Below are 281,424 nucleotides of genomic sequence, written 5' to 3' on the forward strand. Positions count from 1 at the left end.
GGGCAGGAGAAGAGGCAGGGGCAGAGGCAGGGGCAGGAGAAGGGGCAGGAGAAGAGGCAGGGGCAGGAGAAGAGGCAGGGGCAGGGGCAGAGGCAGGGTCGGGAGCCCCGCGGCCGCTCGCGGGCAGGCAGGAGAGGCGGCGGGGCGGGCTGAGCAGCGCCGGGCGCGGTGGCGCGCGCCTGTAGTCCCAGCTGCCGGGAGGCTGAGCCCGCCGGATCGCTTGAGCCCAGGAGTTCTGGGCTGCAGTGGCTGTGCCGAGCGGGCGTCCGCGCTAAGGCCGGCATCAATATGGTGAGCCCCGGGGAGCCGGGCCGCACCAGGTTGACTAAGGAGGGGTGAACCGGCCCAGGTCGGAGACGGAGCAGGTCAAAGCTCCCGTGCCGGTCAGTAGCGGGATCGCGCCTGTGAATAGCCCCTGCAGCGTAGCCTGGGCAACACAGAGAGACGCGGGCTCCTTTTGCCCACACCCGCGCGCGCCCCTTTTGCCCGCCGCGCGCCCCCGACCCCTTCGCCTCACGCACCCCCGCTACCGCACACGCACCGCCCCGACACCGCCCTCCGCACCCGCACCCCTTCACCCCCCCACCCCCGACACCCCCCGCATCGCACACGCACCGCCCGGACCCGCCGCCCCGCACCCCCGCCCCACGCACCCCCGCCCGCTACCGCCTCCTGCCGGACGCGCCCCGCACCGCCCCTGCCGGACGCGCCCCGCACCGCCCCCTGCCGGACGCGCCCCGCACCGCCCCCTGCCGGACGCGCCCCGCACCGCCCCCTGCTGGCGGCGCACGCGGCCTGTGCGCAGGCGCGGGGCGCAGAGCGCCCGGGCGGCGGAGGCGGCGGCGCCATGAAGTCCCGCTTCAGCACCGTCGACATCCGCGCGGTGCTCGCCGAGCTCCGGCAGAGGTACCGGGTACCGCTTCCCCCGCCCGGGCTGCCCGTTGCGGCGGGGCCCGCTCCCCGCGCTGCGGCCCTGAGCAGCGGGGCCCGGCCCGGCCCGGCCCGGCCCGGCCGGTAGCGCCTCTCTGCCCTCCGCGGGGCCCGAGCCGGCGGTTTCTGGCCCGGCTGCCCCCACCGGGGGGCCGGGGCTGTGTGGGGCGGCCCTGCCCCCGCCGGCAGCCCGGCTGCTTAGGGCGCTGAGCTGCCAGGGCCCCGCGCACGTCCCCGGGGCCCTGCCCCTTCCCGGGGCCCTGCCCCAGCCCCGTCTGCCCTGCCCCTCTGCTGTCCTGGACGGGACATCGTCCCGTGTGTCTGCGCTGCCCGGCCCGGCCCCGGATCACCGGGGCCTCTCTCCCCCCTCTCCCAGCCTCGGGGAAGGCCTGGTGCACTTGGCCGCCCCCTCGTTGTGCTGCTCCTGCTCCCCGCCCTCTCCCCAGGGAGCAGCTGAGCGCCCTCCTGCCTGCGGGGCTCCTGTCACACTCTCCCGCCCAGCTGGGAAGCCCTGATGCTCCTCACATCCGTGCCCCGTCGACTTCTCCTACCCTTTTGGGTATCCAGTCTGCCCATTTAGCCCCAGGCTGAGCCAAACGCTGCCAGGACCGACCTCCCCCCAGGCCGTTTCTGTGCCTGCCCTGGCACAGGGCTCCCCGAGGGACAGAGAAGGTGGCTCGGAGGAGCAAAGTGCCCCAGTAAATTTCATGTCCTTGCTAAAGGAGGAGCACTTGCAGGAGCCAGCAGCCTGGCCTCCATCCCCTGCTGTCTGGGGAGTCTGCACTGGCCGTCCTTCCTCCAACTTGTTTAGCTTGTAGGTTTTAATATCAATTTCTCCATCTTCTGGTTCTTCAGCTTCCAGCTCATTCCATTAATCTTTGCTGCCTTTTCACTTCCTGCTTGGTAATTTATCGTAACTTGCACTTCTGTGTGTTTTGATTAAGGCTGGGCTTTTTTTTTTTTTTTTTTCAGCCACCTGTGTGGTTTGTGTGTCACATTCTCCAAAGTGTGTATTTTCTTTTTGGCAGCTTGTTGGGAATGAGAGTGAACAATGTTTACGACGTGGATAACAAGACGTATCTCATCCGCCTCCAAAAGTAAGAACTTCTTTACATTTCTTTCTGCTGTTACTGTGCATGTGAGAACTGGTTTGTCTTGTACGTATGTAATTTCTGTTGATAGGTGTTTGGCTTTTCTGGCTAGTTTTTGGTGAAATTCTTTGGTAAGACACCAGGAAGTTAGCATATGGAGTGTGAAAATACACAAAAAGCCAAAGGTGTTGGTGTGAAAGCACACAGCTGTTTGTGGGGCAGGGAGAGGGGAGTTGGAGGAGTGAAGAGCAGCGTTTAATAAGTGATACTGGTGCCCAGGCCAAATGAGAGGTAGGGCTCATGTCCTGTCCCTGATCTGTCACCCCAGGGGTGTCTGGTGTGGACCCTTCCCCATCCACTCACCTCCAACTTGTGCTGGAGCACTTCTTGACTCGGTTCCTTGCCAGGCGATTCTCTGTAAATACAAAAAGTGGGTGTCCTTTCACTGCCAGCTGGTCTGCTGCTGGGCCGTGGTTGCTTTGCTCTTGATTCCAGTGCAAACTAGTGAGTGCTGAGGGGGGTGGCTGCTCCTGTGCCAAGTGTCTTTGTTGTGTCAACAGACCAGACTGCAAGGCCACGCTGCTGCTCGAGTCCGGCATCCGCATCCACACCACCGAGTTCGAGTGGCCCAAAAACATGATGCCATCAAGCTTTGCAATGAAGGTAAACCCCCCTATGGTTTCATTTTAATAACAGGGCAACATTCATGTTCTTCCCTTGGAGGCAGAAGGAGATAGTGGAAGGATTTGGGACAGGAGAAACTAGTGGAAGGATTTGGGACAGGAGAAACTAGTGGAAGGATTTGGGACAGGAGAAACTAGTGGAAGGATTTGGGACAGGAGAAACTAGTGGAAGGATTTGGGACAGGAGAAACTAGTGGAAGGATTTGGGACAGGAGAAACTAGTGGAAGGATTTGGGACAGGAGAAACTAGTGGAAGGATTTGGGACAGGAGAAACTAGTGGAAGGATTTGGGACAGGAGAAACTAGTGGAAGGATTTGGGACAGGAGAAACTAGTGGAAGGATTTTCCTGGTGGATGCTGATCAAGCAGGTGACTGAAGATGAGGGAGGTACACATATTGGACCTAGGCTCACGTTGTTAATGTTCATTGCCCAAAATAATGAAAATTTAACTTGATGATGATGACTAATACGGATCTGCTGAACATTTTCTGGGCCACCCTGACTTTCTGGAATTTTACTCCAGCAACTGTCATTCCAGTTGGATTGTCTGAATTTTTAGGCCCTGGATGCAGCACCCTATGATAATAGAGTTCTGCTGTTCAGTCTGCTGGACTTGGAGGGTTCAGATCTTGCTGTTGGGCTCTGTTCCTGCAGGTAGATCTGCAGGGGGGTCTGCTTAGCCCACCACCTCTGGATGTGGCTTCACTGAAATGGCTCAGCAAAGATTCTTCAGGAAGGCATTCCATGTCAGACACAGTTCTCTTTGTAAAATAAACCCTTTGAATTTTAACTAGCTGCTTGCTTGTTGAGCCAAACAAAAATCAGTTTTTAATGGCAAGAATGGCTTGATATTAAGAATTTGAAACAGTTTGTAGTACCTATAAATATCAAGGTATTATTTTGCTAAGAGCAGTCTTGTCCATGTACCAGTACAGGTTAGGGGGTGACCTGCTGGAAAGCAGCTCTGGGGAAAAAGACCTGGGAGTCCTGGTGGACAACAGGCTGAGCATGAGCCAGCCATGTGCCCTCACAGCCAAGAGGCCAGTGCCATCCTGGGGGCATCAAGAGTGAGGCCAGCAGGTCAGGGAGGTTCTCCTGCCCCTCTACTCTGCCCTGGGGAGGCCTCACCTGGAGCCCTGTCTGCAGTTCTGGGCTCCCCAGTTCAGGAAGGACAAGGAGCTACTGGAGAGTCCAGCACAGGGCACTGAGATGAGGAAGGGGCTGGAGCATCTGCCTGTGAGGAAAGGCTGGGAGAGCTGGGGCTGCTCAGCTGGAGAAAAGGAGGCTGAGGGGGGATCTGATCAGTGCTGATCAGTATCTGCAGGGGGTGTCAGGAGGATGGAGCCAGACTCTGCTCAGGGGTGTCCAGTGACAGGACACGGGACAATGGGCACAAATTGGAGCACAGGAGGTTTAACCTGAATGTGAGAAAATCCTTCTATGACTCTGAGGGTGACAGAGCCCTGGGACAGGCTGCCCAGGGAGGCTGTGGAGTCTCCATCCCTGGAGACATTCCAAACTCACTGCTCTAGGGGATCCTGCTCTAGCAGGGGGGTTGGACTGGGTGATCTCCAGAGGTCCCTTCCAACCCTCACCATTCTGTGATTCTGTTTCCCCGGACAGCATTTTTACCCTTACAGTGTTCATAGTAAGTAAGAAGGGGTCAGTGCCAGGGGCAGGACTTACAGCTAAGGATGTGTTTCAGTATCAGGTGTCAGCAGCAGATCTGTTGGCATCACCTCCCAGATGTTTTCTCCATTCCTCACAGTGCCGTAAGCACCTGAAGACCCGCAGGCTGGTCAGTGTGACCCAGCTGGGGATAGACAGGATCGTGGACTTCCAGTTCGGGAGCGACGAAGCTGCTTATCACCTGGTCATCGAGCTGTACGACAGGGTGAGGGCGCAGCTCCGGGGGTGTGTCCTGCGGGCAGCAGGTGAGCGTGGCCTCTGGTGCTGGAGCCCGTGGTGTTCTGCAGGGGAACATCGTGCTGACGGACCACGAGTACATCATCCTGAACATCCTGAGGTTCCGCACGGATGGAGCGGACGATGTCCGGTTTGCGGTTCGGGAGCGGTACCCGGTCGACAGTGCCAAAGCACCTGCACCCCTGCCCACCTTGGAAAGGTAGTTGCTTATAGGTGGTGGGTTGGAATCGTAGAGTCATTGAATGGTCAGGGTTGGAGGGGACCTCTGGAGATCAGAGTCCAACCCCCCTGCTGCAGCAGGAACACCCAGGGCAGGTCACACAGAAACGTGTCCAGATGGGTCTGGAAAGTCTCCAGAGAAGGAGACTCCAGAACCTCTCTGGGCAGCCTGTCCCAGGGCTCTGTCACCCTCACAGGAAAGAAGTTCTTCCTTGTGTTGAGGTGGAATTTCCTGTGCTCAAGTTTGCATCTATTGCCCCTCCTCATGTCACTGGGCATGACTAAAAAGAGACTGACCCCTCCTTCTTGACACCCACCCTTCAGATATTTATAGACATTCATAAGTTCCCCCCTCAGTCTTCTCCTCTCCAGACTGAACAGCCCCAGGTCTCTCAACCTTTCCTCATCAGGCAGGTGTTCCAGTCCCTTCATCATCCTCGTAGCTTTCATTGGACTCTAGTTCTGTCCCTGTCCCTCTTGAACTGGGGAGCCCAGACCTGGACACAATACTCCAGTTGGGGTCTTACTAAGGACAGAGCAGAGGGGGAGGAGAACCTCGACCTGCTGGCTTGTTTGACTTCCCTCAAATAAGCCCAAATTGCTTGGAGCTGTGAAAGGCACCTTTGGGCAGTCTGTTCACTAAGTACAGGACATTGGGCACTTCTGTTTTTTAAAGCTGAAAATGTTTGGTAGCTTCTAACCAATGCAGTGTAGTCTTAAACCCCATTGCTCTTTGGAACTCTTTATCTCTTACAGGTTAACTGAAATGATAGCAAATGCACCCAAAGGGGAACAACTGAAGAGGGCTCTTAACCCACATCTTCGTAAGTAATTCTGTTCCATTAGGAAGTGAAATGAGGCCAGCACATTTTGTGGAGATGGTGCTGAAGTTCTGAACTTCACATTCATTGTCAAGACTTGATACAGATGATTTTTTTTTTTTTTTTTTTAACAGCTTATGGAGCCACTCTCATTGAGCATTGCCTTATAGAAGCTGGATTTTCTGGTTATGTCAAAGTAGATCAGCAGATGGAAAGTAAAGGTATGTAGGGGTTGATATTTTAAAAGCTGTTCTGCACATACAGGAATTTCCATGTAGTATTTTTTTTTCCAAGGAGAAGACTAATCTTTAAACCTGTAGTTGTCACCGTATAGTTACATGTTTTAATGTTTTTAGGTTGGGGACCAACATTGTTCCCATTAAAACTCTTGATTTGTGCATATATTGGCAATAAACCATCACACTCCTCCTACAGTCTGGGTGGTTTTATAAGGAGATGCCACCTTACATCTCTGGTGAGCTTTGGATGTGCAAAGGGATACACAAAGGGTTGTTGTACGAGGGTCCTGTAGAGAAGGGTTAGCATCAGAGTTTTCCTTTATCTGTAGCAAACACAGTGGGGATTTGGTAAAGCAACAGCTTCACATATAGGAAATCATGGATCTGGGTAGTAAAGTCAGAAAAGATTTTTCTGTAGTCTTATTTTTTCTGTGTGCTTTCTATTTGACATAAATCAATAGGATTTTTTACTTCCTACTGCATTAATGGTGCTGCAATATATCAACTTTGTAACAAACAAATAACTTCCCATAGCTACTGTTTTTTCCTCTGCCTCTGCAGTTTTAGGTTTATAGATTTCTAGCATTTGTGTGGTCTTGTTTTTTTCCTGAAACTTGAATCACTCTGTCTTAGAAGTACCTATATAGATTTTTTTCATTAAAAATTCCCCAAATGTAAAATGTGTACTAAGGCTCCTGTTTAAAATGAGCAGTGATTGCTGTAATGAAGCACCAGGGTTAAGGATATCTGTGATTTTATTTTTGAGGCATGTTAGAATCCTCTTTAACATGATTAGCTTGGACAGGTTATGTCAGGCTCTTAAGTGGAAGAGCAGTTGTCTGGGCCTGTTGCTGATTTGCTGTTGTGCTGTGTTGATGTAAAAATATCCTTCTTTTAAAATGTTCTTCTTCCCCCTCTCTCTTTAGAAAATGTTGAAAAAGTGCTTATGGCTTTAGAGAAAGCAGAAGAATATATGACATTAACTGATAACTTCAGTGGAAAGGTGGGTCTCAGCTGGGTTAGGTGGGAACTGCAGAACTAAACTGGGATTGTCCAGCACCTGCTTTTTCCTGCTGTTTACAGCTACAGTTTTTATTCTGTCAACTTGGGCTGCAGGTGGTGATGGGGAATAAAAATTGCTTCCTTGCACTGGATGTGCTGCAGTTAAATAATGTACAAGCAGATAATTTAGGTCCTGTGGGAACTGCACTTGTGCTTGAATAGCAGGTGGTGGTTTGTGTGCTAAGCTGGGGGATAGTCCTGAGGTTGCCAAGAGAAGTTCACCTTTTTAATCTGGTTGGAGTCAAGACAAGGAAGTGGTCAGGGTTTTACTCAGTCTCATTGCTTCTTCCACAAGGTCTCCCTGCTAGAATGAATTCTTTTCTCAAGCTGATCAGTTGGTTAGCACCCAGAGATAAGTGCAGTCCTTTTCAAAGCCAAATGCTGATGACATTGATGTTCTTTTAGGGTTATATTATCCAGAAAAGGGAGAAGAAGCCAAGTCTGGAACCAGATAAACCAGCAGAAGATATCTACACGTAAGTATTTGAAGTATTTCTTTCTTTTGCTACTAGTCTGCTTAACATGAATTAGTTGTCAGGTGATAATATCAAATGTGTATTTTACAGATATGAGGAATTTCATCCTTTCTTGTTTTCTCAACATTCAGAATGTCCGTACTTGGAATTTGACTCATTCAATAAGGTACAGTGCTTTTGCTGATACTGTACTTGAGTGCTGTAATTGACTGATGCTAAAAAGAGGAATTAAAATACAGTGCAGAGGGTGTTAATGAGAACATAGACCTCAGAAGAGGTGGTTAATTTGATGGATAGATGTTCTGTGCAGAAATGTTTTGTGGAGTCTCCTTCACTGGAGACATTCCAAACCTGCCTGGACACGTTCCTGTGTGATGTGCTCTGGGTGATCCTGCTCTGGCAGGGGGGTTGGACTAGATGATCTTTCCAGGTCCCTTCCAACCCCTAAGATTCTGTGATTCTGTGAAAAGGCCAAATAAAACAAGGCCTTCAGGCTGCTGCTGAGCGGTGTTGTCTGTATCAGCTCAGATCCTGTAGCTGGAATAGGGGATGTGGCACTGGAGGAGGTGAGTCCTGAACCCTCAGGGCAGGTGGCTGTTATCAGTCCTGCTCAGACATTTTGTTAGTGGAGAGCTCAGAGGCTGGGTTATCAAACAGTTGTCACGGTCATCACATCTGTACTTCCCCAGTCACTCCTTCAAAACCTTCAAACACTGGATTTAGTATTTCCTTGAGTGTTGTCCTTCCTGGTCCTTGATTCATTAACCTCTGGAATCATTAACTGTGTTGTGGCTGACCTTGATCTCCAGAGTTCCCATTCCACTTTCCTTTCCTGCTTCTTGGCTGGATTTCTGTCAGCTCCTTCACAGCACTGAGGATCTAAGCAGCCTAAAACCTTCCTCTCCTCTTGTTCTAAACATAGTGTCTGGCAACTGGAACATCCCCCCAGGAGCAGTTCTTAGGCATACTTTCTAGGCTTTTTGTGCTTTTGGGTTTGTTTTGTTCTGTTTTGTTCTGTTGTTGTTTTTTTTTAACAGACCTATGGAAGCAGCAGGAATTCAGGGGAGATAGGCCTACAATTGCAGTTATTAAACCTGAAGAGCACATTGTGTCAAACAGTAGCTTCCTTAGCAAAAGTGTGGCCCATAGTTTGTCCAATTAGTTACTTGTGCAAAGCCCCTGGTTTGCAGTGAGACATGTCCTGGGGTGTCTTGCTGAACTTGTTTCATGCAAAAGTAAAATGGAGGAGGTGACTGCACCCTGTTTTAGCACCTGTCTCCTAGTGCTTTGCAGCCACCTCTCTTGAGCAGAGCCTCTGCCTGCTTGTTGCTGGTACAGGTTAATTCCTCGTGGAGATCCTCTCAACTGGTTTTCTCTTGCAGGCAGCAGACGAGTTCTACTCCAAGCTGGAGGGGCAGAAGATTGATCTGAAAGCATTGCAGCAGGTAGGCAAGAGTGGGGCAGCAGAAGTGGCTCCCTGAGCTTCCAGTGCTTTGGTTCTTCTGCCTTGGTCTGAGGGAGGTGGCATTCCATATTTTTCCTATGGAAGTGCTGAGTCAGTGGGGGTCAAGGAGTAGGTTTCAAGAGGTATAATGTAGCAGTTGGTTCTGCTGGGAATACAAGCAATAGCATTGCAACAATACCATGGAGACTGCATCTCTTCCTCTGCTGTATTTTCTGTGCTGGATGCTGTGCTGAATGCCTTGCAGTGATGAGGTGATAAGATGCTGTTTGTGTTTACATTATTTTTCCATTTTTCTTACTTTTGAAAGGAAAAACAAGCCTTGAAGAAACTTGAAAATGTCCGTCGGGATCACGAGCACAGACTAGAAGCTCTTCAGCAAGCTCAGGTGAGACTTGAGGTTGATGTATTTTAACTAAGAAGGTAGATGATGTTTCTTGAAGAGTTCTACCTGCTGGTCTGCATTGCTCAGGTCAGGGTTAGACCCCAAAGTGAAGCCTTGGCAGTGATGCTGGATGGTTGGACTTGATGATCTTGGAGGTCTTGTCCAGCCTTAGTGGTTCTCTGACTCTATGATCCAGTGAGCACCCTGCAGCCCCTCAGGGAGCCCAGGCCTGCCCTCTGGGGCTCTGCTCCCTTACAAGTGCTTTCTGCCTCTCTTGCCAAAACTGGCTTGTGCTGCTCCACTTGCAGGAGCCGAGTTGGCCATAGTCCTGTGTCAATCTTGGATTTCATCTCAACATTAATTGCTGCTTTTATTTTTTTTCCAAACTGTTGCTGAGAGTGTGTTTGGCTTCAGTGGGTATCAACTTTTTTTCTTTTCCCTTAAGGAAGCTGATAAGATAAAAGGAGAACTTATAGAAATGAACCTGGAGGTCGTTGACCGAGCCATCCAGGTGGTCCGTAGTGCCTTGGCCAACCAGATAGACTGGACAGAGATTGGAGCAATTGTCAAGGAAGCTCAAGCCCAGGGAGACCCTGTTGCAAGTGCAATCAAAGAGTTAAAGCTTCAGACCAACCATATCACAATGCTGCTGAGGTAAGTACAGATCACCCAGGTGCAGGTAGGACTGGCTGTGTGAGCTGCCCAGGAGACATTTTAGCTTGTGCTTTGGTGTTTAAAATGTTTGATTCTTCTTACAGCAGCATGAGGACAACATAGTGCTGGGAGCACAGAGAGATACCTTCTTTTTTGCTTTCAAAAATAATAGTAATTTGATTAATAGCTTTTGTTTTAGCATTTTTAGAGTCTTATCTGACAATATTCTGAACCATTGGAAGGTGTCCTAAGGCAGGCTAGGTCCAAAGCCCCAGCCTGTCAGCCAGCAGTTAACTCCTTCAGATTTACTCTTTCTTGGTCTAAAATTCACATAGGATCCCTCCCCTTTTGGTGCTGCTGAGGCAGCCCAGTGAAACCAGAACCAGGCTGGTTCAGGATTGTAGCTGCTGAGCTGCAAGTTCTGGTGCTGGTTCTTGTGGAAGTCCTGATGGAGAGCTGGCAGTGTGGCTGCATTTGGAGTGTCTTCAAACTGACCCTGGGTTGGAATGCTAGAGGTAAAAATGTGAGAATTACTTTCTTATAGCTAGAACTTTTGGCATGAAAGCTGGGATGTGGCAAAGTCAGCTTAGGAATTTTTGGTTACCTCACATCCAGAAATGTTAGTGTATGGAATCAGCTGGTTTTCAGGAGCAGGCTTTGTGTTGGTACCTGTGATCAGTCTCCATTCTCTGTCTGTTCTGGCAGTGAGTAGTGCTGATCACTCTGCTGATCAGACTGCTCAGTCCATCCACCAAGTGTCAGATGGTGTGTCCTGAGCACAGAGGGCTTTGGAGAGACATTTCCTTTTGTGAGGGATGTTGTTTTGTGCTGCTGCACCACCGTTAGCTGCACAGACTGTGTGGCACACAGCTGCTCAAGCAGGATTTCGTGTCCTGGTGAGAAGCAAATACAAACCCAGCTGGTATGTGCTCAGCATCCCTCCTTGGAAACTGTGGAGCAGGTAGTTTTGCTGTTTTACAGCAGCACATTGGTGTCCTGTCCAGTGAGTCAGCACGAGGGTGCAGCTGTTCACTCTCCATGCACAGAATGCTTTGTCTTCCCTGGGGAATGTAGATCTTCAGAACTACTCCTCATTTTAAGTCTAGACTTCTCTCTAGGCTGGTAGCATGGATGCATATCTTTTGATAGAAGAAACTGCCTTGGGAAATGTCACTTCCTTGGATTGGAAAAGAGGGGCACTTTATCTTCTGCTTTTGATTTCTTTTTTGATTTCTTTTTTCCCCCCAACTTCAGTTCTGGACTCCAAGACATAAATGGTCTTTAAGCCTGGGCCCTTCCTGTGGCTGCACAGTGAAGTGGTTTAAGGGTTCCTTAGGCCAGTGCCAGTCTTCATGAATGAATAGAAGTAAGAGTACATTGAGGGTTAAAAAATAACCAGTTCTCTTAGTTAGTTCTGTGATATAATTTGTTTTTAGGAACCCATATGTGTTATCTGAAGAGGAGGAGGATGAGGAGGATGGTTTAGAGAAAGAAGAAATGGAAGAACCAAAGGGAAAGAAGAAGAAGAATAAAAACAAGGAGTTGAAGAAACCTCAGAAAAACAAACCATCACTAGTTGATGTTGATCTCAGTTTGTCTGCATATGCCAATGCCAAAAAGTAAGGTTTACACTAAGTATGTGCTTTGGCAGTAAAGTTTATGTGCTTGTGCTGGCAGTGGTTGTTGAGAACATCACAGGAAGGGGTTTGTGTACATCTGCTTAAAAATACAAGTTAGAAATGAAAATTGTTAGCTTGCCCTGAGCTCTAGGACATGCATTTTCTTGGTCCAAACCCAAGAAATCCCACTGTTGCCCAGCAGCTGCTCTCTGGCTGCCACCTCAGTTTAATTTTGAGTAGAATTCTGCACAGTGACACGTGGAACAGCATTAACCCAGACATGGTGCTCGCTCGCTCTGAGGGGGGAGCAACCTTCATCTGGCTTCTCTTCCTGGGGAGGACTGAGCTGGAGAGCTGGGCTAAACAAAACTAATCTCAAAACTGGATGCTGATGGCAAATGTAGGGCTAAGATATATATGTGCATTATAAAGATGAGTGAATCTGCTGGGATTTCAGTTAAAACCCAACTCCTGTTTCACAGGTACTACGACCACAAGAGACACGCGGCCAGGAAAACTCAGAAGACAGTAGAAGCTGCAGAGAAGGTGATTTTTCATTTGTTTTGAGATGATACAATAGCAAAGTCCCCTGTCACTGATCAGTGCACAATCCTAACGTGGTCTAGGTAACCCTAATGAGACAAAAGGCAAAAGCAACCAGGGCTGGTTCATTCTTGAGCTTTAAAACTGACCCAACAGAGGGTTGCAGATCCCTCCTGTATCATCTGGTTTCCACCAGCAGCGTGTGAACATCTAAGACAGGTGCTTGGTGGAGATGTTGGCAGACCAGTACATATGAGGGCAGGAGTGGAAAATTCAAAGAAACCCTTGTGATCCGAGAGCTGATAAACTTCACAGGGGGGCAGCTCTCCAGGGCAGAGCTGGGTGAAGATTTTAGGGCCTGTCTGGCATGTGCACGAGGGCAGCACGGGGGGAGCACATGGCACCTGTGCTCCCCAGGACTGCAGAGATGTTTCCTTCCCAACTCTCCTACTGTTCAGTTTCCAGCTTGGCGACTGCTGTGCTGGCAGATTATCATCATGGTTTCTGTCTGAACAGGCATTTAAATCTGCTGAGAAGAAGACGAAGCAGACCCTGAGGGAAGTTCAGACAGTCACCACCATTCAGAAGGCCAGAAAGGTCTATTGGCAAGTACAGTTTTGTTGTCATTATCTCGTGTACTGTGCATGTGCCCAGTTTTAGATCCACTGTGTCAGGCTGACTTCTCCCTGGCTAGAACTGCAGCTAATTGTGATTTCTAAGCACTACACTTTGTATTGAGTCTTCTTACAATTGCTCCTTGAAGGTGCTGGCCTGATCCTGTTGGTGCTGTTGCCTGGGAGAGTTCCTTGGGCTTGTAGAGTTTTGCTTTTAACACAGCAAGGAACAGGGGATCAGTGAAAACAGAGGAACTTCACTGTTCCTTTCTGGCAGCTCTGTGAAATAGTAACAGATGATAAAAAAACAGGCAGTAACAAAAAACGAAAACCAACCCCCCAGAGCTTTTTATAGTCTAATAATTTAGTTATTAAAAGCAAAGGGCATAAGGATGGACATGAAACTATTTGCAGTGTCTTTTGTAAGGAGTACATGCTAAGGTGGGTATCCTTAGAGTTTGGTCTAAAAAAACCACCTTTGTGACATTCTGTTAGTTCTAGGTCTTTTTCACTCAATGGGTTGATGTCATTTGGCAGGTTTGAGAAGTTCCTGTGGTTCATTAGCTCTGAGAATTACCTTGTTATTGCTGGAAGAGACCAGCAGCAGAACGAGCTGATCGTGAAGCGGTACCTGAGGCCAGGTGAGGGTCTGCTTGGGAGGAACTGCTCCAGTTTCTCTTCTGGGCCAGTTCTGTAAATGTGAAAGAATGACATGGGAGGGCTGGTCTGGTTTGTTCTTAAGTTGGATCTTAGGTAAAAGGGGACTGTAAAAGGGAAAGGGATGGTGGGTACCAGAGACTCTGTGTGTGATGGCCATGGAGTGGGGGGGGATCTCCTGTGGGAGATGAGACCCTCCAGCACTGTGGAATCAGAGAGGTAGGACAGACCCCTCAGGAGTGGAGGAGCTCATTCTCCCTGGAGTAGCTGGGGTGGACTAAAAGGCTCCTGTGTCATCTTCCCACCCTGCTCCTCACAGCCCCAACAGCAGTTTCCAGCTAATGTTGAAACCTTCACCTTAGCTTGAGTGGTCAGTGTTGTTCCCACGTGTGGGACTGACCAGAGTCACTTTTTTTCCAGGGGACATATATGTGCATGCTGATCTCCATGGGGCCACGAGCTGTGTGATCAAGAACCCATCAGGTACCTTGTGTGGGGCTGGTGCAGGGGCTTGCTAGAGCCTGGGGGCACCACGAGCTGATCGCTGCAGGTCTGAGCCCAGCCTGGCCAGCTGCCCTCCCCCTTGCAGGGGTACCCAGCTCCAGCAGACGTTTCCCATAGGATGTGAAGGGCATCAGTCCTTCCCAGATCAGATTGTGACTGACTGCTGCAGCTTCCCAGCCATGGCAGGCTGCCTGCAAGGGCTCAGTTCAGCCCCTGGTGGGAAGGAGCTGTGGAGATGTGCTCACAGAGACAAGTGTTGGTCACTGCCAGAGGGTGGTGCAAGTGCCTGCTGCAGGGACTGGGGTCCTGCCCGGGCTTTGGCTGGTGGCACAAGCAGTTTGGGTGCTGATCTCAGCAGAGAAGTGTTAACACGGTGGGATGGATCTCCTGGGAGACCAGCTGTGCACACCCTGCCTGTGCCCTGCTCCTGGGAGGTGGTGGAAGTCGTGAGGAGCAGTTCCTGCTCCCTGGAGGAGCTGAGCAGAGGAAGGAGCAGCAGCACAGCTGGTGTCAGCCTCAGCTGGGAGCTGTGAAGAGTAGCTGCTGCCTCTGCTTCTGCTCTGTCCTGGCTGCCTCCAAGCTTAGCCAGGCCATGTTGTCTCTGCCTAGGGCCCCTGGAAAGCCTACAGACTGGATGAGGGCATGTGTGGAAGTTGGAGAATTTAACCTGTTGTGCATGGATCAGGTTGCCTGACGTGTTGGGTGTTGATTCCTAGGTGAGCCGATCCCTCCCCGGACCCTGACAGAGGCAGGCACCATGGCCCTGTGTTACAGTGCTGCCTGGGATGCACGTGTGGTCACCAGTGCTTGGTGGGTCTCCCACAACCAGGTGAGGACACTCGTGCAGACAGGACATCTGTGTGACTGCAGGCAGTGTGTCTGTGTGTGGGGATGATGCATGTGGGTCAGACTCTTGTCTGATCCCCTCCTTCTGGGTTCTCCCTGGCTCTGCTGCACTGAGGGGCTGGGCTGGGGGAGTAACCCTGGTATGACATGCAGGTGACAGAGGGTGCTGCTGCCTTGGCTTCTTGTTAGCAGATGGGAAGGGCTTGTACTGAGAAGGAATTCTGGGCTTCCAGCTTGTGTATTAACTGCAGTCTTGCTGAGACTGTTAACTGAGTTCCAGTTAACTCAAGTGTAAGAGTGGGGAGATCACACTAGGCTGGAGGTCACAGTGCCTTCTGTGCTCTTAGTTCTTGAATAACCCAGTTACTGACCCAGGGCTTCTGGAAGCAGCTTGTGATGGAATTGAAACACCTCGTGGGAAGGAATCCCACAAAGGATAGGAAGACCCCTGGGAAATGGAGTCCTGCAAACTGTTCCCTGGAGTTAAAAATGCAGCTGGCTTGAACCTTGCTTTTTTATTCATGCTGTTGCACAGTGCTGGTTTGCTATGACAGGTACTCTTTACAGCATGTCATGATTTTGCTTTTAGGTTTCAAAAACTGCACCCACAGGAGAATACCTCACTACTGGAAGCTTCATGATCCGAGGTGAGACACCAGGGCACAGTGTGAACTTGGCTTCAGGCGTTTTGTCTGGAGAAGCTGTGCTGTCCTGCAGCAGCAGCCACTGGAGCTGCCCCCCTCACTGGGCAGATCCTCACAGATCCTGCTCTGGCCGTGAAACTGTCCTCAGAGGCTTAGGCTGAACATCAGGCAGCTGCAGCAGCATTTCCAGCTGAGGCCCTGGGCAGAGGATCATTAATTAAGCTGCTTTGGTGTTTTCTCGTGTTTCATTGCCATCCAAGTGATAGCACAACCCCCAGTGTGATCTTTTGGTAGCCTAGAGCCCTTAATCAAAATGAATTTTGAAAATCCATGGTGTAACAGCAGCTGTACCTCCTCATCACAACCTGCCTTTGTTTTTCAGGGAAGAAGAATTTTCTTCCACCTTCGTATCTGATGATGGGTTTTAGCTTCTTGTTTAAGGTACTGCTTTCTCCATGCAGCTCCTGCTGGCTTCTGTAATTTGCTTTGAGCTGTGGGAGGCTTATTTTCTGATTTTTTGCTGATCAGTGTATTCCCAATTGCTTCTTTTCCCACTGGGACAAATCCCATAAAGGGCTACTTGCTGAAAATGACTCTGCTTTCATTTCCATTTCCCTCAGCTTGCTCTGCCTTCATTTAAATCAAGCAGGCATTCTGAACATTGCTGCCTCTGCCAGGCAGAGCCTGCTGGTTGTGCAGCTCTGTGTCTCCTCACTGCTTTCTGCCTTGTCAGACTTGGGTTTAAATGTGCTGGTTTAGGGGTTTTTTTGCCTTTTGAATGGCAGAAAGTGGTCAAAGGGAGAGGATAAAGTGTTCAAAGGGAAAGAATGAAGCTGAGTCGGGTGTTCTCTGCAGGGGTAGGGAACATTGCTGGTGTTGGCCTGACATTTCATCCCCTCTGTTGTTAGGTGGATGAGAGCTGTGTCTGGAGACACCGGGAGGAAAGGAAGATCAAAGCACAGGATGAGGATCTGGAGACAGTTTCCAGCAGTGCTGGGGAGCTGGTGTCTGAGGAAGTGGAGCTCTTAGGTACTGTGGGTGTGTCTGGGGTGCTGTGTGTGCCCTGCTGGTGGATGGGGCTGCTGGGGCTTTGGCAGTTGGTTCCTGCCCTGCCTGGGTTGGTTTGGGTTCCTGACCTGAGCTGTTTTCCTCCTCACCTGTGTCCCCCAGAAGGAGGAGAGAGCAGCAGTGAAGAGGAAGAAGCAGAGTGTCAGGAAGCACCGGGGGATGTGGAAGCCGTGTCTGAGAGCAATCGTGAGGAGGGTGTTGCTGACCTTGAGCAGGGCAGAGGAGACACACCTCCTGTACCAGAGGGTGACTCCCAAGAGGAGGATGGGGAATCTGAAGATGAAGTGGAACACACGGAGGCGAAGAATGAGGTGAAGGAGGAAGAGGTGAATTACCCAGATACGACAATTGACCTGTCACATCTTCAGTCTCAAAGGTGAGTGAAGAAGCAGCTGCTCTTACCAGCAGTGTAGGCACTTCTGAAGTCTCCATGTGGTTAAAATGCTGCTGAGACAAGGCCCGTGAGGAGCTGCCATCACTTCTTCCCATGCTCAGCTCTGCAGGCTGCCAGAGTGCGGGGCAGTGAGCCTGTGCCTGGGAATGCTGCCCCACTCCCTGCCAGTCCCTGACACTTCCCTGCACGGCTCTTCCTTCTGGGCTCTTTGCTTTGGACTCCCCTCCTGAAGCACACCCACATGTGCACTCAGCTGCCCCTTCCCTGCTTGAGGGTGTCTCCTACTGCTTGGTCACTGTTCTTCCCAGTTTTGGCCTGAACACCCTTGACTCCCACACACTGACTCTGCTCCTCAGGAGATGTTTGCCCCCAGTTTCTTTTCAGAGCTGTTCAGACCTGAGAAACTGAGTCGTGAGTTGTTTCTTCTCTGCCAAGCTGGGGCTGAGTTACTGCTCTGCATGTGGCTGTGAGATGAGCTATCTCCCTGTTGTCCCTGGAAATGGGACTGCTTAGGGATTGTGAGGAGATGGGATCGAGTGGGTGGAAGGCGACAGCTCTGCAGGGAATACCAGAGCTGAGCAGGACTGTGTGCAGGGGAAGCTGATCTCCAGGGCTTCCCTCAGCAGGTACTGCACCCAGGCTGCCTCTGTTGCTTGTCTGTGTGTGTGTGCATGAGACAAACTGGCAGGGATCTGAAGACTTGTTTTGTAAACTCAGCCTGGTATTGCTGCCCTTTTCCATTCCCCAGAGCTGGGACTTTCAAGAACCAGAAAGGTGGAAGTGATGCAGCCAAGCTGGCCAGGGGGGATGTGGCTGTGGTTGAGCTGCTCTTCATCCACTGATGAGCTCCATTTTGGTCTCCCCACAGAGCCCTGCAGAAAATTGTCCCCAAAGAGGAAGAACCCAACCTGGTAAGGTCCCAGCTCAGATGTTTGGCAAAGAGCAGTGGGAGCTGCTGCTGGACATGGTCTGCTCTAACTGTCTTTCACTTCTTAGAGTGACAGCAAGTCCCAAGGGCGACGGCACCTGTCTGCCAAGGAGAGGAGGTGAGAGCCATTCTGTGTTGGCAGAGGTGAATCCCTCCTTCCCACTCCCTCTGCAGGACCTGGGCACAGGGCATGTCTTTCCCCTCCCAGTCAGGGCTGGTCTGTGCCCATTGTCCATCCTGCATTTCCAGTGTGGGTTCTGCCTGTGGGATGGTGGCTGCTCCTGTCCTTTGGGAGTGCAGGTTGTGAAGAAACTGAGTCTGGTGTACTCATGGGCCCAAGAAGGTTTCACCCAGGAGGGGCTGTTTCCCTCAGGTTCCCCTGGAGCCCTGTGGCAGGGAAGCAGGGTGGTAAAGGTGGCAGGAGAGCAGCAACCTTTCTTTGTCACAAGAAGAGTGATTGTTTTCCTTAGAGAAATGAAGAAAAAGAAGCAGCAAAACGACTCTGAGAACTTGGAGCCTCCTGAAGAGAAGCAGAAAGAGACAGAGACACAGCCCCCCCCTGCTCCCAACAGCAATAAGGGTGTCCCAGCCCCTCAGCCCATCAAGCGGGGGCAGAAGGTGAGTGCAGGGACCAGGGTGACCCCTGGGTCGAGCAGTTCTGTGTGAAATGGGGACAGAAAAAAACAGGTTTCTCTCAGGTGTCCATGGCTGCCTAATAGTTTTGGAGTCTTGGTGGTGCTGGGATGATGATGCTGGGCTGTTAGCCCCATCACTGAAACCACAGGCTCTTGGTTACTGGTGAACTGCTCTGAAAGGGGTTCAGGAGACCTGGAAGGAAAGTTCATGTGGGATCAGCTTCTAGGTGTTGGTCTGTGGATGCAAAACTCCTTGTTTTTAGAGCCATTTGGTGTGTTTTGTTCTGCAGAGCAAGATGAAGAAGATGAAGGAGAAGTACAAGGACCAGGACGAGGAGGACCGGGAGCTCATCATGAAGCTGCTGGGGGTGAGAGAGGGGGGGCTCTTCCTCCCCCGGGGGTGCAGCCACATGAGGCCCTGGCTCTGACCCACCTCTGTGTGTAATCACAGTCTGCAGGGTCAAACAAGGAGGAGAAAGGGAAGAAAGGGAAGAAGGGGAAGACAAAAGAAGAGCAAGCCAAGAAGCAGCAGCAGAAACTCAAGGCCATGCGTCGTGGTGCTAGAGGGGACAAGGAGACCCTCCCAGCAGGAATCCTGCTGCACGAGGCACAGGACCCAGCCCTGGAGGAGCAGCAGGATGAGAAGGTGAGCAGCACCCTCTCCCTCACCTCTCCTGTCCACACATCTGTCCATGGCTCTCCTGCCAGTGTTGCTCTCTTCTGCCAGGGAGGCTGAGCAGCTCTTGCTGGTGTTGGGGCCCTGTGGAGAATGCTGTGCCTAATGTCATGACTCTGGGAGTCCCCTGGTTTGAAAACAAGCAGGAAAAGCCCCCTCAGCAACCTGTGCACACTGTGCCCAGCTCAGCCAGCTAAGGCCCTGGAGGAGCAGGGGCCTGGCCAGGCTGCTGAGGACCCAGCCAAGTCTGTGCCTCCCACTGGGTGCAGCTGAAACGCAGCTGAGCTGCTGCTGCCCCTCAGTGTCCCTGGGTCACAGCCCATCTCTCTCGTCCCAAGTGGGAGTTTTGAAAGAAATACTCCTCTCCTCACCCACGTAAACTTTGCTTTAAAGTAAGCCCTTTTTGCAGTGAGGATGGGGCTTTCTGTGTGCTGCTGAGAAAATAATGCATTTTCTCATGGGGCTGGGGGAGAAAAAAGCAATTGTGTGCTCACTGCAGCTCTGATGTCTCCTTTGTTCGTGTGTGCAGGAGGAGCAGGACCAGGATCAGCCAGGAGCTGAGGTGAGAGCTACTTGTTGAAGTTCCACCAAGTGCTAAGGAGAAGGGTTTATTCCTGCTGGAAGCTGTGAGGCCTGTGATGCCCTGCTGCAGCACACAGCAGCCTGGGAGCAGGACCAGAGGAAGAGCATTCTGCCCTCCCTGGAAGTGTCCAAGGGCAGGTTGGATGGGGCTTGGAGCAACCTGGGCTGGTGGGAGGTGTCCCTGCCCATGCAGGGGGCTGGAACTAGATGGTCTTTAAGTTCCTCCCCAACCAGTCTGGGATTCTGTGATTTCCATTGGCCCATGTGTGAGTCCTCCAGGACACAGCTCTGCTGTTCAGTCTCCTCTTTGCCTGAGACTGCTTAAACCCAGCTGTGTTTCTATAAAAAAACATCACCTCTTTTTCCTTCCTCCCTTGTTTATCCCATCCATCCCCTAGGGAAGTGGGCCTGGCTACCGGGAGGTTTGTCCCTTGCCTTTGTCTCCAGAGGTATTTGCAGCCCCAGCAGCAGTGGCTCTGGGCCAGAGGGTGGCACAGTGCAGAGCAGAGCGAGTCGTTCTCTCATTTACAACTTTATTTACATATACATTTGCTTCAAAGTCTTCTGTAATGACAGGCTGTGGGTGTTGCCCAGGGCTGGAAAGCAGCAGATTTCTTTAAATTCTTTAATGAAGGAGGATAATGTTGTTGGAGGGAGCAGTTTGTGGTGACTCTGGGAAGTTGTCACCACATTTAGGGATCCCGTTTGGGCCATTTAAAACTCAATCCATCCTGGTTTGAACAGTGTGATTTTTGATAATGAAAGATGGTCAATAATGAATTGTGGGTTGGTAATTTAATGTCAAAGAAGTGAGTGACAAAGGGAGGTTTAGTCCATTTTGGTAACCCCAGCAGGAGCTCTGACACGCTGCTGGTGGGATTGTGCTGGGAGGGGGGCCCTGGCCGTGGGGGTGGGCAGAGGGTGGTGGGTTTCACAGCAAACCCCTCTGCCCCTCAGGAGGGTGAGGCTCTGCTGGACTCCCTGACAGGCCAGCCACACCCTGAGGACATCCTGCTCTTCGCTGTCCCCATCTGTGCTCCCTACACAGCCATGACCAACTACAAGTAAGTTTCAGCCTCTTCTGGGGGGGAGGGATAGGGGGACAGCCTGTGTGCTACTCACAGAAACCTCTTCTGTTGGAAGGTATAAAGTCAAGCTCACTCCAGGCACCCAAAAGAAGGGAAAAGGTACAGTAGCTGAGCCCTTGAACCCTCCTCAGTGCTCTGCCCTTTGGAGCCAAGCAGGTTTTCACACCCTGCTGCAACGTGCCCTGTGTTTTCACAGCTGCCAAGATTGCCCTGCATAACTTCATGCAATCCAAAGAAGCCAGTGCAAGAGAGAAGGACCTGTTCCGCAGCGTGAAGGTGAGCAGGGTGTCTGCAGGGTTCCTCTGGTCCACTAGTGACATCTGGGGGGGAAACAACTTCCAAGTGTGCTGTGTGTTTTAGCAGGGTGGGGGTTGGGCAGTGCTGCCAGGGCTGGAAAGAATCATTAGGAACTGGGCCCCACCAGTAGGACTGGGTGTTGGGTTTCTGTGTTGTGTTGCTCCTGATCTGTCATCATGTATCTGACAAAAGCATCACCTTCCTAAGTCCTCTAGTTTTGGGAGGGGAAATGCTCACTCCCTCTGGCCACGTGTGGAAGGGGCAGGTGGTTTTGCTGGGTGTTCAGCTGGGCTGGGCTTGGCAGCAGGGTCCTGCTGTGCAGGGGCTTTCCTTCCCCTCTCCCCAGGAGGCTGTTACCACGGATGCAGTTTCCTCCTGCTCTCCTCCCATTCCCTCTATTTCCTTCTCCAGTGGGGCCATCAGCTGCAGCACTGGGGTGCCTGCCCCAGGACTGGGGTGCCTCCTGGCCCTGCTCCTCTCCCACGGCTCCTCCTGCTCTGCCTCAGGACTTCCAGTCCTCAGGTGTTTGTTTCTCATTCCACCTCTGATCCCCAGGCTGCTGTGACAGCTGCTTCTGATGGGTCACTGATCAGAAACACTGCAGGGCAGCAGACTTCATGGGGACTTTCTGTGGGGATCTGCTAGAAAAACACAATTAATTGTTAATGACCTTGAGGCAAACAAGTAGCACCCAGGGAACTGCTAGCCCAGCCAGCCCATCCCGTGTGGAAGCAGCACAGAAAACCCGATAAGTCTTTCATGAATAAAAGAAGGTGCCAGAGCAGAATCCTGGCATCAGTGTCTTTTCTTCGGGGAGAGAAGTGGCAGGAAGAGGCACATCAGCCCCTGCCAGCACTCAGAGGGATGAGGAAGATGTTTGTAAATGCTTTCCTGCCATGTTCAATTTCTCATTTTTAATGTTTTGTAGGATACAGACTTGTCAAGAAATATTCCTGGTAAAGTAAAAGTGTCTGCACCTCATCTCCTGAACAGGAAAAAGAAGTGATGCTGTGGGTGGGTTTCCTGCTGCTGCCCAGCCAGAACCCTGCAGCTGGGACAGACAGATGGACCCACCAGGACTGGATTTAGCTTCTGTGGTAGCTGAGAAGACAAGGACCAGTTCCCGCATGGTGGTTTAGATGGACTTGATGTAAAGAGTATAAAATCCTGTAAGTAAATTGCTGGTTGTTGGTCAGGGCTCTTGGTTCTCACTCTCATGCTTCCTGTGCTGGCTCTGAGCAAAGCTGTTCCTCAATCCCTGCAGCAGCAGTGAGGATTGGCTTCCCAGGGCTCCTGCCTCCCTCGGGAGGGGAGGGGAGTTGCTGATAGAATTCTGGGAGTTTCAGTGCAAAATGCTTCACAGGGGACAAGGCAGGATTTTGTTTTTCCCAAAAGCTGCCCCTGGCTGCCAAGAGGTGGAAGGTGCAGGCCCAGCTGCCCAGGGCTGCAGAATTCCTGCCCCGTGGGGGTGAGGAGCAGGCAGGGAAGAGCTGGAGCTCCAGGATCAGGGCCAGCCCCGAGTGAGGTGTGGAACCCCAGCTGGGCTGTGACTGCACCATCCCCAGCACCTCCTAAAGCTGAAGCTTACACAGGAATCCGGCGCAGGAATTACCATCAGGAATTCTTTTGTTCTAGAAGTCAAAGTTTTTTAATTTTTCATTTATTATTTTTTTGGAGGACAGTTTAAAACACAATTTCAGCCCCTCCACAGCAGCACAGCCTGTCCCTGATGTCCCCTGCTGGGGCTGCTGAGCTGTCCCACAGCCACTCTGGGTGCACCCAGCAGGATGAAGCCCTCCAGGCTGCTCCAGCACTGGGGAGCTCCCCAGGTCATGGACACAGCAGGTCGTGGACACCACTTCCATCCATGCTTCTCAGGGCAGAATATCTGCTCCCTGAGGTTCACAACTGAATTTCCACAACATAGAGAGTTCAAAAAAAAAAACAAAACCAAACCAAACTACAAACAAGCAGAGAGTAGTGGGGCTGTAACAGCTGAAGGTTTACGACAATCAACTCTGACAAGGTACAATTTCCTATTCCCATTGCTCTGACCTGAAGCATTTGTGGTAAAATGTTAAGCAGTTTCCTAAGGCTGGGGCCCAGGCCAGGACTGCTCAATGTCACAGCCTGTGTCAGGCTGGACTAAACCATCCTTCCTCTTCCATCATGGTGGGGTGCCTGGGTGTTTCCTGCATGACCAGGATCCTCTTAGTGCAACCATCAACCCAGGAACAAAACACCATGCCCACCAGAGCATGTCCTGAGGAGCCAGGTCTACGTGGGTTTTTTAATACCTAACAAGTACTTCCACACCCTCACAGCCCTGTTCCAGCTTGGGGCTGGTCCTCACACATCCTTCAAGGGGGCAAACCCAGCACTAGTTCTAGCTCAAGCACAGGCTATGTCTCCACTTGCATTAAATACATTTATTGCCAACATCTTTACACAAAAATAGGTTCTCTCTAGGCCATTCACATGCAACTCAAAGGCCAGAAGCAGCTACCTACAACAAAACAACCTGTACAAGGTCAACATTTGCCACACGCAGCAGGATTGTTCCACCCTGGCCCTGCTGCTCCAGGGCTCAGGAGCCCGAGGTGTTGTTGCTGCCAAACCGCTGGTTGACGCTGTGCAGCAAGTGCTTGGGGAGGCAGTTCCAGGAACTGGCCAGCATCTCCTTGAAGCAGATGACTGCTTCCAGGCACAGCCTGGAGGAGAGGGAAACGGGGCCAGGGTTAGCGTGGCTGGGACACGGGCTGCAGGGCCAGCTTGTTATTTGTGGCTGTTGAGTGAGGGCTTGTTCTCATTGGTGCCAAGTCACAGAATCATGGGATGGTTTGGACTGGAAAGGACCCAATCCCCTGCATGGGCAGGGACACCTCCCAGCAGCCCAGGCTGCTCCAAGCCCCATCCAACCTGCCCTTCAACACTGCCAGGGATGGGGCAGCCACAGCTTCCCTGGGCAACCTGGGCCAGGGTCTCACCATCCTCACAGCAAAGAATTTCCTCCTCAGATCTCATCTCAGTCTCCCCTCTTCCAGCTTGAAACCCTTTCCCCTCATCCCATCCCTCCCTGCCCTTGTCCCAAGTCCCTCCCCAGCTTTCCTGCAGCCCCTTCAGGCACTGGAAGGTGCTCTAAGGTCTCCCTGGAGCCTTCTCTTCTCCAGGCTGAACACCCCAACTCTCCCAGCCTGTCCCCGGAGCAGAGCTGCTCCAGCCCTCAAATGTGTGCTCTGAAAGGAACCTTGCTCTCTCCTCTTGCAGAGGCTGCTGTTCCTTTCCTGTTCTTTAAGGGAAGAAATGTTTTCAAGTATTTTAGGAACATAAGAACCAGGCCCACTGGTAACCCTGCACTCCTTGTCTTTGGTGCAGCCACGACAGTTTCATGTTGAAGTCTCACTTCCTTACCTGACAAGAGATCTTGGTTGTAGGGAAAACACAAGTATTTCGTTGCTGTGAGCCTGGGGTGGGGAGAGAGAGAAGCAGTTTGGTTCCATGGAAGTCACAGCACTGCAGCAGGACCAAACCCCTAAGGGCTCACACGGACCCTGGGCAGGGAAGCAAACAGCCCAGCTCTGGGCTGGAGAGGTCAAAGGTGGGGAGCAGGATGGACCTCATGTCAACCACACAGGCAGCAGACAAGGTGAACACAGAACTGCTCTGCAAACATTCTGGGCACTCGGGGGACTACAGCTGAATGCTGACCTCAGGAGGTCAGGCTGCCACTATGAGCATTTCACACTCCCCGAGAGAGAAGAGACAGGAGGGGAGAGCTCAAAGCAAACTTACAGCTTTGGAGTGGGCAAGCAAGTTGTTGGCACAGCCCCCAAAGATGATCACCTCTCCCTCCTCGCTTGCACAAGCCGTGTGCCACAGCCTGGAAACAGAAATCAGTGCTGCATTAAACCAGAAAGGCACCATTGCCCAACCCTGCACGGGTGGGGTTTGGATGCAGGGTTAACACAATGGCCCTCCCTCAGGACTCAGACTGATTGAGAAGGAGCTGCTGCTCAGAGAAGGGAAGCTGGGCAGTGAGCTCTGGGCTGGGGAGGTGTCCTGGTCAGGGCTGCAGGGCTCAGGCATGTGCTGGCAAGCACAGGCATGCCTGACCCCCCAGGGCTGTCATGGCTCCATGAGCTGCCTCCACAAACTCCAATTCCCCCTGGTGTCCAGGGAGCAAAGAGGCAGTTGCACTTGGTGTTGCTCTCTCAGGGCCTGGGGAAACAACTCACCTCCCAGTGTGTTCAGCAACAACACAGCTCTGCCCTGCTGCTGCAGAGAGGAAGCAGTGGGTGGGGAGCAGCAGCTCAGCCTTGTCACGGCCCCAGGAAAACAGTCCTCCCAGCAGCAGGGCCAAAGGGGCAGGCCAGGAAGCATTGCTGCTTGAACCCACCAACCTGGCACCACAACACTTCCCCAAACAAGATGGATCCAGTCACTGACATGACAAGAGTGTTTTCAATGCCACACGTGTGCATCACGTCGTTTTGATGCTTTTAAATTGCAGGGCATCATCTCTAATTTGTTCAGCAGGAAGACAAAAATCCCCTGGGTGTGCTCAGCACCAGCCAGGATGGTCAGGCAGTGACACCTGCCTGTGTCCAATGTGCTGGCAGAGCTGGAACAGGCAGGTCCCAGGGAGCTGCTGTGCTGCCCTCACAGCTCAGACACCTCTGCAGCCCTCAGATCAGCCCCTACATCCCCCTTTCCTGCTGCTCCACAAACACGGAGCTCCACACCACCTCCAGCACCAGCCCCACAGTGCTGTTGTGCCTCCTGTATTTTGCATGTACATTCAATAAACCAACAGTTCTGGGGTGGAAGCCAGCAGGTGAATTATACTGTTAAGAGACATGAGTGCTGTGAAGAGAAACACGTGTCCTCTCTCTCACAGCCAAGATGAAAAGCTTCCTCACTCTTTTAATAAGTTTCCAGAGAGGTGTGGACCTTACCTTGGTTTTTCAGAATAGTTGTGCTCAAACTGTATCCACTCGTTCTTGCTGATACAATAAATCCAAGCGTCACCTGAAAACAAGCAAAACCCCAAATGCAACCAGTTCTGTTGGTTCTTTCATGATTGCTGCTCTAAGAGCCTGGTTTATTCTTAAATAAATCGAGCCTTTTAGGAAAAAACTATGAAACTTTGGGCTGTTTGAAAAGGGGTGTTTAATAATGGTTTATAGGAGTGAAGTCAGAAGGGAAAAAAGATAGAGAATGCAAAGTTCTCACTAACTGCAGTTTGCATTAGATATATTTTTAGAGCAGACTAATTTCTACAGATAATAGTGTCTCAATGCACTCAGTGACTCCTACTTCATGGAATTAATTTAGCTGCTGACCATAAGGAGATGGATTATAAGTGCACAGAAGGAATTTAGAAAGAATTCCGGGTGACGAGGCAATAATTCAAGCTTCTGTGCACAACTCTTAACACACGAAGACAACCCAAATTCCTTTTGGAATGACTTACTTAATGGCTGCTTGTCAGTGGTGAATCCTCCAAAGAGAAAGAGGTGGTCTGAGGAAATGGGTGTTAGGGAATGCCAGGATCTGCCGACAGGGCAAACGCCTTGTGTGATTCTGCATGTCAGGAAAAACACCAAGAATTAGACACGCACTACAACAAACCATTGCTGCTCTTTTCTGCTCTGATTATTGCTCAGGTATTTGAAGGATGCAGCTTCACACTGGGCAGAGCTCATGACCCAACAGCAGGTTTTATTTCCTTAGACACAGAATTTTACTTGTATCCATACTTAAAAAATCCTGACAGGAACAGCGGGAGGACCTTTGGGAGGATCAGTTCTACCTGACTCTACTTGCTGGGGTTTACCAAGTTTCAGCAGGTGAGAGGCAGGGGAATAAGATGGCATTTTTGTGTTGCTGTACGAATAAAAGAACCCCTGTTTTGGTACCTACATTTCATTCCACTCCCATGTATCCAAATTCAGGTAGTAAAGGTCATTCATCCTGGACTCCTGCAACAAAGTAGATCATGGTTCATGGAATTATGGAATTGTCAGAGTTGGAAGAGGCCTCCAGAGATCATCCAGTCCAACCCCCCTGCTAAAGCAGGATCCCTTGGAGCACATTCCACAGGGCTGCATCCAGGTGGGTCTGGAATGTCTCCAGAGAAGGGGACTCCACACCCTCCCTGGGCAGCCTGTCCCAGGGCTCTGTCACCCTCACACTAAAGAAGTTTCTCCTCATATTTCAGTGGCACTTCCCATGTTCCAGCCTGTGCCCATTGCCCCTTGTCCTGTCACTGGGAACTACTGAGCAGGGTCTGGCTCCATCCTCCCTGCACCCACCCTGAGACACTTCCAGGCATTGATAAGGTCTCTCCTCAGCCTTCTCTTCTCCAGGCTGAACAGTCCCAGCTCTCTCGGTTTTTCCTCATCAGGGAGATGCTCCAACCCCCAGTCATCTTTGTCACCCTCCTCTGGACTCTCTCCAGCAGTTCCCTGACTCTCTTGAACTGGGGAGCCCAGAACTGGACCCAGTTCTCCAGATGTGGCCTCACCAGGGCAGAGCAGAGGGAGAGAACAACCTCCCTTGACCTACTGGCCACACTCTTCCTTATGCACCCCAGGATTCCATTGGCCCTCTTGGCCACAAGGGCACATGGCTGGCTCATGGATCATTTCCTATCTACCAAGACTCCCAGATCCCTTTCCTCAGAACTGCTCTCCAGCAGGTCCACCCCTGACCTATCCTGGAGACTCTGCTGTGGTTTCAGTGCCACATGTCCCAGTGGGCAGGGGCTTACTCTGTATCTGCCTCCGAAGACGTAGCCCCTGTTCCCCACGGTGGCGCAGGCATGAGCCGCTCGTGGCGACGGAGTTTTACCCTGGGAAAATAAAATGTCCAGTGAGGAGCTGAGTTCATCCCACGTGTTAACAAGAGACATCCCATCCCAGCAGGGACCTGCAGGAGACGAAGGGAAGAGCAGCTGGGCTGAAGGTGCCTGTCCCACACAAAGCAGCAGGTGACAGGGGCTGGGCTCCTCTCCTGCCTCCCAGAGCTCACCTGCTCAGGGTCTCACCCTTCCACAAATCAGGCACTCAAGGAGATGAAAGGCTCAACTAAAGTCAGGTTTTAAGGCCAACAGGGCTCAGAGAGTGAAAACACATCCAGGAAGTCATTCTGTGTGCACAAACTTGCTTTTTTTTGATGGCTGGAAGATCAGAGAACTCATTGAAACTAACTCATTGAATTGTTTCCCCACCACCACCAAGTGTAAAGATACCAATTTTGCTTTTCGATGGGGGTTCAGTCACAGAAGATCTCAGGCTGTCAATGAGACAATGAAATAATACATCCTCATTAAACACTATTTCCCTTGAGTTACTGCTGAGATCTGTATGCAGCAGGACACAGCAATTCTTTGCTCATCTGAATCAGGAGTGAGACATCCCAGATTTCATTTCCTCCAATTCTGTGTCACTGTCACTCCCTTTGCCTGTTCCTGACACTTCAGACGGTGTCTATTCCCAATTACAGTGTTTGGTTTTGTTCTGACCACAATTCACCACCCAAGTGGAGGCACCAAACCCTCACGTGACAGGGGGGATGACAGGAAACCACACATTCCATTTTCCTGAGCTCCCTGTGAGCATGATGCCACTGAAGCATGAAAGGAAGCAAGTCCAGAAGAAAAAAATATTAAGAGAAAAAAACAGATCAAAATAAAAGGCATGTATCCCATTTTTTGAGAGGGAGAGAGGGTCTAGGTAAATGAATGGCTTAGATTCAGTTTCAGGGGCCTCAAGAACACCACTGAACTGGTAATTTTTATTCTGAGGAGATGTTCTGAGGCTTGTTCTACCAAAGGTGTTTCAAACCCCTCTCTTAAGAGTCCTTCCCCTACAAGCACGTTGTAGGTCAGACAGCAAACACAAGCTGATGGCACCTGGAGCTGAACAGTCCCACTTTGCTGGCAAGAGAGCAAGGCACAGGGAAGTAAGAGCTGGCTCAGGAAGCTGGAGAAGGGAAGGGGAGCCCTGGTCACACAGTCCTAAGCTTTTGCTCCTGGCCAAGTTCCCTCCCCTGGTTGGGGAGGCAGGAGGGAAGACAGAAGAGGAGAACCCAGCAGAGCTGCAGAGCTCCAGCCACCACAGCCAGAGTGAGGGGCCTGCCAGGCATCCCATGGGGAAACCAGCTCAGCAGACACCACTGGGACACCACCAGCTCTGCACAGCCTGCAAGTGCAGCCCCAGTTCCAGGGCCCTGTCAGGCACCTCTCACCCCCTGCAAGCTAGCACCAAGCTTTCCAGGGAGCTTTTCCATCTTTTCTAACTCCTGGCATGTAGGCACTGGTTTAGATCCTGAAGAAAGCAGGATCACAGAGCACCTGACAACCAAACACTTGGTAGTTCCTGACTGGTGACTGGCTGCAGGGTGGAGCAGAAAGGTATTCTGGGTGAATTTCCATGCTTTTTGCTTTCAAACCATTAACCACATCTTCTAAAACAAGGCCAGGGAGATACAGCCTAGAGACAGGACCCCTTAGGAGATACAGCAGGTTAAGAAAATGCCACACTGCAAGGTAACCAAGCACACAGGCTGGCACTTGGGACACCTGTGGCCCAAAATCACTGCTGTGGGGACAGGCCACCACCAACCCCTGTGGCCACACAGGTCATTTCAGCAGCACCCTCTTCTAACAGGGCACAAATCACAGCAGGAAGCCCAGGTCTAGCAGAGTCATGCTCATTTCCACAGGATGCTCCAGGAAATATGGCACATGTTTCTTAAGAGCTGCAGCTTGACATAACTGATATGAGAGCAATAATTACCGTAGTTATAGGCTGGCTCCAAGTAAAAGTTTCAGTGTCCAGAACATGCACGTGGTCATTCCACCCTCTAGGAAGACCTGAATTCTTCAGAAATATTAAATAAGCAACAGCTGTTAATAAGCACAAATTAAATATTAAAGTTGAAATAGAAATTACTTTCAGGTTTGCTTACCCAAAAAGAGGTCTCATCAAATTCAAAAGTCCCCCGTTGTTTCCCTTCAGGAAAATACCCATAGCCTCCAAAAAATATCAACCTGAAACAAAACATGCACCAAGATCTGTCAGAAATGCTACCACGTCTCTTGCTGCAACTTAACAGTTCTGTACAGGCTGTGCTCAAACAGAGGACAGAAAATCCAGGGAAGCTCTTTTGGCTTCACTACCTCCAGTATTGCCTACAATGCCAGTTTGCCAGGTGTGGGGCCTCATTTCTTGCCTAATCAAATCCAGCACCCACACTAAATCCCTCTGCAGCTGCTTCCCAGGCCTCGGGCTTCCAAGCTTTGCTCCCATTTCCAAACTGAGAAGCTACCAGGTCTGCTGCCTGGTCACTGGACTTCAGCCTTGGCTACTGGGGCTCTCACACAGCAGCTACAGGGGTTTATTCCCACACCTTCCCACCTGCACCCTTTCCAAGCCCCTCTGCCCACTTTCCCTCAGCCCAAAATGTTCAGACACTCCTGGAAGAAGGGAAGGGAAAGCATCACAACTTGGGCACAGTCACTGGGGAGATGTGTGCTAGGCAGGAGGAGACCATGCAGATCCTCTAGCAGTGAAGCTGCCTGGGAAGTTTTTAGGGTTTTTTTGGGGGTGAGACATTTTTCTTTGCACTTATGCATTTTGTTTCAAAGCCTGAAGAACAGCTGCTCTGAGCAGTCACTCCTCTGTTCTTTTTTTTAACCTTTAAGTTATACATTTGGGCTTTAGCACTACTAGAAACGAATGGTGTGGTTTTATCAAAGGTCTAATTAAGTGATGAAGTAACAGAAAACAATAGACACCACCTAACTCAACACCCACAGCTCCACTCCTGCACAGATTTATATCTGAACTGATCACATCAAGTACTGTAGCAATTAGCTTTCTCTCCACATCAAGAAACTGAATGCCATCACCTCAGGTAATTTTCTCTCCTTCATGAGTCTCTGCAGCAAATCACAGAATCACAGAATGGTCAGGGTTGGGAGGGACCTCTGAAGATCATCGAGTCCAACCCCCCTGCCAGAGCAGGATCACCACAGAATCTAGGGCAGGTCACTCAGAAACACATCCAGACAGGTCTTGAAAGTCTCCAGGGAAGGAGACTCCACAACAACCAGTGAGCTTTCTCTCCAGCAATGGACAAAGCAGCACAGGTACCTGCAGTGTTACGCACCAAAACCACCAGATGTGGCTCCAACAGGAGCTCCAACCCTGGCTGCCTCTGCCTCAGCAGACCCAGAGACCACCCAGCCAAGAGCAGAGGTGCTCAGAGGCAGATGATGTCTGTGCTGTCCTGGTAAGGTTTTGTAGGTGATGTGACTGTTCTACCCTGATGTGACAAGACAGTAAGAACATGTAACCCTTGCCAGTTGTGCCCAAGGAAGGCCCTTGACTGTTACCACAGATTGACCCCAGACGTCCTTAGCCCCTGGCATCACGTTGCCCAACAGCACTGCCCACACCAGGAGCCTGTGGAGAGAGTCCTGCTCTGTGGGGATCACCCATTCCAGCTTCTCCTGCAAGGGGACAATTCTGGCCATGTGAGCTGTCGCCTGCACCAGAGCATTTTGGAGTCCTGTCCTCTGTAAGCCAGGAACCCCGTAAGAAACCAGCCCTGGGTAGATGCCCTAAGAAGAGAGCCAAAAATCCCTGCCCTTCCCTGAGACAATTCAATCCCACCCACAACCTCCTGAGCAGCTGGGACACAGCCAGCTTGTGGGAGCAGGAGACACCTTCCTACAACAGGGGCTTTCCTTGGCCTATCCTCCAGTGCCAGGAGGCTGGACTGATCCCATCACACAGCTCCCTGCTTAGGGACTAGCACTGCACTGGTGGGGGAGGAGGGTGCAAGGCAACAGCAATGTTTCGCATGTCAGCTCATCTGGCTTCAACACCTTCTCCTTGTCTTCCCCATCTTTTCCACGGTTTGCAATGGCAAAAAGCCTTCTGGCATCTCTGGGACACTATCCCAGCACATGAAATGAGAGAACATCAGAAGCAGATCATCTAACAGATTCCTGTTTTGTGCAACCAGCACAACACACAGCAAAGCAAGCACGTGCATCACTGAAAACACCACATGCAATTTTAATATTCAAACAGCTTCTGCTCTTCAGCTGTCAGAGAAACACAAGCTGTCCCACAAGACGTGACCAAAGGACTGTGTTTGGGAAACCCTAGAACAGGCTTCTGAGAAGAATCATTCATAGAATCACAGAACAGAGTCATAGAATCTACAGAAGGAAAAGACCTTTCAGATCACCAAGTCCAACCATCAACCCAGCCCTGCCAAGGCCACCACTGCCCCATGTCCCTCAGCACCACATCTACAGGGCTTGGAAACCCCTCCAGGGATGGGGACTCCAGCCCTGCCCTGGGCAGCCTGGGCCAGGGCCTGACAACCCTTGGGGGAAGAAATTGTTCCCAGGATCCAATCTAAACTTTCCCTGGCACAACTTAAGGCTGTTTCCTCTCATCCTGTTGCTTGATCCTTGTGAGAAGAGACCAGCACTTGCCCTTCTTACAACCTCCTCTCAGGCAGTTGCAGAGCCATCAGGTCTCCCCTCAGCCTCCTTTTCTCCAGACTAAACAGCTCCATCTCCCTCAGCTGCTCCTCTTAAGACTTATCCTCCCTTCTCCAGCTCTGCTGCCCTTCCGTGTACCCACTCCAGCCCCCCTGTGTCCTTCTCACACTGTGGCACCCACACCTGGACACAGTACTCAGGGGGTGGCCTCACCAGTGCCGAGCACAGGGGGACAATCACCTCTCTAGACCTGCTGGCCACACTATTCCTGATGCAAGAGGAATGACACTGCTCAAGTAACCATGATGCAAAGACTTCAAAGATGGAGAACATCCCATGGCAGACCTGCCCCTGAGGAGCCCACACCTTGGACTGTGACTCACAGAGACTTTGGTCCTCACATACACCCAGACTGGCAGGGACTTTTTGGGCTTTTCAACATGAAAAGGACAGAGCAGTTGGAGGCTGGCTGGGGCAGCAATCCAGCCTCTCCCTGAAGCACACAAGTGCTGCAGGCAAGAAATCCTTCTGCGCTCTTGTTCAAACAAAGACACAAAAGTGACACAACTTAAGAGTGATTAAAAAGCAAACACACACACACAGACAGGCTGTGCTGACTGTTGCTGGAGCCTTACTTGTTTTTGTACACCCAAACACCAAGCTTGTCCTTCGACGAAGGGGGCACCCCCTGACACTCTACTCTGACCCACTGCAGCACTTTGTCCGTGGATCTGGAATTTAACATGTAGAACTGTAGAAAATAAAAAGTGGGGTTTTTAGCCACACAGTTGGCTTAAAGCTGAAGTCTGATTAAAATATTCATTTTTAATTCACATATCTTAGTATACACACACTTTAAAAGCTCTTTTCCTAGCTGCACGGAGCACTGGCAAAGTTTGGAACAAAATACAGATCTAAAGATCCTTATCTTTTGCAGACTCAAACTCCAAACACATTTTACCAAAGTAACAGGACTATGGATATTGGGATGCTCCATCCAACAGCAGGAATGGGATAAAGGAAGGTGCCTACAGAGTAGTTAACTGTTTTACCATAAAGGCTAAGAAAAAATAAAGTGGTTTTTATGGTATCACCCCTTCTCGGTGTGTTAACATCATCTTACATGAAAAGAATTAGCTGATACACATCTACAAACTAACTGAAATGTAAGAATACCAGAGCAGGAAGGAAGGAAGTCACACTTTATAAATGCAGCTTGTTTCAGACTGACTGCAAACACTGCATTAAGCTACTTTCACTTTATACTGAAGAGGGAAATAAAGCCCCCCTGTTTAATTTAAACCACACTTCCAGAACACCAGAAAATACAATCAGAGACTTCAGAGAAGAGTAACATTTCCAACAGCTACAGAACAGTTACAAATCACCTCCTGCTATTACTTCAGAACCCAGGAAATCCCCATCTTTCAAAAGGAGCAATGGCAATACAGCTTCTGGGGTGAATTGCTCAAGAACAACTGCAGCCAAAATAAATAGTAGGTCACAGTGTTTCTTCAGTGCTGTCAAGCTACCAGAGTGCAATCACCATGTGGAATGATGCAGAGCTGAGATCTGTTATCCAAACATACCCAAACATGTTATCTGACCTGTTGCAGAAATTAATCCACTGAACAGGTAGGAGTCAGGCGGCTGATCACCTGCCTGCATTAAAGATCCCAGCAGTAAGCTCTGTGTTTTGTTAGTCAAAACCTCTCAGGCCAGCACAAAAAGAATGTGGCTTCAACTAGTCACATCTGGGGAAGCTGCTGACAGGATGAGGGAGCTGGTTATCTGCTTCCAGGAGCTAGAGATACAGTCAGGAAATGAAAATATTCTGCTGCAGAAGCCATGTAGGACACAGTGACTGGATCCACGATCAGCACCCCTTGTTATTTAAGCTCTGAAACAAGATCCAACCTGTCCAGTCATTCAGAAAAAAATGTTTCTGTGATTTAAGCTTACACCTTTCTTGCTTTGGATGGACTTAATTAACTGAAAAGGCCACCTCTACTTTATAAAAAAATGGGAGTAGAAGCTGAGGAGGAGAAAACTATTTGTGAGAAGGGGTTTGCCTTGAAGTTACTAACCTTGTTGGTGTTGCCACGTGCATGGTGTCCTCCAAAGAGGTACACCACTCTGTCTACACACACAGCACAGCTCCCAGACATGGAAGGTGGAACATCTCCCTCTGTTTTACTCTTCTTCCTAGAAGCACAGTTTAAAACATAATATCTGATAAAAATGAACAATAATGATTTGATCTGGAGAGGTATTTTATAACACTACCAGTATGTTTTTAATTGTGACAGGTCACCTGTGGACCTTTGAGTTCTGAGTTCTTCACATCCTTTGCAGGTTTAGCAATTTACAACACTAATCTGGCATGACAGATGGGGTGGGGAATGGGCAATTTAATTAATACATGTTTTGTGGGGGAGGAATCCTGTTGGCCCAGTTCAGGAGTTTGGTATGCCCTTCACCTTCAAAATCCCAGAAAGATCCTCAGGCAAAGAGGATGCACCTCTCCTAAACTGAAGGCTTCTATTTTGCTGCTGGATTCTTAATGTTTGTAAACATTATAACCACAAAAGTGAACTTCCAGCCTGGGTCCAAGGCTCTACCTGAAGGGATTTGCAGCACAATGCCCTGGCTAGCTACAGAACTGGAGCACTGAATTCCCTTCTCTTGCATGCAGGTTACACCCAACTTCCAGGATGCCAGTGATCCAGGATGACATACTAGTTTCTTTGGCTGCATCATTTAAAAATGAGTTCTTAAAATGACAAATAAAAAAACTCAACATGGGTTCCCTCACCAATATATCCTTGTAATCAAAAGTGGTACAAATACAATTTTCAGGTCCTATATCCTATACCAGGCATCCCAAAACACTTCACACTGTTGATCACATACTCCTGTCCATGCTGCCTTTCCAAGATGCCCTTCCTACTTCAACCAGTGAAAATGTATTTGGTGCTTCCACAGAAAAAAAACCCCAACATTTTGGAAATATTTTACATGCTTATAAAACAGCTTGATAGGTGGGAACAAAACAGATCTCTCTGTTCACAGCACCTCAGCATGTTTTCTGTAACACTTTAAGAATTTATCTTTCCCCCAAAAAAACAGTAATAATTAAGTTAACTATTTACTGTACCATCTTCCAGTTTCCATGTTGTAGATCCATATTTCATCTCTAGGCAGATAGAAGTCATAAAATCCCCTAACTTGTGCATTCTGCAAAACAGGTCAGAAAAGCAACATCAGAAGGATGCTCAACATACTGAATTGCAGACTCCTGGCAATGTCTACAGCCCCTCCAAGACCTGATCTCTGCCCAGAAAGCAGCAGGAGCAGTGCCTGCTACACTCCTGTGCCCCTCACCTGCACAGCAGCCCTAGGAGAGCAGGTATCAGCCTATTTCAGCTTCTGCTGGGGACCAGACAACCTCTCACCAAAGCCAGACACAGGGTGAATGCAAGCTAAACCTCCTTTCCATAGCCCAGGCAGGATATTTAGAGTGCATAAATGAGCCAAAATTTCCTTTTTAGTTCCTCCACCCCTTGCGTGACACCACCAGAACAATACACTAAAGCTCTGTCTCGAGCTGCTGAATTATTTACTGAGTTCATTGACAGGTCATCTCCATTCCTGTGCAACCCATGAAGTGACACAGGTCTGCCTGCAGGACACACACACACTCCAGTGAGATAAACAACCAGGTATACAACAGATAGTTGTGTTGATAATGCTGTAAATAGAAGCACTATTTTGCACAATGGGCATTTCAAATCAGAGTATTTCCTTCTCTTCTAGCTGATACATGAGCTGACAAAGGGAAACACCACCCACAAAAAGCTGTCTGCCATTAGACACTCAAGATTGGTTTCAGCATTTCAAATCATAGAATCACTTAAGCTGGAGAAGACCCTCAGGATCATTGAGTCCAACCAATAAACCCTACTCTCCCAAGTCCAGCACTGAGCCATGTCCCCAAGCGCCACATCCAGAGGACTTTTAACATCCAGGGATGGGGACTCAACCACCTCCCTGGGCAGCCTGTTCCAGTGTCTGACAACCCTTTTGGTGAAAAAGTTCTTCCCAATGTCTCGTCTAAACCTCCCCTGGTGCAGCTTGAGGCCATTTTCCTCTTGTTCTATCACCAGTTACTTGTGAGAAGAGACCAGCACCTGCCTCTGTACAACCCCCTCTCAGGTAGTTGCAGAGGGTGATGAGGTCTCCCCTCATCATAGTTCCATATCCTACTCTATGAACCAGAGCTTTTCTGTTCTGGGGGAGGGATAATTTTACAGAGTCGCTCCCAAACGGATGGGATGTAACGACCAGCACCAAGGGTGGCAAAAATGCTGGCTCACCCAGGGGAGCAGCTTACCTTGTAGCCTCCCCAGACATACATGCAGCGCCCATCAGTGACCGCCACGTGCCCGCTGCGCTCGGCAGGGCTGTCGTTCTCCAGCTGCTCAAAGTTGTCCTCAGCTGGAGCTGGAAGCTCCTCATCTGCCTGCAGGTCTTCGTTGTCATCAGCCATATCCACACAGCGCTACGTGCACGGGGTGACACAGGGGATGGAGCTTTGGAAACCATCAGAGGGGGAATAAAGAGAAACCCCACAATGTTGTTTCTTTCACAACCATGTTTCAGTGGGAGAAGTTATCCCGTCATGCCAGTTTCAGACAGGGGTTCCTTAGTTGGGTGTAATTTCTAATGGTTTCAGTTGCTAGTCTGAGCCAAGGGCAGGTTGGATGGGGCTTGGAGCAAGCTGGCCTAGTGGGAGGCATCCCTGTCCATGTCCCTTCCAACCCAAACCATTCTATAAGGCCTCTATCCATTTTTTAAAAACACACTTGTCTATAAATACATTAATTGGTGACCAAAAAAACAACCCACGGTGGGATAAATTTGAAAGCTTTGCCTACAAGATGGTTTCCACAAAAATGAAAACTCCTGCAGCTTTTCAGGCAAAGTCCCTTTGTGCTGCCTAAGCCAGGTCTCCTCTCCCAACACCTTCCCATAGCTGTTAAATGCAGGACATGTCGCCTATGTTAAAAAAAAAACAAAACACCACAAAAAAAAAAAGCCCTCTGCTCCAAATCGTGCTAACAGGCAGAAGGCCAAAGCCCAGAGTATCCTGGAAAGGAAACAGCTACAAGCAGCCAGCCTACAGCTCCGGAACACTCTGCAGCTTCAGGGCAAGAGCAGCATCCATGCCAGGGCTTTGTTAGGCAAGGAGCCCCAGGGCCACGCTGGGGTCACCAGGAATTCAAAGCCCCAGCTGTGGGAAGAGTGAGGCCAGGAGGAACTCAGCCCTGCCAGCTCACCTGGGACGCTCCCTGCATGATCCTCCTAAGGGAGCAGGGGGGACCCCTTAAAAGCCAAATTCTCCTTCCACTTACAACCTGCTCCCAAGCCCCCTTCCGCATTTAGTTTTCCTACCGCCACCAGCTGAAACTGCTACCAAACCAGGATTTTCAGACACAGACCAAGGAAGCCGGGCGGTCTGAGCAATGGTTTGGTGCAAGCAGGCAGCGGGAGAAGCGGGAAGGACCTTCGTGAGACTGTCAAACCCACAGAACCCCCCCCACCTCCCCCGGTCCTGGCAGGTTTTCCTTTCACTGGGACCACTCCAGCGATGCAGACGCTACATTGCCCTCGGTAGTTTATTGCCGAGCTTTAGTTACGGTTGAAGTTAAAAGCCTTACCCACACCTCAATGAGATCTGCCTGCTGCAAGCTAATCAGACTTCTAGTGATCTCACCCCAGTAATCAGGGCTTTTTTTTTAATGTGTTTTTTTTTTTTCTTAGCAACCGCAGACACTGGGCAATCCCTGTCCCTCTCTAGCAGCTGCTCAGCCTTCACGCTTCTCACAAGCCACCGCAACTCCCAACCCCCCCTCCCCCCCGGCTCTACCCATCCCTCACGACCCCCGGGCTTGTCCAGACCCGGTGTCCTCCCCACAACATCCCCACCTGCCGGGACAGCCCCCCAGGCTCCCCCGCCGAGCAGCAGCCGCCCCGCGCCCCGCCAGGCGCCATCGCGGCGCTCCCGGGCCCGCTAACGGCCCCGCGCCCCTTCCCGCCCCGCTGCCCCCCGTCCCCGCAGCGCGCACCCCCCGCCCTTCCGGCCCCCTCCGCCCGCACACCCCCGCCGAGCCGCCTCCCCTCCCCGGGGCCCTACCGCGGCGGGCCGGGGGGGGCTGCGGGGCTGGGCGCTGCGGGGCTGGGCGCTGCGGGCCGGGGGTTGCGGGCAGGGGGTCGCGGCCGCCGCCTCCTCCCTCCCTCCCTCACCTCAGCGGGCAGCGCAACAACAGCCCCGCCCCTTCCGGCAGCGCCGCGCAGGCGCGGGGCGGCCCCGGGAGCGCTGCCCGCGGGGAACCCCCCTGGGAGCCCCCCTGGGAACCCGCGCTCCCCGCAGCCCCAGGCTCGTCCCGTGGCCAGGCTTGGGGGGGGGAACGTGGCACCTGCACCCGGCTGGAGATGGGAGTAGTTTGTCCAGAAAAAACCACGTGAAACCGAGCGGCGACAACTTGCGAGTGAGTTGTAAAAGGCTTTCGTGGGAGCTGGTCTGTAGCTCTAGGGAAGGAGCAGAAGGGTCCTTGAAGAAGCAAGAAGCCGTTCCGCTGAGCCTAGGGGTGCCTGCTGGAACCAGCTCTGCTGCAGAGGTAGATAAACGGGAGAAGAGGCAGAACTCGGCCAGAGCTTCCTCTGAGGAAGACTCAAACGACCCCCAAGCGACCCTGCTGGCCCTAACCCCCATGCGATAATGGGCGGGCACCTGCGTCAATGATCTCTCGCTAAACTAATGAATATGTAAGCTGTTTCTTAGAAATCCTACACATAATTAGGTATCTCTCTCTCTCTCACCCCTGAGGCGTGCACAGTTTTGCAGGAGCCATCCCCCGGTGCGTCTGAATAAAGATACTGACTGAACAGCACTTGGACCCTTGGGTGAACTGTGCTTCAAGTTAAAGGCACCGAATTGGGACTAAACGCTTGTGAGGAGCACACACAAATATTGCAGCTCTGCTGCAACACCCTCACAAAACCTCCCTCTGTGATACAGAGCTCTGCTCCGTGAAATGCTCCTTCCTTTCCCCTGGTCAGTTTTACATCATAAAAATGTCAAAAACTAGTCAAAATTGGTCTGAACTCTAGAAAATTTTAATGACTGTGCTCCTGTTAACTAAATACCTGAAACAGAAAAATAGCGAGTACGACATATGCTCTTTTTTAAACAATAAATAAGCTTTTTTTTTTTAAACCAGAATTAAATATAAACTTTACACATCCAAAATACCATATACAACCTATTTCAAAAAGGACTCGATTACAGAAACATAGTAAAACTGTAGTAGGAGCTGCATGGAAGCCTTCCTATACAAAGGGTTGCAGCTTTCTGTTCAAGTTCCACGTTTCACTTACTGATTTTCCTACTTTGAGTGATTTTCCTACTTGGAGTGATTTTCCTACTTGGAGTAAGAGGCCTGGCTCCACTGTTTAACTGGATGGTCAGACAACATATTCTGCTGGAATCAAAGCATCGGGTTTGGTGGTGTTAGCAAATTAATTACCTTTTCCAAGACAAGTGTGAACCTTCCCAAGACACTGTGTTGAAACTAAACTTGCGTTGAACTAATTTTCTCTTCTCAGAAAGGCTGGTGTGATAAGGCTGTAGTAAGATTTTAAACTTAACCAACTGAAAACATTTTGTGTCATCCATCACCTTCAAAAAGAACAAGTCTGTCGCACCAAGACCACAACAGCAGAAACCAACAATATATATAAAGGAAGTGTTACCAGTTGTCTATAATGCAGAAAACAAAAAGAGACTTCCATAAAGAGGATTGCTTTGTTCTCAAAACTTCACTTAGGAACTCAGATTAACATTCAGTTGTTCTGTAGCATTAGTAAAGTTCACTAACGAAAAACTTCCGCTGCGCGTCGTAAATAAACCGTGTTCAGTGTGGCCCCTGCTCAGGTGGTGTTCAGCTGGTACTGCCTTTCTGTCTCAGCTTTCCTCTCCTGCCGGTGGTTCACTGCAGCCCAGAAGGTTATTTTTTTCAGCACCTGCTGCAGAAGCTTGGATGGCAAACATGGGATTTGATTCTTTAGGAGAGCTGCATTTTTACCGATGCAGTCGAGAGACAACCTGGAGAGAAAAAAATAAAAAGAGAAAGATTTAAGTAAATGGTCTATAACCTACAGACCTGTGTGTAAAAACACAGTCCCACGTTAATTTACACCAGGTTCTTTGTGCCAAGAACCTCAACTCACCTGAGGAGCGAGTAAGGTTGAGTTTGGAATATCAACAAATCACTGCAGTGACCCTGAGCAGCAGAAGAATAGAACTGTTAAAATGACAAACAGCTCAGCTCAGAAATACTGCTGTTTTCTTGATTAAATTAACATTTATTAACATATGCATAATTTTAAACTGGCAATACTTGTGTAATTACTTATGAAGAATGTGACTAACAAATTCCTTTTTATGAGCCTAACAAGTAAAAACCTTTCCCAGATTCTTTCCAAGCACACCCAAGGTCACATCCCGTAACAAAATGTTATGAATGAACCCAATAATATCAGCAATTGTATAATTTTATATAAATTTAAATTATTATCGTGCTAAGAATTGATTATTCAGTTTACTGACTGTGTCCATGAAATGCAAGTCATCTTTGCTTCCACCAAACACCATCACTTCTCCTTCTTTCCCAAGGCAGGCTGTATGCCACCATCTAGGAATAAAATCACAAATGGAGTTAGTGACAGAGTCAGAACAAGCAGTCTGTGTTACCAGAAAACAAATCTAAATGTTGCTAAAGGTTTCAGAGAAGCAGTCAGTTTTACTTGCATACTAATCTCTTCACTCACATAGACCCTCCTCCATTCTCCATAGTCAAGTTTCTTTTCAAATGGCTCACTATAAGGATGCAAGTTACTTTTGACTTGGCTCTTTATTTGCACAGAGTCTGCTGGGACTTTAGTATCTCTGAGCTTCCTGGGTTTTTCTCAAATATTACTGAGAAATGGGTCAATTGATTCTTAATGTCCATGGGCAGGAGAGGCAGCCAGGCATGCACAGAGCACGGTAATGTCACCCTTGCTCCTTAGGAAACCAAGACAAAGACATTGCTCTGAAAGTATTCAGAGGTAAAAAGTAATACCTTTAAAATATATCGTTTATTTCTTTAAAAGTGTAAAAGGAGAGAGCAATGTGACTATCCATCTCATGAGAATCTTGTGGAATGTTTACAGGCCATACAGACCAATAGGGTTTTGTCATTATTTGACTGTTCTGTACTCTCATCGTCTGTACTTTGTTTTATTAATCACTACTTCCAACAAAATAGTACAGTGGAAAATTTTTAGAGAACAAAACAACTATACAAAACAAGCTTTTGTCAAGAACAGCTTTTACTTTTCCTTCTTAAATTTTCCACTGTTTCTTTAATTCGTAACTACAAGTCTAATGGCTGTAAAACTGTGGGGTTGGCAGTACTGTAATTCCTGAGCACTAGGATGAGAGCTTCAGGACACAAGTTAGCCTGTTTCAGTTTTATCTTCCCCCAAAGGTTCCTGGAGATCATTCTCTGTGTGTCAATTACATCACACCCACAAGCACTTTGTGTGTTGTGCACGTAAGAGCACATGGCAATAAAAAAGCCCAACCCCAAGCAGAACAAAACCTGACTTGTAAAATCTTGCTTTAACAAAGATTCTGCTACTTCAGCAGCTACACCGTGTGGGATTTCCATTTCATTACCAGCAGATCAACATCTGTAATTCTTCTGTGGGTGTATTGCCACTGAAGTACCACAAGATGATGGTCACCACACAGCTCTGGCCCTTTCAGTCTACTTCACCAAAACAATACACACCACTGGAACTTTCATGCAGAGTAAACGCTCTCACTTTCTTACTCCATTCACATCAGTAATTATCCACCGTTCTCCTCAGGCTGAACTGTATCCCACCTGTTCTCCTCCTCATACCTGGAGATAGATCTGTCTCTGCCTTATCTGCATAAATTCTGGCCTGGACTTCATCACCGAAGAACACTGGGAAGCCTTTCCTGCCTTCACCTTGGTGACATCCTAGCTTGCAACCCGAGGCCTTTTTTTCTACAGACTGACAGAGTTTATGTCCTCACAGCTGCTCTAACTTATCACCTAAATATTCTAATAAGGCACATTATTTACATGATAAAGAGGCTGACTTGATGTAACCTTTTTATACAGCTTTTCTAACTAGAATAACAGTTACATGGTAATGGAAACACTGGGAATCTAGTAGTTAAACATACAATTTGTTCTCTATTTTAACCTGCCATGCAACACATTAGCTGAAGTACAATTGATGGACAGAACAAGTATTTTTTACCAATATAGTGTCACAGATCTGTTGACTAAAAGAAATCTTTTAGAAGTTACTAAAAATCAAGGTTGAAGGAAATTATTCTTTATAGAATTTAAGGAGGGAATCAATTTTGCAGAAGCATCATGAAAATACACTAATGCATGTGTGATATACTGTGTATTATACAATAATATAAATATATAAAAGTACACATGATCCTGTGTAAGAACAGGGATACAATTATGGTACAATTAAGTACTTCACATGCAAGCTAATTCACTATATAGGCAGGCTTTCAACATGGCTCCTTTTATCCATGTTTCCAGGACTTCCCAAAAAAGGTTGTGGAAGGATTTTTTTTTTTTTAATTTAAAATTTTTTAAGTGGTTGAGGTCATTTACTTCAGTGAAGAATTAGGTCACTGAAAGGCACCTATCCTCAGCCTACAAACTGCACATCAAGATCTTCAGATGGTGGAGAACTACAGGCCATGCCTGGCCTTGGGGGAGCTCTGACTCTTGTCAGCATGAGACCCAACAGCTCTGTTCTCCCAGCAGGGTCTGTGCAGCAGAGTCCCCAGCACTTTTAGCAGCATCAGCCTCAGGAACCCTCTTTGCCACTCCTGCTGTAGCAGGAGGGTGGCTTGTTCAACAGCCTCTCTGACAGCACAGCCAAGTGTCAGTGCCATAGGATGAGATCTGCCCTTGAACTGCCTGGAAGCCCCTTGGGGCTCAGGAGTCCCAGGTTCCCAACATCCACCACTGTTATTCCAGCTTAACTGCAGAGGGAAGGCTGGGCTGCTGCTCCCTGGGCTGCTGCCTGCAGAAAGAGCACGTGCTTGTTCCCTCCTCATCCTTTTTCATGATGCAGCAGTGAAAATAATCAGAGAGGGTGAGGCAGGCCCTTTCAGCAGTTCACTTTCATGACACCATCCATGTAAAGAACTGAACACAAAGAGAGATGTGACCCTTGAATGCTAACAATGTGCTTTGTTGTTTAAGGCAGTTGTCAGTCCCTTCCTGTAACAGTTTGCTGATCATAAAAAGACAAAATACTCTATGAAGCTAGGGGCTAATGTATTTGGGCTTGAAAGAGTTTGAAATGTAAGCAAGCAGCCAACTTGGTCTAACAGGGCCGTTATATTTAAAAGACACCCTAGAATAGGATAAAACAGGAAGAAAATTAATTGAGGTAAAGAGATTTCAGTAACAGAAAACAGAACACAAGGCAGTAACACAATGAATGCAAATGCCAGACCATTCCTGTAAGCTATGCTAACAGAATGACATAAGACTGTTCTGACAGAACCTGGGTGAATGTATACAATTAATCCCATGAAAAACTGAATATTTACTAAGTACAGCAAATCAGTTTCACAGTATTTATGTTATAAATAGAGAGAATGTTTCAAACACTGTCTTAGCAAAAAAGTCTGTGCCCTGATCCAGCACAAACACCTGTTTTCAGTGGCAGATTCTGAATAACCTCCAGGTGCAGGACATGAAACTTCCTTTCTGTAGTCAGAAAGAATCAATGTTTTTCTGTAGTCTTAAATTAGGAAAGGAAGGGGAATAAAGTCTGGAAGAGAGAGTACTGCTACCAGGAGGAACGACACACACCACACATTCTAGAGCTAGGACATTTTTGGCTGGCAATGAAGCCCTTAAAATAACAAAACTGCACAGACACTTACTGGGCTGTTTAGTAATAAATTCAGTTTTTCAAGACTAATCACAATTAGCTGCTTCTGCTCAGGGAAGAATAAACAACCAAGCAAACCAAGGTATTTCTTAACACTTTTGCATCCTGAAAGGTGCATCAACGTTTTCATGGTTGTCTCTCCCATGTTTCTAATAATCAGCTTTTGTTATTCTCACAGGTTATCCATTTCTCAAAAGTTAAGTGATAGGCAATTCCTTATATCAAAATAAGTTGGCTATAGAACACTAGGTTAGTTGGACACCCAGATCCTTCATCACAAAAATAGTCTTTTAAGGCAAGTAAGCATCAACTATCACAAATACAGAAAGTAATAATGCTGCATCAGGTGTGAAGAACCCAAGTTAGTAAAGTAAACTATTCAATCATACTGCATTCATTTTTTACAATATTCTTATAAAGTAGCTTAAAAAAAATACTGTTCAATAATTTAAAATTACTTCATTTTTAAAAATGCCTACATTTCAGCAAGCATTATCTATTTTTGTATACCTAGGCCTACTCTTAGGCAAATGGGTAAGTTGTTTCCATCCATTTGTTGTAGTGCTGTGAATCCAGCCATCACCTACAAATAAGAACATACATTAGTACTTGTTATTGGGACAAAATGTTACCATTTTTATATATTTAGACTAAAATGCTGTGTTCTAAGAGGACATCCTATTAAGATCATATCATCACTACATTAACTTGCACCTTTTCTGGTTTTTGCTAATTTAACTTAACCATTCATTGATAGAAAGCTTAACTGTATAGAAATCTGCAATGAAAATACTCTTTTCTTTTAGAGGAAACAGGTCAATATCCCTCTGAAAATCACCCCCTCCCACTGGGACATATCTGTGACAATTAAAGCCGTTTTCACCAATTTCAATTATTTTTTTCCATGAAAAGAAGTTGCCTTTTCTAGAAAAGGAACTCTGTATAAGACCATACTACTTCCTAATTAACATTTTGTAGCTGTAAGTTGTTATTCATCCAAACTATATTATGTTGACATTATTATTTGGACCTTCTTCCTGCAGCTAAGAAATCAGAAGTCATTCCTTGTTAGTATCAAAGTGTGTAAGACTCCTGCCTTTATTGTTCTAGATGCCAGTTTGATGAAAGACTTATTACTTTATCTTCTCACTATACTACACAATGTTTCTATAAAAATAGCAAAATAGCTAAGGAAATAGTCGAGCATCACGAAGATCCTGTAACATGATTTGGGTCTAAGTAGTTTGAGAAAGACAACAAATGTGCAGACTATAAGAGGTTAGTACTGAAGTGTACAGCAGACATATAATATTTAAATTACTTACTTAAAGGACCATTATCAGAGCTTAGTCCACCAAAAAGAAAAAGTCTGTCATCTCCTATTGGAGTCAATGTGTGCCAGGATCGATCTTTTGGTTTCTCTCCACTGATGTTAATTCTTGGTATAAAAAAAACCAAAAACAAATGTAAAGGAATGCTGAAAATTAACCTGCCAGAAAAATTAGTCAGTTCAGTTCGTCCTAGAAGCAGCTTGCCTCTTTTCCCAGTGAAAAGGCTGCACTTATGCAATCTCAATTCACTTTGGAGAAGAGCAGAGTTCAAATCTAAACCAAGTAATTTCTTGTAGCTGCTGTTCCTGAACCATCAGTTGTGTAAATACCAAATGTAAGGACAAGAACATTGTTTGTTTTCTTAAGATCAGTAAAGCCACTCCTAGAGGTACAACTGAAGGCACTTAGGACAGCAAAGAAAGGACTATATATTCAAATAAACTGTACAGTACACAGAAGTAAACAGACAGTTATTTGAGATAAAATGTAATGAATCCTGAGGTTACAGACTCTCCACTCCTAGGAAAATTATCCTGAGTGATACAAGGATTGTGGCTTTACCTTTTATCCAAAAGCTACTACCTCTTCAACCACTATGGGTTTTAAGGCAAAGCTGGGTCACCCAAACTTTGAAAATTTAGTAAAAAGTGGGATTCCCAACTACAAAGCAGATGTAGGTTTTCTGCTCTAAAAATGTGGTCAGATACGAGTTCTTCCAGATTTATCTATGGATTTCATTTTAGCTGCACAGTTAGGTATGCTTGAGGTGAGAATCTGAACAGGAAAGAACCTGAAGGTAAGGGTTACCTACAGTGGGTGGCCTGAATTCACATCATCTTGGGTTAGGTACTTGGGTGCACAGCATTCCCAGAAGAAGCCAGCAGAGGAGTAAGGACCTCCAGAGGGCATCAGCCCACCTAGCTCCTTGGTACCAAGCAAAGAGGCAACTTCTGTTGTACAGTAGCTAAAGTTAGACACAAAGACTCTAGGCTGCCACATACTCAGGATGTCCTCATTTTGGAAAAATGATAGACAAAGCAGGTGCAAACATCTGTAAGCTCTCTTGTGGGGTCAGAATCTTAACTGGAGATTGCCCAGAGTAGGTAAGAAAGGCATGTTCAACCCAGGTAAACCACCTCTCAAAGAATCACTACCCAATTTTCCCCTCCCCTTTGCTCAAGTGAAATGTGTGCAACATAGACACGTGTGCTCCATGTACAATCAGAATAGTGCAGACAGACATCTAGATTTCCTTTATCATCAATAAGGAGAAACAGCTCCTTGCAAAGCACAACTCGTGACTGATTTGCCTCGTGCCCAGGAAGTGCCTGTTTCTCTTCACTGAGCACAGAGGAAGCCTGAGTGAAGGTGAAGCCTGACTGAAGGGTGAGCAACAGGGCACCTGCAGTTGTCAGAGGAACTTCACTCCTGGTGACTGCTGAGCAGTGCTCCATCTGGAAGCAGAGACTGACAAATCATGGCTAATTAAATACTGACTGCAAAACTGTCCTACTAAATTTGGCACTGAAGTTGAAGCCAAGGCACAATGTTTGCATGCCTGCTCCGCACAACTCTTGGACAAGATGCTTCTAAAACTGGCAAAAGAGGCAGCTGTGCTGAGATGCAACAGGCTTTGGTGTTTAGAAAAATACATACCAGGTACTGAGGGGTGATAAGGCATCAGTCTCTTATCCTACTGATACAAAAAACTAATCACAGGAACAGAAATAACATAATATTGAACATTTTGAGTAACAGGCCAGTGGAGCTCAAGGAAGGCAAACTAACTTCTGGGTAGTGGCAACTCAAATGAAAACTGCAATCTCATGCTGGAAGATATTCCTGGATTAGAAGGTTAGTATTATGCAGTTCCTTAAGAAACCTGCACAGAGTTGAATCAAAAAGAAATGGACAGGACCAGTTAGTGAAAATCCCATGTCCTGTTTATCTCCTCTGCCTTAGTTTACAATGTTTGTGTGTGGAATCGTGGGACTTTTGGGACCAAGTTCTTTATACCAGAAATGATCTCTACAAATGCCCAATTTCTATTACAGCCACTGCTGTTGATTTTATGAAGTGTGTGGCCAGAAATCATTTTCCAAACAATTTGTGCAAAGGCAAACTGTAAACAAGAGTAAAAATGTAAATACTAACTTGATACTGTCCTGAAAGATACACTGATTTTCTCTCCTTTTGTAATTAGGAGATGGAATCACACTATGAACACTTTACCTCAGGTGCCACCACAGCAGCAGACACCCTGCAAGACAGTTTTTTCCTAGTCTCTCAAATCTCTTTTTTAAACATCTCGTAAATCTCTTTTTTTAACATCTCTTTTTACAGTCTCTCAAAGACTCTTTGCAGAGGTGCTACAGAATGGCTGGACAGTAGGCTCCTAAACTGGCAATGATCAGACTTTATATTCAATCACAGTAAAGTCTTTTCAACTATTCTTGGATCACAACATAGAGATAATTAAGTATTGGAACAATCTTCAGTTTTTAGGAACAGCTGCATCAGTGTTACCATCCTTAGCCTAAAGATGTGTATGTGTATTTGTAAAATCAGCCTGTTCAGATCAAGAACAAAAAAACACTTTTTAAAAACGTCAGCATTAGCTTTCAAATGTCAAACAAAAGGGAACCCTGGCTGATGAGGACAGACAGAACTTTGACTCTGAAATCCCTCCTTCAGGGCCTGAAATCCCTCCCACTGACTGGGCACTCAACTGTTGACATTTCCTTTTTTAAGGCAATAAAAAGCAAACCAAAGAGCAGCTGCTCATGCATCACCAACAAAAGCAAGCAGCTAAAGCAATAGCCTGAATAAAGCACCCACTCAGTGGTAAAGTTCACAGTCTAAGAGGGACAATGTTATAATTTAGGCAGAACATTGCTAATTTTAAAACAGCTCCCAAAGAAAAGGGGAGATCTGATTAGCTAATCATAGATGCTAATTAAAGACACCCTGAAAGAGAAGTTTTTTTGAAAGGACACTGTGGGACTTTTCTTTGCCCTGCTGCCACCAGCAGCAAGAAGGAATGGATGGAGGATTGTGTCTGCCCCTGGCTTTGCCCTCAGCTCAGAGGAACACACTTGGTGCAGGGTTGGATCTGCAGCCAGGGGTGATTAAAAATGCACATCAGAGGTGCAGGAAGCATGTGAAGCCCTGGGGCAGAATCAGTACTGACACACACACTCAGGAAAGGTGGATTTCATGGTCTTTTATGAAATTACTCTTAGGTTAGTGGTTATCACCCACCAGTTACTGGTTATCTCCTGGTTTCTCTGTCAGCTAACACCACATCCACTGATTCTACACACACAGCAGGCAGTGTCATACATGCTATATGCAAACAAATCTTAGGAGACACACTAATACCTGATTTAGCTTAACATTGAAACATTTATGTCATGCTTTGACTTGATTTTTTAAAAAAATGGTTAAGATACTTATCTTTGGGGGGAAGATCTTTCCCCAGTTTGTACCCAAATGAGCCAAACATAGACAGTAAAACCAGTATTCAAAAAGACATCAAAACTAAAATCCCATATGGATAAATGTATCCATCTTGAAAATGAGGGTGTTAAATCACTGCACACTGTGCTTAAAATAGCATCATCAAGGCTTTGGTACAGAACTGAAAAAGCTTAGTAACCACCATCAAATTAAATTAAATTGAAACCACAACATAACAGCTGTTAAGATCATCCCCAAACTCCCATTCTTCTCTTGGAAAAGCTACAAAACTAGCACTGGAACTATTTAACAATATGTTTCAATCTGCTACATTCAACTTTATGTGTTATAAACTTACCTCCCAGACCAAGTCCAAGTGTCTAAATCCAGGCAGTGCAAATCATTCATTCTAGTTTGCTAAAACAAATAAGTAAAATCCCAGTTGGGTTACATTCAGCAAACAAGGAGCAAAGCATTTCAGTCAGGCCTTTGCAGGACAGAATATTCCAAGTAACAATATTTTGCAGAAAACTGTACCCATGGGCCTTAAGATAACTTTGTATTATGTGGCAGATGAAAAGCATTTCTTCTCATAAAACCCACGGAACTCTTAGGAAACTGTCAGGAAGATTTCCAGTAATGCAATGGCAGTTTGGGAGCAATTTTAGCCTTTAAGAGTAGTTTAATGGTGTGATATTCAGTTCCTGCAAATGTGTTCATTGAACTTGTGGTAGGCAGCTGCAGAAGGTCTAATACTCTACATATAGTTTCCTCCCATTTTTATTTTGCATTCTGATCAGAACTACACATCCTGCTGCCTCCTCAGTTAGTCCTGGAGATCTCCTAGCAGGTACTGCACTCAGTACATGACACCTCACAAGGAGTTCATCACATCTGTGGTCTTCTCCTTTCACAAAGTTACTGCTGGCAACAACAAGGCTTTGCAACCCTTTAGCATTTGCCATAAAAATAATATGTCTCAACAAGAACAAAGAGAAATCAATACTCTTGCATATCTGCCTGTGTTTTGAGGTGAAGAAAGTAACTGCCTTAGAAATATAAAGGGGTGGGGAGAAAGTAAGAACCCCTTTGCTTTAGGTTGTAGCCATGTTTTCCACAGCTTGCAGTGCACTTGAGGGGTATTTCTGATTCCCCTAAGTGCTACAAAACAGCATCTGAGAAGTAGGGAAATACATCTTGCCTTACCTTACAATTCCTTTTCTCCTAGGGCAGTCCATAGATCTATTAGAATAAGCCTTTCTCCAGCTTGCAGATCCTCTGAGGCAGAAACTAGACTTGTCATTTAAGTCAGAATGGGAGTAGTTTTACCCCTGAGAACTCAGCCAGTTAGTGAGCTTGAGAGACTTCCAAAGCTGTCCACCAGAGCCTCTCAGGGTATTCCAGGAAACAGCAAGTTTTTCAGGATAGCTACAGGCCTCCTCTGACCAAGTACATGCTAGAGCCCTTTCTGTCCTAGGGGAGAGAATGTTAACTGGCATTTTGGAATGCCTGCAGAGATGCCAACAGAGTAAAGAAAAGCAGGATGTGAGGATTTTTGTGCACTGTCTGAGAAATTTGATCCCTCCAAGAGGGTGACTGTAAAACAATAAAGTGTGGTCCAGCTGGGACCCAATGGAACATATCTGTCTTCCACGACAAGTCTACTCAGTTTCCTGTTCCTTCAGGTGGCTTTGAAGGAGACAAGGAACAACTTCCACAAGCAAAAAGCAGTTAGTATCTTCTGCTGTAGTTGTACACAGCTAGACACTTGGGGGTGGGGAAAAGGCTGCATCCTGGCCTCTAGAACTGAAGAGATTTAATCATCTTGGAATAACACAGTTTGATATGGAGGACATCTAGCAAAGAAAGGGAAGAAAGCTGCTGTTATGTTGGAAACAGAGGTTTCAAGAAGATCCTGTTCAAGACCTCCTCGCTGACTTTGCTTTCCTAGGAATTAGGCAGAAGATGGAGTAGTTTTCAGTTTCTTGGTCCCTGGGAAATCAATGTGTTATAACCTTTACATTCTCATGATTCAGTAGATTGACAAAGGCATAATTACATCAACCTCCTTTTGAATTCAAAACACGGCATCAGTTAGGCATTTATGACCAAGATTCAGCCCTTTCACACAGCTTTAACAAATGAAAATGCCTTTCTACCCAACCCGTTTGGGAAACTGCAAAGCACACAGTCAGGTTCCACTACTGTCACTTGCTATGTGCAAAGTTTTCTTGTAGCTTCTCATGCATTTCTACATGCTGCCTACTATATTTAAGCATTTATCTGACAACCCTAAGATGATTCTTAATTGGCTTAAAAGCATCAAGCCTCCTAAGAGGGTTTGCATTTCCCTTCAACTCCTTAGACATTCTACTTATCTGTGGCATGTTCATTCATTTGCAGCCCAGTAAACATTAACCAGGCTCTGCTTTGTCACAGGATTAGCCTTCTAGCATGATGAGAGGCATTAAGGGTGACTTGTTTACAGCTCACTGCTGTTACACTAAACTCTGCATTCTGAGATTTACACTCAAACAGCTACTACAGCTCAAACCCTTGTAAGAGAAGGAATGCAGCTCAATGTATCTTCTGATCTTCAGTGACAGAAAGGATAACAGGAAATATAAACATGCATACATTAAGGCATCAGATGTCTGAAGAGCTGCTGGGAAGACTCTATTATTTCATCATTCTCTACATAAAAACTTCCCATTTAAACCAAACATGAGACTTGCATCAACTTCTGGACAATCTCTCCTTCCTTCCCACTTTATCCCATTTCTGTTTTTTCAGAGGCTTACCTGGAGGAACAGAGTCCACATAACACTTCTGAGCCTGTTTTCATATGATTCCTGGTACAATTGACTTTGATCATCATCATCACCATCATCATCTTCTTTTACCAGTTCTAGCTCCAAGTTTGGAAAAAGATGCCCTTTCCTCCCAGAAAGATGAATAGGAGAAGCCTCATGACACTTCCTGGCCCTTTCTGGTTCCTTGCAGAGCCTTTTCCCTGGGAAGATTTGTATTATGGTGAACTAGGAGAAGGAGGAGCAGAGCAACCCCGTATTTGCTCCTTAATTTATGGAGAAGAGCAGGACTTCATCCTTTGGGGAGGAGTTACTCCTGTTGTCAGGAAATGTAGTGTTTTTCTGGTATCTTTAGCCTTTCTTTCCTGTTTCCTGACTTATATTAATTCCTCAAGCCTCACTGAATGTTCCCTAACTTCTCTAAGATTCTTTCCATTTATTTCTAGGACAGAAAGTGAATCAATAATAACCACTAAGGTGAAAATTACACTTGCTGCTCTCCTACAAAATGAAATAGTTTTCCAAAATTCTACTCTTCTGACATTGCTCCCAAGGGGTTTCACTGAAATTCAGCTAATGGTTATTAAGGAAGCTGATGCTACCTGAGGAAGAAAAAAACCTTTTCAGATCAGAGCCTTCTTTTATTTCTGAATCCTGTAGTCAAACAGAAGTCAGAGGGCATGTCCTCTTAGGGCATATCTAATCATGCAACAGAGCAATGGAGAAATGACAAGTGAGCTTTAATTTACTAGTAATTCCACTTGCAGAGGCTGCAGGAGAACCCTGGCTTGAGTGAGTTCAGGTGCAAAAGGCACAGTGCAGCAACCCTAACTAGCATGGACACAACACTCAGTGCTGTTCTGTTTCTGGGGTGAAGACCTCCACACCCTGCAGAGATAGCCCTTGCTGACAAGCCAGAATGAGCAAGGCTTTGAAGGCTGAGGAAGTGTTCAGAAATAAATGGCAGGCCAGAAGGTTCTGAGCTGCACGTTTACTTTTTTGCATCTGGGTTTCTTTCCTGGCTAAATGAGGAGCAGGATTCAGTTCAGCTGTGGTTAGCAGGAGTTCATTTATACAGCAGACATGACAGCAAGTCCATAGCAGCAGCACAGGGCTCACTTGGCATGGCTAACCCTCACACACAGGATTCAAGTAAGACTAGAGAGTTTTTCAGTCTCTTCTAAATATCCTTTTATTTCCTTAGCTGTTTGCAAATCAAGTTTGTTTAAACCTCCAGCTCTGGAAGCTACAGTGTGCAGGTCTCTCTCAGGCTGAGGTGGGGCTTTAGGAACAACTCCAGAGATCTGAGCCTGTATGAAAGGCCAGATAACACACAATGCAGAATGGTAAGAATGAACAGGATCAATCGTGATTATTCTATTTTCTGATTGCTCTGCAAAGGTTCTTGGGTAAAGAACTTTTCCTGCAGCTGTGGGAGGCAATTCAAACTGGAAAACTGGCTGGCCATTCTGAACCTGCCCTGAGCTGTGTGTCTGGTTTCTGTCTGAGCAAGCAGGAGTAAGTCATTTTGTAACAGAACTGCAGACTTTCCCTGAGAAGAACACTGAGGACAGCTTTTACAGCATGGAAAGCAGGGGACAGGGGACAAAAGGGCCATTTGATACTGTTTTATTTGCAAGTACTTGAGAAGAGAGGGTTTAGGTTATGGCAGCTTTCCAGGATGAAGTTGGCATATGTGCCTTGTAGGGCATTTCCAACCAACAGTTAATTCCTTCTCTTTGATATAACAAAGCTATAGAAACATAGCATTGAGGGCTTTCAAAAGCATCTTCACTGTTACTTTTCATAGTAGTAGAGAGAGAAATCATCAAGTCTCATCCTTTAGCTGAATATAATTAAAGGCTCTAAAGTAGCTGTGGCAAAGAGAGCTAAAAACTTTAGGAAAAAAATAGGGAAGAGTACACAGTAACTTAAATAGGGTTATTTTTCACTTGAATTACAGAAGCTGTTTCTTACATTCCTGATAAACTCCAGCTCACACAGAGACCTTTAAAAATACTATCTTCCCTGTGCTTTGCAGCAGTTCTGAAGAGGTGCCACATTTTCCAGCCCATAAAGAGACTGTCCTTGCAAAAAACTCACAAACTGTAGGGGAGCCCACATTAGCAAAGACTACCTTGTACCATCCTGATCTTCAAGCATAGGACAGGAATGTGTATTTGATTGCTGCCTCAGGCTTAAATTCTTACACTGATGCTTCAGCAGAGATGAACTGAAGAGAAAAATCTCCTCTGACTAGAAAAATTAAGTATGTTGCTGAGAGGCTTCAGTACCTCCTTGCTTACCAGTGGTGGTTTCAATTTAGGTGCAGATAACCTGGGGGATGATGCCTATGACTTTTTTTCTTTTTTAAGTTAAAAAGAGCCAGGAAGAGTTAAGATTTAAATCTGTACTGCTTGCATCCTATACAGACAGCTCTTATGCTGCCTTTGACTCTCACCTAAGGGACAACAGATTCAAGATCCTCCCACAGTGTATTAAATAATGGAAGAGTCTTGGATCAACGATCAGGAAAGCAAATACCAGCCTTGCTCTTGTGGTACAGAGCTTATGTGGGAGCCACAGGATAAAGCTGTGAACAGCAATCTCTGCTGTGCTGCACACATCCTGAATCAAGGGCAGGGGCATGCTCAAGGTACAGCCTGAAGCTGCAAAACTGCCTTCCAGAGAGCAGAGGCTATGACAGGACCGGAGTGACCTGAGCCTGCAGTGGGCTGTGTTACCAGGTAATGTGCTGCAGACACAGAGACAAACTCGTATCCAGGCATTATGACATGCTGCTCTCCCAGACACCTGTGTTCCAGTCACTTATGTGCAAGGAAGGACACAAGTTTAAATTATAAAGCCAACTGAATTCTCTTATTCCCTACCTTTCAGAACCATGTTACAACTGTAAACGTAAAATCCTGTAGCCCAACAGCTATTCTGAACACCACCTTCCCAGAAAGCAGAGTATGAGAGATGTTTATGTGAATAATTGACTGTTCTCACACTTTTCCTCTTTCTTCAGCAGGGTGGGGGGAGCACAAGCTAAAATCCCAGTTGTATTTACTCCCTGCTAGCCTTTCATGAAGTGAAAGGGGGAGAAAAAGCCAGCAGGCTTGATGCATACATCTGCTAAGCTGTAGCAAGCACAGCATGCCTGCACCTCAGCATTTGTTTAAGCCTGCTCCCTCAGCAGGTTTTGCTTCTGCTTCACTCTCAAAGAACTCTCTCCCACAGAGGTTATTCACATCAGCCTTTTTGTTGATTTATAAACATTTGCATTTACCTGAGAGTTATGTTTTTTTCCTCTTTTTGGGACACAACTTCATGCTTCGTCATGAATACTACAGACAGAAAGACAGACTTTTCTTTTTGTGAGGTAGAGGGAGATGAAAAGAAGCATCCTGGATTCAGAACCCCTAACATACAGGTTAGGCTAAAGACATTTTGGATATTATTTTTCTGCTAAAAATAATTTGCTATAACAAAATCAAATTGCCAAGAAAAGAATATTACTGCCAAGAAAAAGGTTTAAGTAAATACTAACCAGCACTCGTCCTCCAAAGACATAACCTTTATTTCCCAGCACAGCACATGTATGAGCTGCTCGAGGCTGAGGTGGATCTCCGCCCTAAAAGAACCAAAACAAGAACCTTCAGAACATCATCAAGGTGCCAGCCTCGGATGAACATGCTGAGAGAATGGCAGCTTTAACAGGAAGCCATTTGTAGTCACATTCAAGACTCCACAGCCATTAGAAGACAAAGGTATTTGCCAAGGGCAACTTTAATTGAGTTCCCTCAGATGCTAATGTTTAATATGTTCCCTGTTGGTCTGATTATCAAAACTCAATGAACTTCTCTTTCATTCCCTAGCATAAAATTACAGTAATATCAGTTACTGTTGAGACCTCCTGTGGAGCTTTACTGTTCCAAAGTGTGAACCATCAGGAACTGGTACTAAAATCTCTGGGCATCAGCTCATACAAACTGGTATTACAACCAAGAACCACATGCCAAAAAGTCTTCCCTGGGTAAATCAGAAATAAAGGTAGCAACGCTGGCTTCACCTTTCACTGGTAATTTCATTTTTTGCTTTTAGTTTTATAGGAATTTTAGAATATCCTATAAGGACCGTACAATACTGTCAGACACTCTTAATATACTTCTTGTGAGGTTTTACAAAAACTCACCAGGATTTGAGGAACCTTTCAGCATACTGCCATATTAGTATCAATAAATAGAAATGCCTGCATTTCTGTTTTACTGGGAAAGGAAATACACATGCTCCTTTGGAAGAGTATCAAAATGTGTTTGCGGAAGAATATCTGATCTGTTTACTGTAACAATACAGCACAACTGGGAGTTATTTTTTCAAAAGACTGTAGCTTTTGAAATGAATACAGCAACTCCATATATACAATGCACAAAATACTGACTGTAGAACCCCTGCATATACCACATGTCTCTTCACAAAGAAGAACTGAGGGCCTAAACTAGCAATGCAGTGAATTCACTCCCTCTCCTTTTGCCTTCTTTAAGCCTGTGAAAGCTGAGTGGTGAATCACAGGAGACCAGATTTTGCTGTGAGGGTGGTGAGACCCTGGCCCAGGTTGCCCAGGGAAGCTGTGGCTGCCCCATCCCTGGCAGTGTTGAAGGGCAGGTTGGATGGGGCTTGGAGCAACCTGGGCTGGTGGGAGGTGTCCCTGCCCATGCAGGGGATTGGGACTAGATGATCTTTAAGGTCCCTCCCAACCTAAACCAGTCTGCGATTCTGTGATTCTTTCAGCCCAGTATATGATCCTTCACACTGAGGCAGGGAAAAAGAAAAAAAAAACAAAAAACAAACCCAGGCAGACCTTAATCCCTCAGGGAGTTAACTCTCAGAGATCTGGTTTTGGTTACCCCTGTTGCAGGTGCATTACATGCAGATACAATCAGCCAAAACTCAGCTCAGATAAATGGAGTTTGTTTGTTAACCTCAATTTGCACCATTAAAACCTCTCACTACCCTGTGCTCTCCAAAGACCTTCACTTCATTCCAGAAGGCCTTAGCTATGTGTGAGACAGGGTAAGACAGAGTTGGCCTGGTTAATGGCTGTGATGTAGCCATGGAACCCTTCCCTATCCAAAGCCCTGGTGGGGCCTACAAGGAGGCCTGAAGTCAGTCCATCTCTGAAGGACACAAGCTTGTTTTTTGAGGAGCCTCCACAACACCTCCACACCCCATTCCTCAGCCCCACTCTGGTATTCCTACTGAAGAGTTTTCTGGAGTGTTCCAGTGCTTTGTCTTTCCCACCATGGAGCACTGACAGTAATTTTATATTCCCAACAGTTGTTTAAAGCTTGAATACAAAGCTTTATCTTTAAACTACCCCCTAGATACAGAATAATGTACCATCCAATATATCCAGGTTTTTAATACCTCTCTGAAGCTGATGATTTTTTTTGCATGAGAGCCACATTATAGAAAAAACACATCTAGTAAAATCCTGTGGGAAAAAAAATTCACATCAGTTCTGAACTTTTTTCATATTTCAGAGGCACCAAGTGTTCTGTTTAATGCTAAAAGCCTGAGCAGTACTAAGCATATTCAAATTGCTTTCTGCAACATCAATTTCTAGAGCACAATAACCATTCAAAATGCAGTAAAATCACAATTGTGTCAAAAGACAAGACTAAAAACCACTCACTCTAATTGCTGGTTGAGACCAAGTTTGTGTGGTTGTATCAAAAACATGAACATCATTATGCCATCCCCAGAATATCTGTCCTTCCTAAAAAAGAAGTTAAAAAGTTAAGAGTGTGTTATTTTAAAATCTTTGTGCCTATTAAAGGATACAAACCCAGAACTGATCTACCAAAACAGAAAATAAACACAGAATTTTATTAAAAGAAACATATATTAATACTTTTAATACTGATGCAGCAGCTCAGGTCTTGTTAAAGACCAACAGCTTTCAGGAATGTTAGGGCTGATGACACTTTTGAAAATGGGCTTTGGGCTCCAACATCACTGCAGTAGACAAATTCTACTTTCTAATTTGTAGTGCAACATACTAAGAAATGAATAGACTATACCAAGTAATACATTTCTGTAAGTCAATATTTAACATTTGATGTAAGGATCTATACCCCCTTGAATGCACATCTATTATTACCTCCTGTCACTAAATATTCTAATCAGTCTCTTTTCTCTTAACTTTAATAAATCCATACAGGAAACTAGCTAATCCAGACATCTTACAGTAATGGCATTTACCCTGGACAACAAATTAAAGAAATGAGCTGAAAGTATCTGCCACTTAGACATGTGAAGCTTTAAATTCCCTATAGTTACTTCAGGAAAATATATTCTTAAATCTTGTAGGAGTTTCCTATTTAAAATGTGCCTTCAGATTGAAAATCCTGCCTTAGTTCCTCCTGCTTTGGCAGCATTTTGTTTCAAAGCCCAGCATGGGGCACTTGGGATACCCTGAACACCCACAGCTCCCAACAGGAAGGAGCTGAAATTTCTCATCTAAGTAGAAGATTCTAGTTTGCATTCCTGCTGATGCTGCAAATAAAAGCAAAATCAAAACAGACTTTCATACTTACTGGGTAGAGTATAAAAGATCACATTTTGACAATCAGAAAGGACAAATCACTCTGAATTGTAAAAAAAAAATCTCTTACCCAAAATGCATCGTGGACATCAAAACAATCACTCAGCTCATTGTGCTTCCTACAGCCATAGCCACCAAAATATATGAGCCTAAAAGAATAACAGCAAAAAATAAGCTCTTTTAAAAGTAACATTCAAAGTTGTAATAATTGCTTTCAAATGTTGGTTCATCTACTGCACTATTAATAATACAAACACCTTAAATATTTCATATTACACCCAAACACACAGGAAATGTTCCTGAGAGGAAGACAATAGTTACACAAGCCTGGCAGAAATCCAGAGACAAGGAAGGAGGCCCAAGGTACCTCCAAGTCCCTATTCCCTGTTCCTCCATCTATCACAGTCACATTTTCAGACACAAGGTTGAAAACAACACGTTTCACACCAGGCAGGCAGGGCCTAAGCTTCTGCTAGACTCCCTGCCCTTTTCTGCTGAAATCCCTCTGCTCCTGTTCTGTTGGCCTTCCATGTACATCTTTTCCCAACAAATGCTCCCAAGGTTCAGCCCACAGCCTTCCTGAGGCCCACAAAGTCTGTCTCTGGCTTATTAAGAGATTTTTTCAGCTAAGCACCACAGAACACAGGGCACTGCAAGTGTTGTTACAAACCTCCCACTTCAATATTCCACCCATGAAATGGCCATCCAAAAGCAATAGTTCAAGTTTTGTTTAACTTCAACATTTGAGGATATTTGGTATAGGTATTAGTGATGGTGGGAGAAGGCAATTTAGGGAATGATGGGATGGTGAAGGTTCATTCCAGACTGACATTCCTAGGGAAACTGAGTTACTGGAAGCTTGTACAATACACCAGGACATTCTGATCTGATCATTTGTAGAATTTTAAAGTGCACTTCTCAAAAGGTGCATAACTTGAACCCAAGTTATTTTGTTAAATTAAAAACTTACACTCTGCCACCTGAAATAGCTAATTTTCTTAGCATGCTGCTTATATATACTCTGAATAGATTAATTTAGTTTTGAATAATTCTGGTGAAAGCTAAGTTGTCCAAATATATTTACCTTCATATATCTTGCAGTCAAATTACAACTACAAAGCTGTACTGAGAGGCATTACACAGATTATGCAAAACCTCTGATGTGGAGCTTAGAAACAGATCAATAATTTAGATTTTATAGTGTTCACTGTGTATAATTTTCTTGTTTACAAAAACTTTTATAACAAACCCCTGGCATGTGACTTTCTTGGGAAAAGACATGCCACAATATCCAGACACGTCCCACAATAAACACAAAATCAGAAGTGATATATTAATTTTTAGCTTAGTAATTTTCTAAATACACTCAGTAACTTTTACATCCCAAACATCTGGGCTGACTTGGTTCTTTTAAAGATAGTGATACATCTGCTATTTTCAGTGTTTGTATGCTACTGAAATCCTTGGAAATACACTACATATATTTTATTGCAGGCAATAATCTATGCTTATACAAAAAAATCCAAGTAATTTTATACTGATTTTTAAGGTAGTAAAATTAGAGCCATACGTAACAGATGCATCACTATTTTTTTCTGAAGTCTCAAAGCATTCCAGAAACAACTTCTAAATTTCCCAACCCTCTCCTACAGGGGCTTTATACTGACCATTAATTCAGCTCACATGTGACAAAACTCTGGTAGAAAGTTGTCAGGACAGCTACACAAAACCCCATAGCAAGTCAAGCTAAGAATTAGTTTCATGAATCCCAGACCTGTGCTCTCTTGACTTTATAGCATTTCCTCTCTGCAATTAACACGTAATTAATATTCTCAAGATGTTACCTGTCCTTATACACCCAGCAGGAAAGCTTGTCACGTGGTGTAGGAGGTTGACCTTTAAAGTTTGTGATTTTTTTCCACCTGTAGGTTCCATTTTTTGTTCGCAAATTAACGTAATACAGCTTAAAAGGAAAAAAAAAAACCACAACAGTATTTTCAGTATAAATGATGTTGAAGAATCCAGCACAAATCACCAACAGAAAGAACAACCCACCACCCCCAGAATGCAACCCTTTCTTTGAAAAAAACCAAAAAAACCCCAACCCAAACCCATGACATTGACAGAACGTAGCAACACACAGGAAGAGCCCAACACACCCCAGGTCAGTTACAGGGTGAGAATGAGCAGTTTTTTCGCCTCCGCTCAGCCAGACCAGAACAGTAAAATCCTGCTCCTTCCATTGCCACCTGAATCCTTGAAAAAAACCTTCTGCAAAACCAACAGCTCCCCAGTTCAATTCTACTGGCAGAACCAGCAGCATCTCTGCCCACCCCAACAAGGCTTGTCAACCGAGAAGTGAACTGAGATTTGCTGACGGGCTCCACTCCAGTTATTTTCTAGTCAGGGCTGAATTCTGACTCCATTTACACCAAGTCCTAAACCAGCTCATTTCCTCTGCTTTGCTACTCCAGTCTTTAGTTCTAAAGAAAACTGGCAGCTATATTTTAACTTCAATTATTGCCTGATTATATAAGAAAGGTAATCAAAGAGCAAAAATAAGAGATATTCTGATCAATTTCATTTATAGCTACCAATATTCTTTTTTTTTTAAATAAGCATTTAGGAAAGCACTGGCAGTTTTCAGACATAAGTACAGGAAGTTTCACACAGCAAGTCTTACTCTGAAACTGTGTGACTCAGTGAAAAATCCCAGGAAGATATAAAGAGTTGAACATTAAAACAAAAACTGAAGTTTTTTTGTCAGTTTAAAATAATACCTTTTCTACAAAGATAAAGCTTTTCCTTACACTTCACCTTACTCCAAATGCAAAGTACAGCAGACAAAACAGTGAGGTCAGCATTATTATTCACTCAAACACAATAGGTTATGAAAGAAAAGAGCACAATACCCGATTACTGTATCCTTTATCATCAAATCCACCAAAGATGTACAGCTTCCCATTCATGCTTGCTCCACAGCTTCCTGACATGGAGGTAGGCAACTCCCCTTCCATTAAGTGCATTGTCCTGCAATTTAGCACATACATTAAGATTTTCAAGGCTGCTTTCAAACCTCCTAAAATTAACAAACCCAAACCAGATGTATTAATAATTTTTATACTTAAACCTAAAAACACAGTTGAAATGTTTTGGCCATAACTGGCAGTAGAAGCTGTGATCGATACATGAAGTCAGGCTCTTGTGGTGTCAGAGTCCTTTCATGTGAATGTTGTGCACCTGTTTATGAAGCATCTCAATTTTTATGAAGGTAAAGCCCATATTCAGTAAGCATTAATAGAGCTGAAAGATGAATTATTCCAAACCTGGAAATACTATTAACTCCAAAACCTCCTGAAGTGAGAACATGGCATTGCTGTTTACTTAGAAAACTAAGGCAGAAGTAGAAATAAAGGTCAAAAGTATTCACTAGTTGTGGCACCCAATATCCTAATCCTAAAACTGCATTTAGCACAATGAGAAATCCTCAATAATGCCAATTTTAGCAATGAATTCTCTCTTCTTCAGCAGCAGTTCCCTTCCTTTTTCTTGCTAGTATCACTTACAAACCAGTAACATCCTGTGGTGCACATTTTAACATCCCACAATCACCTGACCAAACTCAGTTTCTGCCCAACTCTCCCAGGTGAGCAGAGAATCAGTCACAGGATGGTTTGGGTTGGAAGCCACCTAGAAGATCACCTAGTTCCAACCCCCCCTGCCATGGGCAGGGACACCTCCCACCAGACCAGGTTTCTCTAAGCCCCATCCAACCTGGCCTTGAACACCTCCAGAGAGGGGACATCCACAACCTCCCTGGGCAACCTGTTCCAGTGTCTCACCACTCTAACAATAAAGAATTTCTTCCTAACATCTAAGCTAAATCTACCCTCTTCCAGTTTAAAACCGTTAGTCCTTGACCTCTCACTACACACCCTGGTAAAACCAGAATCAGGCCCAGCCTGTGCTTAGAATTGTTTCCTCACATTTGAAAACAGCTCTCCTGGGATCTCAGATTTCTGCAGAAGACAGGTACAACTGTCTGTGCTGAAAACTGAATGAGATCAAGAACAGATGCAGGATAAAAATAAACAGATCCAAAAAAAGAGAAGTTCTGTTTAACCCAGATCACTCTCCTGATCTAATTCCCTGTGTGACCATAAAGAGCTGCACCAGTACAACTGACACAGGGACACAAGGGATGACAACCAAGAGAGAGCATGAGCCTCCTTTAGCCAAGTCTTTCAACAAAAGAAACAGATGGGGACCACAGTGAGGTGGGTGAGGGCACAATCATAAAAAATATCCTAAGAAAGAAAAGGAAAAAAGACTGGCTAGAACTTTCCAGCAAACCATGTGCAAGCTGGTGTTTTCCAAGTGACTTGACCACACGGATGTGGAACTATACACACACCTTCAGACACCTTCCTGATCTTGCCCTCCTCCCCCTTTCCTGCCAAACTGTGGGGCTCAATATGAGTGTGCAGTGAATCTCCTGAACAGGTGTATGCAAGAAGTGTATGAACAGGTGCTAGACAAGGCAGACAGCTGGCAGAAAACACATATAAGCCTGAACAGATACCACTTCAGCAGCCTGAATGGAATTACTGTAACAGAAATCACTGGAGAACTTTTAAAAGAGGCATTGTTATCTCTCCCCAAGTACGATATGTAAACACAGTGAATATAAAATGTAAAGATTCAATTGCTGGTGATGTGCAAGGTCTGGTTAGTTATGAGTTATTTATGCAAATACATTCAGAACACAAGTCATAACAAAAAAATATAATTGTAAACAGATCAAGGACCCAAATATCTAGTGTTTCAATACTCTTTTAAACATAAAAGTTAATATATGGAGAACTAAGCCAAAACAAATGCCTCAATAAAACACATCAGAGCTCACAACAGAGCCCTAAGCCAACCATTTCAAACACACTCCTGAAAAAAAAAAAACAACACAATTACACTTAAGGAATTAATGTGTTTCCTAGAGTTAATTTGCAAGTACTTATGTTTGTTCTTCAGTCTTTACATCAAATATCTGCTATTTCAACTCCAAGGAACATGACCAAGAATTCCCATAACTGAAGTCTTCTCACTGCAGCTAACTGTAATCTCTGCAAACATGAACCTTATACATTTAACTACATATAAATGATGCAACTTACCATAACCCACTGTCTATTTCATAGATCCAGAGCTCATCATTAGGCAGGTAAACTTCATTTTCTTCAATTGACTAAAAAAAAAAAAAAAATTGCAAATGTTAAATAAATTCTGTATTATACATCATACATTTGAAAATTAAACAATAAACACTGTGACTTAGCAACGTGGAATAATATTAAAAAGATAATCTACCAGAGAGTAAGTCATACCCCAGCACTATTGTTCTGGTCATTTAAATTTTAAACAGGTAGCTCAATAATGCTGGTATTTTACATTTTATACTAGAAGTTCAAAAGAAGATGCTTTTCATTTTTTGATGTTATTATTAATATTCTGCTGGATATTTCCTGATGTCATTGAGCTTTGTGGGTTGTTAATAGTATCTTTAATCACTCATTTTAAGGCGTGAAGATTATAAAAAGAACACGGTGTTTCAGAGGTAGGGAGAGAAGTGTTTCAATATTCAAAAAGTAATATTAGTGTCATACAATAGCCATTTTATAAAGATAAGAAAATAGCACAGGAGAATAATTCATTAGGAAATATATGCAGCTGCTATTAACAAGCAGCACAACAGCCCCACAACATAGAATCACAGAACAGTTCAGGTTGGAAGGGAGCTTAAAGCTCATCAGGTTCCAACCTCCCTGCCATGAGCAGGGACACCTCCCACCAGACCAGGCTGCACAAGCCTCATCCAACCTGCCTTTCAACACCTCCAGGGAGGGGGCATCAACAACCTCACTGGGCAACCTGTTCCAGTGCCTTCCTGTCCTCATGGTGAAGTATTTCTTCCTGATGTCTGAACTAAATCTCCCCTCTTTCAGTTCAAAACCATTCCCCTGTGTCCTATAACTGCCCTCTCTGGTGATAAGCCCCTCCCCAGCTTTCCCAAAGCCCTCCAGGTACTAGAAGGTGCCCCAACTCTCTCAGCCTGTCTTCACAGCAGAGCTGCTCCAGCCCTTTGATCATCTTCGTGGCCCTTCTCTGGACCCTCTCCAACAGCTCCATGTCTCCGGTGCTGAGAGCTCCAGCTCCAGACACAACATTCCAGCTGGGGTCCCACCAGAGCAGAGGGGCAGAATCCCCTCCCTGGCCCTGCGGGCCACACTTCTTTTGATGCAGCCCAGGACACAATTGCCCCTCTGGGCTCCAGCGCTCACTGGCAGCTCATGTCGAGCTTCTCATCTCCTCCACCCCCAAGTCCTTCTCAGGGCTGCTCTCCAGCCATTCTCCCCCCAGCCTGTATTTGTGCCTGGGGTTGTGCTAACCCAGGTGCAGGACCTTGCACTTGGCCTTTTTGCGACTTCATGAGGTTGGCACTAGCCCACCTCTCCAGCCTGTCAGGGTCCCTCTGGATGGTGTCCCTTCCCTCTAGAGCATCAACCACACCACACGGCTTGGTAACATCAGCAAACTTGCTGAGGAGACACTCAATCCCACTGTCCATGTCTCCAACAAAGATGTTAAACAGCACTGGTCCCAATACTGACCCCCGAGGAACACCACTGATCACTTGCCTCCACCTGGACACTGAACCATTGACCACAACTCTCTGGATGTGGCCATCCAACCAATTACCGATCCACCAAGTGGTCCATCTGTCAAATCCATGTCTTGTCAGTTTGGAGATCAGGATACTGTGTGGGACAGTGTCAAACCCCTTGCACAAATCCAGGTAGATGGCATCAGTTGCTCTGCCATTATCCACCATCCCTGTAGCCTTGTCATAAAAGGCCACCCAATTGGTCAGGCATGACTTGCCCTTAGTGAAGCCATGGTGGCTGTCACAAAACACCTTATTTTCCATGTGCCTTGGTAGATTTTCCTGGAGGATCTGTTCCATGATCTTGCTGGGTGCTAAGGTGACAGTGACTGGCCTGTAGTTTCCTGCGTCTTCCTTTTTCCCCTTTATAAAAACAGGGGCTATGTTCTCTTTTTTCCAGTCAGCACAAAACTCCCCAGACTGCCATGACCTCTTAAATGTCATAGAGAGGCTCAGCAACTGCATCTACCAGTTCCCTCAGGACCTGTGTATGGATACCACTTGTGCACCTTCAGGTTTAGATGGTCACAAACCTGTTCTTCTCATACAGCAGGGGGTGCTTTGTTCTCCCAGTCCCTGCTTTCCCCTTGTGGCCTTTGTAATGAGGCTGGAGCACTTGCCAGAGAAGACTGATGCAAGAAGTCCTTGAGAACCTCAGCCTTCTCAATATCCTGCGTAGCTAGGTCTCCCATTTCCTTCAAGAGAGCGCCTATATTTTCCTTGGCTGTCCTTTTATCCCCAACATACCTATAGAAGCTTTTCTTAGTGCTGCTTACAACCCTGGCAAGATTTAACTCCATCTGGGATTTGGCTCTCCTGACCTGATCCCCACCTGCTTGGACAACCTCCCTATAATCCTCCCAGGGTACCTGCCCTAGCTTCCACCCTCTGTAGGCTTCCTTCTTAAGTTTGAGCTTTTCTAGGAGCTGCTTGCTCAACCACATCAGTCATAAAGGAGAAAATTAATTCCTCTGTGTAAAACAGACCTATGAAGACTCCCGGAGTCCATGTAAGAAAGAAAAATAGTTTGGGAAATAATTATGAGGAAGAACAACAAGCAGGAGATGGAAGCTCAAAAGAATGTAATTGCAGCACTCAGGCTGGGTAACAATTACACCATTAATGATTGTCTTAGCATTAGAAAGAAATGCAAGACTGTGAGGGAATAAACAGCCAGAATCAACAATAAAAAAAACCAAACACAAACTTAAAAAGTAGCTCAAAATTAAATGCATGTGAGGAACAGACATTAAATACAAAACCAAAATTTAATTCTTAAAAATTTACTTACTGATATTGATTACCTGACTTCAAATTACACTTTATGATTACCTTCTCAATTTGAAAGCTGCCAACCAGACATTACCCACTACGTTTGGTACAGTTTATCCTGCCAGGCTCCTTTTCTAAGGTAGGCTCTGCTGTTACACACACCTTGCACCTTTCATAAAGTGGAGAAGTCTACCTCATTTCATCTAGATATGTCAGTGGTCAGAGGCATTTGCTGCAGAACCAGCTCTGAGCAAACACTGATGCCAAGTTTAGCTGGGCAGCAGTCCAGCAACATGAAAAATGCTGCTTAAAGAGTAACAATTATTTTCACAATACCCGCCATGAATAAATATGAAAAACTACTTTAAAAGTTTGCAAGGTTTATCTGCTAAACTTAACATGTATGGTCTGTTCTGACTGCCAGGAACCCAGGATCCTTTATCAGAAAAGCTTTGAAAATACTGTGCTAGCCAGTCCAAGCACAGTTTCTAAAGATCAAAGTACAGAGCATTTCCAGTGATGTAGGTGTTACACAGTTATACAGAGCATTGTGGCGTTTCAGACAAGGACACTACATCTTCCTACACATCACAGACAACTCACATTAGTTAAATATATGCTTATTCTAAAGGTGGCTTGGTGCTACAAGATCCTTATTCAAATCCTTCCACGACTTGCAGTCACAAGAAACACTACATACTAAGGACCTCCAGAGGGAAGAAGAGCAGTGAGAACAGTTTACAGGCTCCTGAGAGTTTCTCCACTTCATTACAGGTTGCTATGGGGCAAGCCTGGTCATGCCACGGGCTAGAGAAGGTGCCAGGGTAGCCCAGGGAGTGAAACCCTGCTGCCCTGCAGAGCTGAGGCGTTGTGTTTCAGTACGTTCTGTCTCTTTGTGTTTTCAGTATGTCAATAGTCACCAGCAGCAGCAATGAGCTGCTGGTGCAGCTCATTTTCAGAGCAAATGAATCAAGCTCAGGAGCTAAGCAACTCTTCAAAACCCACAGGCAGCCCAACCCCGTCTAATGTTTTTAGTTAAAAAACAGATCAATAACAAAAAAAAAAAGAATTCAAATTTCCAGAAACTAAACTATAACATGCTTCAGGAAGAGACAACTCGCCAGCACACCCAAGAGCCCTGGTAATGTCCCTTCCCTTCCTACTGCACACACTTATCATTTACAACTTCTTAAAATTTAAAAGTTGAGGAGCCCTCAACTGGAACTCTTCGTTTGAGTTCAGAAGGACAAGCTTTGCACAACTGAAAGCTTACCTTAGCCTGTGAAAAATATCAACAGAATAGTGAAAACGTTCACAGCAACCGGAATAATACCAAGCACAGGCTTTCACGTTCTAGGGCCAACACGCACAGACACCGACTGTTGTGTTTACTGTAGCATCATTCAGAGTCCTCTCTTGGAATGAAATAACCCAGAGCAGAGAGTCATAAAGATTGACTTATGCCAGAGCTACTGATCTTCCAGTAGAAAAAAAACCCAAACGGAGGAGGTTTTAGTCTGCCACCAGGTTATTTTTAAAGCGACGGAACTGCTTTCCGAGGGAGGAAAACACACTGCATGTGACACACAGCTACTAATGAATAAAAAACGCAGGGACTCAGGAACAAGAACGCGAATTACACACCGGAAAAAAAAACACCACCCAGCTACAAATTACAGCCGTCACCCCACAAGAGGACGGGAGGGCACGGAAGAACCACAGGCTCGCAGGGCAAACAAACCGGCTCCGCCAGCCCTTCCCCGGCACGGGGCCCGTGGTGGGGGCGGCTGAAAACGGAGCGGCGGGAGGACGGGCGGGCAGGGGCACCAGGGGCGGGCAGGGAAGGCGCCCGAGCGCTGCGGGGGGAGCCGCTGCCGGGGGAGCCGCCCCCCGGGCGCCCTTCCCCTCAGAGCCGCCGCCATTTCAAACGCCCGCCCCGCGGGCGCGCTGCCCCGGCAGCCAATCAGCGGCCGCGCTGAGGTAAACAGCGCCGGGCCCGGGCCCGCCGAGGGGGCGGCCGGGGGGGCCGGGAACCCGCTCCGCGCTCCCTCCCCTCCCGCCGCGGCTCCTCAGCCGGCCTTCCCCCCCCGCGCGGCTCCTCGTTTTCCACCCCCCGTCCCTTTCCCCCCGCCCGACCTCCCCCTGCTCGTCCTCGCCCCCAGCGCCCTCTCGCCGCCTCCTCCCGCCTTACCACGTATCCCCCCCACACGTAGAGAAAGTTCCCGTCCACCACGGCGCAGTGTCCGCTCCGCTCCTCGGCCACGCAGAACTGCTCCGCGGGGTCTGCCGCCATCTTAGGAGGAGGAGGAGGAGGAGGAGGAAGCAGCTGCCCTCGCTTCACCGCTCGCGTCCCGCCGCCGCCTCCTCCGAGAGAGAGAGACTGCGGCTCCGACGGTCGCTCCCCGCAGGCGGACGGGAAGCGAGGAGGGTCCAAAGTGTGGGGCGTCACCCTCCCCTCAGCGCAGGGCCCGCCGCGGGCTCTGCCGCCTCCGCTCTGTCCCGCCGCCGCGCCCTGCGGGGCACGCGTTCGCCCCGGAGCCGCCGGGCAGGGCTGAAGGGCGGCTGCGGTGCGGGGGTGCGGCCGGACCCCAGCCCCGCCGGGCAGGCCGGTGGCGGGAGGTGCGGGAGGGGCTCGGCTGCGGCCGTGCGGGGCTGCGGAGAGGGGCCCGCAGCCTGGGGACGGGCTGCTGCTGCTGCTGCTGCTGCTGCTGCTGCGGGTCGGAACGCGGCGTCACAGAGTCACAGAACCGTCGTGGCTGGAAAGGGATCCTAGGATCACCCAGTCCGACTGCCAGCACAATAAAAACCCCAGCACTGTAACATATCCTGAAGTACCACCTCCCTGGGCAGGCTGTGCCAGGACCTGACCACTCTTTCAATGAAGAAATTCTTCCTAATCTCTAGTCTCAACCTCCCCTGGTGCAACATCAGGCCATTTAATCTGTCCTGTTGTTACCCACTTGGGAGAAGAGGCCAACACCCACCACCCTACAACCTCCTTTCAGGCAGTTGTTTAGAGCAACAAGGTCTCCCCTCAGCCTCCTCTTCTCCAAACTAGACAACCCCACTTCCCTCAGCCTCTCCTCATAGCACTTGCTCTCCAGGCCTTTGACCAGCTTGGTTGCTCTTCTCTGGACACAGACCAACAACTCAGTGTCCTTGTTCTAGTGAGGGGCCCAGAACCGCACACTGTGCTCAAGGTGCAGCCTCCCCAGAGCACAGGGGCACAATCCCTGCCCTGCTCCCGCTGGCCACACTGTTCCTGAGGCAGCCCAGGATGCTGGTGGCCTTCTTGGCCACCCGTGCACCCTGCTGGCTCATGTTCATCTGGCCACTCTTCCCCCAGCCTGTAGCATTGCCTGGGGTTGTTGTGACCGAAATGCAGGACCCGGCACTTGGCCTTGTTGAACCTCATACAACTGGGCTCGGTCCATCGATCCAGCCTGTCCAGGTCCCTCTGCAGAGCCTTCCTGCCCTTGAGCAGAACAACACTTCCACCCAATGTGGTGCTGTCTGCAAACTGACTGAGAACACACTCAATCCCCTCATCTAGATCACTGATACTGAACACAACTGGCCCCAAAACTGAGCCCTGGGGGACACCACTGGTGACTGGCTGCTGAATGGATCCAGCCCAGTTCCCTACAACTCTCTGGGCTTGGCCATCCAGCCAGTTTTTTACCCAGCATCTGCCCAGTGAGGCATGCTGAACCTTACAGTGTGAGATTTAAGGCCTAATAAACCACACAGAAACCTGTGAATAAAGAGCACGAGAGGAGAAAAAGTGCACAGAGAATAGGATATCTAAACATGAATCCAGGGCAAGAATGGAAGGAAGAGTTGGGTCTCAACATGGGAAATGGTTGAAGACAACTGCAGCAGAACTCAGCCTCTCTGAAGGTGAGGCAAGTTATCCTCCTGCCAGAAAGAGCAGCAATTAAATAGCACCTGATATTAATTAAAACAGTTGTATAGGAGTTCAGACTGTTGACCCCAGAGAGAAATACCCAGTGAATGCTGCAGCCTAGAAGCAGATGAAGCAAGAAGCTACGTACCCTGGTGTGGTAGAGTACTTTGGAATACCAGAGCTGCTGTGCAGGACCTTTGTGCTGGGGCCAGGGCTGACCTGGAGGTATCTATCTAAAGTTGGGATCTCAGTGGGTCATCTCCCATCATCTCCCAAACTACACACTTTTCATTATCAGAAGGATTTCCCATCCCTGTTATACCCACCATTATATGGTCTTTCCTATATGTTGGCCTGGGAAAAGCACTAGTCTTCCAGCTCTTACACGGATCAACACGGTGAGTTCCAGCTGAACTGTGGATCCAGCTGGAATGAATGGCATTGAAAATAAAACAGGTACAGCTCTTCAGAAAGAGCAATAGAATAGAACTTGTGAAAAATGAGCACTTTAGCATCTTGTAAAAGGACACTGAGGAGTAATTGAAAATATTTTCATATTGAAAGTGGGACATAGACTTCCTCCCTCCCTAGGAGGGAACGTTAACTATTCATGTCAATAACTGCTAATATTAAACTGAAGAAATGTTATGATACATTGGGATGACGGTTAAAACACAGGAATAAGCATCTGGAAGAGCTAAGAAAAGCATGGGTAATAGACAAACTCTACCAATATAGTTCAGATGGATCTACAATGTCATGTCTCAGAAGTAAGCTTGGGATATGTGCAAAGTCAGCAGCCCATGGTTTTACCAGTGGAGCAGGGACAGACCTGAAAATGAGATATTTGTCATTCTCAGTGTAACAAGATAAATCCATCGATTCCCCTTTGGCATGAAGATGCATGAGGTGCTGTCTGACCAGAAACCACGAGGCTCTCAGCTTTCAAGCCATGTGTGCTGAGGCTGTAGAGCTGTGATGTCCAACCAAGCCATGGCAGGCAGTGGAGACAGAAAGCTGGGCATGGTTTCCAGAGCTGGGCATGGCTTCCACAGCTCAAGACAGATGGCTCACTGGAACAGAAGTCTACAGCTCATGCTGGAATACTTTTATATCTCTGGTGGGAGGCTCCAGGCAACCCAACAGAGCCCCAAATACAGCAGGATGCTGCAGGAATATGCTTGACGTTCTCAGTTGGTCATATCTTAAAATGAGTTTATTTTTACATGAGGGGTGTCTTCCTTCTCCAAGTGTACCTTCCTTCTTCAGGTGAGACGTGATCTGAATGTCAACATCAGATTTTCTTTAAAGGAAAACAAGCAGTAATCATAGCAAACAGAACTTACGTAAGGATTTGGTTCATCATGCTGCATGCCTGAGACCAAAAAATGGATCATATTTCCTGCCAAAATAGCTGAGCCCTGTCAGATGGTAGCTTTTTGTCTGAAGAGAGGAGATGCAGCTTCATCCTTGAGGAGCTTCACCCAGGTGAGGAGGGATGACTCTAAATTACGTGGTTGAGAATGGACTACAGAAAATAGGCTGAATTTTTTTTTTTTCTTATCCATGTTTATATCCCTGTGGTCTTTTGATGAAGGAATTTTCTTTTCAATGGCTCTGTGAGCCTCCTGTGGAATAACGCTGTAGTTTGAGAGAGAGAGCTCCGAGTGTCTGAGTGAAACAGTAATTATTTTTCATCTAGAGAGAAGGCAGCTGCCCCACAAGTGTATTTATATATCGTGCTCTCTATACCAGGACTAGCTATGTTCCAACAGACTTCAACTGCCCCGGGGCCAAAGGAAAAACCCTGTGCAACAGTGGCTCCCTGGTTACGTGTAGAAACAGCCACGGAGACCATTGTATGTATGCTTGTTGGCCAAGAGACTGACAGCAGCCATGAGCTGAGGAGCTGAGTGAGGGTTTGCCATGCACAGAACCCTCGGGTAACTAGGAAACTTGACACCCAGGTAGGACAGTTTCTGTCGGTCTGTAAGAGAACGGGCCCAGGTCCCAGTGCACCCTTCCAGCTAGGAAAGGGTCCTACAAAGCCATAATTAAAGGAAAAGCAGAGCTATGAAAGATATTCCACAACAAAGCAACGGAGTGCAGAGCTACAGCAGGCTGCCAACAGCCCCGATCCAGAGCTGCTGAGCCTGGGGAGACCTGGCCAACGAGGGGAAAGAAACGGAGGAGCATCCCAGGCCACCAAACACAGCGAAGGGTCAACGGGAGAAAACGAGGCTCGGTCCCAGGAGTGCTTCACATCTGGAGGAGGTTTCGTAACCGGTAAAACTGAAGCTGGAAAACCTCCAGACTGCTGGAGAGCCAGTGCAGCCTGTGCCAGGGCCCACGAGGAAGGGAGAAGGAAGGGGCAGAAGTGTTGCCTGTCAGCCAACACCTGCCTCCACGGCAATAAAATACTGCGGTGGGTAACTGTGTTGCAGCAGCTGCCTTCGGTGTCCTTGCTGTCGGTTCGCTGCGGTGAAGCGGCACGGAAGGCCCGGAGCGCTGCTGGGCAGCTCGGCACCACGAGGCGCTGCCACGAGCCCCGCGGGACCCCCGGGCTCCGCAGCTCCCGCCTCTGCCCTCCGCGCCGTCCCGGAGGGTCCGCCCGCCGCGGGGCGGGCCCGGGGGCGGTGCTGGGCGCTGGGCGCCAACCGCCCGCCATGGAGCCGGGGCGGCTGCGGCGCCGCCTGGGCTCCGCGTTCCGGCTGCGGGGGCTGCTGCTGCGGGCGTGAGTAGCGCGGGCAGGGCGGGCGGGCGGGCCTCGCGCGGGGCGGCTCGCGGGGACAGGCCGCCCGGGCCGCGTCCCCCCGGCTGGGCCCGGCAGCTGCTGCCCTGCCCTTCGGCTCCGGCCCTGCCCTTCGGCTCCGGCCCGTCTCCTGCCCTCGGGGCGCGCCCCAAGGCTCTCCCGCTGCGGGGTTTGGTCGGGGACGGGCCCGCGCTCCCCTTGTCTCCCTCAGAGCGGGTTGTCCGGCCTGCCCTGCTGCCTCGGGCCTCCTCCGGCCCTCACCCGTGGCCCGACCCGCCGCGGGCTTGGGGCTCTCCCCTGGGCACCTTCCCTGCTGGGGCTGCTTGCCTGGGTTTTTTTTTCCCTGCCCCTGACAGCTCTGGGATCCCTTCCCGAGTTGCAGCTGCCCGTTCTGGGTTCATCCCAGAGGGAGGAATGGTGTTTCCAGAGGTGTGTTGGTTGGAGATGCAGGGTCAGAGGAGTGTGGTTGCTCCTTGCAGGGGGAGGTGTCACGGCTGATAAGAGATGTTTCCTTTCAAGATTGTGCATTAGTATTAGTTCTGTTTTGTTTCTGGCGTGGATGGGGTGTGATTATTTTGGACAGTGTTCTGGCAGTTTCATTAGTGAGGAGTCCAAGCTCAGAGCTCCCAGCTCCCACAGTTAAAGACATCTTGAAGGTCAGGCTGTTAACCAAAATGCCAGTTTTCATTGTTGGACGGATGATGTTAATAAGAAAATGGTCATCTTTAACTGCGAGACTGTTGTTCAAGGAAGAGGGAAGAAATGTATTTCTAATTCTCATGTTATTTAGAATTAAAGTCATTCCAATCTCGGAGATACTGATAAGCTGGAGTGGGTCCTGCAGAGGGCTGTGAAGGTGGTTGTGGGCTGGAGCTTGTGGTGTCTGTGGGAAGCAGGAAGAGCTGGGTTTGCTCAGTCTGCAGAAGAGAGGGTGAGGGTGGTCCAGCTGCCCAACAGGGACTTGAGAGAATCATAGAATGGTTTGGGTTGGAAGGAGCCAGTGCACAGGGAAGGGCTGAGAAAACAAGCACAGATTGCAACAGAAGAAACCCTGCTTGTCCAGTTCTAGTCCTCTCTGTTCAAGAGAGACATTAAAAAAAAAGGAGAGGGTCTAGAAGAGGACCACCAAGATAATCCTCAGTACAGGAAAGATGTTGGAGTGGCTCCTGAGGAGGCCACGAAAACAATCCAAGGGCTGGAGCATCTCTCCTGTGAGGACAGGCTGAGAGGGTTGGGGTTGTTCAGCCTGGAGGAGGCTCCACAGAGACCTCATTGTGGCCTTCCAATACTTAAAGGGAGTTTATAAGAAAGATGGGGACAGACTTTTTAGCAGAACCTGTAGCAATAGGACAAGGGGTGATGGTTTTAAACTGAAAGAAGGGAGATTCAGGCTAGATGTAAAGGAGAAATTTTTTACACTGAAGGTGGTGAAACATTGGCCCAGGTTACCCAGAGGGGTGATGGAAACATTTGAGCAACCTGATCTAGTTGAAGATGTCCCTGCTCACTGCAAGGAGGAGCTTTAAAGGTCCCTTCCAACCCCAACCATTCTATGATTTTATGTTTAGAGGGTTGGAGAACTTGATGTAGAAAAAATGCAAAGGATTTGGAGTTATTCAGCCTCAAGAAGGGAAGGCTAAGGAGGATCTAGTCCCAGTCTTTCTAAAAGGTGGTTATAGAGAAGACAGGGGTTCTCTTCTCTCAAGGATGCACAGTGACAGAGCAGGAGGCAATAGGCATGAGCTCAAAATAAGATCTTCACTTCAACAGTTGAACAAATGGAGTGGAGAAGAAGTGGAATCTCCCTCACCAGAAGTGCTCAAGACTTGGCTCAGTGTGGCCTTGGATGGCATCATCTAGGTTCCTGATCTCAGTAGATGTGTTGGGCCAGATGGTCTTCAGAGGCCCCTTCCAATGTGGACTTTTCTATAATCCCATGAAAAAAATTGCTCTCAAGGAGAGGAGTTAAGCACCAGGGCAGGGCTGTGAGGGGCTGCGAGATCTCCATCTGTAGGGATGTTCAGAATTTGTCTGAGCAGCACTGTGAGCCATGGGACTGACCTGTGAGAGCAGAAATCTGGACCAGGAGACCTTAGAGGGCCCTTCTGACATGAGTCTTTCTGTGAATGCAGGAAAATGAGGTTCTCTGTACCTCTTTTTTTATCCTCAGTGTTTTCAATCCCAATGATTTTTTTCCTTTGACTTAAACTAGTATTATGCATTTTCATGCAGCACTAAATATTTCTAATTTTTAGTAACTCTGTGCACGTTTGCCAAAATAGGCAGAGTTTGTATAAACTGTATTGAATGTTAATTGCTTTTTGAGCTGACTCTCTTCATTGGAATTAGGGATGCTCTGAAGTACCTCACTGAAGCTCTGCAGTCCACCAGTGAAGGAGAACTTGATGATGTAATCGAAAATGTCATTGATGCTGTTGAAAAACAGCCTTGTAAGTAACCAGTTTCTTTTTCCTAAGCTTGCTAAGTTTATCTCTTGCTTATAAAGTTATTTAGACAGAGTTACTGGTAGCATATACACTAACGTATCATTCTAGTCTAACTGGGTTGATCAAGATAAATTGTATTGTTGACGTTTTGTTAAATAATGAAGTTTGTAATGTCAGCAGGAAGATAGTGTAATTTTGCTGTTTAAAAGTTGGCAGCCTGGTACCTCCTGAAGTGAAATTTTTCAGTGCCAGTTGCTAGTAGCACCTTGCTGAGTTTCTATGGACATCTGTGAATCTGAAACTATAATTTAAAATATTAAAATAAACCAAATAAATAATGAGAAATGAATTAACTTGTTGTTCAGTAGTCCAGGTCCAGAAGAAGGTGAGGGTTGTTGACAGCTCTAATCTCAGGAGCCTTGCTGTGACTGCTGGGAGGGCTTGTAGTGAGAGGACAAGGGGGAATGGATTAAAACTTGAAGGGGGAAGATTTAGGTGAGACATGAGGAAGAAATTCTTTGCTGTGGGGGTGGTGAGACCCTGGCCCAGGCTGCCCAGAGAAGCTGTGGCTGCCCCATCCCTGGCAGTGTTGAAGGGCAGGTTGGATGGGGCTTGGAGCAACCTGGTCTGGTGGGAGGTGTCCCTGCCCATGTCAGGGGGTGGGACTGGGTGATCTTTAAGGTCCCTTCCAACCCAAATCAGTCTGTGTTTCTATTATGTGTGCTCATGAAAACCAGGAAACTTGCTGGAACTCGCTTCCGGTTTTTGGCCAGGGATATTAAAATCCATATAAAGGTGATCTAAAATCAATAGTAGTTCTTAGATGAATTTAGGAAACCATCCCAGCCTATCCTCATTAACCTGAATTAAATCAAGGGTAGGCACATGCTTTGTAGTTTTACTAGAGCACAGGCTACAGAAGTTATGGCTTCATATGGTGACTCTGGCTGTGGTCGGACAGGTCACAGCTGGTGGAACGGGGAGTAAAAGCAGGTTGAAGAACTGGTCTGACATAAAGCTTACTAGTCAAAATTGATATGTCCACCTTTTTTAACCAATTGGAGTCTGTACAAGAAGCTCTAGGGCCAACATGGAACGTGCAGTCAGTGCATTCACCAACAGCAGTCTTTTTCCAGGGTGGAATTTTGTGCTGTAAATGCCCAGTTGTGCAGCTATGTCCATGAGTTTCAGGTTAGCACTAGAGATGAAACTCAGATGTGCTGGTGTCTCTTTTGCTCTGAAAGTCAGCACTGTCTACAGGAGCTGTCATTTTAAGTCCCATGCTCTGAATAGGAAATTCAAGAGCAGTCTGTTCCCGGAGCCCAGCAGTTAGGCTTGGAAATACTGACCAGTTTCTTTTGTGAATCTGCATTGATTTGTCTTCCCTTTACATTCAGCAAAACACTAGCATGTAGAAATATTTTTAACTTTCAGTTATCAGTTTGAATCCATGAAGACAACAATGTGCCTGTCTCCAGAAATGTGTTAAACTGTTTGAATACTTGTTTTTCACAGCAATCTGGTTGATAATGTTCTGGAACAGAATTAACCTCCAGAATGTGAAAGCTCAGATCTAACACATTTGTAGTGTAGTTGGAACCTTTGAATAAACTACAACTGTCTTGTTCTCCATGTTTAGTGAGTTAGTGTTGGGCACAGTTTGGGTTTGGGTTATTTTTTCACTGGAGATGGTAAGAATATGAATGGATCCATTTGTAAGGAGAAAACAGCACGTGCCATTAGCTTAATGAAAATAGCCTTTTTTTTTTCTGTAACACATTCCTTTGAGAAGACCAAACCACTGTGTGTAAAATATCTGAGATCTACTTACTTTCTCACTTACTCCTTTCCATGGGCTGCAGTTTTAATCCTTCCACATTTTATTTTCAGTGTCATCTAATATGATTGAACAACCCACAGTGGAGGCAGCTGTTCAAGAATGTAGCAAGGGATCAGATGAATCTATGTATGGTGACATCCTTCTTTTTTCATTTGAGGCTGAGGGGAGGTGGTGTGCATTCCCTTCTTTCTTCCTGGGAAATACATGCCAGGCGTTTCCTGCAGTGCTGCACAGGCAGTAATTGCTTTATGCTTTTGTCTTCCTGGTGCTGTCTTTGAAGGTTATTAATGATCCTCCTTAGAACACTTGTTCTCATGGATAGGCCCCCCAGGGGATTCTAAATATAAAGCTGCCATTCTGGAATTAAAATGCTCTGGTGATGTGTTAGGTGTGATACAGGTTGACTAGTAACCTAGAAAATAAACTAATAGTTGCAATGCAGAGAGAATTTCTTACCTCCATGCATGCCTTTATTTTTCTTAAGTTCAGAGTTATCTAATGTCATTTTTGTGCCCTTCAGAAGATAATTCTGTTCTGAAGGCATTTGGAAAAGTTTTCCTTCATGATGCTTGTTTCTGCTCTTTTGTATGGCAGGGCTATTTTTTGAGAAAGGTGATAGATTTTCACTCTCTGATAAGAAAGCAGAGAGCAATTACCTGAGCTTCTGAGAACGTGACTTGTGATGGAGGTGTTTCCTTTAGTGTTTACATTGTGTGTTGGCATCGTGATGCAAAGCAGGAACGTGAATGGTTTGCTGAGCATGTCAGTCAGACACTGTCATCCCACACTTCCTCACTATGAAGCAAATGTGGTTTTTACTTTTCTCCTTGTTGTTGGAACCCTTATGATGCAAGATGGCTTGAGTGTGACATTTTCTTGTGTTGCTTTCTATACCTGATGTATTTTTCACTCCAGAAGTGAAGTCTGTATGTGCAGGTTTGGAGTCCTGGAGGGAAGAGCTCTATGGACCACAAGGCCAGCCTGTACAGCTCTCCTGAGTTGTGTTGCAGAAAACTTGAAGGCCAAGTTTTCTTGCACTCTGAAGCCTAAGACATCAGTGTCTGATAGGCCATGATGGTTGTCCTGTGCTTGTAAGCCTTAGTGAAGGTCCATGGGATAATTTTATCTGCACTGATGACTTTGATCCATTTACATACAAAGGAAATGGGAGAGAGATGAACAGTAAATTATCAACTGGATCGATAGGCTGAAGACTTGTGCATGTCCATTGCTTAAACCTATGCACATCAACCATGCCAAGGCTGTTCTGCTGTCAAAAAAGTCAGCAGAGGATGACAAGGGAAGGAGATGTAAATAAACTTCTGAAGAATTCCCTTTTTTGGAAGAGAAGGTGCAGTTGTATCCAACAGGTGGAATGATGGAGAAATAGTGATAAAGCAGGGTGATGGTGAACAAAAGAAATGGAATTTTGTCCAGCGTGTTTTGTTCCTGTTTGTTACAACCACCTCAAGTAACGTGCTAAATATATTCTTCTTTCAGAGAAAATGTTTTCAACATTATTGGAGCCTTCGACATTCCACGTTACGTTTATAATTCAGAAAGGAAGAAGTTTCTGCCGTAAGTCTTGAATGTCTTAAGTCTCAAGCACTTCTTGTTTTCAGAAAACAGCCTCTATAGTGTTAAAAGTCATAGAATCAAAGCATCATTAAGGTTGGAATCACCAAGCTCCACCCCCCTGCCATGAGCAGGGAACCACTAGACCAGGCTGCACAAAACCTCATCCAACCTGGCCTGAAAAACCTCCAGGGATGGGGCATCAACAACCTCCCTGGGCAACCCATTCCAGTTCCTCACCACCCTTAGAGTGAAGAGTTTCTCTCCCCTCTCTCAGTTTAAAACCATCACCCCTTGTCCTATCACTGCCCTCTCTGATGAAAAGCCCCTCCCCAGCTTTCCTGGAGCCCCTTCAGGCACTGGAAGGTGCTCTCAGGTCTCCCTGGAGCCTTCTCTTCTCCAGGCTGAACACCCCAGCTCTCTCAGCCTGTCTCCAGAGCAGAGCTGCTCCAGGCCTTGGATCACCTTGGTGGCCCTTCTCTGGACCCTCTTGTTTTCTAATCTTTTCCTGTTTGGTCTGCTCATCTCAAGCTTCATTTATTAGTCTCTAAAGAGGCAGTCAGACTCCGTGATAAATGTTGGCTCATAACTAAATGTGCCAGTGGGTTTTTCCTAGTCCAGCAGGATGGAGCTGAGGTGGGGATCTGTGTCTCCTGTGGCAGTGAGCTGTGTGCTGCCCGTGGTGTTACTGGCTCTGAAGCACAGGTGTGTATCAGACAGTCAAATGTCCAACCATGTTTATGGCATTTATAATAAAAGACAGTGAGGCTAAGGTCATAGATCATTAAAATTAGTTTGTTGTGTTGATTTTGGTTTTTACCTGGAGCACTGTGTCCAGTTCTGGACCTCCCAACTTAAGAAGGACATGGAACTGCTAGAGAGGGTCCAGAGGAGGCCACAGGGATGATCTGAGGGCTGGAGCAGCTCTGCCCTGGAGACAGGCTGGGAGAGTTGGGGTGTTGAGCCTGGAGAAGAGAAGGCTCCAGGGAGACCTTAGAGCACCTTCCAGTGCCTGAAGGGGCTCCAGGAAAGCTGGGGAGGGGCTTGGGACAAGGGCAGGGAGTGATAGGATGAGAGGGAATGATTTTAAGCTGAAAGAATGGAGATTTAGGTCAGACATCAAGAAGAAATTCTTCCCCATGAGGGTGGTGAGACCCTGGCCCAGGCTGCCCAGGGAAGCTGTGGCTGCCCCATCCCTGGCAGTGTTGAAGGGCAGGTTGGATGGGGCTTGGAGCAGCCTGGGCTGGTGGGAGGTGTCCCCTGCCCATGCAGGGGGTGGGACTGGATGATCTTTAAGGTCCCTTCCAACCTGAACCAGTCTATGACTCTGTGATTCTACAACTGCATTTAAAAATACTGATTTCTGCAGTCCCATTTAGGTTGAAAAATAAATCTTGAGGGCTGAGTTGGAAGGAAATTAAATGGATGTAGCCTTCAAAAAGCAGGATCCCTAGGAGAAATCTTCATTCAGTAAATAAATTATGCAGCAGTTTTATAGCTTTTGCAGCCTCCTACAACTTCTTGATCAATGAGTCATTTGTGTGTGTGAAATGTACCTTTTTTTAGTCTTCATTTTGTCCAACTTCTTGCAGTCTGTCCATGACCAACTTCCCTGCACCAAATTTATTTGGAACTGCCAGAGACAAAGCAGAGCTGTTCCGTGAGCGCTACTCCATCTTACAACAGGTCTGAAAAGGTTTTGCTGTGTCTAATAAAATACACAAGCAAAAGTTTGTGTTTTTATATTCTTACATGGAGACCAGTGTTTTGTGCTGGGTTGTTTTGGGGAGCTACAGTTAAAATTAAATCTGGATAATAAGAAGATCTGTACTAAGTTTTATTGGTATTCTCAGCTGTTACCACGTAGTGTGATGGATCCATGTGTTTCTGTATTTAGCATCATAAGAGGGGTTTGTGTGTTTTTATGTTTGTCTTGCTCTTCTCTCTCCTGTGCTACATTTGACATGTCAGTCTGTAGTGCTTGCTGAGATAATGCAAACCCAAAGCCCCAGGAAGGTCTCGTCCAGGCTGCCCTTGAAGCCCTGAAGTTTGCTTCTGCTGTAGTCCAGTTACTCCTGCTCCAGTTTTCATAATGCTCTGTGAGAGCCAGCCACCCCTTGTCACCTCTTGGTGGCACATGTGTCCTGTCTTGTGAGCACCTTTGGAAGGGGGTTTCTCACCATGGCTTGCTCTGCCCCACTGTGATGGTGGCTGCAGGCATTGAATCAGTTCATTTAGTTGGAAAAGACCTTTAAGGTCCCAATAATTTGGGATCCAGCTGTCTGCTCACTCTGTGCTGTGCTCTGCCTTGCCTCTGTTGTGCAGCCTGTTGGGAGCGAGGATGGGATGAGGAGTGAGATGCTGATGGGACAACTTGGTAATTGTTCTGATCCACAGCACAGCCCTGCTCAGTGCTGGCAGGTCTTGGTACAGCCCTGGCCTGAGGGGTGAGCAGAGCCCTGGGCACAGGAGCAGCAGGGGAGCAGCCAGCTGCCTCCAGAGCTGCTCCCCCTCTGCACCCTGTGCTGGTTGCATGCACAGGGTCAGGTACCCCAGAGCAGCAACAACTCTATCTGCTGCTATGAGGAGTATGGGTGCCACATTTTGGGAACCTCTGTCCTGGAAGACCAGTTAACCATTGGCTAAAGAAGCTTTAGTTCATACAAACAGTGGTCAGGGTTAGTGAAACCTGCTGGAGTTGGCACACTCCCACAAAACAGCAACAGGAGTTGTCCACAGGGTACATCCCAAAGCCTCCTTTTCCTGAGCTGTGTTGTGCCATTGCCCCTCTTTGCCTGGGGGTTTCGTGTAGACTCTGTTGTACAGGTTCTGTGTGTGCTTGTCATCTGGACCCCTTTCCGTGCTCCAGCTAGGTGAAGGTTGAGTGACTGTGTGGGTGGGGGCTGCTGAGAGGAGCTACTGCCTGTGATAGATGGGCTGGTAGCAACGGGTTTGTCACAAGAGGAGCCTTTCAGACTGCATGAAAAACAGTGAAAGAAGCTAAAATCCCTACAGTTCATTTTCTTTGTGCTCTCTGCAGTGTATCTGTTGCTGTAGCTTTCTCCTGTTATTTAAAAAGTGTAACATGCTTGCTTCTAGGCCCTGCCCTGAAGAGAAACCTGTTCTTTTCCATGTAGTTAATATTGAATACAGTTTACCTCCCCTTGCTCTCTCACCCTTCCCTCCCAAGTTGCCACAAATAACTTTTAGAAGCATTCCACACACTTTGCTGCTACTTTTTGGGCTTAGTTTTATTTCCCAGTGTTACTGGTCATTTATTTCTTAGAAGCAGATTCTTGTCAAAGAGTTGATTATGCTCAACAAATTAAACGTTGCTGGATCAGACAGAGTAAGAGCACTTTGTATAGTGATTGTGATGAATAGGCTTTCTGGCAGTGCTCATTTATTTTTTAACTGGATTGCTTCAATTTTGGTTTCTGCAGAGGACTCACAGACATGAGCTGTTTACTCCTTCAGCAGTCGTTGCTCATCCTGATGACAGTAAGAGCAAATTTCAGGTAAAAAAAAGAAAAAAGTGGTGTGTTGGTTTTTTTTCCTTGGAAACAAACTAAACTTATGTGACACTTCCATGCAGTTGTACTTCTCCAGTGGCATCTTGGTTTTACATCCCATCTGGGTCATCAGTGGAAACGAGTCCTTTTTGGTAATTTTCAGCCTGTGTGTCAAAAATGCAGTTGTTTGGCTCAGACCAGCGTGATGACCAAGCCACTGAAAAGCTGCTCTGAAGTGCAAGAGAAACATGGTTCCTAGGGTGGAAGGGCATTCATTAGCTGTTCAGCTCATTAACTTTGTCGTCCTCTGCTTGGGGATATTTTCCCTGGTTCTTTCTTTCATAAGCACTAAATTCACAAACCTACAGTTGAATAAGGACATGACTTTAGTTTGCTCTGTTCCCATCTCAGCTTTCTCATATTAAATGCTCTCCCTATATTATACAGTATTACATATTAAAAAAAAAAAAAGATGGATGTATGTCAGTGGGTACCAAGTGACAGCTTTTGCTTTGCTCTGCTTCTCTGTTTCTCCCTGTTCCAAGCATCCTGTCATGTAGGATAAAGCAGCTGACCTGACTTGAGCTGACCTGTTAAAACTGACATTCTTAGGCAAGAGCAGAAATTCCCACTTGTTCTTTTCTGCTTTAACCCACTTGTAAGCCAAATAATCACAAAAAATATTCATGTGCTAAGCAGTTCTTGATGCTAACAGCCATTATTGGAAATCTTTTCCTAACTCTGTTACCTTTGACATTCAGAAATGTGTCCCCTGTTTTCTCATAGCTCATTTGTGTATTTATGGAAACACGTGTGCTCTGTGGTGCCTTGTCTTGCTTTGCTTGAGCACAGATATATGGAAAGTTTGATTAATATTTGCCTTTGGTTCCAGCTTAAAACAGTAGAAACTCTACTGGGCAATACAGCGAAAGTGGGAGAAGTGATTGTGCTTGGGATGATAACTCAGCTCAAAGAGGTAGGTTGCTTTTCATCGTGGAGTATCTAGGTCACCATTCATTCAGTGTTATAATATATTAGAAAATGAAAAGCCTTAAGTATCTAATCACTTTATCCTGTCATATAACTCAGTGGCAGATCTCCCATCAATGTCAGTGGTGCAGGAGCATTTCCCTGAGAAGAGACTTTTCCACAAGCAGTCAGCTCCGGTCTGTGAGGGAAAATGCCTTCCTCTTCTCACTGCAGAGTGTTGTAGTGCTCTGTCAGCAAACAGAACCAGTTGTGTTTTCTCAGCATGGCCCTTGAAATGCTGCAGCTTCCAGGGCCCGTGTTTGGACTTGCTGAGGCACTGGAGTGGGAGGGGAGGGGAGGATGCACCAGCACCCCACGCTGCAGCAGCTCGAGGGAAAGCTGCAAAGATGCACTTCCTATAAACCTCACTGTCTTCACTTCTGCCAGTGTGTTCTGAACTAACAATATTAAAAAAGACTAAATTATTTCTAACTGCTTCTGATTGAAGCATGCGTTCGGTTGAAGATCTTTTGTTTTATTCATTAATCCTGTTTTTTAGGGGAAGTTTTTCCTGGAAGACCCTACAGGAGTTGTCCAGCTGGACCTTAGTAAAGCCATATCCTTTTCCTTAAATGTGGGAGCTGAAGAAATTTCCTAGAGAGCTGGAGAATTTTAAATTAAATAATAATTCAATACTGACCATTAAAAATTAGGCATTGAGGTTTGCAGCTTGGTCTTTTTCCTTCTCAAATGCCTTGGTTGCTGCAGCTCAGTGTCCTTCCACAGAGACTGTTAGGACAAGGTTGGTGTTCCTCCTAGTGGGAGCAGAGTGTGGTCCTTGTTCCAGGGCTGTTGATCACCTTACCTGCTCAGCTGCCTGGCTCTTGAGGCAGCCTGTGAACTTCCAGTAGTGTCCAAATGTATGACACCAGCTGGAAAGCAAACTGTGGCTGAAGAACTGATTCAAGAGTCCTGATGTAAAAAAATTTATATTCCTTAACCTTTCTGCACCAGTTCCACAGTGGTTTATATACTGAATCCTCCTTTGTTTTGGCAGAAGGTAAAGCAGACCCTTTTTCTTAGCTTGTAATAAGTTACTCTGTTGATGGCTGCTGCTGCAGCCAGATGTCTGCCAGATGTGGCTGAGCAGACAAGTCTCACATTGAGGGTTGGCCACAGGCTGAGGTTTTGGCCATAAGCCTTTCCTGTTAGCTGTGGTCTCTGGGGGCAGAGAACAAAGCTCTGTGGAATTCCTGGTTCTTAGTGATGTTGGTGGGATGTGAACATCTGTAGCAGCTTCGAGGATTGGCCTTGGGTAGCCTGGCTCCAGAATGCTCAGAGATGTGACTGCATGACGTAGAGAGACTAGACTAATGAAACAGTAAGAGGTAGCAATCTGAAAATGCTTTCTGTTGGCAAAGCTTTAGTCCTTCAGAGGCTTCTCTGGGGAGTCTTCTCATGAAGGTGAGGTCAGAGCTTGCAGTTTGAGAGTCTTGGACCTGTTTTGGCAAAGTTACTGGTCATTTCTGGTTGTAGGGTGTCACTCTGTGCAAGATACATAATCCAGGTCTGATTTCTAATAATTCTGTTTAAAATTTATTTTAAAAAAACCCTAAAGAGAAGTCAAGGGCAAGAATGACAGTGGGGACAAGTACCACCCTGTTACTTCTGTCCCTCTACCAGGTGGGACAGCCCTGGAGAAAGGGCAGCTTGATGGAGACTCTCCTGGGACAGGGCCAGCAACAATGGTTCCTGTTCCCCTACATTCTTACCTGGTTGGGTTGAGAAGGTTGTTTATGTGGCTGTGCAGCAGATCCATTCAAAGGAGTGACTGGAGTAACAAAAGTAAATACTAGTGGCTGTCTTTGCTCAGCCTGTTTTCCAGCCTGGTCATTCCCTGGGCTGGTTCACCACTGAGCAGCACAGGAACAGCTGCTGTCACAGGAGAGGGCTTGATGGAGCTGGGACTAGCTAGGCAGCACAGCTGCCAACTGCCTGACTAATGTGTAGGGCATGGAAACAGGAGTTGTTAGAAAAACTAAAGATTGTTTTGCTGTTTGAACACCTCTTAGGTTGGTATGAAGATGGAGTTTTTCATGTGAACGCTTTTGGATTTCCGCCTACTGAGCCTTCTGCTACCACTAGGTACAAAACTGACTTTCAGCAGCCTCAGTCTGTATTTTCTTACGGGTTACTAAGGAAGAGTGTTGTTATTTTATCATTTCTGTGACTTTAAAGTATGCTGTTCCTCTCCTTCCTCACATGCTTCAAAATCAATACAATTTTAAGGAAGGAATTGTGGTCTGCTTAGAGCAGCACTAAAGCCTGGAGTGTGAGCAGAAAAGCCCTTCCAAAGGCCACTGGGTTCTTCTCAAATGCAAAACTAGGAAACCCTTACATAGGAATAAGAAGTTCCTTGTTGTTTGAGGAATGGATGGGGGGAGAACCAAGGAGAAAGTCCAGAGGAGGCCATGGAGATGATGGGAGGGCTGGAGCAGCTCTGCTCTGGAGACAGGCTGGGAGAGTTGGGGTGTTCATCCTGGAGAAGAGAAGACTCCAGGGAGACCTTAGAGCACCTTCCAGTGCCTGAAGGGGCTTCAGGAAAGCTGGGGAGGGGCTTGGAAAAGGGGCAGGGAGGGATGGGATGAGGGGGAATGGGTTAAAACTGGAGGAGGGGAGATTGAGGTGAGACATTAGGAGGAAATGCTTTAGTGTGAGGGTGGTGAGACTCTGGCCCAGGTTGCCCAGGGAAACTGTGGCTGCCCCATCCCTGGCAGTGTTGAAGGGCAGGTTGGATGGGGCTTGGAGCAGCCTGGTCTGGTGGGAGGTGTCCCTGCCCATGGCAGGGGGTTGGAACTGGGTAATCTTTAAGGTCCCTTCCAACCCAAACCAATAAATATTACCCTGAAATGATCTGTTAAGTTATGGCAGGGCAGTGCCCTGCTTTATATCCAGGTGACTGCCATTTCTCTTCCTTGGGTTCTCCATGAAGTACTGTGTGATTATTGATACAATCTGAGCTACCTGTAATAATAAAAATAATTACAAGAATAACAATAACAACAATAATAATAGTAATTATAATTATACAAGGCTTAAGTAAGTAATAATCAAAACTACTACTAACGGTTTGGGAAGAAAACTGAATTAACTTGACTATTTTAATGGTGTAGAGCCTTCTATGGGAATGTGAACTTCTTTGGAGGGCCTTCTTCAACATCAGTAAAGGCTTCTGCAAAACTGAAGCAGCTGGAGGATGAAAATGAGGATGCCATGTTTGTGTTTCTTTCTGATGTGTGGCTGGACCAAGCAGAAGTACTGGAGAAGCTTCACACCATGTTTTCAGGTAGGTGGGAATTGCCCTGTCCCTGAGCCTTGTAGGGAACTTGTGCCATTTCCCTCAGCCCTTGGCAGCACTGATGGGTGGAACTGATGAGGGCAGCAAGAGGTCTGATTCAGAGGTAATTCAGGGAATATCCAAGCAGAGAACTCATTGTCTTTGTTGGAGTTTTATACTGGTTTAGCTTGGAGAACATTTTGTGGTGTGGACACTCACCTGAGCGTGCCCTGTCAGGCAGGGGAGGCTGGGCAGTGCACAGCTGACAGCCAGGCAGTGGTTTGTCTGCCTTTTTTCCAAAAGGATACTTTTAAACCAAAAAGTCAGGCAACAGTTTCAAGAGTCTTTATTTGTCTCGTGCATTTTTTATGAACTTCCATCTTGACAAAGCTAGAGTAAGCCCAACTGTTGCATTTTTTTGGTAGGATCCCACTGAATCCAAGCCCAAAGTCAGTGAAGTCCCACTCTAATTTTAGTGACAGCTATTTGCATTTTGTGGGGTCTATGATACCTCTTTTGGATCTTTCTCCAACATTGGGTTGCATTGCATTTTTGCAAGCCAACACTTCGTTTTTCATAAATCACTTAGTACTGACCTTGTTCTGGACAGCAGCCATTTTATGTGCTGTAGCAAGAATGTTCCCCTTGCTTGTCAAAGTTCAGTTTAGGCTTAAAGAAAACTGACTTCATTGGAGATCAGCAGTGCCTGAAATGCTTTCTGGTTTTACCTGGGGAAAAAAAAGGCAGTTACTCTTAAAACACAAACTGTTTCTTCCACACATCATTACATTAGTAATGTTGACAGCACTTGGATAGCAAGCATCTGCCAGCTCTGCTAAATGCTGCTTTGTATTCCACAGCAGCTTTGGAACAGCTTGTCCTGCCTGTCTTAGGTAGAATGGAAGTGTGAGAGGGTGACTGCTTTAAAAAAAAAAAAGCAGTGTGTGAAGTTCAGGGTGGGAAACTGCTGCTGACCTAAAGAAAATGGGAACAAAGGACCAGACTGCCCAGGAGGTACAGAATCCATTCACTGCCTTGATCAAAGTTGGCAAGATCCTGAGCTTGACCTAAGGTTGCACATGCTGAAGTGATAAAGGGACTTTGGCCAGAGGGATTAACACCCTGAACTCAACTGGCAAAGAAGTCTATGTTGCAGTTACCATTTTGAGACCTTTTTATTTCTTTTAATTGGCAAGTAACAAGGTTCATAATTTTAAACTGAAAATAATATCTGAGTGGAATAGCAAGGAAAAAACATGGATGAGCCATTCCTGTGGCATAAACAATCCTGTCCTGTTCAGCAACAAGAGGGAAGTAAATCCCAGGCTGGTTCTGCATGCTAGGAAAGCAGAGAGTGAGCTGGAGTGTGAGATGAATGCCTGAGGAGATGCTTTTCTTTGCCTTTCAGGGGTGGGAATTGAGTTTCTTTTTTCATGCTTTGCTAGAGAGCATGTGTCTCTGGGTGGTCAGTGATCTTGTGAATGTTCCTCAGATCCCTCAGGTGCTCAGACAATCCCAGTTACTGTTGCTTTTTCATGCCAAAGAGCAAATTGAATGTTGGCAGAGCCCTCGAGTTGGAATGATGTGTGGAGGTGAATAGAAATCCATTGCTACCTACTCCCTGCTCTTAAGGAAAGAGTGCATTTTTAAATGGTATTATTTATTATGATTGTACTTTGTGTAATTACATGACTGGGCCAGTAGTTATTTGGATGCACACAAACAATGTTGTTGGACCTGGGCCTGTAAAAACAGGAAAAAGTGTCACTCCCTGGAAGTGACACTTGTACCTTGCCATCATCCTTCAGCTAACAAAAGCCTGTGTCAGGAAAAGGCTCCAGGTGAATTAACAGCAGCAGAGCTTGAAGAGCTGTGGCAGTTTCTGCCTGTTTTGGGATGGACTGGAGGCTGAATGCTGACAGGTACTGGAGTGAATGGATGCTGTACTCATAGCTGCTCTCTTTTCCCAGGTTATTCCTCAGCACCTCCAACCTGCTTTTTCTTTTGTGGGAATTTTTCATCTGCCCCATATGGAAAAAACCAAATTCAGTCACTGAAAGGTAGGGAAGTGTTTGAATACAGTTGGACATCTCTATTAAATTAAAATAATGGTGGCAAGCAAATTAAGAGAACAGAAAGGAAACCCATCTTTTCAGAGTGACACATTTTTAATGTATTGAAGTGCAGGGGTGATTCATAGGTTCTGTGTTTTTTGCCTAACCAGGTGTTGTATCATAGGTTTTCTTTCCCTGACTCCAGGTTCCTTGAAGGCTCTTGCAGATATTATACGTGAGCACCCCAGCATTCATAAAAGGTACACAGCAAAGTGCAATGAGAAGGGAAATGTGTTTGTTCTGTGAAACATCTGCTTTAATTACTTCAAGAAGCCAACAGATATTATTGCCTCATTATTGTGAGCCAGCTATGATCAGATAGCAGGCTTGGAACAGCCCTGTCAGTTTGTTTTGGGAGCAATGTAGGGTTTTGATTTTATCTAAAATGGCTCAGTCATGGAAGCTGCTATTGAGGGAGCAAAGGTGAAACTGCCTCTCCCTGGAACGTTTTCCACATGGATTAAGAATAGCCTGGGATTCCACAGGAGTGCTATTTGGCTGAGCCCTTTTCCCCTGGAATTCCCTTGAAGTCAGCAGGGTACTACCCAAATCTTGCTCTTTTGTAAACTGATGGTGAAGTCTTGCTGCTGTTAGGAGCACCTGCAGCCTTTCTGTACCAGAAAATGTCTTCTGAAACACTGACTGTTGCCTACACAGAGGCATCCAATTTCTTGCTTTCCCATTCCTGTGCACTTGGTTCTCCACAGCTGTTCGTTTCAGAACTAACCCAAGCAACACAATCCTGCAAAGGAATCTTTTATTCATCCCTTCTTGTCTCCTTGCTCTGTGGGAGACCCATTCCAGGCCTGGAGAACTAAATCCTTCCTACAGAAATGTGAATATACAAAGGGAATAAAGCAGGGAGGCAGCCAGGCTTATCCCTGCTGGCCTCTCATCTTTGAATTCCTAAGAGTAGCCCCAAAGTGGAGCTAGTTCCTACAGGGAACCCCAAAACCAGGAATAGCCACAGCCTGCATGGTTATCTGCACGTGGCTGTAGAACAGCAGCAGTTAAAACCAATGTCTGGATAATTCTGGGATCATTTCATATAAAAGTGATACCTTGGACTTTTTACAGTAGTCGATTTGTGTTTGTTCCTGGCCCTGGAGACCCTGGTCCTGGCTCTATTTTACCAAGGTCAGTTTGCTTCTCTTTCCCAAATTTTGGAAGTTTGAGTGCAGTACTTAAAGCAAAGCATAGTCCTGGCTTAGACACCTCTTGCTGTTTATTTTAGACCTCCCCTGGCTGAAAATATTACTGAGGAGTTCAAGCAGCTGGTGCCTTTTTCAGTTTTCACCACAAATCCCTGCAGGTAATACTGTAACTTACTGCTTTTGCTCATGTTGTGTTTTTTTCACTGAATGACTAATCTTTGTGCAGGTGGAATTTTAAAAAATTACAAATTTTGGAAAAATTTGGCTTAGATGTTTCAGATTCCACACTTGCTTTAATTGTAGCTAGTTTAAAATACTTTCAGATATAAATAAATTAGTGATGAAAGGAAGTAGTGCTAAAAGTTTGATTGTGTGTGTAAAAAATCCTGCTCAAAACCATGTTTCTTCTGAATCTGGAATGAAGGGAAGATGGGAGAGTATTAACTCAAATGTGCTCTTTAATTTTGCTGTGTTAGAATCACAGAATCCCAGACTGGTTTGGATTGGAAGGGAATTTAAAACTCATCTAGTCCCAACCCCCTGCATGGGCAGGGACACCTCCCACCAGCCCAGGCTGCTCCAAGCCCCATCCAACCTGCCCTTCAACACTGCCAGGGATGGGGCAGCCACAGCTTTATCATGCAGCTCCCTATCTTTTCATTTCATCTCAATTTATTTAATTTCATGTAATATTTTTCCCTTTAGGATTCAATATTGCACCCAAGAAATCATTATCTTCCGTGAAGATTTGGTGAACAAAATGTGCAGGAACTGTGTCCGCTTCCCTAGCAGCAACATGGACATTCCCAACCATGTGAGTGAGCTTTTTTCTTCTTGCTGAGATCTCCTTGACCCCTTTGCTACCTGCATTTAGGCTGTTCTGCTCTGCATTCTCATGGCACGTTGCAGAAATAACCAAGAGGGGCTGTAAGAAGGATCTGTACATCTGGTATTATAGAATCACAGACTGTCATGTTGGAAGGGACCTTTAAAGGCCATGTAGTCCAGCCCCCCCTGCAGTGCACAGGGACCTTTTTAACTGGATCAGGTTGCTCAGAGCCTCCTCAAGCCAGACCTGGAATGTCTCCAGGGATGGAGCCTCCACCAGCTCTCTGGGCAACCTGTTCCAGTGCTTCACCACCCTCATAGTGAAGAACTTCTTCCTGATAGCCAATCTGAATCCACCCTGCTCTACTTTAAGACCCTTGCCCCTTGTCCTATTATTACCTTCATTTCCATTTGGACAGTAAAGTAACTGAAGTAAAGTAACAGATGGTGACTGATGGCATGGAGTCATCCTGTCCCACTCCAGGTGCCCTTGATCCCAGAACTTGGTGGCAGCTGCCTTCTGGAGTCTCCACCAGCAGTGAACGTCACCCCAAGAGACACTGATTCCTAAAGGCAAAGTTTAATACAAATTACCTTTTTTCTAAGATTTGATCGATTAACCAATGACATTTGCAGCCAAGCAGCAGGTGGCTTTTCTGGAAGGTCACCTGCTTCTTCTGCCTTCTCACTTGAACTTCTAATCCTGCTTCTGGTACCTGACCACAGCACTTGGGGTTACGACTCCAGTGAAGGAATGCGCAGCAGGAGCTGATGGGACTGTTGGATAGGATGGAATGAGAATTCTGGCTCATTGCAGTGATGGATAGAGCCTGTTTCTATGTATTTTATAGGGTTTGTTGTTGGTTTATTTGACTCAGAAACTTCTCTTGGCTCTCTCCTCCTTTGCTCCATCTCGGCAGTGCTCAGGTCCTTTGTGAGCACAGGGCAACCATTGTGGGCACTGAAGCACCTTGGTTTTGGTGTCCACGTTTGCACACCTCTGTGTGGACCCCAGAAACCATCACTGCCCTGGACTCACAGCTTTCTCCTGCCTGGAAGGGAAGGAATCATGAAGGAAATGTAGAATTACTACTGCAACACTTTGTACAGAGAAGAGTACTGAGTTGCTTTCACACACCTCAGTTTTCCTCTGCCTTTCTGCCTGTCATTAAGTATTTTAATTCAGCCATCAGTGTAAAAAGATGGGAGAGGGAAATTTTGTTACTAACATTAGGTTGAATTAATGGGTGACCTTAAGCCTTGTACAGTGTTAGTGGAATAGCCAGGCCTATAAAAATGGAACCTAATGGCAGCTAAATGATTATTGAGGTAATAAAAGCTTTCAAGGGGCTTGAGGAGAAACTTCCAGGAACCAAAATCTCCTGGCTTGAATTTTCCAGATGAAAAAGCAACTGAAAGGGGGCAGCTGGAGTGTGGAGCAGAGCAACTCCCAGACCAGCCAAAGGAATAGAAATCATGTGGGAATCAAATTATTTCCCTAGTTCAGAGAAAGGACTGAAGTGTGGATCTTGTGGTTAACCAGTACTGCAAGGAAAGCCCTGAGGGGAAAACCCCCCAAAATAAAAGTGATGGCAGTGTTGGTACCCTGGGTTGGAGGAACAGGGAGGCATATTCTGCAGTTTGGTGAGGAGTCTGATCAATGATACAGTTTGGGCATCTTCAGATGTTGGCTGATGTGTTTTAGAAAGGACTTTGTGTATTTAGAAAAACTCCAACACAGCAAGCAAAGCAGCAGCTGAGTGTCTGGAGGAGCTGCTGCTTTGCTCTAGAGCAGAGGGAGTGAGATGCACAGAACCCACATCCGGGTTCAAAGCTTCTTTATTAACAGGGCATTAGAATCCTAATTGTAGAATCATGGAATGCCAGGTTGGAAGGGACCTCAAGGATCATCTGGTCCGACCTTTCCAGGTACTGCTGTAGTTTATATGAGGTGGCTCAGCACCCTGTCCAGCTGAGACTTCAAACTGTCCAATGTGGGGGAATCCACCACTTCCCTTGGGAGACTGTTCCAATGTTGGAATGTCCTCATGGGGAAACATTTACCTCTTGTGTCCAATGGAATCTCCCCAGGAGCAGTTTGTGCCCCTGGTCTTTTCCATGTGGCTCCTTGTAAACAGGGAGTCTCCATCTTCTTGGGAGCCACCCTTGAAGGGCTGGAACATGGTGATAAGGTCTCCCCTGAGCCTTCTCTTCTTGGGGCTTCTTAGCATGGCAGGAATGAGTCTGCCTTCTCAGAAATGGTCCAAACTAACTATTTACATTTCTGTTGCAGTTTGTGAAGACGATATTATCACAAAGCCACCTGACACCCCTCCCACTGTACATCAGCCCTGTCTACTGGGCCTACGACTACTCCCTGAGGGTGTATCCTGTGCCAGACATGCTGGTGATTGCAGACAAGTATGACCCCTTCACTGTCACCAACACCGACTGCCTGTGCATCAACCCTGTAAGATTTCTTTCTGCTTTGCCAGAACAAGACACGAGCATCATCACACCCGAGTGTGTCCCTGACCCCTTGTGCAGCAGTTCACTGACACGAGGGTGGTACATATATTTTTTTCCTTCACAGGGTTCATTTCCAAGAAGTGGATTTTCATTCAAGGTGTTCTACCCCTCCAACAAGACAGTTGAGGACAGGTAAATATGTTCAGTATCTCATTTCAAAGGAGGTATCTTCTTATTTGTTGACTTTCTAATTATGAGGAAGAACATAGAAAATCCTTTCTATAAAGAGTGAATGTCAGTGATCTAGCAATGATCTACATTAAGTAGGCTTATGCTTCATGCTTAGGCAGTGTAAGAAGTCCAGATGCCTAGAACTAAATAAATTCAGAAATTAGTCCAATAACAATGATGAGAAAGGTGAGCCAAAAAGTAAAAGGAAAGCTAGACTGTTCTGTATGATTTTCAATAACTGAGACCAAATTTGAGATTTGTTTCTGGAGATGATGCCTGTTACATGGGCTCATTACACTTAGGAGCAATTACTGGTTTGTTTTGTGACCATCATCAAGCCCAGGAGCCACTTCCATGCTTTGGTTTCATGCCTTTTAAACCTGTCTTTACTCATTCCCACTGTGCCTTTCCAGTGGCTGGGAAAAAAAAGGCCAAGCTGCAACACCAAAATGGTCAGGAAATATCAAAGGGCTTAAAACTGTGATGAAAATTGGCCAAGTTTGGAACAATGATGGTATAACCCAGTGGGAACAGTACAAACTTACCTAGTTAGGTTCAGCTTCATGCCTGGTTTTTTCAAACTGGGGTGGACAAGACCCCCCCCAAAGGAATTGCTTCCCTCTAGATTGACCCATGTAACCTTTAACTGAATACAGAACATACCATACCATGAGATGCTTTAGGCCTTTCAATATTTTAAAACATTATGAAGTCTTCTGTGAATCAAGAAATAGAATAATGTATTGTGATGTAGCTCCTTAAAAACTCAAATGTTGTTTTTGGCATTTTCAGCAAACTTCAGGGCCTCTGAAGCTCTGGGAGGCTGCAGAGAGGGAGTGAGCCCTTGCAAAGCCAGCTGCAGCACTCATGTTAGAGGAACTGGTTTCAGAATAAATCTCAAGGCCTAAAATGATGTATTTTTTTACATAAATAAACTTTTACAGGAAAAGATACTGGTGTTGGTTTAGATAACTAATGTAGAGTCAGGGTGAAGATTAATTAGAAAAGCACAATAAAGGAAGGCAGCTGGAGGGACCAAATGCATGTGGGTCAAGCAGGAAAGACCTTTCTTTTTAAAAAAGTGCAAGAGGGGGAGAAGTTTGTCTTTCACCCTGCTGGGCTGAACTGATAGCTGGTTATCTCCAGGAGAGGCTGGAAACGTGGGCAGGAAAGGTCTGGAGATCTGTGAGGTGTTTTTTACTCACATCAGCACGTTAAGTGGTAGATACTGTTACCCAGGCAGGGTGAGAAGTCCAAGGGCAAGGAGGAACAAGGACAAAGTCCTTTGAGACAGCCAGAGAGGGCAGGGAAGAGGAAATCTCCCTGAAGGAGCCATCAGGGGTGTGGGAAAGAGGCAAGGGCCTGGCAGCACTAACTTCCAGCAGGGAGCAGCCTCTGGGCACGGGAACCTGGGCCCTTGTGGATGAAGCAAAGACCTGCTGCAGCCACGGTGGGCACGGAGACCAGGGGAGCAGACTGGTGGCACCCCAGGGTGCCCAGATCAGGGGGCCCTCAGCCCCCGCTGTGTCATTGCACAGCCCCCTGCCTGCAGGAGCAGGGCCCGGGCTCTGGAGGGGCCGTGGAGGTGCGGACGGAAGCCGGGTACGAGGTGGGAGGCGAACTGCTGAGGGTCTAAACCCAGACGGCCGAGACCACAGCTCTGAGCGTGCTGCCCGGCCAGCTCGGAGCTGAGGGACGGGGCGAGCACGAGCCCTGCAGAGGGATGAGGAGAAGGTGCAGAACCCCCCCCGCGGGAGGCAGGGGCTGGGCTGGGAGCCGGCACGAAGCCGCGGGGGCGAAAGGAGGGGAAGGCCGAGCGGGGCCGGGCGGGAGAGCGCGGAGGAGGGAGGAGCGCCGCCATCTTGTTTACCGTCGCCATAGCAACGCGCGCGGCGGGCCGGCAGCCGCCATTTTGTTTGGCGTCTCCAGAGCAACCGGCGCGGGCGGGCCGGGCCATGGCGGGCGCGGGGCGGCTGGAGGAGCTGCAGCTCAGCGCCGAGGAGGCGGAACGGCTCGAACGGGCCCTGCGCGATGAGAAATTCCGGGAGCTCTTCGCCGAATACGCGGCCGAGCTGGCCGACCCGGAGCAGCGACGGCTGTACGAGGAGGAGGTGGCGGCCCTGGAGCGGGAGCGCGGCGTGGAGGTGCGCTTCATCCACCCGGCGGCGGGCTACGTGCTGCGCACCAGCCAGGACGGCTCCCGCCGCTGCTACCTCAACGTCTGCAGCAACCCGCAGGTCGGGGAGCCGCGGGCCCGCGCCGAGCCCGGCGGCCAGCGCTGGGACCTGCCCTACAGCCTGACGCCGGGCCGCGAAGAGCTGGGCCGCGGCGGCCGCCGCCGCCTGGTGTACGACGTGGTGTTCCACCCGGCCGCCCTCCGCCTGGCCGCCCGCAGCCCCCGCTTCCGCCGCCTGCTCAGCGACACGGCGCTGGAGGCCGTGGAGAGACACTGCGCCGTGCAGCTCGACCGCGCCAACGCCGCCCTGCTCCGCGGCGCCAAGTACAAGGGCGTCCCGCAGGCGCCCGTCATCCGCACCCCGCTGCCCGCCGCCGCCCCGCCGGCCCCCGGCCGCCCCCGCTCCCCGCCCGCCGCTCCGCCGCCCGCCCGGCCCGCCGGCCCCGTCACGCCGCGCTGGAGCATCCGGCACCGCTCCTACGTGGACCTGCAGGACTACCGGTGCTGCCGCGACTCGGCGCCCAGCCCGGTGCCGCGGGAGCTGGTGGTGACGGTGGAGCTGCCGCTGCTGAGCTCCGCCGCGCAGGCCGTGCTGGAGATCCGCGGCCGGGAGCTGCGCCTGGACTCGCAGCGTCCCGCCTACCGCCTGCGCCTCCGCCTCCCCTACGACGTGCGGGAGAGCGCCGGGCGGGCCGCCTTCTGCAAGGCCCAGCGGCAGCTCCAGGTCACGCTGCCCGTGCTGCCGCCGCCCGGCCCGGCCCCGCCGCCCGCACCGCGCGGGCAGCGGCCGGAGGCGCCGGGAGAGCCGCCGGTGGCCGAGGCGGGCGGCGGGGCCGCTCCTCCCCCGGGCCCCGGTGTCGGGGAGCCCGCCCGGCGCCTCGCCGAGCCGTCACCCCCCGGCTCCGGCGACGATCTCCCCGCTCCGAGCGGCAGCCCCGAGCCGGCCGGGGACGCCGTTCCGCGCCCTCCCGGGAGCAGCCCCGGCCGCATGGCTCCTCCCCGGGGCCGCGGCAGCCCCCAGGCCGCGCTGTGCCCGCCCTTCCAGTGCCGGCAGGACCAGGCCTCCCTGACGCTGCTGCTGCACGTGCCCGGCATCCACCCCCGGAGCCTCCGCGGGCAGGTGGGCACCAACCGCTACAGCCTCCGCTTCTCCAGCGACGCCGGCACCTTTGCCCTCTTGTTGCAGTTCTCTGATGCCCACAGGCTGGTGTCCCCCGAGACCAGCGTGAGCGTCTCTCCCCACAACGCTGCCATCGGGCTCGCCAAGGCCCCCGGCAGCTTCGGGCCCTGGGACAAGTTCTGCTGCGGCCCCGACGCCTCCGCTCTGCAGGTAACGAGTGTCCCGCTCCTGGAGCGGCTCTGGTGCTGCTCCCGGAGCTGCTGAGCAGCCGTCACCCCGGGAGGGGTCGGGGCTGTGGGTCTGAGGGCAGAAGAAGGGGGTGCTGCCCTCAGATCTGCGCCCCGGTGCAGGAGAAACCACCCGATTCCTTACCGGGCTTGTACCAGCAGAGAGGTCACCTCACCGAGCTGCCTCCTTCTGTCCTTGGAACTGACACGGCTTCTGCCTCCCGGTTTTTGGAAGGGAAATGCTGGTGATAAGTGAAAACAGAGCCCGACCTACGACCTTAGAATTAGCTCTTGAGGCCGTGTGAATTGCTCATGCAGCCTGTTCACGTGAAGAAAGGAGGCGTTTGTCACACACCACACGTACACACACGTGCACACAGGGTCACAGATCGTGCCCAGGGAAGCTGTGGCTGCCCCATCCCTGGCAGTGTTGAAGGGCAGGTTGGATGGGGCTTGGAGCAGCCTGGGCTGGTGGGAGGTGTCCCTGCCCATAGCAGGGGCTTGGAACTGGATGATCTTGAAGGTCCATCCCAACCCAAACCATTCTATGATCCTATGAAATGCAGGCCTGAAGACACAAGTCCCATTCGCAGCTGCAGGAACACCCATGAGTTCAACCAGGGTGGTACAGCAAACTGTAGCTGTGAACTGCTGCCAGTGGCTGGTTTGCTGGGCTTATTCCTCATCTATTTACTGGTCTGATATGATGCTAGCTGAGATGTTACTCTAAAGGTCGTTAGGCAGTTCTGCTCCCCGTGGCAGGAGGAGTTTGACCCTGCAGTGTCCCCACAAGGGGATTCTCAGCACTCCTGCTGTCAGGAGAGACTTACACAGGCTCTGTGGAGAACCACATAAGCTCAGAGTTTCAAACAACTTGTCATGAGCAGGGATTAGGGCTGCACAATTCTTGTGTAAACTTCCAGCCATGTGATTTGGGGTTTGTGGTTATTTTGGAACAATAAAACCCTTTGCAGGTTGGATCACGTACAACAGAGTACAAGTCCAGAAAACTGGCAGGCTTAAAGTACATCCACTGGCATGGTGGCTTGGAGTATCTTTGTTCCTCCATCCTCACAATTAGAAAATACTGCAGGTTCTGAAGGATATTTATCCAGGAAGTTTATGTGCAGCTGTTTGGCTTGATTTCCCATTTACCTTTTCTGTAACAGCAGCTCCTCTGAAGGAGGAGCTGATCAGTTCTAAGTATCAAAGATGATTAATTCACCAAGAACCTCCTACCCTGAGGTGTCTGCAGTGCATTGCTTTCCATTTTACTGGACCAGGAGCCTGCAAGTCTGTGCAAGTGGGGCCATGAAACATTTGGCACTGCTGGTAATCAGTGGGATCGGGTCCTGGGTGCTGATGTGATGTCAGATAAGTCATTATGCAAACAATGGCTCATTTTTATGTAGGTACAGAAGGCACGGGGTAAAAACTAGAGGCATTTTACCCTCTTTCAGATGGTCTGAGTATCTTCCATCCAGTGCTGTGGTGTGTGGCCATGTACTTCCTTTTTTGTTCTGTGGCGTGCAGGCCTAAAGGCAGGTTTTAAGGGAAAACAGCAGCTTTCTGGGACTCTACCTGGGGATATGGCTGAGAATACAGTTTGGGGACAGGACATTTTGCTGCAGCATCTCAGTGCTGTGGCTAATGGCCTGTTCTGTGTGCTTTGCACTTGGTAGTGATTGAGAGTGTTTGGTGTGTGTGTTTGTTACTGCAACTGGGGGAGCATCTTTTGACTGAAAGTTGTGAGAAGGGCAGTAGTGGGTTTTTGGTCAAGATGACATTTTTGTAAGTTAAAAAAAAAAATATTTGAATGTGCTGAATTTATTGCACAATATTCTGGGTGGAGCAGGAGGAGGAAAAGATTTGGCATTAGTCATGGACCTCCCAGACATGTATTCATGAAGCAGGCTAAGAAAGATTGATTTCTTCTGGGGTCCTTTTGGATGCTAGGCCTTCAAATGGAAGCAGATTAAATAGGCTGGAGTCATTTGTTCTGTTTGCTTTTTTTTTGAGCTGTGCTGTTTCCCACAAGTGCCTGTGCCAGCACTGATAGCTGCATTCACTCAGAGTGAAGTGAGAAAAATTAGCATATAATTAGAGCTACTGTTACATGCTGTCTTCTGCCCAGTGACTATTTGCTAGTGATGGCTTCTCCTTAGGTTGGTTTCTTCACTTTGCTCTCACATCTGGTGTTTTTCTGCTTTGAATCTCTTTCTCTACACCAGAGCTGTGGTTCTTGCACTGAGATCTGCAAGGATCAGTCAGGAGAGTGTTTCAGGGATGCACACAGAAGCAGGGCCCTGTTTTATCACTCCAGGGAGATCTTGGTGGCCCCAACGAGCGGGAGTTTTATCCTGCACTTCCCAGTTTGCTTGTTTGTAATCCCTTCCCCTGCTGTGGCACTGCCAGAGGATGGTGTGTGGTGAAAGGAGAGGCTGGTGGTTTTTTACTGATGAGAAATTCCTGTTCTGCTGACTTCTGGGAAGCTGTTTCTTAATGGAGACCAGGGGTTTCTGGGTTAGTTCCTGAGAAATCCACCCAACTTGGCGCTGGTTCATCCTGCATTTCCCTTCAGGCTGCCTGTGGAATTGTCTGCCAGTCAGTCCAGAGGAGCCACCGGGATGATCAAGGGCTGGAGCAGCTCTCCTGTGAGGACAGGCTGGGAGAGTTGGGGTGTTCAGCCTGGAGAAGAAAAGGCTCCAGAGAGACCTTAGAGCACCTTCCAGTGCCTGAAGGGGCTCCAGGAAAGCTGGGGAGGGACTTGGGACAAGGGAGGGATGGGATGAGGGGGAATGGATTAATACTGGAAGAGGGGAGACTGAGATGGGATATGAGGAAGGAATTCTTGGCTGTGAGGGTGGTGAGACCCTGGCCCAGGTTGCCCAGGGAAGCTGTGGTTGCCCCATCCCTGGCAGTGTTGAAGGGCAGGTTGGATGGGGCTTGGAGCAGCCTGGGCTGGTGGGAGGTGTCCCTGCGCATGGCAGAGGGATGGATCTGGATGATCTTTAAGGTCCCTTCCAACCCAAACCAGCGTGGGATTCCATGATTAACTTGCCAAACAGCAAGAAAGTCATGCTGGGAGAACTGTTCACCAGGTGATCAGGATGCACCTCCCTGGCAGCTCATCCCCAGGCTTTGCCTCCCATGTCCCCTGGTTTCCATGGCCTGGGTGCCTCTTCCTGTGTCCCCAGGGACAGTATCAGGTGATGGCACAGCCTGGGCTGCACGGCTTGAGGTGTTCCTGTTAGCACACTGGCCTCTTTTCTTCTTGAAATTGGTCTGATGCAGATATTGGTAGAAGGATTCTCAAAACAGAATCTCAAGGACTGGTTTTTCTTTTGTAGTCAGATCCATTTGAATCCCTGTGCTGAAAGATGATATATTTAGAGCTCAGTTTCCATAGATGCTGAGCAGCCTGAGTTCCCTCCCCAGCAAGTGCTTATTTTCAGCAAGTCTTTACAGTGCAATAGTCCTCCCTGGACTTTAACTGTGTCATGGCAAGTGTTCCTTCATTTGACAGCTCTTGATGTTGCTGTGATTTCAACACTGCCCTGTACAATACTCAGCTCCCTGCTGGCACTGAGCCCTAACTTCTTATCAGCAGTTGCAGCCATTGCTTTTCTTTCTCCCTGAACAGTTTTGCTCTTTGGCCAAAGGATGATGGCCACACATTTGTTAGGGAGAGCAGAAATCCTATAAAAACAAGGATTCTGTTACTTTGGACTTTGTGGAGCAGGGTCACGTATTTCAGGGGTTTAAAAGTCATCTTCTGCCCCTGGCCTTGTGCTCAGGCTCAGGACCACAGTGTCCAGCTTTCTGCAGGGTGTGCTCCAGGACCTGCTTTTCCAGGGAAATAGAAGCTCATGGCCTGAGAAAGTTGCCTCCAAGGAGCAGCTGGGGGCTGTGCTCCCTCCATTCCTTTTTATCACAGTTCATCTACTAATACCTTCTACATCTCTTGCCTCCATTTGTTTGAATTCTGGGAGCTCAAGCCTAGGAAACTCCTGCATCAGAGAGTTCCCCCTTCATTTTAAGACAACAAAACCTGGGGACTAAATGATGAAAAAAAAAAAAAAAAAAGAAAAAGAGATTGGTTGAGATAACCATTAATAAAATTTGTAAGCCTGCCAGGCAAGGTTTCCGAGAACAACGTGTCCCAGAATGTCCTGGTTTACAGCAGAGCTGGAGTTGAGCAATTACTGAAATCATCCCTTCATAAAGCACCATCTTTTCATGCTTGGTCTCCTGGGGTTAAATGCTCAATCCTTAACAGAAATAAACCCCAGTTTTCTGGTGGGAGTATCTGAACTGCTGAGACTTGGAGGCTCAGTTGTGCTAGCATGTGAAACACGTTGGGTGGATAATTAATTCTGCCTGCAGTTTTTGGGTCCAGTGTGCTCATTCTCATGTGATTAGAAAAAGGTTTGGTTGAAGTAAGAATTCCCTTTCATGCTGATCCCCACCCTTCCTGCCCTTCTCTGTGGGCTGGAATGAGGATGTGGCAGTTCTTCCCTCCTGGGGTCCCCCTTGCCAGGGAGGGAATCACTGCAGTCAGCCCATCCCTTTTGCAACAAAACCCCACGTTCTGGGATGGAGAATTTTAAGATTGAACTCACATAAACCCCCGTGGGGCTCTGGAGAGCAGCAGGGAGCAATGTTTCCTCTGCTTTACTGTGCGTTGAGATTGTGGGGTTTTTTTCAACATTTACAGTATGAAAAATGTTATCCTAAACATTCCTGATGAGCTCATGAGTTGAACTAAGCCTGAGTTATGCTGGTTGTGAGGATTAATTTAGGTGTTTGAATGGGAACTGCCTGGTGATCCAAAAGCTTTGTTTAACTTCTGTGTCAATCCTGGTGCCTTCATGAGGATGTTTTAGATGGGTGTGTGTTACTGAGCATAAAAAAAGAGGTGTTATTTTTGTGCCTGGCCCAGCCAGAGATCTTTTTGAAGCTCTTAGTGCTTCTTCCTGCAGAAAGCAGCTGGTAAATACCTCCAGAGCCCTGTGGTCTCTGCTCGCTGCACACACCTACTGACACCTGTGGCTTCTGACCCTGGGTTTCTGCTTTGGCAGCAGGTATGTTGTGGGGCAGCTCCTCCAAGGCAGACACCTGCTGTGAGCTGTTCATACAAAAAAACCCCCAAGAAACAATATTATTTGTAGTTGTATTTACACCAGAGGGACTGCCAGTCTTTGTAATTAGTCCTCTTTTATCTCACTGAACGAGGTGTTTGTCCTGTAGGTGCTGTCAGATCTCTGGCACCCAGGCAGATCCTGTCCTCTCCAGCCCCACGTGGGGCTGCTGAGAGGTCACATATTCCCTGGAAGAGAAGTCCTCTGCTGGTGGCAGAGCTCTGTTGCTCCCAGCACTGAGTGTGCTTAATCCTACATCAGTTTGGTTTTGGTTCAGTTATTTCTATGCTCAGCGTTTCAGGACTCTTGGCAAGTTTTTTGGGGAAGTTAGAGGAGAAGAGAAACCAACAGAACAAATGTATGGTTTGATTTATTTTTTTTTTCAAAAGTAACCTCTTTCCCGAACTAGATTAGTAAACAGAATTGGATTGCTTCTGCTGTACAACAAACTGATTTCTGAATAGCCTTTAATTGGTAGATGCATTATGGGAATAATGTGGTTACACTTTGCTCTGGAGACAGGCTGAGTGAGTTAGGGTGTTCAGCCTGGAGAAGAGAAGGCTCCAGGGAGACCTGAGAGCACCTTCCAGTGCCTGAAGGGGCTCCAGGAAAGCTGGGGAGGGACTTGGGATAAGGGCAGGGAGGAATGGGATGAGGAGGATGGATTAAAACTGGAAGAGGGGTGATTGAGATGGGATATGAGGAAGAAATTCTTTGCTGTGAGGGTGGTGAGACCCTGGCCCAGGTTGCCCAGGGAAGCTGTGGCTGCCCCATCCCTGGGGGTGTTGAAGGGCAGGTTGGATGGGGCTTGGAGCAGCCTGGGCTGGTGGGAGGTGTCCCTGCCCATGCAGGGGGTGGAACTGGATGGTCTTTAAGGTCCCTTCCAACCGAAACCATTCCGTGATTGTATGACACAAAACAGTTAAGTTAGGAAACATTATTAACCTACTGATTGAGCTCTGGAAAGCTTCTGAGTTACTTCATCTTTGCAGTCATTAATACCTTCTGTAAGTTTTCACCCCCAGCATAGATACTTTCATTTACCCAAACTTGGAGCTTCCAGTTCTAATGTTGAGCTGGTTTGCAGGGGGACCCTACAGAAGAGGTGCAAATAACTGAAGCCTGAAATCTGTCCTGCTTTTAAACCTTTTGTAGCCCTCATGGGAGGCAACTCCAAGTGGTCACTGGCTACGAGTTTGGATAAATTAATGCAGAGCAAACTGGGTGCTGAGGGCAGCTGTGGGGGCCCCTCTGTGCTGTGCCTGCTGGTGCTGCAGCCACTGCCACCCTGAGTGTCAGTGCTAGGGGACACCAGGCTGGGTTTGGGTGATGAAGTGTTCTAGAAACCAAAGACTTTCCTACTAATGTTTATGCTAATTTGAGCTCAGTTTACTCACAGGGAAAAACAATTGTGTACCAAACAGCAGATGACAGGGTGTGCAGGGCTGAGCAGATTTAATTCTGAGTTGCTAAGAGAGGATCATAAATATGAGAAAATAAACTGTTTAAACTGAAGAATTATTTTACAGGTCATTGAAATCATCTGCAGATGCTTGTCCTCTGCTGCTTTTCCAAGCCAGAGCAAACAGGCTTTAAAATAAATTCCTGAATAATTTTTTTCCAAGGTCTGTGCTTTGATAACATCTGCAGTGATAGAAATGCCTCGGTGTGTATTCACTGGGAATGCAGAGTCTGGGTTCCAGTCACTGGCTGGCTGACCAGGCTAATGATAATCATTATATTGATAACAAACAGCATTGCAAGGTGCCATGATTTATGGCAGGGCACTGGCTAGTGCTGTAATAAAATTTTAAGTACTTCCTTGAGATGTAAGTGTCGTGTTCTGGGAATAGGGTGCTGAGCTGGGATGGAAACTGGGAACGTTGGTTTGTAGTAATTAGTCAAAATTACAGGAACATCACAAGCAATTATTGTTTATCCTTGTGTACAGTACTCCTGGATAAACCTTCCATTCAGTGTTCTTTATAACAGTATTTTCTGTGGAGAAAAGGCATGATTTTGTTTTGTCAGGACAGAAGCAAACTCGAGGAAGGTTTATAGTTTGTTGCCAAAGTGCCAGGTCGTGTTTGTGCTGTGGTCAAGTGTCTGTCCCTCTTCTCTAGCCGTGGCTCATGGGCAGCTCTGGCACTGCCCCCCTGGCCTGGGCAGCCAGTTTGTGGGGAGCTCTCTCAACCTCACATTCTCTCCTGGTTTTCTTTGTTGTTCCTGATTTCCTGGGATTCCGGGAACTCATCGCTCCCTTTGCCGCTGCCTGGGGCAGACCCGGGAGGCAGCAGCTCTGCAGGTGACCCTGGGGCTACAGTCACTTTGGACAAAGCCATCTAAGGGTGTGATTTGCAATATTTAGACCTAGCAGGTCACTTTGCATGATCTGTTGGCTTTTCAAGCGTCTCCTGCACCTGTGGTTTCTGTTTATTGCTGCCTGGGAGCAAGGTTGGGCACCAGCTTTGCTAAGAGCACAAAGTCACAGCAGGAGAGTCCTTTCACCAAAGGCTTCTGCTTTCACTAGGGAAAAGGAGGTTCAGAGGGGAAAAAAGATTGTTTTCCCCATTTTATAGAGGAAGAATAGAGGCAAAGAAACCTGCTCACAATCCCAGCAGCCCAGGAGAGAGAACTGAAGGAAGATTGCTGAGCCCCAAACCCCATTGGTGGTTCTTTTCCCAAGTGGGGTGTTGAGATGGGGAGACCCAGTAGCAGCTATTCTGGAGGAAAATGAAAACATGGGGTGTACAGGAGTGGAGGAGTCAGCTAAAGGTGAGTCACTGGCAGATGCCTGAAGTTTCTCAGTTGGGAGAGGAGAGTGGTGCTGGAGCAGAAGGTGCTTTGTGGCACTTTCCCTCTAAGTGAAGGCTGGACACAGGGACAGGCTGAGCTGCCATCACTCTTGGCAGCTGGAACCCCGGGACAGGGGAGTGGAGCTGCTCTACTTGCAGTGTGTGGACAAAGGGATACTTGTGGAGGTGGGAATGTATTTCCTGCACTGCCCAAGGCCATGATCTAGGTTGGAGTTTTGGTCCTGCACAGGTTCTGTGTCTGTGCTCCCTTCTTCACCCTGACACCTTCCCTTGAGCTCTGCAGCCTGTTTCTACAAGCCCAAGGCTCTGGCAGGGTCCCTCTCTGGCAGGCAGGAAGGGATGGAACACGAGGGAAGAAGCACTTCAGGCTCTTTGTGCCAAAATGCAAGAGGAGGTGTGTTACTGGAGGTGTGTTACTGGAGGGTTTCCTCTCAGGACAACCCTGCTGCAGTTGAGTCTTTCCACAGACTCAGCATATGATGTTGGATGTTTGCCTGGATTGTAATCTTTCTGGATGGAAAATGAATTCAGTCCTCTGCTTTTGAAAACAAGCCATAGGGATGTTATGACTTTCCATGTTGGGATTTATTTTTCCCATACTGAATTACTATTTTTTTTTTCAGCTGACAGTTAAATTTTGTCCCCTGGACACAGCGTGGCAGCTGGCTGTGCATAAGGCTACAGCCACAGGGGGCCAAAAATGTGCAGAATTGCCTTTTTGCTTCCCAGCCTGCAAGATGTCAGTGATAATTGAATTTAACTTTCACTGGGCTGACAAGAGGGTAGAACCAGTCTAAGAAATGTTGAAGTGTGACTTGCAGTAGAAGGCTTGCAACTTTTCCCCTTGATTTCCAATTAAACAGTTTGTTGTTAAACAGGAAATGTAATGCACAGAACATAAGAGTAGTCCTCTAGGATAAGATACTTTGTAGGGTGCCAATGTCTGTCCTTACCCTCAGCCTACAGCAGATGAGTTAGGAAGAAGATGAGGAGAGGGAAAGCTCTGCAGCATTATGAAACAGCCCCTCCAGGATATATTTTAGGACCTTTAATTACCTGGAACAGATTTAAATCTTTAAACCTGTAGCAACATGTTTCAGAGTGTTTGTGAGCTGCTTATTTACAGCCTCCAAGCATGTCCCAGGCTGTCATCTCTGACTCTGGATCCCTCTGCCTTTCTTCCAACGGGTGTTTGCACTTGCCTGAACTGGGAAGGCTCCGTGGATGGATGTGGAATGGATGTTGCTGAGCATGTTTTGTAGCCTTTGCTTTAGAAGGTCTGATCTTGTAGCCCGAGGGTTTGAAGATCTTGCAGTCACAGCCCAAGGAGATGTTGGCATTTTTCTAAAGACACTGAAACAAATCCATGAAAGCCTAACACCTTCCTCGTGTTCAGGCAGGTGAGGATGGTGGAACAGTGCTGCTGCAAATCATTCCTCAGAGGAAGCCTAAACCTCTGCATTAGTAGTCAGGTATCAGAAGAGAGAAAACACGTTTCTTTTTGTGTATGATGCAGATCCACACTTTATATCAAAACGAGCTCTGGTCTTCATGCCACCTCTTTACTTCAGAATGTCTGACTCAGAATGTCTCCACTGAGACCTCAGTGTGCTGTGAAACTTGTGTTGCCTTTGCTTGGAGAGAATTTCTTGCTCCAAAACCACTGAAAGAACATAACCTGCTCTTTCTTTTCTTTAGGAAAGACTGTTTGTCAGTGAAGAAAATGTTGATGGATTCCTAGACACTGTTTTATGCCCTCCTGTTTGCTCCAACTCAGCACTGGAAAGTCAGCCATTAATTGAAGTGCTTGATGTTAGTGAGGACAGAATTCAAATCAGGCTGAAGGTAAGGATCCCTGGCAGCAGTACACATTGCTGACTGATTTATGTGCTTCACCAAGTGGTATCAAATCTGACCAAAGCAGCTTTGTTCCTGTTCTGTCCTGACACAGAAGAGAAAATCCTGGAGTGGGGTGTATTTGTGGGTATAAATGTCAAGTTTTTAGAAACACAGGTTCCCGTTTATGCCATTTAATGTGACCCCAAGTGCTTCCAGGTCAGAGCTGATGACAATGTGCTCTAAACAAATCGTGGCAGATGTCATGGGAATAAACACCAGAATGTTCTTAGAATGGAAATAAAGTAGTAGATAATCCACATCCTTCAAATACCCCAGAGTTTGGGCTCATATTCTGGAGACTGTGACTAAACATGCCGTCTTGTGCATGGACCCTTCTCTGTGTGTCTGGTTAGCAGAAGGGAACTTACCTGGAGGGATTTGGGGTCAGGAGGGACTGGAGAGGCAGAGAACCTGCCTGGTTCTGCAGGAAGCAGGAAGGGATGTTAAGATGGACAGGGGGTGCTCAGTCATGGCCGTGGCTTCACTCCCTCTGCCTCCTCACACAGACAGAGAAAACCTTGAGAATTCTGCCTGTGAAGAACTGGGTCTCATCTCTATTTGGTCCAAGGGAGTTGACTGCCTGGTGGTTTCCTGTTGTGTAAATTATTAAACACAGGACTACTCATCTTAAACGTTGGTCTCAAGTTCAACGCTTGTGATGTTTAAGGCCTCGTTCAGGCTGCCCTGCTTCCTCAGTCACCCTGTATCTGTCAAGGATGCAAGGTAGTCTGTGTCCACAGTCTGCCACAGCATTAAAAGAACCCCTCTTTGCAAAAGAGGGAGATGGACAGATGAAGAAAACAGATTAGTTTTGTAAATAGGAAAATATGAGGTAAACCCCCCTGTGATTTATCGGTAGACACTGTATCAGAAATTCACTTAAAACCTTCTGTAAAGGAAAGATAATATGCAGGGACCACCAGATTACTTCTGCAGCCATAAAGTGGAGCCTGCAGATACAGTTAGCATGTAGACAGCTTCTTGGAAAGCAAGTTCAGATGAAGCATGTGACCTCTGGAACAAAGCTGGAGGACTGAGGAGTTTGCCCCAAAGATAGTGGCTCCAGCACTACTTGGGAGGCTTAACTTCTGCAGCTAGAGTGGATTGCACATGAACACTTAAAACTCAAATTGGTGGAGAATGGATGTGCATGTTTTGGTAGCTGAGAAAGGGAAGCTAACATGTCTTAAATCATCACACCTTCATGTAGGAGAATCATCCAGTGCTGAGCACTTGGAATCATGGAATAGTTTGGGTGGGGAAGAATCTTTAAAGGTCATTCAGTCCAACCCCCTGCAGTGAGCAGGGACATTGTCAACTAGACCAGGTTGCTCAGAGCCTCATCCAGCCTGACCTTGACTTACTGATCTTCCTTTTGTTGCTTGCTGGAGTGAGCAGTGGCCTCGGGGCCAGAAAGGGCTGGGTGTGTGTGACAGAGCAACTCACTCTTTGAATCCATGAATCCAGCTGCTCCTGGAGAGATGCCCACCTGATCCTGACTGCCCACTGGTAGGGACACAAGCTGTCCACTCCTTTTTTACTGAAGCAGTCAACAGCTGATGGTGACGTTGGGTAGCTGCTCTTTAGCCAGTACCAGGTGGCAGGGTTCACACTCTCCTGAGCAGGACGGAAGTTTCTCCGAGTGCAAGGGGACAACACACTTCCTGCAGTGGGAGTTTAGATCCCTTGGCTGATTTTTGTGGACCCCAAGTTCCCAGAAACCACAGCCTGGCTGAGGGGAACCACCTGTACTCCCGCTGGGAATCACGAGAGAGGCTGCAGCCACATGGCCACGGCCCAGCAGCGCTTCCCATGGCAGGGAAAACCCTTGGGAAGCAAAGTGCCTCCCTGCCACTCATTCCCACATGCCAGGAAACCTTCCCACAAGCAGGAAAACCTCTGCACCCAACTGGCTCGGCTTGCTGGAAGTAGACACTGGAGAAGCAGGTGCCTTGGCCTGTCTTTACAGTAGTTTTGTGTGCCCAGTCCATGTCAACCATGCAGCAAATGGTTTGTTTTCTTGGCAGCAGCAGGAAGCGGGACGTTCTGGACGGGATGGAGAGGAGCAGGGGCTGAGCAGCGCGGGAGGAGATCCTGCTGGAGAGACACATGGTGACAACCTCCAAACAAAGGCAGAAACAAACCGTCCTGCAGCTGGCACCGTGGAGGAACGTGCTGCAGAGACCAAGCAAACTTCCACAGCTTTAGCAGCAGCTGAAACAATAGGAAAAGTAGGTTGTAGTTCACACCGTTGTTTGCAGCCTGAACCTTCTGACACCGGTTCAGCGATCTCTGGCGAATCTAGGAAAAAGGAACCAGATTTAGAAAGTGCTGTGGCAGCAGGCGGAGGGGCCCTGGCTGCAGGCTCTGACAAACAAGCAGAGCTGCTGCTGGGGGGGCTGGGGAGAGCAGGAGGGGAGGGAGCAGGGTGGGCAGGGGGGAGCCAGCCCAGCTCGGGCGCCCGCCCGGCATCCCCGCTCCTGCAGGAAGTGGACAGGGACGGGAACGTGCGGATCCTCAGGGATCACGTCACGCGCTGCCCGCTCGCCTTCCAGAATCCCTTGCTGTATGAATTGGACTAGGTTCATTGTTGTAGGATTTCCTTGTGTTGTTTGGTGCTTGCTGGAACTTCCACATGCAGGTTTATGGCCTGAGTGCTGGAGCAGAAGGCAGGTTCCCACCGAAACTGTTCTGTTCATGTGTCAACATAGGAGAACGCTTAGGTTGTTAAGAATTCTTTAAGTCAATAGGTCAGAGTTTTCTTATCCCTGAAATAGTTTTACTTACGAGAGAGATGCAGCTGAAGGTGGGTCTGAGCTCCTGGAAGAAAATGCATCTTTATTGTTTACAGAACTTTCTTTGTCCCTTGCCACGTTACAGGGAGTATTTGTAGATTTCCTTTTCCTAACGGCTCCCGCAGGGATTGCTGTGTTTGGTCCACCTAGAAATGAGCAGGATTCATCATTTTTCAAACCTTTCATTTTCTGGTAACTGCAGGATTAGGACTTGCACCGATTTTTTTTTTAGCAATCAAATGAAATTTCTAATTACACGGAGAAGTTCTAATTGGTCTCCTAGAAATAATCAACATCTATACCATGTATTCCTTCCTAGTGCATTACTTGAGAACACAGCACACAAACATACCCCAGCCTGTCATCCCAACAAATTCAATTGCAGGATAAAAACATCCTCTTTGGTCCCATGCCTGCTACTAAGTATTTACAATTTGTAAAATGGATTCTCTTTAGCCAGACTAGATTGACTTTTCAAAACCAGCTCCCCAGGAGCCCCAGCCTGCTGCTTGCTGCTTCATCTCCCTCAAGTGCGATACCCAAAAAGAACATATCTAATAATAAACTTTCAGTTCCCTTTCTCACTGCTGCTCAAATCTGTTTTCTTTTGAGTTGTACAAGACACAGATGTGCTTTAGATGAAAGTTAAATTCAACTGGCTTCGCAGCTGCTCTGGAATTCCTCTTAGATCTCTACGTTCCACGTGAGGGATTGCAGAGTAAGCTTTACTTCTGTAAGGAGGTTTGGTGGAAGGCAGAGCTGCCAAAAGCTTCTGCTCTACCCTTGGTGCCAGCAGAACACCCAGCCAGCTGGAGGAGGGTGAGTGCTTGAGTTAAACCCTGATCAGCTCCTCCTGGGAGATGTGGGAGGGCAGAGGCTCAGGCATAGCTTTCTCAGCATCTGCTCTTTGTGAAACTATTTGAACGGGGCAAACACCAGAGCTGGCTCCAAACCATGGCAGGTACTTTACCCCTGTATAAAAAGCACCTTTTGGTGGTCAAAAGAAACATCTGCATTCTGCCTGGAGTGTTTCCCTGACCCTGGCTCTCCCTCAAATGGACATTTAACCGATAGAACCCATAAAGCAGGTGACAAATGGTGGTAAGAGGGAAAGCCTCACTCCATGCCCTTCCATTCCCCATTCGCTGTGGCAGCCAGAGTCCTAAAAGCATCAACCCCATTTTCTCCAATTAAAATAAATGAACCTTTCCCCCCCGCCCCAATCTGCATTAAAAAAAAAAATCCACCTCTAAACACTGCATGGCCTGCATGGCCTCAGTGTAACGTTTCCTTTCTCCACCATAATGCTCTGCTCTACAAAAAGCTGCTTAGATGCTGCTGGTGGTGTTTCCAAGCAGAGGGGCTGGGAGCAGCTGTAGCACTGCCCTTCACTCAGGTGAGGAGGTGCTGGGTGCTCAGGCAGGGCTCACAGCTTCCAGCCCCACCTCAGCCTGGTCCCCTTACACAGCAGGATTTGTAGTGGTCCCTTTGCACAGCCGACTGATTGGGAAGTGAACTTCCTCCCTCTGGATCTAAACAAAAGGGGTGTGGTGCCACGCATTGGTTAGTCTGTTCTGCTTCAATTAACCAGTAGCATTAAAAAGTTAATGAAGTTAAATGCACTTTACTAGCAAGGGTGTAGCCCTCTGGATTGAAGAGAAGACACCCCCACACACACTCCCACCCACCCCCCCAACTCCTGACTTTCTTTCTAGCAACATGAGATGACATCATCTTTTTTGTGAGACTCAAGAACTTCTCTGGTCTTACAAAACAAACAGAATTTTATTTCGGCAGAACTAAAAAAATCGTATATTTATCTACATTGTAGTAAAAACAATGAATATATATATATATCATTTTCTTTTCCTTCATATATTCATCGACACACGGCGACACAGAAGGGGACGTGGGGATGAGGGCAGGAGGTGATCCCGGGGGCTGGAGGTGGGAAGCTGGGGAGGGCTCAGTTCCCCCCGCTCGCTCCTCACCACCCCCAGGGGCACCCCAGCCCTGAGAGCACCAGGGAAGAAAGATGTGCTTCAGTTCCAGCTTCCTCCTCCCAGCAAGCACAGCAGTGGTCACTTTCCACACAGGGGCTGCAAACACTGCTCTGAGCACCCCACCAGCAGCAAGGAACCCATTTTCCAGCCCGTGGCTGCCAAACATGAAAGATTACTATTTTGGGACACCTTTTACAAGAGTGTTTATTCATATTAAAGCAGAAACCAACTCATAAATGCTTTTCTTTGTTTGTTTATACACGGGTGTGCCTGTAAAAGACAGTATGGAACAACTCAAAAAAAAAGGACAAGGCTGCCAGGAGAAGGCTCCTCACTGAAGCCTGCGGTAACTTTTACAGAGTTCATGGTCCCTAATGTCTCCCCACCCTCCGTTTTTCACATGAGGGGACAGGGGGGCCATGGAGTACCTTTTACTGACACTCATCGTTTCGGGAAACAGGTACTGTTGGTTGCTGCTCAAGAGAGAGTCGATTTTGGCACTCTGGGTGGAGGGTCTGCAGGACTTTTTGTGGTGCATGCCACAGTCCCCCGTGTGAAAAATCCGGGGAATTTCGGGAACCAGCACTTTCCAGAACTTTGGAAGACAGGAGACAGTCAAGTGCTGCAGAGTCCAGTCCCAGTTGTAGTCATCGTAGGTGCAGAAGGCATCCGTGCACTCGATGAGCTTCTGGTAGGTGTCTCTGCCGAAGGCCATGCCCATGTTGTGCTCGGTGGACTTCCACGTCTTCATCTCCACCTTGTCGGCGCGGCCGGCGAAGCCTCCTCGGACGGGGCCGTAGGTGCCCAGGGAGACGATCTGGCACTCGGGGCACTCCCGCTCCCGCAGGGCCCAGAGCTTCTTCAGGACGTGGTAGAAATCGGGCGCCAGGTAGTGGTCCTCCTCCAAGAAGAGGACGGGCCCGGCGTGGTCCCGCAGCGCCCGCAGCCTCTCCCAGACGAAGTGCAGCTTCCACCACCAGTGGTGCTTGGTCTGGGAGAAACGAGCCTCCCGGTAGTGCCCGAAGGAGTCGGGGTACTCGGCGTTGATGCAGCCCATGCGCAGCGCGGCCGCCTTGCCCGCGTCGCGGGGGCAGTCGCGGGGGTCGTGGCCGGGGAACTCGCGGGGGTAGAGCTGGATGCTGAAGGGGAAGAAGACCTGCAGGACGGGGCAGAAGTCCACCCGTGCCGCCAGCTGGTTGAGCTCCTCGGCCCACAGGTCGTGGCTCAGCACCAGCAGCACGTTCTCCACTCCCGCCGCCCGCCGCAACGACTCCAGCAGCAGCCGCAAGTGCTCGGCCCGGTCGTGCACCTGCACCACCAGCACCACGTCGGCGGCGGCCACGGAGCGCGCCGGGAAGCGCCCGGCGTTCCGCACCGGCTGGTCAAAGTTCAGCCGGTAAACCAGCGACCGGTAACTCAGCGTCCCGTTCTCGCTCAGCTGCGGCGGCGCCGCCGACACGACCGAGGCGTTCGCAACGGGCCGGCGAGGCGGCGGCGGCGGCTCGCTGACCCGCGGCGGCTCCCCGGTGACACCGGTACCGCCCCGCTGCTGCTGCTGCTGCTGCCGCCTCCTCCCGCCGCCGGTCCCCCACAACGCCAGGGCGCAGATCGCCAGCCCCAGCGCCAGCAGCAACACTTTCCGCTTGTAGATCCGCAGCCGCATCCTTCCCGGCGGCGGCGGCCGCCGATCACCGCCCGCCCTCCCGCCGCCGCCGCCGCCGCCGCTCCCGCAGGCAGCGCGCGCGCGCCGCCGCCGCCCCACGCGCACACGTCGCCGCGCCCCATTGGCCGGCGGTGACGCGGCTGCCGGCGCCCTATTGGTCGCCGGGGCTGTCACTCAACGGCGCTCCCGTCGGTTGGTGCGGCGGGAGGCGGGTGGGCGGGGCCTGGAGGGCCGTCCGCCATCACCTCAGGCCGGGGGGCGGGCGGGGCGAGGCTGGCGGCCTGCGCGGCGGTGGGACGGGGGAGTGTGCTGGCCCGGGCTGCCCCTCCCTGGCAGCGCTGAAGGGCAGGTGGGATGGGGCTTGGAGCAGCCTGGGCTGGTGGGAGGTGTCCCTGCCCGTGCAGGGGGGTTGGATCTGGGTGATCTTTGAGGTCCCTCCCAACCCAAGCCAGCCCGGGGTTCTGTGGTAGGATCTTGCAGCAGCAGCGGGGGTAGAAGCGGCCGCTGGAGCATCGTCCCGCTGGGGGAGGTTTCCCCACGCCGTGCGGGCAGCGCACGGATGATGATGACCCCACGGCAGCGCGGGGCGAGGGCAGAGCGGCACCCGCGCAGCCCAGTCAGGCCGGTCAGAGGCAGGTCCGAGCTGCAGCGGCAGGCAGGGCTGGCAGGTCCGCCGTGGAAGCTCCTTCCCCCCCCCCCGGCCAGGCTGGGTTAAGCGCAGGTTTCAGTGGCGTTTGAAAGCGTCTGGCCTCCGCGCCTGCGGAGCCTTGGGTGGCTTTAACCCGGTGAGACCGAGCCCTGCGTCGTGACTCTGCCCCAGCAGGGCAAGCGCCGGGCTGCTCGGGCACGACCCCAGCAGAAGGGGCCGCAGCGACGCTTCTGTTGAGGACACGTTGTGAACGGCAGTTTCACAGCGTGACCTTTGCCCGCCACAGCCAAGCTCCGCATAACTCGGCAAGCTTCCCTTGATCAGCCCGGCGCAAACGGTTTTGAGCAAGGCACCAGAAAAGAGCGCTCGTTAGGAGAGGGAGAGGGAGAGGAGCTGGGCTCTGCAGCACGGTCGGTTTGATTCAATCCGAGCTCGTTGCTACAAAGAGGCTGCACCATGGGAAGTGGCCCTGAAGAATTCCCCACGAGTAAGAGCAATGAGGTAGAATAGTTTCTGACAATAGTTTTGCCAGGTCTTGTTTCCTCTGCGAAAAGCCTAGGCACAGGCTTGCAGCACTGGACTGTGTCCCTCTCCTGCCACCTACCCCGGTGCCTGCTGGGCAGCCTCTCCCCAAAGGAGCACAGTGTCCTGATGAGACATGAGCAGAAGGAGATCTTGGAGACACCACGGTTGCTGGTGGGCAAGGCAAACCGCTGGAGAAGACACTCCTGAAAGGAGGGATTTCTACTTTGGCTTTCCCTGACTCTGAAGGACAGCTCTGGCTCTTGGCTCCTTCCCCAGCTGCTGGCGGGCTGGCAGCAGCAGCGCCGGCTCGGCAGGCACGGAGCACTGCAGTAGCTGCCCCGGCTGCTCATCCCTCTGCAGCCTGAAAACCCAAGCCCCAACTAACTCATCAGGCTCCTTGCTGTCTGTCTCTGGGATGAAGCTGCAACTGGAGAACTTCACCCTACCCAGGCAGATGCTTTGCAGCACAGAGGGAGCTTGTGTGCAGTGACTGCCAGGCGCTGAAAAAATGAATTCAGCTGGAATAGATTCCCAGGGGAACTTGGGGGTATTGTAGACCCCTCTGCTTGCTGCACAGGGACTTCCCTTCATCTTTTGTTGGAAGGGAGGAAGTTTAGAAAGCTCCTCTGCACGTTTGACCTCTGAGGAGACGGTGAGATCTCAGCGTGCTGGGTACATCGCCGCGCTGCTGGAAGGTGCTCTGGTGCTGCTGCAGCCACGGCTGGGGAAGAACCTCTGCAGAACAGGGCTCCAGAGCCCTGCCACCCTCCTCCATCCTGCACCAGCTGCTGTAATTTCAGGGGATTACAGGAAACCAAGTCAGCCCTGAGGATGGCAGTCACTTCAGAGATAATGCCATCCCAGGGCGCGCACGCGGGGTTTAAAACACACCAGCAGCACGTGCGGAGCCGGCAGCAAAACATTCCCATAAAAAAGCCCTTTCCCACAGTTCGCAGCCTCCCCTTCACGTCGAGAGGTCACCCCCCTCTTCACCTTGGTTTTCACCCCCCCGGCTGATCCCTTCTCCCAGCGCAGCCGGGCTCGGGCAGGACTCCCCAGCCCCCCCAGGTGCGGGTTCCTCCCCGCCCGGCACCGCAGGCCCCCGGGAGGCTCCAGCCGCCGCACAGACACCCACACATCTGCAGAGAAAATTCCCCTCGAGTCCCCCATGAGGCCAAATTTCTCCGTCTGCTCCACTTCCCTTCCTCTTAATCACGCACTCCACCTCGAAGGTGTTTTTCCAAATGAGTAATCCGCAGGCTGCTGCAATCAGGATGGGATCTCTCCTTCACAGCAGCATTAGCATATGACTATTTAAAACCTCCCGGGGTGGCTCTGCAGCACTTCCCGGAGATCAGAGTTGAGGAAAACAGGCACTCCTGGCTTCCCCCCTCACCAAGGGCTCTAGTTGAAGAGCAAGATACAAGGAATGATTCATCCAGATCTTCCTGCATTTGCTTGTAAGTTAGTGCTTTACCAACACCGTGTGAGGAGAGCACAGTCAAGTTATTCTGACATTCACAGAAAGTTTGAATGACACTCAATATTTCTGGAAGGTTCCTCTTCCTCAGGAGGACTCATCTCCTGGCCTTGTCAGAGCAGACTCCCTGCAGTGGAAGCCCTTCAATGTTTATTTTTGCTGCCAATGCCTCAGATTAATAAAGAGTTTGATGATTTTTAAAATGTGAAAGAAGGTTGTGCTCATGCAGGAGATGTTAAGTGATACCTGCCCAGCCAGGACCTTCTTCCACAGCCTGCTGCTGCCTTTTGGGCTGCTCCTCCCACTGTACATCACACCCAGCTGTCACCTCAGGACCAGTCTAGATCAGTTCTGCACTCAGTAACTACAGGTGTCTTGTTTTCCCATTGAAACTACATATAATTACCACAGAGGTGTATTTTTCTGTGACCCAGAGAGATGCACTTCACTCCTGGGCAGTCAACAATTTTTCAAAAAGAACAGTGCAACATGTTACCCCTCAAACCACCCCAGGTTGCAGGGCATGGGATGTCTCAAGTCTTCTCAGGGGACTTTTGGTCCATGCTTCCTCAGCCAGGGACCAGCTGACAAGACATGAAACATGGGTGTGGATACTCAACTGTTCTAGTATTTTCCCCAGGAAAAAAGCCAGGAGCCAATCCCTGGAATACACTGAATGAAAAGCTCATTAAGAGAAAACACAACTCACACGTTCATGGAAGGGTTTCAAAATTTAATAAGTTGACACAGTGAACAATTCAAGAATCTTTAAAACGTGAGAGTTAAGAAACAAAGTTTAGGTCACATATCTAGAAAAAAGACATTTATTGTATTACAAAGAGATAAACCCAAAAACGTTTGCTCTGGTAAAAACCCATCAGTGTTGGTCCCTGCTTGAGGTGGGAATGCTGTAACAGAACTTCTTAAAAAGGAGCACCTGGAGTGATGTGATCAGTTTTGAACTGCTCACACTGTAGTTTCTTCTCACAGCAGCCTGACATGTTGCTCTACAGTAAACAAGTCAAGAAGAGTCCAGCCCAGTGGTACAGTCAGGAGAGTCTTCTGCAGGCAGAGCTCAGAGCCTCCCGTGAGCAAAGCAGTTTGACCTGTGCTCACCTTCCTTCTCCTAGTGAGAGGGAACCACTTATGCCACAAAGCAAAACTGTCATGATGCTCCCAACAGTGTCACAGGAACAGGGAAAACCAAAATACATTCTAAGGAAGAGTCTTTCAAGCTAAGCATCACTTTTTACTCCAACCAAAAAGAGATTCTAGTGGCAGAGGAAGAGTCAAGCCACCAGATCAGGCTGACAGTGTCCCCTCACTGCAGGACTGACGTGTGCCACCTCCAGCAAGTGCCCCAGGACAGCACGTGTGGGAAAGAAGCAAAAACACGATTTCAGGCTCCTCCGTCACTGGCCAGAACTTCAGGCAGAGCTTTTGCACCCACTGTCAGCCCTGACTCTGCAGGTGCCTATCCAGGAACTGGGAATAGCAGTCCAGGGAGCAGAAGTAGCAGATGATGGGTGCTTCTGTACCGCCCATGTTATCCACCAGGACCACGGTGTGAGCCACGTGATGGAGATTCATGGTCACTGTGATCTGGATGAAGCTGCTCAGACAGGCCCTCCCGCACTGGCAGGTTTTAGCCACTTCCAGATCTTCACAAAGGTGAGAGGGAAGGAGATGACAACCATAAGGGATTCTGTTGAACAAGAGCAGCAAGTGTGAATGCACTCCAGAATTAAACCCCTGCCACACGCACAGTGACACACCACCTGCACCGCTTGGCAGAAACACCTTCTGAGATCATCAAGGTAAATCTGAAGCTTTGCCACTTAGAGCTGAACTGGTTAGGAATTGGCACTTTTCACAACAGTCACTAAAAACACGCAACCATGTTATTGACTCCCAAGTGCCAAGGGCCTGAACTCCTGAAGACACTGGAGGAAAACCAGGGAGTTCACACAAAGTGTAACAGCCTGTGTCACAGCAATAGAGAATTAACAGGATTAGAAAGATTACGAATCATGAGACAACTGGGCACATACCTGCTCTTCCCTCACACTAGCCAGGAAGATCACGGGATTTCCCCCTGGCCTGACAAAGCACCTACAATTGACTCCTCACTCTCTACCACGAAGCAGCAATTGTAGTGTAAAAACACTAGATCCAGAGAAAACAGGAGATCAAACGAGCCTTTTTACAGCAGTGCTACATTGCAGGCAGTAAGTTAAGGTTCCCTTGATACATTGCTCTTTTTGTCCCTCGTGTCAACAATGACATCCAGAGACAAGAACCAGAACTGCTTCTTTTTAAATTCACAGCAGAGTGGTGTTGTGTTTGGGGTACAAAACACCTGATTTCCCTGAAATATTTTGTTGATACACCCAGTGTGGGTATGGCCAGTGCCCAGCTGTCACCCCACTCACAGAACAGGGCTCGCTGACTCACCTCCTGACTACACCTACACATTCCCACTTCTCTCTCCACACCATCATTCACATAGCTAAGGCTCCTGTGGGATTTTTTTTTTTTCACCACCTCAATCTCAGAACACCCTTTTTTTCCTGGTCAGGAAAAGCATAATCACAGCTCTGGTACTTGCCCAGAATGCCACTATGAAGACTGACTGATTTCCAAACATTTGCTTTCACATCTTCCCTCCTCCTGTTTCCTTCCTTTCTCAAGGTTTCTACAGCCCCATCACCACTCCTGTTTCTCATTCCTTGTTAACTCCCACCTCCAGTGAATGTCAGACAATATCTGTTGCCCACTTGTTAGGCTTCTTAAAAATTGTTCTTTTCCATTTAAGAGAATCAGGACCACTCTGACCAATCCTGTCCCCTCATCATCACAGACCCACAGGCAAGGGACTGTTTCCATTGTCCTGTGTCTCACAGGGACTCCTGGAGCAGAAAGCCCTTTGAGTTCTGTGTGGTGCCATTTTCCTGGAGCCTGCTGCAGATCAGGCAGGGATTGGATTGCTGACAGGGTAACTTTAGGTGCTCCAGTAGCAAAACTGAGCACCAAAATCTGACCACTGTTGAGGTATTAGATACTCTAGAAAAAAAAACACCAAACAACAAAACATGCCTCAACAGTATTTATATCAAAAGCACTGCAATTTCTATAAAGTTAGGAGACACGTGGAGTTTAATTACTCTAACAATATCAGCAAGGTCAGAAGTGGATGAGATTTGAAGCAGAACACTTGGCTACTCAGCTCAATTCCAGGGTGTGCCCTGCATGCCTGTGGACACCTTCAGCACAGCTTTATGGGGCACTCCTCACCCCCAAGGCAGGAACGGGCACAAAAGGTAGATTAGGAACACTGCAAGCCTGTCTCTCTCCCCTCTTCTGTGCCCCTGACTCTTTCCCATCTTTCCACCCAGAGCAGGGTGGGAGTAGCAGCAGCTGGTGCTGCAAGGATCACAGGCAGAGCCATGGGAGCAGCGTCGGGGGAGGGGACAAAGCTGAAGATAAACAGCAGCCTGGCAAGGATGTTGTTGTCTTGGTGAAATGATAATTGTAAAATTACCTCAGAACTGGGCTCCTCACTCCAACAGCAGAGGAAATTAACAACTCAAGGAACAGCTAAGGCAGGGAGCAGCCTGCAGGGGGTAATGCCAAGTCCAGTGTCCCCTCAGAAGCCACCTCGTGGTATTTTCTACCATTACTCAGCTGATACAAGATTCTCCCTAAAGCAGAGGCAGCCCAATTCATGCCCCTAACTAGGAGCTACAGGGCAGAAGGCAACCTTTTGTCAACACACAAACAACCTTTTGTTCTCACACGGGAAGGGACAGCTAATGGGGGCTTCCATGTGAACACAAGATGAAGGGCAACCATGTTTGAAAGCCATTTCCAAACTAGAGCCCAACACAAAATACCATCTGTGCCACAAAAGCCACTGTAACGTAGGCTCCTTGTGGTTCAGGGTTGTAGAACTTCTCTCTTTTCCCATGGTCGGGCAAGAACATTCTCTTACAGTGCACCCATTTTGGGGATAACAACCTTTCAACCTACAGCTTCTTTAAATGCTTGCAAGTCCTCAATTTGCTGTGTTATCCTGTGCGACAAAGGGATGATTTTACAACTGAATTTCAAAGCTTTAACTTTAGGATTTTTAACAGGTGAAGAGCAATAGCCACTGACAGGGAGAAAAAAAAAAAAAAATCAAGTCAGGGAAGTTAAGACTCAACAGGCTTGAAACAGAGTAGATGCATATGCACCCCTCATGCTGTTCTTACCTGTAATTTATGGTGGCTCTTGCAGCACACTCTAATAAAGTCAGTGGTATTTTCAGTTGTACGTTGGGAACAAGTGGATTAGGCTGCTCAAAAGGATTTCCAAAGAGATCCAAGTTCTCAAGACAGAGTTTCCTAAAATCACTGGGCAGGAAAGGAAGTTTGTTTCTTGCTGCTGACAGAAAGCGTAGATGATCCAACTGGCCAATCTTGAAAGGCAACCTGATCATCTCGTTGTCATCCAGCTTTAAACTGACGAGTTCCCGCAGCTGGCAAAACTGAATGGGAAGTGCTTTAATTTTGTTCTGGCTGAGGTCCAAGGACTGAAGAGATTTCTGAAGGGTGGAGTTGCACAGAGCCCCACTGAAGGACTCCAGGTGATTGTCGTGCAGATTGAGCTCCTGCAGACAGACCAGGTCCCCGATGGTGGCAGGCAGCTGCTTGATGTGGTTGTGACTCAGGTCCAGTTTTCGAAGCTTCTTCAAGCAAAGCACCCGCGTGTCGATCCGAGCAAGTTTGCAGTAGGAGGCCTGGAGGTGTTCCAGGGAGTAAGGGAAGTTTTTGGTCAGGGGATAGTCCCTTCTGGAAGTGATGATCATTTTGCTCTTCGGTTTTTCAACTTCTGAGGTCTTGGCTGGTACCAGCGCTGAGAGCGGGAGGGCTCCTGCGTCGGCCCCTTGGTGAGCCAGTCTCACGGCTGAAAGGAAAGTCTTTAACTTGCTGGCATTTGCCTGGGGGAGGAAACACGGATGGGGAATTAAAAGTTCATTATTCTTCTGCTCGTCTGTACTAAGGCTTTTCTGAACTATTTTGCACCCGTATCAGGAGATGCAGCTCAGCATGGCAATGAAATGGGAGAGGGAAACAGCTCAGCTTATGAGGTTGACGTGCTGTTTACAGTATTTAAGGACAGCTGGCATGTGATTTGAATGAGAAGTCCCGACCCTTCTGAATAATCTAGATCAAACAAACAGTTCCATTACTCAAAAAAGGGGAACAAAGCACTGAATTCACAGCTGAAAATAAAGTACAGGAAAAAAAGCCCGGTGCACCTGATCCTCCTGACCTGCGACTCGATACAGGGGTGGTTTATAAAAGCACCCGTGGGGAAACCAGGGATCGAAAACCTGAAACAATCATTCCTAAAAGTTAGGAGGAAGTAAAAGGATGGAAGCTGAGGTTAGATTTAACATAAAGGAAGGGGGAAAGCTCCAAGGCAAGTTAAGTGCTTCGGGTCACACACAGCTCTTTTTGGTTGTGCCAGCATCAAACAAGAGGATAATTATTTGCAGTCCTTCTGCAAACAACTGTCCAATTTTGCTTTAGGTGGGATATAATATAATGGCAGTAAGGACAGAGAGTCAAATTAAAGGATCATCAGATGACCAGCGTTTCAAAGCAAGGTCTAGAATGCTGTGATACAGTTGTTGTACTGATAGAATTATCTTTTAAGAGTAACAGGGTGACCAAATGTTTCTCTTTAAATTTCCAGCAAGTCTCTACCCAAGCTGACCCGCAGCTGACAGACATTCAGCTGTAAAGTGAATTCTAAAATTTTAAAAAGCATGATGCATCCAGACAGGTAAAGTAATTTCTCGTTGCAGGAAAGAGCAAACGTGGAGTTGTGGCACAGCTCAGAGTCCAGAGGTTTGCACTCTGGTCCCAGCCCTAACTTGCCCAAGCCTAGCGACACCCATTTCTGCACCCAAAAGATAACTTTGCTCCTAAATGTCTTTGTTTACCCCAAATTCTAGAGAGTCCAGATGTAGCTTACACAATGTGCCACGAGCACCTAAGACAAGAGAGCAACAATCTGGGCAACTTCTGGGTGCTGCTGTGGTATAAAGACAAGGAGGGTCAAAGACAGTGCAGAGCTAACCCCACACCTGGTCTCCTTCATCACCCCTTGCACTTCTGGTCTCTTTACCTCCCGACATGGTGTCCTCCAGAGATGGGCCAGTGGCACACCACAAACCTCTGTTATCCAAGACCACCAGTGTTCATGATCTCAACCAATCTAACTAAAACATTTAGCTGCAGGACTCCCCCTAATTACAGGCAAGTTTCTCACATCTCCAAGGGTAATAAATAGCTAACTAAATTTGGAAGTAAGGAGAAAAAGTCCTCCAGATCTGTGAAGACCAAGTAAAATAAATAACTGTACATTGAACTGAGTTACAGGCAACATTTCATTGATCTCAAAGCAACAGATAGCTGTTTTGTGGAGCCAAAAGCTCTAGGTTGTTAAGATTAAGTTTACACTGTTCATGTTACTTCAAATTAAGAGCACTCTGGGTTCTGAATCCTCAAGACAAATCTCCTCCACAATACCTTAGTAAAGGCAATGTAGTATCTGTAAAACTTGTTGATGAGAAACCTTGACTATCCTGAGAAAAACACCAAGACACAACTAAGACAAAAAAAGCACAGAATAAGCTGGAAGGGCTCAGGACCCAATTTCCTGCCCTTTTCTCACATAAAAGATGCCAGGAAAAGAGGTTAATCTGTGTGAATGCCTCACAAGTCCCATGTTTCAGAGCTCAGTGAAGGATGGCAAGGCAATGGGAGGTTACATGGCTTTCAGGCCTTGCATGCAATGCTGCAGGCACAGGCTTGCTGAAGGAAAAAAAACACCCAACCCCACAGTGACTTTGTTATTTTTGCTCCAGGGCTGAATGCTCCAGACTGATGTTTCTCAGTTTAATTTCTGATGTGGCTGAATGGCACCCTCTGGCAGAGGACAACGGGTGGGGTTTTGCATGGCAGCAGCACACAGCTGGTACAGTCAGACCTGGAAATCTCTTTTCTACAAAGCCCATCTTTCAGAATTCAGAAGCCTTTTTCATAGTGAAATTATGAAAGACCAGCAGAAACACTTTGGAAAAACTATCAATAATTTTAAATGGAGTTTCAGGGTTTGGAGCATTTAAGAGGAATATGGTGTAGCTTTGGAAGAATTTAGTGGATTTGCTCCTGGAGTTTGAGAGCAGGAGGGCGTGTGAGGATCTGGCCTCCTCAGAGCAGCTCTGGTCATTGTTCTCCTTCATTAGATTTGGTCGAGACTTTTTTTTTTTCAGTCTAGCAACACTGAGGACTATCTTCTCACACAGAACACAACAGATGCAGTTCTTAACAAAACTACTACCCACACTGTAACAAGGTCTGTCACACAGTTACCCTACAGGCCCTACGAGTGGTCTGGATCAGCTCTTGCAGCACAAAGACACAGCACTTTCCTCTCTGATTCTGGATGATTCCTCTTACAGCAGGCCTGCTTTTGTACCTTTGTTCTGAGAGAAAACTTGGACTTCTCAGCCTTCAGCAGAAATATGCAGAGTAAAGGATGCAGAACAAAGAGTCACTCTCTTTGTGCACGGGTTTTGACTTTGCAAGACACAGAGCACATTTGCTTCTGACAAGAAAAACTTCATTTAACTGTATCTGGACACACCCTGCTTCTTTTCTACTTAACCCTGTAAGGTGAACTGCTCTCTTCACCAAGTCCAGGCTGCTTTCCTCACCACCACAGCCTTCACACAAAGTGTCTTCAGATCACACTCATCCTGTAAAATCTTGGGCTACTGTAACTATATTCAGACTTATACTCAGTCTTATCCCCCATAAAATAAGCACTTTTTCTTTCTTCCTGGGTCCTATTTTGTTTTCTCTTCAGTAAGTCACTGTCCCAAGCACAGAGTCATTCACCTTGTTCCTCCAGCCTGTCCTGAGCTCCACTCCACTCTGGCAGGGCTGTTGTCCTGCCTGTTGCAGCTGCACTTTAAACACACCCTGTGCACTCCTCCTCAGATGTGTCCCTTTGCCAAAACACTCTGCTCTGGAAGGAGTGAGCTTCACTGCTCCTGGTAACAGCTGCTCAGCCTGACACCACTCAATTATTAAAGGATTTCCCTCAGGCCAAAGAATCATCATTGCAACAGAAAGTCAAAGTGGTTTTCCAAGGGAAAAAAAATAAATGGTATGATCTGCTTTTAATTACACATGCTAACTCCAAGGTTTTAGAAAAGCTGCCCTGCTTTCCTCTTTTACACAGCTACAAAAGATTATGGGAACAGACACAGAAAAAAAAAAATACCTCAACAGCATAAAAACTGAATGCTCATATGTGGAATTTTGGGCGAGTTTAGCATTATTAAGAACACTTCACAGCTTCCAAATACCCTGTGAACTGTAAATGACTACACAGCTGAGTCCTACTAAGCATGAAGGTGAGATGGTGCCCTTCCTGCTGATCCATAAAGTGGGTCTCCAGCTTTGAAACCCATGGCAGGCACACTGATTACCCACCAAGGCATAAAGATTTCCCGGTTTTTAGTTAGCAAGACTATAAGAAATTACCCATTTGATAGAACTAATGGCCAAAGAGTAAGAGAGAAGAAAACAACCTGGTTGCTTTTTAAATAAAAGGTGAAGAATTACAGGAGTAAACGGCCTTTTCTGCTCCTGCTGTTCCTTCAGAGGGATCAGAAGAAGGGGCAGTCAGAAGCCAGCCCAGCAAAGAAGCGGGGTTCAGCCTTCCGGGCGCAAAATAAGCGAGCCCCTCGGTGTTTCCGTGTGACCCGCAGCCTGTCGAGAGCCTTCCAGCTTGCCTCCCCTCTGCCAAAGCCCCGACGAGACGGCCGGGAGGAGGCTCAGGGCCGGCGGCCCCGCCGGGACCGACCCCGAGCAGCCGCCCCGCGGGGCCGGGGCTCCCCGCACCCACCTTGCTGAGGCAGACGTCCACGGCGGGCTCCCGCAGCCGCACGGTGGCCTTGCCCTCCTCCACGAACCGGGTGAAGAACCGCTCGATGTTCTCCTGCACCTGCGGGGCACAGCGGGCGCTTAACAGCCGGGCCAGGGGGCCCGGACCTCCCTCCCTCCCTCCCTCCCCTCCTCCCGCTTTCCCGCCATCCCCACCTTATAACGAGCACCGACCCGGTCCCGCGCCGTGCACACCATCAGGTAGATCCCGCCGCCCTGCGCCCGTCCGGGCGGGCGGCCGAGCGAGAGGAGCGCCCTGGTGCCGCGGCCGCGGCCCCGCAGCCCGCAGGTGGGCAGGAGCCGGCTGACCACCTCCACCTCGCACTGCAGCCGCATCGCCGGCCCCGCACGGCCCCGCACGGCCCCGCACCGCGCCGGGCGGGCGGGCGGGCGGGCAGCGCGGCCCCGCCCCGGGGCCTCCCGCGCTCCGCCGCGCACAGGCGCGCCCGCAGCGCTGCCTGGCCCCTCCGGCTGCCCGCCCGGCCCGGCCGGCAGCGGGGCAGGGGAGCGGAGAGAAGCGGAGAGAAGCGGAGGAGCGGGGCGGGAAGGGAGGGAGGGAGGGGGGGAAGCGGCACCGGCGGCACCGGCAGCGCGGGCAGCCCGAGCGCGGCGCCCTGAGCGCGGCGCTGCGCCACAGCGCCCCCCGGAGGCGGCGGCGGGACCGGCTGGGCTGGGCTGGGGGGGCGCGGGGGAACCGAGGGGGGAACCGAGGGGGGAACCGAGGGGGGATGGCGGGTGCGGGGGGACCTGGAGTCACAGAGTGCTGAGGTTGGGAAGGGGTCTCCGGAGTCAGCTGGTTCAACGTCGCTTGGCAAAAGCGCGCCCGAGGGAAGAGGGCTCAGCGTCGTGTCCGGCGCCGTCTGAAAAGTGTCCGGTGTTGGAGAATCCATCGCTGCCCTGGGGTGATTCCCATGGCTGGTTGTTCTCCTGTGTCCACCTGGAATCTCCCCGGGAGTGAGCTGAGGGGGTGGCAAGTGTGAGGGGACACGGGGGAGCTGAGGGGACAGCAGGTGTGAGGGGACATGGAATTGCTGAGGGGACAGCAGGTGTGAGGGGACACGGAGTTGCTGAGGGGACAGCAGGTGTGAGGGGACACGGAGGGAGTTGAGGCAATGTGTGTGAGGGGGCATGGAAGGAGCTGAGGGGACGGCAGGTGTGTGATGGAAGGGCTGAGGGGGCACAGGGCAGCAGCCCTGTGGTGCTGGTCCCTGGAGGCCCCTGGGCACAGCGAGCAGGGGGTGACACTGGGTGCAGCTCAGGAGCCCAGGCCGGGGTGAGGAGCCCGGACAGGTGGGTCGCCTTGCTTTGGTGGTGAGATGTGGCTGCTGACCAGGGCGAGTGGCTCTGTGCTGCGTGCCCAGCGCTGCAGGCAAATAATCTGGGCAATTGCTACAACTGTGTGGTGTAACAGAGGAATTAAAAGCTGACAATAAATCCTTCTATGTGCTCATTTGCAGAGGTGCTCCCTTTGAAGTTCTGGCCAGCACTGAGGCAGCAGGAATGACTGCTAGTGACAGAGCATCCCCTCAGCGATGGCCTCCTGTCCACAGAGTGGCAGGGCTGGGCTAGTGGAAGTTTGGTTTTTGTAGAGCCGGGACAGGTTGGGAATCTCTGTTCTCCCTTTCAGCACCTGAGAAGAGTCACTTTAAGCTTAGGTGTCATAGGAACTGGGCTAATACTATGGAATTCCACAGAATTCCTAGCTCGAAGGTGTAAGGCAAGTGGTCTCTTTTCCCACGTAACAAGTGTAGGACAGCATTAAATGGGCTCAAGTTGTGCCAGGGGAGGTTCAGATTGGATCTTGGGAACAATTTCTTCCCCCAAGGGCTGTCAGGCCCTGGCCCAGGCTGCCCAGGGCAGGGGGGGAGTCCCCATCCCTGGAGGGGTTTCCAAGCCCTGTAGATGTGGTGCTGAGGGACATGGGGCAGGGGTGGCCTTGGCAGGGCTGGGGGAATGGTTGGGCTGGATGATCTGAAAGGTCTTTTCCAACCCAAATGTCCCTACGATTCCGGGAGGCCAGCCCGGGCTGCTCCCTGGGACACGCGGGGTGAGGACGGGGCTGTCGCGGGCACTGCGGGCAGCTCCCTCGCCTGGTCCCCTGCCCAGCGTGAATGCCTTGATCAGAATGAGGGGAAAAACAAACAAATCGGTGAATCCTTTGAGTGTCGACTTTCCACAGTGACTTATTTTTCGTTTTTAAGACCCAGATTTAGACTTTAATACTCGCTCTGTAACGAAGTCTGGGCTCGGCGCATGCGCAGGCCGCGCGGGGGCCAGCGGCGTCCGGCAGGGGGCGGTGCGGGGCGCGTCCGGCAGGGGCGGTGCGGGGCGCGTCCGGCAGGAGGCGGTAGCGGGCGGGGGTGCGTGGGGCGGGGGTCTGGGGCGGCGGGTCCGGGCGGTGCGTGTGCGATGCGGGGGGTGTCGGGGGTGGGGGGCGAGGGGGTGCGGGTGCGGAGGGCGGTGTCGGGGCGGTGCGTGTGCGGTAGCGGGGGTGCGTGAGGCGAAGGGGTCGGGGGCGCGCGGCGGGCAAAAGGGGCGCGCGCGGGTGTGGGCAAAAGGAGCCCGCGTCTCTCTGTGTTGCCCAGGCTACGCTGCAGGGGCTATTCACAGGCGCGATCCCGCTACTGACCGGCACGGGAGCTTTGACCTGCTCCGTCTCCGACCTGGGCCGGTTCACCCCTCCTTAGTCAACCTGGTGCGGCCCGGCTCCCCGGGGCTCACCATATTGATGCCGGCCTTAGCGCGGACGCCCGCTCGGCACAGCCACTGCAGCCCAGAACTCCTGGGCTCAAGCGATCCGGCGGGCTCAGCCTCCCGGCAGCTGGGACTACAGGCGCGCGCCACCGCGCCCGGCGCTGCTCAGCCCGCCCCGCCGCCTCTCCTGCCTCTGCCCCGCCCTGACGTCACGGCGCGGGGCACGCCGGGAGGGCTGCAGCCGCGCAGGCGCCGCCGCCATCTTCCTCTGGCCGCCGGGCGCGCCGCAGCAGCCGCCGCAGCCTCTTCATCGTCATGGGGCACCAGCAGCTCTACTGGAGCCACCCCAGGAAGTTCGGGCAGGGCTCCCGCTCCTGGTCAGTGCCGCCCGCACCTCTGGGCCGCGGCGGCCGCTTCGCTTTGTCTCTTTTTTTCTCCCCTTAACCGGCCTCCCTCTTGTTCTCCCCCCCCCCAGCCGCGTGTGCTCCAACCGCCACGGCCTCATCCGCAAGTACGGGCTGAACATGTGCCGGCAGTGCTTCCGCCAGTACGCCAAGGACATCGGCTTCATCAAGGTAAGCCCCGCCGCGGGGCCGTGCGGGAGGGAGGGCGGGCTGCGGGTGCCGGTTCCCGCTGACCCTTCCCGCCTTTCCCCCCCTCTCTTGCAGCTGGACTGAGCGCCGGGAGGATGAGGCCGTCTCCGGGCTCCCCCGGGGCCTCCCCGACACCTCCGCCAGCGCTCGACAACGCCTTTGATGAATAAATAGTTCTCCCTGCCGAAACGACGTGTGCGCGTTTGCCTTTTGTCGGGGTGTTAGCGGTGCGGGGAGCTGCGCCTCAGGCGTCCCCGCGTGCTGGGGGGGGCTGGGGAAAGCTGCGTGTGGCACCTGGAGCCCTTGGCAGCCCTCGGGCCGGGCCCACGTGTGCTGGAGCCCGGCAGTGACGCCCGGCACAGCCCCGGCCTCCGGAGGAGGGGCATGCGGTTGCAGCCATGCGGCCCTTCCGCTGGGGAGCTTCCCAGCCGCTTCAGGTTCTTGTATGTCGAGTCCGAAGAGGCAAAAAAAACCCCCGCTTGTTAGGTGTGCCAGAGGCCCGGAGCTGGGTCTTGTTTCTTCTAAAAAGGTGAAGTGTCTTCGTGCCCTCCTGATCTCAGGTGGGTGTTGGAGCATCCCGTGCTGCTGAGCATGAGTTCCATTTACTGATTCAGGTTTGGACGATTCCTGAAGCTGCAAGTCGTGGAATCATGAAGTCTTTTCCAACCTTCATAGGAACATCGTGTCCAACTATGGGCTGAGCCCTTCCAGCTGCACATTCTGCTTCTAGTTTGGGAATCCTGAATAGCCTTGGTTTTGCCCCACTGGTTTTTAAAAGGAAGCAACAAGGTGGTGAGGTGAGGGGGGCATGGAGCACACCCAGATGTCAGGGTGCCCTGTGTGGTAGGAAGGCCTCCTGGGCTGGGGAGTCACTGTCCCCTTGTCCCCTGAGTACCTGACTGAACTGGAAGGTGGCCCAACCTTCCAGTCACTGGGGCTGTTCTGGTTCCTGGGGTGATGGAAACAGGGATTTAACAGATCATGGGAGCAATGAGCTGCCAGCAGCAGCCAGGCATGCCCAACATCACAGCTCTTGGCCTTCTGTTGGCTTCAACCAGAATAGCCTGGGTTGGAAGGGACCTTCTCTGGTCACATTTCCCACAAGGAGCCTCTGGGGACGTGGAGCTGCTTGAGCAGGGGTTAGAGGTGTGCCTGGAGCAGGGTCTGTGGGGGTTGGGCTGGGCTGGCAGAGGAGCTCAGAGCTCCCTGCTGCTCCAGCTGGGTGGGGAGCCCTGTGCTGAGCTGCTGCTGTTCCATTTGGGTGGGGAACCCTATGCTGAGCTCCCTGCTGCTCCAGCTGGGTGGGGAACCCTGTGCTGAGCTCCCTGCTGCTCCAGCTGGGTGGGGAGCCCTGTGCTGAGCTGCTGCTGCTCTGCTTGGGCAGCTGCTTCAGGAATCGCCTGAAAATGATTAAGTGGAACTTGGAAAAACACTTGTTAAAATAACAGGTGAGAAACTGAGTTCATAGAGTCATGGAACATCTTGGGTTGGAAGGGACCTCTAAAGGTCATCTAGTCCCATCTCACACTAGACCAGGTTGCTCAGAGCCCCATCGAGCCTGACCTTGAATGTCTCCAGGGATGAGGCCTCCACCACCTCCCTAGGCAACCTGTTCCCGTTGGAACATGGCTTTGTTGCAAGGGGACCTGCTTTTCCTGCAGGGAAAGAGCAGCTGTTCTACATAAGATGAATTAACAGTTGAAGCCTGATACAAAACCTAGAAGGTAGCTCTAGGGGCTGTCTTGCCCAGGGATTCCCATCTTCCCTTGGCATCAGACTTGGCAGGTTTCTCCAAGGGTTTCCACTGCTGCCCATGGAAGCCCCAAGCAGCTGTGGGTGCCTGCTGTGCCCTGGGGGGGTGGCAGGGGACAAGCAGGTCCTTCCTGCAGCCCTGTGTGCTGCACGGGGATGTGGATCTGGGGTGAGCTGGGGAATCTTGGCTGGTGCTGATCCAGGTCTGGTGCTGGGCTGGGGAAGAGTCAGCCTGGCTGCAGCTGGAGGCCACTGTGGGGCATCTCGGTCTCTTTGAGGAATGGTTAGATCCCTGGTTCCCATCCGGAAACTCCTCGGTGTCAAGGTGAGCTGCTAAAATAAAAGCCTCAGTTGAACCCAGGCCACAATTTGTTATTTTCAAAGGAGGTGAGTGAACTGGGCAGCTTTGCTGCTGGCTGCTCCTGGCCCCCAGCAGGGAGTGGGGAGCTGTGGGGCAAAAGCTGGTCCCAGCAGCTCCTGTGCCTCAGCAGGAAAGCTGCTGGGGACCACAGAGGAGCTGGTGGCTCCTGGTGGAGGTGTTCCTTGGGCTCCATGGGCAAGGACAACCAGGCAGAGCACAGAAGTGAGCTGATGCCATGCCAGCTGTGTCCTTGAGAGCTTTGAGCTTCTTGTCCTCCAGCAAGAAGGGTGTGGTCCACACCTGAACCTGAAAACCACTCGTGCCTCTTCTTACCATGAAGGAACACCGGTTTTTGCTCCTCAGTCTTTTCATGGGCACGTTGGTAACTGACCCTAGAGTGAAACTGGAGTGAAACACCAAATGAGTAAAGGTGCAGAATGAGAGGGGAGCGTCTTTGCCTTTCCCATGGCTGGGGTCATGCTCAGAGCTGTTCAACCTGCCTCCTGCTGCCTCTTAGGGGTGCCAGATGTGCTCATGGTGCTTCCTGGTGGGAAAGGCCTGACTGCTCCTGTCCCCACCAGGAGCTAGGTGATCTTTAAGGTCCCTTCCAACCCATTCCATGCTTCTGTGCTGGTGACAGGAGGATGCCCTTGTGTTGGGTGCCAGCCCGAGAGCTTTGCAAATGGTGGCAGGATCAGAATTTCGGGACACTCAGAGCTGCAAGGAGACCTTCAAGTCCAGCAGGGAGTTGTGGGTGTTGGGTATCTGTCCCTTTTTTCCTGAGCAAAGCTCCTTTCTGATGGTGAAATGGCTTTGGGGCACCTTCTTTCTCTGTCCTGTCTGCAGTTCAGGGCAGTGAACTGTGCTGCCCTGGAGCAGCTGAGGATCTGGCCCCCAGAGCCACGTGCCGGAGAATCTGTGTTACCTACACGAGGGAAAATAATAGCAATAAACCCCCTCTGTACCAAAGAGCCAGGGACAGCAGCTGAGAAGCAGTTTCCTACCTGAAAACAAAGATAAACAGTTTTTTGTGTTCCTTTGTGCACATTAAAATGCCTGAATTGTCACCTTGTAATTTCATCAACACTTTAAGTGTTTTTGCCTTTTTTCCTATTCTATTGCTCCCATCTTTTAAGCCCAGTGGGAAGGTGGTGTGATACAAACTGTGATGCCTTCTTACCTCGTTGCTGCCTAACCAGGTATTTATTGCCCAATATGCAACGAAGACTAAATACAAAAAGCTTCAATTTCCTGAGCTAGTAGCAAAAATTGCATTTTGTTCCTTCCTAAAGCTGATGGTTACAGATGCTGAAGGTGCCCAGACATGAAGCTCAAACTTATTTGGAAACAAAATGATTTTATAAAGAGCTGCTGATTCCCCTAAAGGTCGGGGGAAATCAAAATACTCTTCAAGGACTTTGCTTTAATAGCAAACAACCGATCTGTGTTTTCCTGCAGGGAAATAACATTGCCTATTTGGAGCCAAGTTAAAGATGGTGATACCTCAGCTTTCAAAGAGATGAACCTCTAATTGCTGAGATAGAGTTGAGAGGGGAATTGGACTGTTGAAAAAAAAAACACTAAATTGCATCAGATTATGCACCAGATAAAATCTACGGTTGTCAGAGGCTCCAGGAGGAATTTCCAAGGCTTCGTGTAAATTCTGGCTTTTAAACTCATCCTGAGGTGAGAAAAATGAAGCTGGCTGCCATGCTCGGGTAGGGAAAAGGTGCAGCTCCTTTTGGGCTGGCTGGGGCAGTGTGGGTGCTGAGAAAGGCTGCACCTCGTGAGGCCCCTCTGGTGTGCAGGGGGGTCTTGGACCCGCTGGTGGGGGCCTGGGGGACCAGGCTGGGGGTGATCTTCTCTCACAGCATCTCGGGGTGAGTGCCAGGCCCAGGGAGGCGGATCCTTGTCACCTGGATCAGGACCTGGCTCCTTGCCCTTCTGCGGGCTGCTCCTCTGCTGCGGGATTCAGTTCCCCAGCTGTGAAACAGGGAAAGCAACTTTTCTGCACGGTGAGGTGGGCTGGGAGAGGGGCAGCAGCTTGTCCAGGGATGTGGATATTCCCAGGGGTGACATTACTGAATTCCTGCAAGGAACAAGCTTCTCCTTGGGTGCATTAGAAAGGGGGTGGTTAGTCGGTCAAGAGAGGTTCTCCTCCCCCTCTGTTCTGCCCTGGTGAGGCCACATCTGGAGTATTGTGTCCAGTTCTGGGCCCCTCAGTTCAAGAAGGACAGGGAAGTGCTTGAAAGAGTCCAGGGCAGAGCCACAGAGATGCTGAAGGGAATGGAACATCTCCCTGATGAGGAAAGGCTGAGGGAGCTGGGTCTCTTTAGTTTGGAGAAAAGGAGACTGAGGGGTGACCTCATCAATGTTTACAAATATGTAAAGGGTGAGTGTCAAGAAGATGGAGTTAAGCTTTTTCAGTGATAGGACAAGGAGTAATGGATGCAAACTGGAGCACAGGAGGTTTAAGGTGAATATCAGAAAAAAATGTTTACTGTGAGAGTGACAGAGCCCTGGGACAGGCTGCCCAGAGAGGTTGTGGAGTCTTCTTCACTGGAGACATTCAAAACCCACCTGGACACGTTCCTGTGTGATGTGGTCTGGGTGACCCTGCTCTGGCAGGGGGGTTGGACTGGATGGTCTTTTGAGGTCTCTTCCAACCCCTAGGATTCTATGATTCTGTGATTCTCCTGGGACAGCGGGGAGGCGGCTCCAGCACGTGTCAGCTGCAGGCGGGGCTCGGGGCAGAGGACACTGACCTCAAAACCTCACCCCTCCAGCCCCCAGCTGAGGGGAGGGCGCCTGAAGCTTTGCACAGAAACAGCGTTTGGCTGTTGCTGCAGGTGTGGGGCGGGAGCTGCTGCTCCAAATCCAGCTTTCTGGGTGCCTCGGCATTTCACGTCTGCCAGACTGGGGTCGGGTGGCAGCCAGGGTCAGCCAGGAGGGGTGCAGGGGGGTTGTCTGGTCCAGGTGTGGGGTGAGGTCTTGCTCATCTGTGGCACCCCAGGGGTCACCCCACGCTGGCCCTGGGATCGCTGCGGGGGGGGGGATGCTCAGCGGGGCTGCCGGGCAGGGTCTTACCCAGGCTCTCCTCCCACCCACCCCGCCGTCTGTGCTGGGCACGGGCTGCTGGCACCCTGCAGGCTGCCATCTCCGAAGGGTCGGGGGTTTCTGCCGCCCCCGGGCAGCGGGGGCTGCAGCGTGCGGGGCTGCAGCGTGCGGGGCTGCAGCGTGCGGGGCTGCAGCGTGCGGGGCTGAGCCGCGCAAGGACTCCCGGCGCGGGCAGGTGCCTTGGCAGCTAGGGGGAAGCTAGGGAGAAGCTAGGGGGAAGCTAGGGGGAAGCTAGGGGGAAGCAGGGGGAAGCTAGGGGGAAGCAGGGGGAAGCTAGGGAGAAGCTAGGGGGAAGCTAGGGGGAAGCTAGGGGGAAGCTAGGGGGAAGCAGGGGGAAGCTAGGGGGAAGCTAGGGGGAAGCAGGGGGAAGCTAGGGAGAAGCTAGGGGGAAGCTAGGGGGAAGCTAGGGGGAAGCTAGGGGGAAGCAGGGGGAAGCTCGGGGGAAGCTAGGGGGAAGCTAGGGGGAAGCTAGGGGGAAGCTCGGGGGAAGCTAGGGGGAAGCTAGGGGGAAGCTAGGGGGAAGCTAGGGGGAAGCTAGGGGGAAGCAGGGGGAAGCTAGGGGGAAGCTCGGGGGAAGCTAGGGGGAAGCTAGGGGGAAGCTAGGGGGAAGCTAGGGGGAAGCAGGGGGAAGCTCGGGGGAAGCTAGGGGGAAGCTAGGGGGAAGCTCGGGGGAAGCTCGGGGGAAGCTAGGGGGAAGCTAGGGGGAAGCTAGGGGGAAGCTAGGGGGAAGCAGGGGGAAGCTAGGGGGAAGCTCGGGGGAAGCTCGGGGGAAGCTCGGGGGAAGCTAGGGGGAAGCAGGGGGAAGCTAGGGGGAAGCTAGGGGGAAGCTAGGGGGAAGCTAGGGGGAAGCTCGGGGGAAGCTAGGGGGAAGCAGGGGGAAGCTAGGGGGAAGCTCGGGGGAAGCTAGGGGGAAGCTAGGGGGAAGCTAGGGGGAAGCAGGGGGAAGCTAGGGGGAAGCTAGGGGGAAGCAGGGGGAAGCTAGGGGGAAGCTAGGGGGAAGCAGGGGGAAGCTAGGGGGAAGCAGGGGGAAGCTAGGGAGAAGCTAGGGGGAAGCAGGGGGAAGCTAGGGAGAAGCTAGGGGGAAGCTAGGGGGAAGCTCGGGGGAAGCTCGGGGGAAGCTCGGGGGAAGCTAGGGGGAAGCTAGGGGGAAGCTAGGGGGAAGCTAGGGGGAAGCAGGGGGAAGCTAGGGGGAAGCTCGGGGGAAGCTCGGGGGAAGCTCGGGGGAAGCTAGGGGGAAGCAGGGGGAAGCTAGGGGGAAGCTAGGGGGAAGCTAGGGGGAAGCTAGGGGGAAGCTCGGGGGAAGCTCGGGGGAAGCAGGGGGTAGCTAGGGGGAAGCTAGGGGGAAGCTAGGGGGGAAGCTAGGGGGAAGCTAGGTGGAAGCTAGGTGGCACCGTCTGCCCGTGCTTTCCTCCTCCTCCTCCTCCGCGCTCGGCTGAGCCAGAAAGCGGAGTGCCCGTTCTCCCTTTCCCTTCTGCTTGGTGGTGGCTTTGTTCCTCTTCCCTCCCCGCTTTGGGCTCACTGCCGGCCTCCCGCTCAGGTCCTGCACCTGCTGGCATTTTGGAGAGCAAGCTCAGAAACAGGAGGGTGTTTTTTACCCCAGGTCAGGGTGTCCCGGACTTTCTCCAGCTCCGTGCTGAGCTCCCCTGCTCCGTTACAGAAGGGTGCAGAGCTGCCTCCACCCGGGCCCGCACCACAAAAGCTCCTTGAACCTGGGGGCGTTTATGAGGAAAGGCTGAAGGAGCTGAGACTGTTCAGCCTGGAGGAGAGAAGGCTGAGGAGAGACCTTATCAATGCCTGGAAGTGTCTCAGGGTGGGTGCAGGGAGGATGGGGCCAGACCCTGCTCAGTAGTTCCCAGAGACAGGACGAGGGGCAATAGGCACAGGCTGGAACATGGGAAGTGCCACTGAAATATGAGGAGAAACTTCTTTAGTGTGAGGGTGACAGAGCCCTGGGACAGGCTGCCCAGGGAGGGTGTGGAGTCCCCTTCTCTGGAGACATTCCAGACCCACCTGGATGCAGCCCCAGGGAATGTGCTCCAGGGGATCCTGCTTTAGCAGGGGAGTTGGACTGGATGATCTCTGGAGGTCCCTTCCAACCCTGACAAATCTGTGACTCTGCAATTCCTAAATAGCTTTCGGAGAAGTAAACTTATCCGCGTGTCACTGAACGTGGTTTAAAGCTCTGCAGTGTGCCAGGATGATGCTCTCTGCTCGGGGGGGAGAGCATCTCCCCCATGCCCACATCCAGCTGTAGCTCTGCTGGCACTGAAACAGCAGCAGGTTTGGGTAAAACACGCAGGTTTGGGTAAAACACACAGGTTTCTCACCCCTGATTTCTGCAGGTGACCAGCACCAAACAGGCTGGCTCCTCAGCCGTGCTTACACATCGTAGGCTCCTGCTTCACAGTGTTCTTTGCTCCTTTGGCACAGTCCTCTGCTAACCCTGCCCCATCCCCAGACAAACCCCCCTGGGCACCGGGGTGTAGCACCTGTGTGGCCCCATTTCTGCTCCAGGTGTTAAATACCCCGGTGAGATGAAGATGGATCAAGCCCCCTGGGCCGATGGGATCTGGCTGAGCAGAAGTGCTGCTTAAATAAAACATTTTCAGAGCCTGGCATTAGGCATCAGTGGCTCCCTAATTCACGAGGCATGTTGGGAGTGTGTGTGTTCATTGCAGACAATGTTTATTTATGGCTTGTAAAATCTATTTCAATCAAATAATTTCCATAACTGAATATTTATGCCAACATCCACTGAATGCTCCTTGACTAAACTGAAAACTATTTATTCAGTTATAGATGTTTATTTGTTTAGTGTTAAAACTGCTTTAAACAAACTTAAAAATCAAACTGATGTCTTCTTTGTCAGCAGGATTTCCGCTGTATTTTAGACACCAGTGTGCTGAGCAATCTGTAATATTTTATTATCATTTCAGCTCAAATAGGCTCTGTGTATTTATACCCCCTGATGGCACCGTGATCAGAGTGCTGACTGGTTTTGCCACAGAACTGCTGCCGTTCCCAAATATCCTGGTCTCAGGAGGTCAGACCAGTTAGAAGAGCACTTTATTGCACCAAATCTCAAATAATGTTGTGCTGCGTGAATTCCTGGTCGCTGGTCCTGGCAGTGGAGTCAGTGAATCACAGAATGGTGGGGGTTGGAAGATCATCCAGTCCAACCCTCCTGCTGGAGCAGGATCCCCTAGAATCCCAGAGACTTGCAAATTTAGGAAGAGTCTGAAGAGTGGGAGAGTTCATCAAATGTATTTATGCTCTGAGGAAGGACGTTGTACTTGCAGATTGTGAAGCAGATGATTTTATCAACCTTGAAGGGAAAGAAACCTGCATGTTTGTGCCCTGGCTCACAGGGGGGCTGAATGTGGCCCAGGGGCAGAGCATCACCGTGTGCTCACCTGTGTACCTGTGTGCCCCCACCTGGGACTGTCCAGGAGAGCACTTGTCAGGCTGGGAAACCCTCAGTGGGACCTGCTGGGGTGGTTCTGGGATGTGCACCATGTTGGTCCTTGCTTTTTTGAGCAGCAGGGGAGGTAGATGGAGATCAGGTCTGCTGCACTGGCAGGGGAGTTGCAGCCAGCTCAGGTCTGTGATCAAAAGGCTGCATCCCCAGCAGCATGGCCAGCAGGGAGGGGATTGTCCCCTCTGCTCTGCTCTGCTGAGACCCCCTGCAGGGCTGGGGCCAGGGCTGGGGTCCCCAACACAGGAAGGACATGGAGCTGTTGGAGAGAGGCCAGAGAAGGCCCCAGAGATGATCCCAGGGCTGGAGCAGCTCTGCTCTGGAGACAGGCTGGGAGAGCTGGGGTGTTCAGCCTGGAGAAGAGAAGGCTCCAGGGAGACCTTAGAGCACCTTCCAGTGCCTGAAGGGGCTCCAGAAAAGCTGGGGAGGGGCTTGGGACAAGGGCAGGGAGGGATGGGACAAGGGGGAAGGGATGAAAACTGGAAGAGGGGAGACTGAGGTTGGACATGAGGAGGAAATTCTTTGCTGTGAGGGAGGTGAGACCCTGGCCCAGGCTGCCCAGGGAAGCTGTGGCTGCCCCATCCCTGGCAGTGTTGAAGGGCAGGTTGGATGGGGCTTGGAGCAGCCTGGGCTGGTGGGAGGTGTCCCTGCCCATGCAGGGGTTGGGACTGGATGGTCTTTAAAGTCTCCTCATCAGGGAGATGCTGCAGCCCCCAGTCATCTTTGTCACCCTCCCCTGGACTCTCTCCAGCAGTTCCCTGACTCTCTTGAACTGGGGAGCCCAGAACTGGACCCAGTTCTCCAGATGTGGCCTCACCAGGGCAGAGCAGAGGGAGAGAATAACCTCCCTTGACCTACTGGCCACACTCTTCCTTATGCACCCCAGGATTCCACTGGCCCTCTTGGCCACAAGGGCACATGGCTGGCTCATGGATCATTTCCTGTCTATCAGGACTCCAAGATCCTTCTCCTCCTTATTGTTTTCTTCTCAAAAGAGGCTTGTTTGGGGGGGTGATGGTGGCTTAAAGTTAATGTTCATCAAAGGCGAGTGGGAGCGAGGGGCTTTTTGCTGCTCTGACAGCTCATGCTTGGGTTGGTGGGTCAAAACAACCCCGAAAGCCCTGGTGTGGTGCTCCCCCCATCCCTTCACCAGAGGAAAGTGGTGCAAAAATCAGGAATTTCTTGAGTGGGATGTGACAAAAAGTGTAGCTGAAGTCCTGCCCCCTGGTTACAGCTCCACGCTTTGCCCTGGGGGTCTTTGCTTGCTCAGCACAGTCTGTGCTGGGCTCTTCCCCACCCTCCTGGCCCTGCAGTAACTCTGTGCAATTGGGATTTCTTACAGAAAATGGGAGAATTTTAACTCAGATTTCACATTTGCTGTAGAAATCCCCTCCTAACCAAACACCTGGGATGCCAACGTCTCCGCAGTGCCTTCTGGTGGCTTAATTACTTTTTGCTTCTCTGTTAACTCCCCTGCAATGATGGGAAAACTGTTGCCTAGCTCAGCACAGCAGGTGAAACCCAGCAGCCACCCCCTGCCTGGGGCCTTGGCTCTGCTCAGGACCACTTTTTGTTTAGCTGGTTTTCTGGAAGATCTGGGAACACAAATATATACTTTTTTTTGGTGGGTGTGCAGGGGTTGTTTATCACCTCCTTCATCGTGTATATACCCTGGGTAAGCACCATATAAACCCTGGCTAATAAATGGCCTGTGGCTCAGACAAGCAGAAAATCCTCTGGAGTTATGCCCCGAGTTTATGACATCTTGTCTGTGACACTGATGTGCTCACACGAGCTGTAAAACTGGGTTATGTTTCCCCTGCTCTTTCCCAGGCTGTGATGTAAGGTGTCACGGTGGCTGGTGGCACAAAATCAATGCCCAGCTCTGCTCTCCCCAGTGTTTGTCCCAGCATGTAACTGGGAGCTCTGGGCTGAGCTGGGCTAAGGGGATTTGGGCTACCTCTGATGGCCCTTCTGTAGACTTGGTGGGGTAAAGCATGTCCCATGGGTCTGGATATCCTCAGGCACAACATTGTGGGTCCAACTAAACATCAGTCATAGAGCTCATGATGAATTTTGTAGGGATATGGGACATTTCTGCCTTTTTTGGGTTCAAGTTGAATGATGATGAGCAGGTGTTGGTGTTCCCTCTACGGGAGGTGGCACATGAAGTCAGGGCTAATCAAGATGTTTCCTCTGAGCAGATTTAGCAGCAGGAAGGGAGATTGTATCCTAGGATCATGCACATCCAGAAATACCCTTTTAGCTGGTCGTTGGGTTTGAAATCCACTTTGGACAATTAGTGCAAACACGTGGCTGAAGATTTGGCTTCTGTTTGCAATGTGGGAGCTGGTCTCTTCTCCCAAGGAACAAGAGATGGGCTGAGAGGAAATGGCCTCAAGTTGTGCCAGGGGAGGTTGAGATGGGATCTTAGGAACAATTTCTTCCCCAAAGGGCTGTCAGGCCCTGGCCCAGGCTGCCCAGGGCAGGGGTGGAGTCCCCATCCCTGGAGGGGTTTCCAAGCCCTGTAGATGGTGCTGAGGGACATGGGGCAGTGGTGGCCTTGGCAGGGCTGGGGGAATGGTTGGGCTGGATGATCCTAAAGGTCTTTTCCAACTAAAAAAAAACCTATGATCAACTGTCCCTCTGCCATGAGGAGGCTCTTGCTGAGACACCAGCTAAAATGGAGCTAAACCAGTTCCTCTCAAGCTGCTTACTGGGCATGAAGCCCTGTTTGACAGCAGGGATGAAGCACAACCAGGTGTTGCTTCCTGAGGGGCGACTGGGGAGTTTCACATCACACACATTATCCTCCTGCAGGCAGGACTTCCCAGAGGAGAAGCAGGGGTTGCTGTTGCTGTAGAGGATGGAGAGCAGGGCAAGCTGCTGCACCCATCCCTGACTGACCCCATCCTGAACAGACGTTATCTCACCCAGGGCCTGCAGGGTCTGGTCCCTGGGAGATGGCTGTGTTGGTAACATCATTACAGGAGCTAATGAAGAGAGGGGAGTTGGTCACTGCTTGCTTGCCTTCTCCAAATGTCAGAGCTCCTGGAGCATATTCTGGCATTTAAAACAAATGACTGCAGAGGAGTCTTATCAGCACAGGGTTCTGTGTGGCCCACACAGTCCTGTCTGTGGTGCCCTTGTGTCCCTTCTGCCCTGGCAAAAAGTAGAGGGAGGGTTTGAAGCAGGCTTGGGGGGGTGGGATCCTTGTGGGGATGGAGCAAAAATGACCCCGTTCTCATGCAGACTTTAAGGCACTTTCTGCTGAGTTGCTTGTCCCTGGTGAGAGGCTCAGATTTTGTTGTTCTCAGGTGGTGGTTGAACCCCTTAATTCTCTGAAGCCAGTCTGAAATGTGGCTGCCAGGTGGGTCTGCAATCTCTTTTTTTTTTTTTCAGCCACCCAGGTGTAGCCCTCTCTGGAGGACCCTCAGCAGAGCTTTCCCTCTGGCTGTGCCTTTTGCCAGCCTTCCCTGGAGGACAACTGGAAGATGCAATGGCTTTGGTGGTGCTTCAGGTTTTTTCCCACCTGCAGACACCTGCTCCTGCATTGTGTTCCAGGGAAATGTCCTGTCTCAGTTTGTCTTCAGGTCCCTCTGGGGCATCCCGCCCTTCACTGGACCCTACTCAGCTGCTGCAGCTGGGCTAGAAACCAGATTCCTGGGTGGATATGGGCTTAAAAACTGAAATCAGTGCCTTGCTGTCCCCCATCCTCCTTGGGATATTTTAGGGTTAGCCTAAATCCCCCATCCCTCCATGCCTGCCCCAGAACTTGGGCTGGTCCCTGCTGCACCCACACCAGCTCTGGTGAGTCTTTGCATTTTAATATTTATACATTTGTTACTTATATCTTTGCAACCAAGGGGAAAAGACACTTTAAGTGACTTGAAGTGAGCAGTCTTGTTGGCACAGAGGCTGTCCCAAGGGTACCAGGGGGGGTGGGTGAAAGGGATGGAGCAATGTCCCCCTCCTCAGCAGGCTGGCTCGGGTCGTGTGTGTCCATCCTGCTGCAACACACACCAAAAGCTTTTCTGCCTTGAGAACTGATCCAAGTGTTGGCTGTAAACTCAGCTTCTGGGGTAAGGAGCAGAGAGCTGACAAACAGCCCTTGAATCTTTTATTACAGAGCAGCTTCGTTTCATCTTCTCCCTGCCAGTTCTGTATTTCAAAAGACACATCAGACAGAGGACGTGTCTCTCCCACTTGCAGTTTTCCACCTCCAAGGCTGTCCCCTCTCCTTCTAGGGGACTGTAGGTCCAAAAGCCTCCTGCAGCTCTTCATTAGTGTGGTGGCCCTTGAGGTTCCCCATTTACTTTCCCCCTGTACCAGTGGCAGTGCCTTGGATTGCACTGGAAGGACCAGACCCCCAAAACCTGTGTCCTGGGCTAGGGTGACAGAAAAGGGAATAAAAGACAGAAAAACTAAAAGGAAACATGATTTCTCTGAGGTTTTTCTCCCAGAAGGCTGAGTGGAGGAGCTGTATTTGGGATGTGAAGGGCTTGGAGCATCAGGAAGGTATAAAATGGGCAGGTCTGGGGCTTTGAAATGGGACCTCATGGCTCCTGAGGACCTAAACTGGCCGGTGTCTAAAGCTGAGACGTCTTTTTTTTTACACAGAGGTGTGTGAGCACGTGCACGTGTGTGAATTTTCCCTCCACCTCCCCTCTAGGCAGGTGCTACGGGTGTGAAGAAGGGCAAAACCTTTGGGTGGCAGTGGCTGGGCTGACCCTTTGGGTGAGCAGCAAAGCCTTTGCTCCCGACCTCGTTGGGGTGGAGAGAGCCGCTCAAGAGCGCCCCGATCACAGGGGGTAACTTTTAATTCCTCTGAAATAAACACGTATTTCGGGGTTGTGGTTTTTTTTTTTTGGCTTTGGTGAGTGGATTTCTCCTCTGCAGAGGGACGAGGCAAACCCAGTAAATAAGGCTGTGCAGCAGCCGAGGCTGGATGGCTGCAACTGGAAAGGTCTCGGAGCGTCTGGAGGGAACGGAATAGATTGATTTATGAATTTATCAAGCACGGCTGGGTAGGGAATCATGCCTATATGGTTTTAAAGTCATGAGGAGATATTAATCAAAATTAAGGCTGCTCTAAGAAGGTATCCGAGCCAACGGTCCGGCTCCTGGCTAATTGATTACACGGCTAAAGCATAGTTGTCCCTGCAGAGACAGTCAAAGGACAGCTTGGATGGGGGGTCTCTGGATTTAATGCCAGATGGAAGAGCAGAGGGTTGGAACAAAGGGCGTAATGAGGAATAATAGGGATCTGTTAGAGGGACCGTGCACTTGTCCCCATTGATTAGGCCCTGTGTGAAGGGAGAAAATGATTAATAGAAGCACGTAAATGAGTAGCAGCAGTGACATTTCTGGAGCTGCAGCCTGAAACCACACACTGCCACAGGTCGGAGCTGCCTAGACAGATGGTGAAGAGCAGCAGCAAAACAAGGGCTGGGTTTGGGGTGAAAGCCTGGCCATGTGCCTGCAGAGCCAGCCCAGCTGGGACTGCATGTGTTAAAAAGAGTTTTCCATCCCTGCTCTCCACTTGTCTGAACAAGGGGGTTGTGTTTAGGGTGAAGATCAGGCTCCACACTTTGCCTTTTAGGGGAAAACAGCACCTGTGTGTCCCTGCCCTGCCTCTGGCTGGGATGCATATCATGCTGTGGTTGGCATTGCATGGTTGGACAGAGGTTTGACATTGCATTGCCCTTGGTCTGCACCACACAAGGTGTCTCTGGACCTTTCCCTCTGGTCCAGGAGGTCCATGGACAAAGCAGTGATGCCAAATTAACCTCCTTCCATGGCCTGAACTCTTGTAATGGTGCAGATACAGCAGGAGGTCTCACTGCAAACCTCCACATCCTTTGGACCCACTGAAAGGAGATGGGTAGGGATGAGCTCTGGTCCTTGTGAGGCTTCCCGGGGGGGCCTCTGAATTTCTCCAGGCAGGCTCAGGCATTAACAGATTCAGTTGCCTCAGGCTTGGAAGAGTCATGTTGGTGATCCCACGGGATTAGCTGTGGAGTTTTGGGGAATTAAGTAGCTTCTGAAAAGTGTGTAGGCTGGAGTGCTCACCCAACCCAAGCCAAATCCCTGCTAGTAAAATTTATTTGCACTTCATGGTTAATACGATGATCACCCAGGACTCCAGGTTCCTGCACATAATGAGTTTTGCAAGTAAATTAAATCTTAGCTGCACTGAAGCCATGTTTCCTACTGGGAATTTGGCCAGCCACCCATGCCCTTCCTCGAGGGCCCCCAAACCCTCTACCTGCAGCCAGATCTTTGGTGGCCTTTCTTTGGGGTGGCAGCTGTGGCAAGGCTCCTGCCCCAGCCTCACCCTGTGTCCTGGGGAAAAGCCTCTCAGACGCAGGATTTGAGGGTGAGATGCTCCTGTTTTGCTAGAATGTTTGTCCTAGACTCTGCTCTCGTGGGGTTTCTGCACTGGCATCAGCGGAGTGGTGACCATTCCTTGGAATCCATGGAATAAATGGGGAGTGCTCAGAAGCAGGGGTTGAAGGACAGCTGGAAATGCTCCCTTTCTGCCACTTCTGACAGTGTCACACGTGCAAGACAACGTGGGTGCTCCTTGAGGGAGGTCATCATGGCTTTTGCACACCCAAGTTAAGGAGCTGTGAGTAGAAGTGAAAACCTTGAACACCAGCTTGATGCCACCTGCTGCCTTGCAGGCACTGAGCTCCTGCAGCTTCCGTGGTTGTTTGCAATGGTTTGATTCCATTCCAGCCCCTGTCACCTGTGCCTGACCCCTCCTGGCTACAAAAGGGACAATATCTGTCAGTGATTTATCCTGGCTTTTCCTACTTTGCACCACACCCTATTTCCCACAAAGACACAGCTCCATTCGGTGGGCCTGGTGCTTTTTCCCTCTCAAAAGCAGTGTTCTCACTGACTTTGAAATGATCTCCCCTCTTTCTCCCTTCCTCTTCAGTCAGAGCTCAGGCACAAGTCAATGAGATCAATAGTTACAGAAATAAGAGAAGGACGGATCCTCTGTGAGCATCACAGGGAGAAATGCTGCCCTTGCTCCCTTTCCTGCAGCTCAGCTTCCAGCCCAAGGGTCCATCCTCCCAGAGAGATGTACTCCAGCTCCAGTACTCCAGTACTCCAGATGTACTCCACAGGAAAGCTGCTCTGACACTGGCTCCATCAAAGCTGATGGCAGTGTGAGTTGGTAGATTTCTCAGTCCCCAAACAAGCCACAGCATCCATCCTCGTGCACCTTTCTCCTCTGTTGGATAATGCAGAAGACCCTGGTCCAGCAGCACCTTCCCTTGAACAAACCCTCCTGCCACAGCCTGATCTTCTCCCTGCCTTTTGTTCCTGATCAGCAACCTCGCCCAGAGGAGCAGCCCTTTGGGTGTGACCATCACCTGCTGGTCCCCAGGTGGTGGATTGGTGGCCCACAGCCCACTGCACACCCTGAGCCAGAGCTGGAGCTGCAGCTGGAGAACATCAGTCTGCAAACACCTCAGAGGGTCTTGAGGTGTCTCTTCCTGCAGAGGACCATCTTACCTGCAGAAATGTCCAGCTCTAGAGGGGGTTAATTACTACCATCAGAACTTGATATGCAGTTTGCTCAGGGCATGAGAGAGAGAGTTTCCCACAAAAGTCATTTTAAAGCATCCATAACTTTTCTGAGCAAAGGCACAAGAGGAAGGTAGGAACTGTTTAGGAGTCAAGAGCAGGTTGGATGGGGAATGGTTGGATGGATGGAGGGGGAGTGGTTTTAAACCAAAAAAGGGGAGATTTAGATGGGATCTGAGGAGGAAATTCTTTGCTGTGAGGGTGGTGAGACCCTGGCCCAGGTTGCCCAGGGAAGCTGTGGCTGCCCCATCCCTGGCAGTGTTGAAGGGCAGGTTGGATGGGGCTTGGAGCAGCCTGGGCTGGTGGGAGGTGTCCCTGCCCATGCAGGGGGTGAGACTGGATGATCTTCAAGATCCCTCCCAACCCAAACCAGTCTGTGATTCCATGATTCTATTGCTGGTGACCACCCAGGCTCAGTCCAAGAGTGGCACAGCCGGGATCTGTGGGGTTGAGCCACCTCTTGCTACAGTCCTGTCAACCTGCTTGGTGCAAAGTGACAAATACCAGGGGGTGACCATGTACCTGAGTGTGGGAGCCGATTTGATACCTGAAGCCCCTCATTCTCATGCTCTCCTTGCTTCCTAAGGAGTTACCCACCTGCCTGAAGCACTGGAGTAGTTCTCCTCCTTAGAATAAATGATGAGGATCACAACCAGCTGCTCAGCTGGTGCTAAAATCACAGGGAGAGGCGACTGGCCACTTTGGTCCTCCCTGACCTTGAAAACTGAGCTGGCAAATGTGACCTTCCATTTCTTATTGCTGCCTGGGAGGAGTGGGATGAGGTCAGCCTGCAGCACTAATTCACTTTGCTCTCATTTCTTTACGTGATGGGAGCCCATGGCGCTCGGCGAGGCCCCTCTCCAGTGCTCTGCTCCTCTCTGTGCTCTTGCCATAAATTAAATAAGCTACTGTCATCTTCCAACTATAAAGACTGATTTTTTTTTTTTTTTTAACTACACTGGGCCAAGCAGTGGTGATTTATCCATCTTAAAATTGTCCACTCAGTTGTCTCTCTAGCTGGTTGCTGTGAGCTGGCTGCTTCTTCCTTTCCCCGTGTCTTTTCCCCGTGGTGAGAGGCTCAGATCTCAGGAAAGAGATGTTAAGTCTTCCTATCTCCTGTTGGGGGGAGCACAGACAGACCTGAGGTGGGCATTCAGCTCCTGTGAATACTGGAATGGTTGGTAGGATGCACTGTCCCTTCCAGGGAGATGTCAAGGCTTGTGTGGTGCTGGTGTGTGTCTGTGTTGGCTTTGTGCTGGGGCTGTTGCTTCCCGTGGACAGCAAAGAGAACGTAGCATAACTCATTGACCAAAGTGTCTACATCAGCCAGGCTGAGCAGAAACCTTCTTCTAGACTGAATGCTGAAGTTGGGGATGTGTGAGACTCTGATTCCCTGACAGTATTTGAAGCATTATGATAATCCAGAAGGACATGTCTCAGATTTAAAGCCTGGCTGCTGGTTTTAAAATTGAGCACTTCCATGAAGGTGGAGTAGAAAGCAGTTCTTAATAGAATCATAGGCTGGTTTGGGTTGGAAGGGACCTTAAAGACCACCCAGTCCCAACCCCCTGCATGGGCAGGGACACGTTCCACCAGCCCAGGCTGCTCCAAGCCCCATCCAACCTGCCCTTCAACACTGCCAGGGATGGGGCAGCCACAGCTTCCCTGGGCAACCTGGGCCAGGGTCTCACCACCCTCACAGCAAAGAATTTCCTCCTAATGTCTAACCTCAAACTCCCCTCTTTCAGCTTGAAACTGTTCCCCCTCATCCTATCACTCCACACCGTTGTAAAAAGCCCCTCCCCAGCTTTCCTGTAGCCCCTTCAGGTACAGGAAGGTGCTCTAAAGTCTGCCTAGAGCCTTCTCTTCTCCAGGGGCACCTGTGCCAGGCTCGTGTGGAAGACCCACGTGCTGTACTGGGTGTTGAAACAGGAATTAATCTTTACATTTGTTCAGCAGTGGCAATTTGATTTTCCCATTTTAGTAGGAGGAAGGAAGAAGCGCCTGGGGTAGATGGTCAGGGAGACTGCGACCTCTTTGTCGTGGAAGGTTTTTAAAACAGGTCAGACAAGGATCTCCTGGGAATGAGGATGAAGTTGATTGTGGCCAGGGAAGTGGATGAGCTCAGTAACTTCTTGACCACCTCCAGCCCTATAGATGTGCTTTTTTTCCAACATTTACAGCACAAGACCATTGACCAGGCCAAAGTCCTCACCCCCCTGGGTGCCATTTGCTTCCAAGCAACACTTTAAGGCAGCCAGCGAGGGCACTGTGAGGATGATGTGGTGTTAGAGACAATGGTTTGATTGCCCTGCCAGGGCCTCCTCACAGCCATCCTAGTGAGCAATGAAACCTGCTTGTGTTTAGAGAAGCAAAGGGAGGGACCAGCAGCCTCCGTCGCTGGGCTGGGAGACGGAAAAAGCTCCTGGGCACGAGGCTTCTCCTTGTCACCCTGCCCGTGCTCTGCAAACTGCATTTCAGCAGAGATAACCTAGAGAAAAAAAATAATGATAAAAACATTACTATCACCAAAGGGAGAGAAGATGAGCTGCTTGCCTGGAGGCAAGGTTTGAAGGTTGTACAGGCACAGCCGCGCTCCCGTCGCAGCCGGGGCCGCAGGGCGGTGCTGCTCCTGAGATCCCCAATAAAATGACACCCTTTGTCACTACACCTGGGTGGTAATGCTCTTTGTTAAAATTATTTTGCAGGTGGTCCATCTGTGAGCTGGGTGCTTCTGGAAGCAAAGCTGCTCTCCGTGCTCACCGAGGGCTCGTTCACCTCTATTTTTTGCTCAGAGTTCTCTGGCAGAGGGAAAATCGCGCCTTTCCTTCCCAGCTGAGGTGCTGGGGCTGCTTCCAAGCCTGGCTGAGAGCTGGCCTTGAGCTCCTCGTGGCTCAGGCTTGGCTTTGCATCTGAGGCCTCAGAATTAGGAAGTGGGCAATGAACTTCATGCGGATCTGCTTTTGGCTGGTTTAAACCTCACGCTACGAGCCACCAGAGGCCAGGAGGGGCTTTGTCAGTGATCATGCTCTTCTTTTCAGCTGCTTTAGGACAGGGATACTTGTATTTTCTAGTGCAAACAAGCTTTGGCCAGTGGGTTAAAGCCCCCTGGGGCCTATGCTGGTTCTGCAAGATGTGCAGTTTCCATGCAAAACAAAAAATAACTGTGAACTGTGAACTTTTCACCTGAAGGTGAAAGATTTGAGGCTCAACAATGTGATTCCGTTGCAAACACACACACACACGTTCATGATGATCCTGGGTGTTTCAGACTCATTTGAGAAGGTCACCTATGAAATGTGGGCTGTGTGGGCATGGGATGGCACTTTGGGGTCTCTCTCTGTCCTCCCAGGTCCTGGAGCTGCCTGTGGGGACACACATTTGCTCTCTGTCTTTAGCAGGCTGGGCCATGTTCTCTAGCTTGGATTCCTCAGAAAATGAAAGAAATACAATTGCTCAGTTTTTACCTAATTCTCTAACTTGCTGGCTGATTCCTACCCAATTTGACAGAAGAGTGGGGCTCATCAGAAGTATTGAACTCCCACATTTTATGAGAACAGCTGGCTGAGCAGAGGAGAGAGACCTTGTAATAACACTCCTCTGCAGGGAAGGATGAGGTGTGTGCAAAGCCCTTGTTAGACAGTGAAACTGCACAGAAGAGCAAGGGCCACCTCCAACAGAGAAAATAGCAGGTCTTTTTCATGTTTTGCACACCAAAGCTATGCAAGGGATGAGCACAGCCAACACTGACAAACATGGCAGCAGTCAAAGTGGGAAACTTCTCCTCAAGGCTTTTTGAGGATGGACACTTCTGGCATGGCCCTGCTGCCCTCCCATGCTCGTGCCTGCAGGGATCAACCCTGGGATTCGAGGAAACCTGTTGATGTGCCTGCATCAGTGATTGAGATAAAGGATGGTAGGGTGTCCTCCACATGTTGTGCATCACCGTGGATTAACAGAGCCCTTTGTACTCCTGGGCCTCTCCATTTCATGCATCTCCTATATCTAGAAGCCCAGTTATTGCAGATGTCCTGCTAGAACATGGCTTGCAAGATGTGTGTGTGGCTCGTTACAGCTTCAGCAGCTGCTCTGGGCAGGAGACAGAACAGCAATCATATAATCATAGGCTGGTTTGGGTTGGAAGGGACCTTGAAGATCACCTAGATCCAACCCCCTGACATGGGCAGGGACACCTGCCCCCAGCCCAGGTTGCTCCAAGCCCCATCCAACCTGCCCTTCAACACTGCCAGGGATGGGGCAGCCACAGTTTCCCTGGGCAACCTGGGCCAGGGTCTCACCACCCTCACAGCAAAGAATTTCCTCCTCATGTCTCACCTACATCTTCCCTCTTTCAGCTTGAAATCATTCCCCTATTCTCATCCCTCCCTGCCCTTGTCCCAAGCCCCTCCCCAGCTTTCCTGGAGCCCCTTCAGGCACTGGAAGGTGCTCTAAGGTCTCCCTGGAGCCTTCTCTTCTCCAGGCTGAACACCCCAACTCTCCCAGCCTGTCTCCAGAGCAGAGCTACTCCAGCCCTCTCCAGCACATCATTTCCATGATCCCAGTCCACATCCCCAGCGTGAGAGCAGTTTTAATATTTGACTTTGTCTTCTTGTGCTTGGATGTATTAAAAGCCAGCTGCTTTCCTGCCATTATTTTGCTCCTTCCTTGGAGAGCAGCCAGTTTCATCTACATGCAGGCTCACTGCTGCCAGCCAAGGAATGTCCAACCATTCCCTTTTGAATGGCTTGCTCATAAAAGTCACTGGTCAGCAGACAGGTGTGGGTGTTAGTTGCAGTTATCCAGTGCTGGTTCCACACTTGGATGCTGGTTTCCACACTTGGATGCTGGCTTTCAAAGGGATTTGATTCAACTGCCACTGCAGAAAGAGAGATTCTGTCTTTATTTCTCTCTTTCTTTTAAAATCCACTTCTCCCCCCGACAGGAACTTCTCTGCAAGCTGTTGTTATGTTTCCAGCAGGACCCCTCAGTGCTGGGTTTGCTGGGAGATGGAGTCTGGGCAGCTATTTGAGGTAATTAATGTAAAACTGCTTTTTACAGTGTCCTGAAAGAGTTACTCTGGGATAGAAACTTACAACGAGTAGGAGGTGATGGGAGAGCAGGGAAAGGAGAGGGTGCACCTTGGTATTCCTGCTGGAGGCAGCCCTGGGACAGAAGGAGCAAGAATGGGATCTGAATGAAAACTGGCTTTAAAAAAAATAATTATTATAATTATTATAATTATTATAATTATTATAATTATTATAATTATTGTAATAATAATAACATAATCATTATATATTAAACAATAATATTATTATATTATAATATATAATATATTGTTATATATAATATAATATATTATTATATAAAAATATTATAATATTATAATATATAATATATTATAATATAATAATATATATAATAATATATAATATATAACATATATAATATAATATATAATATATAATATATAATATATAATATATAATATATAATATATAATATATAATATAATATATATAATAATATAATAATATATAATATATTATAATATAATAATATTATTATATAATATATAATTATTATATGTAATTATTATATATTATGTATTATTATGTATATTACAATATATTATTATTATTATTATTATTATTATTATTATTATTATTATTATTATTATTATTATTATTATTATTATTATTATTATTATTATTATTATTATTATTTCTATGTTGCTAGGCCTGAGAGTTGATTATTTCTCATTTTCAGCTTGGTAGTTTGGAAACCTCCCTGGGCTGTGCTTGACGCTGGTACCAGAGAGCACAGGGCTGTGCTGGGAGTAGGCTGGGTTGTTGGACACCTCCAGGCTACTAAAGCTGTGGGGAACCTGGCATCAGATGGCACCTTCCTGCATTCCCAGCAGTAATGGCTTTAAGGCAAAAGAGGGGAGACTTAGATGAGATCTGAGGAAGAAATTCTTTGCTGTGAGGGTGGTGGGACCCTGGCCCAGGTTGCCCAGAGAAGCTGTGGCTGCCCCATCCCTGGCAGTGTTGAAGGGCAGGTTGGATGGGGCTTGGAGCAGCCTGGGCTGGTGGGAGGTGTCCCTGCCCATGCAGGGGGTTGGATCTAGGTGATCTTTAAGGTGTCTCTCAATCCAGACCAGTCTGGGATTCTCTGATGTGGAGCCAGCCCAGGTGCAGACCCCTGGGCTGGGGGGCAGAGGGGTGCAGTGAGTGATGCAACCCCCCCAGTTCAAGATCTGGAGCTGCTCTCCTGTCCCACCCCAGACCCTGAGGGTGGATTTTAGCAGAAGGGATTTTGGCACACCTGGTAGAGCTGCTGTAGTGAAACACTGGGTGACATGATGCCAGCAAAGGGGACTACAAAATCCAGAAGAAATAAGGAAAATGGGAGTATTTAAGGATGCGAAATCCTGGAATTTATCACCCTCTTGTCCCACTCCCAGGGAAGGGGGAGGGTCCTGGCACTGGGCAGGGCTGGGGCTGTGACCCCACGCTGATGTGGAATATTTTTGATGTTGGAAAGGCAGCTTGTTCAAAGCAAAGCACAACCAGGCAGCAGAATTAGCAGCTTAGCCCCGGGCGATCAACAGAGTGACAAACCAGTCTTTTATGTCCTCAGCCTGTTTGGAAAGGAATATTAAAGCTGTGACATCCATAAAACACCAAGTTTGCAGCTGCACAAGGAGCCAGAGCGGGAGTGATTCTGCTTTACTTCTTGCCAAGAGCTGCCCATAGTGGGAGGCTAAAAAAATGATGCTCCATCAACTCCCTCTTCCCACAGACTAATGAAAACTGCCCTGACCTGGCCTGTACTTTTTTTTGTTTTGGGAGACAAACTCAGGTGGGTCCTGGTGTGGCTTTCTGGGAAGCCCTTACAGCCCCGTTGGAAATGGGATGTACCAAAACCCCACCACATCTACTCTGAGAAAGGGTATTTCTAAGAGCAGGGGTGTTGATGAGGGCTGGGGAAGCAGCCTCCCACACCCCAGGTGGACAAGGGGTAAGGCTGGTGCTGAACAAGCTGATATTAATGAGGGTAAATAATTGCTATTACCTGCCAGGGTGGTGGCAGAGGGGGATGTATGTGTGTGTGCACTGGGGTGACAGGTTTCCCTGTGTTGTGTCTTACTCCCTGTTGCAGCCACTTCTCACTGCTCATGCCCTTAAGGGGCTGTAGGTGCTTTAAACCTGCCAGGAGTCCATCCTCCTCACTGCTCAGGATCAATTGGATTATGCTGTGCCTGCCTCCAGTGAGGATGACTGGGATGCAGCTTTGCCCAGAGCATCCTCAGGGGCATGGGAAGAGACTGTCATTAAGTCTCATAATCACTCACCTCAGCCCACCTAAATTCGTCTCACCTGTGAAGATCTAATGATAGGAAGTGGCTCTTTCAGCCATTAAGGGCTGCAGGGGCTCCTTGTGCAGGGTGGACCCCAACTGCCATCTTGGGGAAGAGAAAATGCCTCTGGGGTGTTTCTCCATCATTAGAGAGGTGTTTATTGCCTTGCTCTCTCCCACTCTCCTGCAGGAACTCTCCCTGCAGAAAAGCTCCAGCCCTGTATGGTGAATCCTGATGAGCTTTTTGCAGCCAGGATGGGTATCCTGGGCACCCCCTGGTCGGTGGGGATGATTAGTGCCCTGCAAAGCTGCTTTGGATCCAGAAAGCAATAACTCCTGATATCACCTCTCCTCCAGGCCAAACTAAACTTTTTTGGGGAAGCTTGTGCTTCAGCAGGAGAGAGGGATGGAGGATGGGAAGGGGTGAGTTGTGGAGAAAACCAGAGCATGTGGCTCAGCAGGGAGCAGAGTTTGGCAGCTGAGACATCTCGGGAGCCCCGACAGAGGCTGCCACTCTTTATGCATTCACACCAACAGCTACTCAATGCAGAGGCAGAAAAACCCCAAGCTAAAATCATCCCTTTATAGCAGAGCATCCACCTGAGGATGACACTTACAGAGACCAATGGCCAAAGGAATTTCAGGAGGTCCATGGCAGCCCTTGCTGAGAAGATCCGTTACCACTTGGCTGCACCTTTTTCCCTGATTTTCCCCATTTTAGCTGGTTGGCTGCGCTGTGAGAGCCTGGTTCTTCTGCCACGACCCTGGGAGCTGGGGCCTCTGTTACTTCTTGTAGCCTAAACTTATGGCTGGCTGTCACAGGGGGAGGAACCCTCAAGGGTTTCTTCATGCTACCTTCCCTAATGACCTACGGTGCCCACGTCGCACTCAGCAAAGATGCAGAATCACCTCCTGCTATTTCCTGCTCCCTTGCAGTAAATTTGCCATCATTGAGTTTCCTACACAATGTTTGTCCCCTCCTCCTGCCTCTGCACTTTTTATTTTTTTTTCTAGGCTGCCAGATAACTAGGAAGGAGATAAAAGCAGATTTATCTGTTGAGAGTGGAAACACAAATAAAAAATGCCAGCTGAGCCACGGGGAGAGGTAAAGCAGCCCTGACAGCTCCCTCAACCCCCCCTGCCCAGGAACATATTAAACTTTAACAAGTAAATGAAACTAAGTTTGTGAAATGGTGTTAAAATTGCATCAGGAACATTTGATTGCTCTGTGTTTGCTGTGATCTCTGCTCAGCTCAAAATCCACCCGGGGATGCGGGTGCCCCGGCGGCCCGTGGGCATGTGCCAGCCCTGGGCCAGGGCATGGTCCCCAGCTCCTGCTGCACGTTGCTGGGGTGCAGGTGAAGCGTGGATGAAACCATTCCACCCTGGATAGGAACCTGGACAGCTTTTGGTGCAGCCCAGTTAGCTGGGATTGCTGGTTTGAGAAGGAGCATCCTCCATCAGCTGCCTGCCCCTTGTGCAGCTCCCAGCAGAAGTGCCCTGAGCTGAAGCTCCTTTGGGAAAGTTGCACCAGTTCTTGAATGCAGACAGATAGTGAGAAAATGTGCTCAAAGTGTGCTTCAACAATAGACCCCCTGGGAGGATTCCTGCCCAAACTTGGGATCCACCTTTCCTCTTTCCTTTTCTCCCAGCAGTTTTCCTCTCTCTCTCTAGCTTGAGGACCCTGATGCTTCTCCAATATGATTATCTCCCCACATCCAAACGTTGTGGTGGAGCTTTGTGGAGGCACAGGAGTGTGGCAGGAGCAGGGGGGGACCCCAGCTCCCCTGGGGAGTTAGCAATGTCCCCGTGGGGGACATCGAGCTGCTTACCTCTGCTTTTAACATCTCACCCCCTCTTAATGCAACCCTGTCCCCGCGGGTAGTTTGGCAGGGATTAGGAAGTGCTAATTAGCTGAAAATGCTTCTGCTAGGGTTTTTAACAGCTCTGACACATTTCTCTTTATCCTCCCATTAACAGCCAAAATGGGAAACATGTTTGGGCTGGCAGCATGGTTGTTGTGTTGAAGTTGGAGACAAGGGTGATGGGCCCAAGGTGCCTACACAGGGTGTCTCCTGAAGCCAGGAAGTGTTGGGCATCTCCTCGTGTGGCAGCTCACAGGTGGGTCTCTTTTGAAAGCTTTTTGAAGTACTTTAATCCAGCAGACGCATGGGAAGAGGGTACCTGGAGGAGGCAGGAGATGTGGTGGATGTCAACAGACCTATTGAAGAGCTTCTGCTGCTCAGCACAGTGTGGAAAGACAGGCTGGAAGTCCTCCAGATGGTGCTTATCATCTGCTCCTCAGTCATTTCTTGGTTTGGTTGAACATTTTGGTTAAAAGTCTTTCTGGAAAGAGTGAGCTCAGCTGAGCTGATGCCTTTTCCACTGCAGCAGCCCTGGCCTGACCTGGTTCTGTCCACGGGTGGAATTTGGCCTCTGAGCTGCTTGGAAAAGCCAAAAATGCTTTAATAAATAAATCAGAACTAGCTATAAGGATCCACTTGGGTGCATCAAGCTGTATATTGGGCTGGGATTTCTGACCAACTCCCTTTGTAAGAGAAAAATGTGAGTCCTGCATGGCTGCCACTGCCCAAATATCCCCGCGGGTGTGCGGGGAGGGACGGACTCTTGGACGTATTTACTCCAACTGCTTTGGTATTTACCCTAAAGGTAGATTTTCACAGGTTATATTTTTGTGAGAGACTTGTGGTCTTGCTCTGCGTGGCAGCGGCGGGGCTGAAGAAGCCCCAGTTTTCCCAGAATCATCAAATCCCAGATTGGTTTGGGTTAGAAGGGACCTTCAAGACCATCCCATTCCAACCCCCTGCACTGGCAGGGGCACCTCCCACCAGCCCAGGCTGCTCCAAGCCCCATCCAACCTGCCCTTCAACACTGCCAGGGATGGGGCAGCCACAGCTTCTCTGGGCAGCCTGGGCCAGGCTCTCACCACCCTCACAGCAAAGAATTTCCTCCTAATACCTGCTTTTCAGATCCTCTGCTCATTAGTTTTTTTTCAGTCACATGTATATTCATCTCCTTGGCTGAAACACAATACTGAGGAGACAGTGCATTTCACTCAGTGAGAGGAAAATAGATTGAATTAATGTCAATTAACTGAAATTCAAAGGGAATTCTAATAGAGCAGGGTCAGGAGGAGGCAGGGAGCTGCTCTGGGAAATCTGGTGCCTGGGATGGAAGCTCCTGCTTGGCTATTGACTCTGTGGGCACCTCTGGGTGCTGTGTCCCTGCTGCCGTGGGGATCTGGGTTTTGGAGGTGATGATGTCAGTAGATGGAGCTGTTTATTAATGTTTCCCAGTGATTTACAGGGCAGGAGGATGCTTCTGTGCTGCCCGGAGGCTGCAGGTGTTCTGGTGTGTGGGAAGGGCCCCCATCCCATCCCTGTTCCACAGTGCCACATGGGGCCATTGGGAACGTGGGGCAAAGGCTGCACATCCCTGCCTGACTTCCCAGGAAAGCAGATTATTCCCCTCTGCTGTGAAGGCTGGATGGGTGACCGAGAAGAGCGAGACCTTCCCCTTGGGGGCAGCAGAAATGGACACAGCTGTTGGGTGTCCCATAGATGCCCCATAGGGATGACCATGACATCAACCCTCCCCTGGGACCACAACTAAGACAGCACCTCCTGCTCCATCCCCCTGCAGGCCACGGGGCCCCATGCCATGGCAGGAGGTGGCATGAGCTGGTGGCTGTGCAGCCTGATGGGATGAAGATGGAGCAAATTCAACCCACATGCCACCTCTCTCTTGCCCCTCAGAGGGCTGTGGCTGCTGTAATACTTGTTTCTGCCCCAGCAACTCGTGGACATTGGGACTGGCCCCCTCTTCACTGCCAGGTCACCCAGCACCTGTGTTCTTTGCTTAAATACTCTCTGTCATGGGGAACTGGGAAATGGCCCACAAGCATGCTATTGCCAGGCCTGTCCTTGGTCACATTTTCTGCCAGATCTCTCATTTTTACTGTACTAGTGCAACTTTTAGGGCAAATCCTTCTCTGGAGTTCAACTGGATTGTGAGATTTAAGGGGTTAAGACAGAAATCTCCTTGACTTCAAGGGGGTAGAATAGAATCCCAGACTGGTTTGGGTTGGAAGGGACCTTCAAGATCATCTAGTCCCAACCCCCTGCACGGGCAGGGACACCTCCCACCAGCCCAGGCTGCTCCAAGCCCCATCCAACCTGCCCTTCAACACTGCCAGGGATGGGGCAGCCACAGCTTCTCTGGGCAACCTGAGCCAGGCTCTCACCACCCTCACAGCAAAGAATTTCTTCCTCAGATCTCATCCCAATCTCCCCTGGCAGATTTAACTCCTGGCAGGCTGCTATGAAGACATAGAATCACAGGATGGCTAAGGTTGGAAGGGATCTTAAAGTTCAATGGTGTTGTTTCAGACCATGCATCTCACCCAGCATCTTGCTCTGATGGCAGCTGAACATGGACAACAAGGTGAAGTGAAGAAGAGCATCCCCATCTCTGCTTCATCTGCAGCTGGCCTCTGTGTCAAGGCCACCATTCAAGGTCATCCTCAATGATACAGACATGTCTGATGGCAGCAGAGCCTCATCCCTCTCACCCTCCAGGTCTGTGCAGGCATCTGGGAAATTATCCCCTGTTGCCACAACACTAATTTTAATTTTAAAGAAATGAGCCATGAACTGTTGAAAACAATGATTTTCAATATGGATACCTGAGAGGCTGCTGTGGACATCTGCCAAGATATTAATTGTATCTTAAATTCCAACAGGCTGAAAATCAGCTTATTAGTAACATGGAGAAGAAATATGTTGAGGTAGGAGTCAGGCAGTTGGGCAAAACCAGAGGAAAACCCATCCTGGTGGGTTGGAAGGAAGTTCCTCTCCTGCCTTCAGTCAGGTCTTGTGGAGAGAGTTCATTTCTTCTTTGAAAAAAACAGAAAGGTGGGAACTGGGAGAGGGAAAATCTAGAGGATATGAAGAAAAGTAATGAAGGGAAATCAAGAGGAAGAACTCTTGCTTTTCCATTTTGCATGATCAAATAGATTATTTGACTATCTGAAGGCCTGCACAGCACTTCATTTCTGCTTATATTTAAGCACTTGAGTATTTTGCTTGGAATATCAATGAGCTTGGGCCCTGGCTTGCATTTAAAAACACAAAAAATGCCACAGGAACTACAGAACCTAAGGGTGACCCTGAGGCTGCTGGTGCCGTGTTGGCAGGGAGGGGTAGAACCACCATGGAGAGACCTTTGGGTGATGCTGTAAGGTTGCCTTGGGATTCTGAAGAAGTATAATTCATGCTAATAATTTTATATTAAGTAATTATTTATGTATCTGATGTTATAATCTAATACCATGTTATGTGGGTAGGTAGGTCCCATGGCCTGGTTGCTCCATGATGGGCCAGAGGTGAAGGACTCTCCTGTGGGATGTGCTGTTGGTGGAGGACTCATGCCTGCTCTGCAGCCAGAGAGGGCAATGGCACCTTAAGGCAAAGGAGTTTTCCCAATTTAGAGGCTTGTTTGGATTATTTTGGGATGTTCTTTTCCAGCCAAGAAGTTGGAGAGCCCTTTGGAGCCCCAGGCTTTAGCTCTCGCTGGAGAGCACCGTGATGGTGGTGCAAGGAAGAGACGTGGCTGCTGCAGCATGGATGCACATGGAGGGGCAGAATGAATTGTCCTGGAAATGGCAGTTTTGGCATTTTCCCCACTTTGGGCTGGCTGTCCCGTGGAGGGTGGTGGCACTGAGCTGCACCTGCAATGGCTCTGCTGGTGTGTGGCTCTTCCTGCGCAGCGCCGGGCACGGCTGGGCACAGAACCAACGTCTCGTTTCCATCCCTTGGACTTTCAAAGAGCCCAGGGAGAACAATGACGTGGCTTTTCTGCGTGGCATCAGGGCAGGTGTCATTCCAGTGGCCCTGTGGATGGGTTGGTCCCCAGAGAGGTTGCTCCAGATACGTGGAGGATGAGCTGCGGACATTGCGGGATGAAGTCTTGGCAAATGCTGGACGATACGTGTCCTGCTGCCTTCAGCAGGTTATGGACCAAGTATTGAAATCTCAGCAATCAGGGGAGTTGTTTCTTACAGGGTCCCTCCAATGACAGGCAGGGGGTGCCAGCCTGGGGTCCCCACCCCTGCAGAGGGGTTTTGCCCATCGGGCATCGCAGCTGCGTTGCAGAGGCTGAGAGTCCTGGGCTGAGCATTGCAAAAGGGTTTTGTTTTGGGTGCTCCTCCACGTTGAGAAGGTCCCTCCACAGCACCTCTTGGCTTTGCCTGGATCCCGTGCCCCAGTGATGGGGTCAGCTTCTCCAGCTCTGAGCAGGGATGGAGAAAGGGGCTGCGGAGACGTGTTTCCATGGAGCAGCTGAACTGGAGGTGACTATTCCCCTGAGGGCTGATGAAATGCTGGGGTTGCTGTAGCAACGTGTTTGGAGGTAAAAAAGCCAAAAAACAAAGTGGAGATGCAGGTTTTGGGAAGGGAGAGTTGCCTGGATGACCAAAGTGGCCTGGGGGGGCTCAAGATGGGGGTCACAGCAAATTGCCTGGGACAGGGAGTGGCCAGCAGGAGCAGGGATGGGATTGTCCCCCTGTGCTCAGCACTGGGGAGACCTCACCTCGAGTCCTGTGTCCAGTTCTGGGCCCCTCACTGCAAGAAGGATCTTGAGGTGCTGGAGCAGGTCCAGAGGAGAGCAACAAGGTTGGTGAAGGGGCTGGAGGGAAAGTCTTACAGGGAGAGGCTGAGGGAGCTGGGGTTGTTTAGCCTGGAGAAGAGGAGACTCAGGGGGGACCTTCTCACTCCCTTCAACTACCTGAAGGGAGGTTGTGGTCAGGTGGGGTTGGGCTCTTTTTCCAGGCAACCAGCAACAAGACAAGAGGGCCTGGCCTGAAGCTGCTCCAGGGAAGGAGTAGGTTGGATATCAGGAAGCACTTCCTCATGGAGAGGGTGATCAGACATTGGGAGGGACTGCCCAGGGAAGTGGTGGAGGCACCATCCCTGGAGGTGTTCCAGGAAAGGCTGGATGTGGCACTTAGTGCCAAGGTCTGGAGATGTGGTGGTGTTGGTCATAGGCTGGAGTTGGTGATCTGAAAGGTCCTTTCCAGCCTTGACAATTCTCTGATTCTGTGATTCAATGATTTTGTAATTTTGTGATTCTGAGATTCTGTGGTGTGGCACAGGGTGCTGGAGAAGCCGTGCCTGAGCTCACCATTCCCTCTGTCCATCTGAGAAAGTGACTTTTCCATCCAATTCCCAAAAGCCAGGTAGCAAGCGGGCGGTTGTGCTCTGCATGCTGCTAATTTCTTGCAAAGCTGGGGCTCAATTTGTTCTCCTACTTGGTGCTTGTGTCTGATTTAGCAAATTAACCAGACCCAGGGAGCAGCCCTGGGTGCTGCCACCTTGATTTTGGTACAGAACTACAATTCCAGCCCGTGTGGGAGATCTCCAATGTGTGGATACAGGTCCACCCATCCCATTTGTCGAGGACTCGGTGGTGAATTATTTCACTTCCCTTTCCTGGATTTTCTTTAGCAGTGTAGTGAACAGAACATAGCACTGAGTTGTGAGGGGGGGTCGTTATGGGAGTTTTCTCCTGGCGGGTTCTCCTGGGTTGGCACTGGAGCAGTGCTGGGTGTTCCTTTCCTCAGCTTTTTCCCAAATGGAACAACTGCAAAAGTGTCCAAGGAAATCCCTTTCCCCGAGATGGAAAAGCAAAGCTGGTTGCTGGCATTTCCAGCCTGAAGGGCAAGTTCTGTGGTGAGTGCTGTGGGGTTTTTTCACTCCCAGTCCCAGGAGCCCAGGCCTAAATTCCCTGCTCGTTTATCTGCTTTTTTCCTAATTCCTCCTGAGCTCTTCCAGCTTGGAGTATGTAATGGCAGTTCAGAAGTAACACAGACTGGAGGGGGTTTTGCTCCCAGCTGAATCATGTGGCATAACTAATGGGATCCTGAGCAGGGCTGGAGACTGTTTTTCAGAGTTGGATGAACTTTTTGGGAAGATGCTGCAGTCTCCTGCTGCTCCATACGTGCTGTTTGGGGATGCAGCTGGGTGGCACGGGGATGGAGAAAGGCTGCCAGGGCGTGGTGTCAATGGCAGAGGGGCTGGAGGTGCCATGCCCCACTCACCAGAGCATCCTCATCAGTCAGCTCCCCTCCAGCACCTCGTGGATATCCAGTGTTCCTCCTGTGCCTTTGGCTTTTACAAGCTGGTCTTTTATTCCTCCTTGTGGAGCAGTGAGGCTCCTGGAAAGCACACACAATACAGCTTCCACCTCTGCTCAATGAGCTTTTCTTCTTCTGGCATGGGTGAGGGGGCACCTCAAAACCTGGGGTCAGTTCTGGGCCCCTCACCACAAGAAGGACATGGAGGGGCTGGAGCGTGTCCAGAGAAGGGCAAGGGAGCTGGGGAAGGGGCTGGAGCACAAGTGTGAGGAGGAGCAGCTGAGGGAGCTGGGGGTGTCCAGCCTGGAGACAAGGAGGTGAGGGGAGACCTGCTGGCTCTGCAGCTGCCTGGGAGGAGGTTGGAGCCAGGGGGGTCGGGCTCTGCTCCCAAGGAACAAGGGATGGGACAAGAGGAAAGGGCCTCAAGTTGTGCCAGGGGAGGTTTAGATGGGATCTCGGGAACAATTCTTTCCCCAAAGGGTTGTCAGGCCCTGGCCCAGGCTGCCCAGGGCAGGGCTGGAGTCCCCATCCCTGGAGGGGTTTCCAAGCCCTGTAGATGGTGCTGAGGGACATGGGGCAGTGGTGGCCTTGGCAGGGCTGGGGGAATGGTTGGACTTGGTGATCTGAAAGGTCTTTTCCAACCCAATTATCTGATTGTACAATCCTCTAACTGTTCAGTATCTAATGATATGGTGCTATTGAAGCTGGTTTGCCTTTGTATTTTTGCTTTGTGGAACAGCCTTAGTCTGGGTGTGATATGTATCTTAATAGCACCTTGGATAAAGCAGGATGCTGCTAATTCCATAGTATGGGATTATTATGAACTCATAGGAATTAATGATGCTTATAAATATAGTCCCACTGAAATTCTTGACACTGCATATTAACCTGGCAGCTGAGCCATAAAATGGGATGCACCAGCAGCCTGCACTTGGAGTTCTCTGACAACAGCCAGGCTTGGGGGGCTCGAGCTGGAGCAAGAGGGTTCTGAAAATCCTGGGAGAAAGTATGAGAACTTTTCTGGTGAGGGAAGTGCCTTTCACAGGAGGGCTGTCACTTGGCTCGGAGGGTTGGGTGGATACCAGAACAGAATTAAAGCAGAATTTAGCTCCCTGCCTGCTCATTTATTTCCCCAGCTGGAAGATCCCAAGGAGTTTAAGGGCACTGGGAATGTCTGAGCCTGGATGTGTGTGGGTATCTCTGGTTGTCTGTGGGTACTGAATAAATCGTTGCAAGAGATGGCTGGTGAGGAGGGACTTTGGACAAGGGCTTATAGTGAGAGGACAAGGGGGAATGGATTAAAACTGGAGGAGGGGAGATTGAGGTGAGACAGTAGGAAGAAATTCTTTGCTGTGAGGATGGTGAGGCCCCGGCCCAGCAGGTGAGGTGGCATCTCCTGTGGGAAGCATCTGATCCCTTCCGTGATGCTCAGGAGCAACAACACGAACAGAGTGTCCAGATCTCTCCTTTGGATGCTTAATTTACTGGTGGGCACATAAACAGCAGGTTTATGTGTTTGCACAGTGAAGGGAGAGTGTAAATGTGTCAGGTCCAGAGACTGGGCTTGTTACGGGGAGAAGCAAGCAGGGAATGAATGGCACGTGTCAACACAGACTTTTTAAAATAAAAGCACAGAAAAAAACAACCTATTTTAAAATTCAAGCTGGCTCAGCAGGCTGCAGAACCAGGCTGGGCTGGTTTCATTGACTCTTGCAGCAAAACTTACAAAGAGGGAAACCAGGAGGAAACCGTAGAATCATAAAGCCATAGAATGGTTTGGGTTGGGAGGGACCTTCAAGATCATCCCATTCCAACCTCCCTGCATGGGCAGGGACACCTCCCACCAGCCCAGGCTGCTCCAAGCCCCATCCAACCTGCCCTTCAACACTGCCAGGGATGGGGCAGCCACAGCTTCCCTGGGCAACCTGGGCCAGGGTCTCACCACCCTTTTTCTTTTAATGAGAATTAACCCCATCAGGTAGTCCAGCTGCCTTTAACACCTGAGGTAGGAGAGAGCCCATCCATGTTCTGGGAAGCCCCTGAACCAGGTCTGCAATGCTGCCAGGACCCCTCTGCTCCCTGCAGGAGCACAGCTCCTCCTTCTTCCACCTGGGCTTTTCGTCTTACAAATGATGGCAGGAGCTGAAGGGCTAGAGAAGGAAAGTCACCCAAAATTGGGACAGATCCCAACAAGATCCTGCTGCTAAAGCCACCTCCGTGGGGGCTGCGAGTCCCAGTTTGGAGGCACAGCTGGCAGAGGGCCTGGGGGAAGGGCTCCTGTTTGGGGATGTAGATGGAACTGGGGTGAGATGTACGTGTGGTAATTCAGGAGGCAGGTGGGACCGCACTGCTGGCAACTGGGTCTGGGCCAGGCTGGTCCTGGGTGGAGGGAGCTGCTGGAGATGGGGTCAGTCACAGCTGGATGGATGCAGTGGGATGCCCAGGGCACACAGATGCTCCATTTTTCTGCATCCTCCAGGTCTCCCTTTTTCTATTCTCCTTTTTTTTTTTTGTTGCACTCCCCTCATCTTGCCTTCAAACCTGGTTTTTATTATAAATGAAGTGAGCTTCTCTTCAAACAAACCCAAGCCATGGATGCTATAATTAGCAGGATATAGTAATTTTTCTTCCAGCATAATTGGAAGGTTTGCCATTTAGGGATAATACTTAAACTATCCTATTTTATGGCTCATTTGCCAGGAAATGCCTGGGAAGCTGACAGCTTTATCAAACCTTATCAATGGGTGAAGATGGCAAAGGAGGGTGTTGCTGCTATCTGGTGGTAAATGCTGCTGCTCTTCAGTCTCCTTATTTTACTAACTTGTGTTAGTTGAGCCCCTTCCCCGAGCTTTGGTGATAACCAGCTCCTGCAAACCCACCCAAAGTCCCTCTGAAGGTGGCTGAGAAGTTCCACCTCTTCTTGTTGGAGCTGGTTTCAGCCTGGGGTAATTTGGGGTGGGTGTCCTGGCTGGACTGACCTGCCCTCAGTCCTGCACACTGAGCTCTGCCCAGCCCCAGGAGCTGGTTTAACCCTGGCCACAGCTGAAACAATCCCATTAAGGTGTGTTATCCTGATCAGCTGCTTCCTAATGAGCCTAAATTAAATATACTTGATAGGTTCTCTGGGTGTAGCTTCTCCTGCGTTTTGCTGAAAGCCTAAAGGTACCTTCATCCCTCTTCTTTCTCCTCACTGAGTGAGGAAGGAGAGGAGGGGCTGCTGGTGCTAGCCAAAAGGGGAAACCTGATGGTGGTTTCACCACAAGCCAACATTTGGCTGTTGGTTCTAGCCAAATCCCACCCCACGGGGTAGAAGCAGCTCCTGGGACAAGCTGTGGCTCAGCACCCTGGGATCAGGTCTCGAGTACGTCCAGACATGAGTCCTGAGGCTCTGTAGATGTCCTCCAAGGTGGGTGTTGCAGAGGTTTGAGCTGCTGGCTTTGACGTGGAAGGTGTTGGGGCACTTGCAGTTCCCAGATAACCCTGTGGGAGAGTCTGGAGGCTGCAGCTGGGTTCACAGTGGGTGCATTTGTGCACCAAGGTAGCTGCTCCTGGGCCATCCTGAGCACCACAGCCCTGCCATCCCAGGTGAGTGCTCCTGCAGGGTCTGTTTACTGAAAAGATCCTTCAGGGTTTGGGACTTTTTCTTGGAAAGTTCTGAGTTGTATTAACTTTTAACCCTTTTTATTTTGGTGTGGTTTTTATGGATGCTTTTCTGGCATCAGTGGAGATTTACGAGGTGCTGTGGCTGTGGCAAGGATCAATAGATAACCTGTTAAACAAAGACTCAGAATTTACTGTTTGGATGATTTCAGGGGGAAATAAAAAAAGGGAACTGGAAAGATTTAATGTAGTATTGAGCTAAGTATCATAATAAGGAGGGAGAAAATCCCCATCCCAAATGAACTGTGATTTTTTGTTTTCCCTGAGGTTTCCTAATGTTTTAATTAAAATCCTGAAGAATTATATTTGTACTGCCTAGTAAAAAAGCCTGAAATATTGGAGCAGAGGGTGGGAGGCTCCATCCTCCTGTTCACCACCTTTCCTTAGCTGACCAAGAGCCACCCAAAACCCAGGCAGGCATCTTCCTTCTCTCCTACCCCTCTCTATAAAGCTGTTCTGGACTTTCTTCTTTTGATCATTACAGTTTTCTTGAGTTTCCAGCCTGTGTTTGTGACCAGCTTATCCTGATATTTTCCCTTGGATAACTTTATTTTTCAGTCTAAACAGTCGATTTTTTTTTTTTTTTCCCCTTAGCTGGCTGCCTTCTGCAAGGGTAGAGGAACCAAATTTTGAGGTTCTCCTCTAGGTCTCATCTTTCCTTCTAACCCTCCATCGTGTTCCAGGTCAAGCGCGTCTCCTTTTGGCCACGTGGTTGGGATTGCACAGCATCCCAGTCCAGCTCTTCCCAGTGCTTTGTACAATGTCCTGTTCCACCAGGGCTACTGGAATTCTTTTCCCCAGTCCAGCTCATGAAAGCATTCATCTTTCTCCCATGCTCTGGTTTCTCTTGTAAGGTTTGGACCTCAGTGTGACTCCTTTCTCCACCCTGTCACCAAACTCTTCAGGTTTTCTCACTCTCTGACTATGGGTTATCTTTGGCCTTTCTACCTAAACCCTCTTCTGCACAGCAGGCCAAGTGATGCTCTTGGGTTGGTCCTTTGGATGGACAAAACCCATCCTGAGGGAACTGCCTGACCTGTGCCTGTTTATTAGCTGAGGAGGAGCAAGACCTTGCCAGGGACATGGACAGGAGGCAGTGGAGCAATCCTGTTGTATCTCTCTGGAAATAATGAAGCCAGGAACTTTTCCTCCTTCTTGAGGGTTTAAATTTACAAAAGTGAACAATAATTTTGCAGCCTCCAAGAGTGAAATGTGGGGGGAACAAACCTGCCTTATTGACTTTTCTAGCTGGAGCAGGGCAGGGAACATTACTTAGAGTTCCACCACGCTAAACTGTAATCCCTGGAGATGTCTTTGTTGATGCATAAGCTATGACCTAAAATATTGACTTTCTAAAGTAATTGAATCCCAGAATCATGTTTCAGATGAAAAGCACTTGACAAATGACTAGAGGAAGGAGCTGAGCCCAAAGGCCTGAGCGTGACTGTAATGGGATTTACTCAGCTCTGCTCCCATCAGCCCTTGTGAAGAAAAGTCCACACCAGGCAGCTCTCCTCTGGGCTTGGGATGAATTATGGGGCAAGAAGGCTTAAGTTTCTAGTGGTGTGGGTTTTTAATTTTTTTATTTTAATGGGAAGAAGGAGGATAAATCCTTCTGGCTCTACAAGAGAGTTGGAGGCAAGGCATTGTGTAGCTTGTGAACAGTTTGGGACAGGGAGTCATGGGGGTTGTTCATCTTGGAGAAGAAAAGGCTCCAGGGAGACCTTAGAGCACCTGCCAGTGCCTGAAGGGGCTCCAGGAAAGCTGGGGAGGGATTTGGGACAAAGGCAGGGAGGGAGGGGATGAGAGGGGTTCGTTTCAAGCTGAAAGAGGGGAGATTGAGATGAGATGTGAGGAAGAAATTCTTTGCTGTGAGGGTGGTGAGACCCTGGCCCAGGTTGCCCAGGGAAGCTGTGGCTGCCCCATCCCTGGCAGTGTTGAAGGGCAGGTTGGATGGGGCTTGGAGCAGCCTGGGCTGGTGGGAGGTGTCCCTGCCCATGCACGGGGGTTGGGACTAGACTGACCGTTAAGGTCCCTTCTAAGCCAAACCAGTCTGGGATTCTGTGGTAGGTCTTTGGAGATGCTGAACTTGCTCTCTGATTTGCCTTGACTTGCTTTTGTCCATGGTTGGTAATATCTTGTTTCTTCTGCACCAAGCCTGAATTTCAGGGGAAGCCCTGGCTCAAGATCTCTGCTTTGTCCTTATGTCTGACTGTGTTCATCTTGTTTCATCCCATGGCTCGGAGCAGCTACTGGGAGGAAAAGAGAGAGGGTCCAAGGGGGAGATGCTGCAGAGCCAAAGAACCATGGTGAGAGCCTGATAGGACTCAGATCTCACTCCTGAGCCATTTCCTGGAGCACTGGGGCTGAGGGGTATGAAGATGAGATGCTGGAGGAGGACATGCAGCTCTTGGTGAGGAAGGGTTTAGCTCCCAAGGCAGTGGCCCAACGAGCATTCCCTCTTTTCTCTGCTCTTCAAAACAAATTCCTCTTGTTAGTTTAAGGGAGAAAATTTATATCAGTATTACAAATGGCTCAATTTAAACAAGGCTTTAATTCTGACTTACAAATTGTTACCTGGCTCATCTCACAATGACTGGTTTTCTTTCAAGTGCCTCAACCTCTCTGCTTTCTTTACTCATCTGTTTTGCATAATGTTATTATAAGCATTTAAATATCTGTAAAAGTTCCATCAGTTCTTGCTTTCATATGCTGCTGTCACCATGGCAACTGGCTGTATACTTCTCTGTAGATTTTAGCCTGTTTTTTTAGATTTGAGCTTCTCAGTCCAATTGCTTGAAGATCGAGTTGGGTTCTCCACTTGTTTGCACGTGATGCTGAAGCACCAGCCCATGATGATGATTTTCACTGTTGGCTATTTGTGAGGATGCTCTGAGCTGGGAGATGGGAATGTATTTTTTTCAGTTTGTGCAATGCACCAGGGGGTGGTGAAACCAGGGGGTGGTAATTACTGGGAGGCTGGAATACCAGCCTGAAATCAGGGTGGGTTTAGTTGAGTTCAGCTGAACTCTGCAAAGTGCTCTCTGTCCTGTGCTGCCATGAAGGGATGGATCATGAAATCCCTGGCAGAAACGTGATGATATTTTTGTCATGGCACTTTTTAAAAATCACAGACTGGTTTGTGTTGGAAGGGACCTTAAAGATCATCCAGTCCCACCCCCCTGCATGGGCAGGGGCACCTCCCACCAGACCAGGTTGCTCCAAGCCCCATCCAACCTGCCCTTCAACACTGCCAGGGATGGGGCAGCCACAGCTTCCCTGGGCAACCTGGGCCAGGGTCTCACCACCCTCACAGCAAAGAATTTCTTCCTAATGTCTCATCTCAATCTCCCCTCTTTCAGCTTAAACCCCTCATCACTCATCCCCTCCCTCCCTGCCCTTGTCCCAAGCCCCTCCCCAGCTTTCCTGGAGCCCCTTCAGGCACTGGCAGGTGCTCTAAGGTCTCCCTGGACACATAGCAGAGCACAAGCTGGGAGCAGTTTGGAAACCAGGCACTCAGCTTTCCTGCAGAAGTTGGCAGATGATTTGGAGCTGGGCTGTGTGCAGGGTCCGTGTCTGCCTGGAGGTGCTTCTGGCCGGGCACAGGGGGTTCAGGGTTTGCTTCTTTCCTGCAGGTTGAGATCTTTACCCCACTGCTCCCTGTTGGAAAAGGTTTAATGCTGTTGAGTTCCTGCTCCCCATAAGGGGGGGTGAGGATTGTATGAGAATGCTGATGGGGGAAATAATTACATTTGTTTTAATGAATTAGAGCTGTACAGTTTTTAAGTAACTTGCAAATCTGCTGATCAGCAAATCAGGCCAGTGAATGTTTCTCCCTGGGAGTACGAGTTGCACACACACCCCAACAAGGTTCATTTGCAGATCTACGTGGTGCCTAAATGACTGCTCTGTGGAAATGAGGGGAATGGAATAAGTTAAAATAAATGTCATTCTTCTGGTAGCGCTTTCATTAATAAAATAAAACCTCAGATGGGGAAATAGTGAAGTTGATTCTCTCTGTAGGTTTGCAGAGTACTTAAAATGTAAATAATTAGTCTAAGAATAGACTGGGAGCCTTGCTGCTGGGAGTCCTTTGCTGTGCTTATTTCTGGATGTTGAGTGCTGGAAGGGGAGAGAAAAACCACTTTTCTCTGGTGTTTCAGGATCTTTCATTTTTGACCTCAGAGCTGACTTGCAAAGCTCTGTCCTGTGACCACACACACCTTCTGAGAGGAGGTTGGAGCAGGCAGCAGAATTGTTTCATTAATCATCTTCCTCAGATCTCATCTTAATCTCCCCTCTTTCAGCTTGAGTTCTAAACCATTCCCTCTCATCCCATCCCTCCCTGCCCTTGTCCCAAGCCCCTCCCCAGCTTTCCTGGAGCCCCTTCAGGCACTGGAAAGTGCTCTAAGGTCTCCCTGGAGCCTTCTCTTCTCCAGGCTGAACACCCCAACTCTCCCAGCCTATCTCCAGAGCAGAGCTGCTCCAGCCCACCCATCATCTCTGTGGCCTCCTCTGGACTCTTTCCAACAGCTCCATGTTTTTCTGGTGTTGTAACAGCTTCTGACTGGCAGAAAATCAGTCCTGAGGACTATTAAGCATGGGGCCTGACTGGTGTTTACAGCCATGTTCCAAGCAGGAAAGGCCTTCTGGGATAAAAGTTGTGTTTGCAGTCAGCTGCTAATTAGTGTCCGGAGAGTAATTATGTAAGTGAGGAAACAGGGCTGCAATTTATGATTTGAAGGCTTTTTGTGTTGTAAGCATAGAGCTCAATGTCTCCCCAACCCCAAATGGGGAGTGTGGTTTTATTCCACTCTGGGTTGTTTTGGGGGTATGTTGGGGGATTGGAGGCAGATCTGGGATTGTCAGTTGTTGGGGTGAGGGTGAGAGGGAGCAGGGGAACTGCTCTGTCTGCCTTTGTGGCAGCCTGGCTCCCCTCCCTTGTGCTTTCCTCCCACCTCCAGAAGATGGATGTCCCCCAGGTATTATCTCTATTCCAAGCCTCCGAGTCCCTCCCGAAGGATCACTTTCTGCAGCTGGTTTTGTGGCTCTCCTGCTGAATCCAGATGAGCTGCCTTTGTCTCCAGGGACACTGCTGTGCTGAGAGGGTTCCTTTGTGAATGGGCTTCAGGCAGTGACTCCTCCACCTGGACCCAAGGGAAGGAGGATGGCGAGGAAGGTGGTGGGGTGGTTCCTGTGAGCTCCATGCCTGCATTTCTGTGAGATGTGAGAGGGAAAATTCAGCCTCCTCCTTCAAGGTCTGCATCAAGACCTGCCAGCACGTCCTTCTCTGTTAGCTCCTTTCTCCTGGTGCCTGCAGATAGCTGGAATCCACATCAGCTGCCAGCTTTTGTGCCTTCATGCAGTTTGCATTTCTTCCAGGTGGAGCTCTGGCTGTCACTGAGTGGTGGCACAGCCCTGGTAACTGGAAACCTTCTGGGCTGCTCTGGGCAGGGACAGGGGGAGGGTGCCCTGTGTGGTCGTGGATGTCAAGAGTTGCCTTTGATGCAAAGCACTGAGCTCTGGTTCCTGGTGTTGTCTGTGCTCATCATAAATCACAGCCCCAGGAGCTGGCCTCTGGTTCAGCTCAGCCAAGAGTCCTCCAACTGTGACAGAGCTTTTCCTACAACCTTTAATAGCTTTTTGGCTTTTTCAGTTACAATGGGCACCATTAAATCATTTCCCAGTCAGCTCCAGGCAGTAGTACCTGAGAAACCATGGCTATTTCCTATCTTAAATCTAGGAAACATCTGTGCATACATCTGCAGGGTTGCCTTGGGTAATTGTTGACTTCTGGATGTGGATGTAAAGACACAGCAGGGCACGATGCTGTCCTGAACACTTGGGTGGTGGGGTGGCTGTTGTGGGCTCCAAAGCCAGGCAGGAGGGAGCTGGAGGAGGCTGTAGCTCAGGCTGTGCACAGGTGAGAACAAAATAAGTGAGGATGGTAACACTCAGCAGAGTCAGGAACCAGAACTGGAGTTTTATTTCCTTTGCAGGCTGCCTTGTAAATCCAGCTGTCTTGGAGCAGGTGTTGGAAGTGAGGGTACAATCCAGAGCAACACAGCATTGCTTGGGAGTGCTCTGGCAGAAGCTGCTGTTGTCTCCAGGGAATAATGATAGGACAGGAGGAAATGGCCTGAAGTTGCACCAGGGCAGGTTTAGTCTAGGTATTAGGAAGAATTTCTTTATCAAAAAGAGTGGTCAGGCACAGGAAGGGGCTCCCTGGTGGTGGAGTCACCATCCCTGGAGGCATTCAAATAATGTGTAGAAGTAGCACTTCGGGGCATGAGCTAGTGGGCATGGTGGCTGGTTGTTTTTTCTTTGTCCTGGGTGAACAGTTGGACTCTGTTATCTTACAGGTCTTTTCCAACCATGATGATTCTCTGTGAGATGTTGGAAACTGGGGTGACCCTGGTTGAGAGACACTGTGAGAGGTGCCTGTGTTGCAAGAAACCTGGAGCCTTCAAGAGTGGCAGTAGTTACAGGGGTGATGGTGCTAGCACGGGTTAGGAAGGCTGGATTAATCTCTCTCTTGTGTAGAAAGGCTGCTGAGAGGACAACCTCTGCTTACTGAGAGGTTTTTGAGGCAGTCTGCCAGGTTCTCCAATGGTTGTGCCCTGAGGCTTCCAGTCCAGGAGCCCTGGAAAAAAAGAAGGGGGTTGTGGATGGACTGTCCTATGTTTGCTCTAAATGTTATTTCTTCATGGTGGAAAAGTCAAGAAAGCCCCAAAGTCACTCCAAGTGTGTGTTCAAGAGAAGTTTCTGGGAGAGGACACTCTCTGGTGATGTAACAAGCTGCAGTTTGCTCCAAACGTTAAGGATTATAAATGTGGCTGATGTAATTCCATTTCAAAAAGCCTTAGAGGCTTGCAATAATAAACAGAGCTTTTTAGTACCAGGTTATTGATGCAAAACAGTTTAGCAAACTGGGTTGCTGAAGTGCAAATGCCATGTATTATTCATTAGGTGCTTTCTTTCCACAAATCACAGCCCTCCATGGCACAATGTTCCCTCTCCCGGCAGGACGGCTCTTTGGGAAGCTCTTTGGCATGAGCCAACTCGTGGAGTTGCAGACCCATCCATCAGGGCAAGCAGTTGGTCCTGATGTTGTCTTCCAAATGGAGTTCATAATGGGCAAAGAGGTTTAATTAATGCTTCAGAGTAATGTGTCTGTTTATAAAGGAATAATGTACTATAAAATTAGGCAATGCATAGTAAAATGTACCTCCTAATGGCTGGGCTGGCATTTTAAGTGATCAGTAAATCACTTAAATATTAAGACCTTCTTGAACAAGGATAATAAAGCAAGAGATTTGGAAATGGTAGATACTAGTACTTACAATTATCCACTAAATAAAACATTTTTATAGTGATCACAGAGTTAATCACCTAACAGAGCAGACAGGTGATAGGGGCGGACAGGAAGATACGTGGCATTAGTGCCTGCAGAAAAAGGAATTTCAGGCTTGTTCTATAAGGTCGGAGTCAACAGGGAGAAAACATAAACACTTCCTGAACTTTTAATCTATTCTTTTGATGAATAAATGCAAACAGCCACAGTTCTCTAGAAAAGCTGATGATCAAAAATGTGACAGACCCAGAATATTCCCCTGACGGTGTAGTTGCGTGGCAGAATAGAGTGATGATCTATGAATATTGTTTTCAAACTCCTGCTTTAAATATTTGAAAGTATTCTCAATTGCCTCCATATTTTTAAATGCAAGTCGGGCAAAAATACTGAATTGCTGCTTGACAGCTCTAATGGAATAAGGTTTTGCAGAGTTTCTGTAGCTTGGTTCAGTGATGGGAAGGATGCAGGAGGAGACTACCAGGTCTCCACTGAAAGAATTTTTGGCAGCTTTGAAAGTGAAATGAGATTTTAATGAACAGAATGAGTTCCAAATGATAGAGATGTTTTTCAAGTTAAATATGCAGAAACTAATGGTCTGTAGGAGATGCAAACTGTTTGCATAAGTGCTCGCATGGATTTTTGTCCCAAGCTGGGAGATTATCATAACAATTTTGAAAAGGTGTGTAACAGGATCATGGGAAGGAGTGGCCCAGGTGGCTGGAAACACTTAACAGATGAAATCCAACCAGGTGGGATGTAGCCAAGTGTGTCCCTTTGAGTTTCTCTCTCTGCTATAATCTCTGTGAACCTCTGACTCCTGGTGGGACAGAGTGTGTCCATTTCATCAGTGCAACTCCAGAAATTGTCACCAGTGTGCAATGCATGAGAGATTTTTCTTACAAGTGTTGATGTCTTCTTACTTAAAAGGAAAGCACCAGTAGGCACCTCAAATAATTAAATGAAAATTAAATCTACCACAGAAAATAAGGCAATATACTTGTGTTGAGGTGATCTTCAGGGTCCCTTCCAACCCAAACCAGTCTATGATTCTAAGATATTTTACTTCAACTGAGATGACTGCTGAGTTTGATGAATGAAGAGTTAGCTCTTGGGTAAGAATTCAGAGAAGTTGAATGTGTCTGAAGATGAGAAACAGGTTGCACAATTGCAGATGCTGTTTTCATTGCTTGGTATTTTGTCATTTCTCTATGTGAGGAAAAAAATGAGCAAAGCATCTGAGCAACTTTACGTAAAGAAGATGAAGAGATGATGCGAGGAATCCTAACTTTGGGTTCTGGGCTGGTGAATTCCAGATCCACCTGAGGTTTTGAATGTCAGAGATTGGAAAAAAAGAGGAAAAAAAGAGAAGGGATGATCAACAATGAAACAAACAAACAAACCAAAACACCTCAGCCTAAACATCCTGGCTGCTCTCTGAGATGCACTGAAAGAGAAAATCTTCTAGAATGTCTTCTCTATTTTGTGCTGAAGTGTTTCATGTCAGAATCAATACAGAGAGTTTAGGAGCAACGGTGTTTGATTGACAAGTCTTAACTTGATCTACTTTTATGGGATAAAAATTAATTTCAAAATAGCTTCCTCCATCAGTTAACACTTGGAAATGTTTCTAAAGTGAAGAAAAAAGTAGCTTCAAAAGCCCTTTTGTAAGAAGCGTGCTTGAAAGTTGACAGTTTCACAAGAAACAGCAACCCTTTTCCTAAAAGATTTCCAAGAAAAAGCACTTGTCACTTCTTGGGATCAAACCTCATGCTTGTGGCAGTGTTGCTGGGCCCGTGAATCTCTTGAGTTTTGAGGTAAACTGGCCTATATCTCATCCCAGATTCTGCTCACGGCAGGACAAGGCAAGTTAAATTAGTAACTGACCCTTAGAAGCTGCAGAAAAAAATGCTTAAGCTGAGAAGAAGTAATTTATTCTGGTTAGTGCTGACTGCTTGTCAAACACCAGCCCAACTATTCCCCATCTCCTGCCCCAAAGGTCAGAGGGTTTGACTTTAGCTCCTCCTGGGTTCATCTCAAGTAACAGAGAAGGAGGGGGAAGATGATGGGATGTTGGCAGGAACAGGGACTTGAAGAAGGTCTATTTTGTGGTCACTTGTGTAATTTGCAGCTGGGTTTCTTTTTGACCTTTCTGCCCCACATTGTTAGCAGCAAAGAGGTCCCTCCCTGATCCTTTTATTTTGAAGAGAGCTGTCAGGCAATATGAAAACACTTGAGCTGTGTTTCCTCTGCAAACAAACCCAATTCCTGATGAATATTTAACATCCTCGACCTTTTGATCCTTGCTAATTAGAGGAGAGAACTGAGCAGTGGGGAGCTGTGTCCTGTGGGTCTCCATGGAGAGGAGCACCTCGAGGAGAGTCAGCCAGGCTGGCATCTTCTGACCATGAATGGATATACCAAGAGAGGATGATGCCTCCTGGCACCCATGCAGCAAGTGAGGTATATTTTTAAACACCCTTTTAAAATTCCCTTCAAGAGGACAGACTTGCCCAGGCCAACTATGACTGGATGGAGAAGCTGCCAGGGCTGGGACAACCTCCTCAAAGTCTCTGCAAACCTCCTCAGGGCACCTTGCTTTCAAAATGGTCAGGTGGCATTTAATTTACACTTGGATGGCAACCAGAAAACTAATTTCCAATAAATGTTGCTGCTTCAAATATTTGCTTTCTGAAATGAAAGGGAATAAAAGTGACAATTTGTGATACAAATTCCAGGAACCCGTTTGCTTTAGAAGGACCAAACAGCTTTATTTAAAAATTGGTGGGTTTGTTTGTTTGTTTGTTTTTGGGTTTTTTTCATGGGAAATGCATTTAATTTTTGAAAAAAAAAAATGTTCCTAGGAGAAAGAAAATAATTTTGGAAATGGTGGAATGGGGCACATTGATGTTCAAGGGTTCTTCCAAACCGCAGGTGCTCCGTGGAAAAGCACCTCCTGTCCTTCTTGCCTTCTCACAAAGTTATGCAAAAGCATTAATTCAATTTGCATCCTGATGTCCTCACACCCACAGCTCTCCTGTCCCAGGTCAGATATTGGAGTTGCAAGAGGTAAGGTGGGGCTTTACCTAACCCAAAGCATGTTTTGTGGCTGCTGGGAGACAATGATTTACAGGACCAGGTTGGATGGGGCTTGGAGCAACCTGGGCTGGTGGGAGGTGTCCCTGCCCATGCAGGGGTTGGGACTGGATGATCTTTAAGGTTCCTCCCAACCCAAACCATTCTATGGCTTGACTTGTCCCCCAGCGTGCTGCTCTGGGAGGGTTTTGAAATGGGACAGGTCCACTTTGGAGTAGGAAAACTGGTCTCCATCCACTTTGGGGTAGGAAACCTGGTCTCCATCTTGGTGGGAGTGGATGTTTTTGGAATCAAGATGGGAGGAAATGTGTGCAAAAGGAAATGTACTTAGATACGGTTTTACACTCATTTCATAATAGTAGCTTTTTATCTTTTTTACATTGATTTATGGGCACTGAAGCAGAACAGAGGAGTCAGAGGAAAGCAATTAATGACTGAAGAAAAAAAACAACCTGCATAAATGGTTGAAGATAAAAAATAATAGAAAAAAGATACCTTCCAAAAGCTGAAGAAAGGAGGATAATGGATGGTTCCATTTTAACTTAATGTTATTTTACTACTGGATCTCTCTCTTTTATTTATTTATTTATTTTTGGTAATGTTATTTACTGCCTACTTTAGAACTGACAGAAAATAAACAGCACTTCCAATATAATGTTGTTAGCACCCTGATGCACTTGCTCATCCTACTTGGTTGTCAAGTTCCAAGTCTCACCAACATCAGTCACTGTTGGCGGTGATGGAGCCTGTTTTTAATAAGCACGGTGGTATAATTACCTTATTGCAAACTTAAAGCCAAATGACACTGATGATGAAAGTTTCATGGCTAAACAGTAAAGCCAGTGGAGCATTCACACGCCAACTGTCAGGGAGGAAAGAGCTGCTGGAGGGTTTGTTTCTTGATTGCTTGGTGAGGGTCGTGTCGTTTGTACCTGGAAGCTTCGTCACGACACAACAGGTAGAAGAGGGAGATGGAACAGGGGAAAGGGGAAATTCTGCTGAGGCTGGAAATGGTGTGTGGGTGTATTTTATGGGAAACCAAGGAACTGAGAAAATTTGATGTTGGTTGTGCTGCTCCATCACAAATTCTTCCTTCTGATCTTCATAGGTCCCTTCCAATCTCTATGAGTCTTCTTTAAATCCAGTGGCACTGTGTGTGAAGGGGGGGGGGGGGGAATAAAGGGGTTCAACTGGATGGGGCTCACTCTGAATTTTGTCACAGGTTCCCAATATTCAATGCTTCTCCCAGTTTGTGCATGGGACCAGCACTGTGGGGTAAGCTCTGCTTGCACTGACATGAATCTTCTACCTTTTACGGTTCCTGAAAAGAGTTTGGAAAGGTGAAAGCATTTCATTAGGTTTCCCAGCACCAAACTGGAACCTCTTGGTGAGATAAAGTTTCCTGCAGGAAAAAAAATAATTATATTTTCTAGGGAACTTCATGAGAAATTGGCTATTAATTGTATCTACTATAAACTGCACTATGTAAATCACCTTCCAGTTGCACTTTTTTAGCTGTGCTCCCTATTCATGAGCTGTTAATCCTCTGGAACTAAAAAGGCTCTGCCTCGATGAGCTGGATCTTCTAGATGTTATATTAAAGAGGGATTTTTGCCTCTGACACCAAAGCTCTTGTGATTTGGTTTAAATCTCATTTATCACATTTATCAATAGCTAGAGGGGGCTGGTGCTAACACCCCAGCAAACACACAGCACCACGTATGCTGAGTCTGAGTTCAGTTAACATCAGGAATAACCGTTTTTTTTCCCCTCCTGTTTTTTACATTATAACTAGATTGAGGAGTTTTCATTCCTTTGTTGGCTGAGGATCACTGGAAGCAGGTGGAGCACCAACATCCCCAGGTTCAGGTAAGTGTGTGTTGCTCCCCCTGCAGTTTCTCCTTCCCTGGTGTTTCTGAAACGACATTTTCATGGTCAACTCTGCAGCCACCAGCCCAAGGAGGAGGCTTTGAAGGTGGATGTTTTCAGCTCTCTTTGTGCCCCAAGGCCTCAGGCTTTGCTGTGGGAAGACCATGGAGTGGGACAGGGAGGTTTGGACAGGATGGGGAGGGATGCAGAGTAGAAGGTCTCTTCTGTTCCTTCTGGATCAGGTTAAAGGCACTGGCTGAGGGCAACGTACCCACCTTGGTTTGATGTGGCTGTGGCCTCGGTGTGGGCATTGGGATGGTGTAAACCAGCTTCCTATGATTTAGGGTGGACAAGAGCTGACACTGCACCCAGTTTTCTGTAGCAACTCCTCAGTGATGGCATCTAACCTTTTTGCTTCCAAATGGCATCTGGTTAAAGGCTCATGGGGATTGTTGTGTTGGGGCAAAACCAAAGGGCTTTGGTGATCTTGGGCCTGGAGCAGAGATGCTTTTCAGTGAGCTGTTTTAATGTTCAGTTTGATTTCTCTGCCCAGAGAGCCTATTAACTCAGCTCTTAAGATAATTACTGGATTTCACATTGAAAAGCTTTCATACAAATATTTTATAATACAAAAGAACAAAGACAAAATAGCTTCATGTTATTAATCAATGAGAGTAGAAGGGCGTATTGTTATGAAAATACAGCACCCACTCCTCCAGCTTCCATGGAGCACCAGATGGTACAACATTTGTGGAGACAGATCTTCAACAAACAGTCAGGATTAACTATTTAACACTCCCAGCTCCTGTTCCTATTTTCTAAACAGGCATGGAAAGGCTGGGCAGCAACTGCCTTTTGGCTTGGCATCAGGAGCAGGCTGAAGGTGTCCTTGGCTTAATGCACCTGACTTGCTGTTACACTCAGATGGATGCTCTCTGCTTTTGGCGTGCCCAGCTTGGTGTTTCTTTCAAGAGATATGGAGGGATGTTGCAGATATGTTGGCCTGAGAACAGCATTTATCTCCCAGCCTGCCTGCTCTGCCCCTGCCTGTGCACGGGCGTTTGCAAAGCACCAAGTGGTGACTGGGCTGCACATGAGCTGCTGCTGCAAGTGGGATCCCACTGCAAAGTGAAGGGGAAGAGAAAGAGAGGGCAGCAGAACGTGTGCTTGTAGCAGTGGAATTGCTCTGCCCTATGTCTGAGCCCCCCCTCCCAGGTCTCTTCTTCTGCAGCTGCACAAAGACCTGCGTGACCCACAGAGGTGGGTGGAAAATGGGTCAAAAACAGCTCTGAGGAGAATGACTTGGGGGTGATGGTGGATGAGAAGCTCAACATGGGCTGGCAATATGCATTTTTCAGCCCAGAAACCAACTGAATCCTGGGCTGCATCCCCAGCAGCGTGGCCAGCAGGGCCAGGGAGGGGATTCTTCCTCTCTGCTCTCATGAGCCCCCACCTGGAGTACTGTGTCCAGTTCTAGAGCCCCCAACACAGGAAGGACATGGAGCTCTTGGAGAGAGTCCAGAGGAGGCTGCGGGGATGATCTGAGGGCTGGAGCAGCTCTGCTCTGGAGACAGGCTGGGAGAGTTGGGGTGTTCAGCCTGGAGAAGAGAAGGCTCCAGGGAGACCTTAGAGCACCTTCCAGTGCCTGAAGGGGCTCCAGGAAAGCTGGGGAGGGGCTTGGGACAAGGGCAGGGAGGGATGGGACAAGGGGGAATGGTTTTAAGCTGAAAGAGGTGATTGAGGTGAGACATTAGGAGGAAATGCTTTAGTGTGAGGGTGGTTAGACCTTGGCCCAGGTTGCCCAGAGAAGCTGTGGCTGCCCCATCCCTGGCAGTGTTGAAGGGCAGGTTGGATGGGGCTTGGAGCAGCCTGGGCTGGTGGGAGGTGTCCCTGCCCATGCAGGGGGTTGGGACTGGATGGTCTTTAAGGTCCCTTGAAACCCAAACCATTCTATCCTCTGTGACCACTTCCTCTCCCATCTCCAAGCAGGGTTTGGGTACAGCAGAGTGGATGAGAGAGACCAGGCTGCACAAGTCTTGCTGTTGTAGGTCTGTGGTATGAAGTAAAATCCCCGTGTCCCTTTTATAATCCTTTAAATTGCTAGTTTTACATGAGATTATTGAATGTTATAGTGCTGGTGCACTTCTGCATAATTCTGTGGATAAAGAGTTTCCACTTGGTGACTTTTATTGTTCTAAGAGCCTTTACAAACCCTCAGCAGTGACCCTCACCCCAAAATAAGTTACAGTCTGAAAGAAGATACACCAAAAGGAAGAAAGTGTCCATCAGACTTGCTAAAACCACCTCTCTTGTAGTCTGACATTTTTCTCTATCCGCAGCCCTCTTCCTGCTCTTGGCACAACAATTTCTCTTGACCACTTGTATGGAAAAAGAAACCCTCATTTTCATTTACTGTCCTCACTTGCAGTTTTCAAAAGCCAGAAATACAGAAAATCACTGTCCCAGAACCAAACCTGATAGGCAACAGGAGAGGGGACAATCCATTTTCCTCTCCAGCTCTTCACAGAATAAAAGGGAGCTGATGTTTATTCTTTCATTTCTCCAGGGGCCTTCCCCAAGTTATTAGAATCTGCCTTATTAAATAATTGAGAAGGCTTGTCATGAAGTGACTTCTCACTCCCTATCTATCATTGAGATGTGCAGAAAATGGCATGTCAAGGAACATTTGCTAGGAAAGCTTCAGGGACCATTAACTCTTGTCACCACTTAAGAGATTAAGGAACCAGAAACAGTGATACTGTTTCCCAGCTGGTTTGTAAATATCAAAGTGCTGGATCTTCCATCCTCCTCTCATAGGGAGGTCAAAACAAGGAGTGTTGGGGTGAAGAAAAACCTTCTGTCATCTTACTGGAGCATGTTCCATCAATGCCTCATGGACAGGCCACTCTGGGAGCCACTAGCCAGGCCACACAGCATCCAACTTGCTGTGGACAAATCCATTTTCAGCCCCTCACATATCCAGGTGTTGCCCATCCTCACCATCTGACCAAGAATTCCAAGATACTCCCTGGTTTCTATATGCTTTGCATGGTCTGGGAATGTCTGGGTTTCCTCCCATTAATTTTGACCCTCCCTGCCCTTTCTCATCATGGTGTGTGATGGCATGTGAACTCCTACATCTCTTTCCCACCACAAGGTCCCCAGCATTGATATCTTGCTGTCCACCCTGATACAGTACTTGATAATCCCAGCTCAGCCAAGCAGAAACCCCCTTGGCAGAGTCAGACCAAGATTTGCACCTCCCCTACCTTCAGAGCCAGCTTGTTTTGCCCAAGGACTGAAGCTGCAGAGAAGAGGAGAACAGGAGGACTGGACTGAACCTGCCACTGCAGGAAGCTTGTTGTGGGGATAACCTGAGGTTTTCATACCATTATCTGTGAGTTTTCTGACAACAGCCAGACCTGTGCATCCTGTGCAGATGAAGTCTAGCCATGCAGGTGCTCAGGATCATAAACTTCCTCCAGTGAAATCCATGGCATCGAAACATTCTTCATTTCCCAAAACCACCTTGGCCAAGACAAATCTCTGGACCTCCTTAGACAGAAGAATCCTCGGGTGGGATTTGTGACTGCCTCACCCTGAGGTCCTCTCCTGGTGCTGGTGGTCTAAAATCCCAGCTTGATGTGGTTTGCTTTGCTTTGCTTCAGCAACGTCAAGGTGATGTGTCACCAACTGGGAAAGAACCACAGAGGCAGAGGAAACAGCTGGTGAACCCAACAGGTCGGCACAAAACCCACAATGCAGTTGCAGTGCTAACATCTTCAGGGTTGTCTTGTCCCCAGAACCACCCCAGAAACATCTAGACCTTCTCGTTGAACTTCACCAGAGCCATGTTGATGGTCATAGCTTGCAGGAGATGTTAGTTAGGAACTGGCCTTAATTTTCAGGAACATGTCATGCAAGTAGGATGAGCTGGTGTGTCTTTATCCAACACACTCATCTGAGGAGGAAGCACACAGTGTAGTGCTGGAGCAGCCCAGTACTTCCTCTCTTGTGGTTGTGGCTGTGTGCTCCAGGTCAAGGTGAACCCTCAGCTCCTAAATGAGTATTTGGAAGTGTTGGATCACACAAGGTGAGCAGTGCTCTGAAATCTTTTCACCTGAGTCTTCTCCCAGTGAATTGTGAGGCTGTAGATAAGATCTTGGACACACTGTACTCAGACTCTGAAGGGGGAGGTCACTGCCTATCTCTTACACTGATAAAACATTAGCCCCTGCAACTGGATGATGAGCAGAACGGAGGCCCCTGTTTTCCCCTCTGCTGGCACAGCTCCTGGGGACTGCTCTCTCTCCCCAGAACGGGCCTTGGTTCTCCATAAATCAGTGTTGTCAGCTCCAGTTTCACATCTCAAAGTGAGATGCTGACAATTTGTTCTCTGTTTCCAGCAGCTTTTACCTCCTGTGCTCAGGGGTAACTGTCCCCTGTAGACAATTTATTTGACAAACTTAGTCTCTGTCCACATGTGAACCACCTGGCAAGACACGTGGGTATTTTGACAAAGACCTTTACTTCTTCACTTGTAGGATGAACACCATGAAGACACAAATGTCGAGCCATTCTGAGGCAGCACTTCTTCACAGAGTCCCAGACTGGTTTGAGTTGGTAAAGATCATCCAGTTCCAGCCCCCTGCCCCAGGCAGGGACAGCTCCCACTGGACTGGTTGCTCCAGGCCTCTTTAAACTCTTCTGCAGTCAGTCTCCCTTTCTGACCCTGCCTGCTTTGCAGGTGAGCTGAGGGGCTTCCTCTTACTTCTTAGATGGGATTTGCTGATGGATTAGGTGGGTTTGGTGGAAGCCAGAGTTTTGCTGGGCCCCAAGTGAAGGTGCTAGTATAGCTGGGAAGAGTTTCCAGCACAGGAGCAGCCATGGCCTCAGTCCTACAGTTGTCTTCCCAACCCAAACCTGCCTCTTCAGGGCTGTTACTCCTGCTGAGGACCAGAGCCTGGAAATATCTTTCTTGCTCTGGTTGGACCAAGGTTGGTTTGTTCAGGCTCCAGATGGAGAGGAACCCCTCTTGCACACCTGGGTGTTTGGATGCCGTGGTTCTGTGCCAGCGTGTGGATCGTGTTGCCTGGTCATTGGGTTGGGTGAAGGCTGAGGGTGCTGATGCAAGAGTATTTCAGGTATTTTCCTTGGAGAATCAAATCCACTGTGTGCAGCAGTTCAGTGTGCATGTTAGGTGCCATCAGTCTGCTATCAGCTTGCTTGTCCTCTGTGCAGGCATCATGACAGGCTTGGGGAAGGACAGACGGGCTGTCAGCGAGCCTGGAAAAAGCTCTTTCTGGCTCTTCACTGCGATCTGGTTGTAATTCAAAAGTCATGGGTATTTGCATTTGTTGGGTAATGGAGAATGGTGTTTTCTGTGCCTAACAGACATCTCTAGATGTCAGAAAAGAGAAATGCTAGGGAGCTGGCAGAGCACAAATGGCTGCGTTGTGTGGGCGCTGGTCTGTGTGTAATGATGCTCCCCTTCTAATGGTCCATGGAGACACAAGCGAGGAGGGAGGAAGACATTTAAGTTGTAAAGTTGTGGAAGGTCTGATTTATTCATCTCTCTCCTGGAGTGTACCACGATCACAAATTCGTGTAATAAGATGAGATTTTAAAGCTCTGAGCAAGTGTCTCTCTCAGTGAAAATACTATTGCAAAACATGAAATAATGTTTTCATAATCCCGGTGCCTCAGGAACATCTGACAGCTGCTGTTTTCTCCTTATCTTTGCTGCACTTCTCTCTTTATTGAGTGAAACGAGACAGTTCTGAGGTGGGGAGAAGACCCTGTTATTACCCTACAACAGTGTCTCACAAGCTTCTGCTGCATAATTTCCCGAGAGCATGGAGAAGGACGTGGAAACCCCAGCCAGCTCCTGTCCTAAGACCTAAGCAGTGCCTGGCTCAGAAAGCTGCTGCAGCTGAGGTTCCTTCTCTGGGCAGGAAGAATCGATACCCTGTGATGGTATAATTATCATCTAGCTTGCTCAGGTTGTTTTTCATAGTTACTTCCTAACACAGAAAGAAGGCCAAGATGAACAGAAGTGCTTAACTTCAGTGATCACAGGAGCAGGACTGATTTTCTGAAGGATGTTTTCCGTGGCGATTGGAAGCTCTGTCTTGCACACACTCCATCATGGGGACACCTCCTTTTGGCTCTTGGCTTCCAGGGGTGTATGGGGAAGTAACTCAGTACTCCAAGTGCATGCAGCTCGTTCTTTTCCTGTTGTCTATGAGGAGTTTAATTTCAAACCCTTTGAAATCCGTAGGAGAGGGTCCTATGGAGGAGCATTGATCTGGCCCCTCTCCTCCAATTACAATGAAGGATGCTTAAAAATCTGTGACATGGCTTATCCATCACACCTGCAGCTTTTCTGCTTGCACCACAGTCACTGGGAGTCACCAGTCTGTTGAGAAGGTCACAATCCTGACAGCTAATTGTGTCTTGAGGGGGAGCATGAGAAAACTGCCTGACCCTTTGACAGGGCAGCCTGGGGGTCTCACACCAGGTTTTCTTCTCTCCTACCCATGTTAAAGGCTTAAGGTTTATCCAAGCCCTTGGGATGGTTTGTATGAAATGTCCTCAGTGCCTGTAGCTGTAAAGGTTGCATCAGGAGAATAGTTTTTCAGGAATACAAGAGAGGGTGAAGATGGAGTCTCCATCCCACCCTCAAACCACACCTGTAGAGAGCCCCTGCTCTGCAGAATGAGGTATATCTCCTGCTTTCTGATGTCTTTCTACCTCCTTTGCTTGCCTTTCATGGGGTCTGGGTGGTGGCATTCCAGAGGTCCAGTCTTAGGCACTGACTCCTCTCCCCTGCTCCTCTGGATCATCCTGCCTTCTCTCTCTCCTGTCTCAAAGACTTCTGTGGAGAACAGGCCTGTCTTCTCACCCAGCATAAGACTTCTGGGTGAAGATTTACTGTTGCTGGGATTCAAGCTCTGAGCTGAGTTTGGGAAGTGGGCAAAGCGCTTTAATTTCTTCTTTCTTTTCCATTTGGTCAACTAATGAAGGCCTCTGAAGGTACAGGCTCCCCACTTGCACCTTGGTCAGCTCTCAACAAGCTGTCCAGAGCTGCTGCATCTCAGAATCTCAGAGTCACAGAGTGGCAGGAGTTGGAAGGCACCTCTGGAGATCATCTAGTCCACCCCCCTACTAGAGCAGGATCCCCTAGAGCAGATCCCACAGGAATATGTCCAGGTGGGTTTGGAATGTCTCCAGGGAGGGAGACTCCACAACCTCCCTGGGCAGCCTGTCCCAGGGCTCTCTTACCATCAGAACAAAGAGGGATGTTCTTATATTCAGGTTAAACCTCCTGTGTACCAGTTTGTGCCCATTGCCCCTTGTCCTCTCACTGGACACCACCGAGAAAAGTCTGGCCCCACCCTCCTGACACCCTGTTTAGATATTTATAAGCATTGATGAGATCCCCAACAACATAACATCTATTTATACCTGCTTTTCCAGGCTGATAGTTTCTATGTGCTGATGATGACCTGTATTTTGCTAGGGCTTCCAGTTAATGTGTTTCTTGGAGCTCTCTCTTCACCCTCTTCTTCCCACCACTCCTGTTTTCTACATCGGTATCTAATGGGTCCTCATGTGTCACTGCTCTGCAGAGGACAAACAACTGGCTTCCTCGTCTCCAAATAAATTCATCTCTTCCTACAGCTCAGCCCTTTCATTTGTTTTGTCCAGATCAATGAATCAAGGCTTTGCAGTCATCTGGATTAGGTAATGCACAATAAATGCATCATCATGGGGTTGTGTTGAAAGAGCAAACTGCAGAAAACTCTGGTTCCTGCTGCCCTGGCTGGGAATGGATGTGTCTGTCTTGAACTTGGCCTGGTTTATGTTACACAGGTGAATTCACAGGCTCCTCTCTGCTTTGTAGCTCTGCTGTTTTCTCTCCTCCAAACCCGTCCTTGCGCCTCCAGCATCACGAACTACCAGCTCTGCAAGTGTCCTCGGGGACAAGGTTTCTGAGAGTTTAATTTCTGTCCCTGGGAGATGCCTCTGGGGCCTGCACTGGCACTTTCTTCTTAGCATCAATGGTTTGGGTGGGAAGGGACCTTAAAGCTCATCCAGTCCCAACCCCCCTGCCATGGGCAGGGACACCTCCCACCAGCCCAGGTTGCTCCAAGCCCCATCCAACCTGCCCTTCCTCCACAAGACATGGTTTCTCACCTTGACTCTTCCTCAAATCTATGAGCCTCTTTGCTTCTGTTACTGATTCCTGACTGTTTCCCCTAAAACTGACAGCTTTTTCTGCTCTATTTGCAGATGATTTACCCTTTCTGTTGCTGTGACTTGTTTCTCTGTACAGCCCAAGTATCTGAACTCTGCCTGCATCGGGAAAGCATTGGGAAAGTGTCTTCTGCTCCTACAAAATGCAGCACAGTTGGACTGACTGGCTGACACCACGTTGGAATATATATCCTTTATTAATAACAATCTGAAAAGTGGCAATTGGCCTTGACTGCACTGGGAGCTGAATCCTGACTCCACCAGACAGGAGATGGGCAAAGTCGCAGCCAAAAATAGGCATAATTTGCTGCTTGGCCATGGTGACTGTTCTTTAAAGAAAATTAAGCCAACATTTGGTTGCTTTTTAAACTCAGCTTCATTTTAATTTTTGGCTATAAAGAAATGCACTTTGTTTGCTGAAAATAAGCTGGAAGGAGAGCAAACCACTTACACCCAAATGTGTGTGACTGCATCCAGCTGCCAGTTTGTTAAATGGCTGAGACAAAAGGTCTTCAATTCTGAGAGAAACCTGTGTTTATTGCAAGTTTTCCCTGGACAGAGTGGGCCATCCCGTGGTTACAGCAGAAGCAAGGAGCTGGCAGGGCTAAGGGTGGTTCCCAGTTGTCACACACTTCTTGAGCTTGGACGTGAGGGCAGAGAAACCTGCCTTTGGCCTGCAAAATGGATGGAGAAAACCAGTCTCTTGTCTTTTTATACAGTATGGACTGGAATAATGTCTCCAGTTCTGGGGTCCCCAACACAAGAAGGATGTGGAGATGTTGGAGTGAAGCCATGGAGATGATGTGAGGGCTGAGAAGACAGGCTGAGAGAGTTGGGGTGTTCAGCCTGGAGAAGAGAAGGCTCCAGGGAGACCTTAGAGCACCTTCCAGTGCCTGAAGGGGCTCCAGGAAAGCTGGGGAGGGGCTTTTTCCTAGGGCTTTTACTAGGACTTCTTACTAGTAGCGAGAGAAAAAGGGGTAATTGATTAAAACTGAAAGAGGGGAGATTGAGGTTGGACATGAGGAAGAAATTCTTTGCTGTGAGGGAGGTGAGAGCCTGGCCCAGGCTGCCCAGGGAAGCTGTGGCTGCCCCATCCCTGGCAGTGTTGAAGGGCAGGTTGGATGGGGCTTGGAGCAACCTGGGCTGGTGGGAGGTGTCCCTGCCCATGCAGGGGGTTGGGACTGGATGATCTTGAAGGTCCTTCCCACTAATGATTTCTATTCTATTCTACTGACTGGGATGAAAATGCTGCCAACACCAGTGGCTTTGGCTGTGACTTTCTGGCTTGGTATGTTGAAGTTATATTGGTTTATTTCTGCTTTTGTTAGCAAAGGAAGCAGCTGCATCCTTCAGCAACACTTCACTTCCTAGAAAGGCATCAAGACGTGACCTGAAGTGCTGAGTCTGGGTCTTTCAGCACAGCTCAGCAGCTGCCACCTTTAAAATGGTCTCATCTACAAAGGAATTTTAATTCTCTTCCATCAAAAAAACACCAAACAGCGAACAGGATAAAAAGTTACAGAAAACTTCCTGAAATGGATACATGCACTGGGATAAAAATAACAAAGGAGATTCAGACTATTTATAGGGAAGAAATTTTTTATAATGAAGGTGATGGAGATTCTGCCCTGGGATATCTCAGGGGTGTTTTGGAAGTAAGAGTCTGGCAAGTGTGTGCACCAGACAGAGCCTGAGGCAGGAGCATCTGTCAAGGTCCTGGACGTGAACTGGGAACCAGCCTGTGTGTTGGGAGGACAAACAACAAGACCCAGCACCAACATGGGAACAAAGGGAAGAGGAGAAAAGTCATATTGTGAGTGCTGTAGGGACTTCAGCTTCTCTGCCCTTTTACTGCAGTGACCCCAAAATCTACAGCTTAACGTGTGACACATACACACATGGTTCTTCCAGGCATCCTGTGCTTTTTCTTTCACACCCAAATGAATTCTGGAAACTGGCATGATGTTTTTCATGGAATCGTAGAACACTTGGGAGCCTGGGTTCATCCCCCAGTAAAATCCTTCCCATTATCTATAGTAGATCTTAGATCACGTGCATAATTATCTCCAAAGCAAAATGAAGAATAAAGAGCATTGCAATTCACTGGGTTTTTTGCTTAAGAAAACTGGGAGAGTAGGAAGCCCAGGCTGTGAGCATCATTTGAAGAGCATTAAGGAGAATAAAGCAACTGAGAAGCAGCAATCTGCTGCTGGCTCCTGTGCACAGGTTTCTGTGTGTGTGACTTTGCAAATGTTGGTTCTTTGACACTGAGGGCAGGAGGGGATGGGGCTGGCAGGCTGTGGGGCAGCAGGGGGGTGGTGTGGGGGGCAGCCCTGGGGCAGCACGGAGGGACAAGCTGGGGCAGCACGGGGTTGTGGGGCACAGGCTGGGGGTAGCTGAGGGGCTGGGGGTGTGCAGCCAGCCAATGGTGGGGCTGGTCTGGCCGGTGACCTCACAGTGGTGGTGGGTTCCAGAGGGCAGAGGAAGCTCCTGCCCCACACCAGCAGCAGCTGCCCCACAAGCCCAGCCATGGGGAGGTGCCAGCTCTCCTGCCCCAGGAGGATCTGCTGAGGAGCCAGGGCTGAGCAGCCTGCACTCCCTGACCTGGAGACCGTCGTGTCCACTGTGCATGTGGAGCAGGGTCCTGCCTGCATCAGCCCTCAGGCCAGCAAGGAGCCAGGAGGCAGGAACCAGCAGCTGAGTTGGGGTGGGAGTCACAGCCTGGGAGTGAGAAGATACCAGGACAGGACTCCTGGCATGGCACCCAGCTGGCGTTGGCATGGCATCCAGCTGGCATTGTGACATCACCCAGCTGGCATTGTGACATCATCCAGCTGGCATTGGCCCAGCATATAAATGGCAGTGGCACAGCACTCAGCTGGCATTGGGCCAGCATCCAGCTGGCACTGGCACAGCCCTCAGCAGGGCATCCAGCTTGTGCCAGGACAGGAGTCATGGCATGGGAGTGAGAAGGTATCACGACAGAAGTCACCATGTTGCAGCCAGGAGGTACCAGGACAGGAGACATGGCCTGGGAGTGAGAAGACAACAGGACAAAAGTCATGTCATGGCATCCAGCTGGCATTGGCACAGCAGTCACGACGTGGCAGCAAGAAGGTACCAGGGCAGGAGACACAACATGGAGGTGAGAAGATACCTGGGCAGGAGTCATGTCATGGCACCCAGCTGGCATTGGCACAGCACTGTGCAGGGCATCCAGGTTGTACCAGAACCAGGGTCATGGCACGGGAGTGAGAAGGTATCACGACAGGATACATGCCATGGCAGCAAGAAGATTCCAGGACAGGAGTCATGGCCTGGGAGTGAGAAGACAACAGGACAAAAGTCATGTCATGGCATCCAGCTGGCAGTGGCACAGCAGTCACGACGTGGCAGCAAGAAGGTACCAGGGCAGGAGACACAACATGGGAGCACGGAGGTCCCAGGAGAGCAGTCCCAGCATGGCATCCAGCTTGTGCCAGCACAGGATTCATGTCATGGGAGTGAGAAGATACCGAGACATGAGACACAATGTGGCAGCAAGAAGATACCAGGAGAGGAGTCACAACATGGAGGTGAGAAGATCCAGGACAGCAGTCATGGCATGGCATCCAGCTGGCATTGTGACATCATCCAGCTGGCATTGTGACATCATCCAGCTGGCATTGGCCCAGCATATAAATGGCATTGGCACAGCATCCAGCTGGCACTGGCACAGCACTCAACAGGGCATCCAGGTTGTGCCAGGACAGGAGTCAGAGCCTGGGAGTGAGAAGGTATCATGACAGAGGTCACCATGTTGCAGCAAGGAAGAACCAGGACAGGAGCCATGTCATGGCATCCAGCTGGCATTGGCACAGCACTCAGAGGGCATTCAGCTTGTACTAGGACTGGGGTCACAGCCTGAGAGTGAGAAGGTACCACAACAGGATACATGTCACGGCAGCAAGAAGAGACCTGGACAGGAGTCCTGGCTCACAGCAGTGGGGCAGCAGTCATGGCTTGGGAGTGAGAAGGTACCAGGAGAGGAGTCAAGTCATGGCATGCAGCTGGCATTGGGGCAGCACCCAGCTGGCATTGTGACAGCACCCAGCTGGCATTGGCACAGCACCCAGCTGGCATTGGCACAGCATCTGGCTGGCATTGGCACAGCATCCAGCTGACACTGGCACAGCACTCAGCAGGGCATCCAGGTTGTACCAGGACAGGAGTCATGGCCTGGGAGTGAGAAGACCCCATGGACAAAAGTCATGTCATGGCATCCAGCTGGCATTGGCACAGCACTCAGAGGGCATTCAGCTTGTACTAAGACTGTGGTCACAGCCTGAGAGTGAGAAGGTACCACGACAGGACACATGTCATGGCAGCAAGAAGAGATCTGGACAGGAGTCCTGGCTCACAGCAGTGGGGCAGCAGTCATGGCTTGGGAGTGAGAAGGTACCAGGAGAGGAGTCAAGTCATGGCACCCAGCTGGCATTGGCACAGCACCCAACTGGCATTAATACAGTATCTAGCTGGCATTGGCACAGCAGTCACAGCCTGGCATCCAGCTTGTACCAGAACCAGGGTCATGGCATGGGAGTGAGAAGGTGCCAGGACAGGAGTCAAAACGTGGCAGCAAGAAGATGCCAGGAGAGGAGATAGCATGGGAGTGAGAAGGTATGAGAATACCAGTCATGGGGTGGCATCCAGCTGGCATTGGCACAGCAATCATGATGTGGCAGCAAGACAAGAGTGGGACAGCTGTCATGGTGTGGGAGTTGAGAAGGTCTCAGGAGAGAAGTCATGGCATGGCATCCAGCTGGCATTGGCACAGCAGTCCCAGCATGACATCCAGCCTTTACCAGGACAGGACTCACAGCCTGAGACTGAGAAGGTACCACGACAGGATACATGTCATGGCAGCAAGAAGAGACCTGGACAGGAGTCCTGGCTCACAGCGGTGGGGCAGCAGTCATGGCTTGGGAGTGAGAAGGTACCAGGAGAGGAGTCAAGTCATGGCACCCAGCTGGCATTGGCACAGCACCCAGCTGGCATTGGCACAGCATCCAGCTGGCATTGGCACAGCATCTGGCTGGCATTGGCACAGCACCCAGCTGGCATTGGCACAGCACTCAGCTGGCATTGGCACAGCATCCAGCTGGCATTGGCACAGCACCCAGCTGGCATTGGCACAGCACTCAGCTGGCATTGGCACAGCACTCAGAGGGCATCTAGGTTGTACCAGGACAGGAGTCATGGCTTGGGAGGGACAAGGCACAAAGGGAGGAGTCACAACGTGGGAGCACGAAGATACCAGGAGAGGAGTCACAATGTGGGACCAAGAGGATACCAGGAGAGGAGTCACAACATGGGACCAAGAGGACACCAGGAGAGGAGTCACAACGTGGGACCAAGAGGACACCAGGAGAGGAGTCACAACATGGGACCAAGAGGACACCAGGAGAGGATTCACAACGTGGGACCGAGAGGACACCAGGAGAGGAGTCACAACGTGGGACCAAGAGGATGCCAGGAGAGGAATAACAACGTGGGACCAAGAGGATGCCAGGAGAGCTGTCACAACGTGGGACCAAGAGGATACCAGGAGAGGATTCACAACGTGGGACCAAGAGGACACCAGGAGAGGAGTCACAACGTGGGACCAAGAGGATGCCAGGAGAGGAGTCACAACGTGGGACCAAGAGGACACCAGGAGAGGATTCACAACGTGGGACCAAGAGGATACCAGGAGAGGATTCACAACGTGGGACCAAGAGGATACCAGGAGAGGATTCACAACGTGGGACCAAGAGGATACCAGGAGAGGATTCACAACGTGGGACCAAGAGGACACCAGGAGAGGATTCACAACGTGGGACCAAGAGGATACCAGGAGAGGAATAACAACGTGGGACCAAGAGGACACCAGGAGAGGAGTCAACGTGGGACCAAGAGGACACCAGGATTGGAGTCACAGTCTGGCATCCAGCTGCCTTGTCACAGCAGTCCCAGCATGTCAGAAATCCCTCCCAAGCCCCTTCAGGCACTGCAAGGTGCTAGAAGGTCTCTCCAGACCCTTCTCTTCTCCAGGCCCAACAGCCCCAACTCTCCCAGCCTGTCTCCAAGCAGAGCTGCTCCAGCCCTGGGATCATCAATGACATGTAAATGAAAAACAGAAATAAAAGCATCAACTGTTAAAATATTTTTGCCTTTGTTCTTTCTCTGTACATTTAGAAAGACTTTGGTGATGGTGGCAGCCCCATCTCTGGAGACTCTCAAGGACAGGCTTGATGGGGCTCTGAGCAACTTGATCTAGTTGAAGATGTCCCTGTTTACTGCAGCGGGGTTGGACTAGATGACCTGGGGATGTCCTTTCCAACCCAATGCATTCTAGGGTTCTATGTGGCTCTGAAGCTGTACAAGCATGAGAGGGGGTTTCACTGGCAGGAAATGAACATGCATGTTGTTATCCTCCCAAAAAGTGCAGTTATGTCTTGCTTGTGGCTCAGGGATGACATGTGTTTCATCAAGTGAACCTTGTCCGTGCATTCATGTCTCTGCATTCGGTGAGACCTGGGTTCAAGGTGCATTGGTGGGTCAGGGTTGCAGATCAGTCTTTCTGCAAGAGCCCAGCTCCGTGTTGGGAAGGATGTCTGCTTTGGAGATGAGCCCTGGGGCTGGAGAGCAGGCAGGGGGGTGTGGAGGTGGAGGTCTGCTGGACCTTGTGGCGTCAGGTCTTTATTTCTGGGTTTCCCACGGGCTTTGGAAAACTTCCCTGTCTCTGCTGGCTGATTTCAGAGCACTGGATAGTTAGAACATGGCAATTTATGGATTTCTTCACAAATGCCCAGGCTGGTGATTCTCCTGAAGACACAGGAATGGTCTGTGGGCACGGGCCCAGGCAGAGCTCAGTGTCTGGAAACCTTCTGTGACTGCTGCTGTGCTCAGGGTTGGTGTGAGAGCAGGGCCATACCTGGAGTCTCCTTTGGACCTGGTTGCTGAGGACTCACCAGCTTCCATCACACTCATGAAAGCCAGAGTGAACATGTCTGGCTAAATCCCAGAGCAGCACTTTGAGGATGGACTAAAAGGTGGTGGTGAAAATAACATTCCATGCCTCTCTCTGCAGTCTACCCAATAAAAGCAGATTTAATAGGAAGGAAATGTAAAATTTAGGGTTTTATTAGTGTGGTTAAAGATCTGCCACACAAACCACTTTATCCTAAAGAGGGTGGCAGGCATTGCTGTGTCCATGCTCAGCTCATGGCTGCAGAGAGGATTTTGGAGGGTGGATTAAGAGCTTTTTAAAAATAACATGTGATATAACAGACCTCAAACCAATACTAGAATAGATTTCCAGGGAAAATATATTGAGTACCGTCCACATCTGGAAGTCCCTGAGTTGTTGAAGTTCCCTGGCACTGTGGGGCTGAAGTTAATTCCCACTGAACTGATTTTTCCAGCCAGGACAAACAGATCCGTGCTGCCCTCTTCCCGTGCCACCCGTGTGCCCCCTTCTGCTTGATGTCACCTGTGCTTCTGGTCTGCAAAGTGAGCCTTGCCAGCTTCCCCTTCTCCTGGGGCTGGTGTGAAGTGGCTTCCATGTCTTGCTTAGGTTTTTCCAATCCTTCATTTACCTTAGTTTGTCCTTTGAAACCTTCTTTTGATGTTCTTGTTATCATTGTGTAACCCCAGGGAGATGGATGTGCTGGTGCCTTTAAAGAAAGCAGGGAGCTGTTTTTCCTTAGCAGGGGCTTGAGCAGGCTGTGCTGAGCACTCTGTGCTCATCAGCTTAATTGCTGCCTGATGGGTTTTGACCCCAAGAGCAACCTCTGCCAGCCACAGCCCCACTGGGTCTGGGATCAGGCCTTTTTGGTATTGGTGAGGGGTCTTTTTTTCTTTTTTGGGCAGGAGGAGAGGTTGGGTTCTTGGTTGTGGGTTATTTTTGTATGTTGTTTTGTTTGCTTGTTTTTCAGTGTTTACAAAATGTTTCTCAGCCACCAAGACCTGCCTGATTTGGTGTAGTTTGTGAACTCTGTGTCTGAGGCTGCAGTGGTAATTCCTGTAGGCTCCAGTGGCTGGGCTGGGACAATGGGAAGGCAGAGCTGCCCAGCTGCCTTGGGCAGCACCAACATCCCACCCACACATGGATGCAGTGCCAGTTGCCAGTGTCTCTGTGTCCCCCTCTGCCTCTGGAAGGGATGGGAAAAGTGCCTTGGAAAACTGACACTTGTTGTTGTTTACAAGCCAGTGGGAGGAAGCACCAAACAAAGAAAAACAAAAGCTAAACAAGCCAGGGCTGCCCAGCAGTCTTCCCTGAGGAGGGAGAGATGTACCCCTGGAAACGTGTCTTCAGAGAGCAGCAGGCAGGGAAAGCCTCAGTGAGCTGCTGGGCACAGAGATCTGTCTTTCCCTGTTGTTGCTTTAGGGAAGGAGTGGCTTTATTTGTTGAGGCAGCTGGGAAGAAGTGCCAGATACAACTGGGGCCAGCAGGATGGCTGCGTCTGCTGCTGTCGCCTGGGAGCCTGACAGGAGCCCTGGCACTGCTGGGTCTGTCATTTGGGCTTGACACCTGAGCTGGAGAAGGCAGGCAGCTCTGCACTGAGCTGCCTCCTGACCATGGGAACCTCCTGAAGGCCATCCCAGAGCCTGGCTGAGATTTCATTTCCCCTCGAAAACAAAGGCAGTAAGGATTCAGCTGCAATGAAAGTTGGACCTAATAGCTCCCGTTTCACATGCCTGTGCTGGTTTTGTCCATGGTTTTGGTGTCTCCCATAGACAATCAAAATGGGCTGTTTTGATGGCTCTTGTTTTCCCCTTGCTTTGCCATGGCAGGAAGCAACCCACTGGCAGCTCAGAAATCATTGCCACTCGAGTTCTGTCCCGCTGCAAGGTGATGTGAATGATGCTTTTGGCTTTCTGGGCCTCTTTCTTCCACTGATGTTTAGAAAATAACCAGAATGACTTGTTTTCGTACTGGATAGGCTCTTGTGAGATGTTTTGGGGTGACACTGAGGGTGGCAGAGGAGGTGGTTGCCCTGTAGCAAGGGTGGCACCATCCTTTGCTGTAGGGAGACTGATTTCACTCCTTGGCTGTTTCTGAGGGTGTGGAAAAGCTGTGGGTTTGTTACAGAAACGGGTTTCTGTGTGTGTGACTTTGCAAATGTTGGTTCTTTGACACTGAGGGCAGGAGGGGATGGGGCTGGCAGGCTGTGGGGCAGCAGGGGGGTGGTGTGGGGGGGCAGCCCTGGGGCAGCACGGGGTTGTGGGGCACAGGCTGGGGGTAGCTGAGGGGCTGGGGGTGTGCAGCCAGCCAATGGTGGGGCTGGTCTGGCTGGTGACCTCACAGTGGTGGTGGGTTCCAGAGGGCAGAGGAAGCTCCTGCCCCACACCAGCAGCAGCTGCCCCACAAGCCCAGCCATGGGGAGGTGCCAGCTGTCCTGCCCCAGGAGGATCTGCTGAGGAGCCAGGGCTGAGCAGCCTGCACTCCCTGACCTGGAGACCCTTGTGTCCACTGTGGATGTGGAGCAGGGTCCTGCCTGCATCAGCCCTCAGGCCAGCAAGGAGACAGGAGGCAGGAACCAGCAGCTGAGTTGAGGTGGGAGTCACAGCCTGGGAGTGAGAAGATACCAGGACAGGAGTCATGGCATGGCACCCAGCTGGCGTTGGCATGGCATCCTGCTGGCATTGTGACATCATCCAGCTGGCATTGTGACATCATCCAGCTGGCATTGGCCCAGCATATAAATGGCCCTGGCACAGCACTCAGCTGGCATTGGGCCAGCATCCAGCTGGCACTGGCACAGCCCTCAGCAGGGCATCCAGCTTGTGCCAGGACAGGAGTCAGAGCTGGGAGTGAGAAGGTATCATGACAGAGGTCACCATGTTGCAGCAAGGAAGTACCAGGACAGGAGTCATGGCCTGGGAGTGAGAAGACAACAGGACAAAAGTCATGTCTTGGCATCCAGCTGGCATTGGCACAGCAGTCACGACGTGGCAGCAAGAAGGTACCAGGGCAGGAGACACAACATGGAGGTGAGAAGATACCTGGGCAGGAGTCATGTCATGGCACTCAGCTGGCATTGGCACAGCACTGTGCAGGGCATCCAGGTTGTACCAGAACCAGGGTCATGGCACGGGAGTGAGAAGGTATCAAGACAGGATACATGCCATGGCAGCAAGAAGATTCCAGGACAGGAGTCATGGCCTGGGAGTGAGAAGACAACAGGACAAAAGTCATGTCATGGCATCCAGCTGGCATTGGCACAGCCTGGCATCCAGCTTGTACCAGAACCAGGGTCATGGCACGGGAGTGAGAAGGTACCAGGACAGGAGTCAAAACGTGGCAGCAAGAAGATGCCAGGAGAGGAGATAGCATGGGAGTGAGAAGGTACGAGAATACCAGTCATGGGGTGGCATCCAGCTGGCATTGGCACAGCAATCATGACGTGGCAGCAAGACAAGAGTGGGGCAGCTGTCATGGTGTGGGAGGTGAGAAGGTCTCAGGAGAGAAGTCATGTCATGGCATCCAGCTGGCATTGTGACATCATCCAGCTGGCATTGTGACATCATCCAGCTGGCATTGTGACATCATCCAGCTGGCATTGACACATCATCCAGCTGGCATTGTGACATCATCAGGCTGGCATTGTGACATCATCCAGCTGGCATTGGCCCAGCATATAAATGGCCCTGGCACAGCACTCAACTGGCACTGGCCCAGCACTCAACAGGGCATCCAGGTTGTGCCAGGACAGGAGTCAGAGCCTGGGAGTGAGAAGGTATCATGACAGAGGTCACCATGTTGCAGCAAGGAAGAACCAGGACAGGAGCCATGTCATGGCATCCAGCTGACATTGGCACAGCACTCAGAGGGCATTCAGCTTGTACTAGGACTGGGGTCACAGCCTGAGAGTGAGAAGGTACCACAACAGGATACATGTCATGGCAGCAAGAAGAGACCTGGACAGGAGTCCTGGCTCACAGAAGTGGGGCAGCAGTCATGGCTTGGGAGTGAGAAGGTACCAGGAGAGGAGTCAAGTCATGGCACCCAGCTGGCATTGGCACAGCATCCAGTTGTCATTGTGACATCATCAGGCTGGCATTGGCCCAGCATATAAATGGTACTGGCACAGCATCCAGCTGGCATTGGGCCAGCATCCAGCTGCCACTGGCACAGCACTCAGAGGGCATCCAGCTTGTAACAGGATTGGGGTCACAGCCCAGGAGTGAGAAGGTATCATGGCAGGACACATGTCACGGCAGCAAGAAGATTCCTGGACAGGAGTCCTGGCTCACAGCAGTGGGGCAGCAGTCATGGCTTGGGAATGAGAAGGTACCAGGAGAGGAGTCAAGTCATGGCACCCAGCTGGCATTGGGGCAGCACCCAACTGGCATTGGCACAGCACCCAACTGGCATTGGCACAGCACCCAGCTGGCATTGGCACCGCACTCAGCTGGCATTGGCACAGCACCCAGCAGTGCATCCAGCTTGTACCAGGACAGGAGTCATGGCCTGGGAGTGAGAAGACCCCATGGACAAAAGTCATGTCATGACATCCAGCTGGCATTGGCACAGCAGTCACAGCCTGGCATCCAGCTTGTACCAGAACCAGGGTCATGGCATGGGAGTGAGAAGGTGCCAGGACAGGAGTCAAAATGTGGCAGCAAGAAGATGCCAGGAGAGGAGATAGCATGGGAGTGAGAAGGTACAAGAATACCAGTCATGGGGTGGCATCCAGCTGGCATTGGCACAGCAATCATGATGTGGCAGCAAGACAAGAGTGGGACAGCTGTCATGGTGTGGGAGTTGAGAAGGTCTCAGGAGAGAAGTCATGGCATGGCATCCAGCTGGCATTGGCACAGCAGTCCCAGCAGGACATCCAGCCTTTACCAGGACAGGACTCACAGCCTGAGACTGAGAAGGTACCACGACAGGATACATGTCATGGCAGCAAGAAGAGACCTGGACAGGAGTCCTGGCTCACAGCAGTGGGGCAGCAGTCATGGCTTGGGAGTGAGAAGGTACCAGGAGAGGAGTCAAGTCATGGCACCCAGCTGTCATTGGCACAGCACTCAGCTGGCATTGGCACAGCATCCAGCTGGCATTGGCACAGCACTCAGCTGGCATTGGCACAGCACTCAGAGGGCATCTAGGTTGTACCAGGACAGGAGTCATGGCTTGGGAGTGACAAGGCACAAAGGGAGGAGTCACAACGTGGGAGCACGAAGATACCAGGAGAGGAGTCACAACGTGGGACCAGGAGGACGCCAGGAGAGAAGTCACAACGTGGGACCAAGAGGACACCAGGAGAGGAGTCACAACGTGGGACCAAGAGGATGCCAGGAGAGGATTCACAACGTGGGACCAAGAGGATGCCAGGAGAGGAGTCAACGTGGGACCAAGAGGACACCAGGATTGGAGTCTCAACGTGGGGCCAAGAGGACACCAGGCGAGGAGTCACAACGTGGGACCAAGAGGACACCAGGAGAGGAGTCACAACGTGGGACCAAGAGGACACCAGGAGAGGAGTCACAACGTGGGACCAAGAGGACGCCAGGAGAGGAGTCACAACGTGGGACCAAGAGGACGCCAGGAGAGGAGTCACAACGTGGGACCAAGAGGATACCAGGAGAGGAGTCACGGTCTGGCATCCAGCTGCCTTGTCACAGCAGTCCCAGCATGTCAGAAATCCCTCCCAAGCCCCTTCAGGCACTGCAAGGTGCTAGAAGGTCTCTCCAGACCCTTCTCTTCTCCAGGCCCAACAGCCCCAACTCTCCCAGCCTGTCTCCAAGCAGAGCTGCTCCAGCCCTGGGATCATCAATGACATGTAAATGAAAAACAGAAATAAAAGCATCAACTGTTAAAATATTTTTGCCTTTGTTCTTTCTCTGTACATTTAGAAAGATTTTTACGAGCCCGAGGCTGAAAGAAAAATCCCAGGGATATGCAGAATCAAGTGTCAAAATGAAGTGGGAAGCAAATGGAGCAGAGTGCTGTGGTGCTGAGCTGAGGAGATCAGTGTCTTCCACAGAGGAAACACTCACTCTGGGGGTGGGCTTGGTTTCTGAGACCAGAACAATGTTTCCACCTTAGAATAAAGAGTGAGCAATTGACAGTATGTAAAGAATCTCAGGTACTTTCCAGTTCCCATGTGAAAGGTCAGTATCTTAAATGCTGTCAGGACATGAACACCCTGAAGTAATGGTGAAGATGGATTCATTTGTTTCCCTCTTTTTGACCATTTAATTTGTACCTCCTGGTTTTAATTACCTGCAGTTTTGACCAAAAATCTATTTTGAATTGGGAGAAAATCTGCTTGAACGGGAGATTTTCTGAAAAAGTAAGAAAAATATAAGGAACATAAACTTTGGGACCTTGTGGTCACCTGAGGAGTGTCATTTTGGACCTGAAGGGCTTCACCAACATGGTCAGTGTGCAAAGGAAGGTCCATTTTCTTGTTTTCTTTGGGTATGACCTTCTTTCATGGCTTTATACAAGCTCGCTCCTCCTCGAGAAACAAAAATAGTTGGAAAAGTGCTAATTCAGGGTATTTTCCATCTCAATCATGGGAATCGTGAAAGGAGGTAATGTAATAAAAGTAGAAATTGTGTTTGGAAGGCTTTTGGCTGCAGCACACTGGGAGAAAAACCCAAGATTTTAGGTCAAAGTCATTTTAAATAAGAACAGATCAAATTTACACTGAAAGAAAACTAGATCAAGGAGGGGAGGTTTTTCCCTCTTTGTCTTATTCTGGAGATATCAGACAAAGATGGTGAAATATTCAGGAAGGCTGAAGCAGCTCCCAACAACCCTGGGTCAAAGGTTGCTTGCAGAGGAGATGTAAAACTACCTGAAGTGCTTGAGGCTGGATGGGAGCTCAGCCCTGGGACTGCTGTGGTGCCCATGGGCTCTGCTGCTGTGTCACCTCTGAGTCATGGCATCATCACAGAATCCCAGACTGGTTTGGGTTGGAAGGGACCTTGAAGATCATCTAGTCCCAACTCTTTGCCATGGGACACCTCCCACTAGACTGAGGGAATATGGGCAGATCCTGGTGTTCAGAAAAGATTCCAATGGTGGAGATCCCACTGCCCCAAGAGCAGTTCTGCAGTCCTTCAGTGCTACTTATACATAAGGAAAACCTTCCTTTTTGGGGTTTCTTGGTTACGAATCAGCAACGTGGATTTCTGCTCTGCCTAAAGGCAATTGCCATAGCAGGCTGCTGGGCCAGCAGATGAGCCAGGACAGTGGGACAGTCCAAGGATCACAGCTTTTAGTAAATTAAATATGTATCTGATTCCCCACGCTGTGATTCCAGGAAGCCACTAATGATGCACAAATCCTGACTGCATTGCAGGAGGCAGTGGATAAACATGGCTGGGCCATCATTTCCCTGCTGGGCTTCTGGTTGCAAATAGATTTCACAAGCATTTATCCCCTTCAGTTCTGTGGATCTTGCAGGGGTGAGCAGGAGCTGAAGGAGAGGCCATAGCTCATCACCCCTGGTGTGACTGAGCAATGGCTTCACCTTCTGCTGGCTGTAAAACTTCCCAGCCTGAATCTCCTCCTTGGATGACTTTTCTAGCCGAACAGTGCTGTTATGGATGTGCCAGCTATGGATAAGGGAAAGTCCACAAGGCAGCTCGAAAGGAGAGCTGGTGTGACACATTAGGCCATCAATACATTCAGGACAGGGAATTATTTTCCATCAGTCTTGGGTAATGTACTGTATCTGAGCACATTCTTAGGACCAAGAGCTCCTCTACCTCTTACAGTGACTAATCCCAGGGAACACATAACCCACCTGTGTATTGGAGGAGCTGGGCTGAGACATCAGCCTGTTCCTTGGCAAAATCAGCTGCAATAATTTTGTGCTGTAGATTCCTATCCTTGGTGCTTTGGGGTGATTTCCTTTGATGGGCAAGACCTTGTTTTTAATATGGGTAGATGGTTTTCCTGGATGGCTGCACACCTTTCTCTGCCTGATGGGCAGGGAAGGGAGATCAGAAGTGGGGCTGGAGGAGATCCTTACCCCTTGGTTGTCTTCTGTGAGTGGTCTCAGGGTGTAGCTAATATGCTTTTATAATGCTTTTATAGTAGTTGTCCTTGCTTTTTTTGTAGGCAAATTCTTGCGTTATTGATTTGTTTCAGGCTCTTTATATATGGATTCTCTTTATATAGAATCACAGAATCATAGAATCTTAGGGGTTGGAAGGGACCTCGAAAGATCATCTAGTCCAGCCCTCCTGCCAGAGCAGGATCACCCAGAGCACATCACACAGGAACGTGTCCAGGAGGGTTTGAATGTCTCCAGTGAAGGAGACTCCACAACCTCTCTGGGCAGCCTGTCCCAGGGCTCTGTCACTCTCACAGTAAAAAAATTTTTCTGACAAGAGATGAACAATGTGTAGACAGATGCTAATAACTGTACTTAAGACACCTATGCACTCTTTATCTTCCAAGAGTCTAAAAGTTCTTCTCCCTCTAATCCCAGGATATAGGGTCATCTTAGAATCATAGAATCGTTTGGGTTGGAAGATCATCCAGTCCCACTCCCCTGCCATGGGCAGGGACACCTCCCACCAGCCCAGGCTGCTCCAAGCCCCATCCAACCTGCCCTTCAACACTGCCAGGGATGGGGCAGCCACAGCTTCCCTGGGCAACCTGGGCCAGGCTCTCACCACCCTCACAGCAAAGAATTCCTTCATCACGTCTAAACTAAATCCCCTCTCTTTCAGTTTAAAACTATTACCCCTTCTCCTATTGCTGCCTTCTCTGGTGAAAAGTCCCTCCCCAGCTTTTCTGTAGCCCCTTCAGGTCCTGGAAGGTGCTCTAAGATCTCTCCTGAGCCTTGTCTTCTCTTCAGGCTGAAACATGCAGCTGTAGTTTTAAAATAATAGAAGAATTTTACCTTTACCATCATTTCATGATTGAGACATGGGAGTGTTTTCCTGCTGTTCAGTCACTCCAGTCACCTCTTCTTTATGTTTCTAACCTACATTGTTCTCCCCTGAAAGCACATAAACAAATGAACACACAGTGACAGCAGCTCTCTTGAATTAGTGTGTCAGGGGCTAAGCTCAGTGAATCACGCAGCACCGAATGACTCTGGCTCAAAAGCACAAAAGCAGGGGCTCTACTTGCAGTAAGCTTAAAATGGTGCAAAGCCTTAAAATTTGTGTGGTGGGGGAGTTGGAACACTGCAGTACACGTGGACCTCCCCCCTCTGGTTACTGGCTGCATGTGCTACTGTCATATACACATTTAATAGCCTGTTGAGCAACGTTTTAATGTACGTGTGTGTGTTTGACTGGCTCATTGCAATGGTTTCCCATTGAGGGAAATCAGGGGGTCCTCTCTGATTAGCAACCTTCTACGTGCTCCTCTGTTATTTGGAAATAGCTGCCTCATAGGTTTGATAAGCTGTGTGTGCTCATTTGTTATTTGAAAGCAACCGCCAGCTACTTGTGATGAATAATTTTATGCCTGCTGGTTGGTACCTGCTGCTCTTCTTGCACAGCTGAGAGTTTGGTCTTTTGTGTGTGGCACCGAATGCCTGGGTTGTGTGGGCCTGTTAGGGGGGCAAATTATATTAAAGAGCAAAGGAGGAAAAGCAAACCCACAATTTCCCTGAAATTCTGCGTTATTGAGACTATACAAGTCACTCCCCTTTGGGACACATGAAAACTAAGTGTAAGTGCATCAGTCTTGAATCACAGAATCACAGGATGGCTGGGGTTGGAAGGGACCTCTGGAGATCATCTAGTCCAGCCCCCTGCTAGAGCAGGATCACCTGGAGCAGATCACACAGGAACATGTCCAGAGCTGTGTAGGTCTGGACACCTGGACTCTGGGATGCAAAAATATGGGATAAAGCCAGGATGAAATGAGATAATTGTTGAATGTTTGCTTTGGAGCTTGCTGGAGCTGAAGAAGGTGGTTTTGCTTGGCATATAGCTGTGGGGTGTGTGGTTTTGGGGTGCATCCTGCTGCTTGACCAGGCAGGCAAGGCAAGGGGACCAGCCCCAGCCCCAGCACTACTGCTTGCAGTTCAAATTTGCCCAAGTAATTAATGATGTGTCACTTCAGCCATGATAATGAGCAGGAGTTTCCTGCTGCTGGGATGCTGGGCAGCTGCCCACTCCAGCCCCTGACACAGATTCCCCTTCTTCAAGTCTCCAGACTTGAGCTCTCGGTGCTGAGTGACCTTTATTAAACAAATCAACCCGTTCAAGTACATAATTTAAAAGTTCTGTTCAAACATGGTATTTTGATCCGATCACAGTTTCCCTGGAAAATTAAGGATTTAATGCTCCCATTCTGGCTAAATGGACTTTACGGTGTTCAGGCTGAGAAGGCTGCACGGTGGGTTAGAAAGCCATTGTGAAAAGTGTCATTGAAAAGCTGTAATTTTCCTGTCTCTCCCTCTTACTTCAATGATCCATTTTCCTGCCAAATTTCAGGAGACAAACGCATTAGTTCAGCTGGGCTGGTAGGGCTTTGCTCTTGGTACGTGCCTGCAGCCTCTGGGACCCAGCACGGGAGCTTTAAGGTGGAAATGTGCAGCTGGGAAGTTGCAGCTGGGAAGGTCCTTGCCCAGTGTGCAGTAGGTGCTTTTAAGTATTGGGAATTTATGGCTATTATCAGACAAAGCCCTGTTTTTTATGCTAACGTGGCTAATTGCCTATTACCCCAAGGCTTGTGTAATTTGTTGGAAGGTTTAACTGACACTAAGCATTCATCTTGCATGGCTCCAACAATCCACCTGCTTTTGGCAAATCTTCCACTGTCTATAAAAAATATCTAATAATCCATTAACTAGTCAGCTCGAAAGCCAGCCTGTGGGAATATCATTGAGTCCTTTCTTTATTACTAAATTGAATGCTGTGAACACTCACCTTACGTAACATGATTTACTTTTCCTCTCTGCTCCTGCTGAACCCGACCATAAGACAAGCATAAGCTCAGGGCTGCTTGTGGGTGGTCACTCACTTGGCATGTTCACCAGGAGATATATCAAGGTATAGGTGCTTAAATTCAGATTAAAGGCAGTGGTCTGACTCACGGGGCAGTAATTAAGGCTCCACGTGGTGTGGCTTTATAAACCTCTTAATATCACTCTATTCTGGTGGGGTTTTTCCATGTTGGGTGTTAGTGAGGAGCCCCACTGCTTGTCCCCCACAGCGTGTTCTGCAAGGAGGGACACTCTGGTCTCCCTGATGGTGGCTCTTTTGGCTGCTGTGTCCTACCTGTACCCAAGAGAGGATTTAGAAGAGATTGGGAATGTTCGTAAACTAGTAAAGGCTGGGATTTTCCCTAGGAGCCATCTGATAGCAGAGCCTGTGGCCCAGTTCCTGAGAGATGTCAGGTTTTGATACTGTTAAAGCTGGAGAAAAGCCTTTTAGTGAGAGCTGAGGGGTTTTTCTGACATGTCAGTTTGAAAATACACACAGGCAAATTTGGGGTGAAAAAGTCAGTGAAATTTCAAGTAGCCAAAAAGCTGAGAAAAAAATATTTATACTGAAAATGAAACCCTGAGACATAAGGGTGATCCCCCACCCCCAATTCCTTCCACTTCTGTGTTTTCTGATGACTGCTTTCTAATTTACAAGCAAAGGGAATATTAGTCCCCTCTGGGAGCCAACACAGCTGGAGGTGGGTGCTGGAGTTCTGACAGACTATCTGCTTCCAGCCACAACTGCAGTGTGTCAGCTTCCCATTAACGAACTGCAAACATTTATGCCATGAGGATTAAGGAGGAGACACTGATAAATAACACTGAAGGTGAAAAAAGCTGGCAGTGGGAAAGTACCTGCACTTCCCTGCACCTTGGCTGAAACCTCTGCTGCACCAAGGTGGGGTTGTAAACTTTAGAAAGCCCCAATGCATCTTTGGAGTCCACCTACCTCTGGTTACACCTCATTTTATATTTCCTTTTCAAGAATAAGAAAAGCCTGGTGAGCACCCAGGGCTTGCTGCAGGCAGCAATGACCCACAGCCCAGCCAGGCAGGGCTTCTCCTGCAAACTGCCCCACCAGCTGGAAAATGGGGTTTTAGGCAAATTCTCTGGCATGGAGAAGTTGCTAAACAGCTTCCTAAGTCCTGACTGCTCTCAGCTGGCTGAAAAAAAACAGGCTGCTTGGGGAAGGGTTGTGATCTTTAGGCCTTTCCCAGGTACATTTCCTGATGGCTGCAGGAACGTCCTTTTCTCCTTGCTTGAATTCATCTTGAAATTTGGGCTCCAGAGTGACTTTGCAAATAGGTTAGTGAAAAATCTATATGTTAGAGTAATGCTGGGTGTAATGAATGACTTCTTAACAGTTAGGAAATATAGCTAGCTAAATAAAGCTTTGTGGCTCTGCACTCTTGCCTTATTCTACCTGGGCTTTTAAAATAAACCATAAATTCCTTGAGTTTTACTATTGAGGTACTTAACTATTCAAGTAGGAAAACTGAAATATATATTGGAATGGAAGAAAATGAATGCCTGAGCCTTCTTTATGGTTGAAGCAAGACGGGCTATGGCAGGCTACATCTTTTGAAAAGAGGGAAAATATTAATTTGCTATTTAACTCGACATCAAATGCATCATGAGCAGCTTCTGGTGGTGGTTGCCATAATTTCTATCCCACAAAAAGCATCAGGCAGGCTTGAGAAATAGCTGAATCCCTTCTAAAACTTCTATTCAGCTAATGTTGTAAAATAACTTCACCCTCATGTGTCTTATAGTTTTACAGTACCTGGGTTTAAAATCACCCTTTCCATTTTTGGGGACTACATTATATACGGTTTGGTTGTGAAGCCAGATATTCAAATGAGGCAAAGAATTATCCTCCTGTGACATTAATCTTTGCAAACTTCTCCGACTGCTCTGAAAACATCAGGAGGGCTCCGATGAGCTGCATTTATGGGGCAATTTGGAAAGACCTTGAGGGTTGCTGTGAGAGGTCTGGCTTGTTGGTGCAAGCTCAGGTCAGTCCCAGGACTCTGCTCCTGAAGAGGGTACAGAGCAAGGACTGGGGTCAGAATATCTAACCCCCTTTTTGTGGAACCATTCAGCTTTTTTGATATTGTTGGTTTTCTTTCCAACACGGGTTCCTCGGTCCCTGGGTTCATGGTATGTTGATTTAGGGAGGGAAAGCAAAGGGAATTTGGTTTTGATCTTTGTCTGGCTATGATTACAAGGCCTTTTTTTTTTCTCTGTGCCTGGTAATGGTGAGAGCTGAACTTTGTCAGTTTGGGGTAGGGGAGAAGGTATTGTCTCTTGGGAACCCTGTAAATGAATCAGTTTTAGTCTTTGGGTTTGATTCAGAGTCACTGCAATTAGGGGACAGGCAAACATTGATTTCCTGGGACTTCAGACTGGTCAATAGATCTATTAATTTCCATATAACATTCACATTTTATACTTGGTTATGAGATTTTATTTCAGCTGAGGCACTGAGGGCAGGCTGAGCAGGGACTCACAGCTGGCTGAGCTTGAAACAATCACTACATTTTTGTCACAACAGCAGGACACAATGCAGTGGCTTCACCAGGGAGGTTATACACTCGAGGGCATTTTAATATAACTTCATATCTAATGATGTTACTCTTTCATTTAGACAGGAGGGACATGGCACATTCCAGTAGGTGGAGGCTGAAGTTAGATAAATTACACCTGGCATTAGGATGCCATGGTTAAAAAGTGGGAGTAATTAATCATTTTATAAGGGAAGTGGTAAATGCATCCTTACCTGGAGCCTTAAAATCAAAATGGGATGTATTCTGGTTCTTGGAACACTGCAGCTTGACCCAGCTGCAGGTGGAGGGATTGGGAACTGTTTGTGTCCTCAGGGAAGAAATTTTCACCCCTGGAAGGTCTTGGGGTGATGGCCATGAGATGCCTGCCATGTGCAGGGTCTCCCATCGGGCTGTTTCTGTGCCCCAAGAGTTCATAAACATTAAAAAAGCTGACAGATTCCTGCTGTTTCTAACTCTTCCAGAGTGATCTCAAAATTACATATTAGCTTAACGGGAAGAAAAATAATGAATTGAGCTCCCCATTTAGAATCCTGGAATCATTTTGGCTGGAGAAGACCTCAAAGATCATCCAGCCCAACCATCAACCCAGCACTGCCAAGGCCACCACTAAACCATGTCCCTCAACACCACATCTACATGGCTTCTAAGTGGCAGCTGCCAGCCACTCTTCCCTCAGCCTGTAGAGTTGCCTGAGGTTGTTGTGACCAAAATTCAGGACCTGGCACTTGGCCTTGTTGAACCTCATACAACTGGCATCAGCCCATTGATCCAGCCTGTCCAGGTCCCTCTGCAGAGCTTTCCTGCCCTCAGGCTGATGGACATTCCCACCCAACTTGATGTCATCTGCAAACTGACTGAGGATGCACTCAATCCAGATCATTGAGAAAGATATTAAGGAGAACTGGCCCCAACACTGAGCCCTGGGGAACACCCCTGGTGACCAGCTAACTGGAGTTAACTCCATTCACCATTTCTCTCTACTCACCCCACAGCCAAAAGCCCAGGAACAATTCAACAAGTCTGAGCTATGAAAAAGTGGGTCACTGAGAAACTTCAAAAATCTGGCAACCACCCGGAATTTTGCCCATATTTGCTTGACCTGCTTTTTCCTTATACATGAAAAAGTATAATTAAGTGCATTTCAAGGCCCTGAGCTGCACAACTGCTCTTGTTATTTAATTGCCTCAAATAAACCCTCCCTTTGTGTGTGTTGCTAATGAGCAATTTGCTCTGTGGCACTTGCAGCTCCAGCAGGTGACTCTGGTGAGCTGTTGGTTGGTACCATTTGCTTCTAATTTTTTATTATGATTGTTATTTAAATTGTTTCTCTCAAACTGCTGTCACCAGGAGCATGGAGAAGAGCCCACACAGGTATATGCACAGTACCTGAGACCAGAGTTCCCAGCTGAACTATTGCTGTGCATCAAGAGCTCTACAAACAGCTTTCTGGGTTTTACACCAAGGTAAATATTAGTCTTTTTACATGAACTGGTGATGGAAAAACCCAGGATAAAGAGCAATATTAATAAATTCTAACAGTGGTTCCAGGGCTTCTTCTCCTCTTTTTGCTGGGCATGGTGCAGCTTTCCTGGGTGCTGCAGTGGGATTTTGGATGGGGAGTTGTTGTGGGTGGGCAGGAGGTTTGGGCATCAGCTGGACATCCTTGTGGCCTGACACAGCTCTGGTTACCCAGACTCTGGTGGGAACTGCAAAAATCCTGCATTAGCTGGAGACAAAGTGGTGGAAAGAGCTGACAGTGGGATGGAGAAGACTCCCTGGCTGATGCCAAGAGCTGGGAGAAGTGTTTTTCAGCAGCTTTGCCACAGGGACACTTGCTCCCCTCCCCTTGCCAAGTGAGTCTTCTGGATCCTCTGGGGTATGGTGGCATCACTTCAGTTCTCTGACTGATGTTTGCAGTAGACAATCCCAGCTAATCCCACCTTGAATGTCCCCCGACAGAAGAAGTTGAGGTGAAGTGATGTGGGCTGACCTAAGGACCACTTCCAACATGGTCAACTCTTTAGTTTGATTCTCTAGCACCAAAATAAAAAATTCAAGCTTCATTAGACATCAAAACCCTACTCAACCTCATAGAGCATGTGCTGCAGATGGCCATGAGCTCCTGCAACAAGTTTGGGGAGAATGTGGTCAGAATCACTGTGGTGGAAACCAGAGTAAAACTCATTGTACATCTTGGTGGGCAAGAAAGAAGGCTTGGTCATGGCTTAACTGCTCTGTAAATAAGGGACGTGTCCCTGACAAAGCTGGTGAGTCTGATGCTGGTGTCTTTCTGGCAGGGCAGCGTTTGTGCCACTCAAAGAGGGGACACAGGGATGGCCATGAGGTTTGCTGGATGAACTGAACTGCCTGAGAAAATCCTGGCTCCATCTCCACGGAGATCTGGGTCAAACAAAGGCTTCACTCAAAGCCTAGATCAAGGAGCAATTCCCCTGCTCAGGGCACGGTAGTGAAATATGGGTTGTTTGACTATATTGCTGTGAAATCCTTTACCTCGTCAGTGTAAAAATGTCTCTCAGCTCTTTTGAACCTGCTCGTTTCCTCCCCTTGCCACGTCCCTCTGTTTCATTTTGGAGCAAAGCCACGACTGCTCCGTTGGAAATTCATTTCTGGGTCAGTCCTTCCCAACCTTTCAGTGCGTTAATCGTGGTGTTGTAGCTTTGGTTAAACTGCAAATTGTTCTCTTCCTAATTTAGCTTTACAAACGAGGAAGGGGGTGACCAGAGGTGAGCAGCCTGGTGCTGATTTGCTGCTGTCACTCTTGGCAGGGAGAAGGGTGATAGTCGTTCCCTGTCTCAAAAGGAGGTGGAAAAGGGTGTGGAATCTGATAAATCCTGACTCGCTGGAATTCTTGGGCTTGGAACTATTCTACTGGTAAAAGGAAGTATCTTATATGAGCACATGGGGTAGGTTGTCTTTTCCTTAGGTGTGCCTGGAGGGCCTGGCCCTGCGCCTCCCTTCAGGGTCTTTTTACAAGGGCTTGTAGCAAGAGGACAAGGGGGAATGGATTAAAACTGGAAGAGGGGAGATTTAGTTTGACACGATGAAGAAATTCTTTGCTGTGAGGGTGGTGAGACCCTGGCCCAGGTTGCCCAGGGAAGCTGTGGCTGCCCCATCCCTGGCAGTGTTGAAGGGCAGGTTGGATGGGGCTTGGAGCAACATGGGCTGGTGGGAAGTGTCCCTGACCATGCAGGGGATTGGGACTAGATGATCTTGAAGGTCCTTTCCAACCCAAACCAGTCTCTGATTCTATGATTTTAAATAATGATTCTTAGATAGATGCATATTTGTTACTTTAAAAGCCCAACAACTCAAGCCTGTGGTCCAGGTTTAAAAGAAAAGTTGAGGTTTAACAAAGCAGCTAAATTATTGTTTCCTGGAGAAAGGAATAACATCTCTGCACACAGAGCCCCATTCCAGGAGCTGTGGGAGAGGTGTGAGACTGAGGTACCCATGAATAATGGCTGAACAACATGAATTTTACACTGATGTTGAGGCTGGGAGCCCTGGAGGAAGGAGACCTGAGCTTGGTGGAAAGTTTCTGTCCAGATCTGCAGCTTTCCTTCCCAGCCAGGGCCGCTCAGCCTGGCAGGATGCTCAAAAGGATGTCCTATGATTAGATGACTGGAAACATTTTAATTAAGTGCTGCAGCCTTGGTTGCTAAGTGAATTTCAAATGTATGTAAATAATTTCCCCAGCCTTGCACACGCTGGGCAGAACTGAGGATGCAGAACATGACAACTTTGTGTGCTTTTTAGGATTAAAATCCTTCCAGTAACTTAAGTTATTTTTTTCTGGCTGTTAACAACAGTGACTGAAGGTGAACCAGAGCAGCTTCTTCGTCGCTGGAACTTGATAACACAGGGGTATCAATCAGCCTTCCTGAATTAGCATTTCACTGATAGTGATGCACAAAGCCTTTTAATGAGGACTTTCAAGTCTCCCAGCTCTGGGTTTCTGCCTGCCTGTTCCTTAGCAACAGAGGGGATTGGCAGGCAGAAGGGTTTTGATGTGTTCTTACATAAAGGGTTTACAATGCTGGAAATGGCATGCAAAAATTAGGATAATTGTGTTTTGTTGTTTTGGCACAACGTTCAAAGATAAACAAACAACCTTTGGGCCCCCAGAAACTTCCTGTTGTGTTCTTCTTCCTTCCTCTGCTCTTGCGGAGAAGTTGTTCACCAAGTCTGGAGTTTAGATTAAATGGAGTTTTGTCTGTTTTCTAGAAATTAATGTATCAGAGCAGAAAAGGTGGTGCTCATTGATCTGCACTCGAAAGGAGAATTGATGGCTGGTGTGCCAAAATGCACAGGAAGACAACGTTCTGCAGCACTTTTGCAAAGCTGCAGCTTGTTGGTGGCACCTTCATGGGGTTCCTCACGGCACGTGGTGCCCCACCTGGCTGTAATCCTGCACTGACCCATCTCCTCTGCCTCCAGGTTTCTGCATCTCCAAGTGCCTTTGGTGGTTTCCCCTGTCTCTGGGCTCAGATGGGGCTGCATCTGCCTCCTGGCTCCCAGGCCCAATTTTAATGACCCTTACATTTTTGGGATATGCAATATACACATTTTTGGGATGTGGCTGAGGCCATCCTTTGGGGAGAGCCAGTGTGAACCCGAGATTAAATGCTGGCTGAAAAAAGGATGATATTTATTATCCATCTTGCTCAGCTTAGATGTCCATGTAAAGGAAAGCCCTGGGAATGGGACCCTGCTGGGTGTTGTGGTGGGTACCAGCACTCAGCCCCTTTATCCCACGCTTTCTTTGTCCTCTTGGTCTCCTTTGCTCCAACCCTGGACCCTGTCTGCTGCTTGGGGGTGTCAGATATTAACACTGAGAATCAATCCTTCTCCTTCTGCTTTCCAGGCACTACTCTGAACATGGGACTGCAGCAATCATAAAATCATTGAATGGGTTGGAAGGGACAGCTTCCAAAAGCAAAGACACCTCCCACCAGCCCAGGCTGCTCCAAGCCCCATCCAACCTGCCCTTCAACACTGCCAGGGATGGGGCAGCCACAGCTTCCCTGGGCAACCTGGGCCAGGGTCTCACCACCCTCAAAGTGAAGGTGGAAGTGCAGAGCACAGAAGATAGTGGTGGCTGCTAAGCTTTCCATCCCTAGGACATACAGAGTGACACTTCTCAGCACATCCATGTGTTTGCTGCTCAGCTGGAAGAAGTGCCTTCTCCACTGGTCTAAGTGGGTGAGCCAGAGATGTTCTTCTGAATTCCAGTGCCTCATTCAACAGCCCAAACACTTAAAGAAAAGCCACCACTAGAAGAAACCAAAGCAAGGATAGCAAGAAAAGCTCTTCAGAAATTTGCTGGCAATTTTATGAGTTCAAACTTTGTTTTTATTCTTTGCCTGGAGGAAGATGTCCATCCCTCTGCACCAGCAGGAGGCACTTGGTGCCTGTGGACCCCACAGGTTATGCAGCCCTCATCCCATCCCACCATAAGGGCTGAACTTCTCCCAACAAGGACCTCCTGCTCCTCTAGCTCTTACTTGAAGCAGATGATGCCCTACTCCATGCTGCACAGAATGATCTGCACTGCTAATTTAAAGTCATTTATTAGATTAGTACAGTCTGTTTCCTAGGGGCATTTTGGTGTGCTCAAGCATGGGGGAACAAATCCAGGCTGAGATTTCCCCCACTGCTTGGTTCACCCTGCTCTGCACCATCCCAAGAGGTTTCTGCAGCCAATATTCAGCCATCCAACACTCAGCCCCGCTGCCTGTTGCATTCCTGGCAGGCAGCTCCCAGCTCCCTGGGGGTGATGGGCTCCTGGGGCTCCCCCAGACCCCGTGGGCTTTATGCCACAGCAATCTTTTAGAGGAGAAAAGGAGGGACCTGTTCCCTGCTGCTGCCAGTGGGTTGTGCCTCTTCACTGCACGATGTGCCCGGCCCAGCTGCAGACATCACCTGGCTCTGGTGCCTGCTGCTCTCGCTTCATCTGCCTCAATCCTTCCCAGTGCCTGGGAACTCGCATCTCTGACAGTCCCATCCTCCAAGTTAATATTTTTAGCTGTGAAGTGTCTTATTTGTGTTCTTATTTGTGCTGCTGAACCTGGGAAATACGGGAGCTGGTACCACTCGGCGATGCTTTGGTCCTTGGGCCCACGTTGGGACCCATGGGTGGCTGCTCAGAGCTGGTTGTGGCACTGAGGGACTGTGTGGTGACAAAAAATCTGTGTTCTCAGGTGCTTTTGTGGCACTTTTCTGGTTAAGAATGGCAACTTTTTGTTGCTCCTTCTTCTGGATTTAAACACCGGGAAGTTGTCATGACACATCAACTCCATCAGGCAGTGTCCCTTTTTGCCCAGAATTAATCCTCAAATATATATATTTTTTTCCACATAGTTGAAATTGGAGGGAATTTTGGTAGGTGGTGTTGATCTTTTCTGAAGTGCTTCAGTAAGCTACTTTTTATTTTAAAAAGATCAAATTTTGAAGAGCAGTAACAATTGAAATGTAAAAGCTGTGCACTAGTCTCCAATTTTATTGTCAATTATCTTACTGAAATAGTGCAGCAAGTAGGTATATATTGGTGAGACACTGGAACAGGTTGTCCAGGGAAGTTGTGGGTGTTCCATGCCCTGAAATATTTAAGGTTGGATGGAGGTTTGAGCACCTTGGTCTAGTGGGAGGTGTCTCTGCCCATGACAAAGCATTGGGACCAGATGATCTTGAAGGTTCTTTCCAACCCAAACCAGTCTGTGATTCAGATGTATCATATGATATATATATATATATATACACACACACCAAAAAGTTGATCATTGTAGATGTTTGAAGGCTCTTGTAGGCCCTGGACTTGCTTACTGGGACAACACTGGAGATGTCCAGACAACCTTCTCCGAGGACTGAAGGGCTGTGGGATAATCAGCCACAAAACTGTCCCTGCCCACAGCCCCAGTGGCTGCCAAGTCCTCACCCTTCTGCTCATTGCTTCTTGCCCCCTTTCTGAATACCCCTGAGTTTTATTTCTAAAAGGGGTCTCTGGAGCTGGTGAGCTCTTGCTCTGCGAGGAGGTTGATCCACCCAGGCACTGCAAAGGCTGGAATTTGGAACCCTGACTGCATATTCTGTGCTTTTGGAAGGAAAGCTGCCTGTGTTTTCTTGGGTAAGGAACGGGATGGGATGCAATTTGCCATTTTCAAAGCATCTAGATGGAACCCACTCTCTGACATTTCCTTCAATAAACTTGGTGGCTTAATATTCAGCAATCTACCCTCCATTATGTTAAATGCCTTTTAAAAATAACCAGAGTGCTACTGGGAGGAGGCCCACTGGCATACAAAATGGCTTCATCCCCATAAAAATGCAAATTAACTCTCTGGAAGTGTAGGTCTAGCTCGTTTTCATAGAAAATAAAAAAGGCCTTCAAACAGAGCCCAGAGGAACTCTGCTAACAACAAGATGTTCAGTAACATCAGCAGCCTCTATACATTACAGCAAAGGTAATTTCTCAGCTTTTTCCCAAATTTTCTTTTTCATTTTAAACACTGAATTCCTACCAGAACTCAAGTGAGGAGGGCCTGGTCTCCTGACAGCACTCTGAGACCTTCATAAATGGTGGAATGCCATGGAAAATGAAGGGGTTTCTGCTGTCTTGGTCAGCCAAAAAGCAGCTGCATTGGATGCAACAAGCAGTGGTTTTTTTGTTCTTGAACGTGATTACAATTTTTGGAAGGCAAGTATCCGTTCCTACGTGCAGATGAGCAAAAAACCAATCAAAGCCTGTTGCAAAAACCCGACTGTTTCCCAAGGATCTCACCTGGGAAACAGTCAGCTCTGAAAGGCCAACATCAACCCCCCCTGTCTTTTTTTGCACAGCCCTGTAGAGCTTTCCTGAGAAGCAGAGCTGCCAAAGCACAGAACTGCAGTGAGACAGGTTTTTTTCCCAACTTTGGCAAAAATCAGATTATTCCGTTTCTCTGGGGTGATTTGCTTATGCCAGATGTTCTTCCCTGCAGAAACCTGGGTCTCCCAAAGAGGAGGAGCTGAGTTAAACTTCAAAACCTTGTGATGCTCCAGGGATTTCTCACAGCTCTGGGACGTGGGTGCTTTGGGACAGTGTGAGGAGCCTGCAGTACTTTGGAGCTGCTGAGGTGGGTCATAGACATGGAATGTGGTATTCTGAAAGAGGGGAGATTGGGATGAGATCTGAGGAGGATATTCTTTGCTGTGAGGGTGGTGAGACCCTGGCCCAGGTTGCCCAGGGAAGCTGTGGCTGCCCCATCCCTGGCAGTGTTGAAGGGCAGGTTGGATGGGGCTTGGAGCAGCCTGGGCTGGTGGGAGGTGTCCCTGCCCATGTAGGGGGTTAGATCTAGGTGATCTTTAAGGTCCCTTCCAACCCAAACGTGTCATTCATCAAATGTACAACAGAAATAATCGCTGTATGAAAATTCACAGACCTGCAGCTGCATCAGTTTTATTCCCTCCTGCTGTTTTGCTTCCTTTCTTTTTTTTTTTCAATGGGTTTTTTCCTCCTTATTCATAGTGCATGGCCAAGACCAGCCTTTTCCCGTGGATCTCCCCTTCCCACAGAGTCACCATGCCACCATCCACACCTGTTCCAAAGGAACATTCCCAGGGAATGGTGAACACCTGAATTTTTTGAGCTTTATTGCTGAGAGGCCATTGCATTTGTTCATTTGGTGGATATGCAGTTTCCATCTACATAGTCGCCCTGAAATAGAGATACTATCAGGCTCTGTCTCTGCTCCCTATGAACAGCAGAGTCTTCCCACCTCTACAGCAGAGGTAGGAGAAAGACACTGAAAGAAAATATTTTGCTGCTGATGGAGGTGCCCATTGCCTCACTGAAACTGGTACATCCTCATGGCACAGAACCCCAAGCACAGGAGCTTGGTCACATTGAGCCCAGGTCACATTCACAACAGCCTTGGTACCAGAAATTGAGTCTGCAACTGATGCTGAAAGTCACACTTGGCCAAATCTCTGGATCATCTCTTCAGGCCATTGGCAGTAACTCAGCTGTTACAGGATGCTGCATAAACAGTCTCTTGCTGCTGGGAAAATTGGATTACCAAGGGATTTGGGAGGGTTTAACAAGCTCAACCCTCCAGGTGCCATTTCCAGTGTTTAGCTGTGTTGTGGGTAGGCCCAGATTTCCTGTTGTTGCTTCCCATTTAGAGCCTTTTACCTGTTTTTGGTGTAATTTTCTGATAATATTCAACGTCTTATGCCAGGGGTTTTGCTCTGGTTCTAAGAGTTTAACACACACCATCTTTTTTATTCTTCCTTCTTCTGTGCATGGGCAGGAGTCCCCATGCCAAGGTGTCTGCCACAGTAATTGGCTGGGCTAGGTTCCACTTTTGGATCATATTTTTGGAAACACTTGAAGAATCACAACATTCATGGGGGAATTTTGCTGTGTCTTCACAGCCACATTGTGCCCAGGGTTGTCAGAACCTGTGGTCCTACCTCAATTGTGTTGGGCTCCACTGATGCTCTGGTGCAGCTCCCTGGACCAGGGTGCTAAGGAGTGTGCCTCTCTGAGGGATTTCATGTTGCTGCTGTCAAACTTGTTGTTCTGCTCTTGCTCCAGTGGAGAGCCAAGGAGATGGTAATGGTGATGACTTTTCTCACTGAGCTTGTTGTCTTTGGAGTTGGATAGTCATGGCATTTTTCAGATGTTTCCTTTTCCTCCATCTGCTTTTATTTACTTGAGGCAGATGTTGCTGGGAATTTCAAGTTACTCTGTAAGATGTTGGTTCATTTCAGTGGTGCTTGTTTTGGTGGGTTGAGTTTGATGGTGTCAGGTGCAGCCTCTTGCCTCATTTCCCCACAGTGAGGCCTGGTCACACCAATGTAGCAACAGCAGGTTGGAGATGACCTGGGAAAGGGGGGTGTCAGGAGTGGGAATGTCCAAATTTCTTGTATTTATGATGTAGAACATAAAAACTCTCTCCTGCTATTATGCAGGATCCATCTGGAGCCTTCTATTTAGAGACTTATTTTGTTCCAGTCTTTGCTCCAATTGCTTTTCATCAATGCCAGGTGAAAAATGTCCTTTTTATGGTGTTTGTTTTTTTTGGATGTTCTTGAGATCCATGAATGTCACAAAACTACCCACTGCTTCTTTGACTTTCATCACAAACGAAGCTGCACAGCAAGTCCTTGATCCATTATTTCAGTGCTTTTTTTCCTGATTTTTGGTTCAAAGCCATTTTCAGACCTTTTGTGCTGTAATAAGTAACCAAAAGCCCTAACACTCTGCAGGCTTCTGTGTCCAGTATCTCAGCAGATAGAACCATTGGTTCGTAGAATGGCAGGTTGGAAAGGACCTCAAGGATCATCTGGTCCAGCCTTTCTAGGCAGGAACAGGGTTTAGGGAGGATCTCCCAGCACCCTGTCAAGCTGAGTCTTAAAAGTCTCCAGTGCTGGGGAACCCACCACTTCCCTGGGAAGGTTATTCCAAAGTCCAGCTGCTCTCATAGTAAAACATTTTCTTCTGGTGTCCAGTTGGGATCTCCCCAGGAGGAGCTTGTGCCCATTATCCCTCATCTTTTCCATGTGACTCCTTGTAAAAAGGGAGTTTCAATCTCTTTGCAGCAACCCTTGAAGTGCTGGAACATGGTGACTAGGTCTCCCCTGAGCCTTCTCTTCTCAGGGCTGAACCAACCCAGTTCTCCCAATGTTCCTCACATGGCAGGCTTCCAATTCCCCTGGATCATCTTTATGGCCCTTCTCTGGACCCTCTCCAGCCTGCCCACACCACTAATGTGTTCCAAATGGTTGGGTTGGGTCCTTTTTTCCTGTATCCCTCCCCAAAGGCACTGCTGTTTTCTAAAGACGTGTTTCATCCTGGTGTTGCTCCTTTCATTGTTTCACCAGAGAACTATTCTCTTCTGCTCAACGCTGCTTTACCCCAAACGTGTTACACCTGCTCTGTAGTTTTCCAGCATTAAGTGGAAAAAAAAAAAAGCACCAATGGCACAAGTGCTATGGACTAGTCCTTCCTGAGCTGTAGTTTATCAGTGCATGGAGGGAGGTTGTGCCAGAGACTCCCCTCAGGACTGAGAGCTCGTTTCGTCTGGGGCTCTGCAGAGTTGTGAGCAACCTGAGCCTTGAGGAGCTTAAGGAGCCTGCTGGAAGCTCATCTCCAGACACGACAGATGTAGTTGATCAGAAGAGCTGAACTTCACAGCAAGGTAGCATCTGTAAGGCCCAACGAGGTAGGAATACTCATTCCAGCCCCTTCAGTCATTAGGAGGGTGGGAAGTTGCACCAGGAGCCCAGAACAAAGTTCCTCGTGTTGTCTTTACAAAAAAGGAGCTTGATCTTTGTAGAAGAAATGTGATCACAGCCTATCAAGTTTGTGTTGGTTTTTTTTTTTTCTGAGATACTTTGAACAAAATAATTGAGCAGGAAAACCTCTCAGGCCTTCGTTTCTCAAAATTTGAAAATTGTAATGTAAATTATCTTATGCCTGGAGCAAAAACCTTATAAAATGTCAGGGTTGTCATGGTTTTAAATACACAAGCAGTCAGTCCTTTGTCAACTTATATCAGAATTTTAGCCATCCGGATAAATTGTTCCTTCACACAGACACACACATATAAGGCTTATTTTGGGGGAAAAAAATAATGAACCTGCTCCTCAAAGGGTGTTGCAGAGACCTGCAATTCCCAGCTTCCAGAAACATCTGCAAAAGGAGCCAGTTAATATCTTTAGAGCTGATCCACCTGGGTGTGGGAACTTGTTTATGTAAAAAACTTGACTGTGTAAAATGATTTCTGCTACTGCATCCATTTATATTTTTGTCTTGGTGTAACTAATGGATACAGCAGCAGACCGTGGTGGAGGAACATTAAAGAAGTGCAGACTGGCTTGATCCAAATAATAGATCTGTAAAAAAAATCCAATTGTGAGCAAATCTCTGAATACAAAACTTGTCTGGGGGTGAATTGTGTTTCAAATTCTACACCCCGTGCAGAGAAATAAAACGTGGCCACCTCTTCCTGAAGATGTGGTGGGCCAGGGCTCCATGGTCTGGCACCCAACACATCCCTGGGGTGTCCTGGGGTGTGGTTTTGCAGACCATGAGCTGGCAGCAGTGGTCAGCAGCAGGAAGGACAGTTTGGTGCTGCTGCAGCCAAGAGTCATTGAGTGTATCCCAAGAGAAAATCAGGGAAGATGGGATAAGCTGTGTCTGGGTACAGCTGGGATGGTGCTTTCTGAGGATTAGCCCTGGGGCAGCTCAAAGGTGTTTTCTGCTTCAGTTTGTGTCTGGAAAAGCAGTAGCTCTCAGTGGGGATCTTAAAATTACTGTATTTAGTTGAATGTAGATTTACAGTCTCTACAAATACTTTATCCCTGCTGACAGGGAGTTTTCCTGGGATCTCACCCGTGAGCAGGCAGACAGATTGATCAGACAGAAAACATCTCTTATCCTTAGTGTGGGAAAGCGTGTTCATTGTCCTTGGGGATCACTTTTTGGGACTAAATCTTCCTTCAAGTCTGCAACAAAGAAGTGTACAAACAACTTAGTGTGTACACACAGGTCAGTGAGCCCAGTAGAAGTGTGGAAGGGGGAATTCTTCTGTAACTATAACCTATATATAACTATATAACTTTTATAAGCTCAGTAACTTCCTCTAACTTTTTGCAAGATGCTTTTTATCCTCTGTTGGAGGTTAAGGCAAAGGTGGATGAGCTCCCTGGGACTCTTAACCAGTTCCCTGTCTGGTAAGGAATGGTGATGATGCCATTCATATCAAGCAAAAACTTGACACGAGGGTGGCTTGTATCTCATCAACCAGATAAGGCTACTTTGATGTCTTGCCTGTGCTGCTTCTCTGGGATCTCTAACATGAGGTAGTTAAGAAACATGCAAAGCCCCATCCCTGGCAGTGTTGAAGGGCAGGTTGGATGGGGCTTGGAGCAGCCTGGGCTGGTGGGAGGTGTCCCTGCCCATGGCAGGGGGGTGGGACTAGATGATCGTTAAGGTCTCTTCCAACTCAAACCATTCTATGGTTCCTTCCAGCTTACTCTTGTACCAACAACTGTAGATACACATACAGAAGACATTACCAGCAGCCCTGACCATGTTGGTTATATGGGGCTGGATTTAATCAAAGTCACATGCAGCAGGAGCAGCTCCTTGTCCCTGAGCTCCTGTTTCGAGACAAGGGCCATTCCTGCAACATACAGGATGATTTTTCTTGCTTGTTCTCATCTCATTGTGTCGGTTTATTTGCTTTCAAGCTGCTTTATCATTAACACCTAACTGACCACATCTGCATGTCTTTGTTGTGTAGGAGTCCTAGTAAAGCTGGTTTCTATTTATTACTCTGTTTAACTTCTCTGGTGAAATTCTTCATCCTCAGGTCCTTGTCCTTTGTTTGGCAGCAGATCTATCACAGCAGTGTCTGGCATTGTTTGTGCCTCTTTGTTTACAGTAGCCCATCCACCTTAATCAAGGGCCTAATTTAATTTATCTTTCTTTGTGTTGCTGATTAAAGGGAACATCAGAGAGAGGAAGGCTGCAGCACATGACCTCATCTGTGCAAAATGGAGTCTTTAGCACCAAATGGTGGTAATTCAGTGACACTCAAGCCCAACTACATCAGTATCTTCTTGTGCACCTCAGATGGATGCAGTTGTCTTCTGAGGTGTGTATCTCACACTCTTGACTATGGAGGAAGCCGAGCCAACTGATTCAGGTGAAAAGTATACTTTTAAATGTCTAAGGTATCTTAATCATAAAATCACAGAGTCGTCAAGGTTGGAAAAGACCGCTAAGATCACCCACTCCAACCATCCACCCAGGGAAAGAAAAAAACAAACCAAACAAAAAAACCCACCAAAAAATCACCCAAAGCCCACAGCCACACCCCCCCTAAAAAGAACAACAGCACACAACCTGCAAAAACCCCACCATGCCCACCAGAGCAGGCCCTCAAGTGCCACATCTGCACTTTTCTTGAATTCCTCCAGGGATGGTGACTCTACCACCTCACTGGGCAGCCTGTTCCAGTGTCTGACCACTCTTTTGGTAAAGAAATCCTTCCTAACGTGTGGTCTAAATCTCCCCCTGTGCAACTTCAGGCTATTTTCTCCAGTCCTTAAATCAATCCAGCTTCAGTGGTGGGTTGCCATCCCAGCATGGTTTGGTAGCACCCTGCCAAAGGCAGCTCTAGGTCCAGTGAGCCATTTCCAAGCAGATATGTCCCAAACCACCCTGCTGTGGTACCTGCTCTGCTGACACAGGTAGTTCAAGCCTTCAAAGCTGCTACATAAATCCACCCCTTCCTGAAACCCAGTGTGATGACACCATAAATCACACGAGGTTTCTAGGCCGGGTGGCCCCGAGCGGGGCAGCACTGCCCTGTGCTCCAGGCAGCATTTTCTGACCTGTGTTGGTGTCTTATTGAGCCAGTCACAATTATGGTGTCAAAGAAAGCCAATTTGTCCTCGGGCAGATTGACATCTGGTGTTAGGAGGCAGCAGCCTTCCCTTCAGTAATTGAAACGATTGTTCTTAGTGCGCCTTGTCAGAAAATGACATTCCTGCTGATATCACCAAAGTGACTTATATTCACTCTGGAGCTAAACAGATATTGTCAGGCTTGGGCTGACAAGTTCTTTTTTTCTTTCAGGAGGAAATCTCATTATCTCTGGTGACAGCAGGTGGCAGCCCCAGAGCTCCTGGAGGGCTTCCCTGGGGTGAGGGTGTCGTGCTGCCCACCCGAGGGGTGCTAAGGAGGGAGGTGAAGAGGCAGGACCTGGGCAGGGGTCAGTCTGAACCCTTTCCTTGAAGGGAGGAGGAAGATCAGAGGTGACTTGAGGGGTCCTGAGCACACAAGTAACCCACCAGGGGAGAACAGTGGTCTGTCTCTTTGAATCCAGTCGTGCTCTCTCACTGGGTGTGGGTGTGAACTGGACTGAGGTGAAGGGGTTTTTGCTGCCCCAAACTGGTGGCTTTGCCTGTTTCTGCCTGTGGGCACCTGAGGATCCCGTCTTCTCTCACTTGCAGCTGCAGAAGGCTGGAGCAGCTCTTCTCTGGAGACAGGCTGGGAGAGTTGGGGTGTTCAGCCTGGAGAAGAGAAGGCTCCAGGGAGACCTGAGAGCACCTTCCAGTGCCTGAAGGGGCTCCAGAAAAGTTGGGAAGGGACTTGAGACAAGGGCAGGGAGGGATAGGATGAGGGGGAATGGGTTAAACTGGATGAGGAGAGATTGAGATGAGATGTGAGGAAGAAATTCTTTGCTGTGAGGGTGGTGAGAGCCTGGCCCAGGTTGCCCAGGGAAGCTGTGGCTGCCCCATCCCTGGCAGTGTTGAAGGGCAGGTTGGATGGGGCTTGGAGCAGCCTGGGCTGGTGGGAGGTGTCCCTGCCCATGCAGGGGTTGGGCTGGGTGATCTTTAAGGTCCCTCCCCACCCAAATCAGTCTATGATTCTATGATTCCACCACTTTTTGTGAACCCTGTTTAGCAGGAGATCTTCCCTGGTTTGTGCACCCAGTGCCATGGTCACCCTTGAAGCCACCAGCCTGGGCAAGGCCGTGGCACAGTGCAACCACAACCATGTCCTCCTACACCACCTGTCCTTCTTAGTCCACCCTTTATCAGATTTTATTGTTGAGGCAACAACATGGAAGACCAGACACAAAGTCCACACCCAAACCCCCCAGCTGAGATTGCACATTCCCACGGGGAATCATAGAATATCTCCAGTTGGAAGGCACTTAGAAGGATCATCAAGTCCATCTCCCTGCTCCTTGTAGGGCTACCTAAAGCTCATCTAACTATCAGAATATTTTAGCTTCAGTCTCTTCAGGAGGAAATTCAGGAAAATATCAGACTCTTCAACCTGCTGCTTAAGGAATATTTTCTTTTGTGAATGGCTCACAATTTTATATTGAAAACTGTATCATACTGAAAACTCTATCAGCAATTGCTCCTGTTGTGTTTATTGTCTGTGTGCTTTTTTCCTTACAAAAGAGTAAGTTCCTCCCCCAAATAAATAATTCTATTTGCAAAGAGTGTGAAATTGAAAGAATTTCAGGTTTTTAAAATTTAATTATTATTTTCTGCTACATTTATGACCATGTAAAGGTGGAGAAAACAAGAGTTCCAGTGACTCTTGCATCACATGCTCGAGTCAGTCTCCAGGGGCTGAAGTGGATATTGCTGAGCACAGTGAGGGCTTTTGAGTTTTCTAAAGCATCCAAAGCACAGAGAATTACTTTAAATTGCACTCAGCCTACTGGAATTCCTCCCTAATCCTGTCTTCCTAGATATTTGCACTCATTTTTTTAGCCCTGTTTGAGTGCCAGTCTAGTTTTAAGGTGCTGGATTGTTGCAGCTGGTGTTTTGTTTCAAGGTTAGGAAAAAAAACAACAAATAAGAAGCTAGATTCTAATTTTAAAAAATGCAGGTTTATGGGGTTTTTTTTGGAGTTTAATTAAAGCCAACTCCTGATTTTTGTACCTGAGAAAGCTGTGTTGTCTTCCTGCAGCTCTCAGGAACATCAGGAGGACTCTGCCTTTCCTTTATCAAGTTGGGCAGGTTGATTATACAAAAGTAAGAGAGTGGAACAATCCCCTTTTCTCCATTCAGGTAAGTGCTGACATATCTGCACCAAGCAGTTGGAAGGTGTTAAGGGCTCATTATTGACACTCTGGATTTATCTGAAATATCAGAGCTTACTCTTAAACACACCATTGAAAGGACAGAAAGAAAAATATCTCACAGGAGAGAAAATAATAAAAATGGAACAATAATCTGCAAGAGACTTGTAGTTCAACAGGTTTAAAGGAGGCAACTGGGTGGATGCTGCCAGTTGCTGTCAGGCCAATATTTCTGTTTCATTAGTTGGTATTAAATGTTAGGGAATAAAGTCAAGAATGAGGAGAGAGTGATACAATTTGTCACTGATGGTGATTTCTGTGGTTTGATGCCTGATGGATTTATGGCAAGGGAGTTATTTGTATGCTGAAAGGTGTAATATAAACCCAGGAAAATAATATATGAGGTTATAGTTGGTAAGAGTGAAGGGGCCATAAGGTGCAGAGAGCTTTCAGGATCATTACCAGCTTTCTTGCTTGAGAAGCAATCCATCCAGGAGTAATGCTTTTTGGGGTTGGACTACTTACACTTCATCATTTTCTCTCCTCTGAGACTCTTTGGGTACAACAGGGAATTAAGCCTGTGTAAGCAGGGAAAAGTGCATCATCAGAGTGCAAAAATCATGTTTATCACTTCAGTGAGGAAAGAGCAGCCTGCAAGGAGGGAAAATGACAGTGAATAAGCTTGTGGAATAAACCAGTTATGTGTCATGTCCTGTTCAGACTCAAAGTGTGGGCTGCTGGCTTTAGAAACTGGTGTGGCTTTTTTGAGTCATATTTTCTTGCCTGCCACAACACACAGAGAGAAGGACACAAGAGGCAACATCTGTATTCTTATGATGAAAGACCAAAAACAGAACAGAAATGCTGTTATTCCAGTTTCCTGATAACTGTAGATATCTATACAACCCCCAACACAGGAAGGACACGGAGCTGTTGGAAAGAGTCCAGAGGAGGCCACGGAGATGATCTGAGGGCTGGAGCAGCTCTGCTCTGGAGACAGGCTGGGGGAGTTGGGGTGTTCAGCCTGGAGAAGAGAAGGCTCCAAGGAGACCTTAGAGCACCTTCCAGTGCCTGAAGGGGCTCCAGGAAAGCTGGGGAGGGGCTTGGGACAAGGGCAGGGAGGGAGGGGATGAGGGGAATGGTTTTAAGCTTAAAGAGGGGAGATTGAGATGAGATGTGAGGAAGAAATTCTTTGCTGTGAGGGTGGTGAGACCCTGGCCCAGGTTGCCCAGGGAAGCTGTGGCTGCCCCATCCCTGGCAGTGTTGAAGGGCAGGTTGGATGGGGCTTGGAGCAGCCTGGGCTGGTGGGAGGTGTCCCTGCCCATGCAGGGGGGTGGGACTGGATGATTTTTAAGGTCTCTCCAACACAAACCAGTCTGGGATTATATAATAGTGAGCAAAGAGTATAAAATAGCACCCCCTGAATACCCTCATGTGGGTGCATATTTGGTACTATCAGGGAAAACCTCCCAAGGGGCTTTGTGCCTAAACCAGAGGTGCATGATGGCTCTGAATCAGCCCACTGGGAAAGCAAAATTTGGTTTCAGGGCTTTCCTACCTGTGGGATGCCCTGAGCTGCAGGTGTGGGTTCCCCCAGCTGAGCTGCTTTGCATCGTTGAGGGCCTGAGGGCTCAGTGCTGGTTGGGTGGGTGTGCTTCCTCAGCAGGGTGGGAGATCTGCCCCCAGGGGTTATTAGGAGGAGGAAATGAGGCATCTTTCTCGAGGAAGTGATGTCTGCACAGGTTTTGCTGCGTCTTGGGAAGCTATGGAGATGCTGGGAACCAGACCTGCAAGGAAGAATCTCCCCTGCAGAGACACATGGTAGGAAAACATGGACTTAGGAATGTTTTGCTTTTTTGTTTACCCAGTTGCTCAGTGCTTCTTGGCTTTAAATGCTGCTTATTCTCATTAATATATTGATAAGCCTGCTTTTATTTTTGGGCTTCCTTATAAAGAGGTGTTCCAGGTGTCTGCTTCCAAGCTGTGGTGGTGCTGGAGTTCTGCTGGAGGTGTCTGTGAGCTCTCTGCTGAGGTATCTGGTGCTGTGCTGATACAGGTGGGAGGCAGGGGTTAAACCCTCCCTCACCTCTGGGCTGGTGTGAGCCCCAGCTTCTGGGCACAGCTCTGTTCTTGTAGAAAGGACAAAGGCCCCTTCTGTGACTAGTCTTTAACTGTGGGTGCCAAGACAAGTTTTCCTTGAGCTATTGTGTAATTTTGGAGCTTTGGACACACCAAAGTCTGGTTGTGATAATAACACTTTTGGTATTTCCTTCAACCCATTAGTCTGGGGATGGTGATGTCTTGCAGTTCTATATTGCAGCCCTTTTTTATTGGGAATTGCTTAAACTCAAGTTCTTGCAAGTTGTCTGAAGTCTTCTCTAAGTGTTGCTTCAAGCAGAAGTGGAAGCTATCAATGTACCGGTTAAACATGGACAAGTGTGATGTGAGGTTAATATGCCCTATCTTGTGGAAAAGGATTGGAACAGAGGATCCAGAGGATCTATTCTTCCAGCATAAGCGTTTTGTGTCCTCTTGTAATGGAGCACTGCAATAACAGGCTTGAATGACACCATGGATTCTTCTGGCCAAACAAATCTTGGCAATACTCCTTAACGTTGCTGTGTTTGAGGACAAGATAAAGCTAGACTTTCAGTTCCTGTGTGAACTTTCTGCATCTCTCTAGCTTGTAAGAATTTGGGAATTGCCTAAAATCAAAACTCAGTGATATGACAGGAGCTCCCCTTTTACTGGGAAGTGTTGTTTGCTTTCAGCATCGCTTTGGCCACCAGAGCCCATGCCTTGACCAATGGTGAACATGTTCTGGTCTTTGTTAGTGATGATTCCTGCCTAGTTGCCCTTTATTCCTCTTCTTGTTGGTCCCAAGGCAATTGACATCAAGCAAGGTCTATGGATGACAAGGAGGTAATTAGAGTCAGCCCAGGTGGCTTTACAAAGGGCAATTCTGGTGGTCTTCTACAACAGATTGAGTTTGTGGACAAGGGAAGAGCGACTGATGTCATCTATCTTGACTTCCCTAAGGCCCTTGACACGGTCCAACACAACATGCTGGTTGCTAAATTGGAGATATAGATGGACTATTTGGTAGACAAGGCATTGGCTTGATGGCCACATCCAAAGACCTGTAGTCAATGGCTCAGTGTTGAAATGGAGATCAGTATCACGTGGTGTCCTCCACGGGTCCATGCTAGGACCAGTATTGTTCAATATCTTTATTAATGACATAGTTGGATTGAGTGCAAGGTTGTGGATGACACCAACACGTGTGGTGAGGTTGACATGCTGGAGGGGAGGGAGGCCATCCAGAGGTATCTTGATAGGCTTGAGCACTGGGTCTTTGCAAACCTCGTATAGTTCAACACGGCCAAGTGCACCTGGGTCAGGGTGCTCACCAGAATCAGTACAGACTGTCTGATGAATGGATTTGGAGCAGCCCTGTGGAGAAGGACACGGGGGATACAAGGAGCAATGATTTTAAAATGAAAGAGGGTGGATTCAGACTAAATATAAGGAAGAAATGTTTTACACTGAGAGTGGTGAGACACTGGAACAGGTTGTCCATAAAGGTGGTAGGTTCTCCATCCCCGGAAACATTCATGGTCAGGTTGGACAGGGCTCTGAGCAACCTGATCTGGTTGAAGATGTCCCTGCTCACTGCTGGGGGTTGGACTAGATGACCTCTAAAGGTCCCTTTAAACCCAGATAATTCTATGATTATAGAATGATAATCTATTATAGGGCACAGCTGGGGCAACACAGCCCTAAAGCTGTGGAGGGGACAGGGTGAATGGGGCTGCTCCCAATTTCAGTCCATTCTTGAGGTGTTTTCTGCACAATTAAGTTGCAAATGCAGGTCTGGGTAATTTTACCTGGGAGGGGAGTGGGAAATGGCTTTTCTTGGTCGGGGACATGAAGCAGACCCCTCTGGTACCAACTCCTGCTTCTGACAGGTGTGGCTCCATAAATACCCTTTTCACATGGCTTGCCCCGTACTTGAGATTAACTTCTTGTTTGGTCAGATAAGCTTGGTGGCTATAAGTGTGAGATTATAAAATCTCTTGGCCTTGGAGAGATTTCCTACCCAGAGACAGCAGCTTACTCAAATCCTCTTTTGAGATCAGCCCCAACTACTTTCTCCCCACTCTCCCCACTCCACGACGGGTATTTGCGTGAGGCTTGAGTTCAGGTACGATAACGACCTCTCTGCACAAAACCTCAGGGTTTTATCAGCTGTGCTCCTCCTTTCTGTACCAAGGCTTTTCGTGGGAGATATGAAGTGGGTTTTTTTTTTGTGTCTGTGTGTGTTTTGTTTTCCTCCCCCATCAAAGCCCTGGTAATTCAGCAGATCACCACCAGCAGCAGGCTGCTCTATTATACGTGGCATCCTCCTTTGCTCGCAGCGTGCTCTCCTCAGAAGCACTCTTCAATCCTATCAAACCAGAGCACTCATTACTTTCTAAAGCCAACCCTTCCTCTTGCATCAGATACTCGTTTGAAAAAGTTCTGTGCTCTCTCTGGCTACGTTTTGGCTGCATTTCTTTATTGTAGGTTGAATATTGAAGGAGCTGAGCAGCTCTCGGGCTCAGCAAAACAGTTTCAGTTCCCGTTTTGGGCCTCAGGGCAGCTGCTTTGAGTATGTTTTGGAGGAAGGATGTGATGTTTTGTGACTGCTTTGGGTTGGTGAATAATCCTGCTCTCTTCCAGATGCTTTCCCCCACCTTGTCTCACCTTTGCAGGTCTTGATTTAGCCCACCAAGGGTCATCACTAAACAAACATCTAGGCGGTGCTGGAGTCAGCTGAGGTGTGGGTGTTTCACCCCAAGCCCAGGGCACAGCTGTGGATACAAGGGTTTCCAGCAGTTTTGCCTGATTAATAATGAATAATTTTTTTATGATTAGAGATCCAGATTGAAGCTGTGCAGAGAGCAGAGGTTCAGCTTTGTGAAAGGCTTTTTGATGGGGAGAGGCAATTCTGAAATTTGGCTGCTTTGTCAATAGAAATTAAAATGGGAAACCTGAAAACTTCACAGATCTGGGAGAGCAAAAAATTGGTGAAAAACATTTGGTTTAGGGAATGTCTTTTCTTGATCTATTTTTCAAATGTCTTATTACAAAGTGTTTATCGTTACGTGCCACTTAAAAGTAAGAAATCAGAAGATGGGAGACTGATTCTTTTGAAGGTGGCATTTTGAGGTTTTTCCCTTGTAGAGCAAAATGTAATTAATGTTGGACTGATCCCATCTTTGTAGAAAAAGTGTTTTCTGCTGGAAAAAGGCTTCAGCACTGGCGGTTCAGATCACTCTCCAAGGGAGGAGTGCTCTGCAGAAATGACATGGAAATGAGATGATGGGTTCCAGGCAGGTGCTCTTCCCAGGCTGAAGAACTCTGTCTCTGTGCAAGGCATGTGACAGTGGCTCTTGTTCTGCTCTGACCCTCCCATCCTGTCCCCAGGGCTGTTTGCTCCTTGGATAAATTTCTCTTGAAGAGCCTGGGGGCAAAGTTTCTCTCATGTGTCTGGTTTGCAGCTTCTGTTTTGCAAAGAAATTGGCCCAGGAGGTGTGTGGTGAAGCCCCAGCAGAGCTGAAGGTAGCTCTAGATTTATGAGAAGCAGAGTTTAGGTTGCAAGCTTTGAAGAGGAACAAAAAGAAGCAGTAAATGTGGTGGTAAGTTAATTAGGTGTAGTGCTCCCTGAGTCCATCTGTACCCTGTTGATGGCATTGACTGTATGATGCCATCAACAGTTTCAGTTCTTTCAATACTGAAATGAGCTGGTACTTCTGAGAGAGCAGAGAGGGCAATAAATTGCAGTAGTCCTCTTCCAGTACTGGCTGTGCACTATTAAGCTGCTAATTTCAGTCTGGCTTGATAAGAGGACCGTGGTGCTGACTGCTGCATTCCTGGATTTCAAGTTAAAGTGCTTTCCATTAACAAAGATGAGGATATATTGACTTGAACTGGAAGAATAAGTGTCTCCTGCTGATGTAATTGCCTCCTTGCTCTCCTTATCTCATGAGCTGCTCTGCCATGGGGGGATTATTGTCTCTACCTTGTTCCTCATGATTCCCTAATTCCTGAAGAACACATGGTCACCCTAATTGCAATGGATAGGGGAACATCTCCTCCTTTTGCCTTGGATACAGATGCAGTCTTGTGGTGATGATCTCTAATTATCGCCATACTTGGCTGTAAAAATGTGTGTTTTTGTTGGTTCCAGCTGAGAAGGAGCTTGATTACAGAGCCATGAGTGTTGTGCTTCCCACTGCCAGCACATCCTACATGACAATGAGAAATTCATTAGGAGAGCTGCTTTGTGGTGCAGGCAAGGTACCCTCTCCCCTGCCTGTGCATTAAGTCATTGAGCAACATCAAACTGAACCTATTGTAAAAAGAAAAACTTAGACCTTGACTCTGGTTCCACACGCAAGGATGGCTCAAAATTCAGCAAACAAGCTCAGCCTTGGCAGGCTTCTAACATGATACACATTCTTTGTCAACTCATTTAATATGTTGTTATGATTATCAGCTCTAACAATATCAAAGAAGCAATTAATGAGGCTCAGCTTGGCATGGGTTTAAGACAGAAATGCTCTGTGAGTAATCTGAGTCTTGAAAATTAAAATTGTTCCACTCTAATTTCTCTTCAATAGTAGTTAAATGAAGTGCTTGACAGGTTCTGTTGAGCTGGAAGGCTGCAAGGGCCTCCAAAGCCCATGTTACCTCCATAAGCATGATGTGACACTGGTGTCAAACCAAAACAAAGGATGGGGAACATCTTTGTAGCTCCCTTGACTTCTGATAAACACCATCAAATAGAGAGCTGGCTATCAAAAGTTGAGGCAGGGATTTCTTTCCTGTTTATGGTACTTCTTGGGGTTGCAGATAGGGATGATTTCAGTGCTGAGAGAGCTGGAAAAGCATTTGAGGGGATGAGGATGCTCAGCTTTCTCTGCCATGAAGTTCGGTTCCTACTCTTGTAAAACTTATTTTAAATAAGTTTTTGATATGAAGTTTTTATATTAGAGCACTTCCTGCATATTTACCTTTTCCCTGATTTTTGTCTAAATCTTGGCAGTAGTTGAGGTACTGACATAATGTGGCCATGGGCCACCATGCCCAGCAGCTGTGTCTGGACTCCAGATTGGCTCCCAACCATGTGGGAGCATCCCTGGACCAGGCTGCTTGCTAGATCGTGAGGGGGCTGGAGCACAAGTGTGAGGAGGAGCAGCTGAGGGAGCTGGAGGTGTCCAGCCTGGAGCAAAGGAGGTGAGGGGAGACCTGCTGGCTCTGCAGCTGCCTGGGAGGAGGTTGGAGCCAGGGGGGTCGGGCTCTGCTCCCCAGGAACAAGGAATGGGACAAGAGGAAATGTCCTTAAGTTGTGCCAGGGGAGGTTTAGATTGGATCTTGGGAACAATTTCTTCACTAAAAGGGTTGTCAGGCCCTGGCCCAGGCTGCCCAGGGCAGGGGTGGAGTCCCCATCCCCAGCTCCAACAGCCACGTTGGTTATTAAAAGAAGAAAATCAAATTATTGCCATCTCTAATCAGCCTCATGTTACAACAGAGCTGAGAGGCGCCTAATGTGGAGCAAAAGGCATGTGGTGTCCTCGGGCATCTTACTGACTCTAAGTGCAACCTGCTCCCACTGGCACACGTCCCCTTGAGATGTTTCTAAAGAAAATCTTTTAAAACCTTATTTCTAGTGGTTTTGGTCTTGCTGGGGTCTTCTGGAGAGTAATGCTTCCCTGTGACAGCAGAGCTCTGGTGGCATATCCCGCCAGTTCATCATTCCTAAATTGCATCCTGATGATGTATGGCATTAATACATCACGAGAAGCCCAGGCTGCTGGTTGGCAGAGCTTTAATGATGTGTTTCTGTGAACTCTGGTCAAAAGGCCACCCTTCTGATGATGTGTTGCTTAACAGCACAACCCGCCCCGTTTGGTAAAAGGGTGTTGTAGAAAGCCAAGAACCTGGGCTTCCTACGGTGGGCTGGAGACAGGAGATGCATCCTTGGCTCCTGTGTGGACGTGAGGATGAAAGTGAAAATGAAACTGCTTTGAAATCCAGTTGTTCACAAGTTGATTTAGGGGCTTCCACCAGCTGGACCAGAGTGCAGGGCATAAACTGGTGCTTCTGTTTGCTTGAGCTGGATAGAAGACATGGGCTAATGACAAGCTTCAAAGTTGTTTTTCTGGTGGCCTGGAAAACAATGAGAGGAACTGTTAAACTTGTGCTTGTGTGGCAAGATGGTGCTACCATAGTCTGCCCTGCTCATGGCTGTGCAGGTCCATCTGTGTCCCTGAAAGCTCCTCTGGGAGGATGTCTTGCTTTCCTCTTGCTGCCTGACAGTGTTTGCCTGATGCTTGGACTCTGCCCTGTGACAACAGAGCTGAAAAAAAGACCTGTGCCTGACCTCAGGGTGGAATTTGAAGGTCTGTGTTCATCTTGGAGGAGAGAGGCACTGATGTTATACACTGTTTGTTTGGGTTTTTTTTCACCTACTATTATTTTCTGTCTTTGTATATATTCCCTTTGTAAATCTAAGGAGCTGGAGAAGGCCAAGGTCCAGCACCAGCCCAGCTGTTGACACCTGTTTTAATGCTTGATTGTGAAGTGCTTGGCTTGGATAAAACACAAGGTGTAAATGCAGAGTAGTTCAGTGTAGTCACACCTCACTGCTAAAAGGTGACAAGAAGCCTGAGGACAATTGAGTTCTGTTTTGTGTTCTGAACTCTCTGGGAAGGTTTCTAGAGCATCTAAGCAGCTGGAGCTGGTTTGATTAGTGTTACAGTGATGACATCTGGCTGGAAATGTTCCCCACAGAAGGGCTGAGGATCACTGGGGTAATCCCACCCAGACGTGGTCAGAAGACCAACTGTGTCAAGCACTTGCACCCCAAGAAGGTTCCAGAGTATCTGGGTGATATCCAGTGAAACCAGTTCAGCTACTGCGTGATATTAAATGTATTTAAGGCGGTAGATTAGTTGTTGTTTTGAACTGAGAATGGTTGAGGCTGGTAGGCCACATATGACAGTTATTGAGGACTCTGTTCCTCATTATTTCCAGTTATCAGACTTAGGCATTTCAACTGAATTCTCATAAGCCCAGTCACAATGTTGAATGAAAACCAGACAAGATAAAAAGTTACATGTAAGTCTTTGAGATGTGCTTCCTTGTGCTGACCAAGAGCAAGAAAAATATGATCAGTTAAGTCCCCATAATTTTGTGTTTGGTGTTTTTTTAAGTTTAATTTCTGAGATTTAAGTAGGAAATTGAGGTTTGGAGCTCAAAACATTCAGCATGTGGTAACATGTATTGACAGTATAATGTCACGACAGGCTAATTGCTGATAATCATTATCAACTAGCAATGATGGATGGAGCAGAGCAAAGGGATGGAACCAATGACCTTGGAGCATTCAAAGGTAAAAAGACTTGAGGGCTCAATGATCCCTTTCCCTGCACTCCCTCTGGTACCTTGGGACCTGCTGGTGTCATTGTAAATTAGGGCAGAACTTGGGTCTTTCCCACAGCAGACTTTCTAGATGCATTTTTTTGGCTGTCTTTAGGGAGTCTCAGTCATTGGCACAACGAGGCAGCAGCCCACAGCTCAGCAGGATGATCCCATCCTAACAAATCTGAAGAGCAAAGAACTGTATCTGTGGCCTTATGAAGCAAAAGATGGCAATACGGTGTGAAACTGGAAAATAAAGTGGATCAATCAAGATATTCCTATATCAGCAAACTAGCTGCTGTCCTTTCTGGAGCTGTGGAGGTTACAGTCACTGTTACTGCTCCAGGTGCATTAGTCTGGGGTTTATTGGTAGTGGAAAGTCCATGGATGTAATAGTAGTATTAAACGTGTCTGGAAAAAGAAATAAAGCTGCTTTTCACAGAGTGGTTCAGGTTGGAAGGGACCTTCAAGATCATCAGGTCCAACCTCCCTGCCATGGGCAGGGACACCTCCCACCAGACCAGGCTGCACAAGCCTCATCCAACCTGCCCTTGGACACCTCCAGGGAGGGGGCAGCCACAACCTCCCTGGGCAACTTATTCCAGTGCCTTCCTGCCCTCATGGGGAAGAATTTCTTCTTGATGTCTGACCTAAATCTCCCCTCTTGCAGTTTAAAACCATTACCCCTTGTCCTATCATTACCCTCTCTGGTGAAAAGTTTCTCCCCATCTTTCATGTAGGCTCCCTTCAGACACTGGGAGGTGGTTTGTTGGTGTTGTTTTTGTGGTGGTTGCTCCTGGAGTGCTTTCCCAGAGCATCCCACACCTGCTTGGGGGGAGCCTCCTGGAGCAGAGCTCCAGCTAATTGTGAGCAGGATGATTATGAATTGCATCCATTACTTCAGCTGCCCAAGTCCTGTCAAAATAGGGGTACATGAGGCTGGGAATAATACATGCAGCAGGTACTGCTGTTTTAGCAAGCTCATCGGGAGCACAGACAGACGAAAGGGAGATGGTAGGAGAAATATATTGTGAGTGAATACAGGGCTTGGGGACGATTTTACTTTGTTATTTAGATGTCTTTGCTGTGTGGTAAAACTTACCCAGTGCTTGAATTAAAGGCCCCCAAACAGGACTTGAGTAAGAAATGTGTTTATTAACTTTATTTGAGCTATTCACAATAACAGCGATTCTGATCTTTAAATGTTAAATCCCAGGTTTCCTGGTAAAGACAACATAAAAATGGAAATGTTGTTTGTAAGAGCACATGTTATTTTACAATTTCTAGAACTACGTGCTCCAGGTAGGGACAAATAGCTTTCTGACTGGAAAAAAAATTCTTCAGATAATATTTGAGGCAATACACAAAATATAGGTATTAATAGAGATGACAAACTTTCTTGCACCTTCTCAGGATTAGGCTTTGTGACATTCTTGAATTATAGGTTAAAACAATGTATTTTGTGCCCAGTGTGCCACAATTGTGGTGAACATGATGGATAAGAAAATGGTGTTTGAGCTGTGAATTGGGGAACCCTTTCTTGGGATGAAACAATTCCACACAGGTGTGCAGGAGGGAGGCAACAACAAACTGTGGGGCTGAAGATTTCTTGTGTCATTGGCAATGACTGCAAATGAAGCACAGGAAAGCATCAAACCCTCCTCAGAGATGGCATTTCTTCTTGTCAGGCTCAATGTCAAAGGAGCATCAGGAAGATTTAAAGCCTCAGTGATAAAGGTCCAATTGAAAGTGCTTTTCTATTCTGCATTCATAGCAATGTGATATTGCCTGTTAACCAAACAGGATTTAAAACACTTGCACCATTTGAGATGCCATTCTCGTGGTCTAATAATAATAATTTTTCATTGATCACTTTTATGATGCAATCATCATCTTTGGGGGATTCAGCTTCTGCTGCAACCTTGAGGCCACCATAATTTGGGAATACAATAACCTGGGAATTACTGACAAGACATGATCTCTGTATGGGAATTGTTTGAAGCCAGTCTGGGCAGGGGGTGTTTGTCAGGCCCTCTTGGCTATAAGGATATTTGCTGCATTTAGAGTTCAGCTAGAAAATGTTTATGGGATCTAATATTGAGGGGAGCTGCATTCACAGTGATGGGATCAAGGTTTTCAAATGCCAATAGAGGTGGTGAGAGCACTGCTGTATCTTCAAGGGTAGTTTTTTTGTCTCTGCCTGGAAGAGATCTGATATGAATGACAAACAACAATTGTGTATCAACTGCCAGAATCAAAATGGAAGATGTTTTAAATCTTGGAGTGCATACAACAGTTTTACTGGGACACACAGAGGTCAGGCAGTTGTCCTGCATAAACTGGCTGTAATTGAGAAATTAATAGAAATACCAGTGAAAAATCCAGCTTCCCCAGTAGCTTTGAAGAGATTTGATTCCACATGGCTGACTGGTAGCACTTAATGCTCTCTTCCCATGTACAGAGATAAAGTCAGGATGGCAGTTGCAGTGATTTAAAAGTTAACCTCATTAATGGGCACCATAACTTCTCATAACCATCTTGAATTTTAAATGCCACTGTTTACCTCTGGCTGTGGCTGATGCAACGAGGACAAGAACTGCACATTTGAAGGTTTCTCTGCTGTCACCCTTCCTGGCATAAATATGTGATGTGAACTTTTCCCAGCTAGAATGGGCATTCTGGTGAATCATTAAATCTCTTTTCTCTGGAGTTATACATGTAAATCCTCTCTGGCCCCAGTGAGTGAATGACATCTCCTGGGTGATGGTCAGAGGAAAAGCAGAAGGCCACTTCTTCTGCAGGTGCACGTTGGCAGAGCTTCCTGGGTGCTGCACCCATTTGCATTGAGTGTCTGGCCAAGGGATTATGAGAAGTTCAACATGAGCATTGGGTGGGTTGGGGAGAAAGCTCTGAATAATTTTTGAGGAAGGTGCCAGAGAGAAAAGCAGGTGGGATATTCAAACCAGTCTTTCCCTTAATTAGTGCTTTAAGTGATGTTAGACTGTGTGATGTGTGTCCTCGCCATTAGGATTAATGAGCATCTACCTTGACATCTTTATCATGTGCAACTTGGCAAATATAAAGCAAAATAAAAACAACTAGGAAAAAAACCCCCCAGCTTAAAGCAGTGCTATTTACACAAAAAAGATAATTGGTTACATGCAGCCTGAGGTGGGGGTATTACAGTGGCTGTTTTTAATTAGTTCATACACATGTTTTCCCTCTTGATGTATCTGTGGGACTGTGACCATGAGTAATTACACACACCAATCATGCATTGCTGCTGGTTATAAACAAGTTGCAGCAAGAACATGCTGACACAGAGTTCAGCCTGGAGTTTCCCAGCAGCTCTGAGGCTGTCAAATTAGTGGGACAGCAATATCAGGTCTGGTGTTTAGAATTGCCTGAGACTTCTCCTTTTCCTCTGGACCATCTTCTTCACTTCAATGGGCATCTTCAATGGCCAGGTACTTACATCTTTATTTTTCACCATCTGAGCTCTGTTTTGCTTCCTCTAAGTTTGCTGGTTTTGTTTTCTGTCCTTAGGCTTTGGCTCCAGGGCTGTTTAATACAGACATTTGTATCTAATATCTGCATGTAAAATACTGTAGGTGTGTGTGTGTATGCAGTTTGGTTTTTTTATTTTATTTTCAAGATCAGAATCTTAAGCAGCAAATTTATCAGTGAAGAGTGGAAGGATGGAAATAACTTGAAAAAATTCTGAATAGGCTTGGTTTGTTGGAATAAGGTGTGGGATTGTGAGCAGTGTCTTGTGTACGTGTGCAGCACCCTTGATTTTCCTAGATGGCACAGGGATCTAGTGAGCACAGGGATCAGAGCTGGCTGCTCATGGGTAGTTTTTCATTTCAAAAAAGATGAAATACATCAAGATAATGTTAGGATCAAGCTAATGTAGGTAATATTTGCCTTTAAATAACTTGGGGAAAACCCCCCAAAACATCGATTTCACAAAAGCCTTTAGTAGAGAAGATTTAAGAAAGAGAAATCTTAGTTTGGGGCAGATGAAAAAGTACTTAAAGTGTTGAGAATATGAAAGGGAGAAAGTGGCCAAAGGACAAATTCTTACCCAAGGTGTTTTAGCAGCAAGGGTAGTTGGCCCAGATGTGGTGGATCCTTGCTCAGGTCACTCTGGTGCCTGGGACTCCAATGACAGCACAAAAACTTGTGAGCTTGTGTGTGCTCAGCCTCTTCTGCTGCCCCTGCACTGAGCAATCCTTTCAGCTGGGAGCAGGGCTGGAGGGAGGGTGGTGGGTTCTCTGTCTGTAGGACTCTCAAAAGGAAACACCTGGAGCAGAGGTGGTTTCCCTATGGTGGGATGGAAATCAGCTGCACCCTGAGCACCTGGTAGCCAAGGGAGGAGGGAAGGGTCTTGGAGAGGGGAAAAAGTATTATTTGGTAGGGTAGGAGTGGGTGGAAATCACCACAAACAGAGGCTAGAATTGGGCTTTGTCTCCTTAATCTGGAGGAAACAACCTAGTGACCAAATGGTTGGATCTAGGACTGGGCTTATGGTGACTGTTCTCAAGCCTTCATGTTGGAAGGATTTGAATCCTTTTCCTTTTACTTGTTCTGAAAATGTTTGTAAAGTTTTTGGAAGCATATTAGTAAGTTCCAGTTGAATTTTCTAGTAGCTTCTAACTGCAGCCTTTGGCAAATTTTCAGTTCCTCAGAAAGAGTTTTCCTGCTTTTAGTTAGCAAGTAATAATAATTTAATTTCAAAGCTAAATGTAATTTAATTTCAAAGAATCACTATGCATAGAGAAATAATGATCTGATTAATCTAAACTATTCAGTGCCCTGGGAGCCCCCCCTGCCCCTCCATTGAATGCAAATTCTTGGTAAGACAAGGTTGAAATGCTTGAATGGAGCTAGAAATTGCAAAATAAGAGTGTGTGAAAGCAAAACCATGACATGCCTGTGGACTGGAACCCCTGTTCCTCCCTGATGAATGAACCACATAATTTAAAACAAAAGAGGGAAGGCAACTGCCAGTCTAGCTGCTCATCTTTTCTCCAGAAAGATGTTGATCTGTGCCACCTGAGAATGTGGGGAAAGGAGGGAATGGGCATTAAACAGGGTGCCCTTGTGGCCAAGAGGACCAGTGGTGTTATGGGGTGCATTAAGAAGAATGTGTCCAGCAGGTCGAGGGAGGTTCTTCTCCCCCTCTACTCAGCCTTGATGAGGCCACATCTGGAGTATTGTGTCCAGTTTTGGGCTTCCCAGTTCAAGAGGGACAGGGATTTACTTGAGAGAGTCCAGCAGAGGCTGTGAGGATGATGAAGGGACTGGAACACCTGCCTGATGAGGAAAGGCTGAGAGACCTGGGGCTTTTCAGTCTAGAGAGGAGAGGGAGGATCTAATTAATGTCTATAAATACATGAGGGCAGCAAGAAGGCAGGGACAACCTCTCTTCACTTGTGCCCTGTGACAGGATGAGGGGGAATGCACTCAAACTGGAGCTCAGGAAGTTCCACCTCAACATGAGAAAGAAATTTCCTGTGAGGGTGACAGAGCCCTGGGACAGGCTGCCCAGAGAGGTTGTGGTGTCCTTCTCTGGAGACTTTCAAGACCCATCTGGATGCCTTTCTGAGTGATCTGCCCTAGCTGTGTGGGGGTTTTGGGTCCTGCTCTGGCAGGAGGGTTGGACTTGGTGATCTTTGGAGGTCCCTTCCAACTCCTAATATTCTGTGATTATGTGAAATTTTAACCAGCTTTCCCATAAATATTCTGGTTTGTCACCATTCTTTGTTTTGGAAGCACAGAGGTTTCACATTTGAGGGGGCCTGTGGGTGGAAATATCAGCTGCTCAAAGGTGCCAATTCAGATTTTTTTTTAAAATGATGTTTCTTATATTTCTTCACATGCAAGACCAAACAGCTAAAAATGTTCTTTCAGTCTCTGTTTGCCAGGACTATTCTGATCCTTTAGGATCATGACTGGTAGCAGGGTCTCACTAAGAAATTCTGGATTTCTCAATGAAATGGAGAGAGATGTAACCTCTAAGGAAAATCCTAGATTCAAGAGCAGCTCACTGTTTTTTATCAGATGGGCCAGGATAGGGCAAGTGTACTCAAAATCCTCTGAGTTCAGGCTGTTGGACAATATAGTTGCCAATATGAATGTATCTGCATTGACAGAAGAATGAAAAGAATGTTAAAGAAGAGGTTTCTTCCATTTTTTTGATTAAATGGAGCCTGTTTAGAACAGCAGCCTAAGTGAACTGGTCAAGGGAACCCTTGGTAAATGTGGTGAGAGGAGGCAAAGAAAGCTGTGATGGCAAGTCCAGTTGGGTTTTAAAGGGCAGTTGCAGCTCAGTGTGGGGAGAAGAGCTGCTTTCCAGATCAGCTAGAGTATTCATGTCATTTGCTGAAAACGTGGCAGGAAAGAAATGCTGCTGCTTTCTTAGGTATGTAACTTTCTTCTTGACACACCCAAATTTGTCTGTGGAGCTAGTGCTTTGAGTTTCTATCTGATGTCACTTTTATTCTGTGAAGCTGTCCTGCTGCGTGCAGGCAGGAGCTGGAGTGAGTTGGGGGAAAAATACCACAGGAATGAAAGTGGGTTCCTTCTCACAGCTAGGGCTGTGCAACCTGGGCAGCTCGACCATGGGGAGGCAGAGGGCTGTGCTGAGTTCTCTCTTGTGAGAACGTTCCATCATTTTGCATGGACAGGGCAACCCCAGGAGCTTATGTATGGATGGTTCTAATGCCTGAGAAGGGAGAAATTCAGGTGTGCTCTGTGCTGCTGCTGGAAAGCTTCCCTTTGGTCTCCTTGGGCCATGGAGATGACCCAAGGGCTGGAGCACCTCTGCTATGGGGGCAGGCTGAGAGAGCTGAGGTGTTCAGCCTGGAGAAGGCTCCAGAGAGACCTGATTGCAGCCTTTCAGTACTTAGAGGGGGATTATAAGAAACATGGGAACAGACTTTTTAGCAGGACTTGCAGTGATAGGAGTGATGCTTTTAAAGTGAAACAGAGGAGACTTCAATGAGTTATAAAGAAGAAATTTTTTTATATTTAGGTTGGGGAGACACTGGAACAGGTTGCCCAGAGAGGTGGTAGATTTCCATCCCTGGAAATGCTCCAGGTCATGCTCTGAGGACCTTGATCTAGTAGAAGATGTCTCTGATCACTGCAGAGGGGTTGGAGTAGATGGTCTTTCAAGGTCCCTTCCAAACCAGACCACTCTGTGATTCTACATTTGCCATGGATTGCCCTCCTTGTTCTCTGCTTTGGGTTGTTTGCGTTTTGTGAACACTGGAGTGTTACAGGGAAGACTAGAGAAGACAGAACTGCTTGTAGTGCAAGGTCTGAAAGGGGTTGGGTACCCCTGGATGTACAGGGACATCTATATGTGAAATGAGAGATGCAGAGACTCCCCTCTGGTGATAGTGGGTTAGAAAAGGACCAGGTTGCTGGATGCAGCAGGGGAAGGGATGGAGAAACTAGATGGTATCAACCAAGGTCAAGTAATAAGTGTTCCAAAGAACATGAGGGCTCAAAGCAGTGATACCCAGAGCAGATGCCCTGTACGTGAACAGATCTCCCCACTGCTGGAGAGCTCACCCCTAGTGTGCAGGGAGCTTCTCGCTTTATCCCTTGCCGAGTTCAAAGTGTTCTCCTTTGGGATGACAGAGCTTGATGTTTTTGCACCCCATGATGTCCCAGCCTTCAGCAAAGGCACCGATGGCAGTAAGGTGCAGGGAGCTGCCAGCTTTATTCATTGGCTGCTGTTAAATACTCATATTCTCTGTGGTGCTATTATGTGTGTGTGGTGCTTTGGATAATGGGCTGTAAATAATAACAAAATTTAGTCTCTGAATGCCCTTATAGGTGACATTAAATTTCATGAAGAAATATGCTAAAGCCATGCAGAAATAACTTCCACGAGACAGCCTTAATTTTCAGCCTCGCTTTCTAAATATTGCCCGTTAGGTTCCGTGGCCTCTGGGGATTTAATTTTTATTCAATGATGACAAGTGAAATGTCTCTTTAGGAATATCAGCTCACCAAATGGGTCCCCGTGGTACTTCCATGTTGTGCTGGGAGCTTTGGGGGGGGCCCCCCCAGCCCCCTCGTCCCCGCACAAAAACAAAGCAGAAACTTTCCACCCTAACACCAGGTGAGTGGTGGAGGATGCAAATTTAACCTGCCCATCTAACTTTTGTGGGTTTTATTTTAATCTCTTAAGTGTTGATAAGCATTCAGTACCTGTTCTCAGAAGTCATTATCAGTGTAATAGGATTCATCCCTCTGGAGATGCTAAAAAAAGAGAGTTGTTTCCCTCGGTAGGTGCTCAAAATGATAAGTAAACTGCTCTTCCGTTCTATTGAGAAGGAATCCCCCTTGCTAAGGTTGTCTCTGTGTGGAGGTGGCCTCTCCTGCCCTCTCTGCTGGGCAGAGGGTGCCAACTGTAAGGAAAGATTGCCTTAAACTACTTGTTGCCCTGATCTTCATACTTATCTTAATTACTCGGTGATGTTCAAGAAATATTTGAATCTGTAGTTTGTAGCAGATGCCCAACAAAAATCTCTTCTCCCAGGTAGCTCTTTTCCCAAGAGAACGAGTGGAAATGGTGTCAAGTTGTGCCAGGGAAGGTTCAGATTGGAAAAGTATTCTATTATCACCCCACATGGCTAAATTCTTGTGCCAAACACTTGTTCCCTAGTGAGCTGTCTGTCTCTGAAGCACATCTCAGGACTTGCCTGGAAATGCCATGGAAGACTTGGCCAAATGTTACCTCCTAAGCACTCCTTGCTTTCCTTATTAGCTTATATATTTTTTTCCCCCTCTCTTTTTGAGCTCCCATGCCCTTTCTTGCTTTCCCATGCTGACTGCAGGAGGATCTGGTCTCTTCCCATCATGTCTACCATGGTTCCTTCTCTTCTTTTTACAGCCCCTGCACTGCTCTGATGTTCCTCTTCTATGTGACCCATTTCTTGTGCTGCTCGTGCTCCTTCCCAATGACAACATGAACGTGTTCTGCTGCTGCTGCCCTTCCCATCACACTTCTAAACATTCCACCTTTACTTTCAAGTAATTTCAAAGCTTCCCTCCCCTCTCCTTCACCTGTCTCTTAGTGCACCACCACCTCTCCTATTCTCTCTGCTGGTTTCCCGCATGTTGCTGTCTTTCTGCCACAGGCTTCATGGATTCTTCTGCAATGTCCTCATTTGCCAGCTAATCTAGTACTTGCTGGTCTCTCAGCTCCCCTTTCAACCTGTTTCTGTCTAGAGCAGCTTCCACAGGTTGCAGGGAAATGGAGCTGATATCTACAATTTTACATTTGATATTTGGTTTCAGTAGCAGCCAGAAGTTTATTCTGATATAGGGACTCCCATTAGGGCAGCTGGCATAAAAAAAAAACCAAGAAGGATGTTACCACCTTTAGTCCAGTTCAGGTTTTAGTGCCATCAACCATTAACTTCCTCTTATAACCAGTGGACACAAAAGAACATATGGAGAGTGATTCTTATTTTAGGAGAACATGAGTTAATCTTGTGGAATTATCTTTCTCCTCTCATTAATAAAGGAGTTTTGGAGTGTTGCTTGGGATGAGCACCCACATTTTTGTATCTAAATGGGTAGTCCACATTGACAAAAAGAGACAAAAGGCTGGGACAGGAGTCAAGACTTGCCCAAGGTTAGTCAGGAGTAAAATCTAAGGTTTGTGGCTTGCAGCTCAGTTCTTTATCTGGTAGAGAATATACGCCCCCTTGGAGGAAAAACAATATAAGGGAAGGAAAAGAAGCCAGGGTAGATCTTCACTGAGCAGTAGATAAGAGGTAGAGATACAACATATTGGTACAGAAAACTGAGTCTGGTGGTATTAAGTGGGAGATCATGGGATGTTTCTAGTATAGGAAAAAGCTTCTCAAGCATGATCATTCACCAACACCTGGAGGGTGTGAGGTGAAGTCCTAAAATGGTATCACCTCCATCCTGGGCCATCTATGTGAAGCCCCAAGTGTTTAGGAACAGAGAAGTCTTCCCAATGGCCACATGTGTCGTTCTAGCCTCTGCTGGAGGTCAACCAATGCCAACAGCAATTTGCTTTCCCATGCCTGGCTGGTTTCAGTGCCTCTATGTAAAGTCCATATACATAATGACTTCTTACATGTTCCCAGCAGTTAATGCCTGAGATCTGGCTCATTACAACTCCAACTGCACACTAAGAAATGGAGTCTACCAAAGTACCAGACTTACACCCTGAAAACTGGGATGCAGTCAGATTTTTTTTCCCCCAGTCATTTATGAGCAATAAATATTCAGCAGTTTAGGAAAAGTGCTTTCCTGCTCTTTGACTGCAGATGCTGGAGGAAAGCTTGGGGACATATGGGGACAGCCCTGGCTGATGCTGAGGATACCCATGAAGGAAGTGGGCAGGGTTTGGTGCCAGGGGCATTGGATGCACGGTGTCCACCTGCAGCAGCCCTGGGGTTTACAGCATCCCTGTTGCCCAATGCACTGGCTGTTGGCAGCTAGGATAAGCCACTTGCAGCACCTTGCTGCTGAGGTTTTTGTGCTGAGAGGGCTTTCTGCAATTCGGCTTCACGTGCAAAGCCTCTCTGCAGAGAGGAGGGTCCCACCAGGGAATAGAGGAGAACAGCTTTCCCTCAGCAGAGCCCCCAACGTGGTTTTGTTCCCAGCACTTTGTTTCAGCGTTTCCTGATATTACTCAGTCTGAAGAGCTTTGCTCTTTGAAGCACAAGCTGGTTTAGAGTTGGGTTCAATTTGTACTGAATGGATTTATTTCTGCAGTAATGGTTTGTTCTAGGATGAGAGTGTTTATGGCCTTTCCCTTTGGAATCATTGTTGCTCAGACTGGGCTGTCTAGACAGCTCAGTTCCCAGGGATATTCACTGTGCTTCTACAAGTGGATATTAATTTGTCAAGGCTGTGATATTGCCAGCTAAGATGCAGGAGAAGGTGACTCTGGTGGCTCTTTTCTTGGGAGAGAAAGTGGAGAAAGTCCAATTCTGTTACTGCTGTTCAGGAGGGGCATATCCATGATCTGCTGCCCCAGGGGAGTACCCAGGGTTCTTTGGCTCCCAGATCTGTCATTTCTTTAGTTACACACTCACCCTAATGGGCAAGAATATCCAGAGCATTTTCAGAAAGGAGAAGAACCAGGAAGATTTTTGGTTGCCTACTTCAAATAATGCATTATTTCCAATACATTTATTTTTGGAGAAATAGCTGGTATCTTCAGTTGTAGGATCTTAAAATATGATCTGTTTGACACCTCCATGGGAAGATTACAAAGCTGCTGGCCTGTTTCAGAGGTTACTCTCCCTTTATCCAGTCTCCATGTGGGCCAAGTGGGGAGCTGATGATTCCCATTCCAGGGAGGTTATAATAATTATTCACAGGAGTTGGGGAACAAGGAAGGATTTTTTTCCTGGGTTGCATAACAGTATCCCAAATGTCCAAAAAAGACCTGGTACAAAGTTAAAGATGGATTGAGTGAGTCTGAAGCAACAGGTCTATAGGATGTCTCTGTTTCTTGATAGGAAATGGTTGTATCTCCCCATGCAGGTGGGTGTCTACAGCCCACAGGCAAACTGTACCTTCAGTTGTATGGCTTCATTGCAGCCCTTTTTCTAGCTGGGCTGGGTTAATTAACAAAACACTTGGACAGCCTCCATGAGTGTGTTCTTCCACTTGTCCTGTGCCTGCAAGGGTGAGGAGGGCAGAGGATGTACTTCAGAAGCTGTCCTCCTCTGGGTTTTGTTCTGTAAATGGTTCTATTTCTATTTAAACTTAAACTTTAAAATTAGCTTTACAAATGTAGAAGACAACTTCTTATTTGATTAAGGAATCCTAGAAGATGTCTAACAATGCAAGCCCCAGTTTTCATAAAAAATCTGCTTCAGCCTCTCTGCAGCCAGGGCTACAAGCTCCTCTTCCCTGGACATGAGGCTTCCCAAGCAGGACAGGGCTGAGCTGCAGCTTTCATCACACTCTCCTCAACAACGTGTGAGCGTGTTGCTACTTACTTGGAAAAGCCTGTCTCGAAAGTGAGCTGCTTTCTGATTCTGAAGCACAAGCTTTATTTTTCAAGACCTGAAGGCTGCAACTCCAGATCTTCCCGACACACTCGTGGCCGTCACCTGCCGGCTGATTTCCCGTTCCTGCTGGCACTGGCTTTGCTGGGAAGCACGTGGGCATAAGGAATTGCTGGCTTTGAGCACAGTTGTCATGTCAGATTAGATTTAGAGGGGTTTGATGTGCACGTGGTGAGGATGTTGAAAATATCCACTACACAGAGCAGTGGTGTGTAGTGTCTCTCCTGCAAACACTTGATCAAAGCTCACTGAAGACACTGTCTGTTAGTCTCCATGTTCAGCATCTCTCCCCTCCCAGGGAAGATGCTTTTGGGGCATCTTCCATCAGTGTTGGGCACGTTGCTCTGGTTTCTCATGGCTAAAATCAGCTTTGCATTGGAGGGTGGGTGAGTTTCAGTCCTTGGATCTTTAAATACCCCCCCGAGCTACAGTTGTGAGACATTAACAGAAATGAGAGCAGCCGATTGTAGGCAGGCTGAGTCTTGCCAGGAGTCTGACTTGGGTTAGCATTTACCTGCCAGAGATGCTCTGAGCTATCTGGGTGCCTCCCCCTCCTTCATGACCCTCTTGGCACGCAGCACAGATAAAGGACAGAAGATGTGCCTTTTAATCAGCCATGCCACCCTGAGGAATTCAGTGCCTCGAGTGAGGCAGTGACACACACACCGAAAGGAGCTGTTTAAATGGAGCCACTCTTAATTCCTTTGACATTTATTGGTATAGAAACTAGAGTGAGGATCTCCTCCTGCCTAAATGACTGTCCAAATCACTGGGCCAGACCCTTGGTGTAAGGCTTCTTGGTTAATTAGGGGCTAGGTTAATCTAGGGCTTCTAGAAAATTAGGTCCAGCTGCTCCAGGTGGGGGAAAGTCCAGTCCCAAGAATACTTTGTGAATGTGGTTCTTGTGCAGTGATGAGGAAGAAGCAAATCTGAATTTCCTCAGAAAATGAACCCCTTTTTGATGACATCCCTAAGAGAGCTCCAGCTGAGCTCTGGGCTAAACATTTATTAGCTCACGAAAGAGAGGGAGAAGATGCTGCAGCTTCTCCCCAGCTGTACATTGCTCAGGAATGTGCTGAACTGCTCATTCCTGCCAAAGTCATGGTAGTCTTGGACATGCCTGCAGCTAATCTTTAGGAACCAACATGTCTTGAAGGCAGTTCTGGGAAAACCAAACACAATTCCCCAGGCACATTCTCTTGCTTGATCTTTTCAGGCTATGATTGAAAACACTGCTGGTAGGAGACTCATGAGTCACTCTCTTCTGTTGACTTACGGTTGCCTTGCTGGAGACAGCTGATTTTTTCCAGAGTGCTCAGCACGCACATCAACTTCAGGAGGTGGGTGGAAGGAGCCATGATCTTACAGTGAGACCTAAATTAACTGGGGTGCCCAGGCAAGTGTCTAAGACCTGTTTTTGAAAAGGTGGACTCTGCACTGAGGGAGAGGTAAATTCACAAGTACAGGAGAAAGCTGATGTGACAACCTTTACATCTGTAACTGGACAACAACATGGTGAGGGCTTGCAATATTCTATCCCCCTGCTGAAATCCAGGGTCCTCTTTTAGTTTAACACCCAGGACCCTGGACTTGCTCCTTCCTGAGCAGCACTTGACAAAACCCCCCGTTTGCACCGTGTCGCGCCGAGCACCGTGTGGTGTGTGTCTGAGCACCTCTGCCCCGCCGAGGCAAGGAATATTTCCCTGCCCAAGATGAACCAAAGATAAAATACAAATTGGTCCTACCCAGGCCTGGCTGGAGCCTGCAGAGAAGCTTCATCCATCACCTTGGTGCTGGGAAGTGGACTCGCTCCCTTCCCGAGCGGGCGGCTGCGCTCCGTGCCAAGAAGGGACGTAAATGCACTCGTTGTCTTGGCATTAGCTGGAGATGAGAGAGGGTGATGAGTGTGACTAATGGTGGAGGTGAAGAAACCTTGTCTGAGCTGCTCCTGCAGAGGTTGGTTTTCCCAACAAGGAGGGGGTTGGACTAGACGATTTCTATGGGTCTCTTCCAACTCTGATGATTCTGTGATCCTGGCAGCTGAACCCCTCCCAAAGCTCTGCCGTGTGTTGGAGACACCAAGGAAGTTCTACCCACCTGTTTTGTTGTTCTCAGGTGTGGGATGGGCAGTGGGGCTTTGGGAAGAGCTGCAGCACCACACAGTGATCCAAGAGCTTGCTGGAAGCCAGTAAGAGATGGAGTTGTGTTTGTGGTTTGGAGGGGGTTGGAAGGTTGACCAAGGAAATTAGGGAACAAATGACCTTTGCCACTGCAACCATGGGAAGGATGCTGGGGAACATTATGGATTTCCAAGTAAAATAATCCAGAGAGGCAGCAGAAGTAAGGAAGGACAGAAGTAAACCATGATGTGATCAACACTTGTCAAGAAGTGTTGCTGGATCCAGGACCAAAGCAGGGGCAGGAGGGTGGTTCGTTACCTTTGATGTGGCTTGGAGCAGAGAGGTGAAATAAGGAGATTTAGGTTTTGGCTGCCATAGACAGTTGTCTAATCCCTCTCATTCCAGAGTTAGGGCTACCAGCAGTTTGGGTCACTAATACTTTGACACCTTTTCAAAGCACTTTCCAATCCTTGGCTGTGGTGTGATGCAAGCATGAAGGGAGGGGGATCATTCTTCAGCTGCCTGTCTGATCTGTTGGATCTCCCCACTCTCTTCTCCATTACCTTCAAAACCAGGTGATGGGTCCTTTTGAGGCAGCCTGTGATCAGAAGCCATGCACAGGAAGCAGAAAAATAGGACAGCTGGCCCTATTCCAAGCAAGTCTGGTCCTCAGCTGTGTTCTGACCAGAAACAGGCTTTTTCCATCTACAAATGAACTTTTCTCTTTTCCCCCCCTACCACCCCCCTCCCCCCTCATAACAAACAGCCTTTTTTTTAATTAAAGTTGTGGTGGTTGTTAAAAAGGCTTCTTGCATTAGAAATCCTGGGATAGAGAGACAGTATCTGGGGATTTCCTGCAAAAGCTGTGGTTGGAGTGGGTTAAAAGGGTTTTTTTCCCTCCCTTCTCTTTACTGGAGTTTTTAAAGTGCTTGTGGGGTAAAACATTTTGATCAATTATTACGATAATGACACAAGAGTGGAATTATGAGTATAATTATAATTACCATTTTAATGCACAGTTAATTAATAGTAAAATACTGCATTATAGATTTTTTTCTGTTTAATGAAATTCATTCCAGAGGCCCCTGAAGCCCTAAATTTAATGTTAAACAAATTAAACCTGTGTCGGGGGTCAGAGCTATTAGCACAAATGTGGCCCTGGATTAGTTGCTAACACAGGACTCGATGAACCATTAGCCAAAGGGTGGTGGTGAAGCAGCACAGGTACCTGCTCCAGGTTGAGGAGAGCTGGCTTTTGCCTACCCTGGTATTTATTCTGTGTCTACCTTGGGATTTACTCTGGCTGAGTTCGTCAGCCTCTAGCCCAAAAGCGTGGAGGACAGTATGTGCTTGGAGGAGAAAAGCTCTCTTAAGGTTCCTGGAGGGTAAAACATCCCACATCTTGTCCATGGATTAGGTTTCAACTCTTTCAGCAGGATGTAATGCAAATAGGATAAGGGTGTGGGGGCTGGATCAGCCTACCTTGCTGAAACACTTCTAAAGCTAGGTATGGATGGAACTTGATCAGTCCCACAGGAGACACTTACAAAGGAACATCCTGGAGCATCATAAGATTGTGGAACAGCCCAATCTTTGAGTCACATGGGTTTGAAAGAAGAAAGGTTAAGTTTTGGGATGGAGAGACCAGCTGAGAATAGTTCTCAACGAGCAGCAGTGTCATTACTTCATGCTCATGTTGTCTCTGAAAGCTGGACTGATTTGAGGCAGGTTGTAATAGATCATGGAACCACAGAATGGTTTGGGTTGGAAGGGACCTTAAAGGTATCATCTAGATCCAACCCCCCCTGCATGGGCAGGGACACCTCCCACCAGCCCAGGCTGCTCCAAGCCCCATCCAACCTGCCCTTCAACACTGCCAGGGATGGGGCAGCCACAGCTTCTCTGGGCAGCCTGGGCCAGGGTCTCACCACCCTCACGGCAAAGAATTTCCTCCTCAGATCTCATCTCAATCTCCCCTCTTTTGGCTTGAAACCCTTCCCCCTCATCCCATCCCTCCCTGCCCTTGTCCCAAGCCCCTCCCCAGCTTTCCTGGAGCCCCTTCAGGCACTGGAAGGTGCTCTAAGGTCTCCCTGGAGCCTTCTCTTCTCCCGGCTGAACATCCCGAACTCAACCTGTCTTCACATCACACCCAACAGTACAGCAAGTCCAATGGACATTCTCCATCTTGGTAAACATGTCCTCTTGAAGTTTGTTTTGGTGGATGGGAGCCTTCCTGCAGCATCATTCTCCAGTGTGGCTCCAAGACAGAGATGAAAGAGTGATTTGTTTATTTATTTCTTTCCTTTGGGTCATGAAACCCAGATTGCATCCGTGTCAGTGTGGCCATGTTGACCTGTTATAGCTCTTTGCAGGAGGAGAATTGGCATCCGGGTAGCTCCATCACAGACATCAGCTCAGCAGCAAAAGTGTCAAAAAGCAGTTAGTTTGGTCAGGAAAATACTTCTTAGTTTGGAGACAGACCCAGAGGAAGGACAGAGGTCATCTTCACTTGTCTTTAAGCACAGACAATATTGTGAATAAGTCTGGGCAACTGTCTAGATGACTTTATTGTGTAGACCCAGTTCACTTAGCCTGTCCTAGACCTCCTTATAGGGCACAATGGAACACATCTTCCACAAGTCCACTTTTCACTTCTGAGTCCAAGAGGGTCCGACGATGGTGGGGGTTGGAGCTGTGCTCAGGTTCACAGGGTGGCTGGATGAAAACCTCCCTGTGGTTACCCTCAGACAGGACTTGGAAGAATGTAACAGCACCCTTACAGCTTTCTTGCCTGCTGGTTGTCATGCCTCTTGCTGGGCCAGTGGCTGGCACCCATCTTACCTGTCTCTTTCAGTCAATCTCATCCCTGGGTGCTGTTGGAGGCTTCCAGAAGCATGTAGGTTCAGAAGATGCTCTTAGATCTTGTTTTTACCACTGTCTGTGTGATGGAAAGAGCTCTTGGAGGTATTAAATTATGAATTTTCTCACAGCTACTCGGAGAGCTGATTGTTATGGTTGTTTTTATTGATGTCTGATCTGGAAACAGATTGCAGGTTTTGTAGTTTTTAATGTAATGTGACATGTCTCAGCATGCAGCCACAGTCATGCAATATAACAAGAAACAGGCTGGTTCTGAGAGTACAGGGACTGGGAATTGCCCTTTGGCTGGAAATATTGGTGCTGCTCTTTTTCTTTATTTTTTTTTCTTTGCAGTGCTCAGTCAGGGAAGCTAATTCAAACCTTTGCCAAATCCTGTGTCACAGTAAATATTAACTTGTGTTTTGTGGGCGTGTCTGAGCCCAGGTTGTTCCTGTCTTGGGAGTCTGATAATCTGGAGTCGGATGTTCAGAGCCACCTCAAGGTTTCCTCTCAGCATCAGGAAGCTCCCTCTTGTCCACTTCAGAATTTTTGGGCAGCAGAATTAAATTTGTGGTGGTGGCAGAACAGAATGTGAGCTGGAAATGAGGGGTGGTCCTCGGGAGGTTTTGGGAATGGAGAAAAATCAGTGGTTACCTGGGTGACTGCAGAGCACCTCTGGGGGAGCAAATGGGAAGGTAGGAGCTTGGGGAGGTTTGGAGTGTGTGGAAGTGACATGGGAAAGCATCTGTGGAGTTTTGAAGGACCAAGAGCTGCTCAGCTTTGTCACTTCCCCTCTCTAAGAGGGGGGAAGAAAGCTGTGGATATAAATCAACGTGATGCTCTGCTGTTTTAAAACCAGCACATCCAATTGTTGCTCTCACACTGTGTTCTGTGAGTGGCAAAAGAAAATCAGTTGTGTGTTAAAATCTGCCCTGATTTGTTATTGGAAGGAGAGGGGGGGAATACTGAGCTTATGCTGTCAAGCCCAGAGTTGAAACCCCAATGTCTCTGACCCATCACAAGAAGCTGGCTATGGAGAAGGACTTTTGGCACCTCCTCAGGGCAGCAGCGAGGTCTGAAGCATCACAGCTGTCCCCAGCCAGGGTGGGCTTAGGATGGATCCTCTTTGTGTGATGGGTCCAGGACCATGTCTGCACATAAAAATACCCATATACTGAGGATGCAGGTGGCCCGTGTCTCAGGTTGGCTTTGCAAGATCCTAGCAGCTTCCTAATATGCTAAACTCCAATTTTATGGGACAGGAGGGCATGTAAATGGGAGCAAAAGCAGGCTTCACTTGCTGTGCTGCTCTGGGAAATGCCTTTACTGGAGCCCTTGGTCGGGATGCTGGGGAAATGAAGTCCTGTCTGTGTGTGCTGAAGGAGTTGCCTGTGTTGTTGCATTAGAGTCCTTGGCTTTTAATACTGGATAATATGAAGCTGTCAGAAAACAAAAGATAACTCAGTTACCACAAATCCTGCCCTCCAGGGTTAGGGTATCCATAGACAGCTCAGGGAGGAGGTACCACCAGAGTCAATGCAGCTTAAACACATGTCATGGGGGGTACCCTGCTTGTCAGGACTGCTCCCTTGTAGGCTGAACCAGTTCACACTGCATCTGCTCTCCTTGGAAGCATTATGGAATCACAGACTGGTTTGGGTTGGAGAGACCTTAGAAAATCCTCCAGTTCCAACCTCTCTGCATGGGCAGGGACACCTCCCACCAGCCCAGGTTGCTCCAAGCCCCATCCAACCTGCCCTTCAACACTGCCAGGGATGGGGCAGCCACAGCTTCTCTGGGCAACCTGGGCCAGGGTCTCACCACCCTCACAGGGAAGAATTTCCTCAGATCTCATCTTAATCTCCCCTCTTTAACCTTAAAACTGTTCCCCCCTCCTCCTATCACTCCATATCCTGTAAAAAGTCCCTCCCCAGCTTTCCTGGAGCCCCTTCAGGCACTGGAAGGTGCTCTAAGGTCTCCCTGGAGCCTTCTCTTCTCCAGGCTGAACACCTCAACTCTCTGTCTCTTCTCATAGGAGCAGCAGAAGTGCAGGCTGTGAAGAGTATCCTCTTTCAAAAATACTTGCAACAAGCCTTCTCCTTTTTGATAAAAACACTCTGGTTTCATGTTCTGAGTTTTATTTTTAGTAGCTCTGCTGTGAAATCTGCCTCACTTAAACAGACTCTGCTCTCTGTTTTCACTGGCACTTCTGGCATGAAGTCAATAAACTTATTATAAGAGAAATCTCTGGGGAATTTCATGGAACTTTGTTAGTTTGACAACAGGTGGAAAAAAAGTGCATTGTGGGTTGTATTTAAAGGGCTGTGATTTGAGGTGTGCATTCCTGTAGCAAACAAACTCATGGATGTTCTCAGCTGAGCAATTCAACCCTCAAACAGCAAGTGCCTGAAGGGGCACAGAGTCTTCTGGTCCATCCTCCTGTGCCATGGCTCGGTCAGTTGGGTTCATATCACTCCCACGAGGTGCTGGGAGGTTGTTAAGAGCAGGTTTAGAGCATCATCATTTAGAGCCTCCCTTCAGCACCATGAATGGTGTGATGAAAATTAAACTAAACCTCCCGCTGACCCTGGGATTCAGCCTGAGCATCTACATGAGAAAGACAAACACTAGGGCTTGCAACTCATTCTTCAAAGCAGACCTAAAAAACCTTCTTATGGCAGCCAGAGAGGTAAAAATTAATAGCTCTGAATAGAAAAAGTCCTAAATCTAAGCAAGATACTGGCTTCAAGATACTATTTTTCTCTCACTGCTTACTTCTTGCTACCCCCCACCTATGCTAACTTCTTCCTTTCTGTATTGCAGAAAGGGTGATCACCATTTCCCTGCTCTACAGTTGTGTTTTCCCCTCAGATTGTCTAATTGATTGATATAATTAACTTAAACCTGGAGCAGTAGTTCTAATCTGTACTTAACTCAAGGTTTTCAGCTCTTGTGTTGCACTTGAAAAGGAGCTCCTGTGCCCCTGCTCATTATACTTCCAGCTGCATCCAGTTGATTAAATTCAAAATGCTGCTGCTTTCTGAAAACCTCGTCTATCTAATCAATCTTTAGAGGTACGAAGAGCAGATTCTGCACATCTTAATGTGTGTTGGGTGAGGTGTGGGGATTTTCAGGCTGTAACACTGCTTGGGTTAGAAACCAGTGGTGGGGTTTGATGGACCTACCACGACAAGGTTCAGAAGCAAATGGAAACTACCAGTGCTGGTGGTTTGCATTTCTCTTTTAGAGGGGACTACAGTGATTTCCCTGATATTACTGTGCTGACATGAAGCAAAAATGTCTGTTATTGCTCACAATGCAAGCGCTGAGAGAAACTTTAGGGGCTGTGATCATCTCTTATTCAGGAGCAGAGGTATTTCTTACTCTGGAAAAACCTCATTGAAAAAGCAGTTTCTGAGGTGACCCGGCTTTCCTGCCAGAGCTGTTCTGTCAGTTTGAGGGAGAAGAACAGATCTGATAAATCCTGCAGCAAGTAGCTGAGTGTCAGGAATGTCAGGGAAAAAGGCTTGTACTTGGAATAGAAGGGAAAAAAGTGCTCTGTAGGGCAGAGAAGGACAATAAATAAATGGAGGCGTTCTGTTTCTGGGTCTTGTTTCATGCAAGGGGCTGCTCCTGGCCTCCAGCTGGGGAGGGAGCTCCTGTGTCAGTGCATTTTCCACAAGCTTTCAGGGGCAGAGATGGGTTTGCTTTTGGGTGGTGGTGTAAAGCGGATCGTGGGATCACAGACTGGTTTGGGTCGGGAGGGACATTAAAGATCATCTAGTTCTAACTCCCATAGAATCATAACATCATTTAGGTTGGAAAAGATCTCAGATCAAGTCCAACCAACAACCCAACACCACAGTGCCCACTACCCATGTCCTGAAGTGCCACATCTACACTTTTTTTTTAACACTTCCAAGGATGGTGATTCCTTCACTGCCCTGGGCAGCTTTGGCCACTCTTTCAGTAAAGAATTTTTTCTCAAGATCCAACCTAAACCTCCCCTGGCACAATTTGAGGTCATTTCCTCTTGTCCTATAACCAGGTACTTGGGAAAGTATGCTCTTGTGAAAAGTCCCTCCCCAGCTTTCCTGGAGCCCCTTCAGGCACTGGAAGGTGCTCTCAGGTCTCCCTGGAGCCTTCTCTTCTCCAGGCTGTACAACCCAACTCTCCCAGCCTGTCTCCAGAGCAGAGCTGCTCCAGCCCTGGGATTATCCTTCTGGCTTCTTCTGGACTTGCTCCAGGAGCTCCATGTCCTTCTGTTTTTGGGCATCCCAGAACTGGACACAGTGCTCCAGGTCCCCTTGTTCACCTTGTGCAGCACCTCTGAACACTCCTTGTGAGTGATGTTCTGCGTAGGTGGGTGCCTGTTGCTGGAAGGTCTGCATCTGTAGGATACAAAATGTTGAGTTTTGCTCTACTCATAGCACTCTGTGCCAGTCCTTGGGCATTTAATGGACACCAGTGCAGGGTGCTGCAGGGCCAGGGCTGTTCTGTGTTTAGGATCCATGGGTACATGCAGGGTGATCTTCTGGTGACACAAATAGTCCCAAATGTACTTGCAGCAAGGCACTCCTACCCTCTGTGCAGCACTCTGGCAAGGTCTCATCCCTAGTGAACAGGGGAAGCCAAGCAGGGAATCACAGATGTGTTCTAGTTCGTAGCTGGGTTTTTTTTTTTTGACCCCAGTTGAGCTTTAGGTCCTTCTTGTGATGACCAGCAGCTGGATGTGACCCCATCCTTAGGCTGGGCAGCCCACATGGGTTAGAGCAGCTACCTGGGTGCTCAGCAGAGGGAAGTGTAGACATAGCTTTAAGAAGATCTCAACATATCTAAAGAAAATTGTTGGGTTTTCAAACTTTAAATCCCCTCCAAATGGAAAAAGGCTTTGAACACCCTTGTTCTTCACCAAAACTGTCAGCAGATGTTTAACCTTCCCAAAATCTATTTTGACACTGCATATAAATAACTTCAGTGTGTGACAGCTTTTCTTTCAGAAGGAAACTTAGCTCCTGAGAAGGGAAGCCTAACTTGAAATTGTCTTTTCTGCTTTCACTGGGTGTGAAACCCAATACTTTATTATACTCATAGTATCAGTAACTTGGCAACTTTTAAATCATGAAAGATTTACACAAGTGCTGCAGAGTTGGAAATGTTTTATGACATGTTCATTCACACTAAATCAGACTCTGCTTTTTTTAGAGATTTCCTTCTAGAGGGTTATGTAAATGCAAAACGACAGGAGTGGATTTAAAATGATTCCCAGCATTGGAAAATTAGCAGAAAGTGACAGGCAGCCAGAAAACACTCTGCTGCTTCTGCTCCTGCAGACTTCCAGCCCTGGTAGGGGTGGGATGGGCAGCAGTGAGAAGAGGAAGAAACAGATGAAGGGTCTTTGGTTTATCTTCATTACTGGAACATTTATGTGCTTGGATGGGATGATGAGTCTGTTTTACAAGGTGCTTGTTATGAAATTACGATTTAAAATTATTGAATAGAAAGCTAGTGTAGGGCAGGACTGCTCCCAACAGGGAGCTCCTCTCCTCATCCTTAATTGAAAATGAGCAAGGAAATTTTCCTTTTGGTCTTGTCCAAGGACCGAACCCTACAAAGCTTCTGAAGTGAGAATTATCTCTCACTTGTGTGGCTGAGCTCATTTGCTTCTCAGGATAGGGAGGGATGGACTAACTTCTACCATGTGAAGGGCACAGGCAGGATTATTCTCCTGTTTCTCCCCCACCCCAAATCCCTCGAATTTAAAGTGCAGTGTTTAATATCACTCATCAAAAATGACAGTACCCTTCAGCATCTGCTTGCAGCACCGGACAGCTCAGCTCCTCCCGTGCTCTTTGAAAAACTCTTGGCTGCAGTATTTTCTATGTGCTTTCAACTCACATGCAACTGCAGGTGTTAATGGATGACTAATTGGTTTAATGTAAGAGATAAATTCAGGGGAATGGTCTCTGGAGGCAGAGCCCTGGCCCCTGCTAAGGTAGGCTACTCACCAGATAATCCTCTAGGATATCTGATATAATTGGCAAAGATTAAGCCCTTAAAAGGTCTGGAGATGACAGGGTCTGGACTCTGTCACCAGCCTGCCTGTCCCTGACACAGGTGACATTCTGAGGACAGAAGTGTTTTGCACTTGCAACCTTCACTTTGCTTTGTTAGTACTTTGGCCAAAACCAAAGAAGCAAAGAAATTCAGAAGATGCCCATTGATTCACTAGATTTTAAAATTCAGTTCCTGGTCATATTTTCATTTGGGAGCTACTGCTTTGCTTGGAACACTGAGATTTAGAAAAAAGTAATAAAAAATAATCATAAACCCATCACCAAATACTTGTCAGAGCCTTCCTGTTTTCTTGGGAGTGCACTTGGATTGGTTTCACAAGGAGCTCTCAGCAGCTGTCAGTCTGCCCCTTGGCCCAGCTCAGTGGAGATCCTCTGTGTCTTGGGTGATACCTGGGTCTGGGGCTCTGAGGGAAACCCTGAAGACACAATGATGTGTCAGCTCTAGCAGCCTCTTCAGGGCCTGTCACTGAGAGATCCTCACTCACCAGAGGCCATGGGGATTGTTGTTCATGAAAGGTTTTCCTGATTTCAAGCCCCATTCCCAGTTTCCATTCTCAAATACCTCAGAGTCCACAATATCTCCTCTTTCTCCTTCTGGGTCTTCAGAGAGTTTTGTGGCTGATCTCCAGCTTTGAGTTGATGAGTTATGATTCTCCAGTGCACAACAGATCTCTTAGTGCTGGTGTTTCACCTGCCTCTGTAGTAGCTTGTCTCCCTGTTTCCATCAAGTCCTTGCCTCTCTCTCTGGTATCTTCTCATGAACACGCATCTCAGCTCTAGCTCACCAAGCACAACACCAGCTCATCATCCATCTCTCCAAGCCATCTCTGTCACCTCTCTTCTTAGTCCCTGGGCTGCCTCACCCTGTACTGTGAGAAGAGCACAACAAAAACACTTCTCAGGGAGGTTTTCTGTTGCAGAAAAGCCTTTTTAGTAACACAGGAGGCGTCAGGTTGAGTATATTGTTATGGCCGTTTTCGCAGCTGTCATTACACCTTAGATCTAGAACAGATCCTTACAATTGCTTGTAATTGCCAGTCTTTGGCACTTTACAAATTCTTTTCCTCAAAATATGCAGTTGGGGAAAAATAACCCTGCCCAGTAAGTGACTGTCACACACAGAAAGTAGTAGAACTGGAGCGTGGGAGCACGGGGCTTTCTGGGCAGTTGTAAACAGCAGTTGTGTTTCAAAGCATCATCATCTGATCCGCAGCGCTCAGCCCCGGGAAGGGAAATGCTGGCTTTAATGAATTCAATTGTTCATTAAAAATAATGACCCGTTTCTGACTTGTAGGTAATTACTGGCTGCTTGTGATGCTGGTAACCCTTCATCAGTGCAGGGTGTGAGCAGCTCCAGCCTGTGCCTTCTCCAAGCCTGGCTGCTTCTCTCCGTGCCTGCTACGCTCGATTTGTCTGCCCTGTGCAGCTGTCTGGATGGTAACTCCATTGCAGAATAACCACTGGACATGTGTTTACAACAAAAACATATGTGGAATCACAGACTCACCAGCTGGCTGAGGCTGGAGAGGACCTCTGGAGGTCATCTGGTACAATGCTCCTGCTCAAGTGAGGCCACCAAGAACCAGTAGCCTGGGACCATGTGTAGAATGTTTTTGAATATCTGCAAAGACAAAGACTCCACATCTTCCCTGGGCAACCTGTGCCAGTGCTCAGTCACCTTCTCTGTCAAAAAGCTTTGCCTGATGTTCAGAGGGAACCTCCTGCTTCTCAGTTTGTGCCTGTGGCCTCATGTCCTGCCGCTGATCCTCTCTGCACCCTCCCTTCAGGTATTTATACACATGGATAAGATCACCCTGAGCCTCCTCTTTTCTGGGCTAAAGAGCCCCAGCTCTCTCAGCCTTTCCCCACAAGAGAGATGTTGCAGACACTTAATCATCCTTTCAGCCCTTCAAGGGACTCTCTCCAGCAAGTCCTTGTCTCTCTTTTACTGAGGTGCCCAGAACTGGACACAGCACCCCATGTGTAGCCTCACCAGAGCCAGGTAAAGGGGAGGATCCCCTGCCTTGCCCTGCTGACAATGCTGAGGACACTGCTCCCCTCTGAGGCAAGGTCATGTTGCTGGCTCATCTCCAGCCTGGTGTCCACCACCCTCCCCAGGTGTTTTTCTGCCAAGATGCTTTCCAGCTGGGTGGCCTCCAGAACACATCAGTGCATGGAGTTGTTCTTCCCCAGGATTAGGACTTTGCACTTCTTGTTGAACTATAAAACAAATGTCTTTTACTATTCCTACAATGAGGCTTCTGTTCCCTCTGATAAATCCCTGCTTCTCAAAAACCTTAACAAGGTCATCTTCTCTGGTACATGGCATGGGCAATGCACTTGCAGCTCCCATGGAGAGCTCCCAGGTGGAGCCTGTTTTGGTTTCTACTCCAGACCTCAAACAGGAATACCATGTTCCCCTGTATTTCTTTGCTGTGAGGGTGGGGAGACCCTGGCCCAGGTTGCCCAGGGAAGCTGTGGCTGCCCCATCCCTGGCAGTGTTGAAGGGCAGGTTGGATGGGGCTTGGAGCAGCCTGGAATGGTAGGAGGTGTCCCTGCCCATGCAGGGGGTGGGGCTGGAGGATCTTTGAGGTTCCTTCCAACCCAAACCATTCAATGATTCTATGACTTTCCCTAGGGCAAATTCTTTACCCCTGCATTTAACACAAATGAGCTTTTCAAAACACCAAGCAAATTTTGTTAAGTATGGAAACTGGTTGAGAAGATATAACAAAGGGTAAGGTTGTCCCAGATGAGAAGAAATGATATATATAAGCTATGACTTCGGGATGCTTACTGACAGTGTGTTTCCATTCCCTGAATGGCTCATGCATAGAGCAGTGGTAGGTTCAAGAAGGTGCTGATAAATATTCTGCTGTCCATGTTGAGGCTCCAGCTTTCCCCATGTGTGCTGCTGGAGAGGTGGAGGCACTTCTAACAGCAATGAGTAACTCTTCCTGCTGATAACTCTAACCTGTTGTTGTACCTCTGCCTTGTGAATAGCTGCAGGTTGTGCAAGTAAATATGTCCAAACTTCTTATGAACTACTCGGTGTCAAGGAGAACATGCTCTTCCTTCCACATCAAGTCTCTCCCCCCAGCTCAGGCTGGCAATGAGGGAACAGAGACTTTCAAACCTTTGCATCATTGCTATAAACTTTTCATGTTTTCTGCATGCTAACCTACCTTTAAGGTGTGAAAAGGGGCAGGAGAGTCTCCTTTGGATGGCTCAGCATCAGCAGGTGCTCTCTGGAGTTTGTCCTTGCAGGGCTTGTGTGACTCCAGCACATGAGGGGTTTTGTGGAAAGGCAGGGCCACAGGTTGCATTGTCTGATGCCCCATGGTCCAGAAGAGGATCTGGGGCTGGTCTGTAGTGGCAGATATGGGTGGACTTTTATATGGGCACTGCTGGTGATTGTGGTGGCTGATCTATCTGCTGTGCCATATTTTCTGCCCCAAAAGTCTTCGGTGTTATGGGGAGCAGCACAATTGCTGGGACTGTGCACTTGGGAGTCCTTCTCATGTCAGTGGTGATTAAACCACCCTTGCCAGGAGCTGGTGAGGTGGAAAACACTGTGATTATCAAGCTGATGTCCTGGGTTTGCTATTGACAATCAAATTGGGCAATTCTCCTCTGACTGATTAGACCAGATGTGCAGGACATTTTTAATAAACTGCAAAACAATTGAGATGATTTGCTAGCAAACCTGAAGAGAATAGATTAGTAATTTAAGACTTGAGAACACACGGCCTTTGAAAATCAGAGGTTCTGGCAGTTGGGCTAATGTTCCTGCTTGGTAGCTGGGCTGCACTACTGCTTCAAAAGAAACCTGGCAGACCTGATCAACCTTGTGTCTTGTGCTCCAGTTAAAGTATAAAACTATACCTAGTGCTTGGGCTCCATTTTCCCCTCTTTCGTTGGTCTAGTGAAGGAAATGTTGGTGCTGATCAGATGAGGGGTATGAAGGCTGATGTGGAGGTTGGTTGGGTGGTTGGGGCGTCATGGGAGATCATAGACTCATAAAATGGGTTGGAAGGAACCTCAAAGACCATCCAGTCCCAACCCCCTGCCATGGGCAGGGATACCTCCCACCAGCCCAGGTTGCTCCAAGCCCCATCCAACCTGCCCTTCAACACTGCCAGGGATGGGGCAGCCACAGCTTCCCTGGGCAACCTGGGCCAGGGTCTCACCACCTTCACAGCAAAGAATTTCTTCCTCAGATCTCATCTCAATCTCCCATCTTTCACCTTAAAACTGTTCCCCCCTCCTCCTATCACTCCATATCCTGTAAAAAGTCCCTCCCCAGCTTTCCTGGAGCCCCTTCAGGCACTGGAAGGTGCTCTAAGGTCTCCCTGGAGCCTTCTCTTCTCTTCAGGCTGAACACCCCAACTCTCCCAGCCTGTCTCCAGAGCAGAGCTGCTCCAGCCCTGGGATCATCTCTGTGGCCTCCTCTGGGCTTTCCAACAGCTCCATGTCCTTCTTGTGTTGGGGACCCCAGAATTGGACATAGTACTCCAGGTGGAGTCTCAAGAGAGCCGAGTAGAGGGGGAGAGTCAGGTGCTCAGCATGGCCAGGGAGGTGGATGAAACTTGCCTCATTAATACACTGTGCTCTAATCAATATTTGGTTTGCATCTAGTGCAAAGTGAACCTCTCAGGTTAGAGGGGGAAGCTGTGGGAATGCATGAGGAGAGGTTCCTCTGCTGTGGTGAAGGGCTTTGCTCTTTTGCTCCAAGCTGGGTCCACTCCATTTTGTCACTCTCTCATAGACTTGCTCCAAACTGCTTCCATCAGTGTCATACAAGCATTTGAACATTTCTACTTTTCTTTTTAAGAGGGAAACATTCAAGCAGAACAGGCGTTCTAATAAATGCTGACATAAAGCCAAGTGTCAGACTGGCCAAATCAGTCAGATCAGAGAAATGCATTAAAGAAATTACATTTCATGAAAGCTCATTACAAGGGACAATTAGTGGGGAGCAGGATCCTGATCAAATGGCAACTACATCTTCAAAATACAAGGGAGCGCTGACATTGGGATGATTAGACCAGGGGCTGTGGGTCAGGCACTGTGTAATTAATTTATTCCAGAGTTTGCATTGAGAAATCAAATGGCATTGTATCAGAAACCCTGTAATTTTAAAAGCAGGGCTTATAAGACCATTTGCAGGACACTGGTACTTTTATATGATATCCTGTCTCTGGTCACGTTGTGCCACTCAGTCTGGGGCAAGATGCCTCCCTACGTGACCTCCCTGAGGAAGATGTTCTTCTCTGCTTAGAACTGTTCAGATCATGCTTGGATTCTGTGTTGGAACATTGTCATGCAGCCCAATTAGAGGCACTTTGCCTTTGGGCTCAAATAGAGACGTTTAATGGAAATATTTGTTTGGTACCAGTGGACAGTCAGGCTTTTGCTGTGTGAATCCCTTTAGAGGTCTGGGGAGCAGCAGGAGGCTGTTGCTGAGGTCAAGTATCTTATTCTGATCTGTACCTGAGGGCAGCATTTCGTTTCTGTGGTTAAGAAGCAGCAAAGCACCACATGCTCTGCTCCTGTTTCTGAGCATAAAGACAGGGGGCAGGCTACAAGTTTCTCCAGGTGTGTTGTGTTATTCCTGCAGGAAGAGCTGCAGGCAGTTTAGCAGAGGAGATGACACAGGTTACATGCTTTTCCAGAACTAGGGCTTTTGTTCAGAAAGTTTATTCATTTTCCTCTCTGAATGGCACTTCCCCTGCTCCTCTCTAAGCGAGGGCTTTGCTAGTGACAGCTTTCTTGGGCTGTGTGCCATGGGTAGCAAATGCATTGGCTGCCCATTTCTGTGTCTTCCTGTTGCTGTTTGCACACTGACTTTGTAACATGTCACATACAGGCAGCAGATCAGTCACAGCTGATTAGAAAAATCCCAGTTTTCCTAGTGTCTTGTTCGCAGCCGTGGTCAAAAGCAGAGCCTGGGGAGCAAGAGAGTAAGGCAAGCAGGGAGAGATGTGACCTCAAAATACTATTTCCAGGCTCCAGGAGTTTGCTTCCTGGGCACTTCCTGACTCAAGATTGGTGTCTTGGTGTTCAATAACTATTTAAGCTATCTCTTCAGTGCCTTTATTCCATCTTGCCTGGAGGGAGTAGAGGACTGATGTCGTTGTGTCTCTCTGAGAGCAGCTGGTGTCCCTGGGTACACGTGCAGCACCGTGCACAGAGCCTGTGCACAAAGCCCCCCTGCTCAGGAGGAGGTGCCACTTCTGAAATTATTAAAAAAAAACAACTCAGGAAGGCAAAGGATCACACCACAACCCCTGGTCTGTTTGCAGTGCTCTGAGTGTCCTACTTGGCTGCTTACACAGGCCCAGCATGATGCTGAATGGTGTTCACTGAGACACCTACTGAAGATTACAAGGATCTGAGAGACACTGTTAGAGGTTTATGGGTTGTTTTAACATTCAAAGTATTTTTCTATGTTATATCTCACTCACTGGTGGCAGCTGGAGAAAATTAGCCATAAAGACAGCTTGATTTTAGCTTATGATTAATTTGGTTCTTTAGAAGTTATCTCTGTTCAATTGATCTTCTGGGTATTTCTGTATTAAAACACAAATTGTTTCTTAGGAGTCTGAAGTTAAGGAGCTCTCCAGCTGCTTTTTGATAGAGGTGCTCACACACACACTCACTCCCCAGATTATGAATTTTGATTTTTCATATGGCAAGCTGACGTGGTACAGCTCAGGAGGGTACAAAGTGGATTAACTGAAGTCTAAGGTGAGATATCTCTAAATGCTGCAGAGAAGTGTTGCTTTGGGGATCAATCTCACATCTGAGACGTGTGGGAGGTGCCTCCCTGCAGGGCTCCCAAGATGGAGCTGTCCAATGTACTTTGCAGAAAGCTTGTTCTGGTCTGGTCCTGAGCACCCAAGTCAGGTCATACCCGTGGTCCAAACTGAGCAGGGATAAAAAGCTTCCCACCCTGCAGATGTCTGTGCAGCACAAGAAAATTAATTTAGAAGTGTTTTATCATGGCTTTAAAGCACTGCCTTGGTTCCTGCCCTTGCACATCTCTGCCTATTAAAGCCTGTTGCCTTAATTGCCACACATCCAACTCTGCAGGATTGAGAGGGTATTAAACCTAATACATGTAAAACTTCTCTCTGTATCTTTCTTTATGTATCCATAGAGCTGGGCCTGTGGGCAAGTCGGTTAACCTCTCTGCCTCATTTTCCTCATCCATAAAATGAGACTAATAATCACTTACATCACAAGAATATTCAGAGAATTAATGTGATTTGAAGGTGAGAGTGGGTTATGAATAGTGATCACAGTGAAATGGGGAAAAAGAGAAAAATCCTTCATCAAACAAGAATTTGTTTATAGTATCTCTTTTAATGGAAGTGCTGGCATGAGCTTCACAGGGTTATGGAAATTGAGGACTGGAGAAAAAGTTTCTAAAGGAGTCATTTAACTCATTTGCATTTGCCTTGATTTACTCCCCATGTTTTATGCTTCCAGCACCTTTGTAAATCTTTGTCAGGGATTGGTTCCTGTGTTTGAAGCATTTTTTTGGAAGAGGAGGTGTCTGAGCATCAGGACAGGCGTGGAAAAGGGTTACCAAGGGTGTTTGTTCCAGTGGCCTTTATCCTGGAGTGGGCAGCAGGATGACACTGCTGGAAAGTGGAGCAGGGCAGGTCTGTGCATCTGCTGTACATCTCCTCATCCATGGTCTCCTAATTGTGTCATTATTATTGTGTCAAACCCCCTCCATTCTGGAAAATCCTAAATATTAGCAGCCTTTGCAACAGTCCCAAAAGAGCTTTGTTGAACATGGTCATGTAGTGATTTATTTTCTTGTGTGACAGTGTCTAGAACAAATGTCACAGATTTTGAGTATCTTTTGAGTGTTGAAGTTGACCCAGGGAAGCTGTGGCTGCCCCATCCCTGGCAGTGTTGAAGGGCAGGTTGGATGGGGCTTGGAGCAACCTGGGCTGGTGGGAGGTGTCCCTGCCCATGCAGGGGAGTGGATCTAGATGGTCTTTAAGGTCCTTTCCAATCCAAATACTTCTGTTATTCTGATTCCATGTATATAATGTCATTAAATATGTGGGGAACTGATCAAAGTGCAAAATTTGAGGAGAAGCTGCTGTCCTGCCCAGAGGTTTCATGTTTGTGCCACTTCCAGTTCACCACAGGAGGATTTCCAGGCAGAGCTCAACTCTTCGGAGAACATAATTCTTCTGTCTGTCATTCTGAATACTCCTCATAGAAATACAGGCACAATTAGGTTAGGAGCAGTGAAGAGTTGTCTCCAAAAGAAAGAAAAAAGGATGACTCATGTGATTTGTTCTCCTACAGCACAACTTTCTATCCTACCATCTGATAGCCACGTCAAAAATATGAATCATTTCTGCCTGTGCTGATGCTGAACTCGGGCGCTGCTGGTGGCACACTTGGAGGTGTCAGAATGAATCCCCATCCCAGGGATCTCATTGTCAGCCCGCAAAAATCCCACCCACCAGTTGTAGGCACTCCTCTGTGTTTGCCATGAATATTCATTCATGATGAAAAGGCACTTGCCCAGCTTTGAAAGAAGAGAGAGAGTTAAAACGGTGAAAGCTGTGACAAAGCTGCCTAGGGGTTACAGCTCCAAGCCTGACTGAACTCTTAACACTGCTTTGTACTTTTATGCACCTTATTTTTTTTAAACAAGATGATCTTGGAGCTTTAACAGCCTTGAAAAGGCTCTCTTCCTCCCTGCTGAGGCAGCACAATGCCCTTGCTTGGCTGGATTCACTGAGGCACAAAGCAAGGTTATGGTTTCCAGAAATGCTGAGCCTCCCAAGCCTCTTGGACCCCATGGGGGCTCTCAGACAATCAGGTCCAAATGGCTTGTTTGGGGCCTACCCTGAATGTCTGGAAGAGCTGGAAATAGAAATCCTGGAGTCCTGACCTCTATTCTTGATGTGACACCTGTAGACACGTTTCTTTTCGCTGCATGTAGTAACACGCCCTTCAGCTGAAGGAAAGGGAAGCATCAGCAACGCCTGTTCATGACTGGGATGGTTGCTGAAGATGACTGTTAAAAGAGTTTTGAAGAGCAAATGTGACAGCTTGGATCTGCCACCTGCTGCTGGTGGGGACTGGAAGGTCCCTGGGGATGTGGCAAGCCCAGACCCAAGGGCTTCCTGGGAGATGCTCCATCTCTTTTGGTGCAAAATTGGAAACAAAACCCCAATTTGATCAGCAGTCACCTCACAAGCTGATGTTTCAGCCACTGCTCCTTGTGTGGATGTCAGCCCACCCACAGTGTGAATTGGCCATTATTTTCTTCATCAGGAGACAAGATCAGGACAGGGAAGCAACTGTGCTGGCAGGAATATGGTCCGAGGATCTGTGCCATAGCTGAAAATGGCTAATGGTGGCTATCTACCCCTTACATCTGCACCTACTTCTGGTCTAATACTGGAAATGATTGTGTAAACTGCACAAGCTTTGTACTGGGGAAGGGCACATCTGCCTATGGTGGGTAGTACCTGTGAACAATCAATTTCTCTGTCGGCTGATGCTTTGTAGATGTTCCAGGTAGCAGCAGGAACATCTTGGATCCATTGGAGAGGAGCTGCATTGGGGACAGCCTTATCTCCAACCTGAATGTCCTTGCACTGCTTGGGAACTCTGAGCAGGGTTTGAATATTGAGCACTGAAAAGGCTTCCTTCCGTGGTCCATAAAGTCTGGCGGGCTGTCTATGCACACAGCAAGGTGGACCTGAAGCTCCTGTAGATGTTTGTGAGCTAGCTCTGCTTGGCTTGTGCAGGTCCCATGAGTGGTGAACATGGAGTCTGGTTTCTCCTAGAGCTTTGGGGCCAAGTCTGAAGGTCTTTGCAAATGGCATATTGGCAGCAGTTGGGATACAACCCTGATCACACATCAGCATTTGCTCATGTGGGATCACTTTCTTGGTGGGCGTCGGTGAGGGTTTTGTGAGGCTCATCATGTGCTGGAAGAGATAGATGACTTTTCTGTATAAAGCTGAAATATCCTGTTTTCTGGGTGGTTGTTTTCTTTTCTATGAAGAAACAGGGTAAAGAAGAAACTCCCATGTCACCATCCAGTGCAAAACCCCCATAGTCTTTGATTGGCTTTGGCAGTCCAAGCTGAGATGATTGCTTGTGTGTCTGCTCCTTCATTTCAGCCTTTATGTAGAAATAAATCTGAGCTGGGCAGTTTCAAGGTGGTTTGCGTGGGGTCTGGGGAGTCCCACAGCTAATATGAATGGGGTGGCCCTTATCCTGCATGGAAAGTGCTGCTGGCAAGGAGAGAACATGGATTTTGCACCTTCTTCAAGGGGAGGAGAATGGGCAGCCCGGGCATTTAAAACTGCTGGAAAGAGGGGTGAGAACTGGTGAGCTGCAAAACCCCTCACACAAAGATCAAAGTGCCCAAGAACAGTTCCCAGTCGTGGAAACTGTTATTTAATATGGCTTTTGAATTGCAGGAAAGCAGTGCAAAGCCCTGGACCCTTCTACTTTCTTGGCAATGCCACATGTCCAGAAAGGAATAAATCAGAGGTAAAATTATAGAGATAACTGATAACACTCAGCATCTGCCATTGATTTAGCAAAGCATTACTAGAAGAAAAGGAAGGTGTAAATTAAATCTCCATAATGATGAGGGATTTGCATTGTATCAAAAGCTAAGATACCCTATTAGCTGATAAATAACCCTTGCACTGGTCACCTCTGGGAGCCAGGTTTGAATTTTATGATAATTATTCCTTGTCTTGGGGCATTTACTAATGAAAAATCCCAGAAAGTTAACAATAAATTTTTATAATTAAACTTTCAGATGAATTGAGACTTTGTAGACATGAATCTTTTCATTTGTGCCAAGATGTAACTTTTCCTTAACATAATATTGACTAATTTATGGAAATATGGCCAATTATGGACATTTTCATAGAAGTAAAACAAACGATACTGACAATAATGGAGCAAGTGGGATATTTTGATACTCCATGGATGTGACCATGTTATTAATGAAGACAACTCCAGCTAGTTTAAGAAAGCACCAGAGCTGTTTTTAATGAGCAGAAAGATGAGGGGTATGAAGGTTAATGTGGAGGTTGGTTGGGTGGTTGGGGCGTCATGGGAGATCATAGACTCATAAAATGGGTTGGAAGGGACCTTCAAGACCATCCAGTCCCAACCTCCTGCATGGGCAGGGACACCTCCCACCAGCCCAGGTTGCTCCAAGCCCCATCCAACCTGCCCTTCAACACTGCCAGGGATGGGGCAGCCACAGCTTCCCTGGGCAACCTGGGCCAGGGTCTCCCCACCCTCACAGCAAAGAATTTCTTCCTCAGATCTCATCTCAATCTCTCCTCTTTCAGCTTGAAACCATCCTCCCTCATCCCATTCCTCCCTGCCCTTGTCCCAAGCCCCTCCCCAGCTTTCCTGGAGCCCCTTCAGGCACTGGAAGGTGCTCTAAGGTCTCCCTGGAGCCTTCTCTTCTCCAGGCTGAATAACCCCTAACTCTCTCAGCCTCTCCTCCTAGGAGAGCTGCTCCAGCCCTGGGATCTTCATCCCCCTTCTCCCAGGCATTTGATGCCTCTGGTACCTCTGACTGATGGGTTTGGTTTTGATAAAGTTGGGGATGTCTACTTGGATAACCAGGTTGAAGCTGTAAGGCTCAGCCTGAGTGCTGAGTGTGATGAACTATTCAGAGCAGAGAGGTGAGGACTGAGGGGATTTGTATCAATCAGGAAATATCAGAATGAACAGGGTGTGTTGGAGGGCTCATTTTTTTTTTTTTTTCCTACACAAAATGAAGCAGCCTGCTGTAAATAAACTGTGATTTAAAGAAGCAAAAGGGAGTAAAATCTTTTGATTAACTTTAAATCCTGACAAATGGAGAAGTGTTCACAGCATCGACAAGCTGAGAAAGGCAAAATGTTTTTGTCTCCTGCTCGTGGTTTGGGAAAAGTAGGATTCAGGGGATGGGAAGGTTCTGGCTGCTGTGGGGGAGCATTTGCTTTTCATGGACTTTCCTTCTGCTCCTGGAGTTTGTTCTGTATCACCTGGTGCTCTGTCTGGCCCTGTGACACATCCCTTGGATTCTTCATTAAAGTGTATAATTATTCCAGTTTACCCAGGTTGCTGTTAGTGGAAAGCAGGGGCTGAGAGAAGAGTTTACGTGGCATCCAACTCATTTTCTGGTTTTGTTACTGTTTCCTGGCTGACATGTAGGCGTAGGAGTAAGAAACACCCTTTGGACTGGTGCAGCATCCTGTAGTGGTTGAGGTCCTATGAGGGTGTGAGACCCTGGCCCAGGTTGCCCAGGGAAGCTGTGGCTGCCCCATCCCTGGCAGTGTTGAAGGGCAGGTTGGATGGGGCTTGGAGCAGCCTGGGCTGGTGGGAGGTGTCCCTGCCCATGCAGGGGGGATGGAACTAGATGATCTTGAAGGTCTCTTCTGACTCAAACCATTCAAGGATTCTGTGATTTGGTTCATCCTTGGTTACCCCCAGGAGCCATGTTTGTGTTCTATGGTAATTATTTCTTAGGGCATTTACTAAGGAAAAAGCCCAGAAAGATAAAATGGATGAGTGCTTTTTAATAATGAATGAATATCCATGGCTGAGAGAACTGGGGATGTTCAGCTTGGAGAAAAGGAGGCTGAGGAGAGACCTTCTCACTCTCTGCAACTGCCTGAGAGGAGGTTGGAGTGAAGGGGGGGTCTGTCTCTTCTCCCAAGGAACAAATGAAAAAACAAGTGGAAATGGCCTCAAGCTGTGCCAGTAGAGGATTAGATTAGATAGTAGGAACATTTTATTCCCCCAAAGGGCTGTCAGGCCCTGGCCCAGGATGCCCAGGGCAGGGCTGGAGTCCCCATCCCTGGAGGGGTTTCCAAGCCCTGTAGATGGTGCTGAGGGACATGGGGCAGTGGTGGCCTTGGCAGGGCTGGGGGAATGGTTGGGCTGGATGATCTTAAAGGTCTTTTCCAACCCAGACAATCCTGTGATTCTGTGCTTCATGTCAAATATGGAAGAGTGCTGAGAATTTTGGTATGATTTTTATGGGATTTAGTGCTGTTGTTCTGTAGGAACAATCTGTTGTAGTGTCTAGGTTGTGTCTGGCTGGACTGTGGGCTGAGGACTTCTCAGCCAGAGACATTCCCAGCTGTTCTTGTACCAGGGGCTGAGACGAGGTGTTTTTTTGGGTTATGATTCACCTGAGCAGCTTCTCATGTCTGCTCCAGGTGGAGATGGACCATTTGTGGAAGGGACTCATCCCTCTCATGCTGCAGGAGTCTGACTGCCTGGCTCAGCTGCCCGTGCCCATGCTGTAACTCTCTCCATCTGGCTGAAGGGATCCCACTGAGACTCTCACTCCTGAAAACAAGCTACGTTAGGATTTTAGATGTATTGAGATTATTTTTTTTTTAAAACATTGTTTGCAAGTAGCTTAGTGAGGAGGTCCTGCCTAACACCAGATTGCAACATATGGCTTTAGAAAATAGTTTGTTTCTAGCTTAAATTAAAGGTAACACATTCCTGGCTATGGGACTGAATTTGCCTCAATAGAAAGGAGGCTGCATGTGATACAAGAAAAGTGATACCAGAATTAAACAACTGTGGGGAAGTCTCATTCCTACCCAGTTTAGGCAGGGTGTCACTGCTCTGGGGGTGATTACATCTCAGTGTTCAATAGTGGCTTATGGGGTAGTTGATTTTTGGGTGCTTGAAGCTTCAGGTTTTTCTTTTAGGATTGCTCCACTGGGACAAAGAATGTCACTGAAATTAAGACTCAGAATAGCCAAAAAAAAAGGAAACCACCAAAGAGAAACTTCTAGAAGTGGTTGTTGCAGAGCTGAGCAGGGATGGTGTGATCCTTCCCTAGCACCCTGCACTGGTCTGGCATGGGGGGAGCACGGTGGCCCCTCTGGTAGCAGGGAGCCCAGCATGTCACAGGCTTTGTGCACAATCATTCATATGAAACAATGAAAAATGAGGGGAAAAAAAAAAGGTGAAACAAAACAAAAGCTGCTTTCAGCTCTGTGGCATCTTCCTCTGGTGGGACTGGGGACTGTGCAGCAGAGGAGCAAGAGCCAGTTTTGTAACAGATTGTCTGAGAGTTTGTGTGTTTAGGGTGGAGAAGGAGATTGGTTGGAGAAGAGGAATGTGGAGATGACAGCTGGTTAGGGCTTTTGAAAGAGGAACTCAAAATATGCCCACTGTCCTTAGCAGGAGGCACGTAGCCATAACCACCAAGTGAGCTGCTGGCGCAGCCCCTGCAGTGATTCAGTGCAGAGAAACTCAGCCAAAAAAGGGGAAAAAAACCCCAAAAGGCCTTGCAAGGAACTCGGAGGAAGTCCAGCTTAATCTGGAATGGAAAGAAGGTAGTAGTGCAGCAAATCCTGTGGTGAACTAAACAATTAAATGTCACTTTCAGCAATGGAAAAATAGTGTTTCCTTTAGCAAAGAGCGGCTGTAGAATATCCTGCACAGCTAAAGGGAGCTCTGTGCCCCCGGGTCGCTCTACAATCATCTTCCTTGTTCTTGTCTGAGTGCTTTAATTAACCTTTTGTGCTCTGTTCCCACAACCATCCCCTCCATCCGTAGCCCTGCTCATATGGAGTTATGATCCTGATGAGCAGCACAAAGCAGAACTGGAAGGGAGAGGTTTGCAGTTAGTATTTGTCTCCATGCAAGTGAAGTCCTTTGCCCCTTTGTCAGCTCTCTCCATTGTTTGCTAGAACATTGAGTGGTTTCTTTTTAATTTAAGGAATGAAGCTAAGATGTCTCCCTGTGAATCTGCTCCTTTACAGAAAGCTACAGTAGAATAATACATGATTTATGGAATAAAACCAATTATTTAATTCTAATGACAAGGCAATACTACCTGGATGCTTTCCTACCAGGTGTTATAATTTACTCTCCTCCAACACCAGAGTACTCCTACTCCCCAGTTTGTGATTTTAAATTGCAGTTACTTAATGCTCAGCAAGAATTCCCAGCACATCCCAGCTGCTGCCAGAACACACCAGGAGAGCCCGTGTGGCTCCAGACCTGGGGCATGATGGCCAAGGTGTGTTGATGCATGAACTGTGAGGGAGGAGAGACCTTGGTCTCACTCTTGGGCACAACAAGCTGTGAATTCGAGGGGAACAGAAACATGATTAGGCAGGTTGCAGAAAATCTTGCAAAGTGAAAGTGGAGATGTGAACTGAGCTATGAGGCTGGATGTGCTTAACAGTGACAAATAACAAGGTTGTTTGTTTTTGCTAAAGTAGCTTTTTTTCCTCCAAGTCCAAGGTGACATCTCTATATAACCCAGAATGAGGTAAACAAATCTCTGGGCTTTTAACATATAGTTTTGAGTGATTCATTATCTGGGCTTTTGACTCAGGGCTTCTTTTACTTTTTGCCTTGTGCTTCCTCTTAGATCCCTGATCCCTCAGAAATCTTTCCCTTGGACACTTGTGTTGGCAGCTCTGTGGGCTGCCACCCTTGCTGGCCCTTGGGAAATAAAATTCCTGCACTCCCCTGCTGTAATGCATCCCACATTACCCAAAAGAGCCTTGGCTTTATAATCACCTACCCAATTTATTTGGAGCAACGTTCAGTGTGGTTTTTTTTTTTTTGCAAACTGCTTCTCCTCATCACCAGGAATCACAGCCTGGTTCCCACTACTCAGAGGAATATAATTACTGCTTCACAGGCAGCAGCCCACCAAGCTCCTCACAGCATGCAACAATATAATGGTATTTTCCCAGTGAAACCTACTTCTCTGTGCCACAAGCACTGGGCCTGGAGCTCCAAATAGCTGCTTCATGTTTTATTCCACTCCCCCTCATTCCATCACTCCCTGCCCTTGTCCCAAGCCCCTCCCCAGCTTTCCTGGAGCCCCTTCAGGCACTGGAAGGTGCTCTAAGGTCTCCCTGGAGCCTTCTCTTCTCCAGGCTGAACACCCCAACTCTCTCAGCCTGTCTCCAGAGCAGAGCTGCTCCAGCTGTTGCATCATCTCTGTGGCCTCCTCTGGGCTCTCTTCAGCAGATCTGCCTTTCCCCAGTGCTTTGATGCACAGTGAGGGATTGGGGAAAACATTATAAAACACACCCATCCCATCCCTGCAGTCACTATCTGTAAAGTTGTGCAGTATCAGAAAGATTTTCCTTCTTCAAACCCTTTTGCTCCTCTTCCTTTTTAGCTCCCGGAGAGGTTTTGTTCAGCATTCCCAGCTTGCTTCCACTCATGTGCCTGAGCCTGCAGAGCTATCCCTAAGTCTATTTATTTCTTTACTTTCATAAAAAAATGTATTTATTCTGCTGCAGGATGTCACCATTTTTTTGTGCTCTCCCTGGCAGTTTGTCCATTACCTCTGGAGTTTGCCCATGGGAGAGAATTAAACAGCTGAGGCTCCTGTAAAAACAAAGAAACAGACAAACTTGGAGTCAGATAAATGGGGCTGCTGCACTGAGCATCACTCCTGCTCTCATAATGCACTCTCTCACTTTATTCAGTTCCATCCTCAGAGCAAACCATCTACTTAATTCAAATCCTCTGGAGGAGTTCTCAGCCAGATGAAGAGGGCAGGAGGATTAATGAAGAGTAGTGGCTGGGAAGGCAAACCAGGAGCAGTGGCTGGCCTGGAGAAGAGTCACAATTATGTTGCTTTGAGGTAGAACACTCCATGGCTGGGGTTTTCACATGTTTCCAGCATTTTCCAGCACAGCAGAGAGAAGGCTGCAGAGGGCTGAAGTGCTTTGCTGAACATAAAGGGGTCAGGGCCCAAAGGTGGGGTCAACCCTCCCCTGTGGAGATGGGGTTCTGCACTAAGTCTCTGGTTCTTGGCATGTTACTAGTCTCCCCTAAGTTGGTTTTGATCTGAGATGTTATTTTGTTTGCATATCAAACATCTCAAACCTCCTGGCTAGTCCAAAAACAGCCTTGTCCTCGTGCATCTCCTTCCCATCAGTGCCACTGGTGGCCCTGGTTACAGCGTCATCTTCAGAGCTGCAGGGCATGAGGCAGCCTGGAAAAGGGACACAATGACATGTCCCCACCCCCTGAGCTGCAGCAGTTTCACCAGACCCCAACTGTCCCAACACCCTGAGCTTTGATAGGGCTTCTAACCCAACCCCGTCTACTCTGTCCTAGTGAGACCACACCTGGAGTCTTGTCTCCAGGTCTGGGCTCCCCAGTTCAAGAGGGGCAGGGATCTACTGGAGAGAGTCCAAGGGAGGCTACAGGGATGATGAAGGGACTGGAACACCTGCCTGATGAGGAAAGGCTGAGAGACCTGGGGCTGTTCAGTCTGGAGAGGAGAAGACTGAGGGGGGAACTTATTAATGTCTCTAAACATCTGAAGGGTGGGTGTCAAGAAGGAGGGGTCAGTCTCTTTTCAGTCATGCCCAGAGACAGGAGGAGGGGCAATAGATGCAAACTCGAGCACAGGAATTTCCTCCTCAATGTGAGGAAAAGCTTCTTTACTGTGAGGGTTACAGAGCCCTAGGACAGGCTGCCCAGAGAGGTTGTGGATTAAAGACCCACCTAGATGGGTTCCTGTGTGACCTGCCCCAGGGGATCCTGCTCTGGCAGAAGGGCTGGACTAGATGGTCTCCAGAGGTCCCTTCCAACCCTGACCATTCTATGATTCTGTGAACCCACATCCCTATGGAGACCAAGGGCCTCCTCACTGATTGATGCTGATTTTCCTGAAGACTCTGCTGCACTGAACATGTGGACTGGATGGCAGGAACATTCAGGTATCCTGACGGTCTCTTGCAGGCCTTTTTCCCTGTTTTCACCTAAAGAAAGAAGACCCTGCTCTGTTGGAGAGTCTTTTGTACCATCACTGGTGTCCCCTCACTCAGGTCTGGCTTTGGGCAGCTCCAGAAACTCAGCTGATCTTTACTGGGCCACATTGGCAGCAATGAGGTGGTGTGATATGATGAAACAGAAGCAGGAGGGATTGCCTTGGTGTATTTTTGGCACCTGAATGAGCCCCTGGCAGTGTGGAAACAAATTCAGCCTCACAGTGGGGTATTAAGGCATAAAATACAACGACATGAAATGCAACCAAACTCCCCCCATTTTCTCTATATCTTATCTCTGGCACTTGCCTCTTCAGCATTTCTCTCAAAAAAAATGGTCTTTTGATGTGACTGTAGTGAAGAGTCTTGTAGCAGCATTAATATTTTAAAGTTTCCTTCTTTTAATCAAAGAAAATCTAGAAAGAAGGAGCTAGAAATAGAGCCAGCAAAGACCCTGTGGTCACTTCTAGTCCTGTTATTTAACCTGGCAGTTCTGTGGGCAACCTTCTCTTTCAGCTTGAGAGACCATCCCTGATGGACAGAGTACTGACCTAGGCCCCAGGCAACCTTGGTTCCCCCACGACCTCCAGCCTCCTGGCTAATTAATGATGCCTGGCTCAGTTTCCCACACCTGTAATAGGGATACAAGGGTTTAATTTCACCCATTAAAAAATGTAGACCTCTACTGTTGGGGGACGCACGAGACAAGGGTTTATATCTTTAAATAAACTGAGTTGCAGCCAAATTTTGTATCCATGCTTTAATTTCTCTTAGTATAGGGTGGGTTTTATTTTCTTTCACACCATGCTAAGAGCTGTTAGGATTGCTGTGACATCTCTGCCATTACCTACAAGAGGAGTAACCGATTGCTTTTATTTAGACCTGCTCCTCACCCAGATGATTTTTCTTTGTTAGACCGAGTTTCAGAGCGGTACATTAAAAAGCTGGGTTTCCAGAAACCCTTTCATTAGTGGGAGTAATTTTTCAGGAGAGCACCAGGCCCATGGTGGCAGATGGATGAAGCTGAGTGAACATCCCGGGGAGCTGCTGCCGGCGAGCGGGGCTGGGCTGGCAGGTTTCTGATGGAGGATTTTCTGGAGGATTGTTTTTAAATCCTTATTCTGTGAGAGTGCTTGAGGGCACCATCAGGATGTTTTACTTCAACTTTCTTATTTTAACTCTTTGGGGATGTTGGGCTTTATGTAAAAGTCAAAATGGTAAAGCCAGGGCAAAAAGCAGAATGAAATGGAACCGTAAAATTTGTTGACCTACCAGAAATGTTCTGACCTCATAAAAGATGAAGGTGTGAGGACAATACCAAATTGTTTTCAGAGTATTTCATTTCATGGTGAAGTTGAGATTCTGATTTATTATTCCAATTGGAGTGGAAACTTAGTGTTGAATTATATGACTTTCTCACAGCAGGACACATAACATGAGCTGTAGCTCTGCGTGGTTTTATAAACCAGACCTAAAGCCCAGTTTTTAGCAACTTATTTTCCATTGGTGTCCACCCCCTCTCTGCAAAGCACTTGTAAGAGTGCAGAGAGATATTTAGAATAATCAGAGGAATAATATCCTGGGTGCTTTGATCACTGATAGACACAGACCTTGGCTGGTGAACTCCAGCAGCCCCATGTCTGATTTTGTTGTCATTGTAAATGAAAGGATAGTGAGGTTAATTACACTTGAGGATAAAAAATTGATGATAATTGGGAGTGTTTCTTGATACGGATATCAAAGCCTTGCTGCTTGTACAGGGAGGGGTGGCAGGAAGAAGGGTTGTATTGCTTATGAACTACGTTTGATGGGGAGTTGAGAGAACATATTGTTTCTCTGCAGAACACTGAATTTAATCCTACTTCATGTACAGTGGTTTTCCTCTCCTGCCTGGTGTTCAGGTACACAGCCATTTCTGGTTAGAAGCTGGCAACAAACCTTAATCAGTGAGCAAGACCAAGCATTGAAGAAAAGGTTTATTGGGCTGAAAAGCTCCTCTGACCCACCCTGGAGGAGATGATCTGGAAAACAACACACTTGTGAAGAACAGTTTCCTTCTCCCTGCACACGTGGCACACAGGGAAGATGATCCATAATGTCTTTGGCAGGGAGTTTCAGTTAACAAGGTCTGGCATGAAGATCTGCAGGTGAATCACACGTGCTCAGGGGTGCTTGACTTTGATAAGACTTATCAGGGAGCAGCTGATGCCCCAAGCAGATTGACTGTGGATTTGCAAAGATCTTGACAGCAGAGGCAGGTGGAAGCTCTGTGGTGCAGAGCTGAGCTTGGGGCTTGCACAGGGTGTTACTGAGTTGTGAGTCTTTTTAGCTGTAGCAGCTGGAGGTGTAATTTTGGGGCAAGGGAGGAAGCAGACTGCCTTGGCTGTCCTGTCCCTGAAGATCCCATGTGTCCCTCCTTTCCCCTGCCCTTGCCCAAAACCGTCTTTCCCATGGGCAGGGTTTCTTCTGCTGTCTTCCTTCATTTCAAGAGGGTCTTTTACAAGGACAGGGAGTGATGGTACAAGGGGGAATAGTTTTAAGCTGGAAGAGGGGAGATTTAGATGAGATCTGGGGAATTATTTATTGTGAGGGTGGTGAGAGCCTGGCCCAGGTTGCCCAGGGAAGCTGTGGCTGCCCCATCCCTGGCAGTGTTGAAGGGCAGGTTGGATGGGGCTTGGAGCAGCCTGGGCTGGTGGGAGGTGTCCCTGCCCATACAGGGGTGGGACTGGGTGGTCTTTGAGGTCCCTTCCAACCCAAACCAGTCTGTGATTCTATGATTTATTCTATCCCAGACTCCTTTCCATGGAATGAGATTTCTGCATTTTCTGCCCAACATCAATGTCCAAACATTTAAACTAAAATTTCACCTTGTAGGTATCCAAGCAGAGACAAATTTACTTTCTGACTTTTCTGATGCCAGAAGGAAAAAAACCACTGAATTTTCCTATCGTTTAGAGCACAAGTTTTGCCTGAATTGCACAAGTATTTTGCTTAATCTTACATTAGGTCTTATAGAAAACAAACTGCACTAGACCAGGTATTAGATTACCAGAAAATATCTAAAATTGCCCTCTGTTGTGTTTGGGTTTTACATGGACAAGTTCATGCAAAGGGATTTATTTGCTGAGAAAGAAATGATTGGATGTTGGAATTCTGTCTTGCAGTTTATTTTAATTTTTGGATGGGCTGTAAATTAATTTAATTAGTTATGGCTGACCACATGCACATCCTCAAGCATAAAAATACAGGCCAGAGTTACCTAAAAAGGTGTGTCTCTGTGCCCCTGCTTGTTAACTTAGGGAGTTAAGAGTCAATGAAAGAAGCTACTGAACAGCAGGAGAAGAAAACCAAAGAGCAGATACCTGGAACATTCTCTTTTTGTACTTATGGCACAAACTTAAGTTTCTCCTCCAATTGAATAGATTTTAATTTCTAGGAAGTCTTACAGATAACTTGAATCTTTGTCAAATTACTGTTATGTTGATTTATTAGCTTCACAAAAAATGCAAGCTCCACCACAAAGAAACCAATCATTTCTAATGGAAACCTTTAAACATTTTTTCTGTTCAAAAGGGAGGCTGTAATTTACAGCACTGGGTCTAATTTTCATTAATTTGTGCCTGAGCAAAGAGATCTTTTTTATGAAGTAGGAGATTCACTTTATAATCTGCATAAAACCAAAGTCATTTGGAGAGATGAGGAGTCAGTGCCAATGGGCTCTTACATGAGGAGAGGGGAAATACCCTTGAACTCTCTTCTTTTTCTTTTCCTACCAGTGTCTACCATGCTGTAGAGCCATGAGTTGATCCTGAACTGGGTTTGGAGAATGATTAACTGGCTTGGCTCCTTCCCAGTTGGGAGCACCAGTGGTTTGGCAATGGCATGGGGTGTGCTGGCCACAGGGTATGGTGGCTTGGATTAGGATAGAGGAGTGGGAAACTGAGGACTTTTCCCTGCTATGTTTCTGAAAAATGCATTTTGGTTTTGTATAAGAGATAAACGTGACAGATGGGGAGGTACAAGCTGCTCTCCTGGTGGCTCTGGAGCCCAAAAGAATCTGCCAGTCAAGCTGCTCAGGAACTATGAGAGCATGGTGGTTGTCTTCTCCCCATGAGAGGCAGCCTGGCATCCCTCTGTGCAATCTCAGAAGGGTCTCAATCATATACCAGAGCAATTAAGCTCATGCAGGTATTGAAACTGCTGTGTTGCCCCATCTGGGCAATCATGAGCTTCCTGGTACTTAAAGAAGATACCAGTGATGCTATACCTGAACCCAGGTAGTTCAGCTTCATGAATGAAAGGTGCTGGCTTGCAAAGATGGGATGGGTCCAGCAGTGTGGATCCCATATTGTGGGAGTGGATGTCTCCTTGTCCCAAAAAACAGGTGGTCTTCACAGGCCCCCAGTCCTGGGTCCTGAGTTGGACACCATCAGCCTGTCCACCTTGGTGCTGCCCTCTGCCTCCTGACCACGAGAGCACTTTCTGTTGGTAAAAACTAGGGTAGTACAGACCCATTAATTCCTGCTCCAATTTGCTCTTTGTTCCCTGCAGGGCAGCATCTGGAAATCATAGAATCATAGAATGGTTTGGGTTGGAAAGGACCTAAAAGATCATCCAGTTCCAACACATCTCACTTATCTGGCATCCTTTGAGGAGAATATTTCTCTTGTGCTTAAACACCTCTTACAGCTTTAAAAATTGTACCCTTTGTTTGGAGCATAGTTGCCTGTAATGACTTGATTTGGGAAGATGAGATCAACATAAGAAGGGATATTTCTTGTGTTTCAAATACATTTCTGAGCATGGAGCACGTGGGCCATGTGGTAGGGAGCAACTCTGAGATGCTCAAACTGTGCAGAGGTCACACTGGCAGCTTCTGCTTTGTGTAATGTGTTGTATTTACTGGCTAAAAATACCTGGCATTGTTTCATACTTAGAAAAAATTATCTGAAAATTTACAAAGAGGATGAGATTAGGAGTAATTGAATTAATATCTACCTTTTCCTACTTTTCCTTCTTTCCTTTCTTCCTAAAAAGCTTTTAAACCCAAAGCACCTTCTGGATATTCATTCCTGCTGTTTCAGGTTTGGATCTGCTGTGTAAATATTTCATGTTTTGTCTTTGCAATATGTATTTTTCAAAAAAAAGCCTTCATTAAAATTTAAATTGCAGTCCTGAGTACAATTTACTTTGCATATTTGGCATCCACTATACTCCATTTAGCAAAGCTTATGCAGGTTGTTTCTCTGCTTTTAGGATATTGGATGAGGACGTACATGGAAAGTGATTATTCCTCGTTTGCCAACTGCAGAGTTTTTATAAATTCTTTCCAAGCACCCAGCTTTTGACTCAGCTGCAGAGAAGAACTTGGGCATGATAGACAGGCTTTAATTCCTTGCTGCATTTCAAATTGTTCCTGTGAAGTTAGCAAACCTTGGAGCAGGGTTGGAGTTGTTGAGTTTTGGGGCATATTTTCTTTTTTTCCCATTTAATTAATATCCTTTCTTTTAACAACCAAGTCTGTAAGTCAAGTCTAGAGTAATACCAGGTGGCATATTTTTTTCTTATTCTCCCAGACAGCACATAATAAATAAATGAAACCCCTTTCCAATTCTTTTAACTTAACCAAAGGAGCAGCCTGCTGTAAATGATATCTGCAGCCAGGTATTGCACAGCTCCTGGCTTCAGGAAGATCTTGATGCTTAGGAATGCAGAAGGTGAAAATAAAACACTACTTTTGAAGCTGAAATAATCCTATTTTGGAAGAAAGTTTTTGTTAATAGCCCAGATACATTCGTTAAGTATAATTCCATCACTCAGTTCCTGCTGTCAATGAGCTTATCCTGCGTGGCCTCTGGAGCTGAGTTGCAGCAGAGCAGGAAGCAAAGCTCCTTGGTTTGCATCAGTTGTACTGCAGAGAGGCCAACACAGCTGTGGTTCCCCCTGGACATCTTGAGTCACATCAATCTTCTTGTGAAGCAGCAAAGCTCTTCCCAGCACAGGGGCCAGCAGCCATCTGGATGTCTTGCTGGAGATCTGAAGGTTGTCCAAGGTGACATTGAGCTGCAGGTCTTGGATTTTACTAATTGCTCTCAGCCTCTCTTGTGGAAAAGCAAAGCAATAGGACAAGTGATTGCTTCAGCTGTTGAATTCAGGGCATTTCTCCCCTGTGCTGCACCTCTTAGGGTCTGACCTAGAGGCACAAATTGGGGATGAAGGAGGGTCTCTCTGTGGTAACATGTCCAGTGGTTGGTCTGTGGCAGGCACTTGTGAAATGTGTGAGCTAGTCATGTCATCAGGGGGCCAGGATTCATCTGGGGCACCTTGTGTAGGTCTCAGAGAGCAGCATCTCCTGCAGATATACGTGAAGCTGGATTAAGCACCTCCCAGAGGTGTCCATTTCACCCTGCTGATGAGAGGTGAATCTAGAGGGCTCCTCAGGTGGAAGTGAATCCTTGGTGAGACCTCCAGCTGTAGCTCCTGGTGCAAGGGGTACTCACAGGTTAACAAAGGCACTAATGTGGCCTTGTGGTCTCTCTCCATTCCTTTCATTGGGCATTTATCAAGGAATCACAGACTGGTTTGGGTTGGAAGGGACCTTAAAGACCATCTAGATCCACCCCCCTGCATGGGCAGGGACACCTCCCACCAGCCCAGGTTGCTCCAAGCCCCATCCAACCTGCCCTTCAACACTGCCAGGGATGGGGCAGCCACAGCTTCTCTGGGCAAAAGATTTCACATGTAGCAGCACCTCTCACAAGCAGAGATCACAACTTCATTCAAAGGAGAGGGCTGGTGTGGGAAGAAAAGTGACCTCCTTGCAGGAGGAATGGGCTGGTAGGTGGGGTTGAGCCAAGCAGAAAAAGAAAAGATTGGAAGAGGAGGCTGGTGTGAAATAATCTCAGTAGGCACTTGGTGAAGACTGATATTGGGGGATAAACAGAGTCCTCTGAAAGTTTCTTTTTGAATAGTTGAAGTCCAAAGGCCCAGGAAGGAGGGAATATTATGGCCCTCAAAGATGTTTTCTTGAGGATATCAATTGACTATTGCAGGAGGCTCTCTACCTGCCCTATTTCACCCACTCCCTACCTAAGTTTCTGTTTCATTATCTTGTTTTCAGAAACATGATTTGGGGTTAGATGGCTCCAATCTTGGGTCTGACCTGGGGCAGATATTTCCCCCAACAGTGATGGCAGAGGATGGGACTGTGTGAAGAGAGGGACAGTGCACTGTCCAGAAAATACTGAACCTTGATTGCTTCACTGTTGGTTCTGGGGCACATGCACCTGCAAGATATTTAGCTTCAAAACCAGCAGAAGTTTTCAGTCTGTTATCAAGAGTTTAGACTGAGAGGCAAAGACCAGAAGTAAGAGAGGGGAATAAAAATCTACTTCTAACTTTGGTGCTAGTGTATAACTCCCTTACTATGAGGAAAGCTGGTAGACATCAAAGCCTTTGCAGTAAACTTCCCCAGTGCTTAGTTGCTGAGCGAGGTTCCTGCTGCCTCTGCTTGCACCTCGCTCTTTAAGCCCTGGAAAATTTGGGAGGGTTGTGATTTATCCCCTGCCTGCAGCTCTACCCCTCTCCCCTCCATGCAGCTTCGCTCTGATGAGCCTGAGAAGTTTGTTTAATCAGCAAACCAGGGGTTCCCTGAGGGTTTGGGTTCCTGTTGAAGCCATCAGGCTTTTGCTCCTTGCCTGCCTGGGGAGGTCTGTGCAGGAGCTGCCATGAGGCTGCTTTGCTCTGGAGCTGGAACGAGCCTGTTTCACACCCACCCTGTCCCCTCCATCCCAGCTACCCCACCAGGGGCCACGAAGAACCTTGTAACTTCTGTGTGATGGGTGAACCAGCATCTCTGCAAGCCCTGGGGGCTATGCTATGTTTTGGGTTCAATTGTGTGCATTATGGCTTAATAACAGCTCCTTCCCTCGGGTAAGGACCTTTAAATCTCATTTATTGTTCTTCAGTGCTGCTCCTCAGGCTTTGTCTGCTTTGGCTAGTGAGGAGGCTGGGGAGGGGCTGTTTACTGGGGGTTGTAGCGAGAGGACAAGGGATAATGGATTAAAACTGGAAGAGGAGAGATGTAGGTGAGACATGAGGAAGAAATTCTTTGCTGTGAGGGTGGTGAGACCCTGGCCCAGGTTGCCCAGGGAAGCTGTGGCTGCCCCATCCCTGGCAGTGTTGAAGGGCAGGTTGGATGGGGCTTGGAGCAGCCTGGGCTGGTGGGAGGTGTCCCTGCCCATGGCAGGAGGTTGGATCTAAGTGATCTTTAAAGTCTCATCCAACCCAAACCAGTCTGTGTTTCTCTGATTCTATGAGGCTCCACTGGCTCAGCAAAAGGAGAGGCCAACACTGCCCTGAAATAGGAGGGTGAAATCCCTCTGCTCTGCCTTGTCTTATCCTGATGTCTGGAGAAGAAACAAACTTTGTTGTGTGTTTTGTACCACACTTAGCTCATTTTCCTCCTGCCCCAGCTCTTTAGGGGTGCAAAGGGTTTCTGCCATAAGCATGAGGCGCAGGGGGGCCCTCAGAAAACAAAGGTATATTTTTAACCAGCTCTGAAGACACAGATCTGAATTTCACAGACATGAAAGCACCCTTGGTTCAGACTCCCTGCAGCTCTGAGGAGCACTCAAATGCAGGGTGGTGCAGAGGAGCTCCAAATGTGCCAGGAATCAGCTGAGTGATGCGTTCCAGGGGCATCTTTTTGGAAAGGAGTTTTCCTTAATGAGGAGTGAATGATGCAGGAGACTCAGTGGGAGAAAATAGTCACTAAATGTTGACATTTGTTTGTAAATCCTTATGTAAGGGCTAGTGTAGAAGCACATAAAGGTGATTTGTGCTGTGTATTTGGAAAGAAATTGCTCCTTTCTCTATATTTTAATTTGCTTAGGCTGAATTTCTTTGCAGTTTTTCTCAAAACCAGCCTCCGCTCTGTAGGCACAGGTGGGAAGTATTGATTTTAGCACAGAGAATGTAAACATGTTTTGGTAACAAATAAACTGTTAACGTTGGCAAACGGGAGGGAACCTGGTTGTGTTTATCCTGGGGACTCAGCTGTGCA

The 281,424-nt window shown here is 48.3% G+C and overlaps 8 protein-coding genes across 17 annotated transcripts; 4 read left to right on the forward strand and 4 right to left on the reverse strand.

Annotated features, from left to right (window-relative positions):
* Nucleotides 1-812: 812 nt before the first annotated feature.
* On the forward strand, nt 813-22,244 carry NEMF (nuclear export mediator factor). Of its 2 annotated transcripts, none has more exons than XM_051622443.1 (33): nt 813-906; nt 1,959-2,027; nt 2,582-2,684; nt 4,475-4,600; nt 4,683-4,831; nt 5,608-5,675; nt 5,807-5,893; nt 6,838-6,914; nt 7,379-7,449; nt 7,540-7,615; nt 8,832-8,894; nt 9,222-9,299; nt 9,742-9,950; nt 11,387-11,569; nt 12,052-12,115; nt 12,629-12,717; nt 13,264-13,367; nt 13,804-13,866; nt 14,604-14,716; nt 15,323-15,380; nt 15,760-15,818; nt 16,286-16,406; nt 16,548-16,821; nt 17,708-17,750; nt 17,836-17,885; nt 18,238-18,385; nt 18,693-18,770; nt 18,854-19,048; nt 19,608-19,640; nt 20,618-20,724; nt 20,804-20,847; nt 20,945-21,024; nt 21,974-22,244. In XM_051622443.1, the coding sequence occupies exons 1-33, from the start codon at nt 848-850 to the stop codon at nt 22,049-22,051; spliced, it is 3,219 nt and encodes a 1,072-aa protein (XP_051478403.1). In that variant the 5' UTR covers nt 813-847; the 3' UTR covers nt 22,052-22,244. The 2 variants fall into 2 exon arrangements, with proteins under 2 accessions (XP_051478403.1, XP_051478402.1); XM_051622442.1 differs by having other exon boundaries at nt 22,039-22,244.
* Nucleotides 22,245-22,666: 422 nt separating this feature from the next.
* KLHDC2 (kelch domain containing 2) lies at nt 22,667-38,909 on the reverse strand. 2 transcript variants are annotated; one of them, XM_051622445.1, is made up of 14 exons: nt 38,879-38,909; nt 36,966-37,164; nt 35,730-35,809; nt 34,660-34,777; nt 33,208-33,323; nt 30,019-30,100; nt 29,847-29,930; nt 27,818-27,898; nt 26,968-27,026; nt 26,519-26,628; nt 26,001-26,073; nt 24,838-24,925; nt 24,457-24,509; nt 22,667-23,756 (listed from the first exon to the last, which is right to left on the reverse strand). In XM_051622445.1, the coding sequence occupies exons 2-14, from the start codon at nt 37,119-37,121 to the stop codon at nt 23,633-23,635; spliced, it is 1,224 nt and encodes a 407-aa protein (XP_051478405.1). In that variant the 5' UTR covers nt 37,122-37,164; nt 38,879-38,909; the 3' UTR covers nt 22,667-23,632. The 2 variants fall into 2 exon arrangements, with proteins under 2 accessions (XP_051478405.1, XP_051478404.1); XM_051622444.1 differs by lacking the exon at nt 38,879-38,909 and adding an exon at nt 38,769-38,853.
* An 820-nt stretch (nt 38,910-39,729) lies between these two features.
* KLHDC1 (kelch domain containing 1) lies at nt 39,730-69,334 on the reverse strand. Of its 2 annotated transcripts, none has more exons than XM_051621035.1 (13): nt 69,042-69,334; nt 64,032-64,102; nt 61,773-61,890; nt 60,705-60,823; nt 58,931-59,009; nt 57,949-58,032; nt 55,804-55,887; nt 49,799-49,857; nt 45,976-46,088; nt 45,161-45,233; nt 41,244-41,328; nt 40,865-40,938; nt 39,730-40,739 (listed from the first exon to the last, which is right to left on the reverse strand). In XM_051621035.1, exons 1-13 carry the CDS (start codon nt 69,141-69,143, stop codon nt 40,565-40,567), a joined length of 1,236 nt encoding a protein of 411 aa, XP_051476995.1. In that variant the 5' UTR covers nt 69,144-69,334; the 3' UTR covers nt 39,730-40,564. The 2 variants fall into 2 exon arrangements, with proteins under 2 accessions (XP_051476995.1, XP_051476996.1); XM_051621036.1 differs by having other exon boundaries at nt 40,865-40,917; nt 69,042-69,308.
* Nucleotides 69,335-73,397: 4,063 nt separating this feature from the next.
* Nucleotides 73,398-94,936, forward strand: POLE2 (DNA polymerase epsilon 2, accessory subunit). 5 transcript variants are annotated; one of them, XM_051620328.1, is made up of 20 exons: nt 73,398-73,491; nt 75,859-75,959; nt 77,847-77,922; nt 79,297-79,374; nt 80,964-81,057; nt 82,815-82,889; nt 82,967-83,035; nt 83,776-83,859; nt 84,412-84,467; nt 84,863-84,912; nt 85,925-85,997; nt 87,026-87,198; nt 89,160-89,249; nt 89,449-89,503; nt 90,381-90,440; nt 90,538-90,615; nt 91,163-91,271; nt 93,579-93,755; nt 93,879-93,946; nt 94,778-94,936. In XM_051620328.1, exons 1-20 carry the CDS (start codon nt 73,424-73,426, stop codon nt 94,794-94,796), a joined length of 1,653 nt encoding a protein of 550 aa, XP_051476288.1. In that variant the 5' UTR covers nt 73,398-73,423; the 3' UTR covers nt 94,797-94,936. The 5 variants fall into 5 exon arrangements, with proteins under 5 accessions (XP_051476288.1, XP_051476290.1, XP_051476289.1 ...); XM_051620330.1 differs by lacking the exon at nt 89,160-89,249; XM_051620329.1 differs by lacking the exon at nt 82,967-83,035.
* A 984-nt stretch (nt 94,937-95,920) lies between these two features.
* On the forward strand, nt 95,921-110,743 carry DNAAF2 (dynein axonemal assembly factor 2). 3 transcript variants are annotated; one of them, XM_051620325.1, is made up of 3 exons: nt 95,921-97,491; nt 107,164-107,310; nt 109,392-110,743. In XM_051620325.1, the coding sequence occupies exons 1-3, from the start codon at nt 95,941-95,943 to the stop codon at nt 109,944-109,946; spliced, it is 2,253 nt and encodes a 750-aa protein (XP_051476285.1). In that variant the 5' UTR covers nt 95,921-95,940; the 3' UTR covers nt 109,947-110,743. The 3 variants fall into 3 exon arrangements, with proteins under 3 accessions (XP_051476285.1, XP_051476286.1, XP_051476287.1); XM_051620326.1 differs by having other exon boundaries at nt 109,395-110,743; XM_051620327.1 differs by having other exon boundaries at nt 95,921-97,281.
* Nucleotides 110,744-111,925: 1,182 nt separating this feature from the next.
* Nucleotides 111,926-113,861, reverse strand: MGAT2 (alpha-1,6-mannosyl-glycoprotein 2-beta-N-acetylglucosaminyltransferase). The gene has a single exon (XM_051620333.1). The coding sequence runs from the start codon at nt 113,823-113,825 to the stop codon at nt 112,494-112,496; it is 1,332 nt and encodes a 443-aa protein (XP_051476293.1). The 5' UTR covers nt 113,826-113,861; the 3' UTR covers nt 111,926-112,493.
* A 3,334-nt stretch (nt 113,862-117,195) lies between these two features.
* On the reverse strand, nt 117,196-125,866 carry LRR1 (leucine rich repeat protein 1). The gene is made up of 4 exons (XM_051621879.1): nt 125,644-125,866; nt 125,450-125,548; nt 120,733-121,460; nt 117,196-118,184 (listed from the first exon to the last, which is right to left on the reverse strand). Exons 1-4 carry the CDS (start codon nt 125,821-125,823, stop codon nt 117,932-117,934), a joined length of 1,260 nt encoding a protein of 419 aa, XP_051477839.1. The 5' UTR covers nt 125,824-125,866; the 3' UTR covers nt 117,196-117,931.
* A 2,552-nt stretch (nt 125,867-128,418) lies between these two features.
* Nucleotides 128,419-128,963, forward strand: RPS29 (ribosomal protein S29). Its single transcript, XM_051621318.1, has 3 exons — nt 128,419-128,558; nt 128,657-128,756; nt 128,850-128,963. Exons 1-3 carry the CDS (start codon nt 128,497-128,499, stop codon nt 128,856-128,858), a joined length of 171 nt encoding a protein of 56 aa, XP_051477278.1. The 5' UTR covers nt 128,419-128,496; the 3' UTR covers nt 128,859-128,963.
* Nucleotides 128,964-281,424: the final 152,461 nt, after the last annotated feature.

The sequence above is a fragment of the Apus apus genome, chromosome 5 (assembly GCF_020740795.1).
Source record: "Apus apus isolate bApuApu2 chromosome 5, bApuApu2.pri.cur, whole genome shotgun sequence".
NCBI classification, from domain to species: domain Eukaryota; kingdom Metazoa; phylum Chordata; class Aves; order Apodiformes; family Apodidae; genus Apus; species Apus apus.

Excerpts from the sequence above, each read along its gene's own strand:
- NEMF (XM_051622442.1), top strand. The coding sequence starts at position 848 with ATGAAGTCCCGCTTCAGCACCGTCGACATCCGCGCGGTGCTCGCCGAG. Across the intron at positions 2,685-4,474 it reads CATCAAGCTTTGCAATGAAG|TGCCGTAAGCACCTGAAGAC; the intron begins GTAAACCCCCCT and ends CATTCCTCACAG. Across the intron at positions 4,601-4,682 it reads TCATCGAGCTGTACGACAGG|GGGAACATCGTGCTGACGGA; the intron begins GTGAGGGCGCAG and ends GGTGTTCTGCAG.
- KLHDC2 (XM_051622445.1), bottom strand. The coding sequence starts at position 37,121 with ATGGCTGATGACAACGAAGACCTGCAGGCAGATGAGGAGCTTCCAGCT. Across the intron at positions 29,931-30,018 it reads TTGATGAGACCTCTTTTTGG|AATTCAGGTCTTCCTAGAGG; the intron begins GTAAGCAAACCT and ends ATATTTCTGAAG. Across the intron at positions 27,899-29,846 it reads GGAGCCAGCCTATAACTACG|GGTAAAACTCCGTCGCCACG; the intron begins GTAATTATTGCT and ends TTATTTTCCCAG.
- KLHDC1 (XM_051621035.1), bottom strand. The coding sequence starts at position 69,143 with ATGGCGGCAGACCCCGCGGAGCAGTTCTGCGTGGCCGAGGAGCGGAGC. Across the intron at positions 46,089-49,798 it reads ACTTGGACTTGGTCTGGGAG|AATTAACATCAGTGGAGAGA; the intron begins GTAAGTTTATAA and ends TTTTATACCAAG. Across the intron at positions 40,939-41,243 it reads ACTTGCATTTCATGGACACA|TTCTATTCTTCTGCTGCTCA; the intron begins GTCAGTAAACTG and ends TCATTTTAACAG.
- POLE2 (XM_051620328.1), top strand. The coding sequence starts at position 73,424 with ATGGAGCCGGGGCGGCTGCGGCGCCGCCTGGGCTCCGCGTTCCGGCTG. Across the intron at positions 83,036-83,775 it reads GTGGAAACGAGTCCTTTTTG|CTTAAAACAGTAGAAACTCT; the intron begins GTAATTTTCAGC and ends CTTTGGTTCCAG. Across the intron at positions 84,913-85,924 it reads CTCCTTTGTTTTGGCAGAAG|GTTGGTATGAAGATGGAGTT; the intron begins GTAAAGCAGACC and ends AACACCTCTTAG.
- DNAAF2 (XM_051620325.1), top strand. The coding sequence starts at position 95,941 with ATGGCGGGCGCGGGGCGGCTGGAGGAGCTGCAGCTCAGCGCCGAGGAG. Across the intron at positions 97,492-107,163 it reads CCGACGCCTCCGCTCTGCAG|GAAAGACTGTTTGTCAGTGA; the intron begins GTAACGAGTGTC and ends TCTTTTCTTTAG. Across the intron at positions 107,311-109,391 it reads GAATTCAAATCAGGCTGAAG|CAGCAGGAAGCGGGACGTTC; the intron begins GTAAGGATCCCT and ends TTTTCTTGGCAG.
- MGAT2 (XM_051620333.1), bottom strand. The coding sequence starts at position 113,825 with ATGCGGCTGCGGATCTACAAGCGGAAAGTGTTGCTGCTGGCGCTGGGG.
- LRR1 (XM_051621879.1), bottom strand. The coding sequence starts at position 125,823 with ATGCGGCTGCAGTGCGAGGTGGAGGTGGTCAGCCGGCTCCTGCCCACC. Across the intron at positions 121,461-125,449 it reads TGGACGTCTGCCTCAGCAAG|GCAAATGCCAGCAAGTTAAA; the intron begins GTGGGTGCGGGG and ends TTCCTCCCCCAG. Across the intron at positions 118,185-120,732 it reads AGAGCCACCATAAATTACAG|AATCCCTTATGGTTGTCATC; the intron begins GTAAGAACAGCA and ends CTTGTTCAACAG.
- RPS29 (XM_051621318.1), top strand. The coding sequence starts at position 128,497 with ATGGGGCACCAGCAGCTCTACTGGAGCCACCCCAGGAAGTTCGGGCAG. Across the intron at positions 128,559-128,656 it reads GGGCAGGGCTCCCGCTCCTG|CCGCGTGTGCTCCAACCGCC; the intron begins GTCAGTGCCGCC and ends CCCCCCCCCCAG.